Source organism: Perognathus longimembris, chromosome 11 (genome assembly GCF_023159225.1).
Source record: "Perognathus longimembris pacificus isolate PPM17 chromosome 11, ASM2315922v1, whole genome shotgun sequence".
Lineage (NCBI taxonomy): Eukaryota > Metazoa > Chordata > Mammalia > Rodentia > Heteromyidae > Perognathus > Perognathus longimembris.
The window spans coordinates 16,155,658-16,444,015 of NC_063171.1; the positions used below are offsets into that span (position 1 = coordinate 16,155,658).

Genomic DNA, 288,358 nt, shown 5'->3' on the forward strand with positions numbered 1-288,358 from the left:
GGAGTCAGCCTGCCCTGTTTCTACTTTTCCGTTCATGTGGGGAGGTGGTACAGGGTTACAGGAAAGCCTCCTGAGATCTTCTGATCTTAAGTGTATCCCCTTGTTTCTACTGAATGCATTTAATAATTCATCAAAATGTGTTTTCCAAATCTGCTAAGAATGCAAGTATAATTTTTGTTCCAGAAAGAAACAAACGAAATGTCTGAGCAAATTTGGAATGATACAATTGAGGAATTTTTCAAAAACTGCTCATTAAAAACCTCTACCACCTTGGCTTTATGATGTTGTTGAGGTTTACTTTTTAATTTGAATGTTACTTTTTTTTATTTGTGTTTGTATTTTCATTATAAAGGTGATAGAGGGGTTACTGTTAATAAGTCAGGTACTGAGTACATTACTCTTGGAACAGTTGTTACCCACTCTCGTACTTTTTCCTAGGATTTTCTCTCCCTCAAGCCTCCCACCTCCACCAAGCTGCATAGCTCATTTCCAACATGTCTAGTGACTATCATTGTTGAAATAGTTCACCCTTTGTCCCACTGTTGTCCTACCATTTCTGTGTTTCCCTTTTCCCTCCCCAAAGCAGATAAACTTACAAGACAAAAGGTACTGAAATAAACAACAGCAACAAAAAGGAAGAAAACAAGAAAAAAAGAACTTCATAAAGTAAAATAAAAAACCTGTTTATTCCACTTCTTGGAGTTCATATCCATAAGCATCATTTTATGTAATCATATGCACATAGAATTGAGCCCTTGTGACCATCTCCTAAGAATATCCTTCTTTGGTCTCAAGGTGTAGATGCTTAGAGAGTCCAGTTTAATTGTCATGTACAAGTGTAAATTTTTTGTCTATTACTATTGATTCTGTTTACTTGTAGATTCATAGGCACATTATAGCTATTACATTGAACACATGTTTCTTTGGGTATGGCTTACTTCATTTAATACAAATTTTTTCCAAGTTTTTCCATTTCTTTATGAATGGGGCAATGTTGTTCTTTCTGATGGAAGCATAGAATTCCATTGTGTATATGTACCACATTTTCTTTTTCTGTTTTGAATAATTACTTATTTATTGTCAAAGTGATAAACAGAGGGGTTACAGTTTCATATGTAAGGCACAACCGGGTTGATTCCAAATCTTAGCTGTGGTAAATAAAGCTGCAATGAACAAAGGAGTGTGGCCTGGTTTGTGGTCATTTGGGTAAATAGCCAGAAGTGGATGACTGCATCATAGCGAAGCTGTATATTTAGTCTTTCCAGAGTGGTGGAATAAGTTTACACTCCCACCAACAGTATAATAGCATTCTCTTTTGGCCACATCCCCACCAGCAGCTACAATTCAGTGGTGGAGAACTTGCCTCCTATTACCTTTAAGCAGTTGTAAAAAAAGGAGTTTCAGTTCAATATGTTAGTGTAGGAGTACAATGCATCTTGATTAGTGTCACCCTCTTCATCATTCTCCCCTTCATCCACATCATGCATATAATATTCACTTCATATACAACCCGTCCTTAAAGTTCAGTTCTTACAAGGATGCATCTGAGCTTAGAGTTACTATGAAGAGGACAAACAGAAAATCACTGAAATACCATAGTAATCACAAGTTACAGGTACCTTACAGTCTTCAAAAATCCAAATCCTGTTTGTTTTCAAAACTTGTTTTTACTAATTTTAATAATTACTCTCTTTCTAGAAAAATGTTTCCATGGAATTTTTAAATAAATCCAACATCTCTTGAAATCTGCGAGGAAATGGGAATTGATATTCTGTGCTGTGTAAGACCTACAAGATGCTAATACCTACAACTTTGTATCTACAAAACTGCTTTGTGTGTCATGCTGAGGAGCTATTAAGCACTGAAGCAAGAAGGAACTTACAGCTCTACTTCTGCCTCGCAGGGGTCATATCATTAGAACACATTTGCTAACATTCTGGTATTTGGCCTCATTCTTCTATTAAGATAGTATAGTCATTGTAGGATTTTCTTGAGGACTGAATAAAAATTTATACAGTACTTTGAGTAACACTGGGTGCATAGCTAATTAATATTACTACTATTAGCATAAGACTCATCTCGAAAATGTTCCCTACTGATTGCCTGGATATACTACAATAGTACATATACTCCAAGAAATAAAAGTTTCAGAATCTGTTTCTTCTATTGAATGAAGCCTTTAAACCAATTCTGAAAAAGGAAAGGTTGAAAATGGCTAAGTTGGTACAATCTCATTTGTATTTAATAAATTATTTTTGCATAGTTCTATAGAGAAAAATGGAAGAAAATATAGCAAAATGAAACAGCAGTAACTAAGCACCAGTAGCTCATATCTGTAATCCTAGAAGTGCAGGAGTCACATCTGAGAACTGCAGCTGAAAGCCAACCTGAGCAAGAAAGTACAGAGACCCTTATCTCCAGTTAACCAGAAAAGTGCTGAAAGTGGAACTGTAGCTAAAATGGTAGAGCACCAGCCTCAAATGACAAAGCTAAAATATAGCACCAAACTCTGAGTTCAAGACCTAATGCTATCACAAAATACCAAAAGCAAAACAGAAACAAATAAAAAAAAAAAAAACAGAAACAGCAACATAGATTGTGCAGAAATCATTTTCTATAAGAGAATGATGAGAATGACTAGAATATGATTCTAATGCAAATATGTATAGGCTAGTATAGTAAAGGTATAATATCTATATATCTAAACATATAATGACTAGATAACATAAATGGCTTCAATTATTTGACGATTTAGAATAAAACAAAGTTGCTTTAAATTGCCAGTGACTGCACAAGTTCAAGTTAACAGAGCACTTGAACAAAATGGAACCATCAGGGATTGAAAATAACAAGATGTTTGCTAACCAGAAATGATCAGATATACAACAGGATTAGTCCTAAGCAGAAAAAGAGCAAGCCATCCCAGTGCCTTGGCAAAGTGATCCCATGAAGTGTTATTTGTCATGTGCTGTTATAACTGTAAAATTACATTCGTAGAGCCATATCACATTGTGGCAATTGTTGAGAAACAAAATCAGGAAACCTTCAGACACAATGATGTTTAATATACTTATTTACATCTTTCTTTAAAATTATACATTTTTGGACAAAGCCATCAATATCTAAAGAAGTGTTCTTGAGCATTGTCCAGATGAACCTGTGTCTCTCCTTTTAGAGCTCAGATAATCACTCCTTGTGCTCATTAGCAAGGCACACAGTGAATTCACAGGCTTTTGTCACCAGCTTTCTGATTACCTTTCCCATAATTTCGAGTTTGCAAACCTGGTGAAGAGAGTTCCAAAACCATATACCAGTACTCTATTGTCCCCATACATTTTCAAAATGTATTTATTTATTCAATAAGTTATATCGTGGATTACATCCCAAAACAAATGTCATATGTTTGACATCACATGTGTGTTGTGTGGTATAGGACATGGGGAAATATTTAAATACTTTCTCTATTTCACCCCTATGTCAAAACCAGCACAAATGTTTTATTTCTCTCATTCCTTCTTTCTTCAAATGCACTTGAATAAAATTACTAAAAATATACACAGTCTATTTCTCCTTGTTGACAGCTCTTATGAAGAGGAAAAAAATGCTAACAAATGCCTAATTAGTATTCATTCATTACATTAGCTTGGTGCTTTGCCTAACTCTGATGCTACCAATTTCTGACGTGTATCAGATTCATGCCTTTCTTAATGTTTTTTAGTGTCTTTAATTCCTTTATGGTCTTGAGTTCTTTCTTAATTTTTTTTCTATTTTCAATTTCTATATTCCCTGAGTCTCTCAAAGAAGCTGATGTAGAAAAGACTCCTGCTGAGTTTTTTTCTTTTAATTTATTAAAAGAATGTGATTTTGTTCTATGCAAAAGGCTGTGAACCATAAAAGCTGTTACATGCACCTCCTTAGAAACAGGGATCTATGTTCCACAGTGATGATAATATAAACCCTGACTGGATGCTTCTTATAAGCTAGGCCCTTTCTGTTGTCATGAAGATACATTATCCACAGCAATCTAAGATGTACAATTTAGAAATCTAATGATATTTTTGTCTCCACATTGTATGGATAATGAACTGATGTGCAAAATATGAAATAATTTCCAAAGCAACACAACTATTTAGTTGCTGAGCTGGACTTCAGCTAGGAAGAGAGCAACAGGCTCTCAACACTACCAACTAGGTGGGTGGTGGTATGTCCCAACCATAGTGGTGAGCACACTTCCCAGTCTATGGGGCATTGTCCCTGGACAGTCACTTGTTTCAATTCAATGTAGCATAGGTCCTAACATAAGTATTGATGTCAAATGACAAATATATATGTATATATAATCATAAGTATCTAGCTATCATATTTAATAAGAAAAAATATAGTTAAATATGGCCCATTGAGTCTTTATTTGTGGTCTTTTTTAGCACTTATTTCTTCATTCTATCATCTTCTAATTAATCATGAATCTTTAAAGTACAGACACAAGAGATTAGATATTCTCTTTTTTTCTATGTTTTAATTAAGTTATTTTCTTTACAGAGAGGTACAGAGGGGTTACAAATTCATATGTAAGGCAGTGAGTACAATTCTTGTTCAACTTGTTATCTCCTCCCTCATTTCCCCCCCTCCCCCTCCCCCTTGCCCTCTCCCCAACCCCCAAGTTGTGCAGTTGATTTACACCAAATGGTTTTTTAAGTATTGTTTTTGGAATGGTTTGTTTTTTGTCCTTTGTCTCTCAATTTTGGTATTTCTTTTCCCTTCCCCAGTTCTAATACCCAAATAAACAGTATCCAGGGAATTCGGATGAGATATAGTGGTAGCGGGGGTACAACCACAGGAACTGAATACAGGAGAAACAAAACTGAACAAAATAATCAAACAAACAAACAGACAAGAAAAAAAATAATAAAAAATACAAAAGGTACAGTTTCACATGGAGTGATGATAATAGTTACAACAGTGATATAACCCTTGTATCCATAACGTGGAGTTCATTCACTTGGGATCATCTTATGTGATCACATGGGTGAAGCTATTGGGGTATTTTGATCTACCATGACTGGCCTAACCCTGTTCTAGCTATTATCTATGAGGAACACCATAGGGTTTATGCTGCTTTGTGTCTGGGTCACTTCACTTAATATGATTTTTTCCAAGTCCTTCCATTTCCTTATGAATGGGGCAGTGTCATTCCTTCTGAGGGAAGCATAGAATTCCACTGTGTATATGTACCACATTTTCCTGATCCAATCGTCTACTGAGGGGCACCTAGGTTGGTTCCATGTTTTAGCAATGACAAATTGTGCTGCAATGAACATAGTTGTGCTGGTGGCTTTAGTGTGGTCTTGCTTGTAGTCTTTTGAGTAGATGCCCAAAAGTGGGGCTTATGGATCATAGGGGATTTCTCCATGTTTAATCTTCTTAGGAACCCCCACCAACAGTGTAGTAGGGTTCCCTGTTGGCCTCATCCTCTCCAGCATTTGTTATTGTTGGATTTCCTGATAATGAACATTCCTACTGGGGTGAGATGTAATCTCAATGTTGTTCTGATTTACATTTCTTTTATGGCCCGTGATGTAGAGCACCTTTTTATGTGAATCTTGGCCATTCTCATTTCCTCCAGCGAACTCTCTTTTTAGGTCTTTAGCCCATTTGATGATAGGGCTGTTAGTTCTTTGTTTGGGAGGAATTTAAATTTTTGAGTTCTGTGTATATTTTAGATATCAGGCCTTTGTCCATTGTATGCCTGGTAAAGATCTTCTCCCAATATGTGGGTTTTCTGTTTATCTTGGAAGTTATGTCCTTTGCCCTGCAGAAGCTCTGAAGTTTGATACAGTCCCACTTGTCCAACCTTTCTTTGGTTTGTTACATTTCTGGGCCTTTGTTGAGGAAGTTTCTTCCAGTGCCAACGAGTCCTAGAGTTTCTTCTATTCCTTCTTGTATTGTTTTCAGGGTATCTGATTTTATTTCTAAGTCTTTGATCCATTTGGAATTGATTTGGGTACAGGGTGATAAATAGAGATCTAGTTGTAGTTTGTTACAGATGTTGACCCAGTTTTGCCAGCACCATTGGTTGAAGAGGCTGTCTTTCTCCCAACATATATTTTTAGCTCCTTTGTCAAAGATTAGGTAGCTGTAGGTCTGTGGGCTCATTTCTGGGTCTTCTGTTCTGTTCCATTGGTCCTCGGGTATGTTCTTGTACCAGTACTAAGCTGTTCTTGTTACTATAGCTTTGTAATACAACTTAAAGTTTGGTATTGATATTCTTCCTGCACTGTTCTTTCTACTTGAAATTGTTTTTGCTATTTGGGGTTTTTAACTGTTCCATATAAATTTCTGAATTGCATCCTCTACTTCATTGAATAATGGTGCTGGGATATTGATGGGAATTGCATTGAATTTGTAGATAGCTTTTGTCAATATTGCCATTTTCACGTGTTAATTGTACTAATCCAGGAGCATAGGAGGCTTTTCTATTTCTTGAGTTCTACCTTAATTTCCTTTTTCAAGTTTTTAAAGTTCTCATCATAGAGTTCCCTCATGTCTTTGGTTAAGGTTATTCCTATGTTTTTTGAGGCTATTGCAAAAGGAGTTGCTTTTCTTTTTTATTTTAAGTTTTTATTATCAAACTGAATTACAGAGAGGTTACAGTTCATACATTAGGCATTGGATACATTTCTTGTACTGTTTGTTACCTCATCCCCCCTCCCTATTTCTCTTCCCCCCACCCATGAGTTGTTCAGTTCATTTACACCAAACAGTTTTGCAAGTATTGCTTTTGTAGTTGTTTGTCTTTTTTTACCCTGTGTCTCTCGATTTTGGTATTCCCTTTCAATTTCTTAGTTCTAATACCAGTATACACGGTTTCCAATATACTCAGATAAGATACAGAGATAATGTAGGTACAACCACAGGAAGGTGATACAAGAAGATCATCAATAATAGAAGCTACAGTTACACATGGCACATTGAAAGTAGTTACAACTGTGATATAACAATCATTTCCATAACATGGAGTTCATTTCATTTAACATCATCTTAAGTGTTCATAAGGGTATAGCTACTGGGCTCATGTGATCCTCTGCTGTGACTTGCCCAAACCTGTGCTAATTACTCCCTATAAGGGAGACCATAGAGTCCATGTTTCTTTGGGTATGGCGCACTTCACTTAGTATAACTTTTTCCAAGTCCTTCCATTTCCATACAAATGGGGCAATGTCATTCTTTCTGATAGAGGCATACACACATTTTCCTGATCCTAAACATAGAACTCCCCTATGACCCAGCAGCCCCACTTTTGAGTATCTATCCAAAAGACCACAAACAAAATCACCCTAAAGTCACCAGTCCAACAATGTTCATCACAGCACAATTTGCCATAGCTAGAATCTGGAACCAACCCAGATGCCCCTCAGTAGACAAAAGGAGTTGCTTTTCTGATTTCAGCCTCACTCTTCTGATTGTTGGCGTATATAAAAGCCATTGATTTTTGAGGGTTTATTTTATATCCTGCCACTTTGCCAAGTTTTGGATCAGCTCTAGTAGCATGGGAGTAGAGGCTATGGGGTTCTTTAGGTATAGGATCATTTCGTCTGCAAAGAGAGAAAGTTTAATTTCATCTTTTCCTATTTGGGTCCCCTTTATGTTTCTTTTTGCCTAATTGCTCTGGCTAGAAATTCTAGTACTATGTTGAATAGGAGAGGAGCGAGCAGGCATCCTTGTCTTGCTCCTGTTTTTGAAGGGAATGGATTTAGCTTTTCACCATTTAGTATTATGTTTGCTCTTGGTTTGTCATAGACAACCTTTATCATATTCAGGAATGTTCCCTGGAATCCCAATTTTTCCAGGGCTTTTATCATAAATGGGTGCTGGATTTTGTCAAATGTCTTTTATGCATCTAGGGATATAACCATGTGATTCTTTGCCTTGCTCCTGTTGATGTGGTGGATTGCATTAATTGACTTGAGTATATTGAACCAAGTTTGCATGCCTGGGATGAATCCAGTTTGATCATAGTGTATGATTTTTTTTTTGATGACTTGTTGAAGTCAGTTGTCCAGAATTTTGTTGAGAAGTTTTGCATCCATGTTCATCAAGGAAATGAATGGGTCTATAGTTCTCTTTACTTGATGGGTCCCTGTCTGGTTTTGGGATTAGCATTATACTGGCATCATAGAATGTGTTTGGTAGTGAGCTTTTAATCTCTGTTTCTTTGAAGAGTTTGAGGAGTATTGGTGTGAGACCTGTTTTGAAGGCCTTGCAGAATTCCACTGTGAATCCATCGGGACCTGGGCTTTTCTTGGAAGGGAGATCTCTTATTGTAGTTTAAATTTAATTGCTGGATATGGATCTGTTCAGTAGATTTAAATCTTCTTGTTGGAGTTTGGGCGTATCAATTTTTGTTAGGAACTTTTCCATTTATTCCAGGTTCTCGAATTTGTCAGTGTACAGGTTTGCAAAATAGTCCCTTAATATATTCTGGATCTTTTGTTGTTTCTGTGGTGATGTTACCTGTTTCATCTCTGATCTTGTTTATTTGGGAAGAGATTAGAAATACTTAAATAATTATCCCATTTGATTAACTGTATATTTTATATTTATAAAGTTGAAAAAGATAGAAAAATGGAGAGAATAACATTCATTATGTTTCCATCATGGTAAATTGACTTTTCCTATTCTGGTAAGATATATAAGACAATGACAGTAACATTGCAGTACCCTTGAGGGAGTACAATCTTTCTCGTTGGCATTTTCTTTTCTGTAAGATGTTAGTTCATGGTCAAGAATGAATACTTTATGGCCAAGTGAATCTTTTCTCATAGTGCACCTCTCTCTACAAGTAACATACAGAATCAGGTGTAATGTCGCTAAACCTATTCATGTAATTGTCTTTCAAAGATCAGCTAAAAAGCCCAATATGCTTTAAAATTAATCATTCTATTTTCCCTATTTATTTTTATATTTTAATTTTTTATTTTATTTATTAATTAAATTTTGTTGACAAGGTGGTGTGCAAAATGGGTACAGTTACATCATAGGGCAGTGTGTACATTTCTTGTGATATCTTACACACTTGTTTTTCTTTTCCTTCCCTAGATCAGGTAGGCATATATACAATACACAGTGTACCAAAAACATATACAGTAGCCACATGGCATATGCCAAAGGAAATTCACCTAGAACTTTAAATATAATGTCAACAATAGAGTTTGCTTATCCTTGTCTTATATGATCATACATACATAGCTTTTGAGCTATTGTGATCCCATTTATGTTTAGTAGTTGTTTGGTTTTAGTTTCATAATGTAAGGTCGCTGACCCACACCTGTGGGAAATACCATTAGACAAGAAGTTTTTGGTTTCGCAGACCTGGTCTCTACTCTCCCTTGCTCCCCCCACCTTAACAGTCATACATCAAGGACATCATGCCCCTTTATTTTCAGTGTTCTAGGCTTGTCTCGCTCAACATTATTTGTTCAAGTTCTGACCATTTCCCTGTGAATACCAATATTTCATCATTTCTAATTGCTATGTAGTATTCCATTGTGTATAGGTACCACATTTTTTGGATCCATTCATCGGCAGAGGGGCATCTGGGTTGTTTCCATATTTTGGCTATTGTGAATTGTGCAGCTATAAACATGGAAGTGCAGATGTCTTTTTGATACCCTGAGACGTATTGTTCAGGATAGATGCCTAGGAGTGGTATGGCTGGGTCATGGGGTATGTCTATGTTGAGCTTTTTGAGGAACCTCCATACTGTTCTCCAAAATGGTTGTACTAATTTGCACTCCCACCAACAATGGAGAAGGGTTCCTCTTTCCCCGCATCCCCTCCATTATTTGTTGTTGCCTGAGTTCAGAGTATAGGCCATTCTAACTGGAGTGAGGTGGTATCTCAAGGTTGTTTTTATTTGCATTTCCTTTACTGCCAGGGATCTATTTTCCCTATTATTCATGAGAGTAATGTAGTAACAATCTACTTTTAACCTAGCAAATATTTCATCTGAAACATGACTTACGCATAAGTCACCAAGTCACATGGTTGAGGAACTTGAAATTTTCCCTTTCCTTACAAAATAATTTGTAAGTTCCAAAGAAATTCTCCACAAGTACACAAAAATCAATAACTGTTCTCTAAGCTTCATAGCATTAGTTAAAATCCATTAGTATGTATTTAATTTTTAAAAAACAAACTTTCTTTGCCAGATCCAGAGCTTGAAATAAAGACGGAGGTCTTGAAGTCAAGGGTAAACTTAGGGCTTCACACTCCCTGCATCCCCACGGACAGTGCCCTACCACTTGAGCAATACCTCCAGTCCATCTGTTGCTGGGTAATGGGAGATGGAGTCTCACAGACTTTTCTGCCTGTTCTGGCTTTGAGTGGTGACTTTCTAGGTCTCAGTCTCCTAGGTAACTAGGATTACAGGCTTGAGCCACCAACAACTTGATAAAACACCTTAGTCTTACAAGATTAGCACATGTGAGGAATTGAACTTCACCTTTTTATTGTTTTATATAGTACATATATGGAGAAAAGTATTTTAAGCATAAAAACTTCATGCTGTGGCTACCCTCATTTTTTTATTCCAGAAAAAATGCCCAAGTATTCTATCCTTACTTTATGCTCTTGAAAATAGCTTCTGAAAACAGTTCTCCTATTTAGAAGACTATTGGACTCTTTGGTAGAAGAAAAGTGCCCTTCCTCTTTGCTAATGTGGATGGGGTTGAGGTGATACATACATTAACAGTATGAATTACAGTCTGAGACTCAGTCAGATTTCAACATGCTTTATTAGTTGCCTGGACTAGGAAAATATAAATGCCTATAAATCTATAAACAATGCATTGATATTTGTTTTGTTATTCTACATTAAAGCTATATGTTCATTAGTTGCATGTTAGTCTATATATAAATTATCATTGCTATTTATATTACAATAATCAGATTCAAATATACACACACATATACCATAATTAGAAGATATAAGTTCAAATAAATCTATACTATGATAACAATTATTTCATAGTAGCATATACTATTGCTGTGTGTAAAACATGACATACATATACATATATATGTATATATAGTACACACATATACATATGCATACACATATATATATATATATATGAAAAGCTGGAACATTGTAAGTAACAGTAACACAGTATCCAATTGCTATTGTGTTCCAGGCAAAAGAATATGACCCCTGAGTTGGAACAGGTGAAAATGCATTACATAATTAAATATCTACCTATAGATAAAATACATTGCTATCCCTAATGTTTATTAAAAGGTAGCATTTGCTTCTTTAGTAAGCTTGTACTCATGAAATTTAATAAAGCTGGTGAAGGAGTTTTTACCATCTGGCTCTGCTTAGCCTTCACGTGATCAAAACTGTTTCCTTGAAGAGAAAAGCCTTAACCCAACATCTTTTGACAAACGAGATCCAATGCTCAATGTTCTCTCTGCCACAATGACTCAGTTAAGCAAGCTGAAAGTTTATTTTTCTCTTCCTAATAGCCAAAGGTCAAGACACCTACATTCCAGAATGACTTCAGGACCATCAATTGGTGGTAGTTTCCAACAACTTCTGGAAGAAACATAGTCAATTTGCCCAATATCTCTTTGATTCTAGGATAGTATCCCTCTGGAGTCATATACACCATGCTTTTGAGTTCTAACATGCTTCATTCACATTGCATGGGACTCACATCTGACCCACATCCTCTACTCTTATGCTAGCATAGCCTTGCTTTGCTCTTACTACTAAATGTGTAAAGCTCTCTGCCACAGCACCATAGTTTCTCAGCTTGGCTGGAAGGCAGAGGGCTTGCTTGGGTTTCTCTGACTAGCAGAATAATAAAAAGAATGATAGGACTTTTCATAGCTTCTTGGTCTCTACAACATAGTCCCACATTGACACTGTCCCTCACTGCAGAATGAGATTCTTACCTTCTTGGAGAGATTCCTCTCACCCTCCAATAGCCAATGTTGACATGCCCCTGCAGAGAGTCACTTACTTACACTTTCAACATAGCTAGTAGTTTCTTCCACCTAGTTTGCCTACATTCTTCAGGTATTGTCTTTCCCTCTTCTCAGGCTAAGAACCTAACCTTAAAGTCTATGAGCAGAAGCCTAAGGACATATACACAATGGGAAGAGGTACTCAAAATACATTTGGTTAAGGAACATTGCTTCCTGGAGACCACAATTTAATTAAAAAGAGGTAAAGAGCTTCTCAACCCTGCCTTTATTTGGTATCTATATCTTTTGTGTTGAACCATCCTTCCTCCAGTCCAGCTTTTTATTTTCTTCTCTTTTTGCTTATACTGGGATCCTCAAGGCCTGGGTGCTGTTCCTTAGTTTTTATTCCTCACAGTTGGTGCTCTCTCACTTGAACCGCACCTCTATTTCCAAATTTTTGTTGCTAATTGGACAAAAGAGTTTCATGGAATTTTCTGCCCAGTCTGACAATAAACTGCTATCCTCAATCTCAGTTTTTAAATTTTTTTTTTTTTTTTTTTTTTTGGCCAGTCCTGGGCCTTGGACTCAGGGCCTGAGCACTGTCCCTGGCTTCTTCCCGCTCAAGGCTAGCACTCTGCCACTTGAGCCACAGCGCCGCTTCTGGCCGTTTTCTGTATATGTGGTGCTGGGGAATCGAACCTAGGGCCTCGTGTATCCGAGGCAGGCACTTTTGCCACTAGGCTATATCCCCAGCCCCTCAATCTCAGCTTTTTATACAGCAAGAATTACACATGTGAGTCACTGGTAGCTGGCTCCTGAAGTCACTTTGCAGCTATCTTGGAAGCCAGGATGAAGAAGAGAAGTGGAGACTGGATGTGCTGCTGGGCATCACTGACTCTGGTGGTAATAACAACACATGGGAACAATGCTGAGACTACCTGTCAGATCACCTGTTTCTGCCACCTCTGCACTACTGTGAACATTCCTATGACTAGGACTGTTTTTTAACATGCATTATTCTCAGTCTCTGCCACAATCTCCCTATTTAATCTGAGGCAGTTGTCTGTGCCCAGAAAGTGTCTGAAGATGCACTGAAATGCTACTCAAAGAATGCCTTCCTATGACTTGTATGTCACATAATAAATCTTTCTTTGACCTTTACCCTGCCTTTACCATGCATACATGGGCAAGTAACTGGATCTAACATGAGGAAGACTTCAAGTTTGGGACTGGGTTCTAAAAATTCCAGCTTCACAAATGGTGAAGTTGTCTAGGGAAATCTCTCCTACACAGAAGATGGAAAACTTACTCACCCCATAGACCTTCTAACACATAGTCGTTAAGCTCCATGGGCTTGAGTTACATTTATCACTTTCTTAGAGTCTATACAGCTTACATTAGTGGTGAGTCAAACCATATTTTTCACTCAATTATGTTTCCTAATGGATAAACTCCACAGGCCTTTATCTCTCTTTCTGCTCATGAGCCCTTGCCAATTTATCTCCATTTTTCTAATGCTGAAATCCATGCACTAAATTCAGTGACCCATACAAAACATTTGCAAAGCTTCCTGAAAGAAAATTCACTATATGTGATCATAAGATATAATTTTGGTCTTTTTTTTCTGTTACTCTGAAGATAAACTATGAATTTCATACACTCTTCAGAGTGTTTTTCTCCCTCAGGATTTTCCCCATGATAGTGTTCTATCTTATTTATTTTGTTTTTAACTTCATTTTTTATTATCCCTCTCCTTTTTAAGACCAATTTTGCTATTCTTTTGCCATATTGGTTAATCAACTTCTTTCAAATCTAACTGAATAATAGAAAGTCTGAAATAATAGGAAATGTAATTTGCAACAATAGACTAGACCCATTAGACATTGACCTACTTCACAATACTACTAACTGATTTCTAAGAATTGCTTACTTTCTACTGTTCATTCTAATTTGTACATTGAATTAGATATGCAAAACAGAATTCATATATCATAACATCAAACATCCTTTCAAGTAAATCGAACAATCTTCACACTCATTGGCATACCTCAAATATATACCATAGGTTCTTTCCAGTCAAGGAAAGGAAGAAAGTGAAAAGGAGAGATGTAAAATACAAAAGAGTAGAGATATATCTATATAAAACATAGTGTGACTCAAGTATTGTCTTAGTCTCCTTTCCCTGGGGATCTAGGGAGAATATTATTGATCTCTTCCAGCCACTGTTGGCTCCTCGAAATCCTTGGCTTCTTCAGTGCACTCCAATCTGTTGTATGTTTCTCCCCAGTTTTTCTTCTCTTCTGTCTATTGTTCTGTTCCATTATGATTAAAATAATAAAATAAATATATCTTATCAATAAATATGATTGACATATAGCCTCCTGCAGATCCTCTATTTCTTTGTAAATTCACATTCTAAACTTCTGCACACACATGCATTTGCAGAGGTCATGCTACTCAACCTACTCCATATCTACTAAATCACTTTTAATCTAATACATGGAAATCCAAGAAAAGTAGGATCCCATAGTACATGTAACATGACCATAGTCCCAGATCCTGAATCAAATTCATCCTCTTGTCCATGATCTAGGCCCCACAATGTGTCCATCCACTTTGATTCTCTGGGAGAGAGGCTGAGCCCCACGGAGCTATATCATCTGTGTCTGTCTAAAGTTTCTATAAATCTGAATTTGTTTCTGACCAGCAATAAAGAGGAAGAGCAACAGATGTTCCTCTTGCTTAGTTAATTTTCGATGTCTAAGAATGAGGTTATTTTGTTTCTGTCTAGACAGAAAATAATCTCAACAAGTTTTCTTACCTTATATTTCACCAAAAATTAATCACAAATGAATGACTTCACATATTTTCTTCGTTAATGAATGAAATTGTCTTTCTAGCAAATTACCTATTCCAGTCTTCTGAAACATTTCATATCAACAAATGATCCACTATGGTCTTTCTTTATTGATCTAAAGTATGTTCATATTCTCTTTTCTACTAGAATTAGTAGCTTTGCTCATTCATAAGTCTAATTGCAGAATGAATCCAAATTTGAATGATGTAAATTATCACCATTTTAGCAAGTAAGATTGTCCCAAGAAATGTGTGATCTCTGAGCCATCCTGTAAAAATGTGGTCTCTTTAATGAGAAATGTGGAGGTGAAGGGGGCCATAGAGATGGAGGTAAACATGAAGACAAGGAGGAGAGAGAATTATAAAAATAATGAAGTGCTAGTTGCACTAGCTTTTGGAAAGGGATTCATCTTTCCCCATCACTTCTCTCTGTCTTTGGCCAGAGATATATTCATTACAGGAATATTATTTTTTTACATGATGGGAGAATCCTAGTTTATTTGATAGTAACTTAAAATTCTCAAGACAGTGTTGTCTTCTACAGCATAAAGTTCAAATTTTAGAAATCCTCTCACTACTTGGATTCTTCCTTTCATTCCAACCTCAAGTCTGCAACTTAGCTCCACTGAACTACCTTGTGCACTCTACACACATGGAGAAGTCTCCTCATCAGCCCTCACAGGGAAGAGGCCCTGTTCCCTGTGCTTGGATATTTGGTTGCTTTGCCCAAACATCCACTCTAACTTCAGTATCTTTGAAAACCACTTTAATTTCAAATTACAGTCAACTTGCAAATCATGGAAGTCTTCTCCAATCTTCTTTGAGAAGTTAACTAATTTTTCCTTCTATATGCCAATGTCAAGCATGTCAAATCTCTGATGAAATTTTGAGTTTTCATTATGTCTACTTCTTTGCTCACCAGCTAATTTGCATTGGAAGACCATAATGTAAGAGTTTGGCTTATTCTGTGCAATTAATGATAATCACATGAGTATAGATGCATACATTTTAGCGAGCATCATGTGCAGACATTAAGGAAAGCCCTATATTATAGCTAATAAAATGTGTAGAATATTTATTCCACTCACAGCTCTATGTTGACTATAGGATAAATTATATAAAAGTATTATTTTATTACCTATATTCTCTTTAAGTTAAAATCTCTCCAGCTGCTTTTTATTGAAGTAAATTATATATTCCTCCAACTGTCTAAATACCTAAATTTATTCAAGCTCCAAACTAGACTTCTTCCCAAGTACAATTTCCTAGACCTAGCTCTTTTCTGAATGTTAGAAAATTAAAACAATTGCTTTAGAATTCACACAAAGGAAATAGGTGTCAGAAAGCCTGTTTCCTGGAATTTTAGAAAAAGCACTGGTGATTTCACTGGCAGGAAGAAGAGCAGGGGATCCAGTGGCTCTGGCCAACAGTACTTGGGGGTCCTTTTTAATGAATAGAAAACAAGTCCCCTGCATACACTGTTCCAGATCCAATAAAAAAGCAAAGAATATAAATATTCCCTCAATTTATAATATATTATCTCACTGAGTTCATTATTTTTCCATTTAAAACATGTCAAATTGCATTTACTTTGATTGCCTTTGTGCAAAAATTTTCTGTCTCTATGAAGGCTACAAACCAATGTTTTGAGCATTGTAATTCCCTAGTAATGAATACACAGAGAAATCTTCTTCTCTTAAAATTAACAGTTCAGTATTTCATTTTGCACAATGTTCAATTTATTCTAAGAGTTATAAATGGAATGTATGCTGTCATTGTTTTACCCTTGTACTCAGTAGAAAATGTGAGTTGCTCCTCTATGACTGGCTCTTCACTTTCATGGTAGACCAATGAAGGTCAAAGTACAGCTAATTTAGACAATCTAAAGATGGGTCCTGAGGGATCACGCCTGTAATTCTACCATTTGAATTCAGCCTAGGTGGGAAAGTCTGTGAGAGTTTTATCTCCAGTTAACCAGCTAGAAGTCTGAAGGGAAGCTGTGGCTCAAATGGTAGAACACTGTCTTTGAGCAAAATATGATTAGTGACTGTGCTCAGTGACTTATTTCAAGCCCAAGGCTCAAATACTTGTATGAAAAGAAGGAAGGAAGAGAGGGAGGGGGGGAAGGAGGGAGGGAGGGGAAAAAAGAAACAGAAAAACATTTACTGGAATTGCAATTATTATTTGCAAGAGGGTAGGTAAAAGTAGAGACTGGGCAATTTGTTTCCTTAAATATAATTTTTTATTCTGTTTTCTTCTGTCCATCATCTGTTAAGAATGTAGGAAATAGAGTGGGATGAGAATTCTAACTCTATTATTGAATTAAATTCCACATTTATCAGCTTCAAGTTGTTGGACTTGGAGCTCTGTTTTTCCACTCATGTTAGGGTGGTAACAATACTTCATTCTGGATTAGTATTCTGGACAGATAGTGGGAAATCAATGACATGATCACTCCTCTAACAGTGAGAAAAGCTGGTTACATTGTAACAGCATAAGTCCAAAAATCTATTGAAGTGTTGTCAGTGCAAAGAAACCTAAAAGAACTAAAATCCAGAAAATGAGGAGTTGCTTCTGGAGGAGGACTGGAGTAGTTTGCCTTCAGAGGAGAGTATCAAAAACAATCACATTTTTAACAGCTGTCATAGGTGCCATGCAGGTACCAAAAAACAATCCCCCCCAACCATAGAGCATCTCTTCCTGGTCATTTTTCCATGCAGCCATTCTCTACATACAAAGAGTATATGCCAAAGGGCATAAGGGAGGGCACAGAGCTGCAAAAGGGCTCTGACTCATGAGAGTGGGGGCTTCCTCAAATGTGGAATACATTTTTCGCTATAATGACTTTATAGGGAAATAAATCATGGGTTTTTTTTTTAATGATTTCCAGGTCCTGGGGCTTGAACTCAAGGCCTGGGCGCTGTCCTTGAAGTTCTTTGTGCTCCACCACTTGAGCCAAAGCACCACTTGCCGCCTTTTCTGGGTAGTTTATTGGAGACGAGAGTCTCACACTTTCCTGCCCAGGCATGAGCCACCAGGCCCCTGGCTTTAAATAATACTTTGCTAATACTCATGAACACAGATGTAAAACCTGTAAGAAAGTTAGAAAATTAAACTCAGAAACAGGTAAAAAGCATAAATTTCAAATGCAGCTCATCTCAGGACCACATAACATGTTTAAACATGGCAGTGGACAATGCTCATGAGTCTGTTCATGGAAAAAAGGAGATAAGCCAAGCCACTATCTACATTATCATTAATAATAGCATGCACTCAAGATTACTTAAATCTCTCAGAAAAATTAGAATAAAAGGGAAGTCAAAGAGCAGTCTTTAGTTAAAGAGAATCTAAGAAAAGCTGGTAAGTAACATTCCAATGAGTGGTGCAACTGTACAATGATTTCTCCTAAACCCAGGGATAAGACAGATGTTTATGGCTAAACTTTTGCTCAGTGTTGCACTACAGGATCTGGCAGGGCAATTAACAAAAAGAAAAAGAAGTAGAGAGCAAACAGACTGGAAAAAGTAAACCTCTCCTTGTTCAAAAGTACATGATGTGGGCATTGGAATTCTATAGAACTAGAATTCACCAAAAATCTCCAAAACCTAATAAAGGAATTTGGCAAGGACACAAGATATGTGACAAAAAAATAACTATACTACTATACACTGGTGTTAGAAATAAAAAAGTAAAATATGAAGGCATATTGTTAATATTTATTATATAATGGTATAAATTATGCCATATCTAATAGTGTATAATATAAAACTGTTTATATTATATACATACGATATATACTTAATTATATTCATAAATTATGCATAAAATATGAATATACATATTGTACATGTTTATGTGTATAATATATAATTTCACATATGATTTGCATAACTTCATATATTTATATATGAGATATATAATTTTAAAATAATATTTTAGAAATTGTTATTCTGAAAAGTAAGAACCGTTACTGAAAGAAATTATGACATAAAAACACAATCCATGCTCATATATGGGAAGCTACCATACTTTTAATATTTCCATTCTTTTAGAAAAGTTCATAGATTTCACAATTCTAATCAAAATGTTAGCAAACATTTTTGTAGGAGTTGAGAATCTGCCCAATTTACAAGTTGGGGAAGTGAATAACTAGTATATCTCAAAAGGGGTACATTAGAGAGAATCTTTCTTGTGCCCTTTAGGATGCCTCAATTAAATGGCTTCACAGTAGCAAATTTTGTAGGAATAGAGAACAACTAGAACTTTCACATATTGCTACCTACTGATGGAAATGAAAAATGGAAAAAATTTTAAATACACACATCCATGATAACTCAGAAATTCCTGCTTTAGATATCTATGGGAGAAGTAAAATCATGTAACCACTGAAACATGTGTGCAAGAATATTCAAAAAAAAGCTTATTCATAATAATCAGAATGAATGAAAATGTTCACAAATAACAGGCTGGATAATAAAACTTAGTAAATTAACATAGTTGAATACTCCTTATTAACTGAAGGAACAAAGTTGATTTACATGATGACATGGAAACAGTTTCATAGAAAAGTACTTTTGATCAATGAATTGGGAATGAATGTTTTAGTATGTGAAGATATGCATGTCAATAAAAAATAAGTTTAGTCAGCCATCAGTGTCTCACCCTTATAGTGCTAGCTACATGGAAGGCAGAGATTGAGATAATTTTGTTTCCATGACACCCAAGTTGAACAAGAAATGTACTCACTGCCTTACATATGAAACTGTAACCCCTCTATGCTTCACTTTGACAATAAAGGGGAAAAAAAACAGCAATAGCAGAGAAAAACAAAACAAACAAGCAAACTAACAACAAAAATAGTCCATGAGATTGTATGTCAATGGTGGAAATTGAACATAGTGACTTGTCTGTCATTCCAGACATGATAAGATTTGTAAAATAGGAGATCACAATCAATGCACATATAGGAACAGGAAAAAAAAAACTGTCTTTAGAAAGGGATAGTAATGTAGCTCAAGTAGTAAAGCACTTGTTTGGGTAAAACCCACCCAAAAAAGTATGTGGCCCCATTTCAAATTCCAATACTGCCAATAAATTAATGAGTGAATGAATAACTTTACTAGTGTATGATCACTGAAAAAAGTCTGTCAAATGGGCTGGGAATATGGCCTAGTGGCAGGAGTGCTTGCCTCATATACGTGAAGCCCTGGGTTCAATTCCCCAGCACCACATATACAGAAAATGGCCAGAAATGGCGCTGTGGCTCAAGTGGCAGAGTACTAGCTTTGAGCAAAAAGAAGCCAGGGACAGTGCTCTGGCCCTGAGTCCAAGGCCCAGGACTGGCAAAAAAAAAAAAAAAAAAAAAAAAAAAAAAAAGTCTGTCACATAGACTATACCATATATGGTTATAATTAGATGAAGTCCAGGAATACTTGGGTTAATAAAAATTAAAAATGTTTCCTTTGGAGTTGTGAAGACAGATAAGTGATTGCAAAGCAGTCCAATGGGGATTTTTATGTTTCTACACATCTTGTATTTGGTGATCCTTATATGTGTATACACAGTCACCAAGCACTGCATATCAGCTGTGCACAGTGGCACACTCCTCTAAATACAGCTAGTCAAGTAAAGGGGAATTGCAGCTCAAATTCATTCTAGTCAAAACATCTGTGAGACACTTATCTCCATCAAAAGCTGGGCATGGTGGTCTGTGACTGTCATCACAGTTACCTGAGATGCAATAATAGGACTGTAGTCTAGAGGGACCCTGGAAAAGACAGAAGACTGAACTCCCAAGAAAAACTAAAGCAAAAAGGGCTGTAGGTATAGGCCAAAGTAGCAGAGCACCTGCCTAGCAAGCATGAGGTTCTGAATTCAAATCCCAGTACCAACAATAAAACAAAGAAAAAGAAAAAAAATTCATGCCAAATACTTAAAATTGTATGTATTAAAATACCTAAATTAAAAATTATGTATAAAAGCAATTATATGTTTAATATATTATAGATAATTTAAAATATAAAAATATATGTATATATAAATATAAAAGTAATTATGCATAGTATTTAGTTGACTACTATATAATACTGAAAAAAATTTCAACAGAGTATTAGAGAACGGTAAAGACTTTTTTGCCTTTAAATTAAGTTAAAGCTAAACCCCATGTCAAACAGACTTAATAACCCAAATATTTTATGATGTTCTTGCTCAAGAAATGTTACCTTATCCCATAATTTAGGCTAGAGTGTATAATGAGGAAATAAAGAACTACTAACGCATCTGGAACAGTAACGACCACATTTCCCTTGACAAATCACTGGATCTCTTGTGCAAAGTACACCATTACCCCTGCACTGTGTGTAGCCTCTTGGGAAATGAGAATGAGATTCAGAGTAAATGAAACTGCTCTGAAAATTACAAAATCCTACACAAAACATTTAGAATCATTAAGGCTTCAGCCATCGGACAAGGTGTCTATGAAATGACTGTGACCTTGTTTCTTTTCTTAGTACTTCAGAGCAAAGAGTCTTGAAGAAGTAGGAGCACAGCCATTGCTTTCCAAAGCTACAACTGAACTTCATATCCAACCTGACACGTTTTATCAAGCAGTAGTTATCTTCAGTTTGCTCTTCGAATCAGTGCAGAGCAAGCTGCAGAGGGAAATGTAAGCTCCACATAGCCTCATGAGTATCTAGGGAAATTCCACATCAACTAGAGACAGAAATAGGAGGAAGCCACAGGCCCCTCAGGACTTCTGATCATTCACGGTAGAGCCTCTCTACTGAGGACATTTAAGGAAATCACATTTCTTTGTGAACTTGTGTCTTTCCCTTTTTATTCTAGTTAATACCCTCCGTGGGTATTACAGCCCTGCCATGTTGGGATTTTTTTTTATATGAAACTATTTGTAACTTGGACAAATATATAATACAGATCAAATGCCCTCACTTTATTCTCTTGACTAAATCAACAAAAAGGAAACATTTGTATATTTTCATTTTTAAACAATTTGTAACATTTTATAATGCTTTTAGGCATCTATCATTTGATTTAACATGATTCTGAAATAGATAAAACTGGGATTAGATCACTTGCTAGGGAAAAAAAGATGCGAAGAGAACGTACTAGAGACATCCCAACATTCTCTTTTGGGACATAGATCTCCACACATAATTTTGCAAAGAAAGGTTCTATGAAATAACTTGTATAGAATCCAGGACTATACACATAAAAGCCACTGGGACATATCCTTTGACAAAAGTGTTGTGCTTTAAATTGCTGGGCTTCGCTCTATCCCTCCCCACCCTCGTGGGGAGGGGTCCTGGGCTTATCTATCTCCTCTGCTGGGCATCCATACTCACTCTCTCACGTCTGCGCAGGCCGGTAGGGATCAGACGCCGGAGCCGGGAGCGGGAAGCCGGATTAGCCTCGGGTCCTGTGTGGTCGGGAGACCCCCATACTCGGCAGCCCAAGGAAGACACCAGTGCCTGAGGTCCGGAGATCATCTCTGGGATGGTTCTGGTTTATTCAAATGAGAAGCCACAAAGACATACCCCAAAGGCGGGCACAGGGAAGGGACAACAGATTGGCCACAAGAGCTGTCCCTCAAGTGATGTCAGGGGACCTCCCTTGTGGGCGGAGGCCCAGCCCCCCAAGGATTGGGTTTCTGGGATACCCCTCCGCCATTGCATACGTGCTCGCCCCAGGAGCAAGGGCTTCTTTTCCTGTTAGAGGCAGAAGGGGAGGGGCCAAGGCCAGCTGTGGCCTCTTAAAGGCACAGCTGATCCCCAACAAAAAGGACTTTGGTTAACTTTAACATGGAATCAAATCATTTTTAATAAAATAGTTATTAATATCACTATTAGGGTGATGCTAAATTAGCATTTCACAAAGATCAGGATTTGTGATACTTCATAAAACTCAAAGAACAAAGATCCTAAAGCTTCTACTTAAAGAAGAAATCCCATCACAATTCCCATCACAAATTTTATTATTCATCTTTAAGAAACAACAAATTCAGCATTTTATGCTAATTTCCCTGCTGTTTCTTTCCCAGGCCACAAAGGAGGAAAAAAATAAACCAGCAAGAACAGATACAGAGGGAGAAACCATTAAAATTCTAATTCTGAACTTAGAGGTGTTTTGGCTTGGTGGGTTATGTTATCAACAATGAAGCAAAAGTTACTAGAAATAGAAGTTGCTTTTTACATCTGATCACCCATCATGCCTGAAGACAGGAAATATGGGTTTCCTCTGGGAGTTGTGTAACCTTCAGCATGAAATTTTACCCTTTTTGGAAAAACAAAAATCTTAGAATCCCATGTCAAAATACATTGATAATATCTAGGTCTGCAATGGAGATAATATCCAAAGGAGGAAAAAGATGCATTTAAATATGCTTTAAAATGTGAAACCCTGTCAAATGTGAAGTATGATTAAAGAATAAATTTCAAAGGCAGAGTATCTGGAAACCTTGTATCAGGGTCAGAGACCAGGAATGAGTGGCAATTTTCCCAGTCAGTAAATAATTGTTGCTCAGTTTCTAGCATGGGCTTTCTCTTAACCCTTTGAAACGGTGGCACAGGTGATTGGTTTCGAGGCTGCCAGAGCAGCCAACACTGAGAATTCATTCACTTCTTTTAAAAAGATGTTGGCATTATCTTTTAGTCATTGTACAAAGAGTTTTCAATCCAATATTTCCATTGATGAGCACAATGAATTTAGATCCTTGTCACTCCGTTCAACACCACCCAGCCCCTAAATGTACCTGGTTCCATTTAGATATTATGCACATTGAATATTATGACTGTACTTACTTCTTTTCAAGCTTAAAGCAGAGAAATGTCCCTGATATTTCCAGATTACTAAGAAATTCTATAGAAAAAATATGAGGGATTCACAAAGAAGCTCAAATATGTGAATTTATAAGGAATCAAAGCATTTATTTGAGAAACTATCCTGTGTGTCAACTTGCAGATGCCCCGATGTTATCAATAAGTGCAGGTCTGCATAGGTATGACTTGGATATCAGTAATCTCAATGTCTCAAATCCTTCAGTAAATAGATAACCATTCCAGCAATAGTTAAACACAAGTGACTCCATAAACTGCTGTACACAAGCAGAGAAATGAAATGCTCATATTTTTCCTTACCCTTACTGACCCATATCTCTTTCGTTATCTGAATTCTCTCTGTGTTCTCAGTGTTGTTCCCCTATTTCATTAGTTCTCCCACTCCCCAGATTACCACTATTCTACCAAGTGAGCCACAGTGGGAAGGGCAAGGCAAGAGAAAAATGAAGTAGATTTGTTAATGTTTGCTGAAGCTCATATCTGAAGTCTCCTTCTAAGTCCTATGTGTTCAAGGCTCAGTCCTCAGCCCATGGCACAACTGAGAGGTGCTGAGGCCTTTAAGAAAATGGACCAAGTAGAAGAAATTTAGGCCATTAGAACCATTCTCTTGAAGGGGAGAGTGGGATCCTATCCATTCTCTCATTGTTTTGTTCCCTGACCTCCTAGTGGTGAGCAGTTTCCTACACTGATCTCTCACCACGAGCACTGTGTCATCGCAGAGTCCAAATCACTGGACCAAGCCGCAGGACCAAGCCCAACTCCTCTGAAATCAGAAGCCAACATAAACTTTCTTTCCTTGTAGGTAGAATTTTTCAGGTATTTTTTCACAGGGACAAGAAGCTGAAAAACACCATGGCATATAAATTCACATTTAAGATTTTACTAAGTTCAGAAATTTCCCTAGTTTCTACTCCTTCTTCTTGACTCTTTTTCCTCTCTGGGCTTCTATGAAACTGTCTCTCAAGGACCCCACGAAAATGAAATAAATACTCATATTTTAACATTGATTAGAGAATTGATCAAATTCAAAGCTTTGCTAAAGGAACTGAAGAACAACTAACTAAGAAACTTAGCTAATGATCCTCAAATTCTGAGCGCAAGCTTGGGCTAGAAACAGATCTATCCAAGCTTCCCCTGTTCTGGGATTGGCCATCCTGAAAGTTTTGTGGGATGAAACAAAAAAGCACCCATAGAATTGCCAAGTTGTAGCTTGCACTGGAGGGTATTACCTCCATCCCAATACCAGGTTATATTATGTATCTACTTGCTTTTTTTCTCTCTCTTCATTTCTATTTTGGAATCAAATCACTATTACCTGTTTCAGAGGCTGAGGCCAATCACATTTCTCTGGACAACAGTGACCTCTAGTGGGCAGCTAAAATATCTTATTTGCTTGTCAAGAAAGGTTTCAGGGCAAAGGGTTATACAAGCAACACATAAGCCTAGAGTCTAACTCACACCTGTAACTCTTGCAACTGAGACCTGAAGGATGCAGGTTCAAAGCCAGCTGGTCAGTAAAAGCTGTAACAATCTACCCCCAATTAACTAGGAGCAGGAGGAGGAGAAAGAGAAGGAGGAAAAGGAGAGGGAGGAGGAACCAAAACACAGGTTAACAATGGAGAAACTTGGTCATTAGATGAGATGAGAGGGGAGGAAAATCAGCAGGAGAGCAAATCAGCTTTTTTTCATATGGAGAATCTTTCAAATTACCAGAAATTACAAAAAGATTTTTTCCCCCTATGGAAATCATGTCTTCTGTAGTCCATTCTTTTGAGAGGCATTATTTATAAAAATAATGAGAAGTATATTTTCTTTCATTTTAGTATTAATATTACATTGACTAGGCAGAGACAGGACAGTTTAAAAACCAAAAAGGAGAGAAAAGCAATGATACAATAGCAGAAAAAAATGCCTGTTAAGATGTGGGGGTTTTATTGTTGCTAATTTTGTTGTGCTCTGTGTGTGTGTGTGTGTGTGTGTGTGTGTGTGTGTGTGTGAGTGTGTGTCTGTGTTACTGGAGCTTGAATTTAAGGCCTCCCATTGTCATCACTTGCACCCTACCATTTGAGACATACCTCCACTTGGCTAATTGGAAATAATCTCTTGATCTTCACAATTCTCAGATCTCAGCCTCCTGAGAAGCTAGGATTATAAGCATGACACATAAGTGCCCAAACTATCTACTATGAGGCTCAAAAATCTCTGAACATTTGGGGCAACAGGAAAATAGAAACATATATGAAAGTGTGATCCAATGTAAGAAAGGGAAGGTATTTTCAGTCAGAGTTCTGGAGGTAACTGTTGGGTAGCATTGACCAGGGCATTAGATGCCCAGCAGAGGGCGCTCTATGTCATCTCACCTTCCAGAGGTCAATCCTGTCTGAGTGACAGCTTCCTTCCCATGTTCTGAGCACAAGCAGTCAGTTTTTCAGTGGCTGCTAAGGTAGCAGTATGTTGCTCCTGTACTCCTACGAGTCCTCGAGTGCACCTAACTTAATGACCTTGAGTATTTCAGTGAAGGTCAACATGAGCTGATTTCTCAAGAAAAAAAAAAAAAGTGATGGGATTCCTGCCACATAAACAAACTAGAATGGTTCATTTAATCTACTGTTGTGCTAACTCACCATAACCAGCAATGAGCTCAGAAATTCCATCTGTATGTTTTTGTAAAGTTCTGTAAATCTTCTGTAAATATGTTTCTCAGATGAGATTAAAATGCAAACTGTGAAAGTTTTAGTAAAATGATGACATGACACCATGGAGGTAAGAATCATAATCAAAACACCACAAAAAACTGAGGCATTCTGAAGTGAACCTTCTGCCAGCCGACTATTTCTAGGCTCAAACTACTACTGTTATTTAAGTCTTTCCTACAGATTTTGGATTTGCCAGTCCTCATAACCTCCTCAATCAATTCCTGCCTTTCTCGCTCCCCCTCTCCCCTCCATGTATACATACTAATGTGTGCATGCAATATATAACATATATGTAATATGTGTGTACTATATGTTTATACACATATACATGGTAATTGTATATATCCTATTGTATAAGACTATACAGATAGGATATATGTGTGTGTTTTTGTGTTTTATAAAATATGTATGTACAGTTATACCTACATATACTTGTATATCTTATATAACATCTGATTGATTCCATATATTATATATGTGTATATACATATATATGCCATTATATGCTTAAACAGGTGCACAATGTGCATATATAAATATATAAACTGTTTTGTGTGTGCATTTACAAAGACTATGTATGTAGGGAGTGGAGCCAGCAGTTATTCTCACTTTGATATCTGGCTGTGTTGCTATCACAAGGATATGCTAAGTGCAAGGACATTTGTTTACTAGTATCTCTGCCCCTACCCGGAATTGTTTTAATATGTCCGCTGGAGTACATTCCTATGTTAATCAACCTCATCCTGTGTTTACTGCCATCAAATGTTGGGAACTTCAATGTCTCTTTGTGTTCTTGAATTTTAGCAACCCTATGCTATTCCCTGGTTCCAAAACTGCATATAGCTTGAAGTTAAAAATAAACCTGGCTGCAGTCTTGAGTTACAATCTCGAGATGCAGACCTCCTGAACCCCATCTTTTGTCTCTTGACTTCTTTTTTTCTCTTATCTTTCTTTTTCTTTAATCCTCGCCCCCTCAATCAGGATTTCCTCTTCGCTGCCGGCTGGTTCCGGCATATGTATGTGTGTTACAGAATATGTCATCATGTGTATATCTTCAGGAAGGTGGGGAGAGGGCACAGAACTCGAGGGGAAAAGGGTGAAAAACTGCAGTGGTGGAGGTCACTTAACAATGGTGAAAGTGAACTATGCAACTTGTCAGTGGAGATGGGAGGGAGGGACTGGAAGAGAGCGAGGAAATAGAAGACGAAGACACTGTATGAAAGGAAATGTGCTCATTACCTGACTCATGAAGTAATAACTCTGTAAATCATCTCCATAATAACAACAAAGTAAATTAATTAAATAATAATAATATGAATAATATTTCCTATAAGCATCTTGTTGGTTTTTCTTCCCTGGAAAATTCTCATATATGAGCGCCCAGAGACTAGATGATTAGCCACAACACAGGATAAAGTAGACATACATGTTCAGGAAATTAGATGAGTTGCTAATAAAGAATGGGCCATTCCTGGTTAGAATGAAAACACTAAATGAGAGTTACCTAGATATGTAACAAAAACACATTGTGTTCATTTAAGTCTCTATGCTGAGATTTGAACTCACTGCACTGATGGAAGCAGGGTTATGGGAATGATGTGTCTTTTACTCTGAGATGGTTGACTTCATGAGAATAACCAAGTATTGTAAATTATGCTCTTCTCCATTAGCATTGACAGATCTGATTCATCAGGAGCGTTGCTTTCTGAATCAGTGTTTAAATGTATTCCTCATCAGAAGAAATATACAATGTGAACGGATACATTAAATTCCAGCACTTGAACCAAAGGTTGACTATTAATGCATGTCAGAGTAACTTCCGTTTCTTTAATTTTATAGTGCTGATAATACTTAACATGAAATGTATCCTCTTACATTTTTCACTGTACATTACAGTATTGTAAGAAAACAGAGGTCTAGAACATATGTATTCGTCTTGTCTAACAGAAACTATGCCTGTTTGTTAGCAGTTACTTATGTGTCCTCTCTGCCCTTTGCTGATCTCCATTCCATCTATGGATTCTGTGATCACCTCATTTGGGTAAGTGGAGTGGTTCAGCATTTATCCTTTGGTAACTGGCTTGTTCTATTTACCGTAATGATCTTAAAACTCACCCATATTGATCTTATGGCAATTTCCTCTTTTTAAGCCTGAACAACACACCTTGTAATTTAATACCTTGTTGGGATCCGGCCCCTAGGCTTGCTGCCCCTCCCCCAAGCCCTGGGGGAATGCCGAAGCAAGCTGCCCTCTGTGGGTCCACCCTTGCATCCAGCCCCCAACTCCAGCCAGTCCAGGCATCTTCCATCCTAGCCAGCCGGGCGACTACCAGCTCCGACCTGGCTCGGCACGCTCGAGTGATGTTAGCTCTTGGGGGTCAGGTGATACCTCTCAGCCTATCAACATCCTGGCCAAACCCCCTTCCCTCAGAATCATCTCCCGTTGTCCTTGTCTCAATAAAGTTAGTTCACTCTAAGAAGCTAACCCCGAGGCATGTGTACGCTTGACTGTCTATTGGTAAGGAGGCGGGCACACATTCTCGGCCAGGCCGGTGCACAGCAGGTCGGTGCTGACTCTCCCGCTTCACCCTAGCTTATCTGCGCGTCGGGTGACTAGGGTAGAGGGCGCGAAAGGGAGTGTGGAAAGAAAGAAATAAGTACCCGAGCAGGGAGAGAGTACCCGAGCCCAACAATACCTTCTTCTTTATTCATCATTAAAATTTTGGTTGCTTTCACACCTTAGCTATGGTGACTAGGTTTGCATAAAACATGCAAGTTCTAATATCTCTAAAATTCTGTTTCTAATTATCTTAGATTAAAAATGGAGATTACTGGGTCTTATTTTAATTGATAAAGGAATTTTTGTTATTATTTCCCACAATGGCAGCAACTTTCTGTATTCCTCCTAACAGGGCTCAGAGCTTCCAGTCTCTCCAAATTCTCCCCAACACTTGGGAGATACGTTTTTATCAATCATAAGCATGATATAGGCTGATACCTCTAGTCATTTACATTGAATATGTTTTCATACACCTCCTAGCTATTGTATGTTTTCTTTAGAAAATGCCCAGTAATTCTTCCATTCATGGAATTGAGTTATTGGGTGTTTTGCTTTGGAGTTGTGCAAGTTCCTTGTGTGCTTTATTCTGCCCTTGTGCTTTGCAAACATTTTCTTCTATTCTTTGATAGCCTTTTCACTGAGTTGTTTGCTTTGAATTAAAAATGCTTTGAATTTTGATGAGATCAAAGTGTGTATTTTAACTCTGAATATGTACATAAGAGCATATTCTTATTAGACATAGGTCTGATTGTTTTGGGCAAGAATGAGCTAATTATGGGCTGGGAATATGGCCTAGTGGCAAGAGTGCTTGCTTCCTACACATGCAGCTCTCAGTTCGATTCCCCAGCACCACATATATGGAAAATGGCCAGAAGGGGCGCTGTGGCTCAGGTGGCAGAGTGCTAGCCTTGAGCAAAAAGAAGCCAGGGATGTTGCTCAGGCCCTGAGTCCAAGGCCAAGGACTGGCCCAAAAAAAAAAAAAAAAAAAAAAAAAAGAATGAGCTAATTATGAGGAACAGATTACTTCTTGAGCATGAAAATTGTCATTGGAAAGTGGCTTTATTTTGTTCAAATAACCAGTAATGTTTTGACAAACATTTCTAATTCCTTCTATGCTTTGCTTTCACACTTTATGTTAAAAAAATCATCTTGCTATCATTTAATTTGCTTGCAACTAGTGTATTTCTAATTGATTTTTGGCATAACTTAAGCAATTTTTCCACAAGAAAACCAATTTTTAATTCATTTAAAAATATTGTTTCATTGATAATTCAAATTCTATATGTGGGTAAGTGTGTATGGGTCTTGCATTTATCAGAGAAGAGTTTACATGAGCTTCTAAACAGAAAATATCACTCAATCAATATAGCCCAAAGGGACAGACCCAGATGTAATGCACCTGTTGTCTGCATCTGTCTAGAAATAACCCGAATGAATAGATTGGGCCTGCAGAACGTTTCAATAGAAAAACCAGAGCCACTCTGCAAAGTTACAGACAGAACTGATTAGGAACCTTTGAAAAAGGTCCCAGGGATCTCTCTGTCAAGACCAACATAATACATCTCAGCTCTTGAGACATACTGGATTGGAATCCTTCTGAAAATATTTGAGAAAAACCAGGACTTTTTTTAATCTCCCCAAAGAAATGACAAAGTGTCTCATCTGAGAGACTATATAATAGTACATTTTAAAACCATCTTCATATACTTGACACTGAGTGCCCCACTATACTGATATAGACAAACGGGTTTAAAGCATGGGCTCAATTTATAAAAGAATAATGACCTCTGCTAAAAAGTAAACTAATGTGGTTACCTCTATTGACATCTCTAAAAGGATTCAATTACTTTCGACCTCCGCATATTGAAATTAGGCAGTGTAGAAAATTTACATTTAAGTGTTATTGGTAATGTTTGTTTTTTTTGTTTTTTGGTTTTTTTGTTTTGAGATTTCAGAAAGCTTTGTCAGGTCTTCTTTGTAGTTATCTTTGTAGTTCGGTTCCTTGTAATCTAGAATACCATCAGTGGCCACCCTGCTAGCCAGCAAGTCCCAATTGCAGCCATTCCTGTGGAGAGCCTTACTGCTCCCTCCAGAGCCCCACTCACAGCTGTTCAGAAAGAAAACAATATATGCTACTAGTCAGATATTTGGACACTCTCCTCTCAACAATCAAATGTATTTTTCTTTTTTTTTGGCCAGTCCTGGGGCTTAGACTCAGGGCCTGAGCACTGTCCCTGGCTTCTTTTTGCTCAAGGCTAGCACTCTGCCACTTGAGCCACAGCACCACTTCTGGCCATTTTCTGTATATGTGGTGCTGGGAAATCGAACCCAGGGCCTCATGTATATGAGGCAGGCACTCTTGCCACTAGGCCATATCCCCAGCCCCAAATGTATTTTTCTTAAAGCGAGAATAATTAGTAGACTACTCACTTGAAAAAAGAAACCAGCGTTACCTGTCATACATCAAAAGATAGACATCAATGAAAATGCCATATAAATAGAGTGACTAGCTACAATAAATCATATCTGATAGGTCCTGGAGTGATGTTTTTCCTATCATGGATATTGTATAACTATAGTGCATATATGTGCACTGTACGTTTTTCTGTCTTTTGTTTTTATCACTCCTTCATTGTTCATTTATCCCCCTTCATGATGGTGGTTTTGTTGTTATTGTGTTATAGTGGTGGTTGCTTTGTTTGGGATTCAGTGGTACTGGAAATTGAACTCTTCATACTTGTGAAGCAAGCACTCAACCACTTGAGTTATGCATTCAGATCCTTTGGGGTTGGTTATCATTTATTTGGGAACTGGCTTTTCCTGGGCAAGCCCCTAAATTGCCTCATACTTGAGATTCACACATTGCTAAGAATAGTGTGCACATGACAATATGTACAGCCATTGGTATAGCTGACACTGAACTTTTCTGTGCTGGGCTATCTAGAACCATGACCTTCCTAGCTCTACCTCCCAAGTAGTTAGGCTTACAGATAGGACCCACAGTGCCCATCTCCCACATTATTCTCAACTTGCTTTGGCAAGACCTCCAAGATTCTGTGCTAACTCTTTAATGACAACTTTTTTTATCCAATACCTTTAAAATACAATTTGGAGTCTTAAAAATATTCACATAATGCTTTCATCTATGAATAGATATCAAAATGAAGAAAGAAATGCCATATTTGGAAATAAACTCATTACATAGCCAACATTCCCACGGGTAAGCATAAAGAAAACTTCTTCCCTTTTATCAGTGAGATATTAGAAGACTACAGCCTTCCCAGCCAATTATATTCTCATCCTCTCTCTCTCTCTTTCTCTCTCTCTCTTTTCTCTCACTTCCCACCTCCTTCTCACTTTCCCCCATTCAGGGCTTTATGCATGCTAAGCACATATTCTGCCCCTGAGCTACCCCCATCCAGCCTCTTTCTCCAATGATACAGTTGAGGAATTAAAGAACAGGGAAAATAATTCATTTAAAAGAGCATTTATCAAGCCTCATGGTTATCTTTAAATCTTCTTCCATTGTTCTAGTTCTTGTCTTAGTGTGTCCTCTGTCTCTACCCTATATTCTATGGCAAGCTTATAAGGTTAATATGGATTGAAGGATGCTCCTTCATGTCTAGCATGAAGAGGATGAGAAAATATAAACAGACTCAAGATAACTGTCCCGGTTACTTCCCTCCAGCTAGCACTTTGAACAGAAAGTGATACATGGGATGTATGATGGGATTGTAGGAAGAGATAAAGGACTGGAGAATCTTGAATTCAGGTCATGAACTGATTCTTCAGTCATTGACTCCCATTTTTAAAATGAGCCAGTATAGCCAGATCAGATTAGTGAAAGTGAACTTCAGGAATATCAGAGTATCACAAAATATCACAAAAGAGTGAACTTGCAATGTTGTATAAACATGAACATTAATGTAAAGCTCTCTTGAGAGTGGTGGGAGTTCACTCCTGTAACCCTGTTGACTCAGGAGGCCGAGATCTGAGGATCACAGTTTGAAACCAACCTGGGTAGAAAAATTCATGAGGATCTTATTCCCACTACAAATACCAAAAACTACCCCACAAAAGCCAGAAGTGGAGCTGTACCTCAAGTAGTATAGCACTAGCCTTGAGCACAACAGCCAAGGGACAGTGCCTAGGCCAAGTTGAAGCTCCAGAACTGGAAAAAACAAACCAAACAAACATACAAAAGAAGTGTAACTTTCTCTGGTTCATTTTTCACTATTGCTTTATCAGTGTAAATAGTTATTAGGTATGATTTATGGATGCAAACACTAATTTGTTGACACATAATGAATTCAGAGGTTTAATGATTTCAAAATTCATCCGTATATGGTAGATTAGCCAATGGGAATTTGAATTCCCAATTGTATTATATAAATCACTTTGCTTGTTTATTTTTCTATCCATCAGTTCACTTATTTTAAGAAACTATATCATATAAAATTTATCTCTTCTCTTTTAATTTTTTTACTTACTTTAGAAACAAAATCACCTTGTTGTGGAAATGAGTCTCTAGAATGTTCCCTAATAACTGTAGTGATACAATGTAATTGATTGTCCTTCAATAAGCATTTGTAGCACAGGGATGGAAAATATTGCTTTGATGTTCAAATCAGCAACCTCACAGGATAGCTATGGCTGGAGTTTTACACTTACATGTCCCTATCTATAGTAATGGGTGAAACCAGAGCTAGACAGAATACACAAATCCAGGCTCAGCAGACATGTCTGTCACATAGTCTTCCTTGGTAGACAATAATTTTGCAGGAAGAAATCTTGAGGAAGATTAATTCCAGGGCCATAATAAGTGAACTTTGGATGCTTTGCAGAATTTGGAGTTGAAAGAACCTATAATGTTGAAAGTTCAGGATGATTTTTAAAATTTCATAATTGTAACAGAAAAGGAAATGTGTCTTGTATTACAGAAGTGGGATCGAAGCTGGTGATATTTGAACATGTATCAGAGTTGATTTCAACATAGATTAGGACATGAAATAAGGGCAATATTGATCATATATATATACACGTACATACATATATGTACATATATACATACATATACACATATACACACATATACATATATATGTACATACACACACACATATATATAATGCTAGGATATAGAAGGGCTGCTAAAGTGTGTGTGTTTTCTTAACCATTAAAATACTATGAATATAAAGAGCAAATCAAAATTGTCACAGATGAAAGTAAACTCTCTTTTTTGAAGACCACTTATTTTTGCTTTGTGATGTCCCCTGAGCCTGTCAGATAACACAACAAGTAATCTCACTGGCTGTGAATAAAGAAGTAAAAAAGAAGCACAAAGAAATGAAGTCAGATAGAAGCAGGAGTAGAAGTTAGTCGCCTGGAAATTAGATTAAGGGAATGGCCTCCTGTGACTGGATCTGCAGCCTCATCTTTAATTAAGAAGAACAGCCTGCACACAGCGGAGAGAAGTTGGCTCCATATTTATCCCTCTTTTACTCCCTCTGCTGTGTAACTTAAGATTGGAGATTGATTCAAAGTTCAGCCTTTGTCATATCTAGGGTTTTGTTTAACTTAGAAGGATAAATAATCAGATGTTGACAGAAATGAGCAATGCTCTCTTCAAAAATCTAATCTTTCTGGCCTTTGTTAAAGAAATATCAGGGGAAAGTGATGACCATAAAGATTTATATTTATTAATCAGAGGGGATTTTTTTTTCTAGCTCTGGAATGATAATGGTTATTTGAGTTATGGCTGAATAATGGAGACTATTGAATCAGGGAGTCCTCTTATAGTTAATACTCATTAATCATTTTTATAATTAAAAATATATTTCTCAACTCAGCTATTTTTCATATTTAAAGAATACCTATCAGAATAAAACCTTTCAGATATTCAATATAGGAAAATTGTTTTTAAAGAATGGCTAAGGAAAGACCAAGTCCAATCAACCACACATCATCACATACATCATATATGGAAAGAAATATTTAAATATTTCCATATATATGTATATATATATTTATAAGGAATAGTCACTATACATGAAGTATATTTGAACTTCTAAATTTTTATAAAATATATAGTTTTTTTATATCTTATATAGAGAGCATTTGTACTTATATATGCATATATGCATTTATTTACATATAGATATTTTGTATATTTAGAAAAGGTTTATGTATATTTAGGGTTCTTTTTTATTTTGATAATGAATTTAATAATGGTAGTAGTTTGTATCTAAATATCCTCTGAAATGTTAAGAGCTTAGTCCTCAGCCTGTAGCTACTGGGAGTAATAGGACCTTTACTGGATGGCTCCTAGAAAAAGGAAGTGAGGTCATTGTGGGTTTGTCCTTGGAGTTAACTGGCATCCTGGAGCCTTCCAGTCTCTGTGTTCCCTGATCTCTGTGACATAAACAGGGCTCCTCCAAGTGATCATGGACTGAACTCTCTGAAAACTTGAGCCAATAACCCATTCTTTTTTATAATTTGTTTATTTTCAGATACTTTGTCATGGTCATGGAAAGCTGATTACAGGGATAAGCTGTAAACTTAAAACGATTTTGTTTTCATTTACATAAATGACATGTTCTCTTTAAAAAAACATTCAAATACAAAAATATGATAAGGTAAAAAATGCCTTACATCTCACTTCTCAAAGATAACCAAGAGTATTTCAGATTGCTCTGATTCTCTAAGCATTAACACAAACATATATAGGCAAACTCGCCCCAAATTATTAAACATTAGAAATGATCAAAGTCTACCTAAATGTATCAGAGGTCCACTTATTTAGAATCTACTGTAGAAAGGGACTCAGATGAAATCACTTGCACTTGGCAGAGACAGAAGAAGCTTTATAACTGATTTCAGGCATATACAACATTTATAACATTTCAGGCATGCTCTGATTGGAGAAGCAAGGTCAGGACTGACTACTATGTCAATCTCTACTACTAAATTCAATCTCCAGTAACTGAGAGAATGAGAGACATAGAGAAAAAAGTAGAAAGAAAAGTAATCACTCCAGACTAAGAAAGATAGATACTTCATGTTGTCTGTCATATGTGGGAACTTAATATAAGAAAGTAAACAATGGCATAAATACAAAAGAGGAGAGTTAGGGGAATGAGCAAAAAGGAGGACAATGGGTAGGGTGATGTGGGGTGAATACCATTGAAGCATATTATATCCAGGTATGAAAATAAAATAATGAAACCCATTAAATTCCTAAAATGAAAAAGGGTGAGAATAAGAAAGAATAATTGAGGAGGAAATTGAATCAAACCACATGTTATTCTTATATGGACATATCACAATGAGACATCTTTCTCTAATCAATACCTGATAGTTAAAATAGAAACAAAGGCAAAGAATTACTCCCAAACTTAATACAGAACACCACATACACACATGAGCATATTTATAATCTTTCACAGCTTCTTTGAGGTATAAGTTAAGAGCAACATCTCTCATCTCTTCTGTTCACTGCATCTTAGGAGGTTGTTGTGAAAGCATTGATCAGGTTTTCTTTTGATCTAAAAGCTTGACTGGGGCTGAGGAGTCTACTTCCATGACAGATCACTTACATATCTAGACTCAGGTCACAGTTTCTTACCCTGTGGTTCCTTTGTGGCCCTGTCTCCACTGGACTTAACAGCTGGCTTAATACACAAAGCTCATGATCTAAGAGAACAATCCGTTTTATGAAATAACCTTGAAAATCCTATGAATGCCATCTTATTTGCAATGCCCTATTCATTAGACATGACATCTCTCTCCATGAAGGAGAGGAGTATTCACAAATACCAAGAAACAAAAATATGCTGGGACCAGCTTGGAGACATCTTAGCACAGGTTTCTTGGCAAGTCATCCCTCAATGTTAGGTCACAGTCAGTAAATCAGTTTGAAATTTTGATAGTCCTTCATAGAATTACAGTGCTTTTTCCCCCACCAATGGTGTGATAGCTGTGTTTTATTATCATCTGACATTTCAGTTATGTTTTGACAATGTGTTCTCTAGGAACAAGTGGTGAAAATAGAGCTTTAAGAAATGTTCCAATGATACAGGATTCCTTGACAAAATCTTTACTGTTATCATTGGATATTTTGGCATTGAAGTTTAAAAGGCATGCTTTGTTAGTGATTCCAGGATCTCTGCACAATAAGTATCTTCTCTCAATAATCCTGATAGTTTACATTTGTGTATTCCTTATAACCTAGTAGTCAGTTAGCTGTCACATGAAATCATCAGAAATTTTAACAATCAAGTAACTAGTGTATTACCAGATTAATCAATGGGTTTTTGTTGTTGTTGTTGTTGTTATTACTGTTTGTCAGTCATGGAGCTTGAGCTCAGGGCCTGAGTACTGTCCCTGAAGTCTTTTGCTCAAAGCTAGCACTCTACCACTTTGAGCCATAACTCCATTACTGGTTTTTGAGTGGTTAATTGGAGATATTAAGAGTCTCACAGAGACTTTTCAACCTCCTCAGTAGCTAGGATTACAGGAATGAGACTAGGTGCTATTTTTCATGTAATGTTAAAGAGAATGCAAAAAATAATTTTTATTGTTTATATTATCACATATGAATGGTATGAAGGGATTTCATATTATATTTTCATATATTTACAAAACATACATTTATTAAAATAGTGTTATCTTCTACTTTCATATATGCAATTCTTTACTTCACTCCTTTTTTCAAATTTTGCTTCAAAATGGGTTTCAGTTCGCTATTCTCACAATATTGGCTAAAAGAAAAATATTTAACTTTCACTATTAAATAAAACGTAATATAGGGCTGGGAATATGGCCTAGTGGCAAGAGTGCTTTCCTCATATACATGAAGCCTTCGGTTCGATTCCCCAGCACCACATATATAGAAAACAGCCAGAAGTGGCGCTGTGGCTCAAATGGCAGAGTGCTAGCCTTGAGCAAAAAAAAAAAAAAGAAGAAGCCAGGGACAGTGCTCAGGCCCTGAGTTCAAGGCCCAGGACTGGCAAAAAAAAAAAAGAAAAGAAAAGAAAAAAAAGAAAAAAAGAAAAGAAAGAAAGAAAGAAAGAAAGAAAGAAGAGAAAAAGGTAATATAGAAAATCCACCTTTAAAGAATTTGTAGTTAGAAGGGAAAGGAAATATCAAAAAGAAGAAACAAAGGATAAAAGACAAACCAATGCAAAAGCAGTACTTATAGAACTATGTGCAGTAAACCAACTGGACAACTCATGGGGAGTGGGGGAGTGAAATAGGAAGGAAGAAGATGGGGCTGGGGGAATAAGGGAGAAGGTAACAAGTTGGATAAGAAATGTATACACTGCCTTACATTTGAAACTGTAACTCCTCAGTACATCAGTTTCACAATAAATGAATTTTTAAAAAACAATATAGTTTTAAGAAAAAGTTAAGTTTGGAATTATCAATGAAATGATTCCATTCCCAATACCCTCTACCATTAAAAATTCTTGCTAAACCAAGAAAATAAATATCATCAAAAACTATACTATGTAAGAGCTTTATTGTTTGTATAATCATCAGTGCCATACTCACAATAATTCTAAGAGTTTTCAGGCATATTCATAGTAATAAAAACATCTTGGTACAGCCGAGGACCAATGGGATAGAAGAGAAGACCAAGAAATAAGTCCACAGACCTATACCACCTAATATTTGATAGGAGAGCCAAAAATGCAGGGTGGAAGAAAGACAGCCTCTTCAGCAAATGGGGCTGGCAGAATTGGCTATAGATGTGCAGAAAACTGAAGCTAGATCTTTATATATTGCCCTGCACCAGAATTGATTCCAAGTAGACCTGAGACCTCAACGTAAGACCAGATCCCCCTGAAAATATTACTGGAAGGGATAGGGGAAAGACTAGGGCTCCAAGGCACAAGTTGAAACTTTCTAAGTAAAGATGCAGAATCACAACAAATCAAAGAAAGATTAGATAAATAGGATTGCATCAAACTGAAGAGTTTCTGCATGGAAAAGGACATAGCTAGCAAGATAAATAGAAAGCCCACAGAATGGGAGATCTTTACTAGCTATGTATTAGACAAGGGCCTCATATCTCAAATATACTTCAAGCTCAAAAAGTTAACCCCGGGCTGGGAATATGGTTTAGGGCTGGGAATATGGCTTAGCGGTAGAGTGATTGCCTTGCATGCATGAAGCCCTGGGTTCAATTCCTCTGTACCACATAAACCAAAAAACCCAGAAGTGGTGCTACGGCTCAAGTAGTAGAGTGTTATCTTGAGCAAAAAGAAGCCAGGGGAAGTGCTCAGGCCCTGAATCTAAGCCCCAGGATTGCCAAAAATAAATAAATAACCCTCCCCAAACAAACAAAAGAAACCCAATTAATAAATGGGCTAAAGACTTAAAAAGATGCTTCTCAGGAGAAGAATGGCCAATTGACATATGAACAGATGTTCAACATTTGTTTTGGAAAGGAATTGCAAATCAAAGCAACATTAATGTTCCACCTCACCCCAATTAGAATGGCAATTAGCAAGAAAACTAAAAGTAGGCAACACTACTACTATAGTGTTGATGGAACTGTAAACTTGTTCAAATGCTCTGAAAAGCAGTATGAAGGTTCCTCAAAAGATTAAATATAGAGATTCCATATGACCCAGAAATTCCACTCTGGGGCATTTATCCAATTGATCACAAACTAAGTCACACTAAAATTACCAACACAACCATGTTCACTGCAGTATTGTTTACCAGAGCCAAGATATAGAATCAACCCAGAAGCCGCTCAGTGGACAAATGGATAAAGAAAATGTGGTATATATACACAATGGAATCCTTTGCTTCCATCATAAAGACTAATATTGCACCATTCATAAAGAAATAGGAGAACTTGGAAAATAATTCTACTAAACTAAGTAAGCCAGATCCAAAGAAACACACATTTCATAGTTTCCCTCACTTGTACTAACTAGAATGTGCCTTTAAATCTATAAGTAAACACAATGGACAGTAAAAGACAAACAATTACACTTAAACAGGACTCTTAAGCATTCACACAAGAAGACCAAAGTGGGATACTCTTAGGAGAGGAACACAAGAGCTCAATAGCTATGTGCATATCATCATATAAAATGAGGTTTACTGAAATGAGCTCCAAGAAATGAAAACAAGGAATTTTTTGTTATTTCACTTTTTGCTATTTTCCCCCTTTGTTGCTGTTTCTGACTTGTGTACTTTCGTCTGGTATGTAAGCTTGCCTGTTTTGAGGAAGGTAAGGCGGAGCACAGAAATGGTGGGCCAGAGAATGAACTAATTCAGCAGTGATACTTACTAGACACTATGTTGAAAATGAACTACACAACTTGTGGGTGAGGAGGTGGGAAGAGAAAAATCTGGGAGACCATGACATAAGGGGTGACCCTGTTCAAAAGGATATGCACTCATTACCAGACTTTTGTAACTATAACCGCTCTGTACAGTACCTTTACAATAAAAATAAATAAAAAGAAAAAATAGCAATTGTAAGGCCCATTATACTAGTTGAGTAATTCTAAGCTATGGTAATACTTAGTTGTTACTGAAAGTAAGTAACAAATCAAAATCCTCTTGTCCTTGACCATAGACTACCCTCTGGTAAGTTTAGTACAGTTTATGAAGGACATGCTCAGAGCAATAGTTTCACATAGTGCTAAAATGAAATATAGTTTTAAGTGGCTTTCATAGCAAAATACTCTTAAGATACCAGGGTAGATAAGTATGCCATTGTAAAGAAAGAGTCATGTATATGTGTCTGTCAGCCGGGTCTTAATGTATTTTTATCCAGGCTTCTGAGTCTCTATCAATCCCATTATGTCTCTTTTCATGGAATACTTGCGGTAAAAAGTAATTATTAGTCTACCTCATGGCAGAAAGTGCCTAAAGCAAATAGGTCTTTCTGGGTTTGTGTCTACGTCTTACATGAATGGATGGTAAGAGGGGTTGTATATACTTGTAAGATTTAAGTACCTTTCTGTCAAATGGTTGATTGCATGACATAAGCAATGCCATTTTAGGGGAGGCCACCATCTCCTAAATTATACAACTTAAACTGTCCATGCATTCTTTCCTGTTCAACCAAAAAGTTATATCAATTGAGCCTGTGAGCAATGGGTTATTTTTCTAACTAGTTTCTGTGGATGATTGATAGGGTAAACTGTTGACTCTATTTTTCAAACTAGTCCATCACATAAAAGTGAGAACCTCATTTCGGAGGCTCTGTTTACTCAGTTGGAATTGGAGACAGCAACACATTACAGATAAAGCCTGACAGGTCCATTGTAAACCCTTCCACAGAAGTACAATGTGCCTTTGTTCAGTAATTTCTGAGCCTTGGGCAACATTCTATAGTGACACCACAGAGCCTGAAAAGGATTTCCAATACACTTAGATTTCTTTCTCTATGTGTCTATGCCTGTGTGTCTTTCTGGATTAAATAACCGATTTCAATTCATCAGTAAGCATAACTCATCTCATTCCCAAAAGGAATTTATGCACTTAGTATTCTATGTGGAGCTTCTGCATGCAGTCCACCAATACCTCCACACATCAGTTCTTCTCTGTATTGTCTTCATTAAAAACATTGTTTCATTTTTATCACAGATGAGTTTCTACATAGTCTTAACATCAGTTCTACCATGTGTTTCCAAAATTCTGACACTCTTTTAGCAACTGCATGGTACTTTAACAACCCTGCTGAGTCTCAAATATATCACAACGAAGTTTCATAGAACTCTGCTTCTTGAATTTCAGCCTCTGTTCCTAAGCTATTTGAAGATGTATTGCTGAAGTCACAGAATAAGTCCCATTCCTAAAGCCAACCTATCAAGGGTGGCTTATGTGTCATACCTATGCAGTTGACTATTTAAGAAAGCAGAGAAAAATGAGAAAGCACCACAAGCTCCTGGATGGTTTTCTTTTGCTTTGCTTAATACTGACACCTGCAGCTAGTGCTGATTGAGATGGTAGTCAAATCCAAGAATTGAGAATTGCCTTTAAGGTCTTATTCAACTTTGAAATTCAACTGCCCTATAAATACTGACATAGCAGCCAAATTTTCTAATCATACATTATTTTTTAAAGAAAATTCAGATAAAATGGTTAGATTGCTAAACATTTTTCTGTATATTTTATAAAATAGGAAAAGGTCAAGTAAGAGCAACTAATGTTTTTAATGGTATCTTGGGATTTACTCTTCCTGGTCCTGCTGCACTATTCTCGTTCATGGGAAGAATTATGTAGATTAAATATTTAAGCATATCTTTCCTAAATATATGGGTTTTAAATCTCCTTTCTTTTATTTTGGCTTGGCCTTTGTGACAAGTGTAATAAAAATGAAGAGATGCAACACTTGAGACTAAAATATACCTTGTCTTTCAGTTTCTTTTTGCCATTTTGGAATATTCTTCTTGAAAACACTAAGCTATTGTGTAAGAAATTAGACTACTCTAAGGACTGAAGATGTGGTTGAGGAAGTACAACACTTGCCTCATCCATATGAAACCCTGAGTTCACACCCCAATACCACCAAAAAATGTAAACTAGAGTTAGGTGCCTTTGCTGAAGATTCTGTGTGAAGATGCTACATATAACTACACAACTGGAGCTCCGATTCCAGCCTCCCTACTTAGGATAGTAACAGATGTACAAATTAAACCATATTGTCTTCAAGCACATCTGTCAGTTGGCAACTGATGAGTGATCTCTCTGAATTGATTGTAGGTACAATAAAGGATAGACAGATATAGATATTAACTCAAATAGCTGCCTGTAATAAAATTTATACTCAGGATTCTTTTTCAACACTGAATGTGATGAAAGCCTTTGCTCCTATTGAGATATTCAAGAATGACATTTAACCTCACAATCTCTTTAGTAACCTACATTTTAGGATTAAGCCTCTTTACTTTGGCTTTATATGTTAAGTGGCTTTCTTCTATTTATCAAATTGAAATTCTGCATTTCAGAAGCAATTTTGTGAATAAAAAACTGTTCTGATTGTGTCGATTGAAATGTTGACACAATGATCTCCTGCAGGATGTCTTTCTCTCCCTGAATCTGTGCTTCAAGAACAGGGCTAGAAAAAAAAAAAAAAAGAACAGGGCTAGAGATCGTATAGGCAATGAGAACAGAGGGTATTAGTTACATTTCAAATAGAAATTCATTCCCTATTACTGAAATGTTAGATAATTTCAGTAAGTAAATTTCCTAGGGGTTACTTGTCAAATATAATTTTTCAAATAAGCAATGAGAGAAAGTAAAACCATAGGTTTGTATTCACTCCTGGCAGAGCACAAGCCATTCGATGGATCTCTAGATATCTAAAAGGTACAAAAATGATACCCATTACTCTAGTAAGGAACATATTTTTGTGGAAGTACCTCAGATTCACAGCCCACACTTGTGAGCATTGTCAAGGTCTTATTCACATTACTATGTCATGGGTTGTATTTTGGAGAATGACATTAACACAGACATTTATGGAGTATGCCATAATTTGTGTAAGCCAGATATACTAGCTCTTGTACTTTATTTCACCTACTTTTCCCATCCTACTTTATTCTCTTCTACTACTTCTCATAACCTTTTGAGACACAACTTAAGCTCTCTCTACTTGTGCCTAGGAAATTATTTCTGTTCCTTACTTTGGCAGATCCTGAGTGTTTCGGAATAGAGGGAGATATGCTCTTATCAAGAGCCTTGATGGGAAAAGCTGAGTAAATATTCTGGGAAAGGCATTGTTCCATGGAAAATACCTAGCATGTGGTGAGGGAGGGGAATTCTAGACCAGCTGGCTTTGGGAAGTATTCTGAACTAATTAGAGTTGAGCAATCAGTGTTCTCCTTTTATTCTCTCTGAAGCTTGCCCTCAAGTAGAAATATTTAGTGCAAAGGTCAAACATGTAGAGACATTTTTCTAGAACTAGGGAAATAATGATGCCAATGCTTCCTATTTTGTTAGTATTATTCAAATGGCAACAGAATGAGTATCATTAAATTTACTTGTATTTCTTGGCTACATTATCCCCTCTGATTTTGGATAAACAAGAAAGATAAGTTATCAAAGAATTGCTTGGTTAGATTAGGGAAATCCACTCAGGGCCTCTACTGAGTTTCACTCAATTAATAATAATCTCAGTTATATAATATAAGGATAACTGGATTTGCTGGAGGACTAGAAACTTCATGTTGGCAGCACGAGCTGTCAGAAGTCTCAAAGTCACAGGACTGTACTTTTTTACAAGGGTATGACATAGTAGATGGAAGATAAGGAAGATTAGATCACACACACACACACACACACACACACACACACACACACACACACACACGGAGAGAGAGAGAGTTGGCTCCAAGCTCATCACTCTCCATATAACTAAAGGCAATGTGAAATGATCTTAACAGTACTCTTTTTTCCAAAATATTAGAGCAAAACATTATAATGAGCTCTGATTTCCTCTAGTTCCACACAAAATCTCACCATTCAAGGAAACAACCTGGTCATATTGCTGAGGAGTTAGTTCTTTCTTTACTAAGATACTCCTAATGTCTGATTCTATGTTTCAGTTCTTCACTGTTTTCCCTCCACCTGTTAATGCACAAGAGCTTTGAGTATGGACTGTCATGAAGATGAGTATGTTCATGTAGTCAGAATTGCCAACTCTTCTAATTTTTTTTTTCTGAGAAGTAATTTCATTGGACTAAAGATAGGACCAACTGGAAAAATATACATGTTTAATGCTGTCACTGTTGATAATGTCCAACATAACCTGCTTTTGCCTCTCTCTCTTGCTCTCTCTCTCTCTCTCTCTCTCTCTATATATATATATATATACACACACATATATTTAAGCAAGACCACACATTATCAGCTTTCTCAAGATGGTCTTTATCTAGGTCCTCTACTCTAGCCTTGTACACACAATGGCCTGCTCAAACAAGAACTCTAGGATGAAAACATGAATTTCTAGTATTTTATCTCCATCTTTTATAATTTTTTCACTAGTTTTGGTTTTATATTATCTTTATTTCTGCAAAACTCAAAACTATAATCTCATTTCTTTTTATATCTGTTTCTAAGCCTACATTAAAACCAATATCAGAATTGCTTAAATTTCTAAATTTCTCTAGGTCTCAGAGCATGTAGAAATAGCAACTCCTTTAACTGAATTTAGGAAGGAAATTTTGGCCTAATGTGGGAAGAGAGGGAAGGGCGGGAAGCACCAAGAGAGAGAGGGAAGGAAGAAAGGAATAGGAGGGAGGAAAAGTGAGGGAGGAAAGGAAGGAGAGAAGTAAAGGGGGGAAAAAGAAATTTTAAAAAGTGTGGAAAGGCAAGAGAAAACAGTGAACAAAACTAAGTTGCAAGTTTTTCCTTTTAAGATGTTGAAGGACTTAGCAATTATATTTGATCTGTGATATATATATATATATTTGTTAATCTGACATTACTTACAATGAATAGATACTTATTTTCCCTTTGGTTCATAGAAAACGAATGTGTCATGATTATATCTCCTCATATTGTTCACATTAAAGCCAAAACATTCAGTGTCACAGAATTCGACAGCATTTAGATATAGACCTTTAACACATAGTTGAGGTGAAATTGTGTTATTGGGATAAGCCCCATACAATCTCAGTGTTCTTAAAGGAAGTTTGGATGCATGAGAGAGACCAAGGGAGCCTGGGAAGATGAAGTGAGACATTAAGAATCTCCAAGCCAAAAGTGAGGTTTCAAGAGGAACCAGCTTTCTAATATTTCTACTCTCTACAACTGGGGAAAAACAACTTTTACCACCTGCTCATTGCTGTTTTGTTATGGCAGCCCTGGTAAACCAAGACCAAAAAAAGTGTTATTTTAAAAGAATATAAATTCCTTAGTCAAATGTGGTGGCTGAAGTTTGCTATCTCAGCTACATAGAAGGAAGAGGAAGGAATGTCTCAATTTTAAAGCCATGCTGGACAAAGTTTATGGGACACTCCCTCAAAAACAAAATACAGAAAAAAACAGCTGGCACATAGCTGAAATGGTAAAATATTTAACTAGCATGCATGAGTACTCTAGTCCACTATTAGGATAAAAAAGGTAGCCATTCCTTCCCAAAGTTTCAGTTTCTCACAGAGGGTTAACATGAAGAAATAAAATGCTAAAAATCACTCAGATAGAAGTGTTACATTTTGGGTCCTATTCAACCAGTTTAAAGAAAGAGACCAGTATTCCTTTGAGAATTAAAATAAATGAAGAATATTTGCCTTCTGGGATGATGGTGGTATTTCTTATAACTATAATGCTGCCTTTACCTCTAGTTAAAACATTTCTTTCTTCTAGAAAGATTGCTGAAACACTCATCCCTCCCTTTCATGAACTGAGTTAGGACACTTTACCCCCAAAACTTCAAAACACAATGGAAACCATTACAATAACGATACTTAAATAACCAATTGGTGTAAGCCAACTGTACAATCCATGCAGGGGAGGGAAGTGGGGTGGAGGAAAAATGAGGGAGGAGGTAACAAGTTGGATAAGAAATGTATTTGCCTCACATATGAAACTGTAACCCGTCTGTAGTTCACTTTGACAATAAAGAAGAAAAAAAAAATAATGGAAGATTTCTCCATGAATTCAGACACTTAAACAATACAACTTTCTTCTCTAGCATCCTCACAAACTCTCAGAACAATTTGCAGAGTTGACTGACAATTTAAATAGATAGTAAATGTTAACCTTCATTATGGAATACTTATTAGTCAATTTCCCTGGGCATTATTGAATCTTGGTTCTATATAAAATCTCTTCATTGCAGCAAATTTAAAACTTTAATGAAGTTTAAATAAGTCATTAAAGCCTCTTGTATTATCAAAATTCCCAATCTAACTTTTGCAATGATTTTATTTACTTTATAAGTCAAACTCTTCAAGGCTCATTTTTCTGTTAGTATTTACCCTATAACAATTTACACATCTATGTTTGATGCATCTTCAAGTTCAAAAGAAAATATTATTTAAGCCACTGTATTTTTTTAAAAACCACAAATACACACACACACACACACACACACACACACACTATGGATTTCTTCTGGTTTGTTTCCTCTACTCCAGCTGTAAGCCAATATCTGCTAAAAATGAGCATGTAATTCTCCATCCCATATCTATCTAGGAAGCAAGATCACTGAATGTCTGTCTCTGGGATTAGGAGCTACTTCTGGCTTCTACATCTTAGCAGAACAAATGGTGACATTTCATCCATTTTTATACCTAACCTAAAAACACAGCTTTCAATTGAGCCTATTTGTCAAGAAAATACACAGTGAGTTTGTTTCTACACTATGAACTTTAATATATATTCCCAGTATAAATTTGAGATAATATTCTAACCATAATAATACACACAAGCAATAATTTTGTCCAATTTTCTTCACATTCCTTTAGAATTTTCTTTTTGCCACTAAATAGCAAGAAACTCATAAACAATGAAAACTATCCATCTCTATTTTGCATAGATATGTTTATCAAAGGTCTTTCTTTTAACAGATGAAGCACATGCATAATGCTAAGCTTAGTTTTATCAACATATTCTGTACATTAGGATAGGAGTTGAAATTACCTGAAAATTTGAAGAAATTATGGGTGAAATTATCTATTATGCTTTAGAGGTAGCACTTCAGTAATTTGCCCAGACACCTATAGAAAGGAATCCTAAGTCTGTAGCTACTGCTGACCTGGACATTTCGTCAGCTTCTTTTTAGAGTGTCATTTTTCTGGGAATTATAGTGGTGCCTAGGAGGCCTTTGCAAAATTTAGTTGGATAAGATTCAGGGGGATAAGGTGGCTAATACCTCTAACCATAACCTACTCTTGAGGAAGAGACCAGAAGGATCATGATTTGAGGCCATTCCTGGGTAAAATGTACCTTAAACAATACCTGGGCTTGGTGGCCTGCAGCTGCCATTCCAATTATGTGGGAAGCATAATGAGTATAAATTCATGACCTATTCAAAAAATAAGGAAAGCAAAAACTAAACCTATGGACGTGGCTCAAGTGCCTGGCAAGTACATAGTACTACAATGAAAGAGAAGGAAGGAAGGAGAGAGGGAGAGAGGAAAGGAAGGAAGGAAATCACATTAGGCGTGGTCATAATGTAACCATATCACTGTCATGATGTGAATGGTGTATGGTTATGAATGGAAACCAAAATGTAGTAACAAAGATAAAAATTTTGTAAAACTTAATGGAGTGGAGCATATGACAAGTAGCTATCATGGGGACACTTTGACAGAGTAGACTGTCTACTATTATAGGCCAAAGCAAAAACAAAGAAAGACTCCAGAAGGTATGATAAGATCTAAATCAATATTTGTCTAGAGTCAGCACTGTGAGGAAAGGAGAAGGAAGGGATGATATTGGCCAAAAGAGAAATGTATACATAACCTCGATTGAGATATGGTAACCCCTCTGTATGATGCCTTAATTATGACAAGAAGCTCACATTTAACAAAAGTCAGCAACAATTATAAAGCTGATAATAAAGTAGTGAATTATTTATGATATAACCAACAAATCCACTTTTCTTGTGTTACTCAGCTCCACTTCCTGAATTCAGTAGCAAACCTGGCAAGAGTAAGATTTCCACATGAACCTTTTCCAATTTTTCCAGAGCTTCTAATGTCATGGTGTTATTCCTGATGAAATAACAGGCTCTCAGAATTTTCTCATGTCTCATTAGTCAACTCTTTCCCACTCTATTAAAAGTTACTACCCCTGTTTCAACATTTAGAGCTTCAAGAAATGGCAGATTATCATGCTCTTCCAGTTACCCTGAAGTAACTAACTGTTCAGTTCTTTCTAGCAACAGCCTTTGAAAACTGTGTAAATAATCTTCTTTGTGCATTGATTTTGATTTATTTTTTAAATTTTTATCCAAAGATCAGTGTTAATAATGCATTAGTAGAGAAGAAGGAAAGTACAGCAAAAACCTATCGGCCACATCAACCCCAACAGTTTTTCTGAAGTGAAAAGAAATTCTAGAGAATTTTATACACTGAATTTAAGTAGGTTTAGAAACATTTTATATCAAATTGAGGAAAATTGTCTGATATATTTCATGGTCCTCACATCTGTCTTTCAGTTTTGGCCTCTCTCAATTTCTAGTAGAACTTAGAAATTCTCAGTTGATTCTAGTCCTTACCAACCATGGATTAAGGCTTTGTTTTCATCCATTATGCATTAAAGACTTGCAGTCTGACATGGAAGTGAAGTGGTCCCTCTTTGAAATGTTTGCACATTTTGTCTTCCCGAGGATCACACGGAGCTCGACTTTCCAAAAGGGCAACGGTGATGTCAAAGTGATACGGTCCTGCTTCCACTGGTCACAGCTGGGCCTCTTACAGAATCCGTCAAAGTAGCAAGATGTCAAGACAGTCGTGGAAGTTCCCTGTGGCTGCCCTGTGTCATGCTGCCTTAGATTTTCAGCACAATGAGAAGGTCAGCAATGCCTATCCCATCTTAACATCATACACTTTAAACGATTCTTCTCTTTCTTATTTTCTCTCATCAATATCACAAAGATGCATTTCAGGGTAAGAAAAAGTTCAATAGACACCTTTCAGTGTAAGAAAATGCTCAATCTATGTGAAAGGTAAAAATAGCTCTGTCTATTGGCTATTGCATGAGATGAAATCTCATGAAAGAGACAGTGAGGACTTGTAGCAGAACTGGATCAGGAGCAAAAGCTGTGAATGGCATCCAGCAAGCCATGATTGCACCACTGGAGGTTGAAAGACATGTCTGGTACCACACAAATGCTAGTTTTTAACTTCCATCTTTTATAAGAGGACATGGTAAATATGCATTCATTAAACTATTTGGTGCCAAGCTTTTGGCAGCTTTGACTTCAAATAAGCCCAGTATAAGTAGCTAGTATCATTTTATTAAGAGAAGAATAACCTTAGAAATGACTTTACTCAATTCTATTGAACTTTCCTCCATCATTCCATACTTCATAGTTTCAAACCAGAGACAAGAGTAAAAGACTAAAGTTTGCTTCCCTTATACAACTCATATTTGCTTTTGTTTCTTAACTCACACTCTTCATATATGAAATAATAGAGGCTTTCCCCTCTAGTGATATAAAACCCTCTGAACTCCATTTTGTTGTCTGAGGTCTTCTTGCTTTTAATCTTACATGTGATTTTTAAATGCAGACATATACTTATAAAATATCTATTTAGGCTCACCTTAAAGAGGGAAAAAAGTAGCCATTATGAAGATCAAATCTGTCCCCCCTAAACATGTTTTAGGATTGGGCATTTGGCAGGGTTTTTTGATGACGACGGAGAGATTAAGCAAGATAAAATGTTGACTTCTTCTAATTGTCAGAATTCCTGATAGAATCAATTGATACATCAGGGAAGAAAACTTGCAAATAACATGGTTTGGGAAAATTGCCATATACCTCATCATCATTGCAAAATTATTGCAGTAGAGTTTTTATTAGTCACATGTACTCCTCCTATAGCTTATTGTTTATAGGGAAAAAACAAAATGTCTATCTGTAATGGAAGTTAGTTTGAGTGAGTTGTGTGTGAAATTGGTTATTTAAGATTCATGTTGCAAAATGAGCAACATTTATCTGGGAGATAAAGAGCCTTTCACAATAAAAAAAAAATGTCGTTGTTCTTTAATTATTAACATCTTTAGATCTTTAAAGCAGAAACAAAAGACAACACATTCAAGGGTGAAAGTATTCACTCTTTCTACATTCCGTTCATTATGTAATTGACCTGAAAATGTAGAGATGTTTTTAGCACTTTCCACTTAGGCATGTGAACTGTCAGTTCTGAAAACCAAGTAAATTTTCCCTCAAGGGCTTATACTAGAAAAAAGGATATTTTGAAATGTAATAGAAGCTATGTGAATTGGATTTACCTAAGTTCTAAACACCTATAATACTACTTTTCAACATTTTGAAAGCAGAAAACCCTTGAATGAGACAAGAATTAATCAATGTTTGGGAATCTGATAGCCATATTATTTATTTCCCAAATGATACTCAACGTTAAGGATGAGTTTTAAAGAAGGTACATCAGTAAAAAAAAATACTAATAATATAACAAGGGCTAGTGGTTTTATTTTATTCCCATTGGAATGGTTCTTTTTAAACACATGTTGAATATCACCTTAAACTGGTTCATAATTTGCTCAGACTTCTCATTTGCAAGCAAACATTAGAAATCCTGTTTTTGTTTTGCTTATTTGTTTGTTTGTTTTCTGACAAGCTCATAATCTGCTGCTCATAATCAGCAGACTTTTCTTATAATATTATGTCCTATATCCTCCATGGGACTTCTGAGATAAAATGGGTATGAAAATTAAACTTTAGCTTCAAATAGTGTTCTATATCTGCCTGTTTAATTGTGTTGCCAGACAGGAAGCTGTGAAATCTGAGTCTGGGTTCAAATATGCATCTGCATTAAGGGAAAGTAAAACTTTATATACAATATGATTATATATATTGTTATACTTGGTATAAATAAGATATTATAATACATATTATGTAATATATTATACAATAACATTAGTAATTATATTTCATATGGTATATTGAAAAATTGTCACAATGTATAGAATGAAACAAAAGCCAAGACACATGGGCATCTAAAATTAGCTTATTTTATTAGGTACTGCTTTATTTTTTTAAATAATAATTGTCAAGTTCTGATAAAGATGTAGATTTTGGTGGGGAGGGCTTAGGGAAATGGCACTGCACCAACTGTAGTGTATTTGTGTTTTTAACCCTCAGTGAACTTTCATTTAAGGTACCTCTGGCTGACTTGGAAATTAACAAAAGTTTTAAAGTAACATTTTTTGCATTGTAAATATATCTGTAGATAACTACCAGTTGGCAATTAGAATGGTGGAGTTCTTTTCTGAATCCAAACTATTTTTATTTTATAAAGTATTTTCTGCTGTGATCTTTGCATCAAGAGGCAATGGCATGAACAAAAAAATAGTTTGTATCGGTTTCACAGAATACATCTTTGGATTTTAGTAAATTTTAGCTAAAATAAAATTGCTATTTCCAAAACAAAACAAAACAAAAATAAATAAATAAATAAAATTAGCTTATTTTATAAATAGAAGGAAGGCTTGGGGGCTGGGAATGTGGCCTAGTGGTAGAGTGCTTGCCGAGTATACATGAAGCCCTGGGTTCTATTCATCACCACCACTTATATAGAAAAGGCCAGAAGTGGCACTGTGGCTCACATGGTAGAGTGCAAATGGAAGCCAAAGACAGTGCTCAGGCTCTGAGTTCAAGCCCCAGGTCTGGCAAAAAAAAAGAAAGAAGGTTTTGACTTTCATATATTACTATGCACAGCAATTATAAAGACATACATTTAATGCAATACTTCTTTTAAAATAGCAATCAATACAATCTCCAAGTTTAATTAAAGTTTAATTGGATCAAGAATTTAATTCATTTTATTTCATCACACCTACTCTGACATGTCTTTCCAAAACAGCATAATGTATGTTGTTAAGGGTTTTATTCTTTGCTAATAAACTCCATTTTCCTTTTCCAAAGGTTAATATGCCAGTATCTTTAGGGATATGTAAAATTTTTGAGACACAAATTCTTTATGTTTTCTAGAAACCACTTCACCACTTTCAATTATGTTTAAATATACAAAAAGAGTTTCAGTAATTATATTCAAGCACTTATAGATCTCCGTTAGAGAGTAAGAGTGAAAGAAAATGCTGAAAGGCCAAGTTATTGCCCAGGATAATTAGGGCCGCATCTCATACAAAATTACATAAAACAAAATTCAAAACTAATGAACCAAGTCTCATGAGCATATTGTTTTTACTAACTGAACAGCAAAACAGATACTCCAGATTTTTTAAAGTGGCATTAGTAAAAGCTGTAGAAAAGGCAGTAATTTCTTTGTTCAGAACTGACTTAATTTTCTTCCTGTCTTGCTGTGTCTAATAGGTTGCATTATTATTGAAGGCAGACAATTTAAGCTAAGCGATGATTTTACTTAAATATTAAAAATTAGGCTGATCCTATCCCATTTAAAATTACAAAGCTGAAACAAAATAAGGAATTATATGGTTCTGTCTATGTAAAAGTGAATCATTAGATAATACATAGTCCTCTTTATTTTATATATTTGAATTACATGTAAAATATTTTATAATTTTAGCCAGATACATCTATTTTGAATCTGCACTAATGAACAAGCCAAGTTGCAGTGGCTTTATTTAACTTCACAATATTGTATTCAGACCCAATTCTAATGGCCCTCATTCCCCGAATTCTCTCTATAGCTTCTTTATTACTTACATTGGTCTCTCTTCCCTTGAACCCATAGCCTTTGCTCCTGTGTCATTCATCTGTTGTCCTTGTCAAATACCTATCCTGTGGTAAATTATCACTAATGATGATAGTGAATGTTTATTAAAATAGATACACCAAGCACTTCACTCTATAATTAACCCTATTACTTAATACCTATATGGCTTGGGCAAGAGCTACAGTAGGAATACTTATATCTTCAAAATTCCTATGTGGAAGCTTAAAGTGAAGCTTGAGACTATTACAAGGTGAGGCCTTTAGGGAACTGATTAATTCATGAGGGCTCTAGATCTCAGTTTGCCAATTTGTCTGGGAACAGGATTATACCTGAACTTCTTACCTTAGGAGGCAGAAAAATTAAATGAGAAAGTGAAAAAAATGGTTGAAAGTTGTCAAATATTCTGGAGGCATAGCTCAATTGGTAGAGAACTTGCCTCATAAGTGTAAGACCCTAAGTTCAACCTCTAGTACACACATATTCACACGCACATACACACAAACACACACAAACAATTTTCACAGCTAAAAAAGACACACAAAACTCTTTAATATTATAATGTTAATTATAAGCTAATATTAGGATGTTACTTTAAGGCTACCCTGTCTAATACAAGGTCAGTAAGAGCATATATTAAACATTGTTTCATGATCCATGGGAAATATTAAGAAGTGTTATAATTTAGGAGAGGTTAGATGTTGATATGCATGACCACAATCACACTGTTAAGTACAACCTAGCTATGAACACTCATATAACCAAGAATTTTGCTGTCATTTGAAAAAAAAAAGACAAATCATTTTCAAGTGAGCAATTGTATTCTCATTACACCCTCCCTACCCACCTTAAACATCCTGTATTTAAAAATTTCCTGATGTAACACATATAGCACTCTTAGTTTAGGGCTTGGGTGATGAAACTATCCATGTACTTGTTTCCATCTCAGTACTCACTGTAACAATAATTACAGACCTGCATATCACTCCCTGTATAGAATGCATTGTTACTACCTTTTGACAAGAAATGATCAGGCTAATTTCCTTGCAAACCTTCTAAACTAGGACTAGGACTTCTGTGCTGTACAGAAGGACTACCATTTCATACATCAAGTAATGAGTACACCTCTTTATTTTTTGAACAATGTCACCCCTTCCTTGGCTTTTCCCCAGATTTTCTCCTCTGTTCCTGCCCACAAGTTACATTGGTCATTTTCCACATAGTGTATACCTAATAGCATGATTGAAGATTGGACATTTCTATAGAAAATTAACTAATAGCAGATTAGCCCGATTGTATATGGCACTATGTAATAGGACCTAGAAAAATGGAGTAAAAGGGAAAGGGTTCACTTCTAGAAAGGCATTCTCTTTGCTTCTTGGTTTGCCACAGCTGACCTACTGTGTTCCACCATGTCCTCCTCACCTAACAGACTGAAACCTCTAAAGCTACAAGCCAAAATTAACATCTCATTATGCTTTATTCTAGGAACAGAGTCTGTTTAACACACCAGTGTGTCACCATGCTGAATATTCCATCATTTAGATGAGTAATTCTTTCTTGTGCAAAGGCCACTAGAAAATAAAAGTACAGTCAGTACTTAGTATCCACAAATAAATGATACAGGAAGACTTCCAATGAGAAAAAAAAACTATTGGTGTTTGGGATGCAGAGTTCAGCAGTTGAACTATGCATGGCTGACCCATTTTTCCCCACCCAACCTTCACTATAGACATGATACCATTCAACAAATCTACAATTTCAATTTAATTTATCAACTTAATTTGAGCACATTGAGCACATTGGAGGTAAGAATTTCATGGGGACTTTTCTTCCCTGGCTGGCTTTGAATTGTGATCCTCAGATCTGAGCCTCCTGAGTAGCTAGGATTAAAGGCATGAGCCACTGGCACAGCTTCTTTCACAATATATATCTATATCTATATATCTATATATATATATATTTTATTATCAAACTGAATTACAGAGAGGTTACAGTTTCATACATTACAGAGAGGTTACAGTTTCATACATTAGGCATTGGATACATTTCTTGTACTGTTTGTTACCTTGTCCCTCACTCCCCCCTCCCCCCTCTCCCTTTCTCTTCCCCCCCCCCCCCGCCATGAGTTGTTCAGTTCATTTACACCAAACAGTTTTGCAAGTATTGCTTTTGTAGTTGTTTGTCTTTTTTTACCCTGTGTCTCTTGATTTTGGTATTCCCTTCCAATTTCCTAGTTCTAATACCAGTATACCCGGTTTCCAATATACTCAGATAAGATACAGAGAAAGTGTAGGTACAACTACAGGAAGGTGATACAAGAAGATCATCAATAATAGAGGCTACAATTACATATGGCACGTTGAAAGTAGTTACAATCGTTTCCATAACATGGAGTTCATTTCACTATACACAATGGAATTTTATGCCTCTATCAGAAATAATGATATTGCCCCATTTGTAAGGAAATGGAAGGACCTGGAAAAAGTTATACTAAGTGAAGTGAGCCAGACCCAAAGAAACATGGACTCTATGGTCTCCCTTATAGGGAATAATTAGCACAGGTATAGGCAAGTCACAGCAGAGGATCACAGGAGCCCAATAGCTATACCCTTACAAACACATAAGATAATATTAAGTGAAACTTTCACAATTTTTTAAGACAGGGTTTCACCTTATGTAGCTGATGCTGACCTTGAACTTGGTATATAGCCCAGACTAGCCTTAAACTTCCAGACTCTTGCATGTACCTCTTGACTACCATGATTGTGGGCATGTGCTGCCACTCCTGGCTTATAGAAGTTTTCTTATGTAATTTGTTACTCTCACACTCTCTGCAAAGGACTGAATCAAGCTTCTTCTAAGAAACATCATGTCTTATTTGCTTTCAGTGCAATCACATGCTATTAGTGTTACTGTAGTTTTCCAATTTTCTGTATTTTTCTCTTGGCTTTTACTAAAAGCATAAGAACATGTTTAAAATTTCAACTATATGCTTTATGAAAGTATTTTTTAGCATCCTGATACATTTGTAGCAATAAGAGAAATATCTCCCATAATTTCTCTTAAAAATATTTCTGTATGAACCTAACAAATGTAATTCACAGATAATCTCCAAAGTAACTAAAGTGTATTGTTTATTATATTATGATGTAGATGTGGTGTTGGATGAGTTAAACACAACGTTTTTTTTTTCTTCTTTATTGTCAAAGTGAAGTACAGAGGGGTTACAGATTCATATGTAAAACAAGTACATTTCTTATCCAACTTGTTACCTCCTCCCTCATTTTCCCCCGTGTTCCCCCTCCCCACTTCTGATCCCCCATGAGTTGTACAGTTGATTTATACCAATTGATTTTGTAAATATTGGTATTTCAGTGGTTTCTCTTTTTATCCTTTGTCTCTCAATTTTGGTATTCCCTTTCCCTTCCCTAGCTCTAATACACATATATACAATATCTGGGGTATTAAGATCAGTTACAGTAATAGCAGGGGTAAAACCACAGGAATGGAATATGAGAGAAAAAAAGGTACAGTTTCACATAGCATGTTGAAAATAACTACAACAATGATATACCACTTATTCCCATAACTTAGAGTTCATTTTGCTTAGCATCATCTTATGTATTCATACGGGCATAGCTATTGAGCTATTGTGATCTTCTGCTATGACTATCCTAGAGATATACTAATTATTCCCTATGAGAGAAACCATAGAGTCCATGTTTTTTTAGGTCTGGCTCACTTCACTTAGTATGATTATTTCCAAGTCCTTCCATTTCCTTACAAATGGGACAGTATCATTCTTTCTGATAGAGGCATAGAATTCCATTGTGTGTATGTACCATATTTTCTTGATCCACTCATCTACTGAGGGGCATCTGGGTTGATTCTATATTTTAGCAATGACACATTTTATGTAGTGATCATACACACACACAAAAACAAAGACCTCAAAGGAAAGTACATTATGTCATCTAAATTTCAAAGGTTATTTGTTGCTATGTTTTATTGTGTTTTGTTTTAATGGGACTTGAACTCGGGACCTAGCAGTTGACAGACAAGACTACACTGGAGCTATGCACCTAATCTTTTTTGCTTTAGTCATCTTTTAGGTAAAAGCTTACATTTTTGCCTAGGACAAACATCTCTCTATATCTATGCCTCCCAAAAAGTTGGGTTTATAGTCACATAGCTCTCTGCCAAGCTTGTTATTTGAGACAGAATCTTGCTCACAGTTTCCCAAGACTGTGCTTGAAACTCAATCTTCCTGATCTCTATGTATAGAGTAAGTGGGAGCACAGACATGTGACTCCATTCGGGCCAGACTCCTTTACCGATAGACAAAATAATAGTTGCCATGCATAGAGAATTTAGAGCTGTATATTTTTGCCAGTTTTTATAATAAACATACAGAGAGCATTATTGTTCTTTTAGGTCTTAGCCAAGAGGAGTTTAGAGTCAAGGGCCCATCATTCACTCCCTGGCATTCTTCAGGTCACCTCTGTCACTTGCCATATTGATCCTATCACTCACAATTCTTCAACCACATGTGAGAGCTACTGAACTGATAGGAACATTGACTCCTGAGTATTTTCCCTTGAAGAGCTGATGTAGGCTTTATGCGAGAGCATGAGAGACTCTAAGATTAGGATGCCTGATATTCTGGTGGAATAATAGATCATTAAAGAGGTTCAGGACTTCCCCAAATATCAGGACAGCTGTCAACCAAAAGAAACCTGAAAGAAAGCAAATTTATTTATAACAGGATGTTTCAAGGCCTGTATGAAAAGCACAGAAGGACTACCATGAAATTTTATTTGAATTAACTCTTCTTTAAAGTGACTTCACTATGGAACTGGCTATCAAAGTAGTTAAGTATTCTAACCTCAGTTCATTTGTAGGTAATACTATTTGTTGCTCATAGATACAAAAGCCCAGCATTTTTATTTGTAATGATTTTTAATACCAAAAGGATTTTCCCTGTGAACTATAGCAATACTTGTCATGTGATGAAATTGAGGGAAGCATGCCACTTTTCTGCTTTTTGGAACCAAGGGTCATAACTTCAAAATTTTCCACTTGTGGGTAATTTTTCCTGTATATAAGACTTCCTGAAAATGATGCACTTGAATTTAAGGACAAGAGAAATAATTACTGATTTGTATCAGACTCTAGTATCTGTAAAAAGTATCTCTTTGTAAATACTTTCTCTTATTAATAAATTTCCTACTTAAAATCTGAATTTTATATATAAAGATAAGATGCTCCTGATGGAGATAATTTTCTAACAAGCAGCTAAATCATATAACGTATTTAGCAGAATTACTACCGTTATTACTAATAAAAAACCAACTCCCATTTAAATGGGGGAGAAGTCACAATGGTTCCAATAGCAATTATATATTATCCCTAAATTACTTATTGAAACTTGGTGGAATTGTGCCAGGATGTAATCAGAAGGAATCATGAGGTGAGCAATTTTCAGAGCTCAATGTAATTCAACATCTTTTTAGCTGTATCTTCCAAGATTATAATTACATTTAGCAATTGCTTTGATTGAAGAGAGAAAAAATAATCATGCTGCTCCATTGACCACCATTTTACATACTTGTTTGAATGGTATGTCTCATGATATGATCTGTAAAAGGGCCAATTAGGAAGACAGCAACAGCATAGGGATTTGTTTAATTCTGATTGAAGTAATGTAAAAAAGGCAAAGAGTTCTGTTTCTACAATCCAATGTCACACAGTTGATATATTTCCTACTTACATGGTAATTACTGTAGTAGTTGAGCAGGAAGAGAAAAGAATGTTGAATAAAAACAAGCATCTAATTTCTGAATCTGTCTTGTAAAAATCTTCATCATTAGGCAAGATGTTTAGCTAATTACATTTCTTCCTGTGCACATCAAGAACTGTGATCTGGCTTTATAGAATACTGGGAGCATAGATAGATAGATAGATAGATAGATAGATAGATAGATAGACAGATAGATAGATAGTACTAAACACATATGTATCCCACATGTATGTTATATCTAAGTAAACATATGTGTATCACATAATTTGGGAAGATAATATCACACTGTTTCATATTCTGTAATGGCTTTTGTTCCGGATTCTCTTTTGAAGACTGTTTGCAGAGCAGAAAACCTTTGAAAACAGAGGTAATATTTAGCTGTAGAAGAAAAGGCAGATTCTACACATAAGCATAATGAAAAATCAGTCCTTCTTGGAACAAAAGTTTCCTTTCGCTGTCTGATAAAGTTAAGGAGTGGAATAGAAGTTAAGTACAGTGTTCCTCACTGTGGCCCACATATGTCTGTGTGTATTCCATCCATCTGGAACTGACCTGGGCAGTTTCACTCCTCTCTATGGCTAGAGGGCATAGGGAGCATACCATGTGCAGTGCTGTGACTAGGAAATTCTTTTCTCTCTAGCCCAGAAAGCAGTATTCTTTGCTCCCATCTGTAAAACAGCTATAGCCTATCTTATGTGCTGGTAAGAATGGTAACACTTCATTGTTGTGCTTTAAATTGCTGGGCTTCGCTCTATCCCTCCCCACCCTCGTGGGGAGGGGTCCTGGGTTTATCTATCTCCTTTGCTGGGCATCCATACTCACTCTCTCACATCCCCCCCCCCCCCAGACGGTAGGGATCAGATGCGGGAGCAGGGAGCCGGATTAGCCTCGGGTCGTGTGTGGTTGCGAGACCCCCATACTCGCCAGCCCAAGGAAGACACGAGCGCGTGAGGTCCCGGAGATTGTCTCTGGGACGGTTCTGATTTATTCAGATGAGAAGCCACAAAGATATACCCCAAAGGCGGGCACAAGGAAAGGGAGAACAGATTGGCCACGAAGGGTGTCCATCAAATGCTGTCAGGGGACCTCCCTTGTGGGCGGAAGCCCAGCCCCCCAAGGATTGGGTTTCTGGGGTACCCCGCCATCAGGCCATCAGACACGTGCTCGCCCCAGGAGCAGGGGCTTCTCTTCCTGTTAAAGGCAGGAAGGGGAGAGACAGGCCAAGGTCAGCTGTGGCCTCTTAAAGGCACAGCTGACCCCAACACTTCATCTCATTCATTTTTTTGGTACCTAACATGAGTCTAGGTTCTTAATACAGAAAGGGCTTATTTCATGTCATTTAGAATCATGGGATTATTTTCTTAATACAATCAAGGTTTTAAAAAAGTGAAATTAGTCTTTGTTTTGTGTTTTTTTTAATACTATCAGGTTACAAAAGGATATAAATTTTACACATATGAAAACTTTTACTTTGCATAACATTTATATTGATTCAGAAAGCACTCTTTAATATATTATATACGTAAATTATATATATATATATATTATGCCTAATATACATTAACAAACTCCTTTTGACTCCTCCTCATGCTTTACCAAATCAACACTCTGTTTGCAAAAAGTAAAACACAAGTGTCTGGCTTAACCTGAGATTCAGGCCACTTCTTTTTTTTTTTTTCTTTTTTTTGCCAGTCCTGGGGCTTGGATTCAGGGCCTGAGCACTGTCCCTGGCTTCTTTTTGCTCAAGGCTAGCACTCTGACACTTGAGCCACAGCGCCCCTTCTAGCCATTTTCTATATACGTGGGGCTGAGGAATCGAACCCAGGGCTTCATGTATACTAGGCAAGCACTCTTGCCACTAGGCCATATTCCCAGCCCTGGCCACTTCTTTATGTAGCCCAAGGAGAGACAAGGAACTGAAGGTCATTCCACAAACCCACTGGTGAAGTTAGCAAACTATGCAAACCAGTTTTTAGCTATTTTGGTGAAGGAAAATACAGTGTTTTGAGGAGCTTGTGTTTTTTAAGTGATTCTGAGCAATAATTGGTAGCTTGAAACAGTCCCAAAGATGAGAGGAATATTTAACAAAGCCTTCTTTTGGTAGTCTATGTGTTTGTGAATAGAAGCCTTTATTTTGAAACCACATTACATTAACTACTAACATCACTGTCAGTTTTAAATAAATGTAAAGAAAAGCATTCCACAAAAATGTAGCTCCTTTTCTTCTATTTTTGTTTTCTGCTTTAAAACAACAAAAAGTAAAAACTGGCTTCATTTTTCCTGGAGATAAAGAACCTGTATCTGTTTGGCAGATACAGGTAGAGATTCACATCAAAGAACTATGATTCTTTGATCCCAGCTAGGTTATGCCTCTCTCTCCCATTAATGGATGGCTTTAGCTTGAAATAGAACTGGATTTGGCTATGCCTGGGTAAGGTTTGTCAGGGAGCAGTGACTGAGCTCATTGTACTGCATGTCACTGTCTATTTGAAATAAAATTCTGACCCTTAAATCCCTGCATTCTTACCTATAGTAATAAGCTTACTTGTAAGCATTAGCAAAATACTTACATGACCAAAGATAAAGATGTATAATTTATGAAATTGTTTAATTGGTGCACACAGAAAATGTAACTCACAATTTACCATAACAACCACACAAGTTTTTCTCCAGATTAATGTTGAGACAGATCAAAGATGAGACAAAAAAAGAGCAAATATCACAACAATCAGTCACAATGTCAGCCTTTGTTCACTAAGATCTCTAAGGTTAACTTGTATACTAACATCTGTGATTAAGGAAAATCTGAACCCCCAAGCTACTATGTTAACCAAACTACTACTACTACTACTTTAATATAGTATATTTCTTTAGTTCAAGCCAACTAATGTCTTCCAACTGAAAATATTCTGACTGGTGTGCTTTCCAGTCTATGCAGTTGACCATCCATTAGTATGTTTAATTGTAACATTGATTTTTCTGAGCTGGTTTCTCACTACTTAGCCTAGGCTGTCCTTTAACTCACCATTTTATACCTGCATTTCAAGATGAACAGTGTGGATTTGAATACTAATACCATTACATAAAAATTCAAGGGGCGTACCAAAATAATTCAAACCTAGAAAGAAACACATTCTCCTTGTCATTTAAAGTGTTAGGTACAAACATAGCATCCAACTTCATGCTTTGGTTTCTGCATAGGAGTAGCAAGATGTACCAATAGTCAGGCCAAGCCCTGGTGCCCACATTCCCCTTCCATTCCAGGAGACCCAGCATGCCATGTGGTATTGATTGGTGTTCTTCCTTAAATCCTAACATGAAACTTCCTGCCCCCCACCGCCCCACAGTCATGTGTGCAGGACCTTCTAGCCATTCCTGGAGACCAAGGTGAGGTTCCACCCAGAGGAGACAGATGGGGTACAGCTCTGTCTCTAGCCAGTTCTACTTACACTTACCATAGAGCATAACTACAAAAAAAGAAAGAAAGGAAAAAAGATACCACAGGAAAAAAAAAAACTGGGAAGAGCTATTGTCAAGTCGTAGATTGGAAGAAAATAAATAATGAGACGAAATAAAATGAGAATCCTTGGGGCTGACTTTTATTGTTACAATAATCAGTCTCCAGAGAAGAAATGAAATCAAAGAAGGAACCCTCTGGAGTGTATTTTTCACATATTAATAAATGTACAACTTTTTAAAAAATGAAATGTTAATTATTCTGCAATTTAAAAATTACATTAAGAAATTGTGTTCAGTTATAACCCAAAGACAAATGAATGATACACTACTGTGACCCAGTTAAAGAAGCATTAGATATTCTTAGAGCAATGGTTGCCTTTCTGGGTGCTTGTTTTGAATTATGATGTCTGTGAGCACTACACATTATGCATTTTGACATTTGGTTATATATATAACCTTTTATTATACTGCCCAACAGTTATGAAGGTAGCCATCAAATTTTTTATAAAGAACATACCATAGAACTTGCACAGCAGTGACTCAACAATTCTACCTTTCATACAACACCCTACATGTGTGGTCAGAGGTAGGCGACAAGTATATTTTAATCCATGTTTTCTAGAATTCCAGGGAATTGGACATGACAAAGAAAGGAAAGACAACTTCTGATATTTGGTTATATTTTCTTCAATTAACAGGCTTTTATGTCCATGCCTGATATTAATCAACAGAAACAAGCATTACCTGTCATTCAGAGAAGCAGTTAGTATGGGATACATTTCTGATGGTTGATTCTCAGTTTCTCTCACCCATTTCATTGATCATGCTTGTTTGTGTTTACCAGCATCACTAATTGACATAGTTTCTAATTTTTTTTTATTCTGATAAGAAAAAAGTAACATTTTGAGCTGGAAATATGGCATCATGGTAGAATGCTTGCCTCACATACATGAAGCACTGGGTTTGATTCTTCAGCACCACAGATATAGGAAGAAAAAAAAAAAAGAAAACCAGAAGTGGCACAGTGGCTCAAGTGGTAGAGTGCTAACCCTGAGCAAAAGGAGCCAGGGACAGTCCTCAGGCCCTGAGTTCAAGCCCCAGAACTAACAAGAGGAGGAGGGGGAGGGGGAGGGGGAGGGGGAGGGGGGAAGGGGAGGGGGAGGGGGAGGGGGAGGAGGAGGAGGAGGAGGAGGAGGAGGAGGAGGAGGAGGAGGAGGAGGAGGAGGAGGAGGAGGAGGAGGAGGAGGAGGAGGAGGAGGAGGAGGAAGGAGAAGAAGAAGAAGAAGAAGAAGAAGAAGAAGAAGAAGAAGAAGAAGAAGAAGAAGAAGAAGAAGAAGAAGAAGAAGAAGAAGACTGTGCTGACCACCTCCTACATGGCCTGAGGGGGAAAGGGATGTCTAAAGAAAGTTTGGAAGAGAAGAGGTGTTGGTGAGCTGTGTTCAGGGGGTTGCAGAGCCTGGCATCCACTACATTCACTAATTCAGTGTACACAAGGTCAGGCCACTGGATTTCTGCTGGTCATTGTCCCAATCACATTTTATAGAAATCATATAATTATCCCCACTGAGTACTTTTCAGAATATCCTTTTCTCCACTAAGTTACCATGTTAAACTAGCTTATAACTAACTTTATTCTCACTTCAAATTGTAGCCCTGGAAAAAATCTTACTAGGAAGAACTTAATCACAAATTTGGAGTTTCAAGAAGGAAGGACACAGCACTGTAATTAAATGTAATAAACTCACTAAAGCTATATATTTCTCACATTTTCTATCCTAATGTGAAAGTATTTGGGTATAGAATTTACTACATGTAAAGGCTTAGGCTTATCATTATTATTATTATTGCCTGAATTTAAATATGCAAAAGTAATTTTACCAGTTTTCCTATGATCTCGGCTCTCATTTAGTTGTTATGATTAAAATGTAAAATGTGTTTCAAAGTTAATTCTCAATTGAGGAGATGTGTGGTATAACTCAAATGTATTAAGATGCTAAAACTGTTTCTATTTCAAAGGGATGTTAAATATGGTAGAAGCCCTTTCCTCCTCTTTTAAAAAGAAACTCAAAAGTTAACTATTAACCAGCCAAAAACAAATGATTCATTTGGGCTTTGTAAGTTACTGCCACCTTGTGGGCATTTCATACAAAGACAGAGCCTTGCTTAATAATTTCAAACTTTTTTTTTGTCAGTGTTTATTAATTGTACAAGAGTTTCAATGTGATATCCCCATACATGTACCAATGGCCTCCTATCAAATTCATCTCCTCTACTCCTATGTTATCCCCCTCCCCTCCTCTAAGAGCAATTTCAACAGGTTTCATTGTTCTTTTTTCATAATACATATAAAATACTTCTAGCACATTTACCCTCCTTCACCTTTGATTTTTGCTATCCCTTCTTTATCTGGTCCCCAGCTCCAACAATAGTATTTTGCTTTTCTTTTATTCATGGTATTCATGCTTAGTACAAAAGGCTTTCATGATTTATTTTATACATGAATACATACATATATATATATATATATATATATATCAGATTAGTCCCATCTTTTGCTCTTTCTCCCTCATCTCCTTTACTCCCTGATTAGTCAACAGCTTTTAGTTATACCATTTTCATGTGTAGTAGCCATGTATTTGATATTATTCATCCACCATTACACTAGTTCCCTCATCTCTCTTCTCCTTTTCCTTCCAAGCACTCCCACAAATGCAACCATACCCTGTCTTCTTCTCCATTCTCTCTCATTATCTATGTATCTATCTATCTATCTATCAATCTCTTTATCTATTATTCTATCAATCTATCATCTATCTATCTCTTTTCAGTCTAGATTCCACACATGAGGGAAAATACGTGACCTCTATCCTTCGAACTGGGCTTACTTCATTTAATGTGATGATTTCTAGTTCCATCAACTTTATCACAAATGACATAATTTCATTCATGCTCCATTTTTGTGTGTAGGTGTGTTTGTGTCCTTAATCCTTCCATCCATTTTAGGGCATATAAGCAGCATCCACAGCTTGGCTATTGTGAATAATGCTACAGTAAACCGAGTGTGAAGGCATCACTATTGCACTATTGTGTCCTGAATTACATTCCATCCCATTTTGGCCTGAGTGGTATCACTGGATCACATAGTAGTTCTGGCTTTTAGGGACTTTCATATTTCTCTGCACCATGGCGGTGCTCATTTGCATTCCAAACAACAGTATATTAGCAGTTTCCTTCCCTTTCCACACCCTCTTTCCTCCCTTGTTTTTCATATTCTTTTTTTTTTTTTTTTTTTTTTTTTGGCCAGTCCTGCTTGGACTCAGGGCCTGAGCACTGTCCCTGGCTTCTTTTTGCTCAAGGCTAGCACTCTGCCACTTGAGCCACAGCGCCACTTCTGGCCATTTTCTGTATATGTGGTGCTGGGGAATTGAACCCAGGGCCTCATGTATACGAGGCAAGCACTCTTGCCACTAGGCCATATCTCCAGCCCGTTTTTCATATTCTTAATGATGGACATCCTGACCAGGGTGAGATGGAATCTCAGTGTCATTGGCTTGCAGTCCCTTTGTGGCCAAGGATATTGAGCATTTTCTCAGATATTTATTGGCCATTTGTGTTTCTTTGAACATTTGTCTGTTCAGTTAATTTGTTCACTAAACCTTGGTGAATAACAGTGTTTAGTACAGTCATTTTTAATTTATCTGCTATATTCTATATGGACCAATTTGAGGACAAAAGTAATAATAAATCCTTTAAAACTTAAAATGTAAACACAAAAATAATTCTGCGATCATAAATTGTTATGTCAACTAGTTCAGTTGACTATAATAAACAAACTGTATACATAAATAAAATATGGTCAGGTTGCCAGTTTCCTTTATCTTATCAATAGTATCCACTTCACAGGGTTGTTAGGAGAAGTGTGGCAGACTTGCTGTCTAATTTTGGAATTGTTGTTAGTCAAGAATTGCAGGGGCTGGGGATATAGCCTAGTGGCAAGAGTGCCTGCCTCGGATACACGAGGCCCTAGGTTCGATTCCCCAGCACCACATATACAGAAAACAGCCAGAAGCAGCGCTGTGGCTCAAGTGGCAGAGTGCTAGCCTTGAGCGGGAAGAAGCCAGGGACAGTGCTCAGGCCCTGAGTTCAAGGCCCAGGACTGGCCAAAAAAAAAGAATTGCAAGATTGTTATAATGTTGATGATAAGCTCAAGGATCCTTGTGTGTGTGCACGCACATGCACATGTGCACATGTATGCACATTAGCACTAGGGCTTTAACTTGGGGCTTGAATTTACACTGGCTCTCTTCCTTTCTTCCCCTCTTATGATCTGAGACACACTCCCATTTCACCATTTTGCTAGTTAATTGTTGATGAGGTCTTACAAGCTTTCTTCCAGTACAAGCTTCCAACCAAGTTTCACCAAGTTTCACCTCCTGAGTATCTAGGACTACGGTGTGAGTCATGAGCCCCCAGTGGATTAAATGATTTTTAACTTAAATGTCATCTAAAGCCCTGTCAGAACTACATAAGGAAGCCATTTCCACTTTAAGATCTTCCACAACATCTAATGAGCCAAGTCTTTGTTCTCATCTCCCACTGTTCTTCCTCCTTCATTCATACACTGAATTAATTTCCCAAGCCAAATAAGCTAAACACTGAATCCATACGCTGCAAACAAATTTCTCAAAACCTTGATCTAGATGCTAAAACCCCAATTGTTTGAATTAGTAATAGCATTAAAATGAAAGAGAAAGTGAGTTTATAAGCATGAGAAGAGAATATATTAGCTTCATATGGCTTGTGCAACAGGTTACTCTGAACTCAGTGGTTTAGCTACCACAGATGTGAAGTTCATAAGTATTTTAGGGCATAAATGAACATTAGATAGGGTTTCTAGGGGGTCCCAGGGCAGAATCCACTTCCTTACCTAGAATTTCTGGAGGCAACCTGAATTCCTTTGCCTAGCTTCACAACCAACAGTCACATAACTGATCTCTGTCTCTGGCCACATATATTCCCTAATTTCCCTGCCTTCTTTCAGGTATAAATTTCATTAGGATTACACTGGGCCCAAGTAGATAATCCAATGTGAACTCTCCCTCTAAAAGCCTTTATTTAATCATCTCTTATGACAGGAACATCTTTGGGGACCTAATTTTGCAACTGTCTTTGAGGGTAAACTATTTGAATAAGCAGCAAGAAGATTCTTGTGCAGCCGAGACTCCTGGGAAACAAAAATCCCTTTGAACTTCATAAAACACCACTTGGAAATCATTCCTGGCTTAAAACAGTAAAATCATACACAAAGTACCTAAACCGAATTCAATCAACATTCATGGCCAAAATATCATAATAAAAGCTGATTTCTAGGGCTGGGAATATAGCCTAGTGGCAAGAGTGCCTGCCTCGGATACACGAGGCCCTAGGTTCGATTCCCCAGCACCACATATACAGAAAATGGCCAGAAGCGGCGCTGTGGCTCAAGTGGCAGAGTGCTAGCCTTGAGCGGGAAGAAGCCAGGGACAGTGCTCAGGCCCTGAGTCCAAGGCCCAGGACTGGCCAAAAAAAAAAAAAAAGCTGATTTCTAGACATTTAAATCCAGTGTCCTGAAGTACAAACCGCCCTACCATTTTCTGTGTAGTCTTTTTGAGCTTTGAGGTTTTTTCTATTTTCATCAAAAAATAAAGAGAAGGAATTAACAAAAATAATATATATGAAGTAATAAGTGTAAGATGGCCAGCCTCAATCGGTCACCATAGTAACTGGTAATCACTGCATTCAAAATTATATAAAGTTGATTTTCCATTGTTAGAAAAAAGGAAGTGTTACATGAGTCAGGAAACTATATGGGCCAATGTCAGAAGTAGAATTTTTCTTAGGTCCCCATCTTGCATCCATATTGGTTTTTGTTCTTAAAATTATGAGGTAACACACAGGATAAAGTGAGTTCAGTGCAATCTGTAATAGTAAGATTATTATTATCTAACAAGAAATGAATGCTTAAAATACTTCCATATACTGATCAAAATGTTTCATAGGCTTCTTCTATGTTCATCCTCACCATGACCCTGTTAGCTCACAGTTTGTGATTTGTAATCATCTTGGCAAGACTCTTTTTATGCTAAAAGTCCTGACTCCCCAGCATATTGCCTTAAACTGATGTGCTAATCAGAGGAAAAACTCGAGAGTCACATGGAAGGTAATACAACTGCAGGAAGCATCTGAGATCACTGTCTACACTGTGGATTGGACATTGCATAACAATTTCCAGCACTATTCATTTTGGTAAACAGTTTAGAATCTATGTAGACAGAGCTTCTAACAGCAGGAAGTCAGCCTAATTTCAGCCTTTCATCGCAGTGTGTATATTTCATCATAACCTTGCTCTTTTCCTCTGCTTTATACTTTCAGGCATTGATGCTTTCTTTTTAGATGAAAAGTCTCTAGTAGATTCCAGATGAATCATTTGCTGCCAGGGAGGTAAGGTAAACACAGAGAAGAATGCAATTCTCTGATTCTGCCAAGAAGATGAGAGTTTGGGTGGGAAAACCCCAGCACACACACCAGTCAGAGATGGACCCAGTGGATGTCCAATACACTTGGCCACATTGATTAGATATCCTGAATGAACAAATTAAAAATAGAAGAAAACATGTTCATTCTTACTGGGGAATGCTTAAAGCAAGGGAATGTGAAAAGTATGGTTTATTTCTTGTTGCCTGTAATCCTAGCTACTCAAGAGGCTGCTATCTGAGAAAAGTAGTTCTAAGCCAGCCTGGTCATGAAAGTCTGTGAGATTCTTCTCTCCAATTAACCACCTAAAAGCCAGAAGTGAAACTGTGGCTCGAGTGGTAATGCATCAGCCTTGAACAGAAAAGCTAATGGGCAGTTCCCAGGCCCCAAGTTTAAACCTAAGTACTTTCTCTCTCTCTCTCTCTCTCTCTCTCTCTCTCTCTCTCTCTCTCTCTCTCTCTCTCTCTCTCTCACACACACACACACACACATACACACACACACACACACTACAGTTCTCTAAGAGCCAGTCATTACCTATGGTCATTTTAATGCAGTAGTTATAAATAATCTAGAAAATACTATACAATCTACATAATTATAACACTTTTTATTCATTACTAAAATTATCTGAAGGATGGCAGTGCTTTAAAAACTATTATTTAGTTGAAAATATGTGAGACCACAGAAATTCTACAAATACAAAAAGTAAAAACTTTGAGTCCTCTCCCTCCATGAAGAAAGAGAAAAAGTCAAGAAAAATTTAATATTGTCAACTTTGGCTGGCTTAAGGAGATCATGCCTGTAATCCTAGCTACTCAAAAGGATGAGATTCAGGTTGTTACAGCAATCACAACACAGCAGAAAAGTCCGTAAGACTACCTCTCCAATTCATGATCACAAAGCCAGACTGAAGGCTTGGCTCCAGTGTTAGAACACTTACAGATCAAGCAAGCAAGCTGAGCAAACACAGGGCTCTGAATTCAAGTCTCAGTACTGACAAAGGGAAATAAAAATACAAGAAATTTTATTTTATATTATATCCTGCTACTTTGCCAAAGTTTTAGATCAGCTCAAGTAGCTTGGGAGTAGAGTCAATGGGGTTCTTTAAATACAGGATCATATCATCTGCAAAGAGAGAGAGAGTTTTATTTCATCTTTTCCTATTTGGATCCCCTTTATATTTTCCTCCTGCCTTATTGCTCTGGCCAGGAATTCTAGTACTATGTTGATGAGGAGTGGAGAGAGCAGAGATTATTGTCTTGCTCCTGATTTTAAAGTAAACAGCTTTAGTTTTTCACCATTGAGTATAATGCTAGTTTGTCATACACAGCCTTTATTATATTCAAGAAACCCAGATGTCCCGCAGTAGATGAATGGATCAAGAAAATGTGGTACATATACACAATGGAAGTCTATGCTTCTATCAGAAAGAATGACATTTCCTCATTCATACAGAAATTGAAAGACTTGAAAACCATCATACTCAGTAAAGTGAGGCAGACCCAAAGAAATCTAGACTTTATGGTTTCCCTCACTGGTAATAATTAAAAATGTCTAGGATAGTCCTAGCTGAAGATCACAATAGCTCAATAGCTATGTATATATGAACAAATAAGATAATGCTAAGTGAAATGAACTCCAAGTTATGAAAATAAGTGGTTTATCATTATTGTTATTTTCAATGTACCATGTGAAATTATATCTTTTTCTTTTTGTCTTTCTTCCCCATGGTTTTACCCCAATGTCACTGTAACTGATTTTGGTTCCCTGGGTATTATATATATGCTTATCAGAACTAGGGAAAGGAAGGAGAACAAAATGGAGAGACAAAGGATAAAAGGTGAACCAATGCAACAACAATACTTAGAAGACAATATGCTGTAAACCAACTGTACAACTAGGGAGGGAGGGAATTTAGGAGGAGGTAAGTGGGAGAAAAATGAGGGAGGAGGTAACAAGTTGGATAAGTTTGATATGAAATGTACTCACTGCTTTACATATGAAACTGTAATCCCTCTGTACATCACTAAGACAATTAATTAATTAATTAATTTAAAAAACAAGAAAATTACAGATGAGCATAAAATCTGAGTCTAATCTTCTGCCTGTAATTATTTCCAGATCTCCCCATCTAGAACAATGACTCTTGGCTCAAGAGCTGGTACTTGAGTCGACAGCATTAGGAAAGCTAAGAATGCAAATAATAGGAAATAGCTAGACATAGATACCCCATAAGCCATAGCTGACAATTCAGTGACTGTGTGGTACTTATTCGCTGTCTCTGTCAGTGTTGATCTGGCTCAACATGTTTTTCCTGCCTGGTGCTGGGAACAGAGATAAGACCTGAGGCACCTAAGTTGTCACTCCGGTATAGGAGGTCTTACCATTTGTTTGACAATCCAAAATTTTCTTTAACTACAATAAGCTGTATAGCACTATATTCTTTTTTTCCATATTTATTGTCAAAGTGATGTACAGAGAGGTTACAGTTTCATACATATAACCTTGGGTACATTTCTTGTACTGTTTCTTACCTCCTCCCTCATTATCACCCTCTCCCCCTTTCCCTCTCCTCCCATGAGTTTTTCAGTTGGTTTACACCAAATGGTTTTGCAAGTATTGCTTTTGGAGTCATTATTATTTTTATTCTTTGTCTCTCGATTTTGATATTCCCTTTCACTTCCCTAGTTCTAATACCAGTATATATGGTATCCAGTGTACTCACATGAGATACAGTGATATTGCGGGGACAACCACAGGAATGGAATACAAAAGGATCATCAACAATAGAAGCTACAGTTTCACATGGCATGTTGAAAGTCATTACAACAGTGATATAACAGTTGTTTCCATAACATGGAGTTCATTTCACTTAGCATAATCTTATGAGTTCAAAAGGGCATAGCTATTAAGCTATTGTGATCCTCTGCTGTGACTAGCTTAAACCTGTGCTAATTATTCCCTATGAGGGAGACCATAGAGTCCATGTTTCTTTGGGTCTGGCTCACTTCACTTAGTATAATTTTTTCCAAGTCCTTCCATTTCCTTATGAATGGGGCAATGTCATTCTTTCTGATAGAGACCTAAAATTCCATTGTGTATATGTACCACATTTTCCTGATCCATTCATCTACTGAGGGGCATCTGGGTTAGTTCCATATTTTAGCTATGACAAACTGTACTGCAATGAACATTGTTGTGCTAGTGGCTTTAGTGTGTCCTTGTTTGTGGTCTTTTGGGTAGATGCCCAAAAGAGTTGCTGCTGGGTCATAGGGGAGCTCTATATTTAGCCTTCTGAGGAATCTCCATACTGCTTGCCAGAGTGGCTGAACCAGTTTACATTCCCACCAACAATGAAGTAGGGTTCCCTTTTGGCCACATCCCCTCCAATATTTATTATTTAGTTTTCTTGATATAGGACATTCTTACTGTGGTGAGACGGAATCTCAATGTTGTTTTGATTTGCATTTCTTTTATGGCCAGTGACATAGAACACTTTTTCATATGTCTCTTGGCCATTCTCATTTCCTCATCAGAGAAGTCCCTTTTAAGTCTTTAGCCCACTTGTTGAGGGGGCTGTTGGTGCTTTGCGGTTTTGTTTTGGAGGAATGTAATTTTTTTAGTTCTGCATATATTTTAGATATGAGGCCTTTGTCCATTGTATAGCCAGTAAAGATCTTTTCCCAATCTGTGTACTTTCTGCTTATCTTGCGAGCTATGTCCTTTGCCCTTCAGAAGCTCTGCAGTTTGATGAAGTCCCATTCGTCCGTCCTTCCTTGATTTGTAGCATTTCTGGGTCTTTGTTAAGGAAGTTTCATCCTGTGCCTAGGAGCCCAAGTGTTTCTCCTATTCCTTCTTATAGTGTTATCAGGGTATCTGTTTTTATTTCAAGGTCTTTGATCCACTTGGAATTGATTTTGGTGCAGGGTGATATATAAGGATCTAGTTTTATTAAAAGAGAAAGTTCACTACAAAACACATTCTATGAAGCCAGTATAACCTTCATCCCAAAACCAGGCAGGGACTCATCACGGGAAGAGAACTATAGACTGATTTCTCTGATGAACATTGATGCAGATATTCTCAACAAAATTCTGGCCAATCATCTTCAACAGGTCATCAGAAAAGAATCATACACCATGAACAAACTGGATTCATCCCAGGGATGCAAAGTTGGTTCAATATGTGCAGGTCAATTAATGTAATCCACCACATCAACTGGAGCAAGGTTGTATCTCTTGATTCAGAAAAGGTGTTTGATAAAATCCAGCACCCATTCATGATAAAAGCCCTGGAAAAATTGGGATTCCAGGGAACACTCTGAATATAATAAAGACAGTCTATGACAAACCAACAGCAAGCAAAATTCTAAACGGTGAAAACCTAAACCATTCCCTTTAAAATCAGGAGCAAGACAGGTATGTCTGCTCTTTCCCCTCGTCTTCAACATAGTACTAGAATTCCTAGCCAGAGCAATTAGGCAAGAAGAAAACATAAAGGGGATCCAAATAGGAAGATGAAGTTAAACTTTCTCTCTTCGCAGATGACATGATCCTATACCTAAAGAACCCCATAGACCCTACTCCCAAGCTACTAGAGCTGATCCAAAACTTTGGAAAAGTAGCATGGTATAAAATAAACCCTCAAAAATCAGCAGCCTTGGGGCTGGGGATATGGCCTAGTGGCAAGAGTGCTCGCCTCATATACATGAAGCCCTGGGTTCGATTCCCCAGCACCATATATACAAAAAATGGCCAGAAGTGGCGCTGTGGCTCAAGTGGCAGAATGCTAGCCTTGAGCAAAAGGAAGCCAGGGACAGTGCTCAGCCCCTGAGTCCAAGGCCCAGGACTGGCAAAAAAAAAAAAAAAAAAAAAAATCAGCGGCCTTTCTATATGCTAATGACCCAAAGACTGAGGCCGAAATGAGGAAAGCAACTCCTTTTGCAATAGCCTCAAAAACATAAAATACCTAGGAATAACCTTAACCAAAGAAGTGAAAGACCTCTACGATGAGAACTTTAAAAACTGAAAAATGAAATTAAGGCAGAAGTAAGGAAATGGAAAAACCTCCCACGCTCCTGGATTAGGAGGATTAATATAGTCAAAATGGCAATATTGCCAAAGGCTATCTACAAATTCAATGCAATACCCAGTAATATCCCAACACCATTTTTTAATGAAATAGAGGAAGCAATCCAGAAATTCATATGGAACAATAAAAGACCTAGAATAGCAAAAACAACCCTAAGCAGAAAGAACAGTGCTGAAGGAATTACAATAACCAACTTGAAGCTGTATAATAAAGCTATAGTAATAAAAACAGCTTGGTATTGGCACCAGAACAGGCCTGAAGACCAATGGAACAGAATTGAAGACCCAGAAATGAACCCACAGAACTATGCCTACTTAATCTTTGATAAAGGAGCTAAAAAAATAGGATGGAAGAAAGATAGCCTCTTTAACAAATGGTGCTGGCAAAACTGGTTCAACACCTGCAACAAACTAAAACTAGATCCTTATATAGCACTATATTTTTAAAGCATTTTATATGTCTAACATCAAAACAGAAGATAGCAGAGCTATTAGAATTATATTTCACTTTTCTCCTTCAACACTTTTCAAACCCCCTTTGATATAACATCCTCTACAATCATCCTGGGTAACAAGTTCCAATTCATTTTGCCATTCTTTATCAATTTATAATCTTGCACACTTAATATAATCGGCTTGAAGACCCTCTCCTACAATGGCACTCCATTAGGGAAGCCATTTAAGCAGGTGGAATACAGGATTCTCTTCTGCTCTACTCCGAGATTTATACTGACCCTCCAAATACATCTCTCAACTACTTCCTTAGATCTTAAATCCTTTTATCCCAAACAAACTACTTGATTTCCTGTGAGATATAAATATGGTATGAATTATGTCCTGCATGACAATCTATGGGCTTAAGATGATGTGAAATTGTAAGACACTAATACTGTCTTCTGAAAGGTTTCACATAACTGAAGGGTATTAGGGACAGAGCATTAGAATCCAGCAAGCTCAGGAGCAAGATCTGGAAGGGGCACCTTTGTGAAGGGGAAAGAGCAACATCCATTTCTCTTGAACTAGATTTGTGCCAAGATAAATAGTACAAACCTAGTGCTGGTGAGCGTTCACATTTGGGATCCAAGTTACTCAGGAACCTGAGATCTAGAGGGCTGAAGTTCAAAGCCACCCCAAACAGAAAAGTCCTTATGGCTCCATCTCCAAAGTAAGCAACAAAAAGCTGCCCTGAAGACATGGTTCAAGTGGTAGAACACCAATTATGAGTAAGCAAGCCCAGTGAATGTGTCAGCCCTGAGTTTAAACCCTGGTACTGGAAAAGATAAATAGTACCATTTTATATTATTTAGATAGAAGAATAAACAAAATAGCACATGTGGTTAAGAATCATGATCCAGAATACCTGGATTTAAAACCTAACCCTGCCATCAGCCAAGTGTAAGAGCTGAGCCATTTCTTCCCATATACTTCTCTGCTAGTCAGTAAGAGAGAACATTTCCTTGAGTTGCTGAGTGGATGACAAGAAGTAAACATGGAAAGCACCCAGAAGAGTGACTGCTTTATAATAACTGTACCTTTAGTATTCACTATTTTAAGGCTGTGGCTATTATTTTTTCTATGTAAATATGCTTGGTAAATAAAAAGAAAATGTCCTCATAGGTAATGTTTCTTTTGGAGTATTTCTTATTGGCTTCATCAAATGGAAAAGTGCCAGTACTAAAAATCACAAAATAGAAAACACCTATAACATTTTTTTGTTAAGTAATTTATCTCACTGGCTGCCAAGGTTATGTCAGCCACATTTAGAGGCCGTTAACTGATGGAGAAGATACTAATCTCATGACAGAGAAAACAAATAATTACCTTGTGACATCAAGCATTGTTAAATTTACTTAATAGGATTTACAAATATTGACACGCCAGTCATTAAGGCATGAAACTTTTGTCTTTTTTACATAAGGTTGTTGATAATGTCCTTTTATAATTTGGCTAATGTTTATTAAGATTCTAGAATTTAATTTGGTCCTCCTTGCATCACTCATTCTGACAGTGTTAAATATGAAAACAAATGTTTTTGGGAATTAAATGAGAATCACTGAACTGCAAGGTTAAAAGGGACCTTGGAATTCATGTTCAGCTCAGTCCAGAGAAACTAAGCCGCTAAGGTCTGGTGTCCTACATGTGCAAGAGGAAACCATGATTTTTACATGTGATGCTTTGTTATAGATCCAATCTTACATAGTTGGTAGGCTTTTTATAATATCTATCTTCTGAGGCCAGAAAGCAAACACTCTCTAATCTTTGGGATTTTCCACTAAACATAAAGTCATCACAGTTTATGGAACTGGGTTAGGCTGCTGTTTCTATATCATCTATTCTTAAATCCCTCCTTCTCTGGTGCCACTATGTATAACAGCCACTGACCCACCATCGCAACACCATATGGCCATATGAAGCTGCTCTTTTATTTCCCCACCAAGGAATGTTTTTAATATTAAAGTTATTGGCAAGTAGTTGGCCAGTTGGCTGGTTACTATTTGGCCAAACAGCAAGTTACATTACTTTCTTCCTGAAAGTAATGTAAACTCCAGAAGGCAGGGGGTTTTGTTTCTCTTTTTCCACATTGTGTCACCAGTGCCTAGGATAACCCTTGAAGACAGTGAGTGATCATGGGCACTACCTCCACTTTGACCTTCACATATGTCCCATTTATATCCAAATTGATATATTCCACTTACACCTCAGTGTTCAACCCTGAACATTGCACGTGAAATCTAGGAAACAGGAAATCTCTCTTCCATTGTGTTCCACAAACTAAAGAAATGGTGTAAATCATTGTTGGTGACCAGCTGTTGGCAACTAGGGAAAGCATATTAGAAAAGTCCAAAGGTAAGATAAGAAGTACCAAGAGATAAAAAGGGGGGGGAGGTAATGAATGTGTGCTTCATATTTCCAAATTTAAAAAAAAATACTTGAAACCAGACTCACTAGACTTTTTTTCTTACTTTATCTAAATTCTGTCCCTATCATTTGCAGCTGAAAGGGTCTCAACAGTAGATATTATAGCGAAAACAATTTAGGGCCTTAGGCCTGGGTTGTGTTCTGACTGATATTTTGGCAGATGTGTTTTTGAGATTTCTCTTGATTGTCTTCAGGTTTTTTAATTAAAAGGGAACAAAATCAAAAGGAGTACTTATTAATCACCAGGAGGATTTATTTATTACTGAGGCAATGTCTGGAAAAATCAATTTATTGCTAATGTTTCCCGCAGGTTTGCAGATTTCAGGCAATTAACAAAAGATGCTATAATTCACACAAAGAGCACATTCATTGTGTTGCCAATAACTCACGTTGATGAATTAGAACCTGATTGTGTTGAATTTTGGAGAAGCATAAGAATAAAGCTTCAGAGTAGCACAGGCACTTTCTGTAATGATCCAGCTGACATAGAGGTATGTGGTGACTGCAGGCCACATCTGGAGATGCATGCTCCTGCATGCAGAGAGTTCTGGAACCTGGGGTTATACTCTTGCTACTTAAAGATAACAGTGTGATATTGGAATAAAGCAACATCATCTCTGGGCAATGAAAACATTTTTAAAAAATCAAACAAAATGATAGACAGAAATAGACCATGTACATTCTCCACAAACTTGTATGACAAGGTGACAACAGATGAGGCTAGAATCTTTGTATACTTTGGCCCCAAAGCATGGCAGTCTGCTAATTAAAAACACTCTTCAAAGTCTTCTCTCATCTAATTAACTCAGAAAGCATTATCAGTGAAGTGCATGCCAGGTCCCGTAATAGGAATGAACTCCTCAGTTGGCTTCTTGCAAGGAAGCAATGACGTTTGTAGGACTCCTGAGATGGGTTCTATAGCTTAATGGAGGCATGCTTTGGGCAGTGGATGGGGGTGGAAAGGCAGTGCTGGTATCATGAGCAGTAAATCCAGAGGAAGGAGCTACCAGAGAGCATAATGTGGAGAGATTAATTGAAATGCACATTGCAAGAGGGTTATACATGTGGAGGGAAAGAAATGAGGACAAAATAAATAGCTAGAAATCAGATGGCAGCAGATCAAGTGTGTTCCAAAAAGTTTTTTGTATTGTTCCCTTTAATAAATAAAGATCCAAAGGGGGTATTTTTTTGTTTTTTAACAACTAGCTTTGCTTTGGATTTTTTTGTTTCTTTTGCTTTGGTGTTTTATTTTGTTTAGTTTGTTCCAGGGGTTGAACTCTAGACTTTGCACACGATAAGTTTATATTGTATTACTGAGCTACGTAGACTCCCAGCTCAGAAATATACATTTTTGGAAGATTTCCACAGCACTTTAAGGTGCTGATTGAGGGTTAGTGAGACATACTTCAATAATACCTGTAAAAGCAAAGTCTTCTCCACTCCTATGACGAGCTAACTTATTAGGGACTTTTATGTAGAGGGGCTTGATTTTTCTTAAGATTTTTGTAGAGGTTTGAATTTTGTCTTTTTCTTTGTTCTGCTTGTTTTATGTTTAACACAATTTTTATCCATGAAGCAAAAATATCTATTTTTATGGTAAAACCTACTTTAACACACCATCAAGGTGTTCTTTATTTTTATTTATTTTTTGCCAGTCCTGGGCTTTGGACTCAAGGCCTTAGCACTGTCCCTGGCTTCTTTTTGTTCAAGGCTAGCACTCTGCCACTTGAGCCACAAAGCCACTTCTGGCCTTTTCTATATATATGTGGTGCTGGGGAATCAAACCCAGGACTTCATGTATACAAGGCAAGCACTCTTGCTGCTAGGCCATTTTCCCAGCCCTTATTTTTCTTATAGCTAAAACTCTTTGAATTATTCTGCCCAGAGGTACTTCTGTCATCTTTATGACAGAAATAGATGCCCAAAGGATTACTGTCTGATACTTTAAACTTTTGAACATGTACTTCATGTCCTTGAGTTAAACATGACCAAAAAATGTGTCCACAATGCTTCCTTTTTGAACTATGACTTCCAACTGAGTGTGTTAAGGAATGTGGCCTCCCTAGAATAGGTATAGGGTCACAGTTCTTTCTCTCAGAGCACATATTGCTTGGGAAATAATACCATGTTTTCCTTACTTGTTGCAGGTAATAATTTTTTCTTGCCTTGTTGATCACATGGCTTTGTTTGTCTTTGACTTTGCACTCACCATGATGTGAATTTTTATATTTATTTACATAACAAGAATTGTTTCATTAACTTTATTCTATCCTGATTTCCTGGCAGCAATGGGCTTTTCCATAATTTCCTTTGATATGTTTATAGTTTTCAGTTTTATCATATTTCCTCTAGTAGGGTTCACAACAATGCTAACACCTGAACTAAGGGAGTACTTTGCTGATAAAGATAAGAAGCCACACCAGAGATGGGCTTACCATTTCTTGTGTGATATAAAATATAAAGATTAAGTTAGAGAGGCCCAATGGTGGCAGCAATACAGTGTTGGCACACTCTAAGGGAGAGATTAAAGTTTCACTGAAGGATGATTACTTCTTCTAGATGTAAAAGAACATCTAGGAGAGCAAGTTTATGCAAAGCAATTGTGCACTAATTATTAATTAATCTATTAATAACCAGAAATTGGAGAGAAGTGTCTATGAGTTTAGGTCAAGGAGAGAAGGAGTAGAAGGAAACAAGATGAAAGGTGGCCAGGTAATGAATTGGAAGAGACTCATAACCCTTGATGTGTTGCACCTCCATTTTCAATAGTATTGTCAATGTGGAGTTCTTACACTTACCATCCTCTTCATATCTTCATTCAGAACAGAGTAAATGGAAGTTGGTTCAGAATGAAACAGGGGAAAGGGATTGTGATTAAGATCTGCTTAGTTTGGAGCAGGTAATATAGTCAATATAGACATAATTTATATAATAGTTTCCAGCAGACAGTAATAGAGTGTGCCCAAAACACCTCCTTTTCTAGCCAAGTGTCCACTGGGAAAATAGCACCACCATTGACTTTTTGCCATGGATTACCAAGCACCTTCACTTAAGATTCAAACAGAACTATGGAACCACAGACTGGGAACTAGGAAGAACACAGTCATCTGAACTGCCTCCCACCCCTGGCCTAATAAAGGAGTACCTTGAAGTCATAGCCTATAACTGTGAAGAAAAGCAAGAACAAGTAATTTACATTGGGTATCATTTCACTTTTGAACAAATCTGATAGATTTTATTTTACTTATTTGGAGTCATAATGTCTAATTCTTCATCCACAGAAACCTACCTGCACTTCTCAACTCCTATGCCCTTTCCAATCCATTGGCATGACTGACCTTTGACACTAAAATGAGTGGGAATATAGATAATTAATGAAGAGAGAAAGAACCAGCCACCACCTGAAGGGGAGTGGCCAGAAGCATGAGACAAACTTACTTAGAGACAACTTCAATAATTCTACCATCTCTGCATCGTGACTTCTTTATAAATACATCTTACATACAATGATTGATAGATCTTTTTCTTTTTTTTCTTTTTTTTTGGGGGGGGGGCAGTCCTGGGCCTTGGACTCAGGGCCTGAGCATTGTCCCTGGCTTCTTTTTGCTCAAGGCTAGCACTCTGCCACTTGAGCCACAGCGCCACTTCTGGCCGTTTTCCATATATGTGGTGCTGGGGAATTGAACCCAGGGCCTCATGTATATGAAGCAGGCACTCTTGCCACTAGGCCATATCCCCAGCCCTTGATAGATCTTTTAACTAAACTCAAAATAACATCTCTAGATCTCCTGGAATCTTTCTTCCTCCAACAATCTATAAAATACAGACCTTCAAAATCTTACCGCTATACACTTCCTTTCCTCTTGGCTTATGTGACTGTAATTCAGTACTCTTCCTCATTTGTTTTTGTTAAATGTGTTAGAATTAGCTTTTTGTGGCATGTGAAAAATACATTTTTGAGATACTTTAAGGTTTTAAGGTTTCCTAAACTCATATGGCAGTGGATCGACACCAAAAGCCCTAAAGTAATATTGAAAGGCATTGAAGGATATAGAATCCACCAGGAGATAATAAGCTCATTTTCCAGAAGAAAAATAACTGTCGCCTAAATCCTACTTGAAATTCTACTAATCTTTTAAGACTCAATCTACTGTCCAATTCTCCATGAAACTGTCCATAATTACTTCAATTTTAATGAAAAAAGAGCCAACAGTAACTTCGATGCAACTAATTTGTGTCATTTGTCATTTTCTGAATTGTATATATTTTTCCTGTCTCTTTCAAACACTTGTAAACTTTTTGAAACAAGAATCAGGTCCTACATACTCTGATGTCTTAGGTCAAGTTTCCCACATAGAAAATAGATTAGACAGTCCTCATGTAAGTAAAATGAAAATGCTTCACTTTAGGGAGCCCACAAATGAAAGAAGAACCTAGGATAACACAGGAAGACAGTGAGACAAAGACAAGGGTTCTGTGGTAGTCACACATCAGCCTGGTTGGAGGGAGGATGCTAGACTATGGAAACAATCACAGTGACTCCCATAATTTGGTGAGGCTTTTACAACCATCCTTCAGTTAGTCACTGGTGGTCGGCTTCCCAGAAGGAGTCCTAACACCCCCTCCCACCTTGCCAACACATCCCATTAGCTGAAAGCAAAGCTCAGAAGAAGGACAGAGAGGCTTTAGCCTCTATTGTAGCCCCCGAGGGAAGTGCACAGGTGAAGGGGAGCCCGGCAGAGCACCAGGAGTACCTGCTACAGTTTCTCTATAGGATCCAGCACAGTATCTTACACATAGGAGAAATTAATAAATGCTTACTGATCTGCTTAGAGTCCAGCCAGAAAACCTTTCTATTCACCAAGATCATTTACTATTACTTATTTTGTTCTTCTGCTTTTGTAGATATGGGTGATATTCATGGGATTTGTACTTTAGTGTTTATTTATGTTATTAAAGGAATAGAAAAACTACTAGATTACAAAACTCTGTGTGTATGTGCGTGTGTGTGTGTGTGTGTGTGTGTGTGTGTGTGTGTGTGTGTATGTTCAGACATTCACGCTGCTACAAGGGCTTGAATTTGGGCTTCAAACTCTCTTGCTCATAGCTGGTGCTCTATGACCGATGCATGCATCCAGTCTGATATTTTGCTGGCTTATTACACATGGAATCTTGAGAATTTTGTTTTATCCAGGCTGGCTTAGGAACAAGATCCTTTAGACTCACAAGTAGGTAGAATTACAGCTGTGAGCTGCAAACCTGGAAATCTCTAACTCTTGAACTACTTGAAAAAGAACTACTTGGAAAAACTGGTAGAAATTTATTGAAGGAAATTGTGAAATTTTCAATCAATGACTTTATTTCTTTGACTTTTGACCAGCTATGTAGTGGTAAGAGAAGGAAGTATGCATGTGAGAACAGAGTCATTGCCTTTCATTTATTGAGAGAATCCCTTGGCTGAAGTTCTATTGCCAAAATTTTAAGTAATTTTAAATATTTTGAGTCAATGTCAAACACAGAAAAGTTGCTAATATTCTGTGAAGTAAGTTAGTCTTATCTGAGTCATATAAAAATTTGTTTGCAAGCAGGCATTTGTGGCTTATGACTATAACCTTAAATACTCAGGAGGTTGTACTATTGAGAATTATGATTCAAGGTCAGACCAGACAGAAATGTTCACTAGTTTTCACCACTAAAATAATTCCAAAATAAATTTTAAAAAACTGTGCTGGAAGTGAGGCTCAATTGGTAATGCACAAGCTGTAAGCAAAGAAGCCATAGGTACAGGACTCTGAGTTCAAATCCCGTTACTGTCCTTCCAATACTCCCACCCTCAACAGAAGCATGTTACTGAGATGGGCTGGGCTGGGCATGGTAATGCACACCTCTAATTTCAGTTCCTTGGGAATCCAAGATAGGAAGATCATGATTTAAGGCCAGCCAAGCTAAAAAGTTAGTGAGACCCTTTCTCAAAAACAAGCAGAGCATAATGGCACACACCTGTAATCTTAGCTATCCAGTAGGCAGGGTAAGGGAATCACAGTGGTTACTCTATCTTAAAAATAATAATAAAATAAAATCAAAAGGAAGAGCAACTCAAGTTGCAAAGTGCTTGCCTAATAAGAGCTTGACTTTGAGTTCAATCTCTATTACCAACAAAAAGAAAATTACATAGCCAACATGAAGTTTTTCTATTCTGAAAACTTTAATATGTATTCACTACAAAGAAAGATAGTCTGATTCATTGCTGCAATATAATCATGAAATTCACAATATTAGCATTAATCTATTACTTTGTTCAAGTCCTCAGAGGCCCACTCAAGTTACAGCAGGTGACCCACAGTGTGTGACACAATCACACAATGTTTTAGCTGCTGTCTCTTTAGTCTGCTTTAATCTATAATTCTCAGTATGCCCTTCACATCCCTACCTAAAAAGCTCTGACAATTGTAGACAGGAAACTGGGCCTCACGGGCAGCATGGGTCTGCCCAGTGCCCCTCTGGTTTCCTGTCATGGAAGCAATGCTGTGTCCTGTCATGATGTTCTACCCCAGCATGCACAGCTGCTTGCCAAAGTCTCCACCCCCACCTTTCACTGTGTAGCCTACTGTTGGCCATCAGTGCCCAGCAACTATACTGTCAATGCTAAATTTTTCCCAAACATTTAATTCCTTCAAGCAGGTTTCTGGGTCTTTGACATTCTTCTGTTATCATTCTTTGTGAATTCCTTTGCACTTTGCAAAATAAAATGATTTAGATTCATGCTTTGCCTTTCCTTGAAATCAGCCTGAAATCGGCTCATTGGTTGAAATTCCAAGCTCTTGGAGCCAGGTCCACTTACTGCTCCCAGGTGTCACTGCTCCCAGGCCTGTCACACAGTACACACATGCCCTTCCTACACACTCACACACCACTTTCCTCCTTTAAATGAACATATTGACAAATCCGCATTAGACATGGAACCCATGTTACTGCAGAGAAGAAGGGAAACACAGATGTGAAATGGGAAAACAGAATCCTACCCTGTCCTAGCTTGAAAGCAAGTCAGTTCATGGCAGGGCCATGAGGAAGTATAGCAAAATCCACAGGTCAAGGGCAGAGGTCCCTACCTGATTCAGACATTAACTCTAGTACTTTGGGATAGGCATCATTGCCTCTCTGTACTTGTTACTTTACAGGAACACGTGGAAGGATACACTCAACAGTATTACCAACTTTTGAACCAATACCACTCATTTTCTACACCTTCCACTTGGAAGTGAGCATACTGTCCCCTGTTCCCTTTCCCTGTACAAACCTGGTGCTCCAGATGTGGCCAGGACATTTTCTCTTCCCCATGGACATACCAGATCCAGCTCCCTCTGCTCACCTCATGTCCTTCTCATCTTCATGTGTTTTATTAAGATGTATTTAGTCCTTGGGTCCTCCCAGGATATTACTTGGACCCCATCTAACACCACATGCCTCCAGCACTTTCCATCTCTTTCTCATTCAATTTTCTGCACAGCACTTACCACTCTCCAACAAGTAAGGCATGGATTTTTTTTTCTCACCATTATCTACTTCCATTGGTTAAAGTTTGGATGTGGCTATGGGGAAGGTTATTTCTACCTGGTGTTTCTACCATGCCTGGGGATAGCTCCCTGGACCCCACTCTGTCTGGTGGACAAATATCCATGACAATGTCAGCCAAGTACATGTTACATTAGATACGGTTACATAATTTTGTACTTACCAAAAAAGCACATACTGATTGAACAATATACACATATTGTACATATTGTTCTTACAAGGAAAATAAGCATGATTTTAATGTTTTACAAGTTTTACATTTGAATGTAGGACTATTTGCATTTGAAAGCAGTGAATCTGAAAAATCTCTCCTAGAAACAAAATATTTCATTCCAAAGAATAAGTCAGATACCTATGTTTATTTTTACATCAATGTATTTCATTTCATATGTGTGTATACATACATAAATAAAATAGTGTTGTATCATGGTATGAATGAATCTCAATAGTGAGTAACATTCACACACAATAGGAAACCTTACCTACTGAAATTGGACTATTAAATATTTTTAAAAGAAAACCATATCAAAAGAAAAGGAACAAGAAAAGGTTGATACGAAATGTTTTTAAATACAGTATACATTATTACTGTTGATATCAAGAAATCCTACAGACAGGAACTGGTTACAAAATACAGTGCTACAGGATCCACACCATTTATCAACCGCACAACTTGTAACAGCATTATTCCCATACAGGCAAACAGCTGCAGAATTAGCCAGTCTCTTAGTTTCAGTACAATCTGTGTTTTTAAATCCAGTTGTCATGGAATTACAGGTGAGCTTCTGCATTAAAAAAGACTGAACTTCCTGCCACTCAGATTACACTGTGGGTTTACTTAGAAACTCCTTGTTGAAAAATCTTCTTGCCTCCACATTACTGAGTGAAACAGAGCAACGAGATGGATTCTGTCTTCTATACTCAATGCTTTCAACAATGGCATCTTTTATCACCTGCAGAAGAAGAGAAGGTCATCAGTGTTGCTATGAGCCACTGTAAACCTCTGAGAAATAAAACCAACATCTAATTGATGTTTTCTTTTTTGAATGCATTCTTTTTGAAATGCATTGAGAGATATCTGGGTAATGCATATATTATATATTTGATATCAACATGACACCTTGCAATGTGATTAAACTCAAACCCAGTGAACTGTTCTTCTTTCTTCTACCAAAAAATTCCAAGATTGCTCCAGATTTTTGCTGACAAAATTGTAGCATAGCAAATGTAAGTCTTCACCTGGCTGGAAATTTTAGGAGAGAAGAGAAAATGTGATATTGCAGCAGACCCGTCATTTTGGAATAATGGCAGCTATCTTTGGAAGCAGGGCCTGTTTGATATGATGGCAGTGCTCCCGCTGTAGAACCCAACTGACTTGCAGAAGATCTCATTCCCCAGGGACAGGCCTGGAAATGTCATCTTAACTATGAACCAAATACCTATCTCAGGGCACTATAAACAAACACAAGTCATAGGGTGTTCCACAATATCATCCACTTTCTTCTCTGGGACATGAAGTCATTGCCTATGTGCTTCAACATCGTGCTATTTAGAGAAATTCTTGGCAAGTCTGAGCTGCTTCAGATCACATGGCCTCCTCCCACTCAGGGCTCCTATGGCCCATCCGGCCTTGGAGGTATACACAAAGGGCTTTTCTCAAGCCCACACATGCTCTGAGCAAGTATGGTCCAAAGCCTGAAGGAGAGACTGTGTGTGACTTCAGTGGTGCTCACACATAATCTGTGCTCTGTGACTTAATGTCAGACCCAGAAGGCAGGGCCCTCTGGGGGAGGGGAATGTCTGGCCTGTGGGTGGAAAAAGGTGCCAGAAATCATTTTGTAGGTGATGAGCCAGACACAGATGCCCCCCCCCCCCCCGGCCCCAATGCTTCTCACAGGCTAGTCAATGCTGTTTGCCTCTGTCAATTATTTTGTATGGCCCAGGAATTATGTTATATCTAAATATGAGTAGCCTTTGCAAATACCCCTTTTAGTTGGAAGTAAAAAAGTTTGATCATCCCTGCAAGCCTTTCATATGGTAGAAAGAGCAACTTGTGGGAGAAATATAATTCAGTTATACACTTTAAAAACCAATATATATCTTCTAGGGAAAATTGGTTCAAATCTTACTGAATCTTTTAAGTAAGCTGTACGTAGTGACCCAATTTTTGCATGCTCGAGAGGAATGTAAGCAGCTTTGTGATGGTGGCTGATGTTTAAGTCCCACGAAGACCAAAGGCCTCCCTGGAACAATCATGTGTAAGATTCAGGACAACTAGCCTAAGCCCTTAATCTTATTTCCTCTTCTTTAAAATAGGAATGCTGTGGGCCAGGCTACTGTGGCTCATGCCTGTAATTCTAGCTATTCAAGAGGCTGAGATCTAAGGATCCCTGTTCAAAGCCAGCCTAAGCAAGAAAGTCCATGAGACTCTTATCTCCAACTCATCACCAAATAGCCTGGAGTAGAGCTGTGTCTCAAGTTATAGAAAACCAGCCTTTAGTACCAGCACACAAATAAAAAGTAAGAATGATATTACTAATTCAGGATGCCTAAGTATTGGAAACCATTTTATATATATATATATATATATATATATATATATATATATATATATATATATATATATTATTTGAGGCAATGTCTGGCACAACTAGAATCTGTTCATGTTGTTACACCTAAGTTATTTGTGAGGAGAATTATGAGCTATAAGTTAGAGGTTAGGTGGTTAGTTTCAGAAGAATTTTTTAAACATAATAAAGAATGCTCTTATTATTCAGTATAATTCAATATCAATTTTACCATTCAAAGTGTCCTACTCTGTATTCTTTTAGCAATTTGTCTTTCTAAAGATACAAGTTAGCTTTCTACTTTTTCTTATTAGCCAGAGAAATAGAAAGCTTTGTTTTAGAGAAGTTCCAAGGACAGAAAACAGTAACTTTTCAAGTACCTGAAATGCTTTAGATTAGAAAACATCACAGCAGAAACTTTTCTGATAATGATGACTGTTCCTTTATAATGAATAACATCACCGAATAGTGATTTTTTCAAGAAGACCCTTGGGTACAAATGAGCTTTTCTGATAAAGGAAAAATAACTTTGATACCTATAATATAAGAAGGCCAAATTCAATGCAGGTCTAACAAGCAACCACTAGGTGGCAGAGAACAACTGTAAAATCATTAAACAAAGCTTCAGATTACCACTGAGCGCATAGCCCAAGCTGGGAGTTAAGAATGTTGTAATACAACCAGAAGCTCAACTCACTACTGTGTCAGCAGCTATATTTAAACTTTTTGTCATAGTGCAAATAGATGTATCCAAAACGGCAATATGTCGTGTTTAAATCTCTAATTTGCCCGTTATGAGTAATCTTAAAGTGCTTGTATCTATTTCCTCTTTCATTCTCCTTTGAAAGGCACTGAGTTCAAAATACTTCCTGTCAGTGTGACTCAGCAAGGCCCTCATATCCCAGCTTACTCCATCCCCTCTGCCTGTCTTGATGCCTACTAGCCCATGTTGATGCTGACTTGTATTATTCAAGGTGTCCCTAATTGTTGTATTAGGTAAATAATAGATAGAAATAAAGATAGCAACTTTGTAATAAAGATAGAAATTTAAGAAAATCATTTTACAAAGTATGTAAAGTATCACTCTCTCCCTCCTATTCCCCTAGGAAACATACCAGTTTTCCTAACAACAACATGACAGGCTGAGAATGCTGAGATCAAAGTTCAAAACCAGCCCAGGCAGAAAACATTTATGAGATACACTCTCAGTGATGGAAACTGAGCACTGGCCCACCCGTATTATCCTATCTCCAGGAAAAACTGACAGAGTTGAATCATACCTGGGCAGAGAGCATGGCCCTATCTCAAAAATAAGCAGCTGGAAATAAGGCTGGAAGTGTTTCACAAAGACAACAGAGCCTGACAAGTAGGCACAAGGATCAGAGTCAAAATCACAGTAGCACCAAACATAGAAAGAAAGAAATCAAATTTGGAGGTGGGATATTGATACATTTGTAGTAAATATTAAGTTTCCCTCAATAGAAAACAACCAAACAAAAAGCAACAGCCTAAGAGAAAAGCTCTGGTGTATTTTATTTGTTTGTTTTGTCAGTTGTGGGGCTTGAACTTAGAGCCTGGGCACTGTCCCTGAGCCTCTTTGTGCTCAAGGACAGTGTTCTAACATTTGAGCCACAGCACTACTTTCCATTTTTTGAGTGGTTAATTGGAGATAAGATTATCAGGTGACTATTCTTCCGGGGCTGGCTTGGAATCGATGCTCAGATCTCAGCCTCCTGAGTAGCTAAGGTTACACTCATGAGCCATTGGTGCCCAGCATTAGTTATAATGTATTCTGAGAGAGAAGTGAAAAGGTTTTGGTCTACTACAATGAATCTGACAGCTAGCACTTGCCTTCCTAATAAAAACTGAAATATAGCCAGGCACTTGGGCTTCATACCTGGAACTACTAGCTACTCAGGAGGAGCTGAGTTCTGAAGGATGGTAGTGCAAATCCAAGTGTGGCAGAAAATTCTGTAAGTCTCCATTTGCAAAATAATTTGCAAAAAGGCAAGAAGCTTTGCTCAAGTGGTAGAGCACAGGCTACAATTAACTACTGAGCAAGAGTAGGAGAGGCTCCCAATGAAACCAGATTCTTAGTAGTAATCTCACTACAGGATAGGAAGATCATTCCTTCATGCTCTGGCCTGTATACAGGAGGAAGGATTACTACTCAGAGAGGTCAAGAAGAAATCATACACAGCTAGGACTTTCTAAGTTTCCCATTAGCATTAGATCACTCTATTTGTATATTTATTTATTTAGTGTGTCTATACTGTTGTATGAACTCAGGACCTGAAAACTTACCCATTAGCTTTAGTTCTCCCTGGTGGTTAACTGGAGATAAGAGTCTCATAGTCTTTCTTGTCTGGGTTGGCTTCAACCAATAATCCTCATATCTCAGCTTCCTGAGTAGCTTAGATTACAAGCAGGAACCACCAAGGTTAAGTTCATACTCATTTTTATAAATCTAATTTCTACTCAGCTGACCATGCTTTCTCAGACCCAAGAATACAAATAATTCACACTATGTCTCTGGTTATTCATTCTGAAGGCTCTGGTCATCATATAAAATTATGAGCAAATAAATTCATTATATTTTTGTATTTCATGCTGACTTTTCTATTCATTAATTTAGGAGGATTGACTCTGATTCAGATGATACACAGAAAAGGATTATTCCCTTCCATACAGGTCCAATAAAATAAGCCATGATACACTGTGACAAACTTCCAAATTATTTTCAAAAAGACAAGATCCTTGACTTGTAACTAGGCATTCTTATAATGCTGAATATGATCAAATTAAGAACTAAGTCATATTTTTCCTTATGTTAATTAAGATCTACTACAAAGTGCTTTGCAAAATTATCTGACAAACATAAAAACTCACTAGTGTCAGAGAATATACCAGAATATACCTACAGAGTACATTAACAGAATGAGAATGAAAAACAAAGTCTTTTCCTGTGATCTCAAAATCAATACGGAGGTTTCCTGCCTCCAGAGCAAAGCTTGGTTTGTGCACTAAGGTGTGAGCCACCTGGCCAGGAATATATTTTGTAGAGATTTCTTACGGTGGGGAACTCTACATGTTACCAGCAGCACTTTGTACCTGACACTGGTTATTGATGCTAGGAATGGGGAGGGGAGACACCAGTGAACATTGTAGAAATCAGTTATAAATACATTGTATCCCCTCTTAGGAACCAAGAATTATTAATATCTCTGGAAGATACAAAGTAAGTTGACAAGTCATTGCTTTTATAGGATTTGTAATGTATAATTAAAAGTAAAGGAGAATACAAACACTAATCATCATTACTGTCGTTGCTATATTAGCTATTTTAATTTCCTGCATATCTATTATATTACATGCCCTTAAATTACATTGTTCCACTTAAACTCCATTCAGATCCTGAACATCGGAATCACTTTTTTGCCTTACATTTGAAGAAAGTAAAATGTGGAAGATGCAGCCTATGTGTCAACGACCATTCAGCTAAGAGGCATCGAAATGAAGAACTCCAGACCCAATTTGGTCTGACTCCAAGGCCTTTGCCTCCTCCACATACCACCTGCCTACCAGTGCAATCCACTATACATCAGTCTAATAAGGAACCCAAGGAAGCAGACTACGAAATACCATAATCTTGTCATAGTAAAGGCACGGAAGCCATGTTCAGTGCAAAGGAATTTGGGAGGACTGAGTAAGAGCAGAAACCCAAATTGAAACCCCAGGCTGCTGTCTTGAAGTGAGCAAACACAGAACCGAAAACTTCTTGAGACAAATTGAAAAAGCAGGGCAGCTAAGGATGTCCTGGGGAAGTATAGCAATAGGAGCATACAGCTGTTGTTAACAGAGTGAGAATTGTCTCAGAGGAGAGTCAGGTCGGAAGACGAATTGAAGAGAAAAAACTGCCTTCAGCCACACACACTGGTAATGGCCACCAAATTGGAAAGGATCTTTGTAAGGAGTGGCAGACAAGCAACTATGTGTGCTGACAGTTTGTATTCCAGGGTCTTCTGTTTTCAAACAACTCTGGCAGTTATGTGTGATGGCAATGAAGTATAAATCAGTATCCCACTCCACCCAAATGGAGTGAGGATAGGATTTAGATCCTAACCACCATGCTAATCTCAACAAAATTAAATGCTCTTTATATATGTATTATCATTTAGCAGGAAGCTTTGATAATGATCAAAATTTTATTGGCATTAAAGTGCACATGAGAGGCCACCAAGAGAGACAGAATGTTAGCAAGAATTGAAAGTTTTATGTGTCTCTCTCTTTCTATGTCTCTCTCTCTTTCTCCCTCTCTCTCTCTCTCTCTCTCTCTCTCACACACACACACACACGCACAGAATAATCACTTGGACATGTGTCACAATGGTCATGTAATTTCAAGAGAAGGCCTCCATTCATTCACTCAAAAGTGCATTTACTTGCTGTGTAGTCGGCCATGACTTGTGAAGACTTGTGAACACTTTGCATTCTACACATCTCCAATGGTCTTGTAGTGTATTTCCTGTGGACTTTCAGGGACATGGGATGGACATACACTGCTCATATCCCATCTCCTAGCAAGTTTCCACTTCCAGGGCACTATTCACACATCACCTAATTATGTGTTCACTACTGCCACTATGATTGGTCCCATGACACCTACCTTAGAGATGAGGAAACCCAAGTTCCAAAGGTGTGAGTAGCTTATTTGAAGTCATACATATGACCACACTGGGATCACAAAATGATATATAAGCCATGATCTGGCATCTACATGCCATGCCAGAAATGGTAGCAGAAGCTCTTTATTAGTGCCTACTTAATGGTTTGTGATGAATCAACATTGAATGTGCTATAAGTCAAGACAGTTTGGAATTCAGTCTATTTTTGTTTGCACTTTAACTTTAACGTTCACCCTTATGTGTCAAACAAGCTACCTTGAAGAAGGCTTTGTACAGTGTTTAACTAGAACTATTTTACTTCTTACATAAAATATTCTAGCAAGTTTTATATAAACCAGAAATGAAAAGAGCAAGAGAAATATAGCCGCTTAAGATAGAATTATATATGTGTGTTTATTATCAAGTCTAATAAGATATTTCTATAATCTAGCTCATTCCATTTTAGGATGACATATGACATTTAGCACATTTCCTTCCAAGTAATATATGGAATATATTTTCACACTTCAAAGATAGACATAATAACTCCTTAGCTCACTTCTGTTTCTCCTAGTATGGTATTTATTAAAACAGAACTCTTTGAACTTTTGTTGACTCTTTATTTCATAGGTTAGTAGATTAACATACTAATTTTCTCTCTTCATACACTGTAAATTTTCACATCACTATAAAAATAATGTAGCATGAAGCTTTCAAATGTTCACTTATAAGCAATAAAATGAAGAATAAATATTCTGAGAAAAGCATATGTAGTATACATTTTGTTAAGTATGTTTTATAGTCTTTGCAAAAGCAGGCTAAAAAGAATCTTAGCCAAAGAACTTATTAGTAAAAAAAATTTCACATATTTACAAAATAGAAGACAAACACAGCCCAGCTGCCATGATTGCATACAATTATCGTGGAAAATCTCAGGACAAAGTGAGCAGGCCAACAAACTAGATGTGCCAAAGTTCTCAAAGCTCAAAAAAAATCTAATTAAAGCCCACAAAAACAGAACACTTATCACATACGCTGAGTTCTTTTGTGGCATTCATTTAGCCTCCAAACACACTGATAAATTAAACATCTTATCTTTCTCTACTTCATTTCTTTTTTCTTTTAGTCTTTTTTTTCAAATATACAAAATCCAAGTAATCCAGTGAACTTGAGCTTTCCCAACTGATCATCTTTTGTCAGAAATAATGGTATGGGACTGGAAGCTAATGATTTTAATCACACCGAGGTACATATTAAATGGTTATTTTTCAGACTAAAGCATCTCACAGGGCTGGGAATGTGGCTTGGTTGTAGAGTGCTTGCCTAGCATTCACAAAGCCCTGGTTTCAATTCCTCAGCACCATATAAAGTGAAAAAAAACAGAAACTGGGGCTCAAGTGTTAGAGTGCTAGTCTTGAGCAAAAGGACGCCAGGGACAGTGCTCAGTCTCTAAGTCCAAGACCCAGGACTGGCAAAAAAAAAAAAAAAGGAAAAAATATCACAGACTAAGCACCAGGTTAATGACAATTCATTTGGCAATATTATCAAGATGTATACACACACAGAGACACACACACACAAAGCTGCATGTAAAAACATGAACACATTCACTAAAAATCATGTCATTAATTTTTTGCTGATTAAGTACATTCCTGATTAAACTTACTCTCTTGCTCTTCTATCCCCTTTCCATCATCTTCCTCTGTGTTTGTCGTTTATTTTTATGATAGAATGAGTACAGTAGAGATTTCAGAAAAGCAGCCAAATATTAAAAAAAAAAACACCAATCAAGAATGATATAAAAATCAGTGTTTCACCAATTTGGAGTTACATGCCTTGTGGATTTCATAGGGTTCTTCTGGTGTTTGTAAAATAGTTTATGTATGGGAAGTGACGTAGCAGATTTGGGATATTTCATTCATGAATCTTAACTTTTCCTTCATTTCAAAAGACAGCTGTGTCGGTGTGCTCTGAAAGAAAAGCAGTATTATCAACAATGGCAGGAGATACTTACATCAATGTTGTTCAGGGTGTTGAAGTACATCAAATCATGGAGCCTTTTGAACGCTTGATTTGGATATTGAAAGTTGAACGTTGAAAATGGTGATTCAGGATCATCAAAAATGTCAAAGTCAGCTATTTCTTTCTCTTCTTGCGTTTCTCTTGGAACACCTAAATAGCAGAAGTCATCCATGGTGTTATTTTGAAAGCAGAAAATATCCCTAAACTTCAGGGAATAAGATCTACAAGTTGACATTGAAGACAATGTTGGGAGCCTGGACTTGAACATGCTGTATCTACTGATAAATGCCACACAGGCATCAGTGTCTCTATCATTGTACCTCCTGGTTTCCTTTCTCCCTCTCTGCAAATGTAGAAGACTGCTTTGTATACTTAACATCAGTCTAGAAATGAGGGTAAATAAATGGCTTGCATTAGCAGCAGTCAACCAGACTTGATGGAGTTCTGCTCCTCAGTCTCCTGGTGCATGGTTGAGAAAGATTCTAGATCAAGTATATTCCATTTATTAGACGCCCTCACGAAGACAGTCAGGTTCTGCTTGGGGTAGCCACTTGCTAAAAGATTCTTCACTGTCTGCATTCCTTCCCTTTAACCCATCCTCAGTCCTGACTAATCCTTTCCCAAACCTAAACTTTATCTAATTAAGTTCAGTCCACAGCAATATACTTGATAATGAATAGTGATGGAAAATTCCTTAAGCTTCAAGGGCTCCACTGTTTGAAAACTAAAACTTTCAGTTAATTCTTCCTCTCCAGTGTTAAGGCATGTTTCCCATAATAACCTCTAACCCCTTGTTGGGGTCAGCTGTGCCTTTAAGGGGCCACTGCTGACCTTGGCCTGTCCCCCACCCCCCTTCCTCCTTTGGCAGGAAGAGAAGGCCCTTCTCCTGGGGCAACACGTGTGTAATGGAGGACACCCAGAAACCCAACCCTTGGGGGGCTGGGCCTCTGCCCCGAGGGAGGTCCCTTGACATCACTTGATGGACAGCCCTCTGTGACCAATCTGCAATCCCTCTCTTGTGCCCGCCCTCGGGGGTATATCTGGGGGCTCCTCATTTGAATAAACAGAAGCCCTAGAGGTTTTCTCCGAGATCTCACGCGCTCATGTCTTCCTTGGGCTGGCGAGTATGGAGGTCTCGCACCCACATGCGACCCAAGGCTAAACCCGGGACCCCACTCCCACGTCCGATACCCTACTGGCCGGAGGGGGCGTGAGAGAGTAGGTATGGATCCCCCGCAGAATAGATAGGTAAGCCCAGAACCCTTCCCCATGTGTTGGGGAGGGATAGAGCTAAGCCTGGCAAATTTACAACCCCGACAACCCCGACAACCCCGACAGCATCCAAAGAAGTCTAGAAAGACCGTCTTCTTCAGGATATTCCTTTCGCCCATCTTTCCTGGACTTGGAGGGGGAGTTGTTTACATAATGGAAAACAACAATTTCAGGTTGTAAAATAATATGTGTTTTAGAGACCTAAGCAGTATGCCTGTTGATCTCTGACTCTGGGATAATAAAAAAATTTTTAGATTCCTCTAGAGGTGGGAAAAATAAGCGACTGCATTTTGAAATTGATTTTCATATTCTGTGAAATTCAACATGGCAACCTGAAATTGTTAGGCATAAGGTGTCTCTAGATTGTCTTGCCAATGAACATTCTCATGTGTTTTTGCATTATTTGTTCTATAAAAAGAGTAGTCTTAAAACAGGCTCAGATTGTGTGGAGAGCAGCAACCAGAGTAGAGAGAGCTAACAAAGAATATTGTTCATAAAGTTTAGTTGCACATATGAAAATACAATGTACTCATTGAAATGGCTTTGAGAGAGCAGGGAGGAGAATAAGAGAGGAAGATGTTGATCAGGATACATTGTTTGCATGTGTGTAAATGTCACAACTAATGTACTACTAACATTAGTAACAATACATAGTCTCTTCAGTTAAAAAAAAACCCACTACCTCCTGGGACAAATATCTGCACAACTGTGGGACCAGGACCATATGTTTCATTTACACAGACTTAGATACAAATTGTTTTGGATGTCAAGAATTTCTGATGGGCTGGGAATATGGCCTAGTAGCAAGAGTGCTTGCCTCCTACACATGAAGCTCTCGGCTCGATTCCCCAGCACCACATATATGGAAAGCGGCGCTGTGGCTCAGGTGGCAGAGAGCGGGAAGAGGCCAGGGACGGTGCTCAGGCCCTGAGTCCAAGGCCCAGGATTGGCCAAAAAAAAAAAAAAAAGAATTTCTGAAACATCCTCATTGCTACTTTTGTGACTTGACTGAATAATTTAACATCTTTAAACTTTAGGCTCTATTCTGATAACTGAAAGCACACATGTACACATACATATGGCAACTACATAATAAAAACTTAATTATGTTATTAATATGGAGAAGATAACATAACATCCTACATAATTTCATAGAAAAGTCCATTCTGTGTATATTAGGTAACATAATGAATTCTACTGAATAATCAACAAAAAATATTGTCTCTAAAGTAAACATAATTGTCTGCCTACTGAAAAAATAGTCAATATGTTTAATGAAATTGACAGCAAGATAAACTTAGAAATCAGACTACTCAGTAAATTTTTAATTTGTCATTGAAATCAGTTATTTTAGAATATGTCTCTTTCAAAAATGTTACATTTTATTTTAGATAATCAATCTCTTGTTTAATGTGTACTTAAAACAAAGGTAATCTTAATGGCAAAAAAAGAAATGATAACATAATGGCATTCACAAGGAAATGGTCAGATCTTGAACGAATAATGTTGAGGGAGACAAGCTTAGATTACAGAGGACAAAGGGGCATGGTCTCCCTGATATGTGGTTGTTGGAGGGGGAGGGGAGAACAGTAGAGATCATGTCTGTAAAATAACAACCTTCTTTTCAAATGGTATTTCTACATGTTTTGGTCAGTGACTTTACATTATGTCTCTAAAACCAAACAATTACTAAATAAACATAAAAAGGTCTAGGATAGACCTGCCAGGAGCACAATAGTTCAACAGATACATAAATATGATTATATAAGATGAGGCTAAGCAAAATGAACTCCAAGAGATGGAAACAGGAGGATTTTACTGTTGTCATTATGTTTAATGTACTAGGTAAATTTTATGGTCACTGTATATGATTCTGGTACACTGGATATTGTATATATGCTTATCTGAACTGGGGAAGGGAAAGAAAAATGAAGGAGGGTGTAACAAATATGACAAGAAATGTACTCACTACCTTATTGTATAACTCTACCCTCTCTGTACATCACCTTATCAATAAAATTTAACTTGAAAAAAAAAAAAGAGTTGTCTCACAAGAGGGATCATCCAACCATTTAACATCCCCTATGAAAAGGGCACCAATGAATCAACTCAAACTCAATACAAATTTGAGGATCTTTGCTTAGCCTTTAGGTTTCTGGATTTTAAGGAACTCTGGGATCTTGAGAAAAAAAAAGAAGGAAAGCATTCTGGGTCTCAAGATATCTACTATTGATCTAGGCATGGGAATTAGTTCATATTGTAACAGCGGATGGAGTGGTACTGGCTGGTATTGTATTTGTTTTTCAACTCCACCAAGTTGACATTTTGTGGGATGGAGCCTATTCCCAGCATACCTGGAGCCTTATACTTTCTGAAGTTGATGTTGGCTAGAACAAAGTGGATGATAGTGGGGCAGTCCTTTTCCACATCAGGATTCTTGGGCTTAAAGACATAACACTCCTTCAGTCCTTCACGATCAAATACATATGGATCAATCTTCGGGAATGGGAGCTTGTTCATCTTAGCCCATTTCTCTGCAAGGAGAAGTTCCTGTGAGAAAGAAAAGGATACCTTTGGGAACTTTTGTCTGAATTTGTGTTAGTCTGACTCTTGTTCAGTATGGAGTAGGTATATCTCGTAATTGTGTGCTCTTTGATGAACTCAACAACACCTTCATTCTCAAGAAACTCATGAATCTGAAAAAAAAAAACTCTAGAAATTCAATATTGCCATGTCAGTAAAAGCCTCTCTTCACAGTAGATATTTGAAAACTTGTTGATGAACTGAATAAAAGTCTCTGGAAGTCTATGAATCTTAATTTGACCGATATCTCAATACCATTTACAAAGTAACAAAATTCTAGGCAAGCAAAGAATTCCATAGCAATGAAAATGTTTGCTGAGGACAGCTTTGTGTTGCAGAAAATCCCATGTGGGTACAGATCATTTCTCCATTGAAAATTAAGAAAACCATGCTTTTTAACCTTTTCTTTCTTTCCCTCTGCTCTTTGTGTTAGTCAGGTCTAGCCCTGCTGAAAATTCTTCCTTCCTAGTTATTCAACAGCAGAGCAAAGCAAAATCACCCAGGGAAGCAATCGCGTGCCCCACGTGCCATCAGGGAAAAAAGGGAGCCTTCTAGTGTTTACAAATATGACTCAAGCTGGGAGAGATGATGTGCATGTGTGGAGAAAGAGGAAAGGAGAGTGCATGAGGTAAAAGTCAAGCTATTTTTAGATGGCTAAGTCAACAGTGGAATCAGGAAATGGTAGAAACTTTCCCTTTCCTCACTGATCCTGACGTGGACAAGAGTGAAAAATAGTGACTACATGGACAGTGATTACAAGAGGGAATACCCATATCCTTCCTGCCTCTGTCAAGACTGAGCAATAATGACACACTATGAGTAAAGATGGTACTGTGAAACAAAGAAAGTTTAAGGAAAATGCAAAGTTTAAGCAAAAGCCTCCTGTTTCCCAAATGACAGCCATGGACCCAGACTGCACTCTCTTCTAACCATGCATTTCAGCTGTTATTTGATTACTGAACACACGTGCCACTTCCTGAGGAAGAGGTAGGGAAAACTCACAGAGTACGAAATAAAGCCATGGTGTAGAGAGAAAAATTGGGCAGCATTGATCAGTGGGTTAATTTATAAAATGTCTAGGCTCATTTCTGAATATCAATGTGAGACTGAAAAACCTTAAAGCAGAAGGGAAAAATGCCATCAAATAACAGAAAATGATCCAGACTATGTTGCAAAATGCATATACTTGCCAGTTCATTTATTTATGTATAGAATATATTAGCCTATGTAAGTAAATATATAAATATGTAAATATATCTCATAAGAAAAGATCAATAACTATGTACATATGACCATATAAAATGATGCTTATCAAAATGAACTCTGAGAAATGGAAGCAAAAGGTATTTTATTATACTGTTTACACTTCTTTTGTTTTTCCTTTCCTCTTTTCTTTGGTTTATTCTCTTTTGTCACGGTATTAGATTTCTATACTCTGTGTTGTGTATAAGTCTATCTGATTTTGGGAGAGGAAGGGGAAGCACAAAAACACGGTGAGACAAAGGGTGAACCAATTCAGCAGTTACATTCACTAGACACTATGAGCTATACAATAGGGGACAGGGGAGACAGGAGGGGAAACACTGGGAGAGAATAAGGGAAGGGGTGATACTGTTCAAAAGGAAATGTACTCATTATCTGACAAGGCAACAAACAGTACAAGAAATGTATCCAATGCCCAACGTATGATACTGTAACCTCTCTGTACGTCAGTTTGATAATAAAAATTTGAGAGAAAAAAAAAAGGAAATGTACTCATTATCTGACTTATGTAACTGTAATCTCTCTGTACATCACTTTTACAGTGATTTTTTAAGTACAATATGTATTTGGCGGATGATTCCAGAAATTCAGAAGAAAACTACAAATACAATGTAGTAGAAAAGAACGAAATGTAATTATAGGAAATGCCATTATAGGCAGCTGGACCTCCATCTTCCATCTTCTGTAGAACACTGTTGAATGCACTTCTGATGGAAGGATGGGAATGTGGTGGAAATTTCCAACTTTATGTGTGCATAAATTTCCAGCTTTATGAGATGCTGATGTTTTGGAAAATACTGCAAGCCATGACATGGAGAAAAGAAGACGTTTGCCTAGCAGGAGCTGTCTACTATACTTGTAGCCAAAGTCAGGCACGATTAGATGTGGCAAAGTGTACTGTTTCTGCAGTAAGGACAGCATTATGGGTATCCATATCAGCCTTTTCATGCCCATTAGGCCTGTGAATTTCAAGCCCTAAGTTGTTTTTGGAGTTGGCCATTTTTCCTATGAGATTTTATAATTCCATCTTAATGGCTGAGCAATTGTATTTCATTCACAAACCACATTCTGAAGCTTCTTTTCTAAGTTGTGCTTGGTCATTGAGTAAGTATAAGAGCCTGAAAATCCAAGCTGTGAAACCCCAAAAGGATTCTTACAATAATTTTTTCAAAGCAAAAAATAAAAAGGAAAAAAACAAAAGAATATAAACATATTTTAGTAATACAATTTATATGTGTATGTGTGTGTTTAAAATGCGAAATTGACATTTTAGCTAGAGGAAACAGGATTTTTTTGTCTCCGCAAATATACAAGATATTCTGACAATTGGATGACAAATTTTTCATTATTTAAAATTTATTTTTTAAGATTCGAGAGCATAATTATGTAATGTAGTAATTGGTGCCCACTATATAACCCAGAATAATCTCAACTTACATTCCTTAATCATAATGGCAAATAACCCTTTTGATCAATAGAGTTACATTCACCAGGCCTAGCTGGTTGGGACATGGCCTTTTAGAAGGCCATCATCTGTTGGGGATTCAGCTTGGCATTGAGGGGGAGAGGGTAGTCCCGAGATGCTGCCTTTCCTCCCTCCCTGGGGCCGTGTGGCTACTAGCTACACCTACCCCCTTCCCAGGTCTGGAACCAGGAGAGGGAGTTAAGCCAGCCCCACCTCTGGTCTGTGAGCGTGTGTGTCATAATGGCATGGTCCGGCGCCCAGAAGGCAGTTCTGTGGGAAGTGATATTAGCCCGTGGGGGAGGTCCTAGTGCGCTGCTCTTTGATGGACATGCTCACCAGCCTGTCGCTAGCTCCTGGTCAGTCCCTCCCCTTCCCTTGTCATTACTTCTGTAAGTCTGATTGCCCCTCCCCTGAATAAACAGAAAGCTCTTGAAGCTTCTCCGAGAGCCCACAGGTACCTGTCTTCCTTGGTGAGTATAGGGAGGGGGAGGGCATTCTCACGGCCACACGTAACCGAGGCTACCAGTGTCCTCCATTCCACCTTGGCCTGCCCGCAGGTCAGGCGGCCGAGGAAGAGAGTGGAAAGGGAGCACATATAAGGGGATAATAAGCTTGGCATCTCCGCATAAGAGGAGGTATAAATTTAGCCCGGCAATAATCCACATTATCCATTAAGGACCAATAAGTACATGAAACAACAGGCTTATTAATTCAACTGAACAAAAGGAAAGTACAAAGTCAATGATATATAATCTAATATCATAGAACAGGAGGCCTGTTGGACTGGTCCTAAAATGCTTGCACCCAGGAGGCAAGTCAAGGAGATTGTGAATTTGAAACCAGCCTTTGGCTACATAGTGAAGCCCCATTTCAAGAAACAAAAGAAAACAAACCCAATAGAAGCTAAAACCAGCAGAGCTGTCACTTAGAACTCACTGTTTTATTGTTATGGTCACTTTCCTTCCAGTAAAAGGCAAGCTGGTAGTCATAGTACAATAAGCATAAAGTTATTTTTTTCTACAGCTAATGTTATATAGAATTTACATAATTCTCAGCAGTTACTGTTTGTTCTTGTTCATTAAAAGAAGGGTACAAACTCACTGAAAGATGCCTGGAGAAGTCATTGTTGGTTCTACCTACTCATCACAAGCCATCTAATCCTCAATGGCATACTGGTGTGGTGGGCTGGGTAGTAGCCCCTTTAAACACAAATCCATGTCATATGCATCTGGGTCCTGGGGACACAGCCATATTGAAGGAAAGGGTTCCTTGCCAATAGAATTATGTTTTATAAAATATTTAACAATAGACAGATGTGGTGATGCTGGCCTGCCATTTAAGCTACTGGGGAGGCAGAGGGTTGCAATTCAAGATTAGCCAAGGAAAAACGTTAGCAGCACCCTATCTCAACAAACAGCTATACATGGTGATGTAAGTCTAGAATTCCAGCTATGTGGCAGATATTAACTGGAAGATTGCAATCCAGGCTAACCTGAGCAAAAAAAAGTGAGACACTATCCCAAAAGCAACTAAAAGAAAAAGGCTTAAGATTTGGCTTAAGTAATAGAGTGCCTGTCTAGCAAAATAGATCCTAAGTTCAAACACCAGTACTACCAAATTAATAATAATAATAATAATAATAATGGCATGAAAAATGCTTGTAACTCATTTGTAAGCTGACATAAACTATAAAACCTCTCTTTCTCCCTTTCTTTCTTTCTTTTCTTTCTTTCTTTCTTTCTTTCTTTCTTTCTTTCTTTCTTTCCTTCTTTCTCTGTCATACACACATTCACACACCTCTATACCTACTTTTACACGTGAGAAAAACGAGAGAATCTATCAAAATATGAAAACTGTTGCCTAGACACTCAATGTGAGTTCCAAGTTACCAAGTATTTTTACAAGTATATATTCTTCTTAATCACAAGTGAGTCAGCATTTTAAAAGTACTGTTATGCATCTTTTGGTGGCACAAACCTCAAACAGTGGTAACTCACAGCCGTGGCAGAGCTCTGATTCAAGTGCAAAATGATGGCTTTGACATTTTATAGGGGCCGCAGTGCAGTGGATCACATACCACCAGCATCATTGTCACCCTGCCACACCTCCTCCCCATCTCCCCACTCCAGCCATCATATTCTGCTCTTCTTCCTCAATTCCCTACTTGTAGGCTGTGCTATGCTGGGTTAACAGTAAATCTCTCTTCATTTTAATCCTTCTCCCTCCATTCTCCAGCCCATCCTTCTCCATACTATCAGGTTAATCACCTGCAAACAGCAATTCCACAATGCCATTTGTCTCCTGTAAACCTTATATTCATTCTCTACTTACTACCATGCAATCTCAAATCTCCTATACACCCTCCTATAAAGTCCTAGGATCTGCTTTTGCAAACAAGATGACTTTAATCCCTTAAATGATGCTCATTGCCATTTCTGCTGGCTTTTCATGTGAGTTCACTAATTCCCTGTTTGCTGCCTCCATGAAGCAATCAATCTGCACACTCACCTTGTGTAACCACCCAACCATGCAGAGGTATACACCTTGGTCCTTGAGTGTTTGTCTGAATACTGACAGCCTCCACAAAGAGCAAAGACAAGTACAATTTTAGAATAAGAGACCTTATATGTATTTCAGAGTTGCTAAGAGAACCACCGCTTATCTTTGGAGCTGTGTATCTGCAGTAAAATTAAGAGGAAAGTGGATGAGTTGTTGAGCACCTAGGTGATGACTCTCTGTTGTGAGATCACAGATGATATCATTTGATCTTTAGCAATTTCTTTTTCTTAATTGAGGATTACACCTGGCTAGTTTTTTTAAAATGAGAATCTCACTATTATTTCCCTACTCTACTCTTTGACATCAATCTTTCCAATCTCTACCTACCAAGGATATGGGATTCCAGGCATAAGTCACTGCACCTGATAACTATTTTCTTTGCTTCTTTCCTCTCTGTGACTAACAATGAATTTTCCTTCACAGCTGTCACTTTTCCTTTGTCTCATGCCATAATATGGACATTTATATACTACTTTCATCTGCTATTTTTGTATATTTTCCCTCTCCACCTTTTAACTTTTTCATAAGTGTCATTATAATATATATCACACTTCTTAATCTTACCACAGATAGTATCATGTTCATTAGTGATTCCTAGCCATAAGCATTTAAACATGACTTCTATTACAAAAGCTTTCTTCTTCCCAGCATCCACTGATAGAATCCATCTCTTTCTTAAAGAGTGTAAAAGTACCTGCATTTTACAACTTTCACTCATCCTTGAAATTCCTCTAGTATGATCACTGCCTTTGTATCCACATTGAAACACCTCCAAGTCCAGCTGACTCAAGACTTTATTTTATCTTACATCTGTTTTCATTGCTTTGCACATTGCATTTTCTCCCTTCTTTGTGATGTTATTTGTCAAATTACCATTCTATGCCCACTTTTTTCTTCTGATTTTGTCTTTTCTAGGAACGGTTTTAATTATTCTTACCCTTTAATTCCTACATCCAAGCTTAATATCCCTTCTAAACCTCAGATCCATTCTTTCATTCTTGTCCTGCTCCTGACCCTGAACTTTCTTGAGATAATTTCACTCTGTTAAATGCTTTATTAAGCAGTGGGATGATACATCTCATCTTTACTTGAGTAATAATGATGCATGAAAATATAGAAAATAGCTCAAAATTGGTAGACATGTCGGTAGTTCTAGCACTCAAACCTGAAATTGGAAGATTCTGCATTTGAAGTCAGTCTAGGCTATATCATGGGGCTCTGTCTTAAAAAGAAATGTACAAAGTAGGTTCAAAGGATAAGAAATTGAGGTCAAGAGAAATAAGTAGCATGCAGGCAAGAGAATGTGTTAAAGAGAGAAAAACTGTGCAGTCTCCTTACCTTGAATGGAGGGCTTGTGTCGCTTGGCCTTGCAGAAAAGTCAAAGGAGATGACGAGGTCCACTCCCCTCTGTGGCCGCAGGATCAGGGGATAGGGCAGGTTGAACGTGAGCCCACTGTCTACCACATGGATCTTTCTGCTTTTGACATCCAGTGGCTCATAGATTTGCTCAAATTCATCAGGATCTTAAGGAAACAAAAGGAAAGTTAAGAAAACAACGAATTAGTGGTTATTTGGCTGTTTAAGATAAGAAAATGTTTATTATAATTAAGAGATAAATCCACAGGTTAGGACCTCTCGCTTTGAAAATAGAGCTATATATAAGACTTAGACAATCTTAAAAAATAGTGGTTTTTTTTTTGTTTGGAATATCAGGGCCAAGTGATTTTCCCATAGTAATGCTAAGAAGATTAAATGGGACCTGTATGGGAGGAGCATAGCTCAGGCTTTGGTATTGACTGAGCCAGGACCTCTTTAAGTGTATTATCTCTCATACAGAATCTTTACTGGTTTAAAACACTTCTTCAGACACTGTCTTGTTCAATTCTTATAGCAGCAGATGTGAGAGAGAATATTTGCACATGGATAGTGAAGTAAATTAGAGGTGAGTTCTGTTGGGCATCAGTAACTTACACCTGTTATTCTAGTTACTCAAGATGCTGAGATCTAAGTATACTAGCTTAATCAGAAGACAAATTCATGTGACTCTTATCTCTAGTTAGCCAGCAAAAACCAGAAGTAGAAGTTTGGCTCAAGTGGTAGAGTACTAGATGACAATGAAAAAGACAAAGAAGCCAAGCAAGGACACAAGTTCAAACCCCAGGACCATGGCACACACACACACACACACACACACACACACACACACACACACACACACAGTGAGTTCTTATGTAGCATAATGCAGGACCGTTCTGTATCTCTGTAGGTTGAGTTCACATTCTGTGAGGTGACAGCCCAGGGAAACAGTCCAGATAACACATTCAGCTGCACTGTCTGTTCCTATTGAGAATTCCAGATACTTAGCAAGTCAAACACATCTCCGCTCTCAAAGCAATTATATCCTGAGCACACAGCCAGCAAGTCGATAAATAAATGCAGTTTCAGTTCACCATGATAAATGTAATGGAGGGAGTTAGAGATGGTAAGGGTCTAGGGAAAAAAAAGTTCTGTTGGATGCTGAGGGGAGCCCTCATTGAGGTGTAAACCTTAAGCTGAAACAAGAAAGGTGATATAAAAGTAGCCAATTCAATTTGGGGAACATGGTGGGGAGGGAATGCTCTAGAAGAAGGAAATCCTGGTACAAAAGCCCTAAGGTAGACTAACACTTGGTAAGGGGTAGCAAGAGCCCAGTACAGAGACATTACAGAAGGAGGATAGATGGAGACAATGACTCTGGAAAAATAGCAAGACTTAGATATTATTAGTGTTATGAAGATGTAAAATTAACAACGTGCCACTCTCCACGCTTGCATAGGGTACTCAAAGCTCTCATCCTTAGACAATGTAACCAAAATTGGATTGGGATTAGCTTGAATGAAATGCCAGGGATCTGGTTCACTAGCATGTTGTCCACACATTTGCTCTCCACTCTGTTAAGGAAGAAGGCTGGCCCAGCTTCAGAGCCTATTACTGCAGAGCTTAGAAAAGGAGCTCACAGAAGACACTTGTTATAATCTCTAAGTCAGTCTTAAAATCCCATTTGGTAAGCATTTTCACAAGAGATACACAAAACTAGCAGGTCAGAGAGATTCATGTTCATGGACTCATCCACGAATATAGTTAGTACTCAGCTCACGGAATTGTGAGCATTTCTTTAGCAAAAACATATTAAAATTTTCTAGTAAATGACTAATATACAATAGTAATCCTGTGTTAGTATTCACCATATGTGTCTAAGTAAAAAATGATACTTCTATTCTGATAGCCAATTTTACCTATATTTTAAAGACAAAAAGATTAAAATAGAATGCTAATTTTAAGATGTCTGTCCAATTAAATTTATAATCTTTACTATTAATAAAACCTGAAATTAAAACACCAATAAAGCAATTACCTCTAAAATTTGTCCAATTCAAATTGAAACAGGTCATTTAAATTCAAATTGGGTATAATTACTTTCCCAAATATAAATATTTCTCTAACACTGATGAAAAGTAAATGTTTGTTATAACTCAATTTAAACATTTATATCTCTGGAATTTTTAATTTTTTATTTATTTTTATTTATTTTTCACTTATTTAGTGTTACTGAGTTTTAATCCCAGGGCCTTGTGTTCTACCACTTGAACTATATCTCCAGATTCTCTGAGATTTTTGCTTTCAAAATTATAAGTAAACTTTTTGAAGGAAAAAAAATATAGTCTTTGCATTATATCAGTTTTTAAACATTTCACTAAGAAGCAGGAAATTATTATTTAACTACTCTCATTCCTAAACTACTTCCCCTATTATACCTTAGAAATATCAGATGCAAAGTTTATCATCCTTGTAACACTTTTATTTATTTATTTATTTTTATTTTTTGGCAGTGCCAGGGCTTGAATTCACAGTCTTACACTTGTTTGGCTTGCTTGCTCACTTGGTGTTCTACCATTTGAATCTAACTCCTTATGCTTATAATGTTATAAAAGACAAACTGAGGTCCAAAGAAGTGAAATGAGTTATGGAAAACTGTGTAGTTTCACATTAATATAGTAAGAGCCAAGTTTCCAAAACTAAACTGTGAATGAATATATATGTCATTGTGAAGACTATCTTCCCATAAGTTAAAATATTCAAAATTTCCAAATTGTGAATGAGTTAGTCAGGTTTTCTGACAGATACTGAAACTAAGCTCTGTTTTATAAATCACATAACATTTTCCTACAGCACTTAAGCAGTGGGTATTTGTGATGGTCATTTTACAAATAAAAATGCACAAATATTTGGATATGTGTTTTTAACTCTGTTCTATATGAATTGCTGTCTTCATCTCCTATTCCAGATAGTGTCTTTCCCAGTAAGTATTATAAACACAGAAGTAAACAGGAAAGAGGTAATGTAAGTAATGAAAAGCCTTTCCAAAATTAGTTCTTCAGGCACTATCTTATAGTCAACTAATGGAGGGGGGGGGATGTATCATCCTATAATTTATCTTGTTTCCAAGAGAAATTAGGCTACATGAAGTAATAGGTACAAAAGAATGCTTTTGTTTTCAGATATACAGAGTTTTAATTTTATAAACAGACTTGCAATACAGGCAAACAAGCTATAAGATTTTTTTCCCCAATACGTCTAAGTTAGATGAAAATGTATAATTATTTCTTGTATGGGGATGTATAAAAATAAAAGACAAATAATGCTTTATAAATGGTAGCTTAGCTGAATAACAAATAGTATTTTTATTTAAAAACTGAATGGAAATGATCAGTTTGAGGTAAATCTCTTAGTGTTCATGTTTTATACAATTATTCTCAAACTTGAAAACAGAGGGACATAAACAAGATTGAATTTAGTGAGTCTTTGTCTGAAAAAGCTAGTTCAGTCTAAAATGAAGCTACTTAAAGCAATGTTGGTAAATAATAAAGCTGGATGAATTTGTCACTGACCTGACTGAAGCTATTATTATTATTATTATTATTATTATTATTATTATTGCCAGTCCTGGGCCTTGGACTCAGGGCCTGAGCACTGTCCCTGGCTTCTTTTTGCTCAAGGCTAGCACTCTGCCACTTGAGCCACAGCGCCACTTCTGGCCCTTCTCTATATATGTGGTGCTGGGGAATTGAACCCAGGGCTTCATGTATACAAGGCAAGCACTCTTGCCACTAGGCCATATTCCCAGCCCCTCAAGCTATTTTTACGGACATCTGTGGCCATCATTTTTTAAAATCAAACATAAAACAAGTAAAAGGCAGCTTTAATCAGATACACACAGACAACCAGAAATAAAGGTTTCTCCAAAGTTCACTAAGTTGAAATATATTCAGACTAGAACATTTCAAGTAACTAAAAGTAATGCTATATTTAGTAATGGTCGATCTACTTCCTCATGTTATTGTATACAAGTGAAGAAAGGGACTGCACAGGTGATATAAACTATTACTCTCTTGGATCCTCAGAGATGGAGCAATACTCACATCAGTTTATACGCTTAGTTTGCAGCCATATCCTAAGACTGCTCTCTCTCTCTCTTTCTCTCTCTCCCTCTCTCTCTCCCCCCTCCCTCCATCCTTCCATCCCTGTCCCCCTCTCTCTTTTGGTGCAGGTACTGGGGCATAAACTCAGGGTCTTGCACTCTTCCTTGGCTTTTCACTCAAGACTGGAATATTACCACTTATGCCATGCCTCCAGTTCTAAGTTTTTCTGGTTAACTAAAGACAAGAACCTTATAAGCATTTCTATACAGGCTGGCTTGGAACTCTGGTCCTCAGATTGCAGTCTTCTAAGTAGCTAGGATTATGGACTGTAAGCACCAGACAGTCCTCTCTTATTTTTTAATCAATATACATGGATCCTTTCCATGAGCCTGAACTTCAAGAAAGGACCATGAACTGATTGGAATCTTTACACAGGCAAAGACTGATTATATGTGTCTTATTCACTAGGAACTGCCAAGGACAAAGCACATGCTAAGTGAGTGTGAATATTGTATAAACACAAGAGTGAAGGAAGAAATGAAAGAAGATAAAAATGCAGAACAATCTGAAAATTGAAAGATGAAGAGATCTGCACGCTAAGATTTCAAATTTGGTTTATTAAAATAAAAGATGAGGCTGGGTATGGTGCTGATTGGGAGGACTGATGATCAATGCCAGCCCAAGGGGGGAGGGGATTTTACAAGAAGGGGGGGAGATTGTAAAAGACCCTATTCCCTCAATAAAAGCCAGGGAATGGTGGCATGTGCCTGTCAAACAAGCATAAATGCAAGACTCAATCTGAAAAAGATACCTGAAACAAAAAGGTCTTGTATGGCTCAAGTGTTGGAGAGAACCTAGCAAATGCAATGTCCTGACTTCAAAACGTCTCCCTCCATATAAAAGATGTCCAACTAAATCTGCATTTAAAATAAGTAACAAACAATTGCTTTGTTTAAGCATTTGCCAATGTCCCAAAGATTAGGAATGCATTATTGGCTTCCATATTATTTTTAAATTTTATTTTATTGTAGAGGTGATGTGCAGAAGGGTTTCAGTTACTAAGTAAGGTTGTTCCTGTTTTCCCTACTCCCCAGCTCCCTTCCCCCCCCATGATGTAAAGTTCATTCCCAACATAGTGTCTTGTGAGTAATGCTTTTCCATTGATTCACCCTTTGTTTTTTGTCTCACTATTTTGTTATTCCCCTTCCCATCCCCAAATCAGATAAACACATGTACAAGACACAGGGTACCAAAATCAATGACAGCAATAACGAGATAAACCAGAGGGGTGGAAAGGAAGAAAGAAATAACTTCATACTGCACATTTTTTAAAACCCTCTTGTTTCCATATCTTGTAGTTCATTTCAATTAGCATCATTTTATTGCATGTTATTTAAAATTAAATTTTAACTGGGAATTCTGTATTTTGCCTGGCAATTTTAGTACTCTCAAGTCCACATAAAATGTTAGAAAACTTCCAGAAAGATGATAAAAATGTGGACTTCAGGACACATGTTGTACAAACCACAGAGAAGTTATGTTGGCAAAGTAAAAGTGTAAAAGATATGGAATCAAGTTTACACAAAAAAATCTTCCATTCTTACATCAGCAAGACAATGAGTAACAAAACCAAAGAGGATGCGTGTAACACAAGGAAAGGATTCAGGAACAAGGCCAAGAGCTATCCATCCCAAACCCAGATCTGCTGAGTAATTTTGGACAATGATGATAGAATCATTCTTTTCTCCTCCTTTCTATAGAGCAAAATAACTGAGTACTTCTTTAGATCTAAATATTCAATAAGTATAAACTGTTTCAGAAGCATCTCAACATTAATTATAAAGCTCTAGTTTCCAGAAGAAACAAATTTCATTAGAATTGAAATGTCACAATGATGTGACAGAAAATAATGTCACCAATTACAGAGTTAAGTGCATTTCCAGTTTACCATTAATACCCCTATCCCCCCCCCGCCCCCCAGCAGAATTTGAACTTAGGGTTCTTCACTTGTTTGGCTTGCTTGCTTGACTAGCCCTCCAGCCAAGATTTTTGCTGGTCAGAGATGGAATTTTATCAACTGTTCTGACTGGGCTGACTTTGAACCATGATTCTTCAGATCTCAGCCTCCTGAAGAGCTAGATTAAATGTTTGAAGCACCAAAAAGTGTATGCATTTCAGATACATAACTGGTCACACTTAGCCTTGAATTGAGTGGCAGAAATGCAATGTACAATACAATGAATTTGGACTCTTCTTCAAACAAGAGGAATCTCTTTTCTTGATTCCCCTTAAAGTTAAAGGATGAAAAGAGATAGACCTACCAGAGCAATAACACAATTGAAAACCATACCCTAATTCTTATAAATATTTCATGACAAAAGGCAATAGGAAGACTTTCTTAAAATATTTCATTTAAACTTTCACATCACCCATAGGTCAGAAATCATTAAGAAATGCCATTTGAATAACAAGGAAAAGATGATGTAACAATAAAGCAGGAAATAAATGTTAAGATTCTCACCAAAAAGATAAATTACATACTATTAGTCACCAAAAGCAGTTTAACTTTTAATCTATCACAGAGAAAAGAAGCTGTTCTTGGGGATTTGACTAAGTAAAGAAAAAAAAAACACACACACACACAAAACCAACTAGATTCTTACTGGACAAGCTTAAAAATTTCTCTACTCCTTCTGGGAACGAGAGAGAGAAATACTGTCCAAGTGGTAGAGAAGGACTGACTCAACTCCATAGGAGGGCAACAGTTTAAGAACACAATTCACCAGATGCCCTCCAGCTACCAAGCAGGGCAGAGCTGGCCCCTGCCACGGAGAACGCCCACGCCCTGGGAAGGAGGAAATGAGGCAGAGGCTGCTAGCTCTGCTGTGGAGGCGGTGGTGGGGAAGATTTGTTTATAGAGTCATTCCTGGAAGCTCAGCCTTGAGCATGCTCCTCTAATCCTAAGAACAACTTTGCAAGTACTTAATACTCCAAATCCCTGAAGTTATTAAGACAGGGTTTCCTATTCTCCTCAAGTGAACTCTGACCCAATTAAAACCAAAAGAATCTAAATTCTCCTTACCACTTTCAGTACCAATCCAGCTGTGCTGTTTCTTGATCACCAGACCAGAAAGTAAAAGCTCCTCACAAATTAAGTGCATAACCATGCCATTGAGCATTCAGGAGCAAAGGTCATCTGTCATTAAAAGGGTATCTCCCAGATAAAGAATGAAGAGGGCCTGAGTTAGGGAGCAGGGATGATGTTTTGCACACTCACCTGCTACAGCTGCATCAAGTTCGTCATCCTCGAAGGATTCCTGCGTGGTGAAGTCTCTCAGCGGAGACAGTGGGTAAGATGTGTTCAGGTTCAAGCCCAGCATGAAGTTGTGCACCTTCCCAGCGCGTCCTTCTCGGGTATTGAATAAAGCCGAATCACTCACCAGGGCCATCAACATACGATGGACCCAACTTGCTTGATTAGCATTTTGATACTCCTTTTCAGCATCTTCATTTTCAGTGCCTAAGGAAAAATGAAAAGAGCATTATACAGCCTCCAAAAAGTATTGAGAGAGAGAGAGAGAGAGAGAGAGAGAGAGAGAGAGAGAGAGAGAGAGAGAGAGAGAGAGAGGGAGAGGGAGAGATATCTTTGGCCAATCAAAAGTCATAATTGAAAATCAAGCTCTTGGTCTTCAACATATGTTTATAATACTCTTGTTTCCTTTTATGTACAAGCAAGGTAAAGATTATATTTCTGACTGTAAGGTTCACCCCTGGGGAGGGCTCCATGTAGATGACCCCCTCCCCCTTTAAGTCTCCGCCCAATACCTGCATTACCTAGGTAACTGGAACACCTGAAGTCAGTTACTTCCCTCTTCTCTGAGGTCATATCTCAGTCCACCTGGCCACAACTCTCTGCCCCTGCCCTAGATAAGGCATGGCTGGTGGATGCTTTACCTCTTCTCCCTGGCCATGCATTGTGTAGGCCACCCGCCAACAATTCAAGCATATTTTTTTTCTCTCCTGCCTGAATACCGTCATCAGCTAGCTATTTCAATAAACCTTACGCTGACAGTGTCAATAGTCAATGTCAATAGTCAATAGTCAATGCTAGACATTCAGGTAAACTTCAATTATCTCTTTTCTCCTCGTCCCTAGTTTTACTTCCTTTTTACCTTTCTTCAGACAAATTCTCTCCCTCTCTCTCTCTCTCCCATTTTATCTCTCTCTCTCACACACACACAAGACATATAAAAGCCAGAGTAGATAATTTTACCCTCTATGTTTCCTAAGTTTTCTTAAGAGTCCTTATCCTGTTAGTAAACATCCAGGATTATGCAAGAAGAAGCTAAAGAACTCAACACACAATTACTGCCCAATAAATACCCTATGAATCGGCCCTATGACCTGTCATCTAATCCTTGATTATAAAGTTTAGTGATTTAAAAACCCTGTAATTTGAACAAATGCTGTAAAGTGTATGAAATACAATCATAGGCCAAACACAATCATTTTAAATGACTTTTTCCTGGAAATGTAGGCACACATCACTAAGCCTGGAAAGTTATACAAGTCAACAGGGGAGTACAAATCCATACAATGGAAAAAAACTACCACTCACATATCACAATGGCTAAAATCCAGAACACTGACAACACCAAAAGTTGACAAGGATGCAGAGTCAAATAAATTCTTGATTATTGGTGGTAAAAATGCAAAATGACACAGCCACACTGGGAGAAGCTCTTGCCTTATTATCTAGCAATTGTAGTTCTTAGTATTTACCCAAGCAATTGAAGGCTAAGGCCTTATAAAAACTTGAACGTGTGTATAGTGATTTGACTCAAAATTTCCTGGAAGCAGCCAAGATAGCTTCCAGAGCTGAAAGGATGAACTATAATGTATTCAGAAAATATCACTGAATGAGTTAGAATGAATGAGTTATTAAGTCATGTGAAGTTCATATAAAAAAGTGAAAGGAAGTAATGTGAAAAGGTTGCACACTGTATAGATCCAACTACAGTCCATTCAAGACACCAAAATGATTAGTGCTACTGGAAGTCAGAGGACAGAAGAAATAGAAGACAGCTGGCTTTTAAAGCAGTAACACCACTATAGGCAATATAGATAGATATAGATATAGATATAGTTATAGATATGCCATAGTAGATAATCCTATCCTCTATGTTTCCTAGTTTTTCTAGCTTTCCTAATTTCTAAGTTTTCCTGGTTTTCACCCAACAGATGTGCATGGTAGGTACCTTTCTTTACAAATTCACTAGATCCCAGAGGGGGCATAATAGAAGCCTCGAATTATGGACTTCCAGTGATAATGACATTCCAATACATATTCAACAAGTTCAATAACTGAAAAAGAAAACAGATAATGCACAACTTTTTTTTTAATCAGTTCTTCTCAGGTATTTGTCTCTCTTACCTTTACGTTCTTGGGATTCATCATCACTATCCGAGCTATCATTACTCACAATATGTTTTGCTGTAATATTCTCTGTGGAAACAAAACAAGTGAAGCTTCTCAGATCAAGGTTCACAAATAATTAATTCTAAAGTAACAATCTGAAGTTAGTCCCTATGTCTCAGAACTATAACACTAGCTACTTGCAAGGCTAAAATTGGAAAGGTTGAGGTTCGAGACTAGCCTGTGAAAACCATCTCTAATGTTGACTGAAAATCATCTGTTGGAATGAATCAGTGTGTGCTCCTTTGAGAATTTACTAAAAGACGATACAGAAAAACTGAAAGAGCAACCACAGAAACTTAATACACAGAGAGCAGGAACGTCTACCAAAATAACTTGTTGTCTTTTTCAAGTAAAGGATACCTAAATTAGGGTACAGTCAGATGATTTTCATAAGCACTGTTTATATAAAAATCTAACTTACTGTATAGTATTTATTTATTCATTTGCTTTGAAGGTCCTGGGGATCAAACCTTAGGGCTTCATAGATGCTCTACCATTTTAGTCATGACTATAGCCCACTTTTGCATTAGTTATATTTAAGGTATATACTTGTGTTTCCTTATGTCATTAACTAATCATTGCGCTTCCCTTATAGTTGAGATAACAGGAACATATCACTATGTCCAGCCACTGACTGAGATGGAGTTTCTTGAACTTTTACTCCTTGGTCTGGCTCAAACCACCAGCCTGGGTAGCATTCCAAACAGTGAGGATTACAAACTTGGGCCACTTTATTCAGCATCTTTCTTGGAGGCTTTAACTCAAAGACATATAGATATGACATTTGATTTCTCCGTAACTGTGGATATTATTTATACCTGTGGATATTATTTATACCTGTATAAACAACATAGGCATATGAGTATGAAAAGGTTAAAAAAAACTCTTCAGGACATAGCTTTTGGTTCTCACTGGCATTGTTTGTTGAATTTTGTACAAAATTCAATAAAATCAAATTCTCAGAAGCCAATACTATTATTCACATCATTTTTTGACCATTGCATAGATGAGAAACGCTATAAAGAAACAATCACTTCCAGATGTCATATGCATTGAATGTGTTTCTTGAGTGTATTTTCCTTTCTGAACCATTTCCTTTTACCATGTTGCTTTTGTTTCTTTTGTAATGTTTGAACTCTGATTTAAGAAGATGGCATACTGAAATATTACCTTTTTTAATCAGAGAGCTTTCATGATATGAACTGCTAAATAGTCTAAACTTTCATATTTTATATATCTTCAGTATATATATACATAAGGTATATAAATGTTATATGTAAAGTATGTATGTATATAAAGTATATACACAAAGTATGTATATTATATATAAAACATATCAATATATCTGTCTTTTTTCCATAGCATAAATTACAGAACTCCTTGAAAGGGTAAATAATTTCATTTAAACTTACTTGATTGCAGTTTAATCTAATGTGTTCCTTCAGAAAAAAAAATCAAAAACAAAAACAAAACCACCTCTGATTACCCTTTTAGAGGTAGGCTGAAGCCAAGCCAAAGATGATCCAGTCACCAGGAATCCTCAAGTCCTCAGCCACCCATTGGGTATCATTTCTGGAAACCCTTACATAATCTGAAGTAACAGACTTCCAGCTGAACGGGTGGACCCTAAAGACACACAGGACATGGAAGTTGCCAGACCACTGGCCTCAAGGGGAACTTCTCAACAAAGAAGTGCCTCAGCATTATCAAGTGTAAGCATCTTCCTTTTGTTTGGCATTCGGCCACTGTCTCGCCCACCTTCTGATGTGTTATTTCAGTCCTATTCCCTTCCTGCCTCAGGAGAACAAAAATAATAAACCAGAGTTATCTGGATTTTTCAACAGAGAAGGAGCTCAGGAAGCAAGTCTGCTATGTGGTTCTTCTGTTCTGATACTTTGAGGTTTTTTTTTTTTCTTTTCTTTTTTTTTTCTTTTTTTTTTTTTTTTTGGCCAGTCCTGGGCCTTGGACTCAGGGCCTGAGCACTGTCCCTGGCTTCCTTTTTGCTCAAGGTTAGCACTCTGCCACTTGAGCCACAGTGCCACTTCTGGCCGTTTTCTGTATATGTGGTGCTGGGGAATCGAACCCAGGGCCTCATGTATACGAGGCAAGCTCTCTCACCACTAGGCCATATCCCCAGCCCCTCTGATACTTTGAGGTTTTTGGTGTGTGTGGTTTTTTTTTTTTTTTAATAGAAAATGGTTATATAATTTAGAGAGGACTGGGTGACTTCTAAAAATTTACAGTTAAGAACAAGGCAGTCATCTGAGACATAATGTTCATTAGGATAAACCAAGAGCAATCCAACTTTAAACATTTAGTCTTGTGGATTAACTAAGCATGTGGTCCTGTATTATTTAAAGTCTCAGCTTTTCTCTACCTGATGATGTTCAGAGGATTTGAGCAACCATAAGCACATAGGTCCCTTCTATTTGTTAGTTTTATGTTTATTTTTAAAATATTTTGGGGCTAGGGATGTAACTCAGTGCTAGAACAATTCCTAGCAAGGACAAGGCTTTGGGTTTGATTCCCAGCACCTCAAAGAAACAAAACAAGCAGACATACCATACCAGAAAATAAAAGTCCTAATGAAATCATAAAATCATCTTTTCATCATCTATTAAGAACTCTACAAAAGTACACCTAAAGAAAATATTGGTAACTATAGAAGTTTAAGCCATAAATAAATGTCAATAAAATGAATCAAACAACTAAAGTCAATTCTTGCCAGAGGAGTAAAAATACTAATCACATTTATAGAATTTAATGAATGGGGGGCTGGGAATATGGCCTAGTGGCAAGAGTGCTTGCCTCATATACATGAAGGCCTGGGTTTGATTCCCCAGCACTACATATATAGAAAATGGCCAAAGTGGCGCTGTGGCTCAGTTGGCAGAGTGCTAGCCTTGAGCAAAGAGAAGCCAGGGACAGTGCTTAGGCCCTGAGTCCAAGGCCCAGGACTGGCAAAAATAAATAAAATAAATAAAAAATTTTAAAAAGAATTTAATGAATGGTTCTTCTGTATATATGCTCGTACAATAATAACAACTGCTATTGCTTGTGATAACCAGAGGCAGTGTATTAAACTTTTTATTAAGCTTTAAATGTTTTGCATTCTTTAAATAAAATGATCACTGAAAAATTGACTACTACTGTTCTGTCAGTCTCTCTCTTCTCAAATCAGCCAATGATGTTTCAAGGACAGAAAAGGCAGAGTCGGGACTTTTGTGATGATCCATGGCACTGTCCTAATTCCTGAAGTCATGGCCACAAACTCAGAGGTACCTTTCCATGGCCACTTCCTATTATTATTCCAAATAGCCAAAAGCTACATTAATGAAATTGGATGGCAAAACTTTTAATACAAGTTAACTTTGGCAAGAGACTTTAGTAAGTCTCATAAGGATATGCTTAGCTTTATTTGCTTTAAATTAAACGTATTCATTCAAAAAAAACCTACCCTATATGTTGCTGTATGCTATTCAGTAATGAAGGATAACCATTGTTTCTTTGCCCATTTTTTGCATTTTGTAAATAATATTTTAATTGATGATGGGATGATGAGTTTTACTTATATTAAGTCATAATTTTCAGTTTATGGAAGGTGATTTAAATGTTTTGTTCTTTTTCATATTAAACAACACCATGGGAGAGGCTAGTAATTCTAGTGAATTAGCATTTAAAGATACATAAACTATGAGACAGACATGAGTTTATCCATAAACTCATACTATGTTCAAATATTGAAAATCTAATTTTTTTTTTTTTTTTTTGGCCAGTCCTGGGCCTTGGACTCAGGGCCTGAGCACTGTCCCTGGCTTCTTCCCGCTCAAGGCTAGCACTCTGCCACTTGAGCCACAGCGCCACTTCTGGCCGTTTTTTTTCTGTATATGTGGTGCTGGGGAATCGAACCTAGGGCCTCGTGTATCCGAGGCAGGCACTCTTGCCACTAGGCTATATCCCCAGCCCCGAAAATCTAATTTTTAAAACATGACCCTTATTATTTATAAAAGAGAAGTGCTGTCTAACAACAATAGTATGTATAATGAAGTAAAGGAATGGATGTGCCTTGTTACAAATTATTCTCTGAACCAATGATCTTGATGGATTCTACAACTCCATTATCAGAATAGTACTTCAGGAATAACACGTAAGCAATGTTTAGGAAATACTTGGGTAGGTTCAAGTAAATTGTTGATCAATTTAGAATAGTTAAAGTTTTCAAGAATATCTAGTGTTCTCTACATATGAGTTGGTATAAAATTTTCAATGATCAGCATTAGTGTAAGCATTTTTACCAACCTAATTCTTCCTCCATTGTGGAACCTTTATTTTGTGAACCAGAAACTCCCAAAACTCTGTTGAACAATATGGAAAAGGCACTACCCCAGACACCTGAAACAAAGCAGAATCAAAGCATATCTTAATATTTAAGTTATATAACACCAAGATTTAAAATAGTCAGAGAAACTAACAGCAGGTTTTTCAATCACTTACCCATTAAAAAATGTAAGGGATTTTCTTCATATTTTTTCACAACTGTGCCCATAAAAAACTTGCTTCCAAATAAGTCAGGAGCCATAAAAGTACCATATTTAGCCATTCCAATCTCATATGGACTAAATTCAACCCAATCTGCAAGCAGTTTTAAAATAATATATTTTAGTAATAGGGAAGTGATATAGAGAAATACAGTTAACAATGCCATGATTAATCTCAATTAATTGTTAATAAAACATTAACAAAAACATATTATGCATATGTCTGTATAAAGGTGGGGGGAGAAAAGCTTGTAGATGAATTGAATGAGATATTCCTTAGTCGGACATGCTAATGCCTGCCTGTAATCTTAGCTATATGAGATATGAGATCACCATTTGAGATTAGCCCAGGCAAAAGGCACAATACTATCTGAAAAATAAAATAACTCGAGCAAAAGCAAAACTTATCTAGCAAGTTTGTAAAGCCCCGAGTTCAAACCCCAGTGCTACCAAAAAGAAAAAAATATCCTCTCTAATTGATACAAAGAAATATCCTTTTCCACTTCTCAACTCAGACATCTTTTATAAAGTCCATCTTGATTATAAAAAATTTAAAACTGGAAACATAATTCATATAAAAACTCATAAAGGAGATAGGAGCAGTCTATGAAAATGGGAAATAAATGTTTTCTAACATATTTCTTTTCCTCATTGACATATGTATATTTGCCGAGTAGCTATTTATTCTAGTTTATAAAACCACAATGGAGGGTTTTCCACTAATGTCTTAGAGAACTAGGTTGCTGGGGACAGTAAAGCCCAATGTCCAAAAGTAGAGGCACTGGAGTCAGTTTAGAGCCAGTCCCATTCTGAAATTCACTAACTGTGCCTATTGACTTAGACATGCTGCTAACCTTCTCTGTGCCAGCTCCCTAATTTTACAATGGGAATAAAATCAGTAGATGGTTTCTAGTATTGTTTGGAGGATCCAGTGAGATAAGAAATGAAAGGAACAGAGGAGAAGACATGATATATTTTAGTGTCAATCAGTACTACCTGCTATTGCTTTTCCTGTCCTCCCTTAACATAACTATGTCTAACAGTGACCTGAATCTGAACATGTCCAGAAAGAATTCCTGGATTCTGACTCCCATTCACCATACCTGAAATTCCTTCAGGCTTCCCTCTCTTGGTTCTATTATTTATACTACTATTTGCACTTTGGGATTCCCTTGATGGTTCCCTTCTTTCATAGCTCACCCAAAATATCAAGTTCCATCATTAGATATTAAAAACTTGTCACTATCCATTTGGCTACCTGACCATACTCTCCCCCCGGAGTCTGCAAAATAGCTCAGTTCCTATCACTTCCTATTCCTTTTTTTTCTTTTTAAAGCAAAAATACAATTCTAAAAAGAGAGATCAAAGCAAACCAATGGCAGGTGAACACCTTCCTAGAGGTTCCTAATAAACTCAAGATAAAAACATGGTTTACAAGGTAACATGACAATATTGTTTCTACTCCCTGAATTCCATTTCTCCTTGCCAGTCTCCTGCTACATTCATATTCTGTCATACTTACTCCACATCCAATTCACAGACCTTCTTCCTATTCCTCCAATAAGTCAAGACCATTTTCACACCATGTCTTTTCTTCACTATTCCTTTCTGCAACTATTCATTTGTTCTTAATCTTTTGTTTCAATTCTTTATTGTCAAAGTGCTGTACAGAGGTGTTACAGTTTCATAGGTAAGGCAGTGAGTACATTTCTTATCCAACTTGTTATCTCCTCCCTCATTTTCCCGTCTCCCACTCCCTGACTTCCCTCCCACTCATGAGTTGTACAGTTGGTTTATACCATATAATTTTGTAGGTATTGCTGTTCCATTGGCTTGTCCGTTTATCCTTTTTCCCTTTCCTAGTTCCAAGACATATATATTCAATATCCAGGGTACCAAAATCAGTTACAGTGACATCAGGGATAAAACCACAGAAAGAAAAAGGGGCATGATTTCACATGGTATGTTGAAAATGACATCAACAATGATAAACAACTTGTTTCCATAACTTGGAGTTCATTTTACTTAGTATCATCTTATAATTAGTACACGTCTAGGATAAACCTAGCAGAAGATAACAATAGCTCAATAGCTATGTCCATATGAACACATAAGATGATACTTATTTAATCTTTAGGTCATAAGTTCAAAGTCTTTGTTGAGGATCCTCTGTAAGATCCCATTACCATACCATACTCCCGGCAAAATTTATGTGGGAATACTTTTCTTTACAAACTTATAATGTGTCAATAATCTCTTATCTAACAACTCCAAATTGAAGGAATTTCTAAGTCTATAAGCTTTCTCATTCATTTAGTGTTAGAACTGAATCTGGACCCATCTAAAAAGAAATCACTGAAGGGGAACTTAGTTATTCATTTATTTTTACTTTCATTCCAGTACTGGAATTCATGTGGCTTTTTTCCCTTATGGCTGGAGCTCTACCACTTAAGTGAACATCTCCAGTTCCAGCCTTCTGATAGTTAATTAGATTTGAGTTTTGCAGATTGTTTTGCCTGTTGCCTCTTAGCCTTGATTCTCATATCTCAGCCTCCTGAGTAGCTAGGATTTCCCATGCCTGGCTTACAGGGTCTTCTAATAGTTTATTTATCCTAGTTGGTGGAAATATCAATACATTGTATTGGAAAAGTATGACCAATTAAAGACATAATTCCATGATACTTTGGTGTATTATGTAACATAGAGTAGGAGCACCCTTTAAACTAAAATCTAAAACATCCTGAAATCCAAAAATGCCTTGTTTCAAAATTTTAGAAATGGAATGTGGATCTCATATGTATTGCTGAATGGTAAGGAGGAATGTTCACTTCAATGGAAGATGTTATGAAATCACAGTTGTGATGAGTTAACAATGTTGTTCATTTCAGGTTCAAGCTCATGCACATATTCCCTGCATCTGAAAGTAGTCTGCTTTATAATGATTTATGTGGAGTTAGGGAGACATGACTAGCAATGAATCAGAAGCTGTTAGGAAAATTCCTGCCTCTATACACATAATTTCCTAGCTCTACATTTTATAGCCCTATTTTGGGAATTAAAAGGAATACAACCTCACCTCTCCTATTTTTCTGTTGATCTCTCTTTTGTCAACTGTAGACGTTTTCAAGCACCAAAATTTCCCCCATTCTCAACCACTGAAATGCTCATCAAGTTTTCAACTATTCCTCGTCCACCGCTGACTTACACATTTCAGTGTCAGCCTCACTCCTGCAACTACCTTCCTGTAGAACATTTACACACACAGCTTCTGTCATCACCTCCCACTCCTGAAGCCTGAATCAAAACTAATCATTCTTTCCCTAGTCCAGCCTCACTGTTTTGGTAAAGTCCACGATCATGGCTGGGGAAAGTTCTTCCTGTTTCACAGAAATCTATCTTTATTCATGAAATCCATCGTAATACCCCCTGATCTTTCACACCCATCTCCTACTTTCTTTCCTTATCATTATCTCCCTGGTCTCAGAATTTCATTACAAAAACAGTGATACCCTCAATTCCAGTTTCTTTCCTTTTGATTTGCCTAAGGGAGTCACCAAAGCACCTAAAAATCACATCCAGATAATTTAACTGTTTAACTCCAAGCATCAAATGTTTCATTTGAGTAAAAACATTTATGTCTGGAAAGAGAACCTCTTCATAACTTAAGAAAAAGTCCCCATATGTATGCATGATTTTTACCACTGTGTGCACAAATCTTAGACTAGGTTTTTGGTAGTAATTCCACAAAACAAATCTTTGTCTTCTGAGCGCTGTTCACACTGCTTCCTCCCAGGGTTACTTTTTCCAAAGTCACCTATCTACTTCCTCTTAACTATTCAGTTTAACCTGAGTCTGAATTCAATCATCTCTAAAGTCTTTCTTAAGACTTTGTCAGGTCTACATACATTAGCAGTAGCAATATTCTAGATATGTAATACTAATGTTTCTATAGTTTATTTTCAACTCTCAAGTGGGACTGTAGTTTTGTTGGGGGAAAATCCTGTATGTTTTACCCCTGTAATTTCTCTCAAAGAATTCTTCATAATGAAAAACAGGATGGCACATGTCCATAATATCAGCACTCAGAGGCTGAGGAAGCTGGGTGAAGAGTTCAAGGCCAAATCAAGAGAGAAGGGGGAGGGACAAGAGGGAAGAAGCAAGAAAGAGAGAGGAAGGGGGGGAGAATACCATGGCATTGAGTCCATCTCCGTAAATGCTCTATAAATGAAATTTATTTGCTAGTACATATTCTTAAATGATATTTAAAAACCTTCCTCAATGTGATAGTATGGAGGAGTCAAAAATACTTAATGTTTTAGACACTAATGTTTATTTCTTGAAAATCTTCCAAAGGAAAAAGCATTTAAAATCATTCCAAGGGAAAAGAAAAACATTCTGTGGTATTTATGCAAGAAAGTTCTTGATAAGACTTCTGTAAGCTGAATTGTTTCTCTTACTTTTAAATATACAACTCAACAAGGCACTTTTGGCTCACTCCTATATCCTAGCTACTTAGGAGGCTGAGATCTGAGGATCATGTTTCAAAGCCAGCCCAAGCAGGAAATTCCATGAGACTCTTATCTCCATCCAATAAATTACTCAACAAAGCCAGAAGTAGTGCCATGGCTTAAGTGGTAGAGTGCCCACCTTGAGCAAAAAATCTCAGGAACAGTGCCAGGCCCAGAGTTCAAGCCCCAGGAACAGCAGATAGATAGATAGATAGATAGATAGATAGATAGATAGATAGATAGATAGATAGATAGATAGATAAAATAAAAATACAACACGGAGATCAAATTTCAACTTCTCTAACTAGCCATTTTTAAACAACAAATGACAGGCATCTCCGTTCCCTATCAGTAATTTAAGTAAAGATATATGTACTCTCACAATATGTCCTTTGAGATAGCTTATTTGGAAATAAGACTTGCATAGCTAATGGAAGACACAACTAACCCCCCTCACAGCAGCAACACACAGAGGCCAATGAAAGGTCTACCACTAACCAACAGTGTCCCAAGAGGACAGACATTGAGACCAGACACAAATCTGAAGTCCAAAGAGGATTAAAAAAAAAAAAAGTTAAATGCCTTTACATGCTCTAAAGGCATTCAGGCCATTAGCTTCCTAAAATAATATTTATTCTTTATTTTACTCAAATTTTATCTTTACTTTCATTGACTAAAATTTCAGAATTAACAGGGCCACTGTGAAAATGACCAATTGTAATAATCATAAAAAGTTGATTATGTTTTTATGTCACATAGAATCTTTTCATAGCTTCATTAATCTCACAGTAAACACATTTTTTAAATAATAGGAAGAATTATAATCAGACAAACTCAATGGACTGCCTAAACTAGGAAGACAAGAGATCCAAATCAGAATCAAGTTATCTTTTGACTCGTATCATGATGCTTCTGGGGAAAAAGATGATGTATTTGGTGATGCATCTAACTAGTTTTCAAGTGCTATTTGTCAGCCAATCTCTTTCTAGACTCCATAAGAGAATAGATACAGTGTGGTGGAGAAAAAGCAACTTCAACATAGCATTTAATTTTCTTATGCAATAGTCTTAAGTCTTTATAGTCTCTATATGAACTGCACTATGGTATGGAATAAATGCATGTTTCTCTTGAATTCCTCATGCCCACTTCCTTCCTACTCTCAAACTCACAACTTAACTTTCATATACAAAATCCTATTCATCTTTAAGATTTTCTCCATTGGCATGTGTGCATGCTTGCATGTATGTGTTTACTGGTCCTGAGACTTAAACTCAAGGCCTAAGTACTGTTCCTGAGGTTTGTCTTTCTTTCTTTCTTTCTTTCTTTCTTTCTTTCTTTCTTTCTTTCTTTCTTTCTTTCTTTCTTTCTTTCTTTCTCTTTCTTTCTTTCTTTCTTTCTTTCCTTCTTTCTTTTTCTTTCTTTCTTTCTTTCTTTCTTTCTTCCTTTCTTTTTTTTTCTTCAAATTTTTATTATCAAACTGATGTACAGAGAGGTTACAGTTTCATACATTAGGCATTGGATACATTTCTTGTACTGTTTGTTACCTTGTCCCTCATACCCCCCTCCCCCTCCCCCTTACCCTTTCCCTCCCTGAGGTGTTCAGTTCACTTACACCAAACAGTTTTGCAAGTATTGCTTTTGTAGTTGTCTTTTTTTACCCTGTGTCTCTCAATTTTGGTATTCCCTTTCAATATCCTAGTTCCAATACCAGTATACGCGGTTTCCAATATACTCAAATAAGATTACAGAGATAGTGTAGGTACAACCACAGGAAGGTGATACAAGAACATCATCAATAATAGAAGCTATAGAAGCTACAGATACACATGGTACATTGAAAGTAGTTACCACTGTGATATAACAATTGTCTCCATAACATGGAGTTCATTTCACTTAGCATCATCTTAGGTGTTCATTCTTTCTTCCTTCCTTTCTTTCTGTCTTTCTTCCTTTTCTTTCTTTCTTTCTTTCTTTCTTTCTTTCTTTCTTTCTTTCTTTCTTTCTTTCTTTCTTTCTTTCTTTCTTTCTTTCTTTCTCTCTCTTTCTTTCTTTCTCTTTTTCCTCAATGCCAGCACTCTGCCATTTGATCCACAGATTCACTTCTAACTTATTTGGTGTTTAATTGGAAGTAAGCATCTTGCAGCCCTTCCTGCTTGGGCTGTCTTTGAACTGTGATTCTCAGATCCTAGCCTCTTGAGTCACTAGGATTACAGCTGTGAGCCAATGGTGCCTAGCCCACTGTAATTTTTCACGTGTAGTTCTCATAGTGTACTCTACATTGTTAAGATGTACTGAAAACAATTGGAACCTAATTAGGATTTAAGTATCATATTTTAAGTATATTTTATCATATTTAGATAAGTATATTTATCATATTTAGAGTGAGGTATCATCCTCATTTAACAGATGCGGTAACAGTCAGCAAGAGATCATGCAGCCCAAGTGACAGTGGATACTAATTGTTCTGTATTATTTTTAGGTTCACTTACTTAATATATATTATAAAACTCCTAAATGGAAAGGAGCTTACAGGAAAGAACATTATGAGATAGTGGGGAGGGGAGTTAATCCTTGAAATCTGGCATTCTAAATTCTACACAGTCAATAGGCAGCAAAGCCAAAAAAATTAAAAAGTAACAAGAGATTGCAAAGCTAATCCTGAGCTCTCCTACTTGCTGTGTAATGATGCAATAACCATTTGCTCTTTCTGATTTTTTGTTTATTCATTTTTTCCTTCTTTCTTTTGGTGCCAGTCCATTTTTATATTTTTGTGGAGGATGCAGTTTGAACTCAGGGCCTAAGTGCTCTTCCTGGGCTTCTTCTGCTCAATGCACTACCACTTGAGCCAGAGCTCCACTTTTGGCTTTTATGGGATAATTTGTTGGGAAAAAAAGTCGCACGGCCTTCCTTGCCTAAGCTGGCTTCAAACCTTGATCCTCAGATCTTAGCCTCCTGAGTATCTAGGATAATAGGCATTAGCCACTGGAGCGTAGCTTTATATTTTCTTTTTATTATTATTATTTTTTCTTTTTTTTGCCAGTCCTGGGCCTTGGACTCAGGGCCTGAGCACCATCCCTGGCTTCTTCCCGCTCAAGGCTAGCACTCTGCCACCTGAGCCACAGCGCCCCTTCTGGACACTTTCCACATATGTGGTGCTGGGGAATTGAACTGAGAGCTTCATGTGTAGGAGGCAAGCACTCTTGCCACTAGGCCATATTCCCAGCCCTATATTTTCTTTTTTAAAGCAGTGCTAAAAAAAAAAAAATAATAAAAAGACCTACTTCCCTGTGTTCAACTAAAAATTTGAATAAAACAATCAATGTAATAAATGTTTTCTGATTAACATTTTAACCAATACTATTAGTAAGTATTTGTTTGTTAGTGAATGAACCCTAGGTATGTTGCTTTTTTATATTAACTACCCAAAACTCATGCCTGAAGGATACAGGAAACTTAAAGAAAAATTACAAAGGAATTCTGGATATAAGTCTACTAATTACTTGCCCTTCATGACAACATTATAAGCTCATGATATGAATCAAGTCACTGATATACTGTTCCTAAAACCAACTTATCAGTACAATCAGCAATAGTGAGCATTGCAAGTATTTGGCAGAGCTCCCTACTCCCACAATGTCAATAATTTTCATGGCACCCAAGAAATCAAACTATGGAAGAAAGTAATATTTTCCCCAAGATTTAACAGAAATAAGGCATTTTGTCCACCATAAGCATACACCAGTACTTTGTAGGTACTTAATCGCAAGAATTAACAGTGCTAATATATATTATATAGATATATAACCCAATTCATAAAAATATAGCCAGAAAGTAAAACAATATACATTGCTTAAAATTACTAGCCATACAATATTATCAGCAGTCATTGACTGATGGTTAACTACCTTTGAGACCTGACACTATACTAATGATTTGCTTTTATTTCACTAAAGAGATAGTAGTTCCTAGAGAACTTTTTATTTTTTAGAATATTCTCTACAATCAGAAAAATCATCTGGCCTAATTTTCTTATAGATACTGTACTGAAATAATCAATTCAAAGTGCTTAGGAGCTTCCTTTAGAGAAAACCACTGGAAATGGTAGGCTCTAAGTGATGCCCTGAGAAAAGAAATAACATACCTGCAAACATCAGCTCAGACACATCAGGTTTAACATGGAGACAAGTGAAAAGAGGCAAAGGACAATGTGCAGCACTGACCTTCTCCTTCAGACTACTCAGAGTAAGGTTCATTCTCTGTAACAAAAGAACAAAGTGGTTTAGAATATACAAGCACACACAGATAAAGGCTTATTTAAAGTAGTAGTTCTATGAGAGCACATAAAATTATTGTAATACAAGTAATTCATTTTACCTCTAGAAATGTCTATGTACTGAAAAGAGTAAAAAAATAAATAAATAAATAAAAATCTCTATGCAAATAATCATTTGCATTCTAAAGTAAGCATAGCTCTAGGGATTGTATCCATATTTGCACTGAAGAATGATTTGGTAATTACAAAGCCTGGAAAATATTTATACTCTGGAGTTCCTGGCACAGGCTTTTCCATATTGCCATTGCTTTATCTTCAAATGAAATGTCACCTTGTGGTTATGTATCAACAAGTATTTGCTTCCTGTGATCTACTTCCTTTTCTGACTTCAGGCAACCTTCACTCATGTCTTTTAAAAATATTACTTGTGTTTGTGGGAAACTGATAAACCTGGCAGTCATCTAAGTGGCTAGGATGAAGGTCCAAAATAAACCAGACAGAAAAGTCCAGGAAACTCCATCTCCAATTAACCAATGAAATGTCAGGGTGGAGGTATGGCTCAAATGGTAAAGTACCAGCTGTAATCAAGAGAGCCAAGACAGAATGCAAGGTCTTAATAAGGTCATGTCCCAAGACTTCTCTCTCTCTTTTCTCTTTCTCTTTCTCTTTCTCTTTCTCTTTCTTTCTCTTTTTCTCTCTCTCTCTCTCTCTCTCATTCACACACACACATGCATACACACACAACACACACACACAAAGTAACAGACACACACACATTTCCTCATCTAAGGAGATTTCCATTCTTCAATAAAAATGCAAACTTTTCCAAGCAAGGATTATAAAAGCACTTTCCTCCACATCCAACTGATGAATCGTTTAAACAAATTGATAAATACTAGTTTGAAATGTTGAAGAATTTTATCTTCCAGGGAGAATGTACTACCCACTAACTGTTGAAAATGAATTGAGCTGCATGTCTATCACAAAACATACTATATTTACTTTCATTTTACATTAGCTACTCATTATCTATTTAAGGAACAGTAGATAGGTGTGGCTTACATTATGAATTAGTGTTTCTCCTATGAGCATCCCAAAGATGTCAGTGAAAGTGACAGGCTGGCCAGAGCTTTTTTTCTTCCATAAAGACTCAACATATCTTTTAATCTTTTGTGGGGTGAGAAGTAAGAGCGGGTTGTGGCTAACATTTTTCATTAGCTCCTCATTAATCTCTTCTGGCCCCTTGTCTGGAAAATCAGGATGAGAGTACAAGGTTGACATGTACCTGTAAAGTAATAAAAACATAAAGAATAAAGAGTCAACTACTGAATAGTCTCCAAAGAAAGAAGACACAGTGTCATAACATAAAGAATGGTGGATGTATTTGGCTAAGCAATTTATCCCACTGGAAATACTAGCCCATTTTAAGAAAGAATGTATCAGCCAGAAGTGAGTTGGAAAATTCCAATGTAAGCAAAAAAGAAAAAAGAAAAGCAAAGGAGAGGCACCATCTTCAAGAGGGAAGAATGCCCTTCTAGGTAATTGTTCACTATCTAGTCCATCAGGAGCGGGTGTTCGTCCACACTATTTAGAGATTGGTGACACAAAGCCTTTGGTTCACAAAATAAATTAAATGACAATGCGCTATCCCAACTCTTGAGAATGCTAATTCTGTTAAACGCTTTTTAAATAATCATTTATTTACCAACCAAAGTCCTAAGCCTTGTCTTAAGTAGATCTCAGAATTTCTCAGCATAAGTCTGAAGACAAAATTCAAGGGAAAAATAAGGTATTTAAACATAAATGATCTTATGTGAATTCCCTTAACCACCAATTTAGCAATGTCTAGTGACATTGGAAATCACCATGACAACTAGACAATAAACATTTTGTTATGTATTGGATTCCCTCTTGTGAGTCAAATCTATCAATCTTAACATATGTATACACATATGTACATACATACATATGTGTATACATACATATGTATACACATGCGTACATACACACATGTATGTATGTACGCATGTGTATACATATGTGTATACATATGTGTATGTGCATATATCCTATCACATCATCCAAAACCAAATAACCTGCTGGGAATATGGCCTAGTGGGAAAGTGCTCGCTTCATATACATGAAGCCCTGGGTTCGATTCCTCAGCACCACATATATAGAAAAAGCTGGAAGTGGCACTGTGGCTCAAGTGGTAGAGTACTAGCCTTGAGCAAAAATAAGCCAGGGACAGTGCTTTTAGGCCCTGAGTCCAAGCCCCAGGACTGGCAAGGAAAAAAAAAAAAGCCAAATAACCAAAAATTTAACCTCCTGTTTCTACACAATTAAAATCTAAAAAGCTTATTATAATAGAATTCTTACTACAAGCTCTGTGTCGGATCATTGTCACTAAGCTGTTGTTTAGAATACTCAGAGTGGCTTTCAAATTTTATATTTCAAAGATGAAGGAAGAAAGGTTCGGTGTATTTCAATAAAAGGCTCATATTTCCCAACTAATAACCAAAGCTAGATATAAAATTTGTCTTCTCCATTGTTTTGTGTTGCTTTTTAAAAATTTTTGCATTGTTTTATTTCTATGGTTTCCTACACTTCACTGGAACTCAGAATCCTTCTGCCTCAGCCTCCAAAGTATAGACTGTTTTGTGATCTATTATGCAAAAGAGAATAATCCCACTTTATAGATAATTAGAATTTGTTCTTGGATAAAAATTTCTTGTAGATAAACTGAAAATAATGATGTTAAAAAAAAGAATGAAGGCTGGGAATGTGGCTTAGCAGTAGAGTACTTGCCTACCATGCACGAAGCCCTAGGTTCGATTCCTCAGAACCACATATATAGAAAAGGCCAGAAGTGGCACTGTAACTCAAGAGGTAGAGTGCTAGACTTCAGCAAAAAGAAGCCAGGGACAGTACTCAGGCCCTGAGTCCAAGCCCCAGGACAGGCAAAAAAACAAAACAAAACAAAAATGGAGAATAATCCACTCATTTACTGAGGGGCATCTGGGATGGTTCCATATTTTGGCAATGGGAAATGGTGCTGCCATGAACATAGTTGTGTTTGTGGCTTTAGTGTGGTCTTGCTTATAATCATTTGGGTAGATGCCCAAAAGTGGAGTGGCTGGATCATAGGGGAGCTCTATGTTTAGCCTTTTGAGTAACCTCCATACTGCTTTTCAGAGTGAAAATGAACATTAAAATGGGACATATACTCAACAATTTGTTTATGAAGATCATAGGGATTTAACCTGAATTTTAACTATACCTACCACATGGTAGTACCACTAAGTTGAGTGGACCTATTCTGACTGCAGGCCTGGTACCATCTCCAAATCTATTAAGATACAGCTTAGGACACTTCAAACAATCTGTGTCCATACATTATTAATCATATTTACTCCAAAATCCCCAGCATGACCCATTCACATCAACTGAATGTTCAGGACCTTGGCCTAATTTCTAATAAATGTACACATGGGGGCTGGGGATATGGCCTAGTGGCAAGAGTGCTCACCTCTTTTACATGAAGCCCTGGGTTCAATTCCCCAGCACCACATATACAGAAAATGGCCAGAGGTGGCGCTGTGGTTCAAGTGGCAGAGTGCTGGCTTTGAGCAAAAAGAAGCCAGGGACAGTGCTCAGGCCCTGAGTCCAAAGCCCAGGACTGGCCAAAATAAATAAATAAAAATAAAAAATAAATGTACACATGGCTGTGTTTATGTGGGTTTATATTTAAGGACATAATAAAATAGGAAAATAACACATGGTTTGGGATCTCTAAGATGGTCAAATCTACAAATATTCAGAATATGTTTCATTCCTAATGAGAACACTGAGACATTCTCTACTGGTTTTACTATTAAGAATAATTCTGTTTGTGTGTGAGGACCTTACCCTAGTAAAATGTGTGTTTTTAATGTCTGTAGCTTTCATTTTCTTAATTCTAAAATGCTTAAATTTAAGTTTCTGCTACAAGCTACCAAAATGCTGAACATTACAACATGAATTTTCATATTTAAAACTATATTGTACTGTTTCCATCATATTTATCTTCAATGCATGCAAACTGGCATTAGTTTATAATAAGACCCAATAAATCCTGTTTTTCAAAATCAGGTAGGGTAAATATAAGCAAAAATAAACAAGGATATAGTATCAGTAGAAGTCATTTTCACTGCAGAAGAATTTCTTAAAACTAAGAAAAAATGATATGATTTGCTGAAAGTTGTTCTTACAGTTCGCAGAATGATATGATTATTATAGTATGTGATATCATACTAAGACCTCTCTGTCTACGATTAGTTGATCTTTAAGTAAATCAGCTTACAGCTGTTAACAACTGTGTCTTCCCAAGGAATTGTCCATAGCAAGGTCTAAAGGCATCTTTCTTTCCTCCAACTCCTTCCTAAACAAACCACTGGATGTAATTTAATAAAAACCCTTCCTTTGGAGTTAGCAGTTTCTTAAAATGTCACACTGTGTTAGTTTCAGTGATAGATCATTTGAGGGGAAGAGTAAAATATATGTGCAGCCAGCCAGTTCTCTCTTTTTGTGCTCTGTAGAATGACTACAGTCATTCTTTCTGTTAGGGACATAAAATTCCATTGTGTATATGTACCACATTTTCCTGATCCATTCGTCTACTGAGGGGCATCTGGGTTGGTTCCATATTCTAGCTGTGACAAATTGTGCTGCGATGAACATTGTTGTGCTGGTGGCTTTAGTGTGTTCTTGCTTGTTATCTTTTTGGTAGATGCCCAAAAGTGGGGATGCTGGGTCATAGGGGAGCTCTATGTTTAGCCTTCTGAGGAGTCTTCATACCACTTTCCAGAGTGGCTGAACCAGTTTACATTCCCACCAACAATGAAGTAGGGTTCCCTTTTGGCCACATCCCCTCCAACATTTGTTATTGTTAGTTTTCTTGATATAGGACATTCTTACTGGGGTGAATGGAATCTCAATGTTGCTTTGATTTGCATTTCTTTTATGGCCAGTGATGTAGAGCACTTTTTTATATGTCTCTTGGCCATTCTCATTTCCTCATCAGAGAAGTACCTTTTTAAGTATTTAGCCCACTTGTTGAGGGGGCTATTGGTTCTTTGCAGTTTTGTTTTGGAGGAATTTAATTTTTTTAGTTCTGCATATATTTTAGATATGCAGCCTTTGTCCATTGTAGGACCAGTAAAGATTTTTTCCCAATCTGTGGGCTTTCTGTTTATCTTGCGAGCTATGTGCTTTGCCCTGCAGAAGGAATTTTATGCCTCTGTCAGAAAGAATGACATTGCCCCATTCGTAAGGAAATGGAAGGACTTGGAAAAAATTATACTAAGAGAAGTGAGCCAGACACAAAGAAACATGGACTCTATGGTCTCCCTCATAAGGAATAATTAGCACAGGTTTGGGCTAGTCAAAGCAGAGGATCACAAGAGCTCAATAGCTATACCCTTATGAACACATATGATGATGCTAAGTGATATGAACTCCATGTTAGGGAAACGACTGTTATATCACTGTTGTAATGACTTTCAACATGCCATGTGAAACTGTAGCATCTATTATTGATGATCCTCTTGTATCCCTCTCCTGTGGTTGTACCTGCACTATCTCTGTATCTTATCTGAGTACATTGGAAACCATGTATACTGGTATTAGAACTGGGAAACTGAAAGGGAATACCAGAATCGAGAGACATAGGGTAAAAAGACAAACTACTACAAAAGCAATACTCAAAAAACTGTTCAGTGTAAATCAACTGAACAACTCATGGGGGAAAGGAAAAGGGGGAGGGGGCAGGGGGAATGAGGGAGGAGGTAACAAACTGTACAAGAAATGTATCCAATGCCTAACATATGAAACTGTAACCTCTCTGTACATCAGTTTGACAATAAAATTTTTAATGAAAATGAATGACTACAGTCTATTCTGCTCTTAGAATGGTGAACTAATCTCATTCATTGCATTTTCTCTCCACTATTACCCTCTCATAAAACTGTTGGATTTGGAATACAAGTCCTAGAGAAAAACAGAAATGCATAGACCTCAAACATTGCATTGGGGTAGAGGTTGCTCCACTCTTAAGAACAAATATTCCTTTTATTTACAAGGGTGAGTTGGACCTCCCTTCTATGTTGTCATTCTGGTTACTTCTTGGGCTAAAAAATGGAATAATAAGTAACAAAACTAGTTTCATGCAGCTACTCAAGCATAAATAATTTTCTCTGTTTCTCCAACAGAAGCACCCAAATATCACTCTAATTTCTAACTCTAAAATTGATGTTTAGGCTTCATTTTGATATGTATAATAATAAAAGTTTATATACTTATACTCCTAAATCCAAAAGTGAATCTTGTAACTACAGCACGGACTTTGCGAATAATTAACGAGGGGCCTGATTTATTTATCTATGCACCTTTAAGTATTTGCTTCTAATATTTATATTTACATAAGGCACCTCATTCTATCTAAATGCATCTAAATTAAGTGTATTTTTTAAATTAAGGAGAAATTTTAAATTCATTTTACCACAAATTAATTACATTTCATGTTTTAAATATTAGTGTTGATCTTGAAAGACTGGCCAAATCATATTCATCAGAAGGATATACATTTAGAAATTTTGTACTCAAAATTGTGACAAGGTCACTGGGTGCCAGTGGCTCACCCTGGTAACCCTAGCTACCCAGGAGGCAGAGATCTGAGGATTGCAGTTCAAAGCCAGCCAGGACAGAAAAGTCCATGAGAGTTTTACCTACAATCAACCACCAGAAAACCACAAGTGAAGCTGAGGCTCAAAGTAGTAGAGCTCTAGCCTTGAGTGAAAAAGCTCAGCGATAGAGGCCCTGAGTTCAAGCCCAAAGACAGTCAGACAAACAAAGTGGCAAAGTGATACTTATATCCAGATATGACTTCTCAATATGACTTAAGAAGAACTACTGCACTGTTTCAGAATTCTTTACACTATTCAATTAAAAAATCTCATCCTCAAATTTTATTTTAGCCAATAAAGTAGAATAGGCTCTCTTTTCTTTTTCTTTTTTTTTTTTGGCCAGTCCTGGGCCTTGGACTCAGGGCCTGAGCACTGTCCCTGGCTTCTTCCCGCTCAAGGCTAGCACTCTGCCACTTGAGCCACAGCGCCACTTCTGGCGGTTTTCTGTATATGTGGTGCTGGGGAATCGAACCTAGGGCCTCGTGTATCCGAGGCAGGCACTCTTGCCACTAGGCTATATCCCCAGCCCGTCTCTTTTCTATAGATATAGAAATAATGTCATTTCTCTTTAGAGAGTAACATCTTGCAAACATGACACTTCAATGATAAAATTTTGCTCAAGAAGATAGCTGTGTTATAACTAAGAGAACACAGAATGAACTATGAACTCATGCCAAATCTCCAAATTGGCTAATACTTACATGTAATGAATCACATCCATCACAGAAAAATAATTTCAGAAATAATACCATAAAGGTAGTCAGAATTATAAGAGAAGCTTGTTCTACCTAAAATTCTCTTTTGTGATCACAGACAACTCCCTGGGAGGCCCAAGACTTCTCCAGGTATTTCCGTATTGCTTCATTAATGTCAAATAATCATCATGTATCTGCAGAATATAAACATTTACACAACATACAAGTGTAATTTGTTTTCTCAAGCCTTTCCGAATTCCTTCCTTTGTACTTTTTTACTTCCTCACCTAACATTTTCCAGAGAAAGTTGTTAACATGAATCACCCGCTGTATATTTCTTGGTCTCCGGAAGTGTGTTTTTATGGTTAATGTTTCCACCTGTCCTGTCTAATTCCATTCTGTTTCTGCCTCAGTCCCTATCTGTAATGTTTGTAGTGCCTTGTCTTCCATCTGAACTACTGTACTCAAGTCTGTTAAACTCTGAAAAAAAAAAAAACTCATAAAATTCCACCTCTGAGTCCTGCAACCTTTTTTTTTTTTTTTTTTTTTTTTTGCCAGTCCTGAGCTTGAACTCAGGGCCTGAGCACTGCCCCTGGCTTCTTTTGGCTCAAGGCGAGCACTCTGCCACTTGAGCCACAGTGCCACTTCTGGCCTTTTTTTATATATGTGGTGCTGAGGAATTGAACCCAGGGGTTCATATATACGAGGCAAGCACTCTTGCCACTAGGCCATATTCCCAACCCTGAGTCCTGCATTCTCTTCAAACAATCCCTCCTCATTTCTTTCCTTTCTGATCACCCTGCTTGAAACAACAGATGAAGCCAGGCGCTAGTGGTTAACATCTGTAATTCTAGCTACTCAGGAGGCTGAGATCCTAGGATTGTGGTTCAAAGCCAGCCTGGGCAGGAAAGTCCCTTATACTCTTATCTCCAATTAACCACCATAAAACCAAAAGTAGTGCTGTGGCTCAAAGTTGTAGAGCATTAGCCTTGAGCTGAAGAGCTCTGGGACAGTGCCCAGGTCCAGAGTTCAAGCCCTACAACTGACAAAAAAAAAAAACAAAACACCAAGAAACCTCAGAACAGATGATTCTTACAAAGTACAAATTTCACCTTTTTCACTTCTGCTTTCTATTCATTTTTAGTCCTTTATAAATTCATGACCAAAAGTAACTTATTTCCCTTGAGTGGCTCCTAACTAAACCTCTTAAGTTCACCAAGCCCACCTCTATTCTTAAAATACCTACTGCTTCTTAGAGAGCCCTCTCCACCATTTAAGTTACCTTTTTGATGGCTTCTTCTTTGTAGCACTTACTAGGATGTTCTTTCTTTTGTCCAGTAAGTTTGGGGATACTTGGGGTTCTACAAAGTCAATTCTGGGTTATAACTGAAGTAGTAAGAGCTGGTGGAATTAGGAAGAAGCTGTATGTAGATAAAATACAGTACAATGGAAGTCCTGAAGAAAAGCTGGTATAAAGGAGAAAAGTAGTGGAAGAAGGAGATAATATAAAGGAAAAAGCTATGAAATTAAGCCACCAAGGCATGACAGGCAAACTTGAAATGACAAACCAGTATGCAACATGTCTCACCCCCGTCCTGTCATTTTCCCCAAAGAAATAAAGAAAAAGGGAAACTTAAAAAAATAACATCATATGTAGAAATTAAGCAGTCCTTGGGTAAAAATATATCTATCCTAGAAATATCAGGAATGAATGGCCTTTACAGAAGTGGAATAGAACATTTAAAGTATGACTTTGAAAAACAGAGAATTTATGTATATTTAAGTGTTTGCACATTAAAAATTCTCATGATTCCATTGCTCTGGATTTGTTTTCAGACCCTTGGGAGGAGAATGTAAGACACTACCCCAAATCCACAACCAAAGCAATGACTCCAACTGTAATTCAGGCTTCCAATTCACATTTGCATCCCCAGAACGCACTGAAGGCCTAGACTTTCTTTATTAGATGAACTAAAATAAGTAAGCCTCTTGCAGTATATGAGTGAGTGTTGGACAGCAGAGTCCTAGCAAATATTGAGCACACACAGAGTAAAGCACCCAAAGCATAAGAGGAGAATGATTAAGAAGATTTCATGCAAGGGTCCAAGTTTTTTACCCCATTACTCATTGAACAGGCAGATGCCTGCTCTTTCCTTCAAAAGTAGAAATAACAATGGCTATACCCATCTTTCAGAAGAAATAAATCATTTTGAAAGGACAGAGGAGGTGGCAATCATGGCTCTGTGTTACTGGTTTTTAACCACAGAATCTGGATCACAATACTTAAACAACTATAGACCATTTAACAATAAAACTCTCTACAGAACATTCAACTATGATTTAGTAGAAAGAATGTTAGGATAGGGACTTGGTGGCCTGATTTATACTCTGGATCTGCTCATTTTCTTGAACAAATCACTTAGCATGTGAGTCAAATCTTTAACTGAAAAATGCATAAAATCATACACATCTCACAAGATGAAATGACAGAGATACTTTACAATGCCAGACCCAGAAAACATCTTAGGATATGTGAACTTTGCTATGGCTGAATGACTAAAATGGCTTCAAAGTCAGACTTAGATACTTTGCAATAAAGTGATAGCCTCATTTGAGTCATCTGAGCAAGAACTTTTATTTGACTTTCAATCAGCCTATGTCAGTTAGGCACAACAAAAAAGTATGTAGCATCATCTTGGAAAATTCTTTCTAGGCACATTCATAAAATGGCAAATCTACAAGGCACAAATACCATACTTGTGGATGCTCTAATTCTCCATCTAAATTTAGCTGAGTTAAACTACCATTAAAGCACTAATTGCACATCTCGGTACAGACAAATCAGAGACACTTGTTGCATCTCTGTTTTCAATGGTTGCCTTCCTCTTTCTCTATACTATAGTATCTACATTTCATTCTATTTTCCCTAAAGAAAAACATGAATACCTAGTGAATCACATAGACATGTTCACTGAAGGACTACAAATCAGCAAATTATAGGAAGATTAAATTAATTATGGGTGGAGTATGTTATTCCACTTCTGTGATATTTATCTAGAACTACACTCAATTGTAGTACTTTCTAATTTACATTTTAAATACATTTTAACTTAAAAACATGTTGAAGAGGAGTAAATTTATGGTCAATGTTATTGTTAGGCATGTATTTGTCTTAATACAAAAACAATTTTACACTATTTGTGGCATTAAATTGGCATATTTCAGTACTCTGATGTCAATGCTCCATTTCTCTAAAACTTTTTTGTCTATAATGTTTGAGTTAGGCAAATTCAAACATTTACTGTGATCAAACTAAAATTTAAAAATGCATGCATACTAACCATGTGGAGCCAGAAAGACCAGCAATGTAAGTAGCACAGTCCAAAATTCCTGATTCATACAGTGCCTTCATCACACCAGAGAATCCCACCATGGCCCGGAAACCCCCACCTGAGCCCAGAATGGCCACCACAGGCACCTGGAAAGATGCAACACAGAGACTTACACCAAGAATAATCATAAAATAGATTTCCTTTCAATCTCATTTTTGTGTTAAACAGCCTGCATTTTAGCACAAAAAAGTATTCATTGTTTCATATTCATTAGTGCCTTATTTTCTAAGAGAAACAAAAGTAATGTCATATATAACAGAATCAAGATGAAAAATCAACCAATCATAATGCAAATGTCCAAACTAATATAACAACAATATCAATAGTAGGACCATATCAATTGTAAGACCATATCTCTTCAACTCTTTAGTTTCTGGTTTGCATTCAATTGTCATGTTTTATTTGATTCCCTTAGAAATCCTGTGAGATGGGCAGGAGAGGAGTATTTGCATATTTTCTAGATGCCATTCTGAAAGGAAGCTATTCTGTGAGATCTGACAGGTGGTAATCTGAGGTTGAGTAAGAAGAGAGCTTATAAATTAATTTATGGGAAGGATTTTTAACATTCAGTGATGGCTCTGCTACCTAGGAATGAAAGAGAGGAAGGAGGATGGTTATCTTGTTTGGACTTCCAGCTTTGCTCATGAGTAGATGGTATCTGTGAGTAGATGGTATCTGCACATCCAGAACAAGGAGCCCACTACACAAAGCAGGTTTAAGAAAAAAAAAAACAAATAGTGTGAATACACTGTTTCAAGTACTTGGAAATTATACTCTGAGTGACCACTTTGTAACAAAGTATATCCAGATACCAATCAAATTCTTATTTTACAATGATAAGCATCTAAACAATTATGTAACTTTTAAATATATAAAAAGAATTCTGTAGAGGCTAGATCTTGTTAGAACTAATTAGGCTGGTGCGTTGTCGGATATTTTGAACTCAATTACTGGTCACAGTTTTTTCTTTTCTTTTCTTTTTTGTTACACTTTAAAATTTATCTTCAAATAGTTTTACCAAGGGGTTTCAATTCAAAATATCAGTTACAGAACCATTTTCTAACACTAAATGATCTCAAAACAAGACCCTTAATATCAATCTACATAAAAACTGGAGATGTCATAATTGGAGATATGATTACCAGGCAAGTAATGGGGTCATCTTAGGGGTTCCAAACTTGTAGATAGAGAGATAAACACAATGTTCTCAAAGATACATTTTAAAACTGTACATAAATAAAATGTAAAAGCTCTTTAAAGCTTATAGAAGAAATACATCTAATATAGAAAACTAAGGTACATTATAAAGTAGATGAATGGGGTACAATATAGCATTAATTCCAACAATAGTTGTAAGGAAGTTAGATAAGACTGGGGATTTGACATAGGCCATGAAAAATATTGCATCTATGGGTAATGTTATAATACTAATTAATGATGACAATGATAAAGTTATCATCATTGGCTTAGGTCAGGCTGAGATAAGCATAAGCAGGAAAGGTGTGTGATTTGGGGAACAGAAACCAATCACATTACTGCAGCAGCAGGACACAGGGATCTAGGAAAAATGAGATTATGAAAGAGTTTATGGCAAATAAAATTTTGGGGTTGATATTTAAGAGGAATGTTTGCTTTCCTCATGGGATACTTTCATTTTAGGAAAGGGTGTATTATTACTATTTATACTAGTCTATTATATTGTTTTATGCTGTTTTTGTATTTGTTTTGTTTACTTTTGTGTTTGTTGGGTATTGAACCCAGCATGTTGCCCATGCTAGACAAGCTCTCTCCCATGTTAAGCTATGCTTCCAATCCCATCCTTCCTTTTTGAAATTTTCATGTCTGAGTCAGGGTCTCATTACATTTTTACCCAACCTGGCTCAAACTAAGCAACGCTCCTGACTGTCATCTGAGTAGCTGGGGTAATACGCATAACATAACAGGCATGCACTACCATAGCTACTGCAATATCATATTATGTAAAACAATAAATCCACTAGATACCAGGTAATCTAAAACGAATAATAAAAGTTGCTATTCACAGATTACACCATTCATTTGGACAAACAGCACACAGCCAGTACTCAGCCTTTTTCATTTGCTAATAACACATTCTTGAAGATGCTTATTTTAGGTTGTTTAGAATATTCTAGAAATGACCTCTTAACTGAAATTTATGGGTGAGGTAATGCATTGTTCTCATTACTGTTTTAAAGTAATTCATAATGATAAGTTTCAGTTATTTTTTTCATTCAAGTATATTTGTTATTACTAGGTGAAAGAAAATGCCAGATATTTGTACAAAAAAGTTAATCAGGTAATTGACTGCATATTGTAATTATATTCATTGGGTTTCAGCCTATTTGCAAACATATTTACTTTTCATAGCTCTACAGACACATGTTTATCTTTTTGTAAAAACATGCAACTGAGACACAATAGTTTTTCTAGTGTTACAGAACCAGAAAGTGGTATATAGATTCAAAGCTAGGTCTTTCTGATCTGTTATGTCACTTTATTCCACTGTGACTTAGAAAATAAAAATCCCTGCTTTCCCCAAACCAAAGTTGTGCTCTGAGACAAAAAAAAAATCCTCTCTAGTGTCAGTTTACTTATATGTAAAAATAATAAAGCTTTACACACTAACATTCCATATTCTACAATTCATACAGATATACAAATTACAATCATCAAATTGTAAATGGTTATGAACTAGAAAAGGAACTGAGACATATTCATAACCTTGTGTGCTGGTACCCTCTGGAATACTTTGGCACAACCTACTTGTCTTTAATATTCTTTGATTCCAGAAGGAAACCATTTCCACTTTTTCAAAGAGGTTAACTGCCCACCATCCAGACAGGTAGCTATAAATACTAAGACAAACTGAATTTGAACTGAGATGTGACTGGTGCCCAAATTTATTATTTGTCCTCTCTGTTTTTCTTCAAAGGAATAATGAAGTAATCCTTATTCAGATAAATCATATATATATATATATATAGATACACATATACATATATATATACACATACACACATATATAGGTTATGTGTGACTTCAAATAGTATTTGTATACTTTTCTGCAATAAATGAAGGCTGAATTTGTATATTTTACTCATCATGGTCATTCTGGGAAAGCATTTAAAGAAGTAATGGGGCTGTTGTAAGGAGAAACTATTAATCCTTGAGGTTAGTCTAAAAGAATGTAATAAAGATTTGTAAGTAAAAAGGGTTAGTTATATTTAGCCCTAGAGTTTGTATATAAATGAGGTCAGCAAATATTTCTGATGCTTTTCCTATATGATTATTGAAAGTGAATTTTCATTTCCCCTACACCATGTATTTTGATTTAGTTTGTCAGATCAGATACATGGGTTACAGATATTATTAATTTCCTTGCTGGTGGTAGAAAATATTTCAATGCTCAAGAACTTTGGACATTTTCATAGATTTTTTAAGATCTTACAATTATAAAAATGGCATTTTTCAATCATGCTATTCAGTGTACAGTATGTAGAAAAATGATCTATATAACTTGTGGGCAGGGATAGGAAGGGGAAACTGAGGGAAAGAAAAGGAAAGGCTGACATTGTCAAAAAGAAAAATGTACTCAATACCGAGCTTGTGAAATTTAACCTATCTGTATAACACCTTAATAATAACAGTAAAATTGTATTCTTTTAAAAAGAACATGTTTGTCCTTGGCCCGTGTATTAGAGTTTTCAAAGAAAAAAAACTATTAATACATGTATTATCATGAATTACATCACATAATTAGAAGGACTGGCAAGTCTAAATCTGTAGTATTGACAGCAAATCCAGAACTAGGAGAGCTGATAGTATGGATGAAGTTCAAGGGAAGTCATGGGCTCTTCCCTTCTGCTAAAAAAGCCTAATATTTTTGTTCTATTCTGACCTCCAACTAGTTGGATGAGTGAATTCTACCCAAGTGAGGGAAAGTAATCTACTGCTTACACACACAGGAATGGTGGCAGCAAATTATCACCTGCTCCATATGCCTCCTCTTCTGCTGCTTCTGAGATGCATGTATTAACATGCTTCTCCCGAATCCTAACAGCTTCATACTGTCAGCACCCAAGGGACTTAAGGACATCAACGCATGCACCCTACTGACTAGTTTCTGGGTGTCTTTGGCATCTGCTATCCACATTGCTTTCAAGCTGCTATATTCCTGGGCTACTACTACCTCAGATAAGAAAAATCGTGCTCTACCTCAAGAGCCCTGAAACCTTACCATTTGAAGCCCAGACCCATTCAGTTCACCTCCCCCACTACCTTTACTTCAGTGATGAGGGAAATAAGAAGTGATAGCATGAAGTGCTATTGTTGGTATAAAGATGAAACTAAAAGGAATATTTTAAAAGACAGAAGAGAATAATCATTCCTAATGACCATTCAAGGTTGACTCTGTTACCTTCTTTTGAAACAGTTTTGTGCCAAGGTAAGGTGGCTTACACCTTTAATCCTAGCTACTCAGGAGGCTGAGATGTGAGGATCATGGATGAATCCAGCCTTGGCAGTAGAGTCCATAAGACTCATCTCTAATTAACCACCAAAAAGCCAGAAAGTGAAGCTGTGGCTCAAGTAGTAGAGTGCTACCCTGGAGTAGAACAAGCTAAGGAGCAGTGCCCAGGCCCTGAGAACTGACATAAGAAGGAAGGGGAGGGAAGGAGAAGAGAAATCAAAAAGTGGTAAGGGAGGGAAAAGAGGAGAAAAGAGGGAAGGGAAAGGAAAAGGGGGAAAAAAGAAAGAAAAAGCCTGTTTTGCTTGGCCTTACTATCCCTGATAAACCCTATTCTCTTCTCTCTACTTTTCTGCCTAACTTATATGACAAATATGAGTACACATTAGCACACAGAGAATATGTGAGGGACTGCTTTGTACTTTACTTATATCCAAAGCTGTGTAGTCTATATGGCTGCCTTTAAAGAGAATTGTTTCCTCTGTTACTGTTGAAAGTAAGATCTTTTCCTCCTCTCATCTTCCTATCAGCTCTAATTCCACATTCAGTCCCCAATTAACTTTGTTCTATTATTATCAGGTTTAGGAAATGAAGAGCCTGTCCATTAACAATTTTCCTAACATAAGAGACCATGTTCTGGAAACTTCATTTGATCAAAGCTATTTTAGAACAAGAAAATTCCCCTCAAACCCTCACAATACATCAGATATTCCGGTACACAGTCTTCTAGCGTTGCTCATAGGAGACATTCTCAGTCTTTTACTCAAGGAGAAATAACTCAAATGAGAGACACTGTTCTAATAACAGGCTTATCAGATTTGAATTCCACAGCAACAATGAAAGTGAGAGAAGAAGTTTTAAGAAATCCTTTCAGCTAGACACATGGAGAATGGAAATATGGCAGCTGATTAAAGGAGAAAACAGTACCTTACTCAGTTCAACCTAAACGCTTTCATCGAAACAATTCAAAACAATAGATTCCTTAAAGTCTTAGTATATAGAATAAAAAATCTTGCGCTATAAGAATATAAGAATAAATTAACAATATAGTTGAGAGGGGCTGAAAAGAACTAAATAATCGGTATTTTGGGATTTCTAAAAGAAAAGTATGGTTTGCCACTGACAGAAAAGGGAACTCCCTCCATGGAGTAAGGAGGGAATTTGCAAATCGTAGGCATCAGTTATGGAAGATGCCTTTCCTTAGGCAAGAAATAAAGAATTGGTCATCTCTAGACTTTTCATTTCCCTTTGATTAGGAGATAAGCCTGTAAGATGGCACCTGCAAATTTTGGCAAATATCTGGATAGCAATTGGGCAGAGAATCCATATAAAGCAGGCTCTCCCAAAGATATTTATGACCAGGAATTAGCAAATGCCTCTTGTTCCCCATTTTCTTCAAGCAAATTCATCCCTCAAGGCTTGACCAATGGTCTTCAGCCGCAAGAGGACTTTCCCCCATCTCTAGTTTGGAGAGAGAGAGAGAGAGAGAGAGAGAGAGAGAGAGAGAGAGAGAGAGAGAGAGAGAGAGAGAGTAGGTCAGTTCAACACTACATCACAATCACTGACAAAAAAAACCTCACCAGTATTATTTCCTTGAATAATTTTTTCCAAAACTAGGCTTTAATTTCACTAAAGACAATGACCATCCAGCATCAACTATCAACTTCATTCTGTCTGCAGTAGCATGATGTCTCAACAACTGACAAATTTTGGAAGTGAGACGAGCAAGAATTATTATTCCATTGCTCTGAGGACAAAATTACACCAAGGCTAGAAGGCAAAGTGGAGAACAACTGTCTAAAGATTTGTGATCTGCAATAGAAGAAAACACAAGGCCAATTTTTTTTTCAAGAATGTAGAAATTTCAGAATTGCATGTAAAGTTTCTTTATATATTGTGAACTAGACATGCAAGTCAACCACAAATTTCACAGGGGTCTCTAATGTGACAAAATGTAGCATATTTTATATGTATTTTTATATTTTATTGCATACTTAGAGAGACAGGGAAGATTTTATTGTGACATTTCTGTGCATGTACACAATGTATCCCAATCAGTACCACCATAACTCTCCCTTACCTTTCCCCTCACTTCCTAATAGAGTTTCATGTTCTGTTTTCATACATATGGACAATATCCATCCTATTCCACCTCATTAGTCCACCTTCCAACTTCTTCTCACTAGTAAACATCCCCCCCAAAATAGAAGTCTCTGTATTTTTAAAACAGAAACTTAGATGAAATTTTCATTTCTCCTTCTAGTTTCCTTCTACCACAAATTCCATTGAGCAGCATTTTATCTTACAGTCAACTTATATACGAGTAAAAACCTCTTCAGCTTCAGAAATTCGACTTTCCACCAAAGTGCAAACACCTTTGGGACATGGGGTTGTCTCGTTTCACATTAAGAGCTACTTATATTTTAAGATTATATTCCACTACATAGCCCTAGCTGGCCTTGAATTTGAGAGGCCCCTGACTCAGCTTCCTAGGTATTGGAAGTATAGGTGTGCAGCACCTCACTTGGCCTACATTTTGTCTGCAATTCTGTACTTTTCCATAATCTTGAAATCCTGGTGTGTTGGAGGGGTGTGTGTATATATATGGACATGTGTATTAGACTATGCACATAACAGAAAAGCTCAAAGAAATAGGGTCTGATATGCCATTAACAAAATTTCCATTGTTATCTTTCAATGAATATCATTGTAAAAATGTCTTTGTATATTTAACTCAAAAATATAGATGAATAGAGAGAAAAAGAAATTCAGGGGAAAGACAGGTAGAGAGATAATACATAGAAAAATAGTAAAAATCTGATTGTGTAATAAATTTAATACAGTATTTTTCTGGAATTTAAATTAAAAAAAGTTTAAGTAAAAAGATTTCAATATTTGTTCAAAAATATTTTAACCTCTCCATAACTGAAACTTAAAAAATCATTAAAATGTAGAAAGCATTGTTTTTAATTGTTTAATTGTTTTAATTGTTTGATTGTTTTCAATTTTGGAATGTATCATTCAACTCCTTGCTATAAAATATGAAGTGTTTGGAACATTTCTGTTCATATTCTCCTTTTTATTGGGTTAACTTGACTAGGTAAGGGATATGTGCATAGCTAGCTAGTACAACATTTGTGTCTAAGGGAATGTTCTCTGAAAAAGATTAGCATTTGAATAAGTAGAGTGAGTAAAGAATACCTTCCCTTACCAATATGAAAAAGTATTAAACAATTCTCCCTAAAACATTTCCCTATAATTATCTGTAAATTATTATCAAGATTTATAGCATTTTAATATATTTGTATGTACATATGTATATATATATATATAATTGTTATTTAGAGGTGATATACAAAGGGGTTACAGTTACATGAGTCAGGTAATGAGTCCATTTCCTTTTGAACCAGGTCTCCCTTTCTCTGGCTGCCTCTCAGTTTTTTTCCCTCCCATCCTCACCCACAGATGTATAGTTCATTGTCCATACCCTTACAAACACATAAGATAATGTCAAGTGAAATGAACTCCATGTTATGGAAACGATTGTTATATCACAGTTGTAACTACTTTCAATGTGCCATATGTAACTGTAGCTTCTATTATTGATGATCTTGTATCACCTTCCTGTGGTTGTACCTACACTTTCCCTGTATCTTATCTGAGTATATTGGAAACCGGGTATACTGGTGGTAGAACTAGGAAATTGGAAGCGAATATCAAATTCGAGAGACACAGGGTAAAAAGAGTCAAACAACTAAAGCAATATTTGCAAAACTGTTTGGTGTAAATGAACTGAACAACTCATGGGGGTAGGGGAAGGGAAAGGGGGAGGGGAAAGGGGGAATGAAGGATGAGGTAACAAACAGTACAAGAAATGTATCCAATGCCTAATGTATGAAACTATAACCTCTCTGTAATTCAGTTTGATAATATATATACATATATATAAAATAATGTCGAATGAGTAACACTGTTGTATTTGTCCATCCTTTGCTCTACCTTTTCTGTGTCCCCCTTGCCCTTGTTTGTCTTTGGACAAACACTCAAACAATATAAAAGGAAAAGAAAACAAAAACAGCAACAACAGCAACTACAAAAAGGTCTCTTGTTTCCTTTTCTTTGAGTTCATTTCCTAAAATATTATTCTAAACCCTCAAAAACTCAGCAACCCAGTGAATAAAAGGGCTAAACACTTGAAGAGAGACTTCCCAAAGGAAGAAGTAAAAATGGCCAATAGACATAGGAAGAAATGTTCAACATCTCTGGCCATAAAAGAAATGCAAATCAAAACACTGAGATTGTACCTCACCCCAGTTAATATGGCCATTAGCAAGAAATTAACAATAACAAATGTTGGCAAGGATGTGGCCAAAAGGACACTCCGTTTTGGTAGGAGTGTAAACTTGTTAAACCACTCTGGAATGCAGTATGGAGGTTCCACAAAAGACTAAACATAGAGCTCCCCTATGACCCAACAATCTCACTCCTAGGATTATCTATTTGATCACAAACAAGGCCACACAAAAGCAATCAGCACAACCAACTTCACTGCAGCATTGTTTACCATAGCCAAGATATGAAATCAACCCAGATGCCCTTCAGGGGCATGAATGGATCAAGATTGTGGTATTTATATGGAATGTATGGAATATGTTATTTAATAAAATTCTACTCATTCATCAGAGAGACCAATTCGTAAGGAAATGGAAAGACTTGGAAAAAATTATATTAAGCAAACAGCAATTTTCCTCTTATTCTGTAATGATGAATCCTACAGTTTAATTTTAGTTTGTCTTAAATTGAACTCAACAATCCATATTTGTACACAATATAAGATTATATATAATTATGTACAATATATGAAGTAACATAATATTATATACATATTATATATAATATATAGAGAGATATATAGAGATGATAATAGTATGGATTATACATACATGTATAATATGTATATACCATGTGAACTTTTTCTATTCTTGGTATAAACATCTTGTCTATATATAATTATACTTTTTTCTTAAAAAACTGTATTCATCTACTTAAAAAGCAGAGATCAGAAGAATTATGGTCCAAGGCAAGACCAGGCAAAACAAGAGAGGTGTATGTCTGTGATTCCATTTTTACAGAAGGCTTTCGATAGGAGGTGCACAGTCTGGGGGTCACTTAAATAAAGGGGGGGGAAATTTGACTGAAGTAGTAGACTGCATGCCTAGCAAATATAAAACTCAGAGTTCAAACCTGAATACCTCAAAAAATCAAATTCAAAAATGAACTGAAGTCTTTGGTTCATTTATACAACAAAGATGTTATTTGGTGCCAAAAGAAATAAGATATGAAGACACAAATCACATTATTATTATTAAGTGGAACAAACCAATCTGCAAAGCTACATCCTAACTGCTAAATCCTAAATGCAACATTCTAGAAGAGGTAAAACTATAGAAATAACAAAAAGACTAGTGGTCACAAGGAACTAAGTGAGCATCAGGGCTGAACAGGTAGAACACAGAAGACTGTTGAAACAGAATAAAACCATGTTTTACTGTGGATGATATTGTAATGGATGTATTATGATGACTGTCTGTGCTTTCTGCTCAATTTTTCTGTAACCCTAACACTGCTTCAAAAATGAGAGTCAAAACCTGGGTGAGATCAAAGAAGTGACATTGTCCCTAAAAAAAGTACTCATTACCTGATGCATGTAACTGTAACCCCTCTGTACAACACCTTTACAAAAATTTTCAAAGGAGTCAAAATATATAAACACCGAATATATAAATATTACCAAACATTTTTGTTATTTGGGTTGACCTTCCTCATAGACTTTGCTTTGGAAATACTTACCTTATAAATCGAAGAAGCAGTGTTCAATCCCGGTATGGCCATGTCTGGGAGATTATTTTTTGGAGAAAGTAGTTAAAAATTATTCAACTGTAATAACACTTGAAAAAAGTGCAACTCACATCACGTGTGGAATACAATCCTTCACTCTCCTTTGGACCCAAGAGTTTCTTCATGTTTTCCTTTATGATCTCTTTCCTCTGTTGTCTGAAAATTTTCTCCTGATCACACAGAGCCATACTGAATCGTAGGTCTGGGCATGAGCTAAGGCACAAAATAGGGAAATCTATAAGTCCAGCTTCCTAGTAACCTTGTTTTACATCTTCCCAACCCCTCAAGCCCCTAATGGCTATGTGGATGTGTACTGATTGCTTCTGTAAAGTCATGTTACAGCAAGAAGTGTCAGCATACAGCCTGCTGGCTGCATTAAAGTAGCATGTGCCATGGGAAGTTTTCTGAAGAAGGAAGGAAAGGAAATCTATGATGTTTAGGGGGGCGGGGGAAGTACAGTCTCTAATAAATTATGCATTAGAACAACAAGAATTTGAGAAGCACATCAGTACAGAAACGTGCTTACAATTGCTTGGCACGATGCGTGTTTCCCAGTTGGATGAGGAATCCTTCTCTATGCCCATGGGTCCCTCACCTATCCACTATGACCTCCACTAGCACCTCAGAGTCTGAGTTTTGAGGAACATTTATGCAGAAACATTTCTTATGTGCACCCCTTCTGACAAGCAAACAAACAGAGCTTCTAATAGCAGAACTTGAGACAACCCCAAAAAGATGTATCACTGGAGGACTTTGAAACCTTTTAATTATGTGTAACTCTTCCTCTTCTTTACTAATAATGACAGCAACAATTTCTCAGAAATGTATATATGCTAAAAAGCATGAGTTATGACAACTATGGGAGAAAACACATTATAATACAATGATTGTCTAGTCCTGCTATGTGAAATAGAAAACCGAAGCTCTGGTAGGTTAGGACTGTTTAGTCAATATATGATGGATTTTCCACTGAGGAGTAAAGCTCACAAATAGGTCATGCTCTAACACCAAACTCTAAGAAAAGAAAGAAAGAAGAAAAAACGGAGCAATCTATGCTTCAATGGGAATAAGTCCAAAATGTAGTAGAAAAGCACGAATAAAATAGCATCTCCTTATGATTCAAAAATGTAAGTCTTTCCTTTCAACATAAAATACATTTGTCTCATTTTTGTCACTTAAATATTTCCTCATAATATGAAATAGAATAAAAGAAGGGACTGTAAAACTAACGGCTATACTCTTTAGCAGTATGTATTCATTATTTTTCCCCTTGATAATGAAGTTTGAACTAAGGGCTTTGCACTTGCTCTGCTTGCTTGCTCAGCTAGTGCTTTACTACTTGAGCCATACTTCCAGACCAGCTTTTTGCAAGTTATTTTAGAGATAGAGTTTCCAGGACATTTATGATTGAGCTATATAAGTACATATATAATATATACTTGTATATATGTGAATAATATGTGAATATATGTGCATAATTGTATATACTTATGTATCCAAAGTAGTACAAATTATATATTCAAAGCTGAATTTATTCAAAGCTGACTAAATTATTTTACATGCCATGAGACTACTTTACAAAATAGTCTCAGTAGATTACTCACATTGTTTTTCATCAAATTGAATAAATGAACTTACCAAACTTCAAGGGACATTTCCAGAATCAGTTCAGTGACCTATTAAAGAAAGAGATTAAGCAGATTAGATAATCAAATGCATTTATCTCTACATCATAAAATTCAAAGTACATTTTGAGTGCTGTATTATCCTTAACCTAAAAACAAACTAGAAAACAAGAAAATTCCATACAGGATAAACTATATGGATTCAAATGCATAGTTATTTTATAATAGTTTACTTAAGTCACTTTAGCAAGAATTCCATTGTGTCTGCCTGATTCTTTCCTCCCTTATTGCAGCAATAAAGCTCAGTTCCACTACTAATATTTACAAAATATAAAAAGTGACTGAAATGTGTAGTAAAGTATACTCATGTTGAGACTATTACTCAGGAGCCATAATGGCCAAGACATCTTTTTAAAAACCAGGTCACAGATGTACATTTCTGATAAGGAGACTATATTAAACTTGACCAGGAGCACTTACCCACAGTGGGCAGCAAGATTCATCTATTAATGAGATGTGGGGGCTCAGGTTTTCATTTTTTCTGTACTACAAGACCCAGTCAAATATGTCAGAAGACTACCTTCAATCAATTAAATAATTATTGTTTAATTGAGAAAAAAGATACATTGATAGAGCAAGACTGGTACAGTGGCTCATATCTATAATTCTAGCTACTCAGGAGGCTCAAGATTGGAAGAATTTCTGGACTGAAACTACCCAGGAGAAAGTATGTATTATCTCCCAACTCAATCAAGAAAATTCTGGTACAGTGGCACATCGGTCATGCTAGCTACATAGGAAGCATAAATAGGACGGTTGAAGTCCAGACTGGCCGAGGCAAAAAGTGAAACACTATTTGGAAAAATAACTATTTGGAAACACTATTTGGAAAAATAATAAAAGCAAAAAAACTCTATGATCAAGGGCATAGTGATAGAACATGAACATGAGGCTTTGAATTTAAAAAGAAAAAAATAATAGAGCAAAAGGAGTATTAGAACATGCTTTTCTAGAGGAGGAATATATAAACATAGTGTATATATACAGTATGTTCAACAAGTTACTATCATCATGCTATTATTTTTATAGTGTGTTACCATAAAAACAGAGGTACACTGATTAGTTAAAAAAAAAAAACAACTTTAAATAAGAAAATTAGGATACACCCTTGAAATGTGAAGGGAGTGTTTTAGAAGCATCATAAAATATCATAAATCATTAAATTTGTTACATCTGGGCTTCAAGGTTTGGAAAAAATAGAAAGAGCTTTCTAAATGGATAAAGTTCTTAGATGGAACATATTCTCAGCAATAAGTTTTTGGAGTAAACAAATTATTGAAGTTACCTGTATAAAATTTGCCCCTCCCACTAAATTAGCTTCTATTGTAAAGAGTTTTCTATGTGTTCATTGCACAATATTTGTCATTTCACAGATAATCAGTGAATATTTGTTGAGTACACATGTATGCATGAGAAGCACTCAAGCAAACTTGTCAAAACATGGCATTGCGACTAGAGATAAAATTGTTGGGTAGTCTGACTCAGCAGTTGCTCTGTGTGGAATTCTATAAATTCTATTCATCAAAGAAAATATAGACATTACTATTTTTTTGGTGGTACTGGTATTAGTATTCAAGACCTAGCATTTTTTCTGCAGCCTACTCTACAACATAAGCTACATCTACCCCCTTTTTTAGCTGCAGTCAGTGTTCAGGTAGGTCTTGCTTTTGCCTAGGGCTTGCCTCAGGCTCTGGTCTTTCTACCCATTTATGCCTTGCTTGTATTTAGGATTGCATATGTGTACCACCACATTTGATTTATTTCTTTCAATGGGGTCTTGCTAATTTTTCCCCAGTCTGTCTTTGAACCAACATTCTTCTAATACCTATCTGTTGTGTAACTAGAAATATAGGTGTGAGCCATGACACCCAACCTAGATATTACTTTTAAGTTAGTAAAGCAATAAAAATCCTAGAGCAAATGGATTTACAGACACTCATATTGATTGTAGGTCCATACATGTCAAGAAAGATGGGCTACAAAATAATTGGTACAATTCCCATCTATTATATCAATGAAAGGAGTGCTGGAACCACATTATGGTATGTCACATTCCCCATTTCCAAATTTCACATGGAGTCTCCCAAACACAGCCTGACAAACAGTTCATATTGCATGAATTTACTGTGGCTATTTAATGAAAGAAATAAAATGGATAAAACCTATTCTGTGTTTTTTTATTTATCTTTATTTTAAAAAAAAAAATACATGAAAACTGGTACTAAAAAAGAGTCCAGATTTAATGATTTATCTCCAACAAGCAAAACCACCATGGGGGAATGGATATAAAATAATAAGCAATGTAACTCCATGTACATTTTTTTTAGCAATAGTAAGTTTCCAAGATGGAAGGGGTTTCCTATTCCTATGTGCCATCTCAACACTGTAAGAGATCAAAAGAAAGCCTACTTCATACTTAGAAGGTCTCTAATCAATTTATATATTAAAATGTGCAATGCTTACTTGTCTTGATGACCTAATAAATTTATGTGGAAGTTAGGCCTAAATTATATGTGTATATATGAGAACATATATAGACACACATAAATGTGCATATATATATATATATATATATATTACAGTATATGCAGAGAGGAATTCCAATGCTATAACTCCTTTGAACAAGGAACAACTAACAGGTTAACAAAATGGATACCAGGAGCAGGTGTTATTGATGGGATGACGTGAGGTCAAAAGGAAAGGAGTAGGTGAGTGGAGAGAGAAAGGGTGGGAAAATGTGGTGATAATATTCAATGAGTATATGTGAAAATGGACCCAAGTAATTTGAAGGGATGGATGAAGTTCAGAGAAACAGAAAACACAGGAAGGGGGGACATTGATCAAGTTACATTTTACTCATAAATCTTACAAGTTGTGCTGAAACTTTACAACTACTTAAAGATAATAAGAAAAAAATAAGGTTTTGAAAGCAAAATTAACCATGCTATGCTTATAGCCACATTTGTGTTCATATACAAATGATAATTTTATATTCATCAGTGACCTTTTCTTTGGACTAAGACAGTTATGATCATAGAATAGATGAGCGAGACTCTAAATTAGCAGCGGGAGGAGAAATAGAAGACAAGATGCTTCTGGTATTTTGAATGTTACAGGATATATTGCCATGGTTCTCTCTTAACAAAAATTAGATCCTGACTCATGTTATCCAAATGGGCCCCAATACCTGGAGGACATTTTGAACTCTCCACCTCCCCCAACACACTATCTATAGACATGTTAAGAAGTCTGACACTCACAATCTCTCTACATCTTTTACCTGGAGCATGTCATTCAGGTAAAAGCTATGTACTTCCTGTGAGGCATTGAACAATACTGTCAGTGTCTTCCTACATGCTGCACCATGCAGTGTGTGGCAAGCTTCCAAGCCACATTAGAATCATGGCAATTAGGAAGAAAAGTGACCAGCTCTCCCAGGCTCTTCTCAACCCCACAAAGCTTAGCAAGAAGCCAGAACAAATTAGAACACTCGTATCTTCTGGAAATTGGAAACATATGCTAAGTGCAATATATTCTTGAGAAAAACAAAACTTTCTCTGCATGTCAAGGGAAAAGAAGTTTCCAGTTTTTGGATCTCACATTTTCTAAGGAAACCAAATATTTTTAACCCAAATTGGGTCTCTATCCTACATAAATAATTATGAATATCTCTATATGATTTCTTCTTTATTGTCAAAGTGAAGTACAGAGGGGTTACAATTTCATATGTAAGGCAAGTACATTACTTATCCAACTTGTAACCTTCTCCCTCAATTTTCCCCCATGAGTTGTACGGTTGGTTTACACCAACTGGTTTTGTAATTATCACTATTGCAATGGTTTGTCTTTTTATCCTTTGTCTCTCATTTTGAGCATTCCTTTTCCTTGCCCTATTTCCAATACACGCCTATACATTATCCGGGGTACTAAGATCAGTTGCAGTAAAGGTACAGTTTCACATGGTATGTTGAAATTAACTACAGCAATGAAATACCACTTATTTCCATAACATGGAGGTCATTTCACTTAGCATTATCTTATGCGTTCATGCAGGCATAGCTATTGTGTTCTTCTGCTATGTCTATCCTAGATATGTACTAACTACTCCCTATGAGGGAAACCATGGGGATTATGTTTCTTTGGGTCTGGAGCACTTCACTTAGTATACTATTTTCCAAGTCCTTCCATTTCCTTACGAATGGGGCAGTATCATTCTTTCTGATAGAAGCATAGAATTCCTTTGTGTATATGTACCACATTTTCTTGATCCACTCATCAACTGAGGGGCATCTATCTGGCTTGGTTCCATATTTTAGCTATGACAGATTGTGCTGCAATGAACATAGTTGTGCTGGTGGCTTTGGTGTGGTCTTGCTTGTAATCTTTTGGGTAAATGCCCAGAAGTGGGGCTGCTGGGTCATAGGGGAGTTCTATGTTTAACTTTATGTGGAAGCTCCTCACTGCTTTCCAGAATGATTGAACAAGTTTGAATTCCCACCAAAAATGGAATAGGGTTCCCTTTTGGCCACATCCCCTCCAACATTTGTTATGATTAGTTTTCCTGATAATGGACATTCTTCTTGGGGTGAAGTCGAATCTCAGTGTTGTTTTGATTTGTATTTCTTTTATGGCCAGTGATGTAGAGCACTTCTTCATGTGTCTCTTGTCCATTCTCATTTCCTTTTCATTTTAACTAAATATGCCACTGTTTTCATAAAGTTATATCTAGATACCAGTGTAGTTATTGTTGACAAACCTTGAAGTAAAACTGTAATAAATCAAAACATAATAAGTAAATCTCACCTAGCAGAGTATCACAGTGTGGTGAGACAGTACTCAGCCAATGTTGGACATTTCCAGTGGTGACAGGATGGCTCAGTGATTTCTGAAGCTCCTAAGTGGCCTGGCATGTGAGACTATCATTCTCCTATCATCTACCAAAGAAAACATCAAAATTCAATATTTGAAAAGCCAGGAGCTGGTGGCTCATGCCTGTAATCTTAAATACTTAGAAGGCTGAGCTCTGAGGATTGAGCTTGAAGCCATCTGGGCAGAAAAAAAACCTGTATCTTATATCCAACAAACTACCAAAAGAAGCTGTAAGTGGAGCTGTGGCTGAAGTGATAGAGAGCCAGCCTTAAACTGGAGCTCATGGATGGCATTCAGGCTCTGAGTTCAAGCCCTAGGACTAGCAAAAAAAAAAAAATTAAAGCTGTGCATTGCTTTTACATACATCGCCAAGTAAAAAAATGTAATTCCAAGTAAAATCATTATAATAGAAACAGTCTATAATTTCTATGTTCCTTCCAAACTCTATTTTTTCTGCTAATGAACCTGAATTAAAGTATTTTATTTCCCACATCAATGTATAGTTCTCCAGTGAACTCATACTGATACTAACTTAACACTGAATTACATAAAACCTAAAATCCCATTATTTAATGCTTCACCACTATCTTCTAGAGAAGAACCTCACTCAGTTTCTAGTCATAGCAATGACTAAGCAACAATCAGAGAAAGCAATCAGCCAAATTTACAGAAATGCCACAGAAGCCCTGAAGCACAGCTATCTTTAAGCAGTAATAACTAACTTCTAAATAAAGATGGTAAATTAAAACACAGCATAAACCTAAAGACTTGAAATTTGGGCCAAAACAAATATATTTCAGTCAGAGAAATGATGATGTATAATCGTCCTGTCTGACATTAAACCTTAGCATTTTCCTGGTTCTTTTGAAGTGGGTTATATTGTTTACACAAAACAAAGAATTCTGAAGACCTGTCTGTCCACTTCAAAATGAGCTAGTGTCAGCCACAGCCACATTTCATATATTCCACATTGAGTGAGTAGAGAATTCTAAACTACTATCAAACAAATTGTCACTAAATGAGGCACTTCCTGCATTTAAATAACAAGTTCAATTTTTTCAGTAAGTTGAAACAGTCAATTTGATATTCAATTAAATCAATTCTATAAATCCCATAGGATACTTGTGTTTAGTCAAATGTGATCAGTTACAATTATAATAATATTTAGTGATATTGGGGAAGGTATTGTGTCAATACTTTAAATGTATTAAGCTATTTAAGCACAACTATAACCTTTGAAAGACAGTACTGTATGTAAGTAACCCTGCTTCGTAGGTGAGGATTTGGGGAAGAAAGTACATACCAACATGTTTACTCTCACACAGGTAATAATTAGCAGAATTGCAGTCCCTATGCCAGCAATGGCTCTCTGACTCTAAGCCTGAGGTAGATGGGAAGCAGGTAGCACCAGATCCTAACAGATAGATGACCACTGCAATGAACTCTATACTGTGACTCTAACAACACAACCTAACATGGACTTGATAAATCAAAGCTGGCTGGAAAGCAGAAATTTCCAGTCCAGCTCAAAAACTGATTCCTTCCCACCCCCTCCACTTTTTTTTTTTTCAGATAAAACCACTTTAAAAAGTCTAAGAGGAAATTGAATGGTATATCATCATCTCAGGAAGACTCAGGAAATCATCTCAGGAAATCATTCCTGATTTCCATCTTTAGTCAATCCTCACCAGTACCAAGTAATCACGTGATTCAACACTTACTAACACATGAAAGCAATTGCCACACCAACTTTCTTTATATCACTGTGCTTTCCTGGTAGTAGTCCCTTTCCATAAAAATGCCCTGCTTTACATAGCATCCAATTTTTTTTTCAGATGTTACGGTTCTCTCTTTCTTTATGTGTTGCTTGCTAATACTTCTGAGGGAAAAGCCAATTCCCCTTTTATATCAGTGTAGCATTACTCAGTCACAAACCTGAAGTGACTCATTCACTACTGTTAGGACAACATTAATTCCTTCCATCTTGAATGTTAGCCCTGCTGTGGGCTGATGCACTTTACCGGGCTCTCCTACATTCATAAGTGCTGTTTTATCACACTCGTCTAGACGCTGTTTCCTGAACATGCTTGCTTCTCTCTCGCCTTGGATTTATCTGGCTATTTCCCTACCTGGAACTGCCTCCCAAGTCCTTCCATGATTCACTCCAACCACATCTTTTCTTCCAGGATAAGTTTAAACCTATGATGCCCATTGAAATCACAATGGCCCACCCATCACTACCAGTCCTTTGGCTTTTTCTGCTGCTCTCATGACCACTCTTCATACTTCAGTTTCCTCCCCTCCTAGCCCTTATGCAGCTTATCCCACCAGATGAGCATCAAGATTCTAGCAGTCAGTAGCCCTACTATAACAACAGATGGTAGTTACTCTATGAAAAATAAAAATAAGTTGACTTTTGCTCCATGTTTTAGAGGCTGGAGATTCAAAATCAGGCAACTACGTTGATTCAAGCTTCGGTGAAAGATTCATGACAGACAGATGATAACCACAATGGTGGCTGCCCATGTGAATACGCAGATGTTATCCACAATGGTGGCTGCCCATGTGAAGATGCAGAGCCATGCAACAATCAGGAAAGCACAGAGCAGGGAGAGCTCAGCCAGCTTATTTTTAAGTTTTTGTTACCATTAAATAGTGACACACAGGGATTTCAATTCAACATATCAATTTACAAGTACAATGTATTTATTTATTTGTTTGTTTGTTTTCTTGCTAGCTTGCTTATTTTTGGCCCAGACTAGGGCTTAAAAGTCCATAATGCTGGGGCTGGGGATATGGCCTAGTGGCAAGAGTGCTTGCCTCGTATACGTGAGGCCCTGGGTTCAATTCCCCAGCACCACATATACAGAAAAAGGCCAGAAGTGGTGCTGTCCCTCAAGTGGCAGAGTGCTAGGCCTTGAGCAAAAAGAAGCCAGGGACAGTGCTCAGGCCCTGAGTCCAAGCCCCAGGACTGGGCAAAAAAAAAAGTCCATAATGCTATGTAAATGAAAGCCTTTTACTTTGTATTATTTTCAGCTTTGATATCTGTAAAGTAGGGAGAATTGTAAGGTTTTTGCTTTCGATGAAAGCATTCAAAAACGAAAATAATATAATTTTTATTGGATCACCATAATTCATAATTCATAGAGGTACCTGGAAATAATTAATCTAAGCCATTTTTTTTAAGGCCTGGGGCTTGAAAACTCAGGGCCTGGGAGCTGCCTCTGAGCTTTTGTGCTTAAGGGTAGCTCTCTATTCCTTGATCCACAGCCCCTCTTCTGGGTTTTTGGTGTATAATTGGAGAAGAGTGTCATAGATTTCACTTCCCTGGCTGGCTTCAAACTTCAATACTCAGATCTCAGCCTTCAGAGTAGGTAGGATTTCAGGTATGAGCCACTGGTGCCTAGCTAAGCCTTCATTTTTAAAGAGTCAGAGAACATTCAATGAATCAAATTACAATCAGATACCAGAAGGGATTCATAACAAAGACAGAACAAAGTAGCCTCTGGGAATTGACCTACCTCTACTTGAAGACAATTGCAGCCTCTCTAGCTGTCTCCTGGCCTCTGAAGTCAAGCTGTATTGAGTCATGGTGAACTTTTGGACACCAACAGTGCGAGGAATCTTTTGCTAGTAATGTCTTGGCTTAGTGAATTTGTTCCCTCCCTACTAATGCCAAATTGCTGTTTTCTCAATACAAAATTTCCATATCCATCGCTGGATGCATTTAAGTCTCTCAACCCCCAGGATTGCGCTGCCACTGTCCACTCTGGCTCATCTGTGAATTTGGATGGAAAGTCTCCCACCTAGGGAATGCTTGATAGAGATTAGGAGAGGCTGGATGATCTGAGAATTCCCCACCCAGCCTTCTCCCATCCACCACCCTTCCAAATCACTGACACTCAGATAACAAACTGGAAAGGACTCTTAAGAACACAGTAATGAAGGAAAGCTGTTTGGCCAACTATTTTCTCAAGTGCTCTAAAGAAAATAATAACGTAAGCTCATTTAAATTCAGGAATGTGGAAGGCTTTGTCAGATCCTGGAGCTTACACAACTTAATCATAGGAAATGACAGAATAAAAGGTTTGTTTGTTTTTTTTCCTATAATATATTCTCAGAGTCCGTTTTTATAGCAAGGATTGAAGAGCAGAAAAAAAAAATACTTTGGAAAGACTAAACTATGCTTCCTAAGCCCTCGCTAGATATTTGCTGAGAACCTATCCTGCAACATGCTGTAGGTGAGGATATTAGCTTTTGAGCACCCATCCTTACATTTCCCCTGTACCTTCCAACATCTCCCCACCAAGCCATTTAACCTGACATGCCCAATCTTGCTTCCCTCTTTCCAGATGCCTTGTTTTCCTGATTTCCTCTGCCTGAAATGCTCATAACTATTCCTCTGTCTGCTGAAATTCCACACTTTTTCTCAAGGTTTAATAATAATAACAAAAGCAAAAGGCATTTATATAACAGGTTAACAGGTACCACGCACTATTCTAAGCACTGTGTGAATGCATATAGTATGCATAATATTTACCTTTTTGTTTGTTTTATGTGTCAGAACTAGAGTTTAAACTCAAGCCCTAGAGCTCTTACTTGGATATCCTGCTCTATCAGTTGAGCCACAGCTCCAGTCCAGTATTTTGCTAGTTAGTTGGAGATAATTGTCAAAGCAGAAACTTTTCTACCCAGTCTGACTTTGAAGCTTGTGTCCTTAGCTCTTAGTTACCTGAGTAGCTAGGATTACAAGCATGAACCACTGGTGCTCAGAAGTATTTATATATTTTTAAATTGATTAACAGTATACACTTAGTATAATGAACTAATAGTATATATACTACTTAACTGATGCATAGTCTCTATTTACATAGTAAATTATATCAAATTAAATTACATTTGTCATATCATTTAAAATTAAATCAACATATTTTATTGTAACAGCTCCCCCCATTAAGAATTATCTCCATTTAACAAACCAGCAAACTGAGTCACAGAGGAAGTAGTAATTTCTCAGTACAAAAGGAATATAAAAGACTTAGCTGGGCTGTTAACATCAAACAGACTGGCTTAAAACAGAAGGTGTTAACCCCTATGTTCACTATTAAGCCTGTTCAAATGAGGTTCCTGATTCAGGATTATCCCTGTGGCCCATTATAACACAAACATTCCCATATTCTCTCTGCTCTATTCTATATATACCTCATCATTATTTTTATCTCAGCACAAATGGGTATGTCTCCTATCTTCCACCCCCTATTTTAACCCCTATCTCACCTTCACCTCAGATGAAGATAATGGAGGGAGGAACTTCCTGTTCAATATTCTTTAAATTCTTTGCACAACACATTGGCTGGAATATTGTAGATTTCCAATATGTGTTCATAAATAGAGTAAATGAAAGAACATTAAACCGTCTACCCAGTGGCTTCAGTGTTGCCACAGAGTTTTATCCAAAGCATGATTATTACTGTTGAAAAAACATTTTTAAAAAGGTCTACAGAAAAGTTAGAAGTATGTCTCTGGACAAGTAGAGAAGTTATTCTTCCTGGAGCAGGTGAGTGCACAGAGCGCCCTGTCATCAGAGCACTTAGGGAAAACAGCTTGCATGGAATAGGCATGAAGCCCTTTGGGCTTAAGTGGGTTTCTAAATAAGGATACAGTCATCCATAAATGACTGTGTTCCACAAGATACCATGTCAACTGAAGGCAGGTAGAAGCAGTACTTCAGGCTTTCTGATTTGCAGGATATTTTTAACAGCAAGAAGATGAAAGAAAGAGAATGGGAGGGAGGGAAGGAGGGAGGAAGGAAGGGAGGGAGAGAACAGAGAGGGATGAAGGGAGGGAAAGAAAATGGAGGGAAGGAAAAGGTAGGGAAGGAAAGGGAAGGGGAGAAGGAAGGGGAGAGGGGGAAGGAAGGAAGGAAGGAAGGAAGGAAGGAAGGAAGGAAGGAAGGAAGGAAGGAAGGAAGGAAGGAAGGAAGGATCCAGTACTAATAGTATAGTCCCAGAAAATACCGCAGGTAATGATCAGGAGGAATGAGATGAGGAGGAGGCCATCTGAGCTGGTAGGTGGAGGTTATCTGAATTCATCCTCAGGATGAGCAAAAACAGCAGTGTCTCCTCAGAAAAGAAGATATAACATATTAAGCAGCCTTTCCCATACTTTCTCCAGTCATTTACATTTCTCACCATGAACTAAATCAGTTTCCAACAGAACTGAAAATCCAATAACTGTTCTTTAAAATATATTCCTTAAAGTTTGATTATTCCCAGAATCCTACTAAAATTGAGCAATGCCACAAATCTGGAAATACAAAGACAGTATTAACTCTAATACCATTTTCATGACCTTTCAGTTCTATGATGCTAATCACTTAAGAATTTCAACAAAAATATTCCTCTCCAGAGCCTTTATACCAATGCAATCAACCTACCTTATTCATGGATGTTTTACACATAGTTTGACAAAGCATGACCAAAGAAAAAAATCAAAAGAAAATTTAAAAGCTTTAGAATTCCAATGCATGTATTGTCCAGCTCAACTGATCAAAAGCTCTGTCAATCCCATGTTATCACTAGGTGCCTAAATCATTCTGTGATCTGCTTGGGATTTCCCTGCCCTTCATTTTGTAAACTCTGCCTCCCATGAAGGGTGTACAGAATGGTGCCCAAATGAGAAGGTACAAGTTAATATGTTTAAGTGAGAGAGTAAGAATTCACAATATGTTGAAAGGCACATGTCTTTAGCAGAATTTGAACAGCATTACAGGAAATGAATCAAGCATCCATACAGCGCTGCACTCAAACCCTGAGCATGCGCAGTGTTTCCTCAAAGGTATTTCTTTGGCATCAGGTATCCAGCAGATATCAAAGGTTTACTCTATATACAAGGACAACAACAACAACAACAATATTAATATTTATAATAGTAAGGGTAATAGCAAATGTGTGATAATACAGTAACTTACCATTTTAGAATGGAGTCTCCTATCTTTTAGGTTCTTTGCTCATTTTTTTCTCTCTTTCCTACTCTCATTCCTTCTCCCTCTGTTTATCCCTCTCTCTTCCCTTTTCTCTTTTCTCTCTTTCTATTGTGCCCATATTTCTTTACAGATAGATCTATCAATAGAATCCAGAGTTACTGTTTAATCCTGATTACTACCAATGCCTCAGTTGTATTTATTGTGAAGCCTCAACAAAAAGATTAACATTTCTGAATAATAAAAGATTAAAACAGGATGTGAAGAAAACCAAAGCCAGGTGCCAGAAAGACTGGTCCTGCAGCCCTAACAACTTAAGTAGCTGAGATCTGGAAGATCATGGTTCAAGGCCAGCCTATGCAGAAAATTTTCAAGGAGAATTGCTCATAACCAATGGCTAAGCCTAAAGTTGTATACTTAGGTTTCCAACTAAAAGAGAGGCTGAGTTTAGGAGGGTCACTGTTCAAGCCCAGTCTGGGCTGAAAGGTCTCTCACTCACCTCCCACGAGAAACCTAAAATACTCCGATTGTGCTCCAAGCATGCATCCAGGTAGGAAGTAAGATCTTGCCTCAGAATAACCAGTATTATGAGGTTGGGAGTGCCAAAGGTGTGGCTCCTTGATAGAGTTCCATACTAACAAGCAGGAGACCAAGTACAAATCCTTGTACCACGGGAAGGGGAATGGGGGAGAGGGGGAGGAGACTAAAGCTTCCCCTTTAGCAAAACCAAACATTCTATTCAGAAACACAGTTTTCCAAATATTAAACTCAACTTTCTAAAATAAATAGATTTTTCCCTGCTAGAGAGGTTGAACACAATTCTACTGTGTTACTTACTTGGTTGAAAGTAAATGGAATTTCTTTCTTCTCCCCCACTTTCATAGAAGATATGAAAAATGTTGCTGTCCCTAGAGTCTCATCCATGACGTAGTTAGCATCCATTAATGTGATCTGTACAGCAAAATGCGCAGCACAAATGTTAAGCTTCCCAGGGATCTTTAGAAAGCTTATTTAAAACTTCTACTTGCCCACAAACCTATTCACTTGGCTTGCTTTCTTATGATGGCTGGCACTCTGTGCCATAAGTCCAGTTTATATCTTTGCCAGCTAATTAAAGATGGAGTCTCCTGAACGTTTCTGCCCAGCTAGCTCTGAACCACAGTCCTAAAGATTTTAGCCTTCCTAGTAGCTAGGATTATAGGTATGAGCCCCACAGTTCCTGGCTTAGATTCTCATGTTTAGAAATACACAAATATGTTTTTTACAAGGTACATGAGGAATCTTCCCAGCCCTGCTGCACATCCTGACTTTCCCCCTGGGTCATCCCATTGCTAGATGTGAAGCACCTACACCACCGTGTTGCCCAACCAACCTGTATTGGGGGTGAAAGGCAAAGGGAAGTAGGCAGACAGCAAACCAACTTGGGTATCTACCTCCACAGGAACTATGACAAATCAACATTCCGCAGAGAAGCCACTTACCTCCAAAACATTTTCCTGATTAGGGTCCAGAATGAACTCAAAGGTCTGATTCCACACAGGGTTGATGTCATTGTTGAAGTGTCGTGTTCTCTTCCTGCCATCCGGGGTGGTGGAGATGAAAAGCTCCACGTAGGGGTCTGGAGTATCAACTACATGCAGAAACACAGAGAAGGAGGCAAAAATGGTGTCACAGCTCCTCATACTTCTGAAGAACACATATCTGGTTATTGTCAATGTCCTCACAAAAATCTGGTTGAAGTGTAGCAATATATAATAGAAAGATGTCATAAGCCATATGGGTTTATATATTTTATCCCTGCCTGGATGGCAGACCAGTGACATGCAGCCACCCACCACCATTTAGAATTCCTGTTTGCACCTAGGGGGTATTTTCACTTCAGCCAGCAATTGATGTAGCTAATACAACCATGATTGTCATTTCACTTGCCTAACTCCACAGAGACCTTAAAAACCTTCGTCATAGTCAATGATAATAACAAGAGAGTGATATTTACCTTAGAAAACTTATCTTGTAAATGATCAGTGTTTCATATCTGTGATGTTATCTACTTAGGAGGCTGAGATCTGGAAGATGGAGGGTTGAAGCCAGCCCTGGCAGAAAAGTCTGTGAGATTCCATCTCTAATTAGCCAGCAAAAAATAAGTAGGCTTGGAGCAGTGGCTCAAGTGGTAGAACATCAGGTGAACAAGCAACATGAGCAAGTGTGTGGCCCTGAATTCAAATCCATGTGTGGCCAAAAAAGTCAGCTTGATGACTTTGTTTATGAAACCAAAGAAAAGGAAGTGTGAGGATAGTCTTGATTGTCATTCAGAGTGTCTTGTGTGACTGCATAGGTTATATACTAAACAACTCATCAATAATCAACATGTATTTACAGAGAAAGTATTAAATCAAACATCAGTGAAGTGTCTCCAGAAAACCTTTTATTTTCATACAGAATCCTATTTGAGTTGAACATGTATCTGCCCTTTGAAATACAAATAAAGAAGTACAAATACAGGACAAATTTAAATGTATTCCTGGTACACAACCACACAACTACAAGCTGAGTGATTCAGTTACTGATAATTCCGACCTCAATTATTTCACTGAATTCATCAGTAGCTTGAAACCTTGCACACGCTATATTTATTGTGCCAGTGAAGTATCTGACTTTTTCTACAGGACTCTACACATCTGAAAGGCAAGGGTCATATCCTTCCTTTATATCTACAAGCCTATCAGCTCAGAGCTGCAATATTTAAGGTCTCCTAACTTAAGGACTTGACTTCTTCCTTAATGCACCCTTTGCCATGTGGCCATTTTATTGAATAAACAACAGCAATCCTAATAACTGCATGGTGGCTACTAGAAACTTAAGCACGCAGCACACATATGTTTCCTCCAAATCCCACAAGGTCACTTTAAGGTAAGTATTCAGTGTTGAGGCAACACAACTGATACATGTTAAGAAATTTGTCTATTGACACTCATCCAATAGTGCCAAAGCAGTATGTTGAACTTGAGTCATGTGGCTGAAGAAATCACTTTCTTAATGACCTCTGCTCCACAATAATAAGACCATGAGGTATGGATTGGTATGCAAGAGTAGCTAGACTTAGAGTTCTGAGGAGAGGAAGGAGGGAAAGCAAACATGGGTGAACAAGAATGAACCAAAGAGGAGAAGGAGTTATACAAAAATACACAGCTAGGCGCAAGTGGCTCACACCTATAATCCTAGCTACTCAGAAGGCTGAGATCTGAAGAGTACAGTTCAAAACCAGTCCAGACATGAAAGTCCATGAGACTTTTATCTATAATTAACTACTAAAAAAAAAAAAAGAGCCAAAATGGAGGTATGAGTCAAGTGCTAGAGCGCTAGCCTTCATCAAAAGCTCAGGGATAATGCCCATGCTCTGAGTTCAAGCCTCCACACATGTAAGATAAAACTACACACATTACCAGAAAAGTAAATCTAATCATTACTGAGCTGTTGGCTAGCTTTCAGAGTAATTAAAAGATTTATAGAGCTGTGGTTATCAAACTTTTTTAAACATTGCTTGTAGTTCTTCTAGAAGGCCATAAGCTTTGTTTAGATTGTGCTTTTGGAATGACAGGAATATCTGCAAATGCAGCCATCTTTGCAATCCTGTTATTTTATTCTAGCTTTGATCCCATGTACCTCCTCAGGGGCTTTGTGTCTCAATGCTGAGGATGAAGTGGGGTGGAGCACAGGGCAGTGGCAAATGCCTGAGGTTCCTGTATCATGAAGGCCTCAGGCATCTTCCATCAAAGCTACCCTTATCAGAACTGGGGTCTTCATTTCCAATCATTAGTCTAGCTATCATTGGCATAGGTCATGTTTTCAATAATATCTGATGTCTTATTTTGGAGAAAAAGAAAAAAATTATTGCAATTTCTCACTCAGTACTTGTATTTCTCAATTGTGAAAGACAATCTACAAAGTTAAAGGACTGCTGAGTAAGGGTAAGAAGGAAAAATGTTCCAAGAAAAGTGAAGAATACACTAGGAGGTGACTGTATTCCATCTACAACCAGAAGTGGCTGCCGATTTCACGTAACCTAAGAGCTGCAAACCAGAAGAAAAGCTGGATGTCTAGAAAAGCAACAAGCAGATGTCAAGAGATTATAAAGACAAAGACATAGTTTCTTTTTGAGTATAAATATGAATTTTTGAGGGGATTTTACAATGGACACTTTCATCATCCTTTAGGAATTTTTTTAATGTTTTATAGACATATTAGGGGAGCAATAAACAATGTAGAAAATAAAAATTATATGGAAAATGGAGGTAGGCAGATGGTGGGGATCCTTCATTCATTCAGCAATTCAAGTACCTATTATATGCCAGGAAATACTCATCAAACACAGTTGGCTTTTGATAATGAGCCAAAACTTACACTGCCAATGGAAACTATGAAAGTGAGTCAACTGCACACAACCTCACAAGGTAAATAGGAAACAAGCAGATACACTGGCCCATGACTAGTGACTCAGTCACCCAGATGATTACATACAAATCAGGCCAACTCATGGGTGGAGAAATTGCCCTTTGAGATCTGATCTTGATCTGAATCTGTAAAGAAGAAGAGGGAGAGGTCTCTTTACACTCAACAAGGAAAAGGATGCAGAAAATGAAATTACTTGCAAAGAAACATCTGGGAAAAGACATCAGGAAGTCAAAGCTTCTCAGGTCTATTAGTGATAGAACCATCTTCTAGCCATTTCTTTTTCCACTGCAAATGGCTCATGGGCTTTAAGGAACTTCAATGTTGTCAAAACAATAAAGAAAATACCATAACAAGATACCTACATTGCATCTATTTGTTAAAACATTCATTTGTCAGATCATTTTCAAAATTAGAGTCTAGGTTAATAGCATCACTTTGAAATCTTTAGATAAAGTCAATCTTTAATGTATTTGTGAGGAATGAGAGTTTTTGTAGTTCTTTATGTTGCCTCTTTAGTAAGCGACTTCAAAATTAAGATGTGAGTGAAGTGGCAGTAACCAGTGGAAAACCACTAACAGCTGCACACATTGATATGGCAATCAGTATTGATGCTAATCTCTACAAGCTAAGAAACATCTGTAGACACTGCTGGATGAAAGAAAGTATAGAGGGATGAGATTAAAATTAAACAGTGGTAATCAGATATCTGGGTTCAATTTGTATAATATACATTTATGATTGGCATAGTAGGAATACAACTGTCATCTTTTAAAAGAGAAAGCAATTCATTTGGACAGTAAACTTTGCTATCCTATGGATATTCCTAAGAATGCATTCAGGTAAAAGTCAGGTCAAATGTATGGAAACAATACTCCTCCAACCCTCTATTTTTATTCCTGTTTCTTGGCTTTGTGAATGAACATCTATTGGACAAGTGGAGTTTAAGCCACTAAAGCAGTCTTACCTTGATGGTTTCCAGCTTAACAGGTGGCAAAGCAAAGAGGGAATGTGTGGGCAGAAACTCCCATATCTCTTCCTTTTATCTAAATCTTAACAAACAAAAATGATGGGGTTGTAGGATACAGATCTTTTTTATCCCCATAAACATGACAGGAAACTACATGCCCAAGAAATAGCTTCAGAATTCCATAGTTGTAAAACTTACTCATAAATGTCAGTAGTTTAAGGAGCGCCTGCCTGAAGTAATAACAGGCCCATCTGCCACTCCAGCTTTATCCAAGTAATGTACTGTATGATTCATGATAAAGCCCATGGCAGCTTCTAAACTCATAGTTCTATTTTAAATATTCCCCACTGGTTCTCTAGTTTCCACTTCATTCTGGAACAGTATAAACCCCTCATTTGAAATAGATGAATACTAATCTGCTATGACTTTTGTGATTAACAGCAAAAAAAAAATCTCAAAGAGAGAAATCCTACAGAAACATGGTCAAAATTTCCCCTATCTAAAGACTATCATCAATCTATGGATGAGGGGTTTCCAATGGTCAAGATTCCTGAATTAAATTTCCAGAATCATCAGCAGTGCTTACTAAAAATGCAGACAGGGTTTGTGGTGTATCTCAGTGGTAGGGTTTTTCCTCTAGATACACAAGGTCCTGGATTCAATACCCAGCATGGTGAAGAAGGGGAAAATGATCCAGACCTGAGCCAAAGGCTCATGCCTATAATCCCAGCTATTCAGGAGGCTGAGATCTGAGGATCATGGTACAACGCTAGCCCTGGCAGGAAAGTCTGTGACTCTCATCTCTAATTAGCCACCAAATAGCTGGAAGTGGGGCTGGGAATATGGCCTGGTGGTAGAGTGCTTGCCTCGCATATATGAAGCCCTGGGTTGGATTGCTCAGCACCACATATACAGAAAAAGCCAGAAGTGGTACTGTGGCTTAAGTTGTAGAGTGCTAGCCTTGAGCAAAAAGAAGCCAAGGACAGGGCTCAGGCCCTGAGTTCAAGTGCCAGGACTGGCCAAAAAAAGGAAAAAAAAAGTTGGAAGTGGAGCCGTTTCCAGTGGCAGAGCATTAACCTTGAGCAAAACACCCCAGTAACAATGTCTGAGCCTTAAATTCAAGCCCAAGCCTGGGCACAGACACACAAAAAATTATCCAGACTTACTATGTTTTTAGTCAATCTCTTCAACATGAGCATGGAAATATGCTTTCTTAACAACTTGATCAGGTAATTCTTAGGCACACATTTATAAAACAAAAGCTTAAGACATAATACTAGGATCCACTGAAGAACAGTAACATATGGCCTGTAACCCAAGTTGCTCCTTCCACAAAGGCAGGAGACTATAGTTCAAGCCAGTAATCACAAAGTTAGCACATCAATCTAGCTGACAAACAACTTGAAGTGGAAAGACTGGAGGTGTGGCTCAAGTGGTTGAGTGATACAGTGCTTACTTAGAAATGCAAGGCTCTGAGTTCAATTCCTAGTACTACAAAAATAAAAACAAACAAAAACTGACAAGAACATAACACCTACAAAGACATTTTGGCATGAAGAAGACACCAAATGTTTTGGCCGCTGGTTAAGAATTTAATTATTCTTCCCATAGAGTATAAAATTGGGTTCACTACATCTGTTTCTCCTCAGTCATTCAAAACATTTTCATGGAATCAGGTGACTGGAGGGGATGGACTGGACTAGGATATATGGGAGAGAATTATCAATGGTATTGATGGAGATGTGTCTATTCAAAACTCAATAGGTTGAATTGAAACTCTTCTGCATAACTAAAGATAATAAAACCAAATGAAATATAAAATAAGTATAAATATATTTTTAAGGGACCATGTGAAAACAAATGTTAGAATAAAGAAAATGTGGATATTTTTATTGACAATCTGTTCAAGGTGATAAGTGGATATTCACATGGTGTGCTCAAGCATCATCAAAGTAGAAGGCCCAGTGGAATTTCAGAAATAAAATGACAGTATATTGAAAGAAATGTCTCACCCATAGTACTCTAAAATGTGATCATTTCTTCTTTTTTTAAGTTTTTATTATAAAACTGATATACAGAGAGGTTACAGATGTGATCATTTCTTTGGAACACATTTTTCTGATCATGGCAAATAACCATGGAGAATTTATAGCAACTCTTGGGATCATCAGCCTTGTAAATACCCATACACTAAAATATCTTAGCTGATGTAGAAATCCTGGAACAGATGTGGTCAGTATCACTGAAAATAAATGAATTACAAAAAATGCAGTAACTATGAAGCTCATTGAATGTTTATAATCTCTCTTTTTTTTTGGGGGGGGGGAGGGGAGGCAATCCTGGAGCTTGAACTCCGGGCCTGAGCACTGTCCCTGACTTCTTTTTGCTCAAGGCTAGCATCTACCACTTGAGCCATATTGCCACTTCTGGATTTTTTCTGTATTTATGGTGCTGATAAATTGAACACAGGGCTTCATGTACACAAGGCAAGCACTCTACCACTAGGCCATATTCCCAGCCCCATATGTATATAATCTTAACTCACTTGTGACACCACTGCTCAAATCAACATCTAGGAAGACCAACATTTCCTTACAACAGTGACCATGTCCCTGCTGCCTGTCATGGTAGAAGTTTGAGCTTTTTCCAAGTTGTATTTATCAATCACACTGCATCTATTAATACTCTGCCTTCTTTTGTTCAATACTCTGTAGGAAGATTCATTCATAGTGATATAGAATAATTTCTGAAGAAATTCCAGTTATTCTATAATCTTAAGTCTATTAAAAGCTGGGTACTGGTGGCTCAGGCCTGTAATCCTAGCTACTCAGGAGGCTGAGAGCTGAGGATCACAATTCAAAGCTAGCCCTGGCAGGAAAGTCTGTGAGACTACAATCTCCAATTAATCACCAGAAAAACAGAAGTGGTACTGTGGATCATGTGGTAGAATGTTAGCCTTAAGCTCAGGGACAGCACCAAGATCAAGAATTACAAAAAAAAAAAAATTCAATATGCACTTTTCTGTCTTGTGATAAACCACAAGCCTGAAGTCTGAGTAGTCCCAGATGATTTAAAGCTAATTCTTTACAAGGCATAAATGGAAGCCAAGGTATAATTTTTCAAAGCTGCAAAATACAAGTGTATAAACATGATACTTTTTAAATTCCTTGTTCACATATGATATTTTGAATCACTCGGTTTCAACTCTCATTTTATTTAACCCTCCTTTGGGCTCTGACTTGTATATCCATATTATTTTTTTCCAAATTACATCACTAAGTCCTACCTCCATTCTGAGAGAAATTTCTTGTATTGGAGATTGATTTCAGAGCCTCATGTACTCTCATTAGAACTTTGTCCAAGCCAGTACCAACCAATGTCCTCCTATCCTGCCTCCCATGTTGCTGAGGCCACAGGTGTGGACCAATCTGCCCAGCTGTTTTTTTTTTGTTTTGTTTTGTTTTCTTTCTTTCTTTCTTTTTCTGTTGTTGGTTGTGGGTCTTGAATTTATAGAGCCCGAGGCCTGTCCCTGAGCGTTTTTGCTCAAGGCTAGTGCTCTACCACTTGGAGACACTGCACCACTTGCCACTTCTATCACTTCTACCACTTCCGGTTTTCTGCTGGTTAATTGGAGATAAGAGTCTCCCAGACTTTACTGCCCATGCTGGCTTTGAACAGCAGTTCTCAAATCCCAGCCTCCTGAGTAGCTAGGACTACAGGCATGAGCCACAGACACCAAGCCCAGCTCATTTTTAAGACAAGGTCTTACTGACTTTTTCCTGTGTTGGCTCTACTTCCAAAGTAGCTGGGATTACAGGATATGCCACCACACCTGGGCTCCAATTCTGACGTTCTAATGCCTTGAAAATATCTCTATACCATTACAGTACACTCAATACATATTTTTAAAGAATCTAATTTTCTTTTTGTAATTCTTTCCCTATAAGTACAACAAAACAAAGCAAAAAAAAAATATAAAAGAAAGCACTAAAAGTAAAAGTGTGTTGATTGTCTTAGACTTTCTGGTTTATTTAATGGCACAATCCAGCCATCAGAGTGAGAAACCTGATGGTCATTATGTCTTCCACATAGCTTTTGTATCCAATCAGTCTCCCAAGTTTTAGTTTGCATACTTCTGAAATGAACTATATCTGGCTTCCTAATTCCCACCAATACACCATTGCCCTAGTTCAAGTAGGCACCGCTCAACTTTGGCCTGTTAATAGAATTGTCTCGTTGTTTGCTACTTTAGTTTTGAGTACTCTGGGTTTTGTTTGTTTGCTTTGTGATTTGACAATCTTACTATGTACCCAGGTTGGCTCAAACTTAATCCTCCTCCTTTAGCTTTCCCCATTGCAGTTGCTTATTATTATTATTATCATCATCATCATTATTGTTATTGTTATTTGTATTATTTGGCAACACTAGGGATTGAACTCAGGACCATGTGCTTGCTAAGCAGGAGTTCTTTCACTTGAACTACACCTGCTGCCTCGAGTTGCTTATTTTTAATGCCACAGTGTCACTACTACAACTGTCCTTCTGAAACATGTTTCCACTTTCATTGTCTGTAAAATCAATCTTGAATTTGGTAGAAAAAATCCTATAAAGGATCTTGTTATCAGAATCAAGGCTTTCCTGCTAATCAGTGGCCCTCCCCCACCACACACTGGAAACAGACTCTTTCAAGCTGACATTTAAGTGGAGATGCAATGCCAGACTGTGTGCTCAGATTACACTTGTTTTCAACAAAGCAGTCCTGTATTTCTACTTGTGTATATCATTATGTTTTCTTTGACTCTGATAGCTAAGTTACGTGAATTACAGTCCTTGTCCTAAGAATGTCCAAGATAAAGGGCCAAAGACTGCAATTCAGGGACAGTTGGACTGGCACATTCTCTTTATTTTCCCCTTATCTAGTTCCTATGTCTTAGTCAACCAGCCAGTTGCTCTATTTTCATATTGGATAAAACTGGTAAATGTAAGTCCTGTTCTGAAGAGGAATCATCTGACCATAACTTCAGAAAATAAAAAATAAGTCCATGTATAACTTCAGCTTGTTCATTAGGCTTTCACATCAAGATCATCATTAAGTTTCCTTCCTACCCTCCCTCCCTCCCTCTTGAGCTACACATCCCAACCCTTTTATATATTATTGTGCAAATGCCTTGTTGTTATTTCCTTTTTGAAATCAGGTCTCACTACATTAGCCAAGTTGTCCTTAAACTCAAAATCCTCCTGTCTCCATATGTAACAATGCTTCTGAAATCTCCAATTTTTATAGCCTTAAGTAACTTTAATAACTTGAAGATTTCTGAAGCTTATTGCCAAGACTTTCCAAAGAGCTACTTAAGCTCCTGCAGTCTTCCCAGCTAGACCACAAGCCACGCAAAGGCTACGTGGCTGAAAGAGTCCACCTCAACAGACAGACTCCAGTTGTGCTGCAAACACAGCAGCTGCAGGATCCTTGTCCTAAATTTCATCTGCCAAATTCAAGTAAAAAGAACACTAGCATCATTAAAAGAGCACATATCTATATCACTGAAATAATGTATATAAAGTCCTTTGAACTCTGCTTAGACTTTTTGTTTATCTAACAGATACTGCACAAGATGCCATAATTTTATTTAATCTTCAAAAAAAAACCTATGAGAAAAAAATCTGTGATCTTTACCCTCATTTAGCAGGTAATGATGCTGAGACATGGCACAGCTAAGTAACTTTCCTCCATTCTCACTTGTACCCATCAAAGATAGCAAAGTAATCTCATAGTCTAAATGCTAGACAGGGTTTCCTCTGTGGTATAAAATTTCCAGTTGGGAAAGTTACCTACTACAGATATCATATTGATTTCCCTGCAGTCATTCAAGGGACTGGATGAGAACCATGTACATAGTAGATATACAGCATTTACTGATAAGGACATTATTACAACTAATAAAAAACAGTTTACTAGAATAAGCCTGGGTTATATTTCTTTATCACTTCTTTTTCAAAGCCAAAGTCTCAAAACTTGTGTTGCTTTCTTTGGGGGACAGGGGTGAGAGGCAGTACTAAAAATTGAACTTAATGTCTCACATTCTCCTAACTTTTTCACTCATAGTTGGAACTCCATTAGTTGAGCCATGACTCCAGTTCCCAGATTTTTGCTCGTTAAGTAGAGATGGAATCTCTCAGACTTTGTCTGCCCAGGATGATTTAGGAGCCAAGATTTCCAGATCTTAGCTTCCCTAACAACTAGGATTATAAATGTGACCCATTGGTCCCTAGCTCACAATTGTTATTTCATTTGGCACCTGGAGATTTTCCTCCTATGTCAATTAAAATTAATTTGGTGTGGAATTTTATCTAAAATATTGGCTCAAAATATTTTGACATATCACTCAAGGTATAATAATAAAAAAAATCTCATAGAACTCAGTATAATACATAAAGACTTTCCACCTATACCTCAGCTGCATTTAACCTGTCATTTCAGTTTGTATATAATTTTTATCTTGAAAAAATTTTATAACCAACATATACTAAGATAGCAGATGGCAAATGTTCTAATATAAATGCTTGACAATTTTAGAGCTAATTGAATTAATTATGTTACTCTAGTAACATCATTTTCTTTAAAACTTTAAGAAACTGGTGGCTCATGCCTATAATCTTAACTACTCAGGAGGATGAGATACAAAGATTGCAGTTAGAATCCAGCCAGGCCAGGCAAATCCACAGAGTCCTATCTCCAATAAGCTACTCAGAAAAAGACAGAAGTGGCACTGTAGCTCAAGTGGTAGAGCACTATCCTTAAGAAAAAGAATCTCAGTGTCAGCACCCAAGCCCTGAGTTCAAGGTACAAGACTGGCATGCACAAGCACACACACACACACACACACACACACACACACACATACACACACAAATTAAGAAACATTTGTTCTGGTTTTTAATTAACTATTAAATTTTGATCAGAGGCTCTCAATAGAGAAGTGGTACAAGATTAAAAAAAAAAGATTTTCCTTAACATACCACAATAGGGCTATATATTGCTCAGGCTTAAAAAGTTTTAAAAATTATATTTTTCCCTCACTTAAAAGAATACTAACATAATAAAGTATAAAAATAAGACATAAAGTGTTTAAATAAATAGACTCATGAAGCCCACATAACAAAGAACTAAATGAGCATAGTCCATCACTGTTAGGCCTTGATAGTAATACAGATATGTTGCTATTAGTAATATAATGGCTATTTGGGTAAGATTGACTTTTGTTACATCACTGAAATTGCTGCAATATACTACTGGTTATTCTAGTGAGTAAATGGGATGAAATCCTTTCAAAGATCAATGTCATTGAATTTAATGATAGTATATGCTGTATTCATCAAACCTAAATTCATGAACATATACACTCACACATATATCAAGTAATAAAATTTAAAAATACAGTGAGAGGATGGAGGGGGAATAAGAAAGAGTAACAGAGCTGGGGTAAATTTGATGCAAGCACATTATGTGCATGTATATAAATATTACCATGAAAATTTATTGTATACTTAATTTAAGGTAATAAAATAAATAAATTTGTGTGTGTTTTTTTTTTCAAAAAAAGTCATGATTCAGTGCTGATTGAATCATCTAAGTTACCTAAGTTATGTTGGGTATTTGGTGAAGTCTATGACTTTATTTGTTGTTGCACTGATATTCCTTTCATATATATATATATATATGTGTGTGTATATATATAAACTAAGCAATTAGATAAAAATATAAGATTTTTAAAAGTAGTAAAATATCAGTAAAGAGGAAAATATACTCTTTGTCAGCTTTGTAAACTATATAACAAAGTGGATTATGAATATACATCATATTATATTATTATATCACAAGCTATATTAATGTTTTTCATTAAATTTCTCTATCCCCAAACATAATGTATTTATCCACTATGTAGAAAATAAAAGATAAGAGATATCAGACAAGCATGTGTAATGGAACACTTTACTCATCTGGAAGTTATCATCCATGAAAAGACCATTGGGAAATAATTTCATTAAATTTAGAGTTTTAAAAATTTTGGGTGGATGCTCAAGAACATTCCAAAAACATTAGTAAACAAAAGCTGAAGTTTGGTCATAACCTGAAGAGTGAAAGAAGGAAAGTATTTAGTTTAGAAAAAATATATGTATAGGCCAATACTGAGGGTAGCTATACAAAAAAAATAATAATAACAATCAAAACCCAATCTAGGTACAGGTAGCTCATGCCTATAATTCTAACTAGTTAGTAAACTGAGATCTGAGGATCATGGTCTCCAGCCAGTCTGGGCAAAAAGTCCCTGACACTCTTATTTCCAATTAACCACCAAAGAGCTAAAAGCAAAGCTGTGGATGAATGACAGAGTATCAGCTTTGAGTGAAAAGGCTAAGGGACAGCACCTAGTCCCTGAGTTTAAACACAAACATTGGTACACACAAACGCACACAGACACACATAAACTCCATAACTTATGTAAGGAAATATTAATCTAAAAGTATAGTAAGCCTTATGTGTGCTGGACCTCAGAAATACTCCAACTGGATGTAGACAGAAATAAAAGAGACATTTATAATCTCCACAATAGAAATATGAAATTATTTTTCAAAGTAGTTCCCTATTGAAGCCATAAGAGAAACATCATTCAAGAAGAAAGTAATAATTACATATTTTTATTTATACCATACAGTATTTCAGTATCTCCTGAGATCTTATTACTATGTCAGTCAAGCACTCATTATAAAGCAAGTTCCTCATAGGCAAGTTCACAATTACCTAATTACACTCCAGAGAAACAAGGGTTACATTGAAGTCTGAACAACTGTCAGATACGTGGATCCCCAAGTATGTTAAAAAAAAAAAAAATGAGCTAGTCAAGGAGAAATCACTCTACCATTCCTTGTTGTCAAGCAGAGAAAAAAGGATCCAATAATCCCCTCAGTACTAAAATAGTAAATAAGCATTAAATAGAAGAAAACACCTAGCCCCTGGATCCCAAAATAAGGAACATGAACCGGCAGGGTATGCATGCTTGAAATAATGCTTGAATTGACTTTCCACACTTGCTGAATCAAAGCCTGCATTTGGACAAGATACCCTGGTGATTCATAAGGAGCACTGTTTCTGAAAGGTTAGAACAACCTTGGAACTGCAAATAGCACAGCAACTTAAAAGTGAGCAACTTAACCCAAATCTTTCTGTAAGTTTATCTGGAATTTAAAAGTCTACCCCCAGAAACAGACATTCTAAAAATAAAAGATGAAAGTAATTTAGAAAAATCTCTAAATAGTATCTATGTTATTACATATCATAATATTATAAAATTGGGTTAAATACAATGAGTGTCAAAAAAAATTTTAAGCCTTGGCACTGGTGGCTCACCCATGTAATCCTATCTACTCAGGAGACTGAGATATGAGGATCATGGTTCAAGGTCTGCATGAATAGGAAAATCTGTGAGCCCCTAATTTTCAATTAGCAAACAAAAAGCCAGTAGTAGAGATGTGGCTTAAGTGGTTTATTATCAGCATTGAGCAAAATAAGACAAGTGAGAGTGCAAAGCCCTGAGTTCAAACAGACACACACACAATACATTAAGCTCCATGGTCTCCTAATTACCTAAGGAACATTAGTTCCATTTGCCATCCTACAGCTCTCCTTAGATGCCGCAATATATTTATGCTGATAAGTGTACAAGGAAAAAGATTGTACTTCCCCACAAAAGTAGGAGAAAAAAAAGAATCTTCAGTGCATATCCAAATAAAGATATTTAAAGCTCTAATATTTATGTGGTATTTTATCATTTAATAACACTCTACAGCATTTATTTTTCTCATTTTCATCCTAAAGAATGAAACAGGGCTTTATGTAGTGCTGAATTCTGAGATTAGCCTTCATTACTACACTTATGATTTCCCAAATGAGTAGAAATTCAGTGAACAATAATAAAAATGTATTGTAAGAAAGAAAGAAATTTAGTGAACACTTGAATTCATAGCAGCTGTTTCATTTGGTTATAAGATGAGGTTTATTGGGCAAAATGGTGGGTTGCATTTCATACAGGCCCACCAAAACTCTTACCAACTAAAATTCTGCTCATTCCATTCCTCCCACAAACATAACTTCCATTACAAGAGGAAAGAAGCAGCGGAGAATTTTCAGTTTACCACTGTCACCATGCCAAATCAATAACAACTTCCTACAATTTCACAGAAGAGAGCTACATCATCAGTAAATATATTTCAGAAATAAGTATATGGCAATGACTTTAAGTTAGGTGCAAATTTGAATTTTCAAGCACCTTCATGTGAACCTTGAACATAAGGAGAGGTGGGTTGGCACTGGGGCACTGGGTACTTTCAAGGCAATTCAGTAAGACAGAGTTTGGCAGCCACATGTCAGAAAGACTGGTCTACGGCCATACCACCCTGAACGCGCCCTGATCTTGGAGGGTCGGGCCAGGTTAGTACTTGGATAGAAAAAAGACTGGCAACTCCTTTGCTTTTCTTTGACCCACAATCTTCAGATGAAAACCAAGAAATGAGAGAGTTGTCATAATTAAAATACAAACTTAAACTAGGGGTTAAAGCATTTAGAACTTAGGAACTCGCAGGAAGTCCTTGAGTTTGAATCCAGCTTGAGCCTTGCTACATAATAAAACTTGGTATCAGTAATTAATTAATTAATTAACTAATGAAATAAGATGTTAGCTCTTTCCCCTCAGAAAATAGTGATGGGATGCTGCAGGGGTTTTTTTTTTTGTGATGATTTAACAATGCAGGATAGTTATTTGTACATGCAGCTGCTTAAGATAATGTGCCCATTTTATATAGAAGTGTTTTAAGTATATAAATCTTAGTATAAGATTTATTTATTTATTTACCAAAAGCAAAGAATTCATGTGTAGCTATTTTACCAGGAAATACTTATTTGATTGGTCTGGCATTGTTGAGAAACTCCCATACAAAGCAGAGAACCCTAACTGTCAGCTGTCTCACTGTACCAACATATAGAAGTTGGAAATTTTATTTTAATCACTTTATTTTTGTGAAAATTATTTTTAATATGTGTAGACACTATAAAAGAGCATACATTGTACATTTCTTTTATTCTAATTTCTCAGATCTTACTCACTTTTAGTTATATAATTTCTAAACATTTGTATAGGTTTTATTCTTATCTATCCTTAAAGAACTTTCATATACAACTAGATCTACTTCAGCTTTCTTGATAATTTGAATAGCTCACATGCATCAGGAAATACCATTAAAACTATTCTCAAAAGAGTACACCTACATCTTTCCTCATGACAACACCTAAAACTTCTGAACAATATAGAATTTGGTACTAGAAGAAGGCTTTTCCCTTTTTAGACTAACCTTACCATGCATTTTATTTCTCAAATCCTTCCTTTCATTCCTTCTTGTCATTTCCCAACTTTCTGCAGACAAATGGGTCCCATAAAAGGCTGGCTACCACTCTCCACCCATTACAATAATTATATAATATTATAATACTACATATTATAATAATATATACCTATAAAATATGATCATAGAAATCATAGATAATGTAATAACTCACAGAAAACAAACTTACAAGTGGAGAATAAACATTGTAACATAATGTCCTTTTCTTCTAGAAATTCATCACAGTGCTTATTCCTTTCATGAATATATATTACTTTAAAAAAGAAACTTCTAAAGCTTAAAGATTGAAGGTGTCATGTGCACTCTGGGGATGCAAAACACAGCCTTAATTTTGTCTTCATGTAAATTATTGTCAATAGCCATGGCTCAAGTGTCTAAGGCCTGTGAATGGGATCCCAGCTTTGACTCCTATCCACACCAGTTCGAAAGAACAGTACAGAGTCTGAGCTGCTTTTGGAACAAAGCATTATAAGCATTGTGACAGCCACTGTCTCTACACAAAAGTCCCCTCTGCTTTGCCTAAAACATAATTACTATATTTTAAAAGTCAAATTAGGTCAATCTTTTGCATACCTGGCTAATAATTGGCACAGTGTTAAGTACAATAAAGAGTGGTCTTTTCAACTGATAGTACAACCTGTTAGGTGGGTTTTAAGACCTTACAAACCTTGTAAGGCTTTTTCTTGAGGATATGAGAAATTCAAGCCTTTACAGTAGGTTTTATTATAGGTTCTCATTCATGGAAGCTTTTCTCCCAGAGAATTGCCAGTTAAAATAATGAATCATCAAAGGTAATAAATAAGAAAATCTAACACTGGTAATAGTGATTAGATGGACAGACTAACATCCATAATGTAGAATACCATGCTTTAATTCACAACAGTTTAAAAGACATTGGCGGGCTGGGAATATGGCCTAGTGGCAAGAGAGCTTGTCTCATATACATGAAGCCCTGGGTTCGATTCCCCAGCACCACATATACAGAAAATGGCCAGAAGTGGCGCTGTGGCTCAAGTGGCAGAGTGCTAGCCTTGAGCAAAAGGAAGCTAGGGACAGTGCGTAGGTCCTGAGTCCAAGGCCCAGGACTGGCAAATTAAAAAATTAATTAACTTAATTTAATTAAAAAATAATAACAGACATTGGCAGTGTTCCCACTCATATCTCTCCGATTCCAACTTCCATTCTTATTTCTGATGTCTACCCTGTTACTGAACTCTATTCTACACTCAGTGAGGACTTGGCTGTAGAGCTCACATTCTTTGTTTTCTTAAAATCAAAGGTTTCTCTTGCTATTGGAGACTTCATATTTTGACAAGCTTGACTTTCTTATTCCTTTAAGAAAATGATTTGCTACCCTCTCCTCCAACATTTTTAATATTCTGAGTATTTATTATACTATGACCAGAAGATTTTCAGTGAAAACTCTAACATAGGACTTACTAATCACTAACAGGCTATCAAATTCTTGCTGTTACAGACATACACTAAGAAAAACCAACCTAAATCTTGAATTTCTTCAGACCAGTGCTGCCTCTGAACATGATGATTTCCCTGTGAGAGACTTCTTGCCCACCCCCTCCTGGGGGGTGGGGGGAGATTCTTCTTTTGAGGTCACTTTGGTAAGTGTGGTATCAGCATAGAGTATCTTTGACCACATCCTTTGGCTCAAGACCCTTTCTCCAAGGCAAGTCACAAAATCTACAATGTCTCTTCTTCAAGGTAGGTTACCAAATGTCTAATCTTTCCTCATCTTTGTGTCCTGGAGCACCATACAGAAATTCTGTAACCTGCCCTCTTAGTTACACAGCGACTTAGCAGCCTTCTCACCCATACCCTGGAGGGAGGAATGCTGCCCAGAGAGGCCTAGAAGAGTGCTGGAGCAGGCAGACAAGACTGGCTGTCCCCACTCAGTCTGATACCATCAGGTATGAACTCGAGTCTCCACAAATACCCAAAAGACAAGATTCTCAGCATTTCAGGATAACTGAACAAGAAGAGGATCTGGGTGAGTGACACTTAAAGAAGAAGGTATGAAAATGTTGTCTCCTACACCCTGTACTTCACTCTACACATTGCTTCACCAATACACTTTCTAACATCCTCTAAATATAAGTAAATGTTCCTCTGAGTTCTTTGAGCTGCTCCAACAAATTAATGGAACCCAATAAGTGGTTTAGGGAAGTTGGGGTGATAACCTAGGACTTGAAACTGATTTCAGATGGTAGAGGGAGTAGAATCAGATAAAATATCTAGAAGGGTTTCGAAACCAAAATGAATTAGAAGGCACCCAGCTGGAGTCTGCTGCACTTGCTGGGGAGAGAAAAACCCCATATCTGGTATCTGAAGTCTTCTTTGATGACCGTGGTATAATGACAGAGGTAAAACAACACAGGCTCTTTGTCTATCTTATTGTAGGAAAGTATTCTCTACTTCTCACAATGATCATTTACACTTTTGTTCTTTCTTCAAAACTTGTTCAGAGGACTAAACTGAACAGTCTCCTTTTTTGGACAAAATCATAAACTGCACCAAATTCACTATCATATATTTATTTCTCCTTTTCTCCCAACTTCGATGTGCCTAATCATTTGAATTGTATGATTAACAGGGAAAATTGCTTTTGAAGGCACCAAGTAGGATCCTACCAATGAATTATTTCAACATTATCTTTGGGCTGCAGTTCACATCTTTCCAGAAGATCCTTGGCCAGTTTCTATAGCTATCCCACACATAACAAACATCCACACTAGTGTGGGAATTATACACACTGAAGTTGCTAATCCTCTAAGCACAATACCTTACAGAAGCACATGTTTGAAGTCTTGACTCAGCCCTCTTTCCTGACAGAATGAAACAGAACTTTGAATTCCAGAGACCTCTATGTCATCAGTCATTTTGTCTGACTACAGGTGCGCTCAGGTAATGTAAAGACTATTCTCACAGAGAACCAGGTTAAAAAATGTTCAAATCATCACAGTCGATCACATTTAAGAAAGGAAAAGCTTCTGGCTAATCAAGTAATTCAAGCAAATGAACAATGATCCACAGTTTAGTATTTGCAAAACCAAAATAATAATAATAACAAGATACTTACGCATGTCACCAAAAGTCCCCTTTGTCACTTTGGTGGCTCGTAATACCACCACTGTGAATTTATGGGAGTACTGGTGCTCCACCTAGAAATAGAACAAAATGAACTTAACAGAATAGAATCTCATTGTTTCATTTAAACCAGCAAAAGCATTCTAGTTGAAAATAAGTAAACACATACCAGAAACATTCTTTGATGTTAAGATCTGTCCCCTCTGTACTCTTTTCCGTCTGCCTGCAGTTCATTAAAAGTTTAGATCATTCTTTAAAATGTTTCTACAGCTTAACTATGAGAACTTCTTTGCTGTTAGACTTAACAAGAACTAATGGGAAAATGTAAAGCAAAGCTACATGTACTCGAGGAGCAATCAGCCTTTGTACCAGCTGACTAGGAAGCCAGGGTTTAGAAAGGTGAGCCCAGAGCACCAAGTTTGCATCATTCAGCTGTGTTTGTTTTTTTTGTTGTTGTTGTTGCTCAATATTAATCAAAAGTTGTTTTTGTTTTTGTTTTTGTTTTCTACAGGACAACTTCTAGGGAAGTTGTCAAAATACTTTGGACTCAAGGCAATTACCCTGAAAGTACTCATATTGGCATCAATGTATTTATTATAAACCACAATCATCCATGCTAGGAGTTTCTGTTATCCTAATAATTGCATGTATATAATAAATAGTAACAGATGGAAGGCGTTATTAAATATCTCAGCCTAAACAAAAATCAGATATCAAACAACACCACTCACTAAAACCAGTGAGGAAGCCAAAACTTACAGTCTCAGAAGCAACTAAAAAGATGGCAAAAGCTAGGAATATGGTCTAGGGCAAGAGTGCTTGTCTTGTACACATGAAGCCCTGGATTCAGTTCCTCAGCACCACATACATAGAGAACAGCCAGAAGTGGGGCTGTGGCTCAAGTGGGAGAGTGCTAGCCTTGAGCAAAAAGAAGCCAGGGACAGTGCTCAGGTCCCAAGTTCAAGCCCCAGGACTGGCAAAAACAAAACAAAACAAAAGATGGCAAAAAAAAAGTTTTAAGCTTTTGCAGCTTTTCTTTTTTACTTAATGCCAGTCCTTGGCTTATTCTCAGGGCCTACATAGTGTTCCTCAGCTTTTTTTGTTCAAAACTAGCACTCTAGCACAGAATTTAAGTCACATCTCCATTTCTAGCTTTTTGGCAGATAATTGAAGATAAGAGTCTCATGGACTTTCCTGTCTGATAGCTTTAAACTATGATGTTCAGATCTCAGCCACCTTAATATCTAGGTTTACAAGCATGATCCACCAGAACCTGATTGGGTATTTTGTTTCTCTTCATCTTAGCAGAACCCACCAGACTTTATTTTAGTAAGCTTTCACAATAGTTGAAAAAATTCTGCAACTGACTAACAAGAGGATAAGTTAAAGGCTATACTACACAGTAAGTAAAGTAAGCATTGACAATCCAAGAGCAAAAAGTCATAAAAATCATTATAAGTAGGATCAATAAGGGCTAGCAATAATGGGATATAAAGATAAAAGTTGTACAGCACTCAGAAACTTCTGAAACAATCACTCTATTGATCTAGTAATTAATATTCAGATTCATAACAGCATAGAAGTAAGTCATTGATGTTGAGTATAACTTGCATTAAATAGAAAAAACTGGCAACTTTAAAGATGATTCTTATTCAATTTTATTTTCAAAAAGAAATAACTTCAACATCTAAAAGTTATGAATAATCAAAATGCTATTCAACATAGATAAAATATCAGCATGAATTGTTTTCAAAAGTACAAGTTTCATGTTAATTATTGCTAATTAAGATAAGATTTAAACATTTCTCCATTGAAATATATATACTATATAAAGCTCATAAAGGTTTTATGTTAAATATTTCTACTTTAAAATACCCCAGTGAGGAACCAACCCAGATGCCCCTCCGTAGACGAATGGATCAGGAAAATGTGGTACATATACACAATGGAATTTTATGCCTCTATCAGAAAGAATGACATTGCCCCATTTGTAAGGAAATGGAAGGACTTGGAAAAAATTATACTAAGTGAAGTGAGCCAGACCCAAAGAAACATGGACTCTATGGTCTCCCTTATTGGGAATAATTAGCACAGGTTTAGGCAAGTCACAGCGGAGGATCACAAGAGCCCAATAACTATACCCTTATGATCACATAAGATGATGCTAAGTGAAATGAACTCCATTTTATGGAAATGATTGTTATATCACAGTTGTAACTACTTTCAACATTCCATGTGTATCTGTAGCTTCTACTATTGATGATGTTCTTGTATCACCTTCTTGTGATTGTATCTACACTATCTCTGTAATCTTATCTGAGTATATTGGAAACCATGTATACTGGTAATAGAACTAGGAAATTGAAAAGGAATACCAAAATTGAGAGACACAGGGTAAAAAAAGAGAAACAACAACAAAAGCAATACTTGCAAAACTGTTTGGTGTATGTGAACTGAACACCTCAGGGGGGGAAAGGGTAAGGGGGAGGGAGGAGGGGGGTATGAGGGACAAGGTAACAAACAGTACAAGAAATGTATCCAATGACTAACGTATGAAACTGTAACCTCTCTGTACATCAGTTGAGGTGCCAGACTTTGAAGTCAGGCCCCACCACGTGAACCCCATTTTAGAATCGAACCCCGAGCCAATCGGATTTGTACCTGTGTTCTAATCTTGCTTGCACAGCTGATTGTTGTAACCTTGTTCTTTGCCTTTATAAGCCCTGTGTAATCACAGCTCGGGGCTTCCTCCTAACCTCCGCTGTGTCGGTGGGTAGGACGAGGCCCGAGTTGGCAGCTCGTTAAATAAAGCCTTGCCTTGCTTTTGCATTTCGGAGTGTCTGAATCTCGGTGGTGGTCTTGCAACTTGGCACAACATTTGGGGGCTCGTCCGGGATAGCCCCAGAGACCCCGAGATCCCAGACTCCGAAGGTAAGAAAACAGCACTGTTCATTTGTCTTGTCCTGTAATTTGTCTGCTTGTCTGTTTTGCTTTTGCTTATACTTGTAGGGCGCGAGTCAGTTTGGTTTTTGGCCGGAACTGACCAGGAGGGCCTCCTAAACGAGACTCAACCCGCCCACCTTGTACTTGGGTCTGCTCCTTCTGCTTATCTGGCAGGAGGTTGTGGGCCAACTTGGGTCCACTCCTCCTGTACCCTGGCAGGAGGTTGTGGGCCAACTTGGGAGATCTCCAACTCGTAACTCGGGTCCACTCCTTCTGCACCCTTGCAGGAGGTTGTGGGCCAACTCGGGTCCACTCCTTCTGCACCCTTGCAGGAGGTTGTGGGCCAACTCGGGTCCACTCCTCCTTGCAGGAGGTTGTGGGCCAACTCGGGTCCATTCCTTCTGCACCCTTGTAGGAGGTTGTGGGCCAGCTTGGGAGATCTCCAACTCGTAGCTTTTCTTAGGCCTGTGTGTTTTCCTCCTTTTGTATTACATCTGATCAGAGCTATGGATAACGTTCTATCTTGAGGACCTCCATCTAGCCCCCTAGACTTGATCCTAGCTCACTGGAGGGAGGTTAAGGCGATAGCTCATTTTTGTGTACTTGACTTTAGCTCACTGGAAAGATGTACAGGCGATGGTTCACAATCAGAGTGTGAGTGTCCACAAAAAGAACTCTGGGGGGACCCCCACCCAGCCTTCTTAAGCAGAAAATTGTTTGGTGCACTAAAATGTTTTACTAAGACTAAAAATGTTTTACTAAAACTATCAAGCCCTGGAAAATGAGGCTGGAGAATGCTAAAATCATTTGCTAAAGGTTTTTGTCTTAACCAAAATGTTTTAATTGCCATTCCAGCTTCTTTGTAGGTTTTTTGTAACAGTTTCCAGCAGGCCCACAGAGAAGCACAGGTGATTCCTACAAGTTTGTCAAGATCTAATACTGACCCTTAATAAGTTCCAGGTAAGAGAGCATGCTTAAAAACTACTTCTATGTGGACCACCTTGTTGCTTATAATTGGAGTAAAGTGGCCCCTTATAAGACTCATTGATCTGAATCTGCGGTTCGAAGCCAGCCCGGGCAAAGAAAGGTCCCTGTGAGAGACTTGTCTCTAATCAGCCAGCAGAGTGCTGGGAACGGAGTGGTGTGGAGCTCAAAAGTGGTACGGTGCTAGTCTTGAGCTGGAGAGCTGAGGGACAGCACTTAGGCCCTGAGTCCAAGTCCAGTGGAAAGTCACTCCTCCTGGGACAAAAGTGATGGAGCATCCAGAGGCAGTAAGCCACTGCTTGGATGGCAGAGATGGTATCAGATCCTAGAGTCACTACTGTTGGCCTTTCAAAAGTTAAAGCCGGGAAGTCCTAGAAGAATAGTTCATAAGCATGCCTTTCCAATGCCCATGTCTGTCTACTGGGCAGGAATTTACCAGTCATCTGTGATAGTGGTTAGTAAGGGTAAGTTTGTCAAATGAGAGGATAGATTAAAATCTCACCCCCCGCATTTACTCAAAGCCCTGACTGGCAGTGAGAATTTTAAGCTCATACATCTGTTTAGTAAAGAAAGCTTGTAGACCTGAGATTGTGTCCTTATTGAGATCTGTTAAAGGCCTGTCAGCTTGCCAATGCCCCCAATCAACAGATTACTAAAGGAGCTCGCCTCTGTGGGAATAGGCCAGGTGTGTATTGGGAAGTAGATTTCACAGAAATTACAAATATTTGCTAGTTTTTGTAGACACCTTTTCAGGATGGGTTGAAGCCTATCCAACAAAGCATGAGACTGCGAATGTAGTGGCTAAGAAGATCCTGGAAGAAATCCTACCCAGGTATGGCTTCCCATCCACCATTGGGTCAGACAACGGACAGGCTTTCGTCTCAAAAGTAAGTCAGGGAATAGCTGCAGCACTGGGGACGGATTGGAAATTGCATTGTGCTTATAGACCCCAGAGTGCAGGACAGGTAGAGAAAATGAATTGGACTCTAAAAGATATGATTCTGCTTCTGTCCCTACCCCCCATTTATTCAGACCAGGGGACTGAAATCCTAAGAACCACGGTGGAAGGAACCCTAGATGGCATCGCCACTTGGGTTCATTGCTTCCACGCCAGGCCAGCTGACCCCTTTGCCCTGGATAACAACTACCGTGGTGGAACATGGGAGGTCTCCAAGCACCCAACTCAGCCGCTTCGCCTTCGCCTCAAGAAAAGAAAGTTAGACTGAATATTGTTATAATTTTCTTTTTGCCTTCTTTCCTTACTATTTTGGCAGCTCACTCCAAAGTGAGGTGAATCCTGCAGTCCCTTGGTAAAGTAGACTAAGGTTATAGGTTCCTGGCTAGGTAAGGTCAACGCCCCTGAGTCAGCCTGAAGAAATTACAGAAGATGGATGATCTTCACCCATCAGCCCCCCTTTAAAACCGAGGGACCAGAGTTATTTTCGGATACTACTTTTGGCCCTACTGGCCCATGCCTTACCTCTATATCATCCCCTAGACATGCAAGCCATTGAAATGGACAGAATGGAGCCATGATTGGCTCCCAAGGTACCAAAAAGAAAAAGGGGGAAATGAGGTGCCAGACTTTGAAGTCAGGCCCCACCACGTGAACCCCATTTTAGAATCGAACCCCGAGCCAATCGGATTTGTACCTGTGTTCTAATCTTGCTTGCACAGCTGATTGTTGTAACCTTGTTCTTTGCCTTTATAAGCCCTGTGTAATCACAGCTCGGGGCTTCCTCCTAACCTCCGCTGTGTCGGTGGGTAGGACGAGGCCCGAGTTGGCAGCTCGTTAAATAAAGTCTTGCCTTGCTTTTGCATTTCGGAGTGTCTGAATCTCGGTGGTCTTCTTGGGGGTGGTCTTGCAACTTGGCACAACATTTGGGGTTTCGTCCGGGATAGCCCCAGAGACCCCGAGATCCCAGACTCCGAAGGTAAGAAAACAGCGCTGTTCATTTGTCTTGTCCTGTAATTTGTCTGTTTGTCTGTTTTGCTTTTGCTTGCAGGGCGCGAGTCAGTTTGGTTTTTGGCTGGAACTGACCAGGAGGGCCTCCTAAACGAGACTCAACCCGCCCACCTTGTACTTGGGTCTGCTCCTTCTGCTTATCTGGCAGGAGGTTGTGGGCCAACTTGGGTCCACTCCTCCTGTACCCTGGCAGGAGGTTGTGGGCCAACTTGGGAGATCTCCAACTCGTAACTCGGGTCCACTCCTTCTGCACCCTTGCAGGCGGTTGTGGGCCAACTCGGGTCCACTCCTTGCAGGAGGTTGTGGGCCAACTCGGGTCCATTCCTTCTGCACCCTTGTAGGAGGTTGTGGGCCAGCTTGGGTGATCTCCAACTCGTAGCTTTTCTTAGGCCTGTGCATTTTCCTCCTTTTGTATTAATTGTTTTATTTTTGTAGCCTTTTGGAAGAAATTTGGAAGTAAAATTGTCCTAAATAATTATTGCAAAGTGAGAAAAGGAGAATTATGGCTACCAAAATGTTTAATTGCCATTCCAGCTTCTTTGTAGGTTTTTTTGTAACAGTTTCCAGCAGGCCCACAGAGAAGCACAGGTGATTCCTACAAGTTTGTCAAGATCTAATACTGACCCTTAATAAGTTCCAGGTAAGAGAGCATGCTTAAAAACTACTTCTGTGTGGACCACCTTGTTGCTTATAATTGGAGTAAAGTGGCCCCTTATAAGACTCATTGATCTGAATCTGCGGTTCGAAGCCAGCCCAGGCAAAGAAAGGTCCCTGTGAGAGACTTCTCTAATCAGCCAGCAGAGTGCTGGGAACGGAGTAGTGTGGAGCTCAAAAGTGGTACGGTGCTAGTCTTGAGCTGGAGAGCTGAGGGACAGCACTCAGGCCCTGAGTCCAAGTCGAAAGTCACTCCTCCTGGGACAAAAGTGATGGAGCATCCAGAGGCAGTAAGCCACTGCTTGGATGGCAGAGATGGTGTCAGATCCTAGAGTCACTACTGTTGGCCTTTCAAAAGTTAAAGCCGGGAAGTCCTAGAAGAATAGTTCATAAGCATGCCTTTCCAATGCCCATGTCTGTCTACTGGGCAGGAATTTGCCAGTCATCTGTGATAGTGGTTGGTAAGGGTAAGTTTGTCAAATGAGAGGATAGATTAAAATCTCACCCCCCGCATTTACTCAAAGCCCTGACTGGCAGTGAGAATTTTAAGCTCATACATCTGTTTAGTAAAGAAAGCTTGTAGACCTGAGATTGTGTCCTTATTGAGATCTGTTAAAGGCCTGCAAAGGTATATTGTTAAAAATTGCAAGATCTGTCAGCTTACCAATGCCCCCAATCAACAGATTACTAAAGGAGCTCGCCTCTGTGGGAATAGGCCAGGCGTGTATTGGGAAGTAGATTTCACAGAAATTACAAATATTTGCTAGTTTTTGTAGACACCTTTTCAGGATGGGTTGAAGTCTATCCAACAAAGCATGAGACTGCGAATGTAGTGGCTAAGAAGATCCTGGAAGAAATCCTACCCAGGTATGGCTTCCCATCCACCATTGGGTCAGACAACGGACAGGCTTTTGTCTCAAAAGTAAGTCAGGGAATAGCTGCAGTACTGGGGACGGATTGGAAATTGCATTGTGCTTATAGACCCCAGAGTGCAGGACAGCTAGAGAAAATGAATTGGACTCTAAAAGATATGATTCTGCTTCTGTCCCTACCCCCCATTTATTCAGACCAGGGGACTGAAATCCTAAGAACCACGGTGGAAGGAACCCTAGACGGCATCGCCACTTTGGTTCATTGCTTCCACGCCAGGCCAGCTGACCCCTTTGCCCTGGATGACAACTACCGTGATGGAACATGGGAGGTCTCCAAGCACCCAACTCAGCCGCTTTGCCTTCGCCTCAAGACTGAGACTAAGGTTATAGGTTCCTGGCTAGGTAAGGTCTACGCCCCTGAGTCAGCCTGAAGAAGTTACAGAAGATGGATGATCTTCACCCATCAGCCCCCCTTTAAAATCAAGGGACCAGAGTTGTTTTTGGGAAGATGAGGCAGGATAAACTAGAGACATGCAGAACAGAGGTACAGAGAATATTCTTGTAAGAAATGGTGACAGGCCCTTTGGTTACTACATTGGGTCCTACTGGCCCATGCCTTACCTCTATATCATCCCCTAGACATGCAAGCCATTGAAATGGACAGAATGGAGCCATGATTGGCTCCCAAGGTACCAAAAAGAAAAAGGGGGAAATGAGGTGCCAGACTTTGAAGTCAGGCCCCACCACGTGAACCCCATTTTAGAATCGAACCCCGAGCCAATCGGATTTGTACCTGTGTTCTAATCTTGCTTGCACAGCTGATTGTTGTAACCTTGTTCTTTGCCTTTATAAGCCCTGTGTAATCACAGCTCGGGGCTTCCTCCTAACCTCCGCTGTGTCGGTGGGTAGGACGAGGCCCGAGTTGGCAGCTCGTTAAATAAAGCCTTGCCTTGCTTTTGCATTTCGGAGTGTCTGAATCTCGGTGGTCTTCTTGGGGGTGGTCTTGCAACTTGGCACAACACTGTTTTATAATAAAAACTTAAAAATAAAATAAAACAAAATACCCCAGTGAGCCAGTAGCTGTAATCCTAGCAACTCAGGAGGCTGAGATCTGAGGATCAGAGTTCAAAGCCACCCTACACCGGAAAGTCTGTGAGATTCTTATCTCCAGGTAACTGCTAAAAAACTGGAAGTGGAGCTGTGTATCAAAGTGTTGTAGTGCTAAGCTTGAGCAAAATAACTCAGGTATAGCACCCAAGTGCACTGGGTTCAAGCCCCATGACTGACAAAAAAAAAAACCCGAACAGCCAAATATAATGTATACAAATTACCATGTAAATAATGAGCCAGTCAGCAAGGAGAATAAAATTTCTTTGGACATTTCTATTAACCACCAACTCTTTTAAGCCAAGTATTAGTATTAGTATTAGTATAAGTATTAGTATAAAACACAATAAAACTATAGATTATATCTGGTTAGTACCCTGGATATTGTATATACATGTATTGGAAGTAGGGAAGGGAAAAGGAATATTAAATCGAGAGACAAAGGATAAAAAGACAAACCAATGCAACAGCAATATTTACAAAACTATATAGTGTAAATTGTAATATGGAGGTCAGATCTGGCCGGTGCCATCATGGGCTGTTAAGGGGTGTCAGACTGACTCTATCTCAGATTAGTTAAAGAAAGCAGAAGCCAACTTCCTCTTCACTAAGATCTCCCCCGCCCTATCCAGGGAAGTTCCCCTTTGCCTCTATAAGATCGTGTAAACTGCCTGACCATCTGAGTAGTGGAACATTCAAGGTTAAACCTGTGCCCTTCCCTGAGTAGGTGTATCCACTGGCATCATGTGAGCCCCACCACATCTGTGCACCAAGTCTAACTAAAATGATAGGTTGGTTCAAACAGTTGCTATGAGGTAGACTGTAACTCCATTGGCCACCTACATGTGACCTGGCATGCTCTGTAAGTGTTGTAACCTCATTGGCCACCTGTGTGTGGCAGGCTCCACCATGTGGTGTTTGCCTTTATAACCCCACCCGAGCATGGCCTGGGGCGGCCATCCCAGCTCCCAATCCTGGGCTGCAGCCCTAGCCAGCCAGCCTGCTTTTTCATGACCCTGGCCAGTCAGTATACTTTTTTTCCCCCAATAAATCCATCTTTTTATTTGAGACTGTCTCTGAGTGGTGGACTCTTGGAGAGATGGGGGATTCCCACCCCCTCAAATTCCATTACATTGTGGTCCCCTCTTGGTGGGACCCCATTACATAAACCAACTCATAGGGGAAAGAGGGAAATGGGTGAGGGGGACAGGGGAAAATGAGGGAGGAGGTAACAAGTTGGATAAGAAATGTACTCACTGCCTTACTATGAAACTGTAACCTTTCTGTACATCACTTTGACAATAAAGAAATTTAAAAAAAATCTTATAAAGAAAAAAAAGCAAAGATCAAGAATTATATCCAAAGTATCTTCAGTAATAACCATATAAACAAAACAGGAATAGAGATAAATTAAAAGCTCAGAGGAAAAAAGTATAGAATTCTGTATCTTATAAAATTAATTTCAAAGGTAAAGAAGAATAGATTTTCTAAGGCAAACAAAACTTAGGAGAATGTGTTGTCATTAAATCTGTCTTATAAGTAATGTTAAAAAGATGTCTCAAGAGAAAGAAGAAAATGTTACAGATAAAAATTCAGATCTATACAAAAGAAACAAAAAATGTTAGAAAATAAATAAAGGCAAAATAAATATATAACTTTGTCTAACAGATCACATTTATTCAACCTAATAACAACAAAAATATATTATTCACATATGTATACATATACATACATGCTTATACATGTAACTAAAATGAATAGCAACAATAATAAAGCCTAATAAAAGGGGAGAATTAGATGCATTTTGCTTATTGGATGCTGATATTACATAGTGCAGTTTAAAAGTACTCACAGCCAAGTGCTGGTGTCTCACATTTATAATCTCAGATACTGAGAAGTTTGAAGTCTGAGGAAAGCGGTTCAAAGACAGCCAGAGCAGGGAAGTCTGTGAGACTCATATCTCCAGTTAAACACACACACACACACACACACACACACACACACACACACACAAAGTGGAGCTGTGACTCAAGTGGTAGAGCACTAGCCTTGAGCAAAAAATCTCAGGAACAGTAGTACTCTGGCCCTGAGTACAAGCCTTAGGACTTGCACACACACAAAAGGCAAACTCACATTAATTAAAAACTAATTTCAACCTCTAGGACAAGCACTTTTAAATGTAGGAGAAAGTTGCACTTGATAAACTAAGAGGAAAGAAAAAAGAAAAAAATGTCATTTTCAATAAATCCTCAATTAAAATTAAAATTTTTAAAAAATGCAGTAGAAATGAAATAGGAACAAATTATATGGGCAACAAACATAAAAAGGTAAAAAATGCAGTAGATATTTATCCAAGTATATATAAAGTCAATTAAGGATCAATATCACAAATTAATTCAAAGATATTGTCAGAGAACAAAAAATAATAACTAATTATATGTATTATCTACAAGAAGTCCACTTTAAATGTGAAGAAATGGAGAATGATACCATGCTAACATTAATCAAAAGTAAGCCAGAAGTTGCTATATTTCAGGCAGAACAAACATTATAGCAAGAAAAACAATCAGGAATGAAGAGCATTATTTATGATAATGGGACATGTTTTATAGACTACTTCATCTGACAGCAAAATACACCTTCCCAACCTCACAGAGAATATTCACCAAGATACATCATTTCTAGGCCATAAACCAAATCTTAAACACTTTTTATAAAAACAGACCAGACATAGTGACTCATTCTTTTAATCCCAACTTCCCAGAAGGTGACAGCAACATCAACTGAGAGGTTCATATCCATACTGGGCAAAAAGTTAGTGAGACCCCCCCCCCCATCTCAATAAATGTAACTGGGTAAGTGTGGCATCTGTACCTGTCATCCTAGATATTCAGGAGCTATAATAGGACGACCTTAGTCCAGACCAGCCAGGTAAGAAAAGTGAGACAGTGCCTAAACAATAACTAAAAGTAAAAAGACTGGGAGTGGGCATAAGGGCAGAACACATTCCTAGCAATCATCAGGCCCTGAGTACAAGCCTTGATACTGCTCCCTCCAAAAAAAAAAAAAAAAATTTAAATAAAAACCACACAATGTCTGTGCTGAGAATGCAATAGAATTATATAAATCAAGAGCAGAAAGAAAACTAGAAAATCCCCAAATGCATAAAGATGAACCAACAAATTCTAAATAGCATCAATTAATTAATGAAGTATCAAGAGAAATTTTTCATCATCTGAAATGAAATGAAAATGAGATAAAACTTATCAAAATTTGTGAATTAACAGCAATATATTCACTGGTAAGTTCTCCCAAACATTTAATTAGATGCTCTATAATTTTCTAGGACAGAGAAGCAGAGGAAATTCTTCTTAACTCACTGTCAGAGGCTAACACTACCCTAATTCTAAAACCAAAGACATTACAACCAAAGATTACAGACTAGTATTATTCACAAGCATAGATGTGAAACTATTCAACACAATACTAGCAAACCGATTTCCACCAAGGCATAAAAAGGCTCATACAGCTGGGTGCCAGTGGATCATGTCTGGAATCCTAGCTATTCAGGAGGGTGAGATCTGAGGATCTGGGTTCAAAGCCGGCTTGGGCAGAAAAGTCACCGTGAGACTCTTATTTCCAATGAATCACTCAAAGATAAATAAATAAGTAAAACAAACCAGAATTGGAGCTGTGGCTCAAAGTAGTAGAGCTCTAGTCTTGAGGAAATCATGCTCAGGAACAATGCCCAGACCCTGAGATCAAGCCTTAAGAACAACAACAAACAAACAAAAAGTCATACACTACGAGTAAGTTGGACTTTATCCCAGATATACATTAAAATTCAAATACATGTCATTCAAATTGATAATACATTCTCTAATAAGCTAAAAAAGAGAATCAGGTAACTAACTGTACTCCTAAGTGCATAAAAAGCACTTGACCAAATTCAACATCCACTCATGATTAATAAAAAAAAAAACTTTCAATAAACTAAGGATAAAAAGAAACTTCTTCACCTAGATAAAGTATATCTTTAAAAAGCCTACAGCTAAGTAGGCATTGGTGGCTCATGTCTATAATCCTAGCTCTTCAGAAGTCTGAGACAAATGCTACTTGAAGCCATCCCACACAAAACATCCTTGAGACTCCACTAATCAGAAAAAAAAAGTCTTCTGGAGGTATAGCTCAGGTGGTAGAGCATGAGTCATGAGGCAAGGAAAAGAAGCAAGAGTGTGAGACCCAGCGTTCAAGCCTCCTACCTGCCAAAATCAAACAAAAAAACCCTACAGTGAATGTTAACCCCAATGCAAAGATCAGAAGCATTACACTTTTTCAACGCTGTGCTGGAAACTCTAGCTAATATAATATGACAAAAAAAGAAAAAGTACATAGATTGGAAAGAAATAAAAGATTCTCATTGTTCCCAGATGGCATTATTATCAATGTAGCAAACCTAATCTATTTTAAAGTGCTCCTGGAATAAGCAGTTTTAGTGATGTTGCAGGAGCTAAGATTAATAATATGCAAGTCAATCACTTTCCTACAGATAGCATTTATACTAACACTCTCGAAACTGGAGTCCTTAATTATAAATCTAACAAATATTTATACAAGTATATTCTCTGGTCAAATGTTTTAATAATAGTATGTACAGAATAATGATTGACATATATTTTTTAAATCACATATTATTTATTCTACTAGATGCTAGATCTCATTTAATCTTCCCAATGCCCTGTTATTTATAATAATGAGCTATTGCTATAAATAATAATAAATGTCACAAATAATAACATCACTAGAAATAATATTCTTATTATTTAAACACCAGTAGAGTGAGATTCTGAAAGCTAAATGATTTCCTAGCAATTCACAGATTATAAAAAGGGATAATTTCATTAGATTCTAGTCTTACTGTTCCCTGAACCTTTATTCTTTCTACATTCCTTACTTAAACACAGAGACAATAAAACCATACCAGTAACTTTAATAGAAATAAACTCAGTGTATTTGAATATGCCTTAAAAATTCAGTGCATCTGAATGACCAGAGATGCTTATACTTGATCTATCTAAAAGCCTAATAATTGGTCTTTTTTTGAATCTGTACTCATCCATCGGCCTTAGTTCTGCCTCCTTAACTAGAATGAATGAAATATTCCAGTGCTGTCCATCACTTCTCTCAATTTTCCTAAGCAAACTTTGGAAGCATCACAACTTTTCAGGTTACCTATAAACTATTTTCAAAACAAGAATGACAAAATTCTTTGGCCATTTCTTTTTTATGGCTATCAGAATTAATAAGCCAGTATCAAGTGATTATAATATGAATTATTGAGAAAAGTGTTCACTTTCAATAAGTAATTATTAAGAAACCCTTGCTATGTTTCCTGAAGCCAGTGTCATTGCAGAGTACCCTAGCTGGGCTAGGTTCCAACTTGGAAAGGTGACTTGAACTAATGGCACAGGGATACCCCCATGTCACTGAATGCACATCCAGTGTTCCCCAGGGGAAACCAATGAATCAGGATAGCACTAGGTGGTAGCTGGCAATGTAAGATGCCCTATTTCTATAGAGATGTCAAATCTAAATCTATTTCACTGACTTAGTCACAAAGATTAAGCCCTGTCCACAGGTGTAGTATTGCCTTACTCTGAGTATCTGTTTTTACCATGATCTTTTTTACAGTGTAAACCAAAATCCTATTTTCTATTCATAATTAAAATTTACCAAGCATTGGGAAAACAACTGTGTATGAAGTTTATCCTAGCAAATTATATTGCTATCTTTAATCAAAATGATTAGCATTGAAAAAATACTGTGTATAAAATAAATTTTGTTATTTGCTTGTTTAGAATTATACTGTTAACAAGAACCAAAGGAAAAAATCATCAAACACTCTTGTTGGAAGAAAAGGTAGAGTCTGCATGAAAATACTGTTTGTCTTTACTCAACTGTCATTACCTAATATTAACCAAAATCAAAGACTATTAATATGATAGGGACTACGGAATCCTATTTCTGAGGCCAGAGATCATTAGCACTATAATCAAAAACATGTGGATTCAAACAGATCTCAGAACTGATTTTAAAGGAATTTTGTCACATTGCTCTTATGTCTAAATCATGGGACTTTTTCTGTTTACTTATTATGAGTTTCACTTTCTGACATGAAATTTCATTCTAATATAAGTAACATGCATAGGCATTACATTATTATTTTCCTGCTTTTTAAAGGAATGACAACATTATGTATTTATAATATGACACTATAGCTAATGTTCTCAAAGGTGGTTTGGCTGTTTTGCACAGTTTATTTTAATGTACCTAATGCGTACCCTACTAACAGAGTTTGTTATGTCCAGCATAGGTTAAAAAAAATCCTAATCAGAAATATGACTTGATTCTGGGCACTGGTAGTTCACATCTATAATCCTAAGCAACTCAGGAGACTGAAATATGAGGGTAGAAGTTCAAAGACAGCCCTGACAGGAAAATCCATGATACTCTTTTCTTCCTTAAGCAAGACACTTGTCACTTGTACTATAAGTAAAAAGATCAAATCTGTAAATATGTGTGTCTTCTAAATATAAATACAGAGTATACATTAACCATAATAATTGCTTTTAAGAGATAGATTCTCACTGAGAGTCTAGATTAGCCTCAAACTCACAATCCTGTCTCAGCCTTCTGAATGCTTGGATTATAGGTATGCCTCTACTGCAAGAAAAAATTTAGGTCCTTCCTTAGTCAAAATCAGTAACTCCTAGAGCAACAAAAACAGTATAAAGAGATATGTGATAGTATCAGTCTGGTTCTAAAATACTCATTTAAAGATACAGCGACGACAGTGAAGTTAGAGTATTTATAATAATTATAATATTATTGCAGTACCTAAAATGAAACAGTCACACAAATGCTTAGCATCAGAACTAGGATTTCAGTGCAATTTCTCTGGTGGTAATTAAAAAATAAACAAAAATAAAACAAAATATGACCTGAATAGTGACTACTAAAGACTGAGAAGGTTGCTAGGAAATGGAGGAAGGTAGCAAAAGGATAATCGGATAAAAACAAATGTGAAAATATCACAGCAAATTCTACTAGTATGCACAATTAATGTGTTACTTTTTATTACTTTTTTTAATCAATTGTGGGCTTGAACTCAGGGCCTGAGCACTGATCATAAGCCTCTTTGTGCTCAAGGCTAGCACTCTACCACCTGAGCCACACCACCACTTCCTTAAGGTGTTACTTTTTTTTTTTTTGCCAGTCCTGGGCCTTGGACTCAGGGCCTGAGCACTGTCCCTGGCTTCTTTTTGCTCAAGGCTAGCACTCTGCCACTTGAGCCACAATGCCACTTCTGGCCATTTTCTATATATGTGGTGCTGGGGAATTGAACCCAGGGCTTCATGTATAGGAGGCAAGCACTCTTGCCACTAGGCCATATTCCCAGCCCTAAGGTGTTACTTTTTAAAAAGCTTTAAGAAGTTTAGTCTATAACATAGACACAAATATGAGCAGTCCTTTCACATACAGACAACCCATTTCAATGTTACTCAAACTATCTAGAAAATGTGTCCCCAAAATGTTAGTTTTCTCAGGAGCCTAAGAGACACTAATGAAGTTCCTCCTAAAGGATCATTTCTATAGACACTTTTTAGCTATTATACTCAGCACAAAATTAAAGACTATTAATCACTGACACCAAGAGTAAAGACAAATCTCAACAATCACAAGAACAGATGGGTCCACAGAGTAGCTACACTATGTTTTCAATGCTTCAGGAATTGAAAGTCATCTTAAAACATTACCATATGCAAATGAAAACCACAAAAAAAAAAGATGACTGAGAAGATTTTATATAGAATGAAATGGAAACTTGGGAACTGAAAGACAAAGTTGTTGACCTAGGAAGTATTTCAGTCTATGCTCTGTAGTAAGGAAGCAGAAATGAGAATATTAGCTGAAATTTGTCTGCTTTTATCTCCAAAAAAAAGGAGGTGAAAGGGGATGGCTAGAATCAAAGAAAGGGTAGATGTGTTCACTTGAATGAGCAATGTAGGTTTGAGATTGAGTTAGCATTGGAATTGAATTCAGTAGGCTATCCTCCAAAGTGGTTGAAGGCCACACAATCTTTTGAGGGGATTCGAATAAACTGAAGTCAGAGGAAGGAAGAATTTACCCTCTATGTCCTACTTCACTAGTTGAGCTGAAACATCTCAGTACATCCTGTCCTAGATTTATACCACTTATTCTCCCGGTTTTCAGGCCTTTAGAGAAGTACTGAAATATATAGCAGCTTTCTTGAGCCTCCAGCTTGAAAAGGCCATATACGTGACTTCTCAGTCTCAGATTGGATGAACCAATCCCTTGAAAACAATTCATTCATTAATACCCCCTGTTGATTGTGTTTTCTAATGAACTCTAATGTATCAGCCTCTCTCTTCTTTCATTGTTTTAGATGGCAGTAGCACACACAGAAAATAAACTACTATAAATTCATAATCAATTGGTGTACATTTCTGTGACTTTGAAATCAGAACTTAGCCATGTGGGGGGGAGTACATGTGCATATGTGCGCATTCGTGTGTGTGTGTGTATGCACGTGTGTGCATGTGTGTGAGAGCCAGTTGTGGGGCTTAAACTCATGGCCTAGGCACTGCCTTTGAGTTTTATGTGTACAAGGCTAGCACTCTACCACTTTAAGCCACAGCTCTATTTCTGGCTATTTGATTAATTATTTGGAGATAAGAGTCTCACAGATTTTTCTGCCCAGGCTGGCATTGTACCACAGTCTTCAGATCCCAGCCTCTGAGTAGCTGGGATTACAGGTGTGGGCTATAGGCATTTAGTTCAGTTTAGCTATTTTTAAATGTGTAATTTCCCAGTAATAGTACCCTATTTTCTGATTTCTCTGGGAACACTTTGCTAAGCTTCAGAAACACTAACCTTGTGGACATGGCAATTTATTATTCATAAAAGCCCTGCCAGGCATACACAGAAGGTACAATTCACACTTTCTTTCCAAGTGGCAGAGTCCCAGACCTCATGAGCATGTAACTTGTAACACTTGAACCACCATAGAAACACTGGTTCTTTGATTGCTTACCCAGGAGTGGTGGTGTTTTTCCTATTTTACTGGAATAATACCTTTTTATATTTTGGGTAAAACTTCCAGTCATCCTACAATGACATTTTTAGAAGACCTTTGTATTATAGCCGGAAGTCATGCTGACATTCTAATGTTGCCAGCTGTCTGTAATGGGAGGCCAGCCTCACTTTCTGTAAATGTGGTCAGTGGCTCTCCATTGCTAGTAGGGGGTAGGATTCATTGTGGATCATGTTACTCCAAAGATATGACTCTTATTTGCAGAGTAAAAAGGTAGAAATTTTCATCATTATTTTATACGTCATCTCTCCTTATAAACTTGATGCCGCCCTGATTAAAAAAAAAAAAAAAAACCTTTTTACAAATTCTAAATGCACAAATATCTTTATCTTTAAGGTTGGAAAACAACCGAATCTAGAAAAATTGTAAATAATTCCATCACATATACATAATTTTCTACTACGGTGTTTGTGCATACGTGCATGTATGCACATGCGTGCACGCGCATGGTTTTACTGGAGCTTGAACTCAGGGCCTGAGCACTGTTCCTTTAATTTTTTTTTCTCTCAAGGATAGCATTCTACCACTTAAGCCATAGCTCCACTTTAGCTTTTAGTAGTTAATTTGAGATAAGCATCTCACAGAATTACTTGCCTTGGCTGGCTTTGAACTGTGATCCTCAGATCTCATGATCTCATCCTCCTACTTAGCTAGGATTAGAGGAGTGAGTCACCAATGACAATCCTATCACCTTCTTTAAAAGCTGGCACCAGTGAAAGTAGGAGCTTGCTGCCTATGAACCCCTGTCCCTGCACCCTAAGTATGGCCTAATCTCATGTACCTGCAGACAACCAAAATGTTTCTGCTTTTCTGACATCAGCACTTATTACTAATTAGCTAGCTTGATTTTTCCCATCTTCCCTTGTTGCTAATATTGGTTTGTGTTGAGCATAAAGGCTTACATATTTTGAAAAATACCTCTAGCCAAGACTTAATGTTGGTAACAACAACTGAAAACAAAGATACTAGTATTGAGCCTTAAAATATTCCATGTAGTTTGACTTTTAAATAGTCTCTGATTTTCAAACACATTTTAAGTACAAAATATATATTACAAGAAGAACCTAGCAAATATTGGTGGCTCACACCTGTATTTCTAGCTACTCAAGAGACAGTGAGAGGATCATGGTTTGAGGGCAGGCAGAGGAAAAACTCTGAGACCCAATCTCAACAACAAAAAAAAAAGCCGATATTATTATATGTGCCTGTCATCCCGGGTATAGCAAGGAATATAAATAGATTGGTCATGGGCCAAACTGGCCAGGCAAAATCAAGATCATATCTCAAAAACAGCTAGAATAAAAAGACTAGAGGTGTGGTTCCAGTGACAAAGCACTTGTCTAGAAATCACAGGTTTGTGTTCTGCCCTACTGAATTTCTTCCATCCTCTTTCATTCTCAGTCTCTTGAGCTATAACCCTAGCTATTTTGTTTTTATTTATTTTAAGACAGTGTTAAATTGTCTTTGCTCAGGCTGGCTTCTCACTTGTTCCACCTACAAAACAGCTGGGATTGAAGGCATGAACCACTATGTAAGGTTTAGGATGAATATTTTTGTCTGAGTGAGAATTTCACAAATAGAATGCAAATGTAAAACTAAAGAAAGTTTAACAATTAAGATTTAGACATTATACTTGCTATATATGCTCTCAATTTAAGAAAGAGTCAAAAAGAAAAATTTTCAAAAGAATACTAGTAATAAGAAAACAGAAGAAAATAAAAAAGTAAACTGAGAAGATCCATTAAAAACTGCTTATAGTCTATATAAATATGAATCTCATGTTAAAACTCAGAGAGGATTTTTTTAATTTTTTATCAAAAGAAAGAATGCATATCTCTAATGAAGTTTGGAAAATTATATTCAATTACTAAAATTTGAATTACTCAAGTCTTGACTCAAAAGCCAACCAACCATAGGAGTTTGTTTAAAGCTTTCTCACTAAGGAAAGATTACAGAATTAATGGCCTTGGAAATGAATGCAAAAACATCACCCTAAACTCAGATACTCATTTATCTTCTTTTATCCAAATTATGTGAAGGGTATAACTGCACATTCAAATGATGGCTAAGTTCTAGTCACATTTATTTTTTATTGTTCAGTATTCCTATAGATGTTTTGGAAATTTTTTCTCTTTGAATTCCTTTTTGTCTGGAAATCTACAATGATAAATAGAAGATATGACTTAGCTTTATTATTCACTATAGTATAATTTACCACATTAAGGGTTTGAGTATGAAATTTGTATACTGGCACTAACTGGTGCCATCTTGGCATCTTGTTGGATGTTGGGAACTTTGGAAAAACTCTTAGAGGTGAAACTCCACCCCCACCCCCAGGTGATAGGTGATAGGTCTGAATTCTAAAAAGCCAGGGATGGGGGGTGCGGGAGGACACGACTTGGACAACAGGTAACTGGACCTGGCAGACCTGTACCATGAACTCCTGAGATTCTTTGAACTTTCTACCTCCTTGTGACACTGCCCTGACCATGACCCTATTTAGGCCCTATACCTCATTCCTCATGTCTCCTGACTCTCCTCAGGTCACCATGGCGTCCCTCTTCTCTCCAGTAGAGTTGATAAGGTTTGTTGAGATGGTTTTCTGCTCTTTCTTTACTAGCCTCATGGCTCAGTTTCCTAACAGTAGTAAATATACTCAAGACTGCAGGTTTTGGGGGGACACGTGTTCTCTCACGGCTACTGGCTTTCTAATAAAGACTCCCGATCTGACCTCTCAAAATGTGGCTTCTCTGTATCTCATGATCAAATTCCCATATAGCAGGTAGAATAACAAACCAAAGGAACTGTTCAAGTTTTACCTGACTAGCAACAGCAGCAGTACACATACACAAAAATGCATTGCTCCTTTCCCAGAGAGAACACATGAACAGTAAATGACTTACTATAATGTGCTGATAAGGATCTATAAATGACATTTTGGTTTCAGCTTCAGGAATTTTCACACTTCAAAGGTCTTCTCTGGCACTCTAGCTTCTTGAAACCCTGAAAGATAAACATCACCATTGTTAGCCTTACTTGGATACAGTTCCAAGGTTTAAATGATGACGGGTGTGCAGCTTAGAAAGTGAAAGTCTATGGAAGGGGAACAGGTGAACTGAGCTCCCTGACTTTGTAAATGAATGACTAGAAACACAATGACTTAGGGAAAGGGTAAACATACTTGATAGCAGTGCTTCATTTGCACATTTATTTGTTCAAATTTATTCTGTAATGACTAGGAAACGGCAGTTTTCTCTTTTCACTTGCCAAATATTTCAAGAGCCATGAATTAAAATGATAAGAAATGAAAAGTGGTTTTTTATTGTTTATAATTTAAGAGTACATGTTAGTTTTTTTTCAAATTTATAATATGAAAAGAAAAATATATCAATTTATCTAGTTTCATTTCAGAATTTTTTTTAATGCATTCATGTTACAATGGCATGATAGAATTTTTTAAATTTCATTCTAAGGCTTAAGTTTATATTGGCCACAGTTAAATAAAAATATTTAAAAGAACAACTTTCTATTTCAGTAACAGTAAAACAGTTAATCTAGCCAGAGAAAGTTCATTTTCCATTCGCTTAAAAGTTATACAATATTCATCCTCAGCCATCTCTTTTATATTTCCTGTACTAGTGAATTTTATGATTAAAGAAAAATACTTAAGGCTGGATAAATCATAAAGATTTCATTTTGATTCGTGGTTCTTACCCAAAATTGAAAACCATACCTGTTAATGGCCTTCTTTATCTGCTAATAGTCTGAGATATTATGGCATCCCAAAGCAAGAGTCAAAGAGCTTGCATGTGTGGGGTGGATAGGAGAAGGGGTATCTTCTGGTCTCTCTGACTCCTCTCAGAAGGATTTAAATCAGGAAGGGACCATTGTAAAGACTTTACCTACTCTGAATTCATTCACAAAGACTTCTCCTGTCCTGTGTAGTCTCCTCCCTGTTATACCTCACAATGGGGATTAAACTTCAGCATGAGTGGTATTCAAACTATAGCACCCTTGCAGACTGCTAATCAACACTGGTATGGGCTGGTGTGGGCTAATGTATTGCTAGTTCACAAATATGATCATTCATTTTCTGTTGCAGTATACTATAGGACTAGCATCCAAGTACTGTGGAAACAACTCCTTGAATGGAAGGGATAACAGTATAAAATAATACAGGCAAGCCCAGTGCCAGTGGCTCACACCTACAATCCTAGCTTCTCTGGCTGAGATTTGATGACTGCTGTTTGAAGCCAACCCTGGCAGGAAAAGGTATGAGATTCTTATCTCCGACAAATTACTCAGAAAAACCTGGAAGTGGCACTGTGGTTCAAGTGGGTAGAGTGCTAGCCTTGAGGAAAAAAAAAAAATCTCAGGAACACTGCCTAGACCCTGAGTTGAAGCCCCAGGACTGGCAAAAAGGGAAAAACAAAACAGGAAAAAGTAAGGTAAGTGATAACTCTGGCATTTGCACTTCAAATTGTAATGAAGAAAAACGTAGATTCACACATCTTATATCAAGTGAAACAGTCATAACTATTTGGCACTTCTCATCAGACTTTCTAAGCTATTTTTATTATATCTTATTTAAAATGCTTGATAATATTTAGACCTGCCATTATGGCTAATGCTAATTAAGTCAAAGGATGCCTACATCATTTCCCAGGTCACAACACAGAAAATACTTTAGAACTTCAGGTGGAATATAGTCTTATATAAAGCACATTATCAGAATCACCTGCCTTGTTCTCACCATCTACCTCTAGCCAAGAAGTGGTATCCAAATATAAATCTTTCCAATCTTATGATGGGCAACACAGAGCTCAGGTACCTAGAACCATTTAGTTGCCATATTGGGCTGGTCCCTAGGAGATATATGTTCCTTCTCAGGAAATACCAATGTCCATGAACCAGTAGGACAAAGCCTGAACAACACCATTAAGGCTTCAGCACCTGAAGGAACTATATCTGAATTAGCATACCAAGGATTAAACAAGCTAATAATAACTAAAGATATCTAGATAACCAATGCATGCAAGTCTTTCTTTTCAAAACAGATCGCATGGATTCATTAATAGCAATGTACATTTTGTTGAAAGATGTACAATCTATTATAATTATTGTTATAGAAAGCAGGAAACTTTTATCTATTTGTCATACAACAAACAATTGTGTATAATATACTTTATACTATGCAAGATGCTTGAGGCCAAATAGTGAATCAGATAGGTGTATAATACAATACTGTAATTCTACAGACTCTATACCTAATGGAGTTCCATAAGCCATTTATATAGCCATTCCATTCACAAACAGTAACTTACATTAATGTAAAGGTCTGTTAGTTCATTCAACAAAGACATTTTTTCTAACTATCCAGAATGCAGGAGGGAATAATGCAGAACTGCTATCTTTAATAAATATAAAGTGGCGAGAAATCCACTTTATATAAAAACCAAACCAGCTTAGTTTTCAATAGTCACTATTGACCCAAAGAAGTAACACTTTCTGTGATTAATAACATCTTTCATTGGAAGGGAATCCTTTTTATGTGAAGAAATATTTTCTTGTATTCCTATTCTTATAGAAAAAATCAATAGGATCCACAAATTATGGTTTGCATGCCTATCGACTACGAACCAAAGCTGAACAACCTTTCTGTACCACAATATAATAATACTATGGCAACAAAGGCCTTCACACTGAACTACATTCTCTTTTCTATGTTTTGTTTGTTTTGGGGGTTTTGTTTATTTTATTATTATTATTATTATTATTATTATTATTATTATTATTTTGCCAGTCCTGGGCTTGGACTCAGGGCCTGAGCACTGTCCCTGGCTTCTTTTTGCTCAAGGCTAGCACTCTGCCACTTGAGCCACAATGCCACTTCTGGCTGTTTTCTATATAGGTGGTGCTGGGGAATCGAACCCAGGGCTTCATGTATAGGAGGCAAGCACTCTTGTCACTAGGCCATATTCCCAGCCCCTTTTCTATGTTTTAATTATTCTGGTTTTCTTTTTTTCTTCCTATGTTTGTTGTTCTCTCTGTTTCAAGGCTATAACCTACCTCTTCTAACCTTCATCTCCTATCCACTCATTTATTCAGCAAACATTGAAATACTATATTTCTGTATGACACTTATTATTCATTACAGGGTATAATGAAGCAAGGTGATGTACTGACTTCTTTCCCCTCTCAAGAGCTTTCTCTTCCCAGAAGGTAATCAGGAAGCAAATAATCCAAGTCATACATGAAACAATAGTAATCACATATGCAACAATATACAGTTCTAAAATGATAGAAACACTTAAAAGGCAGAAAAAAATAGTCTGAGACTAGGCTCAGAGATTATAAAGAAGGAGGGTAGAGAGGGAGTCACTATGTTTGAAATATAACTCAGGCAGGAGGTTGGAGAACGTGAGAGGAAACAGGTGGCTGGTAATGTTAACCAAAAGCAAAAGTGGTTTATAATGTGGTTGAACAAACAGGCAAGGGAAGATCATGCAGGGCCTTGGAGATGGCTCTTAGCCCCTAGCTATGTCTGATCTACTCTTCAAGACTCAGCTTGAATGTCACTCCCTCAGAGAAGCTTTGTGTGACCTTCAGAGAAGGTTTCATCCACTTCCTCCCTTGTGCACTTTGACTTCTTTAGTCCTTTCATTGTCTACATATACAATGGCTGCCTTTGCAGAGGGAACTAAAGATGCATAATGTGATTGGCACTCCTTATATCCTTCATAGAGTTGTTTCTTATGAAAAGTACAGTGCATAGACTACAGCAGGTTCAAGGTAGGCATACGATTGATGGATAGTTATCTGATGGGTAGCATTACTCAGTATTGTCATGTTTATGTGCTAAGTGAAGAAAATTCAGAGAGAAGTGCAGGCACTCTGTCTTGATGCCCCTTGACTTCATTCTTGAAAAGTTTTCATATAATATGATATGAAAAATGAATCTGTATTTTCAAAAACAAAAACAGAAGAACTGAAAATTCAAGAAGGGGTGAGACAAGTACTCAAATTGTTTAAAGGAAATCTGTTGCTGGGCTCCAATGTTTTGTGTCAACAAATTTATTTCCTCTTTACATTTCCAGTAACCCCTTTATAGACATTTTCTTTACCAAACTATTGGCCACAACTGTATTCGGTAGCCAGACTTGGACACAGACTCCTTGATATTAATGCAAAGAAGGAAGAAATGTGCTTAAGATAGCTAACTGTCTTGGTATATCTCTTATAATAATTCTGTTTCTGCCTCTCTTTCTCTCTATCTCTGTGTCTCTGTCTCTGTGTCTCTGCCTCTGTCTCTCTCTCTTCCTCTCTCTCTCTTTATGACGTTAGGAGCTGTAAGATAACACCATGTTAAACAAGCATGACTCACAGCATTTAATCTTTTAGTCCTACTGCAACTAACTCCCTTTTGTTCTGTAATTCCATCCAGGGATAACTGGCCCCATTTTAATAAAAACTCAGTCAACCTTAGCATTTTTCTGTTAATTTTTGGAAGAATAAACTCATAAATGAAATGCCAGGTCCTTTCCAACCTGAAGCCAGAGCCTATTGCAGGAGTGGAAAGGCGAAGTCATTTCCTTCTCCCCTCACCTTCCTTAGGTTCAATGCTTACAAACTGGACACTTTTGATATTTCTGGCTTTTAATCTCTCAAGCTTGGAGTACTATGATGAGAAAGAGATGATAGGAACAAATCAGTAATTACCTAACTGGATCTGTCATAAACTGGGCCTGATATTTCTACCCTGAATATATTTTGTGGAATTTTGTGAAGTCCCTTCTCTATGTTCCCTGACTTCTATAAATGCACCTGTACTCCAGTTCAGGTTTTGTTCCTTTTGAAGGCCTTGATGCATCCTGTTATCCACTCCCAACTGCCCTTTGAAATAGAAATTCAGGAATGCCCATCACCTGGGAGTGGGATTTTTCAGAAAGGGACTCCCAGGTGATGGGCATTCCTGAATTTCTAGCGGCAGAGGCAGGACTTGAACAATAGGTTACTGAACCAGCTAGACATATACCACGAACTCCTGAGATACTTTGAACTCTGCAGCTCCCTACGACACTGTCTCTTGCCCTATTTAGACCCAACCACCTCAGTCGCCATTATGCATCATGCATCATGTCTCCTGACTCTCCTCAGGTCACCATGGAATCCCACTTCAATTCTCCATTAAAGTTGATCTGATTTGTTGAAATTGTTTTTTCTGCTTTTTCTTCACTCTTCTACCCTCGTTGCTGAATTTCCTAACAATATTAAGTGCATTCAAAGTTGTAAACTTTGGGGGGACATGAGTCTGCTTGCAGTTGTCAATTTTCTTTCTTTCTTTTTTTTTTTTTTGCCAGTTCTGGGCCTTGGACTCAGGGCCTGAGCACTGTCCCTGGCTTCTTTTTACTCAAGGCTAGCACTCTGCCACTTAAGCCACAGCGCCACTCGTGGCCATTTTCTGTATATGTGGTGCTGGGGAATTGAACCCAGGGCTTCATGTATAAGAGGCAAGTGCTTTTGCCACTAGGCCATATCCCCAGCCCATCAGTTGTCAATTTTCTAATAAAGACTCCTGATTCAATCTCTTAGAATGTAGCTTCTTTGTATCTCATGATCAAATTCCCATGTTAATACTTTCTCTGAGGTCCTTTCATTCCCTCTATGAAAACCACTTCTAGTACCCAGGGCCCATGGAGAGAGCTCATAAGCTTTTCTTTCTTCCAATAGATTCTGAGAGTACAATTATTGCAAACTGAAACTCGATTGTGCTGTGTCTCCTCCAATTTCTTAAGCTGGAATATATACCAGCCTACTACACGAGGCATAGTTTAAATATTTTTATAAACTTTCTGAGTAATTTTCTAACAGTTCTTCTCTCTAGATGGGAGATTAAGAGGTAAATTCCTTCTTTGGGGAAGGATTTCTAAAACAAACAACAGCAAAACTTACAAAATTCTTCTCACTTCCTTAGAATTTCAAGCTTCTATTACTTATGAAGTATTTGAGGTTTAGATTTATATAATACTTTGTCTTTTTTTTTTTTTTTTTTTTGGCCAGTCCTGGGCCTTGGACTCAGGGCCTGAGCACTGTCCCTGGCTTCCTTTTTGCTCAAGGCTAGCACTCTGCCACTTGAGCCACAGCGCCACTTCTGGCCGTTTTCTGTATATGTCATGCTGGGGAATCGAACCCAGGGCCTCATGTATATAAGGCAAGCTCTCTCGCCACTAGGCCATATCCCCAGCCTCTATACTTTGTCTTTTTTTTAAACAAAACAAAAAACCAGACTGCTCAATAGTTCAAGTATTTTGTAACTCGACTGCATGTTACTATCTTGGACAAATCTTCCAGTTTAAGGGAAATATAGTGATGGAGCAACTTTCAAAATAACAGAGTAAAAAATTGCAAAGTTCTCTTCCTAAAAAAGCATTGATCAAATGGGGCAGATTTTCCTCCTTGTGCCACATAAGAACTCTGGAAACTAACCAAATGCCATACTATAAGTGAAAAACATTAATTTTGATTAGCTAAACTGCATCTTCAGGACAATAGAAATCTGTGCCATTTTAAGGAGGGGCTGTTCCTACCCTCCCCAGTGGTTCTATAGCATTGACTTATTGGGGACACAGGGAAGCTTTTAGGTCTAGTGTAACTGCTGCCTTGCTGGTCAGGATTGGCTAGCAAAGTGTTGGGAGCAAGGTGTGGAAAATTCCATGCCTAGGGAGTTGTCAGAGAGATACTGGTAGCAAACACTCAAGGAAGTGGAATACCAACATCCTTACTAGTTAGAGAAAATAAGGAAACCAGTGGACCGGCCAGAGAGACACAGACACAGAGAGAAAAACTGAGACAAAGACAGAAACAGAGAGAAGGACAGAGAGATGAGAGCCTTGTTAAGACCCAGATTACTCTTGGTGGTCTAGAAAGCAGTGAGTATATTCAAGGCTACTAATGTGAGGTCTGCTGAAGGCAGAAACTAAAAGCCAGCAATGACATAAACTCCTTGGACTTTGAAAGCATTCACCAGTTCACATACAAATCAAGTGGCAGAGTGGAAGACACACTCATTTTGGGTATTTCATTAAATCCTTGGCCAATCACTGACTGACGAAGGACTAATGCTTACAAAATTGTGAAATAAAAAATAATATAACAGCAAAAAGGCAAACAACAAACAGAAAAACCCTCAGCAGACACATCAGAGGCTGAATACTGTGGAAGACTAAGTTGAGGAAAATCACTACAAACAACAAGCAACAATAACTTCCCCAGAGAAGAGATTGGAATCTGAGGATACCATAATATACAACCGATAACTTAAGATGTAATCTGAAAATCTCCAGTTTTCAAAAATAATAGCAATAAAAACAAATGAAAAATATAGTATAAGCCATAAATATGAAACTTTCAGAGAGATAGAAGAAAAATAGGCAACAAAGTCTAATTTTTTCTCAGTTTTGACTAAAAATATATAAAAAGAGAACTATGGGTCTGGGAATGTAGCTTAGTAGTAGAGTGCTTGTCTACCATGCATGAAGCCCTTGGTTCGATTCCTCAGCACCACATAAACAGAAAAAGCCAGAAGTGAGACTGTGGCTCAAATGGCAGAATGCTAGCCTTGCATAAAAAAAAGCCAAGGACAGTGCCCAGGCCCTGAGTTCAAGTGCCAGGACTGGCAAAAAGAGAGACAGAGAGAGAGAGAGAGAGGGAGGGAGGGAGAGAAAGAAAAGGAGAAAGGGAGAGAGAGAAAGAGAGAAAGAGAGAGAGAGAGAACTATGCCCAGATGTATTGTAGCCAATCTGTTTTTTTACTGTGTTTTAGCTTTTGTTTTTTTTCCCTCACATTTTTATTAGCATAAAGTAGTACAAAGGAGGTTTCATTTTGAAATATCTATATATGCATGCAGTATATCGTGATCTCACTCAAGATCTCTGTTTCCCTCCCTGCTTCCCAAACCAATTTGGACAAACTTCATTGTTCCATTTTCACCTAAGTTGTTTTAGCCACAAACACCTTTCTTCCTCCTCTCCAATTCCCCACCCCTCTCCCACTAATACTCAGACCTTGGAAAGAGCCTGTTTTAAAATTTTAGGGTATTTTTACCTATGCTATCTGCTTAAAGGGGTTTCACAGTGGGATTTTACACATGCATACACAGTACTTTGATCAGATGGACCTCCTCACTTACAATTACTCTCTCCATACCCAGTACATCTGTTGAGAGTCAAAGACAAAATAAAACCTTGAGAACAAGAAGAGAAAATGACAGCTCAAGTACAAAATAAGCCTATTGAGATTGAGAACTTATTCTCATCAAACCAATGGAGGCCTAAAGAAAATGGGAAGGTAAGTGCTTAGTGAACAAAACTATAAGTCAAAAATGTATCCAGCCAAGCTATTTTTCAAAAATGAAGGACAAATAAAGACATTGCCCTATCAATAAAGACGGACAGGACTGGTTGCTAGAAATAAAGCATTATTAAAAACAGCAAAGGACAAGGAATGTAGTTCAATGGTAGAACACTTGTCTAACATGTACAAAGTCTGGGGTTTGATCCTTAGCACAACAAAAAGAAAGAAAAGAAAATATCTTTAAAGCATACATGAAATTCATGGAATTGATCACAATACTGTATTATTAGGTTTATAATTCACATAGCTCTAACATACATGAAAGCAAAGGAATAGGAAAGGAGTATGAAAATATTCTAGCTATAATCAAGATTACTCTATGTTACAGAAAATAAGTTACTGTTTATACAAAAATGTTACAGTCAAGAAATATAGTTCAATTCCTCCAAAAAGTAACTTATTCAAAAATTATGATTAAAATATTGAAAAAGGAATTTAAGTAGACTACCAGAAAAGCTCTAAGAAACAGAAGAGTAAAACGTTAAATTAACACAAAAGAAATGGTATGGAATTTAAACTTATTTGTACAACCATTTAAAGATGAAAGAGGAAAGAGGGAAGGAAGGAAGGAAAGATGGAAGGAAGGAAGGAAAGAAGGAGTAGAAAACAGAAAGGGTATATAGGAATCCCTGTAACACTGTTGAAATTTCTTACCTTTAATTATTTTTATATTTTACACACTTTATTTTGAAAATCCAGGCTGGCTGGGTGGCACACACCTGGCATGGGAGATGGGGGTGGAGGGAACTCGAGTTTGAGTACAGGGGGATTAACATAGCAAGACCAGTCTCAAAATAGCCAATCCACAGGGATAGCTCTAACTTATGTGCACAGTGTCAATTCCAAATGTATATTCGGAAGAGAATAACAATTCCATGGAAAATTTGTTGATATTATGGTTGCTTTTATCAGGACAAAATCACTGGTTATTATAGTCTGACAGTGACTGCCGCTTCCCTTCCCTTTAGGAAGACTATGCACCCACTCATCCCTCCTCCCTTTTAACTTTGTTAGTAGGAGAATGAGATATTTAAGGTTTCTGTGGCATTAAGGTATTTCTATACAAACATCCACATCACACACTAGGAAAATGTTTTTATCCCTCAGTCCTAGAAATCTTACTGTGACTTAATTGCACAGCCAGTAAAACAAAATGTTCATAAAACATTGTGGGTTTTTGTTTTTGGATGTGTGTAGAGGGGGATGTTTTGCTTCTTATAACTAAGCTGAATAACTAGTCTTGATGATTATATACAGTCTTTCATGTCTGCAATAAAAGATATATATGGTGCTGTAGTTTGTTTATTTTTTTCTTTTTCTTTATCCTTGTCTTTTCTTTTCTGCCCTGTTATTAGAAACTTCCAGGCACTAAGGAGGTGAATTTGTGTCCACTTCCTAACACACTCTTACCTCTGTAATGAAACTGCTGGTTCTCAACGACTGCTTAATACATACTCTGCCACCTGACCAGAGTCTTTTGATCATGTTGTCAAAGCAAGTTGGGCTCTTCAGAAAAAAGAAAATAAGTACACAAAGCCCAGACTGGGACATTTTGTCTCGGCATTCCTATCTCTCTCTCTCTCTCTCTCTCTCTCTCTCTCTCTCTCTCTCTCTCTCTCTCTCTCTCTCTCTCTCTCTCTCTCTCTCCACAAGCTGTGGCATTAGGAGGAAGAAGAGAAAAAAAGCACAAATAATCCTTCCCTCTAACACCCCATTCCATAGGTAGAACAAGTAGATAACAAGATATTGTACAATAAATTCATGGTACCTTCTCAACCCAAACCAGGCTGACTTCAAGCTGCCTCCCTATCTGGGGGATTTTATTCCTCAGTTTTCTCATCTGTAAGATGAGGACTGACCCCTACAAATTTACCAAAAAAAAAAGGTAGGGAAAATGCCAACCATAGTATCTCAGAGATTATAAGTAAATGAAACAATAATTTATTAGTAAGGTTGTTGTTTATGAAATAATACCTTTGTGTAAGTTTTGCCAGAAAGGAAACCCATCACATTGTTTAGGCAGAGAAGAGTTTATTGCTGAGAGAGCAACCTGCCAGCCCATACAAGATGGAGGCATGAGGAGACAGAAGGGAAGGAAGAAGAGAAAAGAGAAAGAGAATGAGAGAGTAAGAAAGAAAAGAAAAGAGAGAGAAGAAGAAAGGAAGCAAGAGAGAGTAAGAGAAAAGGAAAGAGAGAAGGGACTCATCTTGAGCTGAATTATATAGGGAAATGCAGAGGGTATGGCCAGGGGGATTAGATATGAGCTCAGAGAAGGGGGATAAGGTCATTGCCTCCAGGTGGGCCAGGTACCTAGGTAATGCAGGTACTGAGTGCAGACTTAAACAGGTGGGGAATATCTGCATGAACCCTCCTGGGGGTAGACCTTACATTCCAGCCTTTTAATAATTATGAAAAAAGGTGCTGATTCTCTCTGGTTACTTCCTGTCCTGGGATTGCAGACCGCAGCCATCTCACTGTCCTCATGGGCTCTTTATGTTTTCAAATCGGTTCTTCTCATGAAGACCCAGGTCTGACAGGGTTAAAACAATCAACAAGACCAGTCTCATCACTTCTTTAAAGGCTCCATCTCCAAACATAGCTACATGAGTAACATGTATGAATAGAAAGGATAAAATTTCATCCCAACTTGCTTCAACAACGTAAACCTAGCCCTTCAACAATGAAGCATACAACAGCTAATGGAAAAGAGAAAAAGCTTGAGGAGGAAAAAGCACAGTCACACAAAGAGGTCCAGATATGATATAATCTGGGTGTAAGCCAGGATTGTGCTAGAGATGAGGAGACAGCCTGGCACCTTTTAGATGGGGAAGACCCTCTCTGATGTTTGAGAAATTCTCTGTGTCTCCCTCATTTTTTCACCACACACACACACACACACACACACACACACACACACACACACACACACACACTTTACATGGAATACAGTATATAATGTAGTCCTACACCACTGTACCAGTGAAAATCTGAATGTACATTTGTACATTCAAAGGCAGCCAGCTGGCTTCTGGTTCCTCTTTGCCCTGCACACAAAGCAGGCATGTCTATCCACTCCCCAGCCTATGTTCTGCTTTTCTTTCCTTGATCATTCTGGTTTGCTGTTATTTTCCATTGTTTTACCTCTTGGTAGCCAAAAGCAAGTGGCCATTCTGGCTTTATTTTAAGATTATGAAAATTCCAAATTGAAGGAGTTACTCCTCATTACTACGTAGAAAGTACTTCACCATGCAAATCTGTGAGCACAGACCTAAAACATACACTAAGCCACCAAATCTACTCAGGAAAACAGCAAGAACCCCTCCCACTTTCAAGAAAACATTCTCTTTATACTTAATCTGCTCACACAGATTAAAAAGAGACTAATCAAAAGAAAAAGACATAAATGAATTCTAGTTCTGCCAAAATTTTAAGTTCTAAATTATTGTTTGCTTGGAGTGTATAGTAATCTCAGAATGTGAATGTCAAGGAAACAAATAACTAGAATAATCCATACGATTGACCAAATAAAGTTTTCATAGACAAACAAGAAAACAACTCATTTTTAAGCTGAGCACCATTGGTGCCTGTGATCCTAGCTATTCAGAAGGCTGTCTGAGGAACACAGCACAACCCCAGCCATGGCAGAAAAACTTTGAGAGATTTCATTTCCAAAATATCCAGGAAAAGGCCTGGCTAGAGGTGTGTCACAGCTGGTAGAAGGCCAGCCAAGCAAGCCAGCTCAGCAGGTGTGAGGTCCTAAATTCAAACCCTGGTATCACAAAAGACAAAATTCCTCTCAACCTGCTTCAACAACATAAACCTAGCCCTTCAACAATGAAGCATATAGCTTCTATAACATCTTGCTTTTAACTTTTATACTTCATTAAGCTTTAAACATAGTTGTATATTGTTTGCTTACAAATATGAGAGATTGATTTAAAAATTCTTGTGTGTATATGTATGTGTGCATGTGTGCACGCACGCGCGTGCATGTGCAGTGCACTGCTCTGCTCATGGGGCTTAGTCAGGGCCTGGGCACTGACCCTGAGCTTCTTTTGCTCAAGACTAGCACTCTACAACTTGAATCAGAGCTCTACTCTCAGCTGTTTTTGAATAATTGTTTTACAGATAGGAGTCTTAAGGACTTCCTTGCCCAAGCTGAATTCCAATCACAATACTTAGATCTCAGCCTTGTTTTTTATTTGCCATTCCTGGGGCTTGAACTCTGCCCCTGGGTGCTGTCCCTAAGCTCTTTTGCTCAAGGCCAGCATTCTACCACTTGAGCAACAGTGCCACTTCCGTTTTTTTCTGTGATTACAGATAAGAGTCTCTCTGACTTTCTTGCTCAGGCTCGCTTCAAACCATGATTCTCAGATCTCAGCCTTCTGAGTAGCTAGGGTTATAGGCATGAGTCACAGGCACCTATCTTGATTTAAAAATCATTTTCCCTCACATAGATCATTAATATCAAAATATCATCATGGCATGTGGCACCTTTCAACATGTGTGAAAACCTGGTTCAAAAAAATTAGAAATAAAGGACATTGCAGAGATCCACTTCACTTCTTTCTACTGTTTTCTGAAAGCTTCACAAATATATTCCCCAAGAGAATATGTGTGTTGAGTTGAAGGTTCCAGGTATCGCTGGTGCTCTACCACTTGAGCTATGCGTCCAGCCCAGATTTTTGCTGGCAAATTGGAGGTGAAATCTCACAAAACTGTTCTGCCTGGGCTGGTGTCAAATTAAGTATCTAGGATTACAGGCAGGCTTAAAGGGATGCCACACCCAAATTTAGAAACACATCAGCCATCATAATTCTAGGCCCAACCAATCGATTCAAGAATGGAGCAGTTGTCCAGGACCTACGAAGAGTACTCATCCTAACTTAAGCCAAATCTTTTGCTCTCTTTTCCAGCATAAATAAATATCCCTGGTATTAGAGCACCCAGCATACCTGTTAGCAGATATGTCTGCAAAACTGGATTGTACTATCTTTCTTTTAGTTTGCTTTACTAATAAACTCTCTGAGTTTCTTCCTTGTGTGTCCTGAAACACTCGTGTGTGTGTGTGTGTGTGTGTGTGTGTGTGTGTGTGTGTGTGTGGTGTGTGTGATAATGTCACAGATACAGGAAACAAGAGACAGGTGGCTGCCACTATCTTGGAGACCTTCTCCTAGAGCCTTATCTATTTCATTTAATAGGTTCAACTGAGCTTCTGCTGAAGACTTATTTAATTTTGTTTAAGTGCAACATAACAAAAACAAGGTGTCATTCTCCCTTTCATTAGACAGATGAGGAATTAGGCAGGAGGAAGTTAGATGACTGAAGTTAAGCCATTGCCTAACAAATATGGGCATAACCAAGAATAAAGCACACTAGATTTCCCATTTTAAGACATGTCTCCTTGAGGGAGGGAGGAGAAAAATAACAGCCCCTGATAATTGCATAGTGCAGCTGGAATAGAGCAAGGAGAAGCAGACTCAAGGGCATCTGACCTTAAAGCATGTCCCCTCCTGTCACCATGCTGGCCACTTTGAGTTCCTCAGACTCCCTGTCTCCATGTGTGGAAGAGCATGACCTTACTCAGGGAAACACAGAAACATTTTCATCTTAAGAAGATTTATGAGAAATGACAAACAGACCTAGGAAGATGGGATTTTTTTAACTTGGAAGAAATATGAAACAAAATCTCAATAATACTGTTTTAAACCTACAAACAATGTATCTTTGTTCACAGTAGTAATAAGCTTTTCTCAAAAATTTAAATGATTGGGGGCTGGGGATATAGCCTAGTGGCAAGAGTGCCTGCCTCGGTATACCCGAGGCCCTAGGTTCGATTCCCCAGCACCACATATACAGAAAACGGCCAGAAGCAGCGCTGTGGCTCAAGTGGCAGAGTGCTAGCCTTGAGCGTGAAGAAGCCAGGGACAGTGCTTAGGCCCTGAGTCCAAGGCCCAGGACTGGCCAAAAAAAAAAAAATAAGGGTGAAAAATTTAAATGATTGGAAAAGAAGGAAAAATGGTATTTTGACACAAAATGAAGGATTTGTGTCAAGTCAAAAAAGAATATACTACAAACAAGGACCTTGTAGAAGAAAGAGCCATTTATTTATATATGGTTGTGTGCCAGACCTGGGGCTTGAACTCAGGGATTAAATACTGTCTATAAGCTTCTTGTCTCAAAGTTAATGCCCTACCATTAAACTATAGCTCTACCTCTGGCTTTTTTGGTGCTTAACTGGAGATAAGAATCTCATGGATCTTCCTGTCTAGGCTGGCTTTAAACTGCAATTCTCAGAGTTCAGCCTTCTGAGTAGATAGGATTACATGTATGAGCAATCAGCAGCAAGCAGATGCAATTTTTTGATAATCAATTATTATTACTAGTGGTTACTGGCACCCTTAGCTTGTACTGTTGTTGTTTGTTTGTTATCTTTTTGGCTTGTAGTGCTGGGGATTGAACCCAGAGCTTCACACATGCTATGCAAGCTATGCAAGCTATCACTGAACCCCTCACCAGTGCTCCACTATACAGTTGGAATGTCTCTAATTCTATAAAGCCTTATCTTGAGGGAGCACTAATGTGCTCTTAGGAACCAGGAGGAATTAACAGAAGATTCAGGAGACCCATGAGCTTGACCAGCAAAAGACCTGGCAAGGAAGGAAAGGCAAACCATGAAAGCTTCAGAACTTCAATGAACAACAGCAACTCTACCAAGCAGAACACAAAGAAAACAGATTCCAAAGTGATGGCTCCTGGAAGAGGTAAAGCCATGGAGACTCACTGAAGTGAAAAGAACAAAGGCCTAGCTCCTGCCTGCAGGAGCTGCAAGACTAGCCAAGGATGAATACTTCCTACCAGTCACAAGTTACCTAGAAAAGCAATCTGCCTTCTAAAAGTTCCTGGGTGTATATGTAGTGTTTTCTACAGGGCTGGGGAGAGGGATTGATTGGGGTTACAGTGTAGTGTTTTATTTTCAAGCTTTTCACTAACTTTCTCCTATACTCTCCTCTTCTTTCCTTCCCTACCCTTCACAGCCCTCCCCCAAACTTCATTCTTTAGGGATCTGAATAATTCTAATTTTGTAATTTACATATTAAAGAGACTACTAATGACAAAACTATGGATCCCTTAAAGAACTTGTTAGATATAACCAATTTTCATTTCCTCACTAACAAGAGTAAACACTTCATTTATAACAAGAAGATTAAAAAAGGAAAAAAAAAAAAAAGCCCTGCCATTCTAAAAGAAATCTACCATTGAGCTGCTTTGTGCCTGGTTTTAAACATGGCTGGAAACAAGAGAAGGTAGCAAAACTCTTTTATTTCAAGTCCACATCCTCCAACTACACAGAGGTTCTCAACTCCATGCACATGGAGACTCGCTAGTAACCCCTCACTCCCTCTCCAGGAAGTGACATTTTCCCTTCCCTCCCTCCTAGCCCTCACCCCACTCTTAGCTATGACTTCATCTTTCTGCAAGAAGCAAGTACAGAGAGCCCCATAGAAAAGTTTCTAGTCTTGTTACCCCTAATGCTGCAAACTTCTCTGCAGGTGCCCTGGGGTTGTCCGCATTTTAAATGAGTGAGAGTGACCCCTCCTCTGGCTACAGAATTGTCATGTCCCCATGTATTGCTCTCTTCCAGAAAATCCACAGGGCCTTCACTCTGGTGGCTATGACTTGCTTTCTGAATCATCACCCATCAGCTTCAACCAGATGATCTGATTGGCAAACTCATGACTGGCTCCATCCAGTTCCCATTCCTTTTGCCTGCTATGTACTCATTTTGACAGTCCCTCTGAATCCCCGTGCATATATCTTCATGGTTCTGATGCCACATCAACTCTGCCCCATCTCATATTTATATATCCACTCATATTTATATTTTCTGCTTGGATACAGACATGAACAGCTTCCACCTTTGCACTCAGAGCAGTCACTTTTCTGCCTTCCATGGAACCTTCTTGTTTCTTCCAGAACCACAACCTCTCCTTCCTTCCACCACATCACTTCCCCATGTGAGTTCTTATTTGCTTCTCTGAAGAAGCCCTCCTTCTCAAGCTACCCACACCGGTTTCCCTTCCCACATAGTGGCTTCCTTAAGTTTAGGCTTCAATTTACTTCTCAGCAGGCTCCTGGCCTCCCCTTGCCCACTTCCATAGCCTGTGTTGTTGAAGCACTTTTGCTTGTTATATTTGCAGTTTGTTTTGTCTCTCTCCTCCAACTATACTCACTTCATTCATTCAGGTATGTCCAAAATATAGGGCAGAAGCTGTCATGTCAGTCATAATTACAATATACTGAAAAGAATAAATGCACATAGCCCAGTGGTCAACAACTTTTGACCAAGCAGATAAAATGCTTACATGGAAAAAGAGAGTACAAACTATCCTGCTTCCTACAACACCTGTTCATTCATTAGATACTAAAAAGATACAATTTCTGTCACTTTTCCAAGCATGTTATATGAATTAGTAATATATGGTATAGAAATTATTTTTCTCACAGAAAACTATAATTTATGTAAGAACTTCTTTGCACTGTGGTAATGAAAACTGCAAGAAAATATTACCAGGTGTTCATTTTTTTCTATTACTCCAGTGGTACTGGTATTTGAACTCAGGTACTCAGCTGGCACTGTACCACTTGAGCCATGCCTCCAACCCAAAATTTTGCTACATAATTGGAGACAGAGTCTCATAGACTTTTCTGTTCCAGCTAGGATTGGAACTACAAGATCCTCTGGAGCTCATGTTTAAATATTGGCTTTCATATAATTAAATATTGGTAAATGAGAGATTGGCTTGGTTGATTAGTAACCTTAAGTATCAATATGCATTCATTATATTACTTATTGATACATATTGTGAGACATAAATTAATTTACATGAATCTCAATTATATTAACATATAAGATATATGTATTAAATAATTAATCCATTATTTAAATGGGTTAATTCATATTTATTATTAATATTAAGGAATACACATGATATTTATACATGTCCCTTAATTAACATTAATGCTCTACTAATATGTATGGATACCTTTTGTTAATAAAATGTGTCAAGCTTTGAGGTATGTTAATACCTTATATTAAGTATTGTGCAAGGTACCCATTCTTTACATAAGGTGTTAAGGTAACACATAAAATATTAATCATAAGATCTCAGAAAGTTATTTTTCCCATGTTTTTCATCAGGTTCTTTGGAACAGAGTCATCTTTATAGATAGTTACATATATGAAGAAAAATTCCATGTAAACATGTATATATGTGTGTGTATATATGTATATATACGGATATGTATATATGTACATATGTGTATATATATATCACATCAGTCATGCCCCCATCCCTGTTTTGTTTTACTAATTTGTTTTTGAGATAAGATTTCATTAGGTTGGTATCGCTAGCCTCAAAATTTATGTCTGCCTGTCTTTACCTCCTGAGATTCTGGGATTGCAGGCATGCATCACCAAATTTGTCTTGAATCTTCAATTAATCAAACCAAAAACCTTTGTAAATGAGAATTTTTTGCTGTGACACATCTCCCTAAAACACATTGGTATCAACTTCTAAGACTCAAAACTATAGCACCATTTTTCAGTTATTAGTTGAACCTGTAATACTACTGTACCTTGAAGATAGAATGCTGCTCCATGAACTACAGAAATGTCCATAGTCTCTCTTAGAGATCTTAAGTTCACGACCTTAGCTAATTTTAAATTCATCTGCCTTGTTTATGGCCATTGAAGGAAAAGGAAGTTGATGCCTATTTAAGGTCTGTGGTAGGCTCAGTAAATGATGGATGGATCTCACAACTGCAGACATCTTTTTAGGCACTTTTCCTCAGTTTGTTTTTCTGTAAATTCTTACATTATGACATAAATTGCTTTTCACAATACTCATAATATTGCATCAAATACATTTTTGAAGTACACAAAATAAGAATCAGAACTTGAAGAAAATGTAAGATTACCATTTTGTCTGCCCTTAGACTCTCCACAGGCAGTGAATCTTCTAGAATCATGGACTCAAGAATTTAGCAAGATAACCATTTCCTTTGATGTGAACATAAAAATTTATCTTGTCAAAGATATGCGCACAAAAATACAGGACAAAAGGAAGTGTGTGTGTTGATAAATTCAGAAGCTTTTTGCTGACCTAATGTTTGTGGTAGGAAAGTTCAGCAGTCAATCCTGAACTATTAAGAATTCACTTTTGGGGCTGGGAATATATCCTCATATACATGAAGCCCTAGGTTCGATTCCTCAGCACCACATATGTAGAAAAGGTCAGAAGTGGCGCTGTGGCTCAAGTGGCAGAGTGCTTGCCTTAAGCAAAAAGAAGCCAAGGACAGTGCTCAGGCCCTGAGTCCAAGACCCAGGACTGGCAAAAAAAAAAAAAAATTTTTACTTATTATATAACCATACATAAACCTACTAAGGCAAGCTTACGACTAAGGATTGTTTTTTCCCTGAGAAGGAATATCTTATTTAATATAAGGTACATGATTGTTTGCAAAGGTAAAATAATAATGACTTTTTTCTATTAATGATAAATCCAAGGTCAAAGTAGCTGTTTTGATACAAATGATTTATTTTAATCTGCCCAGTATAAGAACCAGAGACTTCATGCCTATGAATCCAGCTATTCAGGTGGCTAAGACCTGAGGATCCCAATTTGAAACCAAATGGGCAGACAAATCTGTGAGACTGTTATATTTAAACAACCAGAAAAAAGCCAGAAGCAGAGCTCTGGCTCAAGTGGTAAAGCACCAGCCTTGAGCTAAAAAGCCAAGTGAGAACAAGATGCTTTGTGTTCAAGTCCCTATGGTAACATACAACACAGGCGTGTGCACATGCATGCACACACACACACACACACACACACACACGAGCCAGAAAGAGCTACAATCTCTATAGATTATACTCAGGATATTCCAAAAATTTTTTCTATTGCAAACTTGGAAGCAAAATCTTAGGTAAAGTAAGTTACTTAGTACAGAACTCAAAATTTCATTCCTTCATCTCTTTTGTACTTTTTGATAAATGCCATATATTTTACTACCCTTTAAAGCACTATGTATATGCTTGAAATATTATGCTGCTTCAAAAAAACTTCAAAATTGTAAATCATAAAAATTTTCAATCATTCTTCCCTGTTTGTACAACTTCCTCTATTATGTTAATGAGTAACCAGGAAGAACAATTGTGTTATTATGGAAACACACATTGGGACACTGAACTGTTCAGACCTTCCTTATAAGTTTTCTGTTAACAGATTAGGAGGAGGTGACCACCCAAAGTAACACACATAAAAACTGAAAATGCAAACAAATCAACCAGTGAAACAAATGCATTCATTCACATGGAAATCATAAGACTTGGGCAGAAAGCCACTGGATGTTTCAATATGATAGTGAGTGCTGAACTAACTCAAGCAGTTTTGTTACAGCAAAAGTAGTTCCTAAACTGTCTTCTTATAAAGCTTTATGTAAATGGAGGATGATATTAGCCCTCTGATTGTTGATTAAGAAGGTCATTAGAAAATAACTCCTAACAATAATACAATGAAACACTGAACGAGCTTAAGCTGAGTCTTGCAAACACACATATTCCATACTACTGAATATTAACATTTCATACATTGTGAACATTTGCTTTGTACCTCAAATACCAAAGTTTCTCTGCAGACTGCAGAGGTCCAGCCAATGAGGAGAGAGTCAGGAAGAGGAGGCAGCTCATCCCCAAATACAAAGGGAAAACAATGAGTGCTGAAATCTACCTGTGGGTAACTGAATGGCATATGTTGAGTTTCTGTGAAGTTATTTGAACTCATCAAATAAGAGATTGGACTAGTATGGCTTTACGAAACTGCTAATGGTGAACACTGAATTACTGCTGTTTATTTTGAACTCATGGGGGAGAAATAAGCTATATTTCCAAAAATATTGGGAGTGAATTAAGAATTACATAGAATCAAAAGGCAGACAGAAAGAAACTATGGCAAGAATAGAAAAATGTGGCACATAATTAATGGTTCTTTCCAAGCTAAAGATGGTACCCAATAACCAGAATATTTTCTGTATCTACTGTCTCCTCTGGGAAGAACACCAAACTCACTTTTGATCATCCTGCTCTTTGTGGCATGTCATCTTTTCTATATTAAGCAAAGCTGGATGTCCCCAGAGCTGTGGGTGATTCTATAAAAATGATGACCATCTCTGAATTCTTCCAATTTTCATAATATTTCAGTATGTAAGAGTGAAACATGATTTCTTGCATTTTTCTGGGCATTCTCACTAATGGTTAAGGGAAGAGTTCTAAAAAACACAAAAGGCAGTTTCTCCAAAAATGAGAAAAATGGTGTTTACAGAATTGCTCTTCCTGGTTCAAATTTTCACCTTATATCTTTAGGAACCTTCATTTTCTCCAAACATTTTGGCCTGAAATGACCTCTAATTACGTGAGCTATGTATGCTAATAGTTACCATGCTAGAAAATAAGGTTGAGATTGTTTTAAATCTGATTTAAAGGGGGAAATAGTCATCTCGGTGGCTGCCCTCAACACTGCCCAACTTTGTTCTGGAAAGATGCATTCAACAGAATACCACTTTCACAGAACAATGGTCTAAAGTATTAGATCTGTTGTTTGCTCTGCTTGATGATGGTACCCACTGTTGATTTAGGGAAACCTGAATGTCTCAAACTGCTTATAAATTGGTATCTTCTCATAAGGTACATGTAAAAAATAATGACGAACAGTTGGGGACTGATGATTCGCATCTGTAATCCTAGTTATATAGGAGAGTAAGAAGAGTTGGTGGATCATTGTTCAAGGCCAGCCCAAGCAAAAAGGTCTGTAAGACTTCATCTCCAAACAGAGCACTACCCTAGCAAGAAGGCAAGTTAGCCAGCCAAGATAAGTGCAACACTCAAACTTCAGTACTGTACTGGCAAAAAATAAATAAGATAAAATCACTGACATTTTATGACATTTTGCCATATATATTAAGACACCCTCTCAATACCCAACTCTTATTATTACTATTTTACAGTTCCGAAAATAATATTTTCTGAGAATAAAGAGTCATTTGTTCATGATCTCACAACTTGAGAGTAGTAAAGTTTTGTTAGTACCTGCCCGGAAATGCACTTAAGAATGTGCTGTAGCTTGTCACTGGTAGTTCATGGCTGTAATCCTAGCTACTCAGGAGGCTGATATACTAAGAATCTTAGTTCAAAACAGGCTGGGCAGGCAAATCTGTGAGACTCTTATTTCCAGTTAACCAACAAAAAGCCAGAAGTAGAGGTGTGGCCTGAATCATAGAGTGCCAGCCTTGTGCGGATAAAGCAACACGAGATGGAACTTCAGTATCAGCACACACACATACACACACACCTATCCTAAAGAAATGAAGAAGTGCACATTCCCATAAGCACTCTAGCTTAAATATTATTTACGATAGTAGAAAATTATGATCATCCTAAAATGAACATAATGGCTCACATTTATAATTCTAGAGGCTTCGGCAGTTGAGATTGTGACAATCGTGGCTCAAGCCATTCTAGGGATATATGAAAACCCCTTCTTGACCAATAGCTGTGCACAAAAGTGTATATCTGGCATCCTAGCTATGCAGGAGGCTGAGTTCTGGAGTCAAAGTTTTATGCCAGTTTGTCAAAAAAGTTTACAAGACTCCATGTTAACAGAATTAGGCATAGTAGAATAATCTGTCATTCAAACTGTGAATGAGAAGCACAAATTAGAGGATCACAGTCCATGTAAGCCTGCCTGGTCAAAAAGTTAGAACCTATCTCAAAAATAACCAGCCCCCAAAGGGGCTGGAAGTATGGCTTAAATGGTACAGTGCCTGTCTAGCAAGTGGAAGGCCTGAGTTCAAACCCTAGTAATGCTAAAGAAAAAAATAACTGTAATATTCACTGACTTATGATTGGTTAATTCAGCATATCCAGAGACTAAAAACTGCATATAGGAAAACCATGCTTTTTAGCTCATGGGTCAGTTCCTATTATGTGCATGATATCTGACATAAGAATTCAAAATTGTTTAAGATATAGATCAATACCAATTCATGCACAATTATTAAAACTGTTTTAACAGAAAATTTCTTGAATGAAGAAAAGCACCATGAAAACAGCAGGACCACTGTGATCACAAGTTTGTAAATCTACCCAAATGTGTGTATAGAAAACTACCTGCAATCATAAACAGATGTAAATACATTCATTCCTTGTTTATCTCTATGCTAATGTTCACTAGGTATTGGATAAATATTCAGGATGGATGAATGACATTTGAAAAATAATTACCACTTGGGGTAGTTTACTGTATTTAACAAAATGTATGATTTATGTTTGTAATAAACAGTAACACCATACAAACATAATCATTCTGGGAAACATGCATTAGGAGTTTTAGAATCAATGTAGAAAACATAGATAACCCACAGTGGAATCAAAACTTGTATGTACTTCTTCCTCATGTTTCACTTACCATATTCAAGCAATAAAAAATTCTGGCTGTTAGAGAAAAGTGACATGTTGGTTCAGCACCATTACTATTAGGTTTGAGCCTAGAATTAGCTCCATTGTGTTCTCTGCTAGTGGCATTTCCCATTACAAGAGGTTGTTCCAGTCAATGGCAGTGCACGGCTGCTGCAGGACCTGTTCCTATGCTGTTCCTTACTATAGAGGGAGATAATTTGCTAATTACTGATTTTATGTTATCAAAAATCTCCAAACACCTAAGCAAAACTCCCTCTTCGTGTGACATAAATTGCTTCGGAGGTATTTTGAACTTGTTAAAAGTGTTTTCAGATTTGTGTGTTTGTGTGTGTGTGTGTGTGTGTGTGTTGGTGTGTGTTAAAAGGGTATAAATGAGTTATTATGGAAACGTCTAGAGTTGTTACAAGATAAGGTCACGAATATAATCCTAGCTTCTCCAGAAGGCTTGAGAGACATAGCAAAATGAGATCAAGGCCCTAAGATTGAGGACTGAAGGAGCCTGGACAGAAAAGCCCAGGAGACCCCATGTTGAATTAACCATCAAAAAGCCAGACTGCAGGCATTGTTCAGGAAGTACAGGGCCAGCTGTGAGCAAATAAGTTGAGCAAGAATGCAAAGTCCTGAATTCAAAGCCTACTCCCTATTATAAAAAGAAGAAAAAGACTGAAAATTAACAGGATAAATATCACAATAACATTTTGAAGCAGAATACTGTAGTTATAGTAAATAAAATGCATACAAGAAGAAAAGGAGCCATGATTAACTGTTCCTCTATTTATAAATTCAATTCATATAATATGCTTTTAATATGTAAATTCACTTTTATCACTTTACTTTTAAGTAGCAGCACTAGGAAATGCAAAGATGAGTTAAAAACCCAGGCCATATTACTTCTACAGAATGAAAGACATCGATGGTAAGAAATTATTTAATAATCTTCTCTTGACCAATTAAACATAGATGCAAAATACTTCAAGTGAAAAGAAAAACTGACAAATACACTTCCCCTATAGGAAGTGTCTAAAAACCTTCTTTGCGCCAATGCAGATTAAACACTTCTCTATGTATTTCACAATTATTGCTTAATTTATAATGCAACTCTCCCAAGATCAAAGGACACAAAAGCCTGTATCTCAATTCTCAGGGCTTCCTTGGGGAACTCTGAACACATAATTTTAAACACACTCAGAGTTGATTTCACTGGATTCCTTACAAATCCTTTCAGTTACAACTTGAAATGTATGCAGCAAACAGAAACAAACCCAAGGGCACCCAAAATTCTATTTGCAAATAGAATTAATATCAATGCAAAAGATAAACCTCTAATACTGTCCATCTGCCTTTTCTGGGGGAAAAAAAAGTTAAATCATTAGCCAGAATTAAGTACATTTCTTCTACCAGTTTGATTTTTAAGATGGAAATCCTTGAAAGTTGTAGGAGAAATTCACAGGTGAAGTCACTGTGAATTCAAACCCACATGCCGTGTTCCTCTGCCTCCTCAGAGACAAAATTACAAGGATCTTTTTGGAGAATCTTGTTTGAATCTCTCTCGCAAATGCCAGATAACTCAACAGGAAAGTTAGCCAACATGCCAGTCCTGTGCCCTCATGCCAGTCTTTTTACATTTACTTTTTCACTATTGCCTACCTTCCACACAACATTGCAACATAATAAAAGCCCATGAATGCTTTGCAAAAAAGCATAAAAAAAGACTATTAAAAAAATAAACTTAAATGAGTTCTCAGAGCCGGTTACTAAGGCTAATTAGGTCTGTCAAACAGCATGCTCTCAAATGGGGTACTGGGTTGCCTTAGGGTGGCATCTGCAAGGAATACAAATAAATGCCACCTTACAGTATTTTTGGAAAGTGCTCATTTTCATTTTCGGGCTGCAGTTGGAGGAAATTGCTTATCATTGGACTGTATGGTGGGTTAGACCCAGGAAAGTGGGAACCTCCGGTTCCTCAGCTGGGCATAGGTTCAAAAGCAGGCAGACTGAAAGGGATTCAGGTTTCCCCTTTCGTTCTTCCACGTAAAGCAACAAACTAACAGGTCGGGAGAGTGGGAAGGAGAAGGAGAGAAAAAGGAAATAGATCGCTTACAGTTCCCAGAATTACAAGTCAGTCTTCAGGCTCCTCAATGCTGTACTCTGGCTTTCAGTCAGGATCCAAGTTCAGCCCAGACTTGAAGAGTCTTATGTTTGGTGGGCGGGGCTAACTCATGGGCTGGCCTCCCAGGCTGCAGATATTTTAAGGTGGAATTAAAGAGGAAGGGAGGGAGAAGACTTTGCTGTTCTCTTTTCTCTAGCGATGAATATCCTCCCTCTAAGTGTACAGATGTCGGAAACAGGACTTTGAACTCAGATTTAAGCATGCTTAAATAAAAATGATTTAAAAAATTATGCTTCCATTAACTCGTCCTAAATTACAGGGAGGGTGAGTTTCTGTGTGTGTGTGTGTGTGTGTGTGTGTGTGTGTGTGTGTGTGTGTGTGTGTGTAGCTATTTACCCTTAAGCAGTTCTAACTTCCTCTTTTTCTCTCCAAGCAAGAAAGATCAAAATTGATAGTAACTCTGAGCACTAAAATAATTCTGAACACTTCTTGTTTTCTTTGAAAAGGCAAAGTTAATAACAAACTCAATATAAAACATATGGATTTTGAAGTTGAACGAGGGAGGACCACGTTAAAAATCAAATCTGCTCCAAATTTCCTCTCCAAACTCAAAATACCTGAGTTTATCGGCATGTTTTTGTAAGTAGAAGATTAGGTATTCCAAAGAATGCAAGAGGTAAGGTGAGATTTCAGGTCCAACATGAAGTCAGACTGAGTTCTAACTTTGCAGTGTAATTTGAAATACTTTGTAACCCTAATATGAAGAACATGTCCTATCCAAAATTCTATAAGAATTTATTCCAGCAGAAATAATTATTCCATTTGAATAAAAACACTCATTAACAGTTGGCCTCCTGGCCACGAGGTAAACACCAGGCCTGGCACATATGAGGCGCTGAGTTGGATCCACAACACATACCCACAACACACATACACACACACACACACACACACACACACATTTTTACATGTACTGGCCATGTTATACTTGGCTATACAAGAAAAATATGTATTGTTCTGTGATGGTGAAAGACAGTTTGTTTTCATATTAGTAAACCCTCTTTCCATTTGTTCTTCATAAGACATTAGGAGTTCAAAGACCACAATGGAAGATTATCAAGTTTATTTTCTGTGATATCGAGGGTAAAGATACATTCTTCCCTCCTCCTCCTCCTCCTCCTCCTCTTCCCCCTCCCCCTCCCCCTCCTCCTCCTTTTCAGTATTGGGGTTTGAACTTGGGATCTTGGCCTTCCTAGACTGGTGCTCTACTCCGTGACCCAGGCTTCTAGCCCTTTGTTGTTTTAGTTGTTTATTCAGGAAGAATCTTTCTTTTGACTGGTGTGAGCCTTGGATATTAACCTCCTGTCTAAGCTACCTGCATAGTTGAGATTACAGATGTGTGCTCCCACACCCAACTTAGATATTGAGAAGGGGAATCCTAACTATTGCCCAAGAAGGCCATGAGCCCTGACCCTCTTCCTGTCTCTCTCCCAAGTATAACTGGGATTACAGTCATGTCCCATCACTTCCACCACCTTAAAGTCACTCAATTCAGTACCACCCTTTCCATTGTTATACTTAACAGAAAGTTTACATTTTTGCCACCTTCAACCATAATAAAATTCCAGGAAATATGAAACTAAATAGAGATGAGAAAGAAATGATCCCTATTAGGATGTGTTACCACAAACTTAAAAATTATAGTCATAATGAAAGTATACATTCATGAACAATAAGAACTACATGTGAAGAAGAAAATATCTAGTAGGAGTTGCTTTTGTCCTACAAAGTAAAAATAATACTTGCTGTCTCTCAATATTTCTCTGCATGCCACTCATTCTGTGTGTGTGTGTGTGTGTGTGTGTGTGTGTGTGTGTGAAGACTAACACTTGAATTCATGCCTCAGTGCTTGTTTATCTTCCTTGCTCAGCTTGCTCATGGCCAGCTCTCTTCCATTTGAGCTACACCTCTAGCCTTGCTTATTGCTGGTTAATTAGAGAGAGAGCACTGGTACCCAGTTTAGATGTTCAATTTTTCAATCTGCATTTTTGTTTTCATTATTCTATTAAAATATAAATCTATACTCTTGTCTCCCTAATACCTACATATACTTCAATTAGACCATTACTCCAAAAATAGCCCTATCTTTTGACCTCTTAAAGACTTCATTAACAGGTACACTTTTCTTGCAATACACCTTTCCTGCAATTTCACTATCCTACTCTTCCCAACCAGACCACTGCCAATCAACTTCCAACATTCCACTTTTAAACTATTCTAATTCTCAAGGAAGGTAGAAGTAAAGCTTTAGTCATAAAATGACTGGCTTTATGGGAATTACACAATGCTATTGTGCAAATGGGTTGATCGAAGCTGCTACAATAGCCATAACACACAACAGAAATTCTTAGCTGTAGAAAAATCATGTCTGAGAATTCTTGACAACAAATTAAATTAGGAATTTCTCTGTGCTAACTCATTTTCATATTCGTAGCTCTGGTTTGACAACTATGCTTTCTGCTTTCCAAGATCCAGCTAAATTTGGTAAGGCAAGTGCCTGTCTAGCTGTCATTCACTGTGCAGTGCACTCAGCATAGGCTGACTTGCAAGCACTTCACAGAATTTTCAAAATATTTATGCTCTTGGAATTTTAATGCACTGATGACAATGAGCAAGGTTTATTGTATTGAGATAAGCCTGATTAGAAATAGCTGTTGCTGAATGGATTTCCAGTGTTTCTTAAATTACTGAATGCTGAAAAACTCTTTATCAAAAAAAAAAAAAAATTGAGTGCTAGCCTTGAGCGGGAAGAAGCCAGGGACAGTGCTCAGGCCCTGAGTCCAAGGCCCAGGACTGGCCAAAAAAAAATATATATATATATAAAAAAATTAAGCCAGAAGCAGAGATTTGGCTCAAGAGGTAGAGTGTTAGCCATGAGTGAAAAAGCTGAGCAAGAGCATGAGGCACTGGGTTCGAAGTCCCTTTATTGATGGGAAAAAAGAGAGATTTTTATAATACAGAAACATTTCAAAAACTGTTATAAAAATTACCAAATCAAATTTGTTCCAATCAGCAAAATGGCTCAATTGTTTTACTCATGTAAATAATACCATTAAGGAAAACAACCAACTTAAATATTTTTCAATTAATAGCTGCTGTTGATGGTTGAATTTTTCAGTATATCTTGACTAAGGGACACCAGATGAAGTGTGGAGTATTTCTGGATGTGCCCACAGGGGTATTACTAGAAAAGACTAGTATTTGAATCAACATAGAGAGTAAAGAAGTTATGCACTCGAAGTATACAAAGTGTCACCCAGTTCTGCAAAGAACAACAAAAAGTATATTGTCAGGCTCTGGACAGAGAGGAAACCAAACATGCAATAGGATAGAATAGATTTTTTAACATGTGAAGTTTGAAAAATATAGATGACAATACTATTATGAGTGCCTTGAATAGTAAGATTCTGGAATGAAGAAATACACAAAAGGGACTAAATTAACTTAGAAATCCAAACTGGACCATAAAGCCAGGAATCAAATTTGGTGAGTAGTCTGATAAGTAGAAGCAGAAAAGGTAGAGGTAGAAATTAGTGGTTGTGTAAAGAGTGCAAAGGTAATTTTCAAGAGAAGAGCTTGTGGGGGGGGGGTTGAAGGGGGTGGTGCTGGAAGAGAAGTTAAAGGACTTGTCAGTGGAGTTGGAAGAGGAGGAACTGGAGGAGTTGGAGGTAAGTTTAGAAATGTACATGGGGGGGGGGGGGGGCTGGGGATATGGCCTAGTGGCAAGAGTCCTCGCCTTGCATACAGGAGGTCCTAGGTTCAATTCCCCAGCACCACATATACAGAAAATGGCCAGAAGTGGCGCTGTGGCTCAAGTGGCAGAGTGCTAGCCTTGAGCAAAAAGAAGCCAGGGACAGTGCTCAGGCCCTGAGTCCAAAGCCCAGGACTGGCAAAAAAAAAAAAAGAAATGTACATTGGGGGTCATATTAACATATGTAGAGGGCTGGACACAGGGTAAATAAGAAACTTTCCAGTTTCAAAGATGCTTTGAGTTAGTTTTACTGTTTGCTTTTGCATTTGACTGTTGAAGGTGCATTCTGGTTTCTTAGATCTCAGCAGAGAATGACATTGTGAAGCTGGTATCCAGGTTAGACTGAATGATGGAGGTAGTGATTTATGGGGTTCTATCTCTAGGAGCATTGGAAAAGGCTCAGTGAGAACTGTGTCAAGCAAATGTGCTAGGTGCTGAGTGAGAGAAAGCCCATTAAGATAAAAAAGGATGGATAAAAAGTTGAATGAAATAGACTATATTAATAAATAAGCCCCGACAGAGTAAAAGAAGGTAATTTCTATAAGTTTGATGATTCAGAAACTGAATTTACAATTAGAGAGTTAGTGCTATATATATATATATATATATATATATATATATATATATATATATATAATAGGACTTAACACCATTTGATTAAGATAAAAGATCTCATCTTCAAATTGCTGTTTTCATTGAGAATGTATGCCCAAACAAGTCAGCCAGTCTAATCTTCCTTGAAATTTATTCTGACAGCTGAAAGTTGGGAATACAATGTGGTAGAGAAAAGAGATTTAGCATTACTATCTGTGTCTTCTAAGTCCTCAGAAGGACAGTTGTGATTGCTTAGGGAAGAAAGCCTCTAAGTATGTGGAAATATATTCCTCCCCTGACAGCACATAGCTCCTGATATGAGCTAGGGTGAACTGTTGGGTGGAAGGTCTTGGCCACATTCTCACAGCCTGCCTGGTGTCATCTTCTCTGAGCTTGGGAAAAAATCGTGAGTTCTCAGAATGTAGTGATTTACTCAACTCTGAATATCAGAGTTGCTACTCAACCCAAACTGTTGACTTCATTTATCTCTTTCTACAGCCATTTGTATTTTCATTTCCTACCTACAGAAATGAGCCTAGGCCTGGCACAGGGTCAGGAATGTCCACACCACCACAGTGTCCCACCCTCATGTGTAGTCCCAGGGGAAGGTCTGGAAGGCAGTAACATGCATGGAAATGACAGTCCGGGGCATCAAGGCTGTCCTCTGGAGAAACTTCTGAGTCACCTGCCTAGGGATGTGTAACAGGTAATTTTTTATTAGTAAAATAATGCTAAAAAGTAAAAGCTATGGTGAAATAATGAGAAAAGTATAATACAGTAAATCATAAAGAAGTAACGGTGGCTTGTAATCATTATAAACCATAGCATATAGTATTATGTACTATGCTTTTCTTTCTTTCTCTCTCTCACTCTTCCTTCTTTCTCTGTTCTGTTTTTATGTCAAAGCCTAAGCATTGTCCCTGAGCATTCTTTGTTCAAGACTAGCACTCAACCATTTAAGCCAACAGTTTCACTTGAAGCTTTTTTTTGCTTTTTGTAGCCTATTGGAGATAAAGGTCACACAGACTTTTCTGCTGGGCTGACTTTGAACAACAGTCCTCATATCACAGGTTCGTGAGAAGCTAAGGTTTTATAGGCATGAGCCACCAGCACCCAGCTCTATGCTTATTCATGTTTTAGTTTTATACAAGTCACAGAACAATTTTTATTTTTATGAGCATCACCACAAACACAGATAATACATTGTGTTAAGATGTTGCCAGAGTGACAGTATCACTGGGCAAGATGAAATTTTCTGCTGAATTTACTCTTAGGGGAGCACTATCATATATGTAAGCCCTTATTATGAGACATGTGACTATACTTTGTTTTTCCTGCCTGATAATTAGTATTATTTTTAAGAAATATTTTAAAGAGGTGACAAGCTTATTCTTAAACTATTGAAAATATAGGTCTCATATTTGGAGTTTAGTGCTATGGCTAGGATCATTGTTTACTTGCCCATTCGAAATAATAATATTGGCTGGGAATATGGCCTAGTGGCAAGAGTGCTTGTATCATATACATGAAGCCCTGGGTTCGATTCCCCAGCACCACATATGTAGAAAATGGCCAGAAGTGGCACTGCGGCTCAAGTGGTAGAGTGCTAGCCTTGAGCAAAAAGAAGCCAGGGACAGTGTTCAGGCCCTGAGTTCAAGGTCCAGGACTGGCAAAAAACAAAACACAACAACAAATCATAATATTATATTCCATTGGTAAAGAATGTTTAAGTTTGTGTAACTACAAAAGCATGGAGTACACTATATGTGCCTAAGTACAAAGCATGGAGATCACTGCTCTCTCCCTCCCACTTTCCTCCATCACTTGTCTCAATTATTTTGGCATAGACTTATCTTCCTGTAGAATTGTGAGAAAGCTAAATATCCAGGCAGAAAGAAAGGATCCAATTGATCTGTGTATTCAGATTGTACATTCAACCCTATTATTTAAGTAAATAGCAGGTACAGCAGGAGTTCTGGGAAATGGTCACTGAGCATATGGTAGAGGAAGGTAATTTGTGTAACACCTATGATTCATAGATTTAAAGGACTTAGTAGCTTATATGTAGTGATACAGAGTATTGTATTAAGTACCCAATAGATATTCATGTATAAAAATTCAAATTGGTACATAGCATGCACTTAATAAGATTGGTTTATAAGTTAATCTTCAAGCTTCCACTTCTAAAATAATATCTGAATGAATCACTTTATTATTTAGAAACAGTTTTCCTATATAAAATATTTTATACTTAACATTTTTCAAAACTTGGGAAACTAGAAGGAAAGTTTCACTAATACCTGGAGTTAAATATTCTAACCAAATGGAAATTGGCAGAAGTTTAACTTAAACTTATTTAAAGTAAAAGAAATGTGCTATTTCTCTATCCTTTGTTACAGGATACCATACCTACCACTCTCTGTTATACAAAGGAAGGAATAAAGTCATGCATCTACCATCCACACACAACCATAGTTAGCAGTTTTGTAGCATGTTGTTTTGAGTTTTTATTCTATATGCATAGATTTTTTTAATTATTTGTTTTCCTTTTTAAAGAAAAGAAAATTAAGCGTAAGAATTCTGGCTGTATTATTTACAGATAGACTGCGGGAAAAAATATGATCGTAAATACTGCTTGTAAGAAAAAGCAAGAACACTGGCAAACAGTACAGAAAACCAGTCCTTCCTGGTTAGCAAAGTGTATTCTTTAGCCAAGTAAGTATTCCTGGTTTTCTTTGTTAGATGTTACTGCAGTGTTATAAAAAGCAGTTCCTGGTGAATGCTTACTAAGTAAACCCCAGTCCTCTTTATTATTTCCAAGAGTATCTATACATTTAAAATCAAGGAGTTAGCAGGAGGCAGAGAGGATGGTATTTCTGTGAGCTGGGTTTAACTCCACAATCCAAGGACTGGCAGTGTGTGTGTGTGTGTGTGTGTGTGTGTGTGTGTGTGTGTGTGTGTGTGTGTATCTAGCAGGAATCAAGACAAAACATGCTCCAGAATTCTTGGTCTGACCAGCTTCTCACATTTCCATCCAAGTAGAAAGAGCCAGCTATAGTTAAAAAAAAAAAAATAAGATAGAAGGCTCCACGATCATTTCAACAATTCACTTTAACATATATAGCCTTCTCAGATGTCTCATATCTGGTGAGATATCCAAGCCTTCATCTCCTCTCAGTGACCTCATGGAAGTAGCAAGTGTCTTCTCATAATGATTGAACCACCAAATTTTCTTAGTACATATGGGAAATCATAAAGCATTTGGCAAGATGCTAAATGTCCCACCTGAGAGCTCTAGTCTGAAGCAAAATATCGGTAACATAGGCTGGCTACAGTGCAGCATTAATGACTTAACAGAGAAGAGCACTGAAATAAGGAAAATTAGTGTTCAGTTACCTCATGTGTCTGACTTTGCTTCATTCATGTAAGACTAATTTTGTTCCTGTAAAGCCATCATCTCCTCCAGAGCTTGTCTGATTCCATCTTCATTGAGAGCATTCATTCACATGCATTGTACAACTCCAGAACCAGCTCTGAAGTCCTTCAAATTTTTAAATTTATTTTGTATTACTTGTACAAAGGGGTTTCAATTCTAATATCAGTTTGTGAGTATAATCCATCTTAACCAATGTCACCCCTTTCATCATTCTCTCATCTCTCCCAACCCCACCCATCCCCTCACTTTTCCTATTTCCATTTTTAACCTATGTACATTGACTACATTCTCCCACTGTTTATCTCTACATTTATCTTCATAGAGCTTTTGCAGAACTTATTGAGGATATGTCTTAGCTCTCTGGTTGCTTCAATCCCCAGCTTTCATACCATATCATCATTCTATTTTCTCCCCATTCAGGGAAGATTGGAGAATCTTTGCACAAAAAGAAATTTTATGACTATGAATCAGTACATTATAATATGTGAAATAACTTATTATTTTAAGATGTCACACCATGTCCAATTTTGTTTTACTAGTACAAATAAAGCTTTGATTAAAGATTTGAGATTAAATCTCATTTCAAACCCACAACGAACTGGAGAGGCAAATTTGTAAATAAATATGCAAATACTGTTCATATTTGTTTTCTCCTTGTGAGAACAGTCTGGATGAGCAAGATGTACAGAGAAGGTTCTGAGCATAGCTAGCAAGTAGGGACTGGAATTAGCATAGAGAGAACAAATGTGAGGAGAAAACAGCAACCACTTGCAGAAGACTCAGAGAACAATCATATTCCTCTCATTTAGTTTTCAGCTGCACTGAAGCAAGGAATTTCCATACTTCATAAATGCAAAGCTAACTTATAAGTTGGTTAAATGTCCCATAGTTACTTATGACATATCACAGCAGAGATCCAAACTTAGGTCTTTCTGATTTCAAAGACCATACCTTCTTATCCATTAATTTATATAGATATCTTGTAACAAGTTTAGCCAAGTTTAGCCAATTTGACCATTGTACATAAGACTCAGTTTACTAATAACAGTATTCATTCAGCTTTGAAATAAATGACAAATGAGGAAGTAAACATTTAGGGGTTTAAGGAACATTTCTTGATATGCGAGTAGGAAGTGTGCTGGTCCTTTTCTTTTCTGAATTACCACTTACCACACAAACCTCTTAGGCTTTCTCTCTACAGAGACTTACATTACATTTCCCTATTGTCAAAACTTACTTCTACTAGTTGGACTCTATAAAAAACTAAAGAAGTCATCCTTCTTAAACTTTTCTAATTCCCTATTGCTTCTTAACTCTTGTCTTTTTTGGAAAAAATAAGAATGCAATACCTACTACACAGAACAAGCACTTTCTAATCAGTTTCAGCCTCAACAGTATGTATATAGGTAGGTATTTTATTTTGTGTGTACATTCCATAGGGAAAAAGATACCACCCATCAAGGATGTCTTAAAATAGTACATTTTTAATTTCTATGCCCATTCTGACATCAATTTCAGCACCTTTGAATTGTAAACATGATGACTCACCAGAATGGTCATGAAGCACTGTGCTAAGATATAATTCCAAATATAGCTGCCAGCACCCAAAGAAATACTGCTTGAGAAACGACTGTTGTCTAATGAATAAGCAGCAGATGCTATTTCCTCAATAACACAGAGGTTAACCCTTCTGGTCTTCCCTAAAGCACATTCCTATGGAATTAATGTGTTTCACACTCTCAATGACTTTGTTTCATAGGTAAAGGTAATACTTGTTTAATTTTATCAGAACAGAAGGAACTGGATTTACCAAAGTGAGCCACTGGGCCATTGATGATGTGACAAAAACAGTGTTACTTTGTGAGCACACGAGTAAAATGAGGAAAAGCTTATTCACAGTAATGTTAGTAACTATCCTTTGGGGGGAATTAGAAGTCACACTATTTGTTGTGTGACTATGTTCTTTAACTTTGTTGTTGACATGGCATTGCATATTTTTATTTAAATTGTTGAGTTGGCTGATTGATCTTGGGAAGTGATTTTCTGACTCTTATTATCTAATCATCTGGGAACTGTGGCTCAGAACCTTACCAAGGGCAATAGCAGTATGGCTCAGGTGGTGGAGAGCCAGCCAATGAGCATAAATGTCAGATATTAAGTTTGACACTGGTCTCAAACAAAAAAATAAATGAATAAAATCTTACCACCACGACCAGGGAAATTTAGTTTCATATCTTCCAGCTCTCAGCCTCTAGAATAGCTAAGATTACAGGCGTGAGCTACTAGCATTCAGAGCTTGAAGTTGTGGATCAGGGCCATCTCCAAAATAATCAACATAATACTGGGCATCAAGTGTAGAATATTAGCTAAGCAAGCAAGCCAAGAAACCTAATGCCTTGAGTTCAAATCCTCATATGTGTAATGTGTATATGTGTGCATTTGTATATATGTGTGGGTTTGTTCAAATGAATGGACTTCCTATACTTCATTTTATTTTTAATTGTATTTTTATTTAAGTAGTTATACAAAGGAGTTACCATTCACCAAAATAGTATATGAATAAAATGAATCTTGATCAATGTCAACCCTTCAATTATTATCCCTATTCCTTGTAATCCCACCCAATCCTTCAATTTTCATAATTTTGTAGGATGTGTATTAAATTTTATTTTTGTATTTCTCCCTTGCTTTCTTAATTTGTCTACCTCCTCCCTTTGATCCCATCTCCCACTTGTGAATACCTGATTGCTGGTGTTATATTTTATTGGACTGTGAATTAGCCTAGAGCCATCTAATATTTGGTAAGGAAGCCAAAAACATAGGCTGAAAGAAAGACAACAAATGGTACTGGGAAACCTGGATATCCACATACAAAAAACTGAAACTACATATTCATCTATCACCTCCAGTCAGCATTGATTCAAACTGGATCAAAGAACTCAATGTAAAACCTGAAATGATAAAGCTATCATAGGAAGGAGTAGGGAAAACATTAGGAGTTGTATGTAATTAAAAAAAAATTTCTGTTATATGGCCGGTAAAGATGTTTTCCCAATCTGTGGGCTTTCTGTTTATCTTGCAAGCTATGTCCTTTACCCTGCAGAAGCTCTGCAGTTTGATACAGTCCCATTTGTCCAACCTTTCTTTGATTTGTAGCATTTCGGGGTCGTTATTTAAGAAGTTTTGTCCTGTGCCAAGGAGCCCAAGTGTTTCTCCTACTCCTTCTTTTAGTGTTTTCAGGGTGTCTGTTTTTGTTTCCAGGTCTTTGATCCATTTGGAATTTGTTGCAGGTGTTGAACCAGTTTTGCCAGAACCATTTGTTAAAGAGGCTATCTTTCTTCCAGACTATTTTTTAGCTCCTTTATCAAAGATTAAGTAGGCATACTTCTGCGAGTTCATTTCTAGGTCTTCAGTTCTGTTGGTCTTCAGGCCTGTTCCTGTGCCAATACCAAGCTGTTTTTATTACTTTAGCTTTATAATACAGCTTGAAGTTTGGTATTGTAATTCCTCCAGCACTGTTCTTTCTGCTTAGGATTGTTTTTGCTATTTGCAGTCTTTTATTGTTCCATATGAAATTCTTCTAAAATATATGCAGAACTAAAAAAATAAATTCCTCCAAAACAAAACCGCAAACAACCAACAGCCCCCTCAACAAGTGGGCTAAAGCCTTAAAAAGAGACTTCTCTGATGAGGAAATGAGAATGGCCAAGAGACATATGAAAAAGTGCTCTACATCACTGGCCATAAAAGAAATGCAAATCAAAACAACATTGAGATTCCATCTCACCCCAGTAAGAATGTCCTATATCAAGAAAACTAACAATGACAATTGTTGGAGGGGATGTGGCCAAAAGGGAACCCTACTTCATTGTTGGTGGGAATGTAAACTGGTTCAGCCACTCTGGCAAGAAGTTTGGAGATTCCTCAGAAGGCTAAACATAGAGTTCCCCTCTATGACCCAGCAGCCCCACTTTTGGGCATCTACCCAAAAGACCACAAACAAGAACACACTAAAGTCACTAGCACAACAATGTTCATCGCAGCACAATTTGTCATAGCTAAAATATGGAACCAACCCAGATGCCTCTCAGTAGACCAATGGATCAGGAAAATGTGGTACATATACACAATGGAATTTTATGCCCCTATCAGAAAGAATGACATTGCCCCATTCATAAAGAATTGGAAAATCTTAGAAAAAATTATACTAAGTGAATTGAGCCAGACCCAAAGAAACATGGACTCTGTGGTTTCCCTCATAGGGAATATTGAGCATAAGTTTAGGCTAGTCACAGCAGACAATCACAAGAGCCTAATAGGTTTACCCCTATGAACGCATAAGATGATGCTAAGTGAAATGAACTCCATGTTATGGAAACAGCTGTTATGTAATTACTTTCAACATGCCATGTAGCTTCTTTTGTTGATGATCCTCTTGTATCCCCTTCCTGTGGTTGTACCCATGCTATCACTCTTTCTCATCTGAGTACACTGGATACAGTATATACTGGTATTAGATCTAGGGAAGTGAAAGGGAATATCAAAATCAAGAGACAAAGGATAAAAAGACAAATGACTCCAAAAGCAATACTTGCAAAACCATTTGGTGTAAACCAACTGAACAACTCATGGGGGGAGAGGGAAAGTGGGAAGGGGATGGGGCAATAAGGAAGGAGGTAACAAACAGTACAAGAAATGTACCCCAGCCCTAATGTATGAAACTGTAACCTCTGTACATCACTTTGACAATAAATAAGTATAAAAAAATTAAAAAGATGATGGATAAAAAAGAAGAAAAAGGGGAAAAAAAAGAAAAAAAATTTCCCCAGTGCTCCTTTGTGTTACCAAATCAGGTTCATAAATTTTGTTTAATGCTTTTTTTGTGCCAGTACTGGGATGAACTTGGTGCCCTTAAGACTGAAGACTTTTACTTATGTTTGAATGAATATATGAATGAATGCATTGCTGTTATCATGCCATATCTAATAACACTGTCATTTTTTCCTATTCAATATATTCTAACTTTTTTTCTTTTCTATGTTTAGGGCCACCATGCTTATTTCTTCATAACTCCAGAAGTAGAGGGCTGTGTTAGTTAGCTTTTCATCCCTGTGACACATTCCTGAGAGCAACAATTTAAAAGGAGGAAGGATTTATTTTAAATCACAGTTTCCGAGGTTATGGCCCATGGTTCACTAGTTGCATTTTTTTTTTTCTGGGCCTGTTTGAGGCACAACATCATGGCAGAAGGGTATGGTGGGGTAGAACTCTTTACCTCATGGCATCAGAGAAGCAGAGACGGAAGGGGGTTGATCAGAGACAAGACATCCTTCAGAGATAAGCTTCTATTGAATTACTTCTCCTCCAGCCAGGTAATACTTCCTAACTTTCCACTGCCTTCCTATAATGGCATCAAATGATAAGTCCATCAGTGGGTTATTTTTTTTTTCCATTCCTGGGCCTTGGAATCAGGACCAGAGCACTGTCCCTGGCTTCTTTTTGCTCAAGACTACCACTCTGACACTTGAGCCACAGCACCACTTCTGGCTGTTTTCTATATATGTGGTGCTGGGGAATCGAACCCAGGGCTTCATGTATATGGGGCAAGCACTCTTGCCACTAGGCCATATTCCCAGCCCCAAGTGGGTTAATTTTTAATGATGGAAGAGTCCTCCTAGTCCAATCACCTCTTAATATCTTTACCACATGCAAACAAATCATTAATACATGAACCTGTTAAGGGCACACCTCAGATCCAAACTAACAGGGGCCCTCTTACATTCCTGGCTGGTCTTTGTAATTTGATCTTTACTCAGTCACCAAAGGAGTCAGAAAAACATCATTTCGAGAACCATACCTATCATAATATACTATGATACTGAATTGAGCTGGCCCTTCACTGCCTAGTAAGTCAAAATGTGACATAGTAATGAGGAACTGTGTACTCTCCAACAGGAAATCTTCCTCCTTGTGTGCAGAGTTGTGGCTCATTGTTACTCCCCTCGGTTACCAGGGAACACTGGATAGGGTAGCTCACATTGTTTCTCAGGTTGTCCTGTTACCAGGTGTGTATGATCTTATTGATACTTTTAATCAATCTTTTTTTTTTTTTTTTTTTGCCAGTTCTGGGCCTTGGACTCAGGGCCTGAGCACTGTCCCTGGCTTCTTCCCGCTCAAGGCTAGCACTCTGCCACTTGAGCCACAGCGCCGCTTCTGGCCGTTTTCTGTATATGTGGTGCTGGGGAATCGAACCTAGGGCCTCCTGTATCCGAGGCAGGCATTCTTGCCGCTAGGCTATATCCCCAGCCCACTTTTAATCAATCTTGAACTGCAGTTTGTTCACCTCAAAAAGGTAGATAATTTCACATTGAGTTGTTAAGAAAATAAAATAGGCATAATACAAGTAAAACATTAACATATGTTAACCATGTCACACATTTAACTGTTGTTTTATATTTTTTCTTTCCCTAGTTTCACTTAGGATTTTATTAAGCCAGCACTGACTATTTCATTCTTTGGTTCAATTAATAAGTATCTGATTATTTCTTTATGCTAGATATTGTTAGTTAGTTACTTGGGATATATGTAAGATAAAGTCTCTTGCCCTAAAAATTCTCACGTGGCTACTACTCTGGACGCTGAGAGGACTGCAGTTCAAATCTAGTCCAAGCAAGAAAGTTCATGAGACTCTTATGTTCAATTAACCACCAAAAATCTGGAAGTGGACCTGTGGTTCAGGTGGAAAGTGCCAGCCATAAGTGAAAAAGTTGAGGGCCAGAGCTCCAGCTCTGAGTTTAAGCTCCATGCAGGCACAATACACACACACACACACACACACACACACACACACACACACACACACACATTCTCACATAGTAGCAACAAGTGAAGTATAAATATAAAACTGCTTGACATTTTAAAGGGTTTACTAAGTAATAACGCATTAACTCTTTTAAGGAGATGGGACCCTGGATTTCAATCAGCAAAGGTGAGTTAAAGTTATAACGTAGACAGGAAACAGGCTGTCTTAGGTGGATGAATATATCACTGTCACTGTTATTATTATTATTATTACAAAGATTCATAAGTGGAAAAATGGCCTCAATTCCAAGCTATCCTCTGGTTGCCTTATAGCAAACAGTGCACTGAATTCTAACTTTGCTCAGTTTGTCTGTGACTGAATCCCCACAGTGATGCCCACATCCTGGTCCTGGACCCTCCCCTCTGAGCTAGTTTTCCCCATTTCTCCACCTCAGAATTGTGGTTTAAGTTCCTGAAGTCCTTCCTCATAGGCTCCCTAGCTCATATTGCTTAGTTCTTTGATTCTTGCCTGCTTCTTTCTGACCACACTTGGCCTCCCAGGGTTTTGAGTTTTGTCTGTCTCCTCGGAGTTACTCCAGCAGACTGTGATCTTCACAACCATACACACATCCACGGAGTGTATGACTCCAGTTATTAACCTACACGTCATTTCAAGTAGCCCCTCCTTCCCCACTTTATTCCCCTATGTCCAAATTTAGAAGAACAACTCAGCCTTTCAACATTGAAAATATTCAGCAGTTTTCTCCCTTGCTTGTTTCCTTGTTGTCTGTCTGTTCTATGACTTCTTGTAGTCTACTACAAGTACCCAAGTACTGTGAGGATTGGGGGCTTAGCTCTTTGATCCCTATAGCACACTGGTGCCTAGAATATTTTGTGGAACATAAGTAGATAATTGTTTTCACAAGTGAATGTCTGTACTCTGACAACTGACCTCTGACCATGAGTTGCTCTCCTGAGACTTTTGGAGACACAGATCCCTAGTTTCAGTAGACTTCTAGTTTTAGGTTTTACAGGCTTAAAAAAATATCTTTAGTTATATATACATTTCACATGTCAATGTCTGAGTAAAATGCATCTTGATCAATGTCACCTTGTCTACCATGCTCCTCCATTTATCTCAACCCCATTTATCCTCTCAAGTTACATGGTTCCATTTTCACATATGTATATCTAGTATTATAACTGCATACATACCCCATTCCTCTCTCCATTTATCCACCCCCTTCTCCTTAATCTTTAACTGCTTCCAGTCAAGACATGTTTTAGCTTCCTAGACTTCGAATCTTAAAATCACAAGACTGGCACACTGACTGCCACCCAAGTCTTTAGAACCACGTAGCACTATATTTAAAAGTTATCTGCTAACTTCCACATCCCAACCCTTCATTCCATCATTCCATTCATCAGCAAATCCACCCTCAATGTTGGTCACCCCTCAACCGAACTTCTTACTATTTTCCTTGTGCCTTAAGATGGTAACCTATCTATACTTAGCTGTAGGGTTAGAAGGTTTCCATCATCACCTTAAAGTGCTACTGGAAAACTCCACTACTCTAAAAGGCTCTCCAATTAACTTCAGATTGGACTTCTCTGTAATCACACACTCTTTCAGTTAACTCAAGTGGTACCAAATTGCAGTTATTACAATATTCATTTTAATTGTTTATGTTACAGAACATACATATTTATTTCCTTTATCTATATTGCATGTACTTTAAGCTAGAAATTGTCATTTGTTTCTCTTTTATCTTTATATTTTTTCATCAGAATTAATGATTTGTAGTCCATTTTTTACAAGGTCTATTTTTTTCTTAGCAAGGTAAAAAGAATTGACTATGCATTTGTGGCAAAGAAGGAAAGAGTGAAAAGTAACGTTACTGAATAGGATGTCAACTCCAAGAACAAGGAAACAGAAGGACTCTTCCATCCTAAAGGAGGCAGAAGATGAGAACTAGGTAAAGTTCACAGTTAAGAATGACAAGTATCATTTTTTACTTAAGGCAAAGTCAATAACCTTTTAATTAAGGGCTCATTACCTTTGACTTCATTTGGGTGTAGAATCTGAACTACAGCTAAGTACTTCACAATAGTAAAAAAATATATATCTAAGCATAAAGTTGGGGAAAAGACAGAAACAGAGATTGACAGGGTATCCTCATAGGATGATGGTCCTGCTAGTTGTGAGGCTCACTTGGTCCTTCTCTTTCTGAGATATCCTTTGCTTTATTTGACTCTTCCCATGTACACACATGTATAGTACTTTTCAGACTTACACTAAACCTCAAAGTTTACTACTTGGATCAAAACATAATTAGATTTGTAGTATATGCTGATTTGAGTCAGCATTTTGTTGGAAATTTAGTAGCAGTTTTAATAAGTCCAGGAGGACCAAATTCATCAGCCTCACTCTTGTTTCTTCATAGTTCTACAGTCTTTCAAATAAGCTGCTAATCTTTCCATTGATTGAATATCCCTTACATAAATATGAGGATGACTTCGGCTTTAATCTTCTAATCAGTCATTCTGTAAGAGGCAAGCTACCTTCCCAGAATTTAGCTAAACTTACTTTCCATAATAGTTTCATGTTATTTTTTCAGTTGTTTTTGATTCATACTTCAGTCTCTTCTGCTTTTGGTGCATTCTTTCCCTGCAGAATTTTGGCTTTATTCTCTCTTGGAATTTCTTTTAAAATTCTTGTGGTACAAACAATTTCAGTAGCAAGACCATTTTCACCATGATGAGACAGTCCCTCTCTGAAAACAGCATTAGTCTCCACATCATTCACTCCACTGTCCTGTTTTATTCTTAACAAAACAAGCACAAATTGCTTGTGGACTATCACAGAAAGCTTCCCTAGTTTCTCCTTTGGGGAAAAGTCATGTATGCATTTAATATGCTCTATTCAAATCCTTGCATCTATTCCTCAAATAAAAAGAATGACTTAACATTCCTCTTCCAATACTTTATAAGATAATTGAGGGCATAAAATGCATACACAATGAAACCATAAAACAAAAATACTAATATAATAGCAATAATAGTAATCAAATGTGGAGTGATAATAAGTTTCATGTCAGTTTACCCGGGCTTCAGATTGCCCAGACAGCAGGAAAACATTGTTTGTAGATGTGCCTCTAAGAACATTTCTGGGAAAGATTATTGATCAGTTCAAAAAGCTAAATAAAGATCCATCCTTTGGATAAGGAAAAAATTATGTTAAGTGAAGTGAACTCAGTTCCAGCAAGACAAAGGACACCTGCCCTTTCTTCTCTCATATGTGGAAGTTAGATCTAACTGTATATATGTAGATTTATACAGTATTATTTGAATATATACACAAATGTACTAAATGACATATGGTAAGTTCCAGGGAGAATTTAAATGATGTACCTCCTTTGAACAACTACTGTAGGTCCAACAAAATGAATACTAGGAAGCTGTATCTTGAGGCGCAGGTGGGAATGCCAAGAGGAGTACACAAATGAAGAGAAGAGGGGTGGGAAAATGCAGTCATTGTATTCAATGCATATATGTGAAAATGGAACTAAAGAAATTGAGGGAATGGGGGAGGTTTTATATGTGTGTGTGCATGCATGCACATGCACACCTTCCCTTAGCGATAATCCTGAAGTGAAGTTTTGCTACTTAGATTCTCATATTTGAGTCTACAGTGATCCTGTGAGATGGATGCCACTGACATTCTAATTTATAGGTAGAAACTAAATGCAAAGGATGACATGAATTTTATTCCCTTAGCTGTAAATGAAATTTGAAATTGGTCTCACTACAAAGTCTGTTGCTTACCCATTGCCTCTTAGCAATGAAAAAAATCACATAGTGCTTCTTTATCATAACTTAGTCATGTTAATTAGGATTTAAGATGATAACAGAGTTGTAATGCTAGCGCAGTATTGCCATAGTATGACCACTGTGAACATGCCAGTTGGGTGATGTTTTCTTTAAATGTTCTAAGAAACAGAAGAGCATTTCAAAGAAGTGAACTTAATCTTCAATGAATGATAATGGGGCATGTCACTACAGGAGAGAGAAGGTGATTGCTCCTACAGGGTAACATGAGCAAAGCCCTGATGTCAGGAGCAGACATATCTTACTCAGGGTGGTAGGAAAGCTTTCTAGTGTTTTAGTAGATTTAAAAGGTTTATAATGAGCTTTGGAGAAAGATGCAATGGATACAGTCTACAACAAATAATGGAAAGCAGAGGTGTCCCTGAGTTCTAGGCTGAGGAGGTTTGCTTTGAAAGCAACGGTATACAGTAATTGATGACTGAAGATCAAGTCATTAGTTTAGGAAGGCTTGGTGTATGTAAGTAGAAAGAGAGCTAAGAAGCTGCTGCAGAAATTCAGGTGTTATGCCTGTAATCCTAGCTACTCAGGAGGCTGAGATCTGGGGATCACAGTTTGAAGCCAGCCCAGGCAGAAAAGTCTCCTAGGAATTCTTATCCCCAATAAACTAGTCAGAAACAAACAAAAAAAAAAGTGACACTGTGGCTCACATGATAGTGCACTAGCTTTGCACACAAAGAGGCTTAAGGACAGTGCCCAGAGCCTGAGTTCAAGTCCCTGGATTGGCAATGAAAAGAAAGAAACAAAGAAGAAAGAAGGAAAGATGGGTTTTATGTGTTCTTTTTCTTCCCTTTTTGTTACACAGAGTATTAAGAAGATAGCAATTTAAGAGCCTGACATTAGTCTGAAGGTAGTAGCTCCTGCCTGAAATCCTAGCTACTAAGAAGACTGAAAACCCAAGGATCATGGTTCCAAGCAGCATGGGAAGAAAAGTCTGAGAGACTTCAATCTCCAATTCACCAGTAAAATGCTGGATTTGAGTCATGACTCAAAAGGTAGATTGCCAGCCATGAGTACAAAGGCTGAGCTAAATCACCAGACCCCAACTTCAATCTCTAGTATCAGTACACCAAAAAAGATGTAAGCCTTAATAAAATCACTAATATTTGCTACTTTTCAAGAGTATTCTTAAATGAACCTTGTATTTAAAAAAATTACTTTGTATTAGAGGATGCAATGGCTGTCCCAGTTCTTACAGCAAAGAGGGAATGGCTGCTAGTAATGATTCAATGATGACTACTAGGCAAAAATATCTCAGTATTATCATGGAAATATTTTCCCCTGTAGCATACTGATAGATTGGGTGCCCTGAGACACTTGTTTTGTCACATCCTTTGAAGTGCTATACATACTGCTGTAGAAATTCTGAGAGTAACTTTTTTTTTTCCTGGGCCTTTCCTGTGAACCAATTCTCATTCTAAAAATTGCACTATTTTAAATCTGATTTTGATATACATTTTGTTTAGATAGGAAATGCCAAAGTGCCAAGATAGAAAAAGAAGAGGTAGTAGAAAGAATATAAAAAAGAATTATTTTCAACAGAATACATTTCCTTGAGTGAATGCTCTTAGTAACTTCAAGTATAAATGCATAACATAAAATGGTGTCTACTGTGATATCAGTAAGAAATTCTACACCTTTGAGAGACTGTGAATAGAATACACGTTTTCTTCATTCCTTAGTTTCTCATTCATCTCTCGTGTCAATTGTCAAAGAAATTAACCAAAAATTTTTGCAAGATTTATGCCTAGTTGGGGCCATAATAATTATTGGAAGAGTCAGCTTGTATCATCACTAAGTTTATCCTTGGTTCTGACACTTTCTTAAATGTTGTATAGTGCAGATTACCAACTGAAAGTATTAAGAGAATTTTAAAAATTAAAGGAAGAATTTTAAAGGGTACAGCATGACCTCATATCTATATTCATGAGAAGAAAAATCCAAAGATAACTCCAATTCTAAACCAAAAATCATCCAGAAGGGGTTTGAGAACAGAGCTGTCCAGTAGTTGTGTGATGAGAGCAAGTGTGAGGAGTATTAGAGCCTAACTTCAGACATCTTAAAATTTTTGAAGACTTTTAAATCTTTTGGAGACATATTTGCCAATCACCCCTAATCTAATCTATATGTCTAACCAATAAACAGAAAACCAGCAAACAAAAAAGGAAACAGTTTACTTAAAGTTAGCCTCTGAATTTGTCTAGAGTATTTACTACAATATTTACTAGTCTTAGTTTTTATATTGGTAAAATCAGTCTATTTAAACTGTCCCAAATAAAGTCCCATAATTCAGGACTCATGTTGTACTATACTTCTGGCAGAGTTCATTGATGGCTTGAACTAAATTACAAAACAGTTTTGCTGATACCAAAGCTCATAGTTAAGAGGAAAAATGGATCAAGATTTCAATCCAGCTTCTAAAAAGTGTCTTACACTGGTTGGTTTTTCCTGTAACTTGGAAAGAAGACATATAATGTGTTATCAATCATAAGTGAAATGACCATAAAGTTCAAGATTCTTGGGCTCTCAGTCAATGCAGAAGGTTCTAGCATTCTCCTGAAGGTCAGCAGGGGGTGTCACATCACCAGTCTTCTACTTGTCTTTCAGTCAGCAACTTTAATTGCAAAAGAGCTCATTAAACCAACTCTTCTGGCTGAAGCTCACAAATGGCACCTGTGTTTTCTCACATTGTTTCTTCCTGTCACCTAATGTTTTACTCTTATTGTCATGCTTAGCTTTCAAGAAGTCTATAGAGCATGAATGTATTGCCACATAGGTATCTTTTAAATTCTTGGCTTATATTAAATTCTTGTCTTGGTTTATTACTGTCAAAATAACCCAGGATTTTCAGAAAAAGTAGAAAAATATCATTCCAGGGAAAATACTACAATTTATCATGTAACATAGAGCATCACACAGTACAATCACATAGACAAGGTATTTGTAGTAAACAGACAAGATTTTTCTCTAGGAGATTCAAATCATATGCTAGGAAATGTAGCTTGTACTATACACATGTGTGTTTCTTTAACATGTGGAATGTTACTAATGGCTCATATTAACATAGCAAGTGATACCAAGATTCTCCAGGATAAAGAGGAGAAGGGGACCTATTCAGAAGAGAACGCTACATTTTTTTTCCCTTTTTAACTATTACAAAACTAAGAAGAACTAGGCATTAGTGGCACATGCTTGCAGTTCTCACCAATCAGGAAACTGAGATCAGAGAATCACAGTTCAAAGCCAGCCTAGGTAGGAAAGTCCATGAGACTCTTATCTCCAAGTAAGTCCCCCAAAAGCCAGAAACAGAGATGTGACTCAAGTGGTAGAGCACTAGCCTAGAGCCAAAAAACTCAGGGACAGCACCCAGGCCATAGGTTCAAGCCTTAGTACTGGCCAAAAAAAATACATAATTGACTATTAAAAGTGATCCATGTGGCTATATGGAGCTGTGGGTTTATGTATTCAAGAAACCCAGTGTGAATCACCTTGAGTGCCCTTCAGAAAATGTCTATAGTAATAACTGACCTGCCTTGAACAAGAAGTTTCAATAACACAGAATAGCTCATTAGGTTTCTGAATACTCCACTCATTCACTTCAAAGTGGTTAAAGAGTAACACCATGATTGTTTCTCTTTCCTCAAAGAGAACTATTTAAACTTCAATATCCGGTTTGGGGATCTAGGGCTTTGACATACTAAAGGCTGAAAGTTCAGTCCTTCAGAATAAATGCAACAATGCTGTAGTCAGTTGTCCTGAATCTGATCTCCAATGTATTTTCAAAAATGCTTCTATTTTTTGGGGGGGAGGGAGGGGAGAACTTCACCTTTTAGTTTTAAATGTATTTCATGATGACTCAAGAATCAATAACTTTTGATACTAGTTATTTATCCTTTGTATGTTTTAAATAATGTTGTGAAAGAAGAACCTGATGCAAGTCAATTTTCTCTACCAGAAGCAATGACAAACAACCACAGGCAACAATGTCTAGTTTATGTCCTGGATGCTTGTCTTTAAGGACATCTAACCTGCATCCTTTTCTTTTTAACCACTTATATCACATTTTATTGGCCTATGACAATTTACAAGGGTCCCTGTTTATATGTCACACTGAGTAAAAATCATTTGGCCATCTATATTTATCCTTATTAGGTAAATTTTTTTTCTCAAATTATAATTCCCAGCAATGATTTCAACTGTGACAAAGGGAACAACAGCAATTCCTTTAAGTAGACTGCAATTAGGGAAAACATATTTTGTTTTTTGTTATTAAGATTCCTAGGATGTTGAAAAGCATATACCTTTTCTTCATTCATATACCCTCTTTCTTAGTAGCATCAATTCATCCTTGCTGCCTGCTAGGTCACATTTTCAAATCACCACTCAGTAAACAAGAATAGGGCAGAAATTAGGCAAATAGAGAAATAAAGTCATTAGTAGACCTTTTGACTTCTATGAGCCACCAATTGAACATACAGATGGCTCCATGTATGAAATGTTTGGAAAGGAGAATAATGAAAGGAGAGTAGATTGAGTGAAATCAAACATTAGCACAAAAGTATGAGAAGGAAATCCAAAGTCTCCTCTTACCCCAAAACACTCCCCTTCTTGCTCTGTGCCTCTTTAGCAATCTCACTCTCTGTGTTTTTAAGCATACAATACTGTATTCCAACTAAGAAATACTTAGGAGCTGGGCTGTTTGTGGCAGTAGAGAAAAAGAAAACAGAGTCTAGTAAAAATAAGGAAGCAAAATCTATAGAACTTGACAATTGCACATAGGGTAGGTAGAAGAGAAATCTCTAGAATAGTGTCTTAGTTGCCAGTTAAACTGATTTCTATGCAAATTTCTATATACTAGAGCACCTGAGATGTATTAAGAATTCAAAAAGGAAGGGTTGAAAATGGGGCAAAAGACAAATATGTTATTATCTATAGAGACAATAAGTTGTTAAAAATCCATTCTCGAGAGAATCTCCAATTTGTAATAATTCTGTTTCCTTATTAGAAGACCATACAAGCAACACAAAAAGAAATTTAATATACAATATCAAATCTCTGAACTCATGTTAACCTTGATGACTTCATTAAGTTTCACTTCTTAGAAAACAGTATCAACACTCTATAGAATATTATGGATTGCAAATTTCTTACATGTCAGAAATAGGGAGTGTTACTTGCTCTAAGTCCTTTCTGAGTGCAGACTAGGAAACAATACACATTTACATCACTAGCTAAGTTAGAACAAAGTAAGTCTTACTAATCTGTACTACCCCTGAACACAGTCTCTATAAAACCCTCAAGGATATAGCTGAGGCTGTAGCCTTAGGGAAAACCAAGTTGGTTTGTTCAGTAATTACTGCCATCATTTAAAATTACTTTACTTCCTTAAAAGCAGTATAACCAATAACATCAGGTTATTTTTTGTTTATTCCATAGACTATTCTATTTAATCGTTGAGCTGAATGTGTTGTGTTTCTCATATCGCTAATTCAGAGCTAAATTGATAGAAAAATGTACATGTTATTAGCTTTAAAAAAAACTACTATTATGATCTCAGTTGGAGAAAAGAAGTAATGATAGAGATCCTGGTTCTTTTTTCAACCTTCATAATAAACAATCAAATCAAATGATCCTGTATTTTTAAGATGGGAAACATGTCTCACCCCAAATTATTTATAAAGTCATCCTTAAACTATGTTCAGAGTACAGCCTTGTTTATCTAGTACCTTAAGAGTAAGGCTGAAGACACTAGTGTATTGAAATCTGTTGAGAAAATGCTTAAAAGACCCATGGGGGTATGGGGAAGGAAGGCAGGAGAAAAATGAGGGTGGAGGTGACAAGTATGACAAGAAACGTACTCACTACCTTATGTATGTAACTTTAACTCCTGTGTCCATCACTTTGACAATACAATTAAATTTTTTTAAGAAGACCCATGAGAAGTGTTCTATAGGAGGAATGTGAAGGCATGTCTCCTCAGGCTGTTGAGCCATTTCTTGTTTCTGCTCATTCATGATGCTACTTTTTCTTACCTGGCTTCTCCAACATTGCAACACATCTTGTTTTACCTCTCCTATTCACACAAGTCTTGCTCAGATTCCTATAGTCACAGTAAGACTTGGTTTTCGGTAAGTTACTCTACAAACACTGACATTAAGAAATAGAAACTTTATGACATAAAAGGGAAAGCTGAATTAAAAGAAGATTTAACTGTCTGTTATTGGAATTAAGTCTGCTGCTCAAATGGACCCTGAAAAGTTGCTGGAATAACTGCACTTATGTCTGAAAAACAAGACTTCTGATCAAAATAATTTAGAATAGACAAAAAGGTCACTTCACAGTAACAGCAGGAACTTTTCCTCAAGACTAAGCAACAGTTTTTAACATGTATGCACCAAATATTAGTGCTGTCAATTTCATTAAATAAACATACTGGACTTAACAGCAAACACAGACACACACAATGCTAGTAGAAGACTTCAATATCCCACTCACAACAATGTACAGGTCATTGGAAGAAGAAAATCAACAAAACTTCCTCAGATTTAAATGACACCATAGACCAGATGGACTTGTAGATATTTATTTACAAAATATTTCATCTGGCTAGCTGCACAGTACATGTTCTGCTCAATGGTCCACGGAATTTTCACCAAAAGCAGTCATACTCTAGAATATAAAGCAAGTCTTAGCAAATATCAGAAAGCAGAAATGATTCCCTGTATTGTATCAGACCAAAATGAAACAAAATTAAAGCTGAACAGAAAAAAATAACTACAGACAATATACAAACATATGGAGAATAAACACAAATTGTTGAGTGACAAATGTGTCATTGAGGTAATAGAAGTGGAAATCCAAAAGTTCCTAGTATTCAATAAAAATGAAAACATAACCTACCTGAAACCTTTGGGGGTACAGCAAAGACTGTCCTAAGAAAAGTTTATAGCCATGAATGCCTACATCAAAAAAGCAGAGAGAACTCATGGGTAGTTTGACTTCTTTCTTCCCTATTTGGGTCTCTTTCCTCTCTTTTTCTTATATTATTTCTCTGCCTATGCATTCCAACTACCTTAAAATACAGTATATGCATATGTGCTTTATAAAAATAAAATATTCAAAAGCTAAATAATGTTCTACTTGGGCATAGATGCTAGGGAGAGAAGTGAGTGAACAGAGAGGATAAAAGAAAATGAATATGCTGAATATGATAAAATATATTATGTAATGTGTGAAGATGGAATAATGAAGTTTGATGAGACTGATTTGAGATAAAGGAAGGAGAATGATGGGAGGGGTATGAATAAAAGTTCAAGTAACAGTTTCATACTGAAAGGATAGAGTTTAAAAGCAATAAAGGAAAATATACAACCTTTACACTTTCTTAGGAAATGGAACTTCAGTATAGAGAAATGAAGTAATAACAGTGGCATTCCAAGTATTGTTTTAGTGAAAGGCTTGAAAATCGGGTATAGGCTACAGAGTAAAAAAACTCAGTGTGTTGGCTCTTGATGAATTTCACAGAAACAATTATCAACCAATGTGAACAAAAACTACCAAGGTCCCTTGGCTGTGAAAAACAAATCTGGAAACTGAAGTCATGTAGACACTATAAATAAAAGAATTCTTTCAAAACATTCAACATTAAAGTCCAACAGAACACCAGCCCAGTATCTCTTGCCTAAGTAAAAGTTTGGCATCCGAGACTGACTCTGTGGTGCTTCATACTGTCAGACAAAGTCAAGAGTTCCATCTGTGATTCCAAATGTTATGATGTAAATGAGTTAGGATTTCCTACTCAACTCCCACAGAAGCTATGGACTGATAATCATTTGAAAGAGATTATTTCTTCCCAAGAGATTTAAAAGTTAGCAAAGATAAATAAGCCAAGCCAATGTTTACTGATGTTGTGGAAACTGGAAAGCAAGCTGAGCCTGGTAAGTGGGCAGACTTACCATGAACATAAGGGTAATGGCGCCAATTAGGTTTCTGATGTATGTGGGCTATTGAAGGTGCTTGTTTTGCTTTACATGAGAGGTTCTGATTGTTTGTTCGAGGGTTTATGTCATACTTATAATCATGAAATTTCTTGAATAAATAGCAACATTTGTAACAAAACAAAAAGTTTTTAACACAAGGCAAAGGTGTAATGAAACAGAACTAAATAGAAATGCACCTGAACAAGCTCCAACTCATAAAAGCTCTAAAGTACAGCATAAGCAATTTATTTCTAAGCAGAAAAAGAATTAGCATGTTGTAAATAAAAACCAATGGAACTGTTGCCTTCCAAGAACAAAGTAATTGAGAAAAGAAGAACAAGTTTGAACTGGTTCTGTGAACAAGTTTGGTATTACTTTGGGGATGTTTTAACTTATTTTTACACTCTCACAAAAAATCCCAGGTGTTAGATTCTAATTTTGGAAATAATCATAATTTACCTTGTAACTCATTTTGATAAAATTATTACTACTTGGAATATTAATACATGTACTATCTAAAATTTTTAAAAGAAAAAAGATTACTACTTGCAATAAGCAGAGGTATTTTAAATCTCTTTATGAGATTCGGGGATTTGACTATTTCTATTTTGCACTCTTTTAAATGTATATAAAAGTCCAAGCTTCAAATCTCCATCTCGTCTCTCAACTTGACCTTTCCACCTATGTCTTAATGATACCACAAACTCAGTAAGACTGTCACTTAAAATGATGGTCTCTGGAAGCTTCAACAAGGCTTTATTTTAATATAACAAGGTTAAAGTAGGGGGAACTTTTCAAAAGAGACAAGTATTTCCTGCTCCCTATGCAGGAAATGGGAGTTAAAGACTCATAATGGCAGTTGCTATTTGCTACTTTTATTCTTTCCAAATTGGAAAAATACACATGGTGATGGAAACTTTCAAGAAGGAAAGAAAGAAGAGAGAGAGAAAGAGAGAGGGGGACAGGGAAGGAAGGAAGGAAGGAAGGAAGGAAGGAAGGAAGGAAGGAAGGAAGGAAGGAAGGAAGGAAGGAAGGAAGGGAGGGAGGGAGGGAGGGAGGGAGGGGAGGGAGGGAGGGAGGGAGGGAGGGAGGGAGGGAAAAGAGAGAATAGAGTAGTAAAGAGAAGAGAAGAGGTCTTCATCTCATGCCTGACCCTGCATCACTTCTTTCGTTGAGAGAACTATACATTTGGTTGTCATTCTGATCTCACATCCTTTACACCCTGTATCCCCAGGCCTTTGACATGACTTTCAAACTATCCTATAAATATGTATACCTCTCTCTCTCTCTCTCTTTCTCCCCCCCCCCCCGTGTCCCTCCCATTGTCACATAACAGGGACTCTTACATAATTAGGGCCTCATAATCTCATTCTATCCCAGACCCTGTCCACTAACTACCTGAAACACAAATTTATTCCTATTTCCTTTCCTCTAAAGCACCTGAGAGGTAACACATTATTCTTAAGATAAGGAAGAGATTTAGTAGCATGTACTAGAACCCTTGAGTGTCTGTCCCTGGACAACCTCAGGCTCAGCGCCTTGCTTAGAACATCTCTCACATGCCTGATAATTCTCTCGATAACTTTTTAATTCCAAAGTATCCAATTATCTTGTCTCAGAAAGTCCCACTCTGACTTGACACACCAGATCATATCCCCAACTCTATAACAGAATAAATCATTATTTTTAATCTGCATGCTTCAGTTTTCTTCCTACACAATAAGCGTCACAAGGACAGAGCCTATGTTTCTTCTCAGCCCAAAGAATAGTAACTACTGGGATATCAAATGTGTTGTGGAGTGAAGGAATGTATAAATGGATGGACGATCAAAAAATAAACATTGCCTTCAAATATCAGTGAGCTGTCTTGAAGTTGATTATTAAGCTAATCTGTTGCTAGTTTTCATCATTTTCTCTGGAAAAGGGGAAAATAGCATTCAATGCAGTGACTCAAGGGAGAACAGCAGGTGAAGAACACAGAATAGGTGTACAGTGACTTTTGCTATGCAATAATGCATTCACTCTTCCTAAGAGTCTCCTCCCATTTTGGAGACCACACAAAGAGATAATGTAGTTCTGAGACAAGAGAAGCATTTGTGCAATCCAGCTGGTAATGGCAACTTGCCTTGGAGAACAATAGGGTACATTAGGGACTCTGCCAAAACTCAGATCCTCATCTGGTGGTGGAAACAGCTGTTCAGTTGTTGCTAATTGCTGCGATGTGACAATGGAGTTCTAACATCAAAAATCTGGAGAAGCAAGAAATTCAAGTAGCACTGTGAGATACTTTGGTTTTTTTAAGTTGCTGGTAAAAAATTAAACCTACAAGCTGAATAAAAAGCACAGGATTCAGCTTTGGCGCCTGTGTTGCCACCGTAGATCCATCTGAGACAAGTCACAACCAGGGTACATAGCCATTCATCTAGAGCTGCTGGGAGCTGGACAAGGTGTTGGAATTGACCCACCAACATTGATCCCTGGCATGAGCTGGACGATGATCATAGGTGATTTGAGCACACTACCATAAACGCATCTCAAAACATTTAAAATATAATGAGTTGATTTGTAAATCATGCCCCCATAAAGAACTTGCATGTATTTATTTTAAAAAAAATTTATTATCAAACTGATGTACAGAGAGGTTACAGTTTCATACATTAGGCATTGGATACATTTCTTGTACTGTATGTTACCTCCTCCCTCATTCCCCCCTCCCCCAGCCTCTTTCCCTCCCCCCCCCCCATGAATTGTTCAGTTCATTTACACCGAACAGTTTTGCAAGTATTGCTTTTGTAGTTGCTTGTCTTTTTTTACCCTGTGTCTCTCGATTTGGGTATTCCCTTTCAATTTCTTAGTTCTAATACCAGTATACATGATTTCCAATATACTCAGATAAGATACAGAGATAGTGTAAGTACAACCACAGGAAGGGGATACAAGAAGATCATCAATAATAGAAGCTACAGTTACACATAGCACGTTGAAAGTAGTTACAACAGTGATATAACAATCGTTTCCATAACATGGAATTCATTTCACTTAGCATCATCTTATGTGTTCATAAGGGTATAGCTATTGGGCTCTTGTGATCCTCTGCTGTGACTAGCCTAAACCTGTGCTAATTATTCCCTATGAGGGAGACCATAGAGCCCGTGTTTCTTTGGGTCTGGCTAACTTCACTTAGTATAATTTTTTCCAAGTCCTTCCATTTCCTTACAAATGGGGCAATGTCATTCTTTCTGATAGAGGCATAAAATTCCATTGTGTATATGTACCACATTTTCCTGATCCATTGGTCTACTGAGGGGGCATCTGGGTTGGTTCCATATTCTAGTTATGACAAATTGTGCTGTAATAAACATTAGTGTGCTGGTGAATTTAGTGTATTCTTGCTTGTGGTCTTTTGGGTAGATGCCCAAAAGTGGGGCTGCTGGGTCATAGGGGAGTTCTATGTTTAGCCTTCTGAGGAATCTCCATACCCCTTGCCAGAGTGGCTGAACCAGTTTACATTCCCACCAACAATGAAGTAGGGTTCCCTTTTGGCCACATCCCCTCCAACAATTGTCATTGTTAGTTTTCTTGATATAGGACATTCTTACTGGGGTGAGATGGAATCTCAATGTTGTTTTGATTTGCATTTCTTTTATGGCCAATGGCATAGAGCACTTTTTCATATGTCTCTTGGCCATTCTCATTTCCTCATCAGAGAAGTCTCTTTTTAAGTCTTTAACCCACTTAATGAGTGGGCTATTGGTTCTTTGCGTTTTTGTTTTGGAGGAATGAGTTTTTTTAGTTCTGCATATATTTTAGATATGAGGCCTTTGTCCATTTTATGGCCAGTAAAGATCTTCTCCCAATCTGTGGGCTTTTTGTTTATCTTGCGAGCTATGTCCTTTGCCCTACAGAAGCTCTGCAGTTTGATGTAGTCCCATTTGTCCAACCTTTATTTCATTTGTAGCCTTTCTGTGTCTTTGTTAAGGACGTTCCATCCTGTGCCAAGGAGCCCCAGCGTTTCTCCTACTCCTTCCTTTAGTGTTTTCAGGGTGTCTGTTTTGATTTCAAGGTCTTTGATCTATTTGGAATTGATTTTGGTGCAGGGTGATATATAAGGATCTAGTTTTAGTTTCGTTGAACCAGTTTTTTGTTTGTTTGTTTGTTTTTGCTAGTCCTGGGGCTTGGTCTCAGGGCTTGAGCACAGTCACTGGCTTCTTCCCGCTCAAGGCTAGCACTCTGCCACCTGAGCCACAGCACCCCTTCTGGCCGTTTTCCATATATGTGGTGCTGGGGAATCGAACTGAGAGCTTCATGTATACAAGGCAAGCACTCTTGCCACTAGGCCATATCCCCAGCCCCTCATTGAACCAGTTTTGCCAGCCCCATTTGTTAAAGAGGCTATCTTTCTTCCAGACTATTTTTTAGCTCCTTTATCAAAGATTAAGTAGGCGTAAGAACTTGTATTTATAATTTTAAAAAGAGAGAAATCCATGGGCTGGGAATATGGCCTAGTGGCAAGAGTGCTTGCCTCCTACACATGAGGCTCTCGGTTCGATTCCCCAGCACCACATATATGGAAAACGGCCAGAAGGGGCGCTGTGGCTCAGGTGGCAGAGTGCTAGCCTTGAGCGGGAAGAAGCCAGGGATGGTGCTCAGGCCCTGAGTCCAAGGCCCAGGACTGTCAAAAAAAAAAAAAAAAAGAGAGAGAGAAATTCTGAAATGATTGGGAAAAGTCTATTTACTCAACTTATAAGTGAACAAAGGACGTTCAACAGATATTTGTCCAGCAAAGTATATATAAATGGCCAAGTATCTAGGAAAATACAAATGTGATACTGACATACACTTTGCTCAAAATAAGATGATGACTCAGAATGATTGACAATAGCAAATGTTGTGAAAGTGTGGAGACATTGGTGCCCCCATACACTTCTGCTAAATTTTACAAATGACACATTTATTTGGAAATATTTATTCTAAATATTGAATATTTATTTATTTTAAATATTTATTCTAAATATTCTAAATATTCAATATTTATTCTAAATATTCTAGATATTCAATATTTAGAATAAATATTTATTTATTTATTTATTCAATATTTATTCTAAATATTGAATATCAAATTATAATATGACCTAACAATTTTACCTAAGTCTCTACATAAGAAAACCAAAAATGTATAAGCAAGACCTGTGCACAAATATTTATCATATTATCAGTACAACAAAAAGCTCATCAGGTGATAAATTTATAAATAAGATATGCCATATCAATAAAATAGGATGTGCTTTGGCAATAAGAAGTATTCATGCATGCTACAATATAGAGGAATTAGTATGCTGAGTAAAAAAAAAGTCTGTTATAAAAGACTGTATAACATATAGTTTGCAACTTTATTAAATGTCCATGAAAACATTAAAGGAGAATCCATAAAGACCAAAATCAGGTTATTAATTACCAGAGGCTGAGGAATGAAGGACAAGGGAGACTGACTATTAATAAGTATGGAGTTTCTTTTACAGGTGCTTAAAATGTTATATAGTTAGGTTGTTATAATGTTTGCCCATGTCTCAGAATTCAAAAAACAACCAAAGCAAAACACTTTAAAGGAATGAATTTTGTGGCCCAAAGAATCATGTCACAGGGAAAAAGAAGTACAGTCTATTAGTAAATGTATAGTTCAGAATATGTCTAAAATGTGGCAGAAACTCAGATTAGGTAAAAGAGAAGAGGCAAAACTTCATAGGAGAAATGTTTAATTATAAAAGGCTTGCCTTCCACAAGGTGTTGGTGCATTAAGTGTGAGTTTCATTGGGCTTTGGCTGCCCGGATACATGAATATTAAAAAATAAAATTCATATTTGGTTTTAAATGGAAAACATGTTGAAGAACTCTCAAACATATAAATCCTAAGAGATTAAGCTTCAAGCAAACCCAGTCCCCACTTCCAGATCGTTAACAAAGGCCATTAGTGCAGTTCAACTGCACCTGAGTTTATTTAAAGATGTATTCCCCACCCCACCCCCTTTCAGATGCACAAGAACAAGTATTGCCAGAAGCTAAGAACCTTTCAAACAATGTTTTATTCTTCCAGGCTGTTGAGTGACTGTATGCTAGCATCCACTTTGCTTATCTGGTTTATGAGTGTGCAACAAAAATAACCCCAATCTCCAAATGTTTGCTCACATACTCAAAAATAGAAACAATAGCAGGCAACACATTAGACAGAAAACACCTCCTAAAAACTACTGATTCTCAGCCTTTTCCATTTTAAATTCCCTAGGTACAAGTAAGATGTCTCTTCTATATATCTGTCTCTGTCTATCTAAATTATAACAAGAAAGTTTCAGGTTCTTTGCTTTCTTTTACAACCACAGCAACAACAAAAGCACCATGTTTTTCACTACAGATTATGCACCAGTCTATGATCTTAAAAATCTCTGGCAGAGGGGCTGGGGATATAGCCTAGTGGCAAGAGTGCCTGCCTCGGATACACGAGGCCCTAGGTTCGATTCCCCAGCACCACATATACAGAAAATGGCCAGAAGCGGCGCTGTGGCTCAAGTGGCAGAGTGCTAGCCTTGAGCGGGAAGAAGCCAGGGACAGTGCTCAGGCCCTGAGTCCAAGGCCCAGGACTGGCCAAAAAAAAAAAAAAGAAAAAAAAAATCTCTGGCAGAAGAAATTGTGTACCAAAGAAAAATATTCTGTGCAAAGAGAAGAATGGTGTCTTAGCAACAAAAACTTCAGAGACCAACTTTTGAGTAAGGTTGGGAATTATATTTTGCAATGTCATTGAACTTTGCTGAGTCAGAGCTGAGGTTAGTCAATAATGCCAGATCAGAAGACTCAGAAAGCAATATGCACAAAGGAGGCAATCCCAGCATTGCCAATGACTCATGAAGGTGGATTCAAAATTGCCCTTCCTTGTGCATGTCAGTTAGTCTTTTGTCTGTGCACATCTCATGCCGAATGGGAAGAATGGAAAAACAAGGTTGGAAAAATGTGGGGAGGTGAGGACAAGGTAGAATAAACAAAAAGCCTACTATCTTCTACTATGAATACTAATTTCCCATGCATATTTTCTTTATACCATTAAAATTATTGAGGCATAATTTACTCTTTTGAATTTAAAAAGGCCTAGGGGCACAGTAGCAGTAATTCCTATAAATAAATAAGCAATGTCCTACCAATATGGAGAATTGACAAGCCCCAGAAAATTCCCTCAGACTCACCCTATGTAACATCTTTCTTCTTAGGAGAAGCTCTACACTGATTTCTATCATCATAATAAATTAAACTTCCTGGACTACAAGTTTACATAAATATGTTGCGTATTTACATAAATATGCTAGGAATTACTTGGTTGTATACAATGTCACTGTGCACATCTGTGACTTATTCCTTTTCATAGCAGTTAGTCCATTATATAGTTTTGTTTTTCATTCTTTCATTGGTAGCTATTTCTAGGTCTGGAAGTAAAGCTGCGCTTGACATTCTTGTACAAATTTTGATGGGGCTATATTTTATTACTCTTGAATAAAAATGTAAGAGGGGATGATTAGGTCAGAGGAGAAAAATAAGCTTAACTTTTTCAGAACCCTGCAGTTTTCAAAAATGAGTGGACCCGTTACACTCCCACCAACAATATATGAGAGTTTATTTGATTTACATCTTCAACAGTACTGACTATAAGAAAATTTTTGCTTTGTTCTGTTTCAGTCTTTCTAGAAGTATTGTGATCTCATGTGATCATTTCAGTGTGCAGTTTTCTATTCATTAAGAACACATTGATCATGTTTTCAGTGTCTCCTGGCCATGCACACATCTCTTCATAAAGTACCTGTTGAAGTATTTCTATACTTTTACTAAGTGGGTCATTTTTTATTATGAAAATGTATATTTTTGTGTATTCTGAAGAATAATCCTGTTTTATCAAATACATGTTATTCTAGATAGCAGGTAGACTCTTGCAAACAAGACAGATTCCTTGTTATCCTCCAGTCCATATGCTAGTCAATAACATGAGAGAGCACTATTAAAAAATGAAACTTCCAATCTGTCACTGGTGGCACTTAACTGTAATTCTAGCTACTCAAGAAGCTGAGATCTAAGTATCATGATTTGAAGACAGCCAGGGAAGGAAAGTCCATGAGACTCTTATCTCTAATAAACTATTCCAAAAAAGTTGCAAGTGGGGCTGTGGCTCAAGTGGTAGAGTTCTAGCCTTGAGCAGAAGAAGCTTAGGGACAGTGTCCAGGCCCATAGTTCAAGCACCAAGAAAGGAAAAGGAGAAAAGAAAAGAAAGGAGACGAGGAGAGGAGAGGAGAAAGGAAGGGAAAGGAAGGAAAGGAAAGGGAAGGGAAGGGAAGGGAAGGGAAGGGAAGGGAAGGGAAGGGAAGGGAAGGGAAGGGAAGGGAAGGGAAGGGAAGGAAAGGAAAGAGAAGGGAAGGGAAGAAAAGAAAAAGAAAAATCCAGCCAGGCAACAGTGGCTCATGTCTTTATTACTAACTTCCCAGGAGGTGGAGATCTGAGGATTCAAGTTTGAAGCCAGTCCAGATAGGAAAGTCCATAAGACACTTATCTCCAATTCTATGCATTTCTATGAAGATCTGTTTGAGAGTCTCAACTATATTTTTAATGTTCTTCTTGTGGGCAAAACAATTTCAGCAATGTATGACATGTTCATGTGTCTACATATCTATCTCAATCAAAGACACATCAGAAGCTTGCCCATAGATGTCTCTGCAGATTCCCCCCATTTTCTTTCTTTTTTTTTTTTGGCCAGTCCTAGGGTGTGAACTCAGGGCCTGAGCACTGTCCCTGGCTTCTTTTTGCTCAAGGCTAGCACTCTGTCACTTGAGCCACAGCGCCGCTTCTGGCCATTTTCTGTATATGTGGTGCTGAGAAATCGAACCCAGGGCCTCATGTATACAAGACAAGCACTCTTGCCACTAGGCTATATTCCCAGCCCTCCCCCCATTTTCTTTAAGGAAGTAAACCTGCCTTCTTTTGCTTACCTCTATCCTCTTATTTCATGAGAGCGGAAATTTCTGAAATGTGAATGATGTTGGCAACTGTAATTAGCTTCTGTTCCTAAGACTAGTGCCTTGGTTAGATATTTTGATAAGAACTCTAAGCAGTGTAGATTTAGTCTCTGACCTATTTTAATCAAAACATATTTGACAACATATTTCTGAAAATGATGTCTCTAAAGAGAGTGGGTGCTCTCTGTGTTATAGATTTCCTGAAAAAGTGTTTGGCTATTTGACTGGATTACAGAAAGTTACACTGGAAAATCTGGAATTTTTACTACATCTGGTTCAAACTACTGGGAAATTTTCTGTTTTGGAAAATTGCTCAGCTCCATGTTTGGTCACCCCTATATAAATGTGTTGGTCTTTTTTTTTCTAGGAATAGGATAAATATCATGTCAGTCAGGCACTCCTATGTAGAAAAGAAACAGAGTTCTTGACCATCTCAGAGATGTTGGGAGCACAGATCAGAAGACTGCAATGCAATTTATATTCTTGCCAACTCTTCATACTAAGGAGTCTTCAGATGGGGTGATCAGTAGCTCAAGAAGATAGGAGGATTTGAAACAACAACTAATGGGAAATGTTTCTCCTGAGAGAAATAAATGCATCAAAATATTTTTAATTCTTAAAGCACAATCTTAGAAAATGAAACATTTAGGTCTCCTTCGCCATGGCACCAGTGGCTCACACTTGTAATCCTAGCTACTGATGAGGCTGAGATAAGAAGGCTTGTGGTCTAAAGCCAGTCAGAGCAGAAAAGTATGACTCTGTCTCCAATCAATCAGTATAAATGCCAAGCTGGAAGTATGGCTCAAGTGATAGAGTACCAACCATTAGCAAGAAAGCTGAATGAGAGCACCAGGACCTGAGTTCAAGACCCAGTACCACACAAAGAAAAAAAAAGTTGCTTTCTCTTTCATTCAGGTTAAGTGGTTTCTGTGTGTGTATATGTGTGTGTGTGTTTCATGTTTACTAGAAATTCTAAATTCTACACATCTAAACACTGATACATACACATTTGCAGCCAAAAAGAAAAGCCAGAATTGGAGGTGTGACTCAAGTGATAGTGTGTGGGGCACTGGCTTGCAGCTTTAAGATGCGGCCCTAATAGGCCAGCATCTTCTTCAGCCTCTGGGCCACATAGCTGCCAGCCCGGCCTGCCTTCTCCGGGCCCTGAACCGGAAAGGCAAGGCGGCTCTAACCAGCCCCGCCTCCCGCCTCAGACCATGTGTGTGCCAAGATGGCGGTGGGTGATGAACCCAGAAGTGGTCCTGGGGGCTGTGATCTCCACCCTTAGGGGATGTCCCATGACGTCACCTGTGAAGGACAGCCTGATCAGCCTATCGCCATGGCTAGCTAGCCATTCTAGATCCCTCCCCTTCCTGCTGCTCATCACTGCTATATAAACCCCACCCTGAAAAAGCCTTGGAAGTTTGCATGAGAATTCCCCGAATCGCCTGTGTCCTGAGTCCTTCCTTGAACATAAGGGGCTGGGGTTGGTGCTTTCCAGGCTTACACATTTTCCGGGTTTCTACCCCAGGGGCACGCCCTCACGCCCGCCCCCCTCCCCCCCAGTCTGGGGAAGCGCGCTGGGCCGAGAGCCCCAACAATAGTGTACTAATAGCTCCCAGGCCCACAGTTGAAACCTAGGATCAGAAAAACAAAAAGGAAGTAAGTCAAATTATAAAAGTGCCCCAGGAATTTATAGAATAAATAAAATTGAAGACTTTAATTTTATCCTTGCAGATCATATGTATAAAAGAAAATAAAACACATCAGGGTGGCATGGATCATTATACACAGTACACTCAATTGGGCATGTTAGATTGACTCCACCATGCAGGACTATTTGAAGACAAAACTTTTTTAAAGAAAAAAGAAGACAAGGGTAAATATCACAATAGCATAAATATCACTGTCAAACTAAAAACAGGTATACAACACGCAGAATGAGACAGTTTTCTATATGTTTTCTGATTTTGTGGTTACCTCTTTACTTCTTCAAATACTAAGTGAGATGTTGTGAAATCTAGTACTAATTCTGAGGATCTTTCTGTTCTCTATAATTTTGACATTGTTCTATCTGTTTAGAAGTTACAATCTGACTTTCATACTGTTAAGGTTTCTAGGACAATCACTATGATTATTAAAAAGGAACTTAAATCTCTAGTAATCTTTTTACTTAATATTCTATCTGGTTTGGGGTCAATATGGCTATAAACTATATTTTGATTACCATTTACATCACAAAAACTTGCTCAGAAAATATTTTAAAGATAAATACTTAAGAACTGTTTAACTTACTTGAAAATAACTGCTGAGCTGGTGCCAGTGATTTAGGTCTGTAATCCTAACTATAAAGGAGCCTGAGATTCAAAGGATTGACATTGAAAGCCAGACTGTGCAGAAAAGTCCACTAGACTCCATTTCCAAAATACCCAGAAAAAACAAGGTAGGAGGTATGGGTCAGGTGGTAGAGTGGAGCTGAGCAACCCCAAGGCCTGAAGTTACACATTAGCAGCATGAATGAATTAATGAATGAATGACTTCTGAAAAGTTATAAAAAAAAACATGCTCTTTCACATGGAACAAGGTTCACAGTTCATTAATATACAGTTTACTAAATAAAATAAGTACCATATTTCCATATGGATAGGATGTGATATGTATGTGTTTGTGTGTACATGTATAACCAACTTCATTTTGTTGCTCAATATTTTCTAATTTTCTAACATGAGACTTTTTGTTCATAAACAAGTTTTTTAATGAAATTAAGGACATGGAATGATATAAAGTCTTTGGGAGGTAAGAGAGAATCATTACTCCAGCAACAGTATATTGGTATGTTTAATAAATACAGTTTCAATAGAAAGTTTGAAACTGGATTAGATGGAGAACTTTATCTGGTTTTCTTACCAGAATACTTACACTACTACTCTAGCATTATGTAATTAGACAAGGAATTACTAGTGCTAAAATCTAACACCTTGGAAGCTAAGTCCTTGACAGTTGTACTTCTAAAAGATACTCTTTAAAGATAAATGGGAATGCTTCCTCCCAGACTATCCTAAAAAGGACAAATTGAAGTAATTATTAAATAATCCTTAACAGGAAAATTTCCCTTAATGTTACACCCAAGGACTGCCAGGTAAAATGAGCATATTTATAAAATAAAAATTAAGTGATTTTCTTCATTTTGCTTCAAAAACCTGTAAATAAAGACATGGGGCTTGTAGTGAGAAACAAAAGGAAGACTCATTACTGAATCAATGTAATGGTGATACTCTAAAGCTTATATTTTATTTGGGATGAAACTGAATGTCATTTGCCAAAGGTCACAAATACACTAAGTAGAAACATCAGGATTTGACTCTGCTGACCATGCAGTACCCACTATGGTACACTGGATGCAGTTCTGAATTTCCAATCAGTAAATCTGCTTGTAGATTGTGAAACTAGCTGGTGGATCCTCACAGAAGATGCATGAAGAAAAATGTCCACATAGGAAAATACTAGCTCCTTTCAGACAAATAACAATAGAAAAACACAAACAGATAATTTTAGGCTTGCCACATACTTTTTTTCTCTGGAGAAACTAATAATCTTCAGACTGACAAGATTACATATCTTCCCTTAGCTCAGAAAATATGAAAAAGTACAGATAGGAACCACCATTTTGAATCTTTAACCCGGATTTCCTTCATGGGGAGCAGAAAATATTTCTCTGTTTTTCTATTTCTTCATACGTGAATTATATTAAAATAAATCCTTGCTAAAACCTTCACCTTGTGAGACTCTCCTAAACTATGTTTCATGCATGAGTCTCAGGGACCTGAGGTTTATTATAGAAACTGGGAAGCTGGGGGAACCCCTCATCCATCACCCAGTGGCAGTGCACTGTTAGGTGCTGTCTACATAAAGTAGCTTTTCCTAGAAACTCTGCCTGTAGCCTGTCATTCAATGCAGAATGGCACAATGTAGCACAAAGTGTTAGGGAAAAAGGGTCAACACAAAAGACGAAAGGAAGTGAGAAGAGCCATGCTTCTATCATACCAGCAGCAGATTGGAAGTAGAAGAACAACACTTGTCACAACTTGTCAGCTGGGATGAAAATAACAGCAACAAAAATCATCAATATTAACTACTCTGTTACATGTGAAACTGTAACACCTCTATACATCACTTTGATAACAAATAATTTAATTTAAAAATATGCTAAAAAATTAACTACTCTGAATACTCAGCACTGAAAGAGATCTTGAAGGTCTCTCTGAACTATAAATAATTTTCAACTTACAACTTCACTGGATGTTCAACAGGAATTAGAACATATATCCAGTATGATGGTTCTACAAGATGGGTGTTATTTTTGCTCCAATTTTTAGAAGGAGAAACTAAAGCATCAAGAACTTGGACAACTTGCATAGAGTGAAGAGGCTATAGAAGGGACAGCTATAGTTAGAATCCCCACCTCCAGACTGGACTGTGTATTGATACTTCTTGCAGCTTCTTCAATAGGCTTTGTATATTCAACATATGCCCTTCTCTATGCATCTCCTTTTTTTCTGCTTAATCTAATCCTTTCAAAAGTCCCTAAAATTCTCAAGAAGATGCTCTTCTTACATGTATTTTTATGTGAAAATTAATGTACTCAAGAAACATATTATCTGGTTACAGAATTCATTTTTATTACTACCAACCTATTCTATAACTTTCCACATCTTTTTGAAGTTCTTTGTTCCTGTCTCCAAGAAAACTATTCTACTATCAGCTGTGTGGGACAGAGGTATAGATATGAGATTTTGCAACAAAGAGAAATGAGTTAAATATCAATGATTAGTTTTGAGATTGGGAGAAATACCTTGGGGCCGATACTAATCTCATCCTTATCTTGGTTATGAAATGTTTCTAAGAACTCTCCTAAGCTATGATACAATCTCTAAACTATCATGGCATTACATAATAAGCTAAATTATATTAATATATAAATTTAACAATATGACTTTTAGAATCAAAATAATAAAGTACAAAACTACTTTGCAACTTGAGTTACAGCATTCTGTAGAAAAAATATGCAAAATGTTCACGAGAGACAAATATAGGACATAATTTAAACTTTTTGTGACTCATGGTAAGACAGGTCACAAATCAACAGCTTCATTCATTCCTAGTTTAGAAACTTGGTGAAATGTCTCTTTTCTCAGTTCACCATTTAAGTAACATGGACTTTTTAAATTCTTTGTACCCTCTTTCTTTTTGAATAGGAAAGTAAAATTGAATATACTTCTGCGTAGAATAAAGTGTCTTGATGAATCCATATGTTGTAGAATGGCAAAATCACTATTGTCATATGCAATTAGCTCACATACTTAAGGCTTTTTGGTGACAAAAATACCTGAAAGTTACTGTTTTAACTGTTTTCAAGTATTTAACATACTGTAACTATGATCACCATATCATACAAGACACCTCTTGAACTTAGTCTTTTTGTCTTAGTGAAGTTTTAGCTCTCTCCCATTTTCCCTACTCCACCCCATCCAAACTCTGCCCACACCATTCTGCTATTTTTTTCTTTTACTCTGATGTTTTGTTTTGTTTTTGTCCGTCCTGGGCCTTGGACTCAGGGACTGAGCACCATCCCTGCCTTCTTCCGGCCCAAAGCTAGCACTCTGCCACCTGAGCGACAGCGCCCCTTCTGGCCGTTTTCCATATATGTGGTGCTGGGGAATCAAACCGAGAGCTTCATGTGTAGGAGGCAAGCACTCTTGCCACTAGGCCATATTCCCAGCCCCTACTCTGATGTTTTAATTCCACACATAAGTGAGACTTTTGGTATTTTTCTTTCTATGACTGATTATTTACTTAACATTTACTTAATTGTGTCCCCTAGGTTGTGGGATGGAAAACATAAATAAAAATATACAATATTATTAAGAGAAAGTTTGTAGTCAGTAAATTCACTTCCAAGTGTTATGCAATGCACACTCAAGCATTCCAATGTATACAATAGGATCCCTTGGCTCAGTATCTTCAGAAATCTATTAAAGAAGGTCATACAGGGTTGGGAATATGGTCTAGTGATAAAATGCTCACCTCGTATACTTGAAGCCCTAAGTTTGATTCTTCAGCAACACATATATAGAAAAAGCCGGAAGTGGCACTGTGGCTCAAGTGGTAGAGTGCTAGCCTTGAGGAAAAAGAAGACAGGGACTTCAGGCCCTGAGTTCAAGCCCCAGGAAAGGAAGGAAGGAAGGAAGGAAGGAAGGAAGGAAGGAAGGAAGGAAGGAAGGAAGGAAGGAAGGAAGGAAGGAAGGAAGGAAGGAAGGAAGGAAGGAAGGAAGGAAGGAAGGAAGGAAGGAAGGAAGGAAGGAAGGAAGGAAGGAAGGAAGGAAGGAAGGAAGGGGAGAAAGAAAGAGAGAGAGAAAAAGAAAGGAAGGAAGGAAGGAAAGAAAGAAAAGAAAAGAAAAGAAAAAAACAGAAGGTCATAAGAATTCCTTGGGCCAGAGGTACCATTATTCCTCATTATTTCAATACATTGCTGATGACTATCATAGAGACTTTCTGTTGTTGTCTAATGGTTTTCTTTTGCAGCCTCACCATACCCTTGATTCATGATTTAATAGAACAATATGGAATCATGCTAGTAAACTGTATTGTATGCCCCATTTTCTCTGCTTCTTTCTCTCTGCCATTTTTTTTCTTTTGTTAGTCTCAGTTTTCTCATTTTGGATTAAAATCAATACAAGAATGACAGAAGAGCTGTAACTGCCCTAAGGACAGATTGTCTTGCAGTCCTTTGTCCATGTGAATGTTCTGTTTTTCCAGTCAATTTTCTACCTTCCCATTTATGGATGAGTCAGAACGTAATTGCATGCTTCAATTTTATCATTTTAAGAACAGACACACAGTCTTGAAATGCAGATGCTATCATACCAGCAAGCAGGTATTATTAAGAACATGAGAAAGACTGAGAATATGGCTTGAATATATTCACTAAAACCTACCATTATGTTAACAAACAGTTGCAGCAGAAAAACAGGTAGAAGATAGAATGTAACATGTAGAAGAAGAAAGAAAAGAAAGAGCAAAATTTCCAAATAAGGGAAGCAATTGCCTTGATAGTTACTGATACCTAGAGCAGGCAACTGTATTAACTGAAAATGGAATTAGTTTAAAATTTTACTATATTATGCTAGTGAAAATGAGGCTAAGTAAATCCAACATGTTAGAATATTGCTAAGAGCTTTTAGATGTACTGAGACATCTTTATTGAGTTTTTACTATACCTTTACCTTTTTCTGTGTTTTCACTGAGTCCCCATGATCATCTATTATTGTATTTGGAGATATGTGCGAAATCTCTCAGAAGGTATTTCCATACATGCTATGAAACATGAATTGAATCTGTGGATGGAGCACATAGGAAAGATATCTGACCCAGACATGCAGGTTATACAAAAGAATTCCAGGACATCTGGGATGTGAAGTACTACTTGCTCTTTAGAGGAGTTTGCTGTTGGTTCACATAGTTATAGAAAGGGATAATTGACAATACAGCACAGAGTTTGGGGTCTGCAAGTGAAATCATCTGTAATACCCAACAAACCATACAAGCTAATGTGTTCTGGTTACTATGCAGTACTGTGAGAGAGCAACAGATAGTTTTAAGTCTCAACCATAACATTTGGGAGTACAGGGGTTAGGTGATGGGTCAGACCAATTGTCTCCAGGCCCAAGAAAGTTTCTTAGTTTTATCCAGTGCACTAAGGATATACTAAATTATTTTCTGTATGTTGTGAAGTTTGAAAAAAATGATTGTAAGAGTGAATACATTAGCCCATGTGGATATAATTCTGAATGAAAATTGGATAGTGAGGAGAGAGGAAAATGCTAAATAGACATGGAAAGATCATAAAGGGCCTAGTCACCCATCACAATGATTTAATGACATTACACGGAGAATGGGCATGAAGGATTTTCATTTTAAAAAATCTCTATAAAAACAAGGAGAGATTGAACTGGAAAGAAGTCAGCCACAGGCAAAGGTAAACTAGTTAATGTGTTATTACAGTAATTCAGAAAAGCAATAGTTACTGACCTATGCAAACAGAGAGAATGGAGAGTACTCACTAGTTCCTAAGTACTAAGAAAATAGAAACTACAGAACATGGAAATTGAATAAATCACAGAGGGGTAAGACAAGTAAGACTTAAGGAACCCTCTGGTATTTATTATATACTATTAAGTGGAGGGTAAGAGTACATTTGATATTTATTGCAAATTGTATCTATTTTGTGCTTGGCACTGTTTTAAGGATTGTACCCATTTATTTAATCTTAATAATATTCCTGTGGTTGATACTGATTTAAACTTACTTATAGAACGTTAAAGAAAAACTTCACTGAGGTCAGGCAGCTCATGCCTGTAATCCTAGCTACTAAGGAGGCTAAGATAATAGAAAATAAAGCTGATTTAAGTACAGTCTGTTGTATTCAGAAGAAGGTATGGGATGGAGGTTGATGAAGGGGTAAGGTTGATGGGGATATATTGTTTACATGTGTAGAAATGTCACAGTACAATCCCCCTTGAACAACTGTTTGCTAATTTGAAACAAGAGAAAAACCTGATAGATTCAATATTGAGCATTGCTATAGACTGAACTCTATTCCCCTAAAGTTGTATATTGAACTTCTAACTCATAATGTGATTATATATGGAGGTAGAAAGTTTATGGGATTAATTAACGTTCAGTAAGAACATGAAAATGGGACCCTAATCTAATAAGACTGTGGCGTTATAAAGAGGTATCTGTTTGTCATCTATCTTTGCCATGGGATGCAGCGACAGAGCATTGCCTGCAAGAAAGGGAAGGTCTCCACAGGACTTAGTCATGTTGACACCATGATCTCAGACTTTGAGAATAAAGGACTGTGGAATAAAGTATATTTACTATTTAAGGTAGAAATCTGTGTTATTTTGAATGGCAGCTGAGCAGACATATGGATGCAAACCTGTAGGAAATCCATCAGAAGCTACATGTGTGAATCTCTTACTCCAAAGAGCCTCAAGAATGGAAATGTAAACTTGCGAACCATCAGTAAATGCTTATATAATGGAAGGTAATTATAAATTGGGAGGCTATATGGGCTAGAGAAAGAAGCTGACAGCAAAGACACCAACATTTAAGAAATAGGCATTCATTTTTTGATGATGTGTGAATCCACTTATTATGCCAGATATTATAAATTACATAAATGTGATGTGCCAATTAAAGTTAAAAACCCCTCTGTACATCACCTTGACAATAAAATTAAATATAAAAACAAAGAATACCTTAGAAAAGTTGGTAAGAAACATGGAGAAATAACAAAATGAAACAGAAGAAGTCAGCCATCATAGACATCAAGCAAAGAAAGTTCCAAGAAGAAACTGAGGTTCAAACTGGGTATATGCTATAGAAAGTTAAGAGAAACAATAACCCATTGACTTCACTGTGAAAAGTCATTGGAACTCTGGGTGAGAACAAGGAAGTAGGAAAGATAGACACTAAGTAGAAACATGTGAGAAGTAGAAGGTTGTTGGAAAGTATAGAAGTAAAAGTAGGTAACTCATTGAAGGGGCAAGGCCTTAATGCAAAGGATACATGAGCATAGATGTAAGCAAATATAAGGCAGAGTGGAATCCATAATGTTATTCTTAGGTGGGAGAGATTTAAGCAAACTTAGGGCTAATTGGAAGGATCAGAGACATAATATGAATTTAAGGATGTAGAAGAAAAATTCCAACCCTAATAAGAGAAGTACTTCAGAGAGCAGGTGAGATAGTAGTGAAGAGCACACAGGTAGAGAGATTTCAGTGTGGAATGGTGCTTCTTTTCAAAAAGAAGAAAGGAAGAAAATGTAAGTTATAATCAAGGATTCTTTAGATTTTAAAAAAGGTGGTACAGAGGGCTCTTTGGAAGATTTACAGTTTTCTCTAAGGACTAAGGGGCTCTAAAAATTAAAAAAAGGAAGGTTGGATAATCTTATTCATAAACGGTCTAGGGTAGCAACTTTGGAGAAGAAAGAGTGAACCCATCAGAAAGTACAGAGGAATACAATACGAAAAAATGCATAGTTGTCTGCTGTGATTAAATTGTACAAGAAATGTACCCATTGCCTTACGTATGAAACTGTAACCCTTCTGTACATCACTTTGACAATAAATAATTATTAAAAATTAAAAATAAACAAAATTTTAAAAAAAGATTTAAAATAAAAATCCAACAAGCTAAATAGTGGCAGCTGTAGTGGGGAATGGCATATGGAACATGTTCTTCAAGGTCAAGTGTGGGAGACCTATTTCTGACAATGGATTTGAATCTAGACTAGATTAGATTAGAATCATGAAGCCTCAAATATCACCTGTGGGGGAAGAATGTAAATTATGGAGGTAAAAATTTGACAGGAAAAGGATTTTGGAAGTACAAGTTCTCAAGAGGAATCTAAGCAGGTGGTAAGGTATAACTGACTGAGAGATGTTTCCAGAGAGTGGAATAACTGTCTCAGATTGCTAGCAAAAGAGAGGATAGTACACGAGTGTGTGGGAGAGAGGTGAAGCTCAGTGGAATATAGCTTTCACAAATATGGAAGTATAACAATGAAATCTCTCCCTACCGTATAACCAATATAAGCCAAATAGGAAAAAAAAAAAACTTTAAGGAAGAATTCAACTGCAGAAACTTTGATGGTTGACAAGCTCCAGAATACAATGAGTGGCAATAACAAAAGGAACTACTTTCAAAATAGAAATAGGAAGTACTTTGACAAGTAGTAAAAAGGTAATCTGGGACTCTCAGATCCACTTCGTCTCGTTCTCATTCACACAAGCACAAAACAGAGACAAATTCATCATTGTCCTGTAACACAATAGAAAATAGCCTAAGAAGGAAATTTCAAAATTTGCACAATTTCTGGTGTTTTCTGTGTCCTTAACACATTTAACACTTGCCAGATAGCCTTCCCTTAGCAACAGAGATTGTTTCTCACCTGTCAGACAACACTGTAGAAAAGAAAACAATGGCATTTCAGTAGCCATTCTTCACCATCTTTGCTAAGAGCCAAATGTGTTGAGATCCCTCCTAACAACAGAGCCCAGTAATCTTTCTCCTTTTCCTGTTCTTTTTTTTCTTCTTTATTGTCAAAGTGAAGCACAGAGGGGTTATTTAAAAAAAAAAAAAAAAGCATTATGTTCTGTCGATGTTGAAACCTCTAGTTACCAAAGAATAGTATTTCCAGAGCTTCTTCGGATATATGTGGGGAATATTACTGTAAATAATAGAATGTGCTCCAATCCAAACTGATTTTACCAAGTTTGAACAAATCAGAATTATGAACACAGCCTCCTGAACCATCCTTCGCTCTCTTTAAGAGAACAAAAGCTATTTTGATTACTCTTTTCCATTTCTACCACTACTATGCCAGACTCACTTTTCCCTGTCGTCCTTCCAGGGTATGTATCATTCCTGCCTTGGAACCATAAATATCTTCCTTATCAGACTGGAAGGAGATCATTTCAAGAAGCTATACAAAGACCATTGTTCATTTTTATGGTTAGAGGTTGGGTCTAGGGGACTGCTGGTCATGAGTAAGTTTTCTAAATATCTTTGTCTATTCTTACACAATGAGCATCTTTTGTAATTAAATGTTGTTTTCTGCAAAATGTCTTCTCTTGCCATCCTAATCTGCAGAGAATTCTCTCTTCCTTTATATGGAGTACATAACTGCTGCTGCATATGACTTAGCCACTCTACCAGGTGCTGGCAGTACACTGTGGAATGACATGACTTCTATAAGCAAGTAACAAATGCATAGTACTACAAATGCATACTTTATAAACCCTCCTGTAGAAGGCTCTTGGTGGAAGAAAAATAATATTTATTAAGACCTTCATCTAGTGTGGTGCTGGTGACTCAGGCCTATAATTCCATCAGCAGCTTAGATCTGAGGAGTGAAGTTCAAAGCCAGCTTGGGCAGGAAAATCTGTGAGACTCTTATCTCCAGTTAAACATAAAAAGCTGAAGGTAGAGGTATGGCTCAAGTGGTAGAACACCAGTCTTGAGTGAAAAAAATTAAGGGAAAATGTCCAGGCCCTAAATTCTAGCCCTAGTACACACACACACACACACACACACACACACACACACACACACACACACACACACACACAGAGAGAGAGAGAGAGAGAGAGAGAGAGAGAGAACAAATGCTTTACAAATCCTTGCTATTTAGAGTCTGTAAAGGAATTAATTTCCTCTTAACTGTTGTCTACTATTTGAGAGATTGGAGCACCAAGACCTGGAGAAGGTAGGTACATATGTCTACATTGACATTCATATATAAGAGCACACTAGCACACATCTGTAACTCCAGCATTCAGGATATTGAGTTGAAAGGCCTGCTTGGTTATATAGACAAGGAAGGAGGAAGTATGAGGGAGGAAGGCAGAGAAAGAAGGAGAAGAGGAAGAAGGAGGGGAAGGTAAGAAAGAAGGGAGGGAGAGAAGAAGGAAATAAGTAAGATACTAGTCACTCTAATTATGCACAGCAAAGAATAATCTCATTTAATAAATTGTTTCAGTTGTGAGTAAATAAACAAGGGGGTAGTCTTCTAAGCAAAAAGAAAATCCAATGCAAAGCCTTGAGGCTCTCATGAGGAAAGAACACAGAGGCAAGGGAGTATCACACCCTGCCAAGTCTTGGGCACCACTAGGAGGACTTTGTCTTCACTCCCAGTGAAGTGGGAGCCAAAGGATAGTCTGTTCTTTATTGAGAATCATTTCTATAGCATAATATTCACCCCTTGTTAGCACAGAATTCAATGCTGTCATGCATTGGTGTATTTATGCAAAGAAATCAGCACAATGCTATCCAAGGCCACTTCCATCCCTGCCAAAGTTTCTTCTCTGTCTTTGCAATCACAATCATCTTCTGTTAGCCCCAGCATTTGGAAACCACAGAAGTGCTTCGTGCCTCTACAGTTTTGCTTTCTCTAAACCTTTCTTAAACATGAAATGAGACTCCAAAATGTGTATCTCATCTAAATCTCAAAAGTAAACAAAGATGTAATTGAAAAATCAACGCATTGATATGTTGCAAGTTTGGTTTGGAAACTGAGGCACAGGAAAACCAAATGAGTCATTACAGGCACAAAATGAGTCAGTCCTAGTAAGAAACGGCAAACAGAACACATGGGCAAGACTTCATGAGACATGAGACTTCTAACTCTTACTCTGCCTTACAACTTACTGTTTAAACTTTTCACCCCATTAAAGCTCATGCCAATGAAAACAGCCTTATGTAAGAAATCCCTATGTTTGTAGATTCACTTTGGAAAAGGAAGCTTTGTATGTTTGTATTTGATAACATTGTTATAGTTACTAAAATACCAGCTCATGTTTTTGGAATTTTGAAGGATTCCTCAATGTGGAATAACAAGTTTCCCAGTCCTAGTCGCAAATCACTATAGGATCAGATAAATCAGTGAATACCTTGATAGCTAACCCAAACTAAAGTGTTTTTTTTCATATGATTAAAATATGAATGAATAACATTGAGCAACAACTTTTCTGCAAGGAAGCTGTTTTACGAGAGCTATGTACTAGGATGACACAGACACACATCAAAAAAAACCCCAAACAAACAAACAGAAAATAGGATAGAAGCAGAGTCCTCATAGCTTATGCTTCTAATCTTAGCCATTTAGAAGGTTAGAAAGCTAAGATGAGGAGGATTTGCAGTTCAAGGCCAACCTGAGCCAAAAACGTCTACAAGACACCATCTTCACAGAAGGAAGCTAGATATAGTGGTGTATATCTGTAATCCTAACAATGATAGGAAGCCTCAAGTTTGGCAGGTTGTGCCTCATGCCATAGGAATACGTCCAAGCAGGAAAGCAAAAGCCTATTTCAAAAAGACGCTAGGAAAAACAGCGCTGTAGGTACAGCTTCATTTGTGGAGCATCATTCTAGCTAGCACCAGGTTTTGAGTTCAAACCACCATACCACCCAATTATGTGTGTGTATGTTTGTGAGTGTGTGTGTATTGGTGTATGTATTAAAGAGTTAAAACAGAACACCTTAGCAAAATGGTTTCTTTGAAGACTATGTGCTTTAACAGACCACATCAATTTTCTCTGGTAGTCTTCTCAGACACTTTCTCCTTTTCCTGATAGATAGTGATCTCAGGGTAGTAGAAAATCCAATGACCAGACATAACTTCAATGACCAGACATAATTTTAGGGATCCTAAACTTGAACCTAGAGCAGGGAAGAAATGAAACAAACAAGAATCTTGATCATTCCTCCAGCTAACTGATTTCTCAGGCTTCAGCCTCCATTTACATGCCATTGTTCTCAGGAAGCTTTATGACACATTACAACATAAAAATTTCAATCTACACAACACATAGATGATCAAAATACATTAGTTTCACAGCCAGAGGTAGACAACATACAGATTAAACAAGTACACATAGAATATGGACTCACAAGATCTCTTGAAAACACCATAGGGACAAACAGGGGCTGCCTTTCAAGAGAATCTTATTTGGACTAAAATGCCATTGAGTTTCAGAAGAATGAAGCAATGAAATGTGTTCATGGAAAACATCTCTGCCACTGAATTTGATGGAGCAGAGCTGACTTATTTAATAAGAACAGTCCCCCAAACAGCTTTCTGATAGAGGGCACAGTATTAGGATTAAAAGAATTTTCATATTTCAAGGCTAAAACCAAAGTAGGAACAGATGTATGCAAATATTACAGGTTTCATTCAAATTGTTCCTAGTGTTTTGTAGTCCAGAGAGAGTTAATTATTATTTTTAGACAGTAAAGGCCAGCTCAATGACAGAGAGGGAGGGAGGGACATGGTATTCATAAAGAAAGGTGATTTTGAGCCTAGCTTCAAATGTAGGAAGGCACAAAGTAATATTGAAACCATAAGTGGGCTCGTTCTTAACAAATGTGGAGTGATAGTGTTTACTAGGTAGAAGTTTAAGTGTCCTATTAGTAGCCATATAAATCACACCAACAATGAATTCATAATACTGGATTTTAATTTTCTTTGTTTTTTTTTCCACCTAAGTGATAAAGGGTAGAGTACATCAGTCCCCTAAATACACCTAGTTGGGCACCATAGCACTTATCTATAATACTAGCAACTCAGAAGGCTGAGTCCCTCTGATGATCAAAATTCCAAGCTATCACATGCGGACAAATCTGAGAGACTCTTGTCTTCAATTAACCAGAAAAAGCTAGAAAAATATGAAATGAGTGAGAAAGCTGAGCACAGTTAAGAGGTCCTGATTTCAAGACCCGGTAGTGGCACCCTTCCCCTGCCCTCCACAAAACACCTCATACACGATTCACATAACTTAAAGGTTAAATCTATACATTTTCATTGAAGATATATACAGCTTTCCAATCTCCTAAAGTTTTTCTTCCAGCAACAGACTCTGTTTCCTGCAGAAGACAAGAAAATACATTGCTGGAATCAAGGGATATGGTGTCAGACAAATATAGAGCCAATTTGATTCTGCAACCTCCCAGCTAGGTTTTACAGCCATTTCATTAATATAATTCTCTACTTTTGCCAGCAGAATTGTCAGAAAAAATAAATTAATTTGTTCAAAGACATGGTATAATGTCTGTCTCAAGATAAATATTCAATATATCTTAGCCCAAATATTTGCTGGAATTCTAATGACAGTAAAGGTATAGTAAAATAGCATATTGCCCTAGGTTCTATGCCTCTTTTTACAAGAAACATATTCTTTTTAGTGATTGGATCATTGTTTCTACCATGAATACTCTAATAAATTTTTTGAAGAATTATATAAATCCTGACATTTTACTTGATTAATTCAATTATTTTCTTTCTAATTTATTGCTGTTTTAGAGGTAACATACAATGAGAGTACCTTTAGATATGTCAAGTAATGAGTATATTTCCTTTCTCATAGTGCCATCTCTTCCCCCACTCTTTCCCATCTCCGCCGTCCCTTCTCCATCCATAAGTTGCATAGCTCACTTTCATCAATGCCCAGTGTGCTCCACTGATGCACCTTTTCACTCTTTTGTTCCTCTGATTCTGTGCCCTCCATTTTCCCACAGATGTGCACATGAATACAAGATATATAAGGTAAAGATAGAGTCATCAGAAAAATTATTAAGAAAAAAGTCCTTTATTTCCATATCTTCGGAGTTTGTTTCAGTATGTATCTTATTTTATAAACATATGAAGAGACATTTGAATATTACACCTTTGTGATTTTCTGCTTAGATTCTCTTGTTCTCACTGTATGTATCTAGAATTTTGTGTATTTTGTCATGTCCCATTGTGTTTTAGATTTAACTTCCACATATCAGAGATAACATGGGCCCTTTATCTCTCTGATCTTGGCTTACCTCACTTTGCATGATTTCTTCTAGTTCCATCCATTTCCCTGCACATAGTGCAGCAATGAACATGGATGTGCAGGGTCTTTATCATATCCTGGTTTATGATGCTCACAGTAGATGCCTAAGAGTGGTATGGCTCCGTCGTAGGGAAGGTCTATGTTTAGCTTTTGAGGAACCTCCAGAGTGCTGTCCAGAATGGTTGTACTAGTTTACATTCCCACAGTGCAGTACAGTGCAGCGCGGTAGGGTTCCTTTTTCCCACACATCCCCACGATCATTTGTTGTCAGAATTCAAAACATTGGCCCATCTAACTGGGGTTAGATGATATCTCATGGTTGTTTTGATTTACATTTCCTTTATGGCCAGGGATGATGAGCATTTCCTCATGTGTTTCTTTGCCATTCTTCCCTCTTCTAAAAAGTCTCTTCTTAGCACCCTTACCCAATTAGTAATTGGTATGTTAAGTTTCAGAATGGTTCATGTCTTGAGTTCCTTGTATGTATTGGATATTATGCTCTTGTCTGATGTATTACTGGTAAAGATCTTTTCCCAGTTGATTGGCTGACTTTCTAGTTTAATAACAATGTCTTTAGCTGTGCAGCAACTTTTTAATCTTAGTGTAGTCCCACTTCTAGAGTCTCTCTCCTATCTATTATACTCCTGGAACTCTACTCAGGAAGTTTCTGCCTGTACCTGTAAATTGTAATGTCTCTCCTACTCTATCTTGCAGTACTTTTAGAGTTTTGGGGTCTAATGTTGACTTTGATCCACTTTCAATTGATATTAGTGTATGGTGACAAGCAGGGATCTGCTTTTAGTTTTCTGCAAATGGCTGCCCAGTTTTCCCAACACCAGTTGTTGAAAAAGCTATGCTTTTTTCAACTGTATATTTTTTGCTTCTTTGTCAAACATCAGATAACTGTACATGCATGGTTTTATTTCTGAGTCTTCTCATCTGTTCCATTGATCTTCTGGTCTATTTTTGTGCAAATACCAAGCTGTTTTTGGTATTATGGCTTTGTAGTAGAGTTTGAAATTTGGTATTGTGATATTGCCCACATTGCTTTTTTTGCCTAGAATTGTTTTGGCTTTTCTAGGTCTTTTGTTATTCCATAAGAATTTTTTGATTGTTTTCATTTTCTCTCTCATTAGAAAACATCACTGGGATTTTGATGGGGATTGAACTGAGTTTGTATATCATTTTCGGCAGTATGGCCTTTTTCACAATATTGATTCCACCTTTTTATAAACATGGAAGATCATTCCATTTCCTGGTGTCCACTTTGATTTCTTTCTTTACATTTTTATAGTTTTCACTCTAAAGACCTTTTACATTTTTGGTTAGGTGAATTCCTAGGTATTTTTAGGCTATTTTTTATTGCTATTCCCTTCCTACATCATCTCATTTTTTTTTTTTTTTTTTTTTTTTTTTTTGGCCAGTCCTGGGCCTTGGACTCAGGGCCTGAGCACTGTCCCTGGCTTCTTCCCGCTCAAGGCTAGCACTCTGCCACTTGAGCCACAGCGCCGCTTCTGGCCGTTTTCTGTATATGTGGTGCTGGGGAATCGAACCTAGGGCCTCATGTATCCGAGGCAGGCACTCTTGCCACTAGGCTATATCCCCAGCCCCACATCATCTCATTTTTAAAAAGAAGTCTACCATGTTTAGGTTGTTATTAAGGTCATGTCCGTTTGTGTGATCTAGATTAATTTCAATTCTTACTGATGATATTCCATTTTATCTAGAATTTTTAAAAATTCTAACAAATGTGGGGCCCTGGCTTTAATCTCCAGTGCAAGAAGGAGAAAAAGGAGTAAGAAGAGGAAGAAGAGAAAGTGGAAGAAGAGAAGGAGGAAAATGAAGAGCAAGAGGAAAAGAGGATAAGGAAAAGGAGAAGGAGGAGAATCCAAGCCTGACACATTTACAAATCATCCCTAAGGATGAGATTTTTCATTTATTTTATTTCTATTCTCACAGGTTTAAAATCAGAGGATAAGTTTTCTGATATTGCTTTAATTCCTATACTGCATACAACAGCTCCATTTAATTATTTTTTAGGAGGAATATCCCTAAGTAACAAATTCTTAATTACCAAACCATTAGATTGACAGAGACCAGCCAAACTCTGTATCTAAAACTAGACTAAACTTTAGACAAATTTTCAGTCAAGTGTGACTATATACTTGATTTATAGTAGTTAAGTATGGGCTACAATTTTTTGTACCATTCTTCCGCAATTATTCAATGAGATGTCATTACCCAAGGGAACCTCAAATGTCACACAGGTCATATGTAGTTGTGGCCATAATGATTGTGTGGAGAGAAACCTCTACCTTAGCCACACAATGTCATCTACATGGGCAAGAAACAACTCATTAAATCTGTATAATTTATTTGTCATAGCCTCCAGCATCCTTAAGTCACATAGAAACTAGTGTTAGATATAGGGAACTCCTACCAGGAAATTCCAACTAAGCGAGCATAATTTGCAAGTTAAACATCTTCAGATCTTGGTAAAGCCATTAAATGTGATATAATATAAAGCAAACTTGTAGCTATAGTAAGAATTGGTTAATAAAACATGAAAACAAGGATAAAACCACAGTCCTTAAGGGTCATGTGGAACATATTGAGTTGACCCCAGTGAGTCGATATAATCTTGTTAACCACAATCCCCAGACTTCTTTTTATGACCAACCATGAGATTACAGAGTGGAGATGAATGGCAGCAAGCTCCTGTTTTCACTTCTGATCTTAGTATCCATATGAGGATTCCAGAGATTGGACTTGAAGAGAGAGAAACAAGACAAAGGTGGAAGGAGCTCGATGCTGAGAACCTGTTTAAGATCTCTTAGTTGGTCATACTATTGTCATAGGGAGTACGGCTGACTCCATCTTGATTAGGGAAACAGGGTAGGAAATGTTGGGGGGAGTAGATTAGGTCAACCTGAAATGGCTTGCTTAACTTGGTTGTTGCTTGCTCTACCCCCTGTGTCAACCTCCTACATCTGTGCCAGGCTTGCTTAACTTGTTTGCTGTACCCCCTGCCTCAACCCCCTACATCTGTGCTACGTTTTTGTAAACCCCAATTTGAGGATTGCTCAGGGTCACAGTGGCAGTTCCCAAGTCTGCAGTGTGTCCCTGGCCAGTCAGCTTTCTTTTCACTGTCGCAGTTCAGCTACCAAGTTTGTGCTGCTGCGTCCCTGGCCGGTCAGTTCGCTTTTTGCTTCCCCAATAAATCCATCTTTTTGCTTCAAACTGTCTCTGAGTGGTGGACTCTTGTAGGGACGGACTCTCCCCTCCCTCAAACCCTGTAACATTTCTAACCCCTTAACACTGTTAATCTTTGCAATATTATTTTCTGATACCCAACAGCACTTTCAGAGGTGGCCAGGGAGGAGACTGGACAAGGAAAGACAGAGCCAGGGTTGAGTGGATTGTTCCTCATTAAGAGAATCCCACACCCACAAGCAAAGAACCCCTACTTGGTTGCACAGAAGGATTTCCTGTGTTCCTGTGTTCACTGACCCCTCACTAAAGGGGAGTTTTTACTACTGGTCATACATTCTCTGACCTACCATTGAAAACTGAATGGAAAGAATGGGGTCCTTTTTTAGTGTATAAGCATCGGAGCACAGAATTCATAATTAGGCCAATGAAAAAGATTAGCAATTTGTATTTACTAGCAGAGCTAGGGATAATGCATGAACTGAGTGCCTTTTTAAAGTTTCAAATAACTTATAATACATGTTCAATTAAATGTGTCTATTTAAAATACAAAATTCATGTATATATGTCAAAATACAATTTTTGACATATATGTGTGTATATATGTTTTATATCTTATATATGTACATAGAGATATATTCATACATATATATCCACAGCCACATTTAAGACATACAGTGCTGCCATCATGACAAAATTCTATATGTTCATTGGAAGTTTTTAACTTTTTTTGCCACCAATCTAGTGAGCTACTCATTGTGGATTCAATTGCACTTTTTAGTATTTAAGATAAACTAGATCAGATAGTGGGCATTGTTTATGTCTGGATTTTTTTGTTAAATGTCATTGAGCTTGTGTTGTGGAAGGCTTTAGTAATCTATTGCTGTTCCGTTGCTGAGTACTACTTAATTATATGGATATCTTATATTGATCTGTTACTTGACATTGGATTAGAGTCTTCAATGTTATTAAGGCAAGATAGATAGATGAAGAAACAAAAAAAAAACGATAGACAAAAATCTATTGACAAATGATGTGGTTTTGATGCTTTCATATAATATATGTATGTGTGTACGTATATATATACACATGTATATATATACATGTATATATACATGTATATACATGTGTATATACATATACACATGTATATGTATACATGTGTACATATACATGTACATACATATGTATATACATATGTATATACATATGCATGTACATGTATATGTATACATGTATATACATGTATATATACATGTATATATATACATGTGTATATATATACATACACACACAAACTCACACATGAATGATTACATCTAGTCTGATGAGAGCCTCTTTTTTATGGCTAAATAGTATTTTTTTTGCCAGTCCTGGGCCTTGAACTCAGGGCCTGAGCACTGTCCCTGGCTTCTTTTTTGCTCAAGGCTATCACTCTACCACTTTAGCCACAGTATCATTTCGGCCATTTTCTATATATGTAGTGCTGAGGAATCTAACCCAGGGCTTCATGTATATGAGGCAAGCACTCTTGCCCTAGGCCATATTCCCAGCCCCGCTAAATAGTATTTTGTTGTGCTTACACGTGCCATTTTTTACTCATCCATCAGTATCGTTATTGGATATGCATATGTATGTTTCTTTTAAATATTTGTTTAATATTCTGCTAATAATTTAATTGGAATACTTATTTTGTTTTTCATTTATAAATATGCTTATTTGTTCAATATGCTTTTTGTCAAACATTTTTTCTCCCATAATAAGGCTTTGCTAATTTTGATATCTTTTTTTGCAAGAGTTTTGCTTTTTATTCCCCAAGATATATTAGCCAGCTTCTAAATCACTAGACCTTCTTGTTTTAGTTTTCATTTCACACGTTTTTCATTTTGTCTAGAATCTATTTTGAGTTAATATCAATATTAGTAATGAAATAAGGATTACAAACTTTGTTCTGTATTGATAATCCAGTTGTTCCACTATCGTGTGTGTGTGTGTGTGTGTGTGTGTGTGTGTGTGTGTGTGTGGTGTTGGGAATTATTGAAGCCACAGCCTTGCTCTTGCTAAGCTATTATACCCACAGCTTCTTTATTTTTGAGATTGAGCTTCAGTAACTGTCTGAGTGAACTTCAGACCTCAAACTCACTATCCTCCTCTCTCTACCTCCTGAGTAGCTGGGATTACAAGTATGAATCTACATGCCCAGACCCACTACTTTATTTGAAGAGCAGTGGTACTGAGGTCCAAATATTTTGGGTTCTAGGTGAGAACATTACAATATTGATGTCATTTCACAAAGACACAGTACTAAATAATATTTTGTCTATCCTGTGTGTTGATAAGAATAATTTTCACACAGACAAGAATTGATTATGAGGAACAAAAGAGGTTGAAATATGTGATCTACATCTTAATGAACCATAAAGACCAAATGGCACACAAAGTGTATGAGAATAGCTTGCCCATAAATTTCTACCTGCCCAATTTGCCATAAGGTGACTGCATTTCTTTAATGAAAGCAATGTCCTCAGGAGCCTTGGGTACATAACCCTTTCTCTGGGCCTATAGATAATGTGATTAAGTCTTCCCACAGTATTGCATTCACGTTTTAAAAAAAATGCTTCTATTATGCATGATCCACATGCTTGGAAATAAACATTTTATTAAAGTTTCCTGGAGTTACTCACCTTGTACAATGTGTTGTTTTTTGTTGTTTTTTTTTTTTAAAAAACTGGGACATGGCTAATGTGCAACTGGCAGTGACAATGCTCTTAACAGTTACTTCACATGGTTGAACTCATAGATGTCAGAGTACGAGATTTTGTCTATCTGGGTGTATATGGTATGTTTGTGATGGGGAGGGGGAGGCCTTTGCCCTTCTCATATAACACACCCTGGAGTTGTATTCAGCTGCTGTATTTTCTAAAAGGACATAAGTGGTATCTATAATCTTCTCTAGAATAAAGGTAAGGCTATTTTTTTCATATGTGAGTTCATAAAATCACATAATTAGGGGCTGGGAATACGGCCTAGTGGCAAGAGTGCTTGCCTCGTATACATGAAGCCCTGGGTTCAATTCCTTAGAACCACATATATAGAAAAAGGCCAGAAGTGGCGCTGTGGCTCAAGTGGCAGAGTGCTAGCCTTGAGCAAAAAGAAGCCAGGGACAGTGCTCAGGCCCTGAGTTCAAGCCCCAGGACTGGCCAAAAAAAAAAAAATCACATAATTAACCAGGAAGTTCCTGAGGGAAAAAAGGCAAAAAGAAGATTAAAGGTTGAAATTCTCTTTTTTAAGGGGCCAGAGTGGAAAAATACTGGAAAACATGGTAAAAATGAGCCAATGTCTGCCAATGACCAGCTCTTTTTCTGCAATTGTAAATGAATGTAATTGTCCCATTGTGCAGTTATTACCTATCAATCACTGGGCATCTGACTTGCATTAATTCATTTAACTTCTGCAGGGCAAAGGACATAAACAGGGCAAGATAAACAGAAAGCCCACAGGTTGGGAAAAGATCTTTACTGGTCATACAATGGCAAAGGCCTCATATCTAAAATATATGCAGAACTAAAAAAAATCACATTCCTCCAAAACAAAACTGCAAAGAACCAATAGCCCTCTCATCAAGTGGGCTAAAGACTTAAAAAGAGACTTCTCTAATGAGGAAATGAGAATGGGCAAGAGACATATGAAAAAGTGCTCTACATCACTGGCCATAAAAGAAATGCAAATCAAAACAACATTGAGATTCCATCTCACCCCAGTAAGAATGTCCTATATCAAGAAAACTAACAATGACAAATGTTGGAGGGGATGTGGCCAAAAGGGAACCTTACTTCATTGTTGGTGGGAATGTAAACTGGTTCAGCCACTCTGGCAAGCAGTATGGAGATTCCTCAGAAGGCTAAACATAGAACTCCCCTATGACGCAGCAGCCCCACTTTTGGGCATCTACCCAAAAGACCATAAGCAAGAACACAGTAAAGCCACCAGCACACTAATGTTTATCGCAGCACAATTTGTCATAACTAGAATATGGAACCAACCCAGATGCTCCTCAGTAGACCAATGGATCAGGAAAATATGGTACATAAACACAGTGGAATTTTATGCGTCTATCAGAAAGAATGACATTGCCCCATTTGTAAGGAAATGGAAGGACTTAGAAAAAATTATACTAAGTGAAGTGAGCCAGACCCAAAGAAACATGGACTCTATGGTCTCCCTCATAGGGAATAATTAGCACAGGTTTAGGCAAGTCATAGTAGAGGATCACAAGAGCCCAATAGCTATACCCTTATGAACACATAAGATGATGCTAAGTGAAATGAACTCCATGTTATGGAAATGTCTGTTATATCACTGTTGCAATTACTTTCAACATATGATGTGCAACCGTAGCTTCTATTATTGATGACCCTCTTGTATCCCCTTCCTGTGGTTGTACCTGCACTATCTCTGTATCTTATCTGAGTACATTGGAAACCATGTATACTGGTATTAGAACTAGGAAACTAAAAGGGAATACCAAAATCAAGAGACACAAAGTAAAAAAGACAAATAACTAAAAAAGCAATATGTGCAAAACTGTTTGGAGTAAATCAACTGAAAAACTCGGGCGGGGGGAAAGGGAAACGAGGAGGGGGGAGGAGGGACTGAGGGAGGAGGTAACAAACAGTACAAGAAATGTATCCAATTCCTAATGTATGAAACTGTAACCTCTCTGTACATCAGTTTGGCAATAAAAAAAAATTTTTTAAAGAAGGCTGTATATCCCCACCTATACCATTGAAGAATGGTACCAGTTCTGTACCATTGAAGAAACTGGAATGTGGGTCAAGGTAACTGAATAAGGGGTAGAGTTCAAATCTGAACCCAAGAGTTCTCATCATAGAGACAGTAGTTTCAACTTCCAATACTTGCTATCTCATCAGCATAGCAAGATCATGAGCAAAAAGATCTCCAATGTCTTCTTTATCACCAAAGTTTCAATATTTGGGGTATTATTACTTTTTATTTTGACAAATCATCTTCAAATAATTTGTACAAGGGAATATCAATTTAACATGTCCATATGAACAATGCATCTTGTTTAGAGTTATATCTTCCATTATTCTTCACCATCTCCTACCTATCCCTTCCCTCACATCCCATTGATTTTCCCAGTTCTATTTTCATGTTCATTCAGTGTGGCAACTGTTTTTACCCAACACCTCTCTCTCTCCCAACACCTCTCTCTCTCTCTATCTTTCTCTCTCTTCATCTGTCTGCCCTTCTTTGTTCAGATGCCCTTGCTCAGTCAAGACAGTTTCAGCTTCACTTTCTTAAAATAGCATAGTTAAAGGAGTTACATTATAGAATAACTCTCCTTCCAGACACACACACACACACAG

The 288,358-nt window shown here is 37.4% G+C and overlaps 1 protein-coding gene across 1 annotated transcript; it reads right to left on the reverse strand.

Moving 5' to 3' along the window:
- Positions 1 to 85,052: 85,052 nt before the first annotated feature.
- Pla2g4a (phospholipase A2 group IVA) lies at positions 85,053 to 227,839 on the reverse strand. Its single transcript, XM_048356438.1, has 18 exons — positions 227,759 to 227,839; positions 202,616 to 202,715; positions 182,004 to 182,085; positions 163,518 to 163,666; positions 162,874 to 162,987; positions 150,139 to 150,176; positions 148,572 to 148,713; positions 138,066 to 138,202; positions 128,370 to 128,592; positions 127,176 to 127,290; positions 118,483 to 118,620; positions 118,288 to 118,380; positions 113,944 to 114,015; positions 111,787 to 112,029; positions 104,389 to 104,573; positions 97,535 to 97,730; positions 93,901 to 94,058; positions 85,053 to 85,608 (listed from the first exon to the last, which is right to left on the reverse strand). The coding sequence occupies exons 2-18, from the start codon at positions 202,646 to 202,648 to the stop codon at positions 85,477 to 85,479; spliced, it is 2,250 nt and encodes a 749-aa protein (XP_048212395.1). The 5' UTR covers positions 202,649 to 202,715; positions 227,759 to 227,839; the 3' UTR covers positions 85,053 to 85,476.
- Between the last annotated feature and the right edge of the window lie 60,519 nt (positions 227,840 to 288,358).

Excerpts from the sequence above, each read along its gene's own strand:
- Pla2g4a (XM_048356438.1), bottom strand. The coding sequence starts at position 202,648 with ATGTCATTTATAGATCCTTATCAGCACATTATA. Across the intron at positions 112,030-113,943 it reads TGAATCCCAAGAACGTAAAG|GCACTGAAAATGAAGATGCT; the intron begins GTAAGAGAGACA and ends ATTTTTCCTTAG. Across the intron at positions 104,574-111,786 it reads ACTTGATGCAGCTGTAGCAG|ATCCTGATGAATTTGAGCAA; the intron begins GTGAGTGTGCAA and ends TGTTTCCTTAAG.